Source organism: Chiloscyllium plagiosum, unplaced genomic scaffold (genome assembly GCF_037043375.1).
Source record: "Chiloscyllium plagiosum isolate Xiang-an unplaced genomic scaffold, Cpla_swu_hap1 HiC_scaffold_1, whole genome shotgun sequence".
Classification (NCBI taxonomy): domain Eukaryota; kingdom Metazoa; phylum Chordata; class Chondrichthyes; order Orectolobiformes; family Hemiscylliidae; genus Chiloscyllium; species Chiloscyllium plagiosum.
Genome location: NW_028270139.1, coordinates 169,137,078 through 169,425,435, shown reverse-complemented (window position 1 = coordinate 169,425,435; position 288,358 = coordinate 169,137,078). Strand labels below are relative to the sequence as shown.

At 47.1% G+C, this 288,358-nt stretch overlaps 1 protein-coding gene across 1 annotated transcript; it reads right to left on the bottom strand.

Annotated features, from left to right (window-relative positions):
- Positions 1–50,751: 50,751 nt before the first annotated feature.
- Positions 50,752–286,905, bottom strand: LOC148152293 (disintegrin and metalloproteinase domain-containing protein 12-like). Its single transcript, XM_087985877.1, has 19 exons — positions 286,686–286,905; positions 267,925–268,034; positions 266,776–266,852; positions 260,488–260,566; positions 259,790–259,866; positions 251,724–251,898; positions 233,449–233,514; positions 222,856–222,927; positions 206,318–206,484; positions 195,224–195,308; positions 166,986–167,128; positions 158,120–158,297; positions 149,723–149,815; positions 134,681–134,876; positions 100,953–101,061; positions 94,741–94,933; positions 82,887–82,964; positions 51,026–51,140; positions 50,752–50,894 (listed from the first exon to the last, which is right to left on the bottom strand). Exons 1-19 carry the CDS (start codon positions 286,903–286,905, stop codon positions 50,752–50,754), a joined length of 2,376 nt encoding a protein of 791 aa, XP_087842003.1.
- Positions 286,906–288,358: the final 1,453 nt, after the last annotated feature.

Genomic DNA, 288,358 nt, shown 5'->3' with positions numbered 1-288,358 from the left:
CGACCCGATAAACCACCCGATAAACCACCCGATAAACCATCCGATAAACTACCCGATGAACCACCCGATGAACCATCCGATAAACCACCCGATAAACCACCCGATGAACCACCTGATAAACCACCGGATAAACCACCCGATAAACCACCCGATGAACCACCTGATAAACCACCCGATAAACCACCCGATAAAGCACCCGATAAACCACCCGATAAACCACCCGATAAATCACCCGATAAACCACACGATAAACCACCCGATAAACCACCCGATGAACCACCCGATAAACCACCAGATAAACCACCAGATAAACCACCCGATAAACCACCGATAAACCACCCGATAAATCACCCGATAAATCACCAGATAAACCACCAGATAAACCACCCGATAAACCACCCGATAAACCACCCGATAAATCACCCGATAAATCACCCGATAAATCACCTGATAAACCACCCGATGAACCACCAGAAAAACCACCAGATAAACCACCCGATAAATCACCCGATAAACCACCCGATAAACCACCCGATAAACCACCCGATAAATCACCCGATAAATCACCCGATAAACCACCCGATAAACCACCCGATAAATCACCCGATAAATCACCCGATAAACCATCCGATAAACCACCCGATAAGCCACCCGATAAATCACCCGATAAACCACCCGATAAACCACCCGATAAACCACCCGATAAACCACCCGATGAACCACCAGATAAACCACCCGATTAACCACCCGATTAACCACCCGATGAACCACCCGATAAACCACGCGATAAACCACCTGATAAACCACCCGATGAACCACCCGATAAATCACCCGATGAACCACCCAATAAACCACCCGATGAACCACCCGATAAACCACGCGATAAACCACCCGATAAACCACACGAAAAACTACCCAATGAACCACCCGATAAACCACCCGATGAACCACCCGATAAATCACCCGATGAACCACCCAATAAACCACCCGATAAACCACCCGATAAACCACGCGATAAACCACCTGATAAACCACCCGATAAACCACCCGATAAACCACCCGATGAACCACCCGATAAACCACCCGATAAACCACCCGATAAACCACCCGATGAACCACCCGATAAACCACCCGATGAACCACCCGATAAACCACCCGATGAACCACCCGATAAACCACCCGATAAACCACCCGATAAACCACCCGATGAACCACCTGATAAACCACCGGATAAACCACCCGATAAACCACCCGATAAACCACCCGATGAACCACCTGATAAACCACCCGATAAACCACCCGATGAACCACCCGATAAACCACCCGATGAACCACCCGATAAACCACCCGATGAACCACCCGATAAACCACCCGATAAACCACCCGATAAATCACCCGATGAACCACCCGATAAACCACCCGATAAACCACCCGATAAATCACCCGATAAACCACCCGATAAATCACCCGATGAACCACCCAATAAACCACACGATAAACCACCCGATAAACCACCCGATAAATCACCCGATGAACCACCCGATGAACCACCCGATAAACCACCCGATAAACCACCCGATGAACCACCCGATAAACCACACGATAAACCACCCGATGAACCACCCGATGAACCACCCGATAAACCACCCGATGAACCACCCGATAAACCACACGATAAACCACCCGATGAACCACCCGATAAACCACCCGATGAACCACCCGATGAACCACCCGATAAACCACCCGATGAACCACCCGATAAACCACCCGATAAACCACACGATGAACCACCCGATGAACCACCCGATGAACCACCCGATGAACCACCCGATGAACCACCCGATAAACCACCCGATGAACCACCTGATAAACCACCCGATGAACCACCCGATGAACCACCAGATAAACCACCCGATAAACCACCCGATAAATCACCCGATAAACCACCCGATAAACCACCCGATAAACCACCCGATAAACCACCCGATGAACCACCCGATAAACCACACAATAAACCACCCGATGAACCACCCGATAAACCACCCGATAAACCACGCAATAAACCACCCGATAAACCACACAATAAACCACCCGATAAACCACCTGATAAACCACCGGATAAACCACCCGATAAACCACCCGATAAACCACCCGATGAACCACCTGATAAACCACCCGATAAACCACCCGATAAACCACCCGATAAACCACCCGATGAACCACCCGATAAACCACCCGATGAACCACCCGATAAACCACCCGATAAACCACGCGATAAATCACCCGATGAACCACCCGATGAACCACCCGATAAACCACCCGATAAACCACCCGATAAATCACCCGATGAACCACCCAATAAACCACACGATAAACCACCCGATAAACCACCCGATAAATCACCCGATGAACCACCCGATGAACCACCCGATAAACCACCCGATGAACCACCCGATAAACCACACGATAAACCACCCGATGAACCACCCGATGAACCACCCGATGAACCACCCGATAAACCACCCGATGAACCACCCGATAAACCACACGATAAACCACCCGATGAACCACCCGATAAACCACCCGATGAACCACCCGATGAACCACCCGATAAACCACCCGATGAACCACCCGATAAACCACCCGATAAACCACACGATGAACCACCCGATGAACCACCCGATGAACCACCCGATGAACCACCCGATGAACCACCCGATAAACCACCCGATGAACCACCTGATAAACCACCCGATGAACCACCCGATGAACCACCCGATAAACCACCCGATAAACCACCCGATAAATCACCCGATAAACCACCCGATAAACCACCCGATAAACCACCCGATAAACCACCCGATGAACCACCCGATAAACCACACAATAAACCACCCGATGAACCACCCGATAAACCACCCGATAAACCACGCAATAAACCACCCGATAAACCACACAATAAACCACCCGATAAACCACCCGATAAACCACCCGATAAACCATCCGATGAACCACCCGATGAACCACCCGATAAACCACCCAATAAACCACCCGATGAACCACCCGATGAACCACCCGATGAACCACCCGATGAACCACCCGATAAACCACCCGATAAACCACCCGATGAACCACCCGATAAACCACACAATAAACCACCCGATAAACCACCCGATGAACCACCCGATGAACCACCCGATAAACCACGCGATAAACCACCCGATAAACCACGCAATAAACCACCCGATAAACCACCTGATAAACCACCCGATGAACCACCCTGTAAACCACCCGATGAACCATCAGATAAACCACCAGATAAACCACCCGATAAACCACCCGATGAACCACCCGATAAACCACACGATAAACCACCCGATAAACCACCCGATAAACCACCCGATAAACTACCTGATCAACCACACGATGAACCACCCGATGAACCACCCGAAAAACTACCCGATGAACCACCCGATGAACCACCCGAAAAACTACCCGATGAACCACCTGATAAACACCACGATAAACCACCCGATAAACCACGCGATAAACCACCCGATAAACCATCCGATAAACCACCCGATAAACCACCTGATAAACCACCCGATGAACCACCCGATAAACCACCCGATAAACCACCCGATAAACCACCCGATGAACCACCAGATAAACCACCAGATAAACCACCCGATAAACCACCTGATAAACCACCCGATGAACCACCCGATAAACCACCCGATAAACCACCTGATAAACCACCCGATGAACCATCCGATAAACCACCCGATAAACCACCCGATAAATCACGCGATAAACCACCCGATAAACCATCCGATAAACCACCCGATAAACCACCTGATAAACCACCCGATGAACCACCCGATAAACCACCCGATGAACCACCCGATAAACCACCCGATAAACCATCCGATAAACCACCCGATAAACCACCTGATAAACCACCCGATGAACCACCCGATAAACCACCCGATAAACCACCCGATAAACCACCCGATAAACCATCCGATGAACGACGCCATAAACCAAACGATAACCCACCCGATAAACTACCCGATAAACCACCCGATATACCATGCGATAAACGACCCGATAAACCACCCGATAAACCACCCGATAAACCATCCGATAAACTACCCGATGAACCACCCGATGAACCACCCGATAAACCACCCGATAAACCACCCGATGAACCACCTGATAAACCACCGGATAAACCACCCGATAAACCACCCTATAAACCACCCGATGAACCACCTGATAAACCACCCGATAAACCACCCGATAAACCACCCGATAAACCACCCGATGAACCACCCGATAAACCACCCGATAAACCACCCGCAAAACCACCCGATAAACCAACCGATAAACCACCCGATAAATCACCCGATAAATCACCCGATAAACCACCCGATAAACCACCCGATAAACCACCCGATGAACCACCCGATAAACCACCAGATAAACCACCAGATAAACCACCCGATAAACGACCCGATAAACCACCCGATAAACCACCCGATAAACCACCCGATAAACCACCCGATAAATCACCCGATAAACTACCCGATAAATCACCCGATAAACCACCAGATAAACCACCCGATGAAACACCAGATAAACCACCCGATAAACGACCCGATAAACCACCCGATAAACCACCCGATAAACCACCCGATGAACCACCCGATGATCCACCCGATGATCCACCCGATGAACCACCAGATAAACGACCCGATAAACCACCCGATGAACCACCAGATAAACTACCCGATGAATCACCAGATAAACCACGCGATAAACCACGAGATAAACCACCCGATAAACCACCCGATAAACCACCCGATAAACCACCCGATGAACCACCCGATAAATCAACCGATGAACCACCCGCAAAACCACCCGATAAACCACCCAATAAATTACCCGATGAACCACCAGATAAACCACCAGATAAACCACCCGATAAACCACCCGATAAACCACGCGATAAACCACCCGATAAACCACCCGATAAACCACCCGATTAACCACCCGATTAACCACCCGATGAACCACCCGATAAACCACGCGATAAACCACCTGATAAACCACCCGATGAACCACCCGATAAATCACCCGATGAACCACCCAATAAACCACCCGATGAACCACCCGATAAACCACGCGATAAACCACCCGATAAACCACACGAAAAACTACCCAATGAACCACCCGATAAACCACCCGATGAACCACCCGATAAATCACCCGATGAACCACCCAATAAACCACCCGATAAACCACCCGATAAACCACGCGATAAACCACCCGATAAACCACCCGATAAACCACCCGATAAACCACCCGATGAACCACCCGATAAACCACCCGATAAACCACCCGATAAACCACCCGATGAACCACCCGATAAACCACCCGATGAACCACCCGATAAACCACCCGATGAACCACCCGATGAACCACCCGATAAACCACCCGATAAACCACCCGATGAACCACCTGATAAACCACCGGATAAACCACCCGATAAACCACCCGATAAACCACCCGATGAACCACCTGATAAACCAGCCGATAAACCACCCGATAAACCACCCGATAAACCACCCGATGAACCACCCGATAAACCACCCGATGAACCACCCGATAAACCACCCGATGAACCACCCGATAAACCACCCGATAAACCACCCGATAAATCACCCGATGAACCACCCGATAAACCACCCGATAAACCACCCGATAAATCACCCGATAAACCACCCGATAAATCACCCGATGAACCATCCAATAAACCACACGATAAACCACCCGATAAACCACCCGATAAATCACCCGATGAACCACCCGATGAACAACCCGATAAACCACCCGATAAACCACCCGATGAACCACCCGATAAACCACACGATAAACCACCCGATGAACCACCCGATGAACCACCCGATGAACCACCCGATGAACCACCCGATAAACCACCCGATGAACCACCCGATAAACCACACGATAAACCACCCGATGAACCACCCGATAGACCACCCGATGAACCACCCGATGAACCACCCGATAAACCACCCGATGAACCACCCGATAAACCACCCGATAAACCACACGATAAACCACCCGATGAACCACCCGATGAACCACCCGATGAACCACCCGATAAACCACCCGATGAACCACCCGATAAACCACCCGATGAACCACCCGATGAACCACCCGATAAACCACCCGATAAACCACCCGATAAATCACCCGATAAACCACCCGATAAACCACCCGATAAACCACCCGATAAACCACCCGATGAACCACCCGATAAACCACACAATAAACCACCCGATGAACCACCCGATAAACCACCCGATAAACCACGCAATAAACCACCCGATAAAACACACAATAAACCACCCGATAAACCACCCGATAAACCACCCGATAAACCATCCGATGAACCACCCGATGAACCACCCGATAAACCACCCGATAAACCACCCGATGAACCACCCGATGAACCACCCGATGAACCACCCGATGAACCACCCGATAAACCACCCGATAAACCACCCGATGAACCACCCGATAAACCACACAATAAACCACCCGATAAACCACCCGATGAACCACCCGATGAACCACCCGATAAACCACGCGATAAACCACCCGATAAACCACGCAATAAACCACCCGATAAACCACCTGATAAACCACCCGATAAACCACCCTGTAAACCACCCGATGAACCATCAGATAAACCACCAGATAAACCACCCGATAAACCACCCGATGAACCACCCGATAAACCACACGATAAACCACCCGATAAACCACCCGATAAACCACCCGATAAACTACCTGATCAACCACACGATGAACCACCCGATGAACCACCCGAAAAACTACCCGATGAACCACCCGATGAACCACCCGATGAACCACCCGAAAAACTACCCGATGAACCACCTGATAAACACCACGATAAACCACCCGATAAACCACGCGATAAACCACCCGATAAACCATCCGATAAACCACCCGATAAACCACCTGATAAACCACCCGATGAACCACCCGATAAACCACCCGATAAACCACCCGATAAACCACCCGATGAACCACCAGATAAACCACCAGATAAACCACCCGATAAACCACCTGATAAACCACCCGATGAACCACCTGATAAACCACCCGATGAACCATCCGATAAACCACCCGATAAACCACCCGATAAATCACGCGATAAACCACCCGATAAACCACCCGATAAACCATCCGATAAACCACCCGATAAACCACCTGATAAACCACCCGATGAACCACCCGATAAACCACCCGATGAACCACCCGATAAACCACCCGATAAACCATCCGATAAACCACCCGATAAACCACCTGATAAACCACCCGATGAACCACCCGATAAACCACCCGATAAACCACCCGATAAACCACCCGATGAACCATCCGATGAACGACGCCATAAACCACACGATAACCCACCCGATAAACTACCCGATAAACCACCCGATATAGCATGCGATAAACGACCCGATAAACCACCCGATAAACCACCCGATAAACCATCCGATAAACTACCCGATGAACCACCCGATGAACCACCCGATAAACCACCCGATAAACCACCCGATGAACCTCCTGATAAACCACCGGATAAACCACCCGATAAACCACCCGATAAACCACCCGATGAACCACCTGATAAACCAACCGATAAACCACCCGATAAACCACCCGATAAACCACCCGATGAACCACCCGATAAACCACCCGATAAACCACCCGCAAAACCACCCGATAAACCAACCAATAAACCACCCGATAAATCACCCGATAAATCACCCGATAAACTACCCGATAAACCACCCGATAAACCACCCGATAAACCACCCGATAAACCACCCGATGAACCACCCGATAAACCACCCGATAAACCACCAGATAAACCACCCGATAAACGACCCGATAAACCACCCGATAAACCACCCGATAAACCACCCGATAAACCACCCGATAAACTACCCGATAAATCACCCGATAAACCACCAGATAAACCACCCGATGAAACACCAGATAAACCACCCGATAAACGACCCGATAAACCACCCGGTAAACCACCCGATAAACCACCCGATGAACCACCCGATGATCCACCCGATGAGCCACCCGATGAACCACCAGATAAACGACCCGATAAACCACCCGATGAACCACCAGATAAACTACCCGATGAATCACCAGATAAACCACCCGATAAACCACGAGATAAACCACCCGATAAACCACCCGATAAACCACCCGATAAACCACCCGATGAACCACCCGATAAATCAACCGATGAACCACCCGCAAAACCACCCGATAAACCACCCAATAAATTACCCGATGAACCACCAGATAAACCACCAGATAAACCACCCGATAAACCACCCGATAAACCACCAAATAAACCACCCGATGAACCACCCGATGAACCACCAGATAAACCACCAGATAAAGCACGCGATAAACCACCCGATAAACCACCCGATAAACCACCCAATAAACCACCCGATGAACCACCCGATGAACCACCAGATAAACCACCCGATAAACCACGCAATAAACCACCCGATAAACCGCCCGATAAATCACCCGATAACCCACCCGATAAACCACCCAATAAACCACCCGATAAACCACCCGATAAACCACCCCATAAACCACCAGATAAACCACCCGATAAACCACCCGATAGACCACCAGATAAACCACCCGATGAACCACCCGATGAACCACCAGATAAACCACCCGATAAACCACGCGATAAACCACCCGATAAACCACCCGATAAACCACCCGATAAACCACCCGATGAACCACCCGATAAATCAACCGATGAACCACCCGCAAAACCACCCGATAAACCACCCAATAAATTACCCGATGAACCACCAGATAAACCACCAGATAAACCACCCGATAAACCACCCGATAAACCACCAAATAAACCACCCGATGAACCACCCGATGAACCACCAGATAAACCACCAGATAAAGCACGCGATAAACCACCCGATAAACCACCCGATAAACCACCCAATAAACCACCCGATGAACCACCCGATGAACCACCAGATAAACCACCCGATAAACCACGCAATAAACCACCCGATAAACCGCCCGATAAATCACCCGATAACCCACCCGATAAACCACCCAATAAACCACCCGATAAACCACCCGATAAACCACCCCATAAACCACCAGATAAACCACCCGATAAACCACCCGATAGACCACCAGATAAACCACCCGATGAACCACCCGATGAACCACCAGATAAACCACCCGATAAACCACGCGATAAACCACCCGATAAACCACCCGATAAATCACCCGATAACCCACGCGATAAACCACCCAATAAACCACCCGATAAACCACCCGATAAACCAAGCGATAAACCACCAGATAAACCACCCGACAAACCACCAGATAAACCACCTGATAAACCACCCGATAAACCACCCGATAAACCACCCGATGAACCACCCGACAAACCACCCAATAAACCACCCGACAAACCACCCGATAAACCACCCGATGAACCACCCAATGATCCACCCGATGATCCACCCGATGAACCACCAGATAAACGACCCGATGAACCACCCGATGAATCACCCGATAAACCACCCGATAAACCACCCGATAAACCACCCGATGAACCACCCGATGATCCACCCGATGAACCACCCGATGAACCACCCGATAAACCACCCGATAAACCACCCGATGAACCACCCGATGATCCACCCGATGAACCACCGGATAAACGACCCGATAAACTACCCGATAAATCACCTGATAAACCACCCGATAAACCACCCGATGAACCACCAGATAAACTACCCGATGAATCACCAGATAAACCACCCGATAAACCACGAGATAAACCACCCGATAAACCACCCGATGAACCACCCGATGAACCACCCGATAAACCACCCGATAAATCACCCGATAAACTACCCGATAAATCACCCGATAAACCACCAGATAAACCACCCGATGAAACACCAGATAAACCATCCGAAAAACGACCCGATAAACCACCCGATAAACCACCCAATGAACCACCCGAAAAACTACCCGATGAACCACCTGATGAACCACCAGATAAATCACCCGATAAACCACCCGATAAACCACCCGATGAACCACCCGATGATCCACCCGATGAACCACCAGATAAACGACCCGATAAACCACCCGATGAACCACCAGATAAACTACCCGATGAATCACCAGATAAACCACCCGATAAACCACGAGATAAACCACCCGATAAACCACCCGCAAAACCACCCGATAAACCACCCAATAAATTACCCGATGAACCACCAGATAAACCTCCAGATAAACCACCCGATAAACCACCCGATAAACCACCTGATGAACCACCAGATAAACCACCAGATAAAGCACGCGATAAACCACCCGATAAACCACCCGATAAACCACGCGATAAACCACCCGATAAACCACCCGATAAACCACCCGATAAACCACCCGATAAACCACCCGATAAACCACGCGATAACCAACCGATAAACCACCCGATAAACCACCCGATGAACCACCCGATGAACCACCCGATAAACCACCCGATGAACCACCCGATAAACCACCCGATAAACCACCCGATAAACCACGCGATAAACCACCCGATAAACTACCCGATAAACCACCCGATGAACCACCCGATAAACCACTCGATAAACCACGCGATAAACCACCCGATAAACTACCCGATAAACCACCCGATGAACCACCCGATAAACCACCCGATAAACCACCCGATGAACCACCCGACAAACCACCCGATAAACCACCCGATAAACCACCCGATAAACTACCCGATAAACCACCCGATAAACCACCCGATAAATCACCCGATAAACTACCCGATAAATCACCCGATAAACCACCAGATAAACCACCCGATAAACCACCCGATAAACTACCCGATAAACCACCCGATAAACCACCCGATAAATCACCCGATAAACTACCCGATAAACCACCCGACAAACCACCAGATAAACCACCTGATAAACCACCCGACAAACCACCCGATGATCCACCAGATAAACGACCCGATAAACCACCCGATGAATCACCCGATAAACCACCCGATAAACCACCCGATGAACCACCCGATAAACCACCCGATAAACCACCCGATAAACCACCCGATAAACCACCCGATGAACCACCCGATAAACCACCCGATAAATCACCCGATAAACTACCCGATAAATCACCCGATAAACCACCAGATAAACCACCCGATGAACCACCCGATAAACGACCCGATAAACCACCCGATAAACCACCCAATGAACCACCCGAAAAACTACCCGATGAACCACCTGATGAACCACCAGATAAATCACCCGATAAACCACCCGATAAACCACCCGATGAACCACCCGATGATCCACCCGATGATCCACCCGATGAACCACCAGATAAACGACCCGATAAACCACCCGATGAACCACCAGATAAACTACCCGATGAATCACCAGATAAACCACCCGATAAACCACGAGATAAACCACCCGATAAACCACCCGCAAAACCACCCGATAAACCACCCAATAAATTACCCGATGAACCACCAGATAAACCACCAGATAAACCACCCGATAAACCACCCGATAAACCACCAGATAAACCACCCGATGAACCACCCGATGAACCACCAGATAAACCACCAGATAAAGCACGCGATAAACCACCCGATAAACCACCCGATAAACCACGCGATAAACCACCCGATAAACCACCCGATAAACCACCCGATAAACCACCCGATAAACCACCCGATAAACCACGCGATAAACCACCCGATAAACCACCCGATGAACCACCCGATAAACCACCCGAGAAACCACCCGATGAACCACCCGATAAACCACCCGATAAACCACCCGATTAACCACGCGATAAACCACCGATAAACTACCCGATAAACCACCCGATGAACCACCCGATAAACCACCAAATAAACCACCCGATAAACCACGCGATAAACCACGCGATAAACTACCCGATAAACCACCCGATGAACCACCCGATGAACCACCAGATAAACCACCAGATAAAGCACGCGATAAACCACCCGATAAACCACCCGATAAACCACGCGATAAACCACCCGATAAACCACCCGATAAACCACCCGATAAACCACCCGATAAACCACGCGATAAACCACCCAATAAACTACCCGATAAACCACCCGATGAACCACCCGATAAACCACCCGATAAACCACCCGATAAACCACCCGATAAACCACCCGATAAACCACCCGATAAACCACCCGATGAACCACCCGATAAACCACCCGATAAACCACCCGCAAAACCACCCGATAAACCAACCGATAAACCACCCGATAAATCACCCAATAAATCACCCGATAAACTACCCGATAAACCACCCGATAAACCACCCGATAAACCACCCGATAAACCACCCGATGAACCACCCGATAAACCACCCGATAAACCACCCGATAAACCACCCGATAAACCACCCGATAAACCACCCGATGAACCACCCGATAAACCACCCGATAAACCACCCGCAAAACCACCCGATAAACCAACCGATAAACCACCCGATAAATCACCCGATAAATCACCCGATAAACTACCCGATAAACCACCCGATAAACCACCCGATAAACCACCCGATAAACCACCCGATGAACCACCCGATAAACCACCAGATAAACCACCAGATAAACCACCCGATGAACCACCCGATAAACCACCCGATAAACTACCCGATAAACCACCCGATGAACCACCCGACAAACCACCCGATAAACCACCCGATAAACCACCCGATGAACCACCCGATAAACCACCCGATAAACCACCCGATAAACCACGCGATAAACCACCCGATAAACTACCTGATAAACCACCCGATGAACCACCCGATGAACCACCCGATAAACCACCCGATGAACCACCCGATAAACCACCCGATAAACCATCCGATAAACCACCCGATAAACCACCTGATAAACCACCTGATGAACCACCCGATAAACCACCCGATAAACCACCCGATAAACCACCCGATGAACCATCCGATGAACGACGCCATAAACCACACGATAACCCACCCGATAAACTACCTGATAAACCACCCGATATACCATGCGATAAACGACCCGATAAACCACCCGATAAACCACCCGATAAACCATCCGATAAACTACCCGATGAACCACCCGATGAACCACCCGATAAACCACCTGATAAACCACCCGATGAACCACCCGATAAACCACCCGATGAACCACCCGATAAACCACCCGATAAACCATCCGATAAACCACCCGATAAACCACCTGATAAACCACCCGATGAACCACCCGATAAACCACCCGATAAACCACCCGATAAACCACCCGATAAACCATCCGATGAACGACGCCATAAACCAAACGATAACCCACCCGATAAACTACCCGATAAACCACCCGATATACCATGCGATAAACGACCCGATAAACCACCCGATAAACCACCCGATAAACCATCCGATAAACTACCCGATGAACCACCCGATGAACCACCCGATAAACCACCCGATAAACCACCCGATGAACCACCTGATAAACCACCGGATAAACCACCCGATAAACCACCCTATAAACCACCCGATGAACCACCTGATAAACCACCCGATAAACCACCCGATAAACCACCCGATAAACCACCCGATGAACCACCCGATAAACCACCCGATAAACCACCCGCAAAACCACCCGATAAACCAACCGATAAACCACCCGATAAATCACCCGATAAATCACCCGATAAACCACCCGATAAACCACCCGATAAACCACCCGATGAACCACCCGATAAACCACCAGATAAACCACCAGATAAACCACCCGATAAACGACCCGATAAACCACCCGATAAACCACCCGATAAACCACCCGATAAACCACCCGATAAATCACCCGATAAACTACCCGATAAATCACCCGATAAACCACCAGATAAACCACCCGATGAAACACCAGATAAACCACCCGATAAACGACCCGATAAACCACCCGATAAACCACCCGATAAACCACCCGATGAACCACCCGATGATCCACCCGATGATCCACCCGATGAACCACCAGATAAACGACCCGATAAACCACCCGATGAACCACCAGATAAACTACCCGATGAATCACCAGATAAACCACGCGATAAACCACGAGATAAACCACCCGATAAACCACCCGATAAACCACCCGATAAACCACCCGATGAACCACCCGATAAATCAACCGATGAACCACCCGCAAAACCACCCGATAAACCACCCAATAAATTACCCGATGAACCACCAGATAAACCACCAGATAAACCACCCGATAAACCACCCGATAAACCACGCGATAAACCACCCGATAAACCACCCGATAAACCACCCGATTAACCACCCGATTAACCACCCGATGAACCACCCGATAAACCACGCGATAAACCACCTGATAAACCACCCGATGAACCACCCGATAAATCACCCGATGAACCACCCAATAAACCACCCGATGAACCACCCGATAAACCACGCGATAAACCACCCGATAAACCACACGAAAAACTACCCAATGAACCACCCGATAAACCACCCGATGAACCACCCGATAAATCACCCGATGAACCACCCAATAAACCACCCGATAAACCACCCGATAAACCACGCGATAAACCACCCGATAAACCACCCGATAAACCACCCGATAAACCACCCGATGAACCACCCGATAAACCACCCGATAAACCACCCGATAAACCACCCGATGAACCACCCGATAAACCACCCGATGAACCACCCGATAAACCACCCGATGAACCACCCGATGAACCACCCGATAAACCACCCGATAAACCACCCGATGAACCACCTGATAAACCACCGGATAAACCACCCGATAAACCACCCGATAAACCACCCGATGAACCACCTGATAAACCAGCCGATAAACCACCCGATAAACCACCCGATAAACCACCCGATGAACCACCCGATAAACCACCCGATGAACCACCCGATAAACCACCCGATGAACCACCCGATAAACCACCCGATAAACCACCCGATAAATCACCCGATGAACCACCCGATAAACCACCCGATAAACCACCCGATAAATCACCCGATAAACCACCCGATAAATCACCCGATGAACCATCCAATAAACCACACGATAAACCACCCGATAAACCACCCGATAAATCACCCGATGAACCACCCGATGAACAACCCGATAAACCACCCGATAAACCACCCGATGAACCACCCGATAAACCACACGATAAACCACCCGATGAACCACCCGATGAACCACCCGATGAACCACCCGATGAACCACCCGATAAACCACCCGATGAACCACCCGATAAACCACACGATAAACCACCCGATGAACCACCCGATAGACCACCCGATGAACCACCCGATGAACCACCCGATAAACCACCCGATGAACCACCCGATAAACCACCCGATAAACCACACGATAAACCACCCGATGAACCACCCGATGAACCACCCGATGAACCACCCGATAAACCACCCGATGAACCACCCGATAAACCACCCGATGAACCACCCGATGAACCACCCGATAAACCACCCGATAAACCACCCGATAAATCACCCGATAAACCACCCGATAAACCACCCGATAAACCACCCGATAAACCACCCGATGAACCACCCGATAAACCACACAATAAACCACCCGATGAACCACCCGATAAACCACCCGATAAACCACGCAATAAACCACCCGATAAAACACACAATAAACCACCCGATAAACCACCCGATAAACCACCCGATAAACCATCCGATGAACCACCCGATGAACCACCCGATAAACCACCCGATAAACCACCCGATGAACCACCCGATGAACCACCCGATGAACCACCCGATGAACCACCCGATAAACCACCCGATAAACCACCCGATGAACCACCCGATAAACCACACAATAAACCACCCGATAAACCACCCGATGAACCACCCGATGAACCACCCGATAAACCACGCGATAAACCACCCGATAAACCACGCAATAAACCACCCGATAAACCACCTGATAAACCACCCGATAAACCACCCTGTAAACCACCCGATGAACCATCAGATAAACCACCAGATAAACCACCCGATAAACCACCCGATGAACCACCCGATAAACCACACGATAAACCACCCGATAAACCACCCGATAAACCACCCGATAAACTACCTGATCAACCACACGATGAACCACCCGATGAACCACCCGAAAAACTACCCGATGAACCACCCGATGAACCACCCGATGAACCACCCGAAAAACTACCCGATGAACCACCTGATAAACACCACGATAAACCACCCGATAAACCACGCGATAAACCACCCGATAAACCATCCGATAAACCACCCGATAAACCACCTGATAAACCACCCGATGAACCACCCGATAAACCACCCGATAAACCACCCGATAAACCACCCGATGAACCACCAGATAAACCACCAGATAAACCACCCGATAAACCACCTGATAAACCACCCGATGAACCACCTGATAAACCACCCGATGAACCATCCGATAAACCACCCGATAAACCACCCGATAAATCACGCGATAAACCACCCGATAAACCACCCGATAAACCATCCGATAAACCACCCGATAAACCACCTGATAAACCACCCGATGAACCACCCGATAAACCACCCGATGAACCACCCGATAAACCACCCGATAAACCATCCGATAAACCACCCGATAAACCACCTGATAAACCACCCGATGAACCACCCGATAAACCACCCGATAAACCACCCGATAAACCACCCGATGAACCATCCGATGAACGACGCCATAAACCACACGATAACCCACCCGATAAACTACCCGATAAACCACCCGATATAGCATGCGATAAACGACCCGATAAACCACCCGATAAACCACCCGATAAACCATCCGATAAACTACCCGATGAACCACCCGATGAACCACCCGATAAACCACCCGATAAACCACCCGATGAACCTCCTGATAAACCACCGGATAAACCACCCGATAAACCACCCGATAAACCACCCGATGAACCACCTGATAAACCAACCGATAAACCACCCGATAAACCACCCGATAAACCACCCGATGAACCACCCGATAAACCACCCGATAAACCACCCGCAAAACCACCCGATAAACCAACCAATAAACCACCCGATAAATCACCCGATAAATCACCCGATAAACTACCCGATAAACCACCCGATAAACCACCCGATAAACCACCCGATAAACCACCCGATGAACCACCCGATAAACCACCCGATAAACCACCAGATAAACCACCCGATAAACGACCCGATAAACCACCCGATAAACCACCCGATAAACCACCCGATAAACCACCCGATAAACTACCCGATAAATCACCCGATAAACCACCAGATAAACCACCCGATGAAACACCAGATAAACCACCCGATAAACGACCCGATAAACCACCCGGTAAACCACCCGATAAACCACCCGATGAACCACCCGATGATCCACCCGATGAGCCACCCGATGAACCACCAGATAAACGACCCGATAAACCACCCGATGAACCACCAGATAAACTACCCGATGAATCACCAGATAAACCACCCGATAAACCACGAGATAAACCACCCGATAAACCACCCGATAAACCACCCGATAAACCACCCGATGAACCACCCGATAAATCAACCGATGAACCACCCGCAAAACCACCCGATAAACCACCCAATAAATTACCCGATGAACCACCAGATAAACCACCAGATAAACCACCCGATAAACCACCCGATAAACCACCAAATAAACCACCCGATGAACCACCCGATGAACCACCAGATAAACCACCAGATAAAGCACGCGATAAACCACCCGATAAACCACCCGATAAACCACCCAATAAACCACCCGATGAACCACCCGATGAACCACCAGATAAACCACCCGATAAACCACGCAATAAACCACCCGATAAACCGCCCGATAAATCACCCGATAACCCACCCGATAAACCACCCAATAAACCACCCGATAAACCACCCGATAAACCACCCCATAAACCACCAGATAAACCACCCGATAAACCACCCGATAGACCACCAGATAAACCACCCGATGAACCACCCGATGAACCACCAGATAAACCACCCGATAAACCACGCGATAAACCACCCGATAAACCACCCGATAAACCACCCGATAAACCACCCGATGAACCACCCGATAAATCAACCGATGAACCACCCGCAAAACCACCCGATAAACCACCCAATAAATTACCCGATGAACCACCAGATAAACCACCAGATAAACCACCCGATAAACCACCCGATAAACCACCAAATAAACCACCCGATGAACCACCCGATGAACCACCAGATAAACCACCAGATAAAGCACGCGATAAACCACCCGATAAACCACCCGATAAACCACCCAATAAACCACCCGATGAACCACCCGATGAACCACCAGATAAACCACCCGATAAACCACGCAATAAACCACCCGATAAACCGCCCGATAAATCACCCGATAACCCACCCGATAAACCACCCAATAAACCACCCGATAAACCACCCGATAAACCACCCCATAAACCACCAGATAAACCACCCGATAAACCACCCGATAGACCACCAGATAAACCACCCGATGAACCACCCGATGAACCACCAGATAAACCACCCGATAAACCACGCGATAAACCACCCGATAAACCACCCGATAAATCACCCGATAACCCACGCGATAAACCACCCAATAAACCACCCGATAAACCACCCGATAAACCAAGCGATAAACCACCAGATAAACCACCCGACAAACCACCAGATAAACCACCTGATAAACCACCCGATAAACCACCCGATAAACCACCCGATGAACCACCCGACAAACCACCCAATAAACCACCCGACAAACCACCCGATAAACCACCCGATGAACCACCCAATGATCCACCCGATGATCCACCCGATGAACCACCAGATAAACGACCCGATGAACCACCCGATGAATCACCCGATAAACCACCCGATAAACCACCCGATAAACCACCCGATGAACCACCCGATGATCCACCCGATGAACCACCCGATGAACCACCCGATAAACCACCCGATAAACCACCCGATGAACCACCCGATGATCCACCCGATGAACCACCGGATAAACGACCCGATAAACTACCCGATAAATCACCTGATAAACCACCCGATAAACCACCCGATGAACCACCAGATAAACTACCCGATGAATCACCAGATAAACCACCCGATAAACCACGAGATAAACCACCCGATAAACCACCCGATGAACCACCCGATGAACCACCCGATAAACCACCCGATAAATCACCCGATAAACTACCCGATAAATCACCCGATAAACCACCAGATAAACCACCCGATGAAACACCAGATAAACCATCCGAAAAACGACCCGATAAACCACCCGATAAACCACCCAATGAACCACCCGAAAAACTACCCGATGAACCACCTGATGAACCACCAGATAAATCACCCGATAAACCACCCGATAAACCACCCGATGAACCACCCGATGATCCACCCGATGAACCACCAGATAAACGACCCGATAAACCACCCGATGAACCACCAGATAAACTACCCGATGAATCACCAGATAAACCACCCGATAAACCACGAGATAAACCACCCGATAAACCACCCGCAAAACCACCCGATAAACCACCCAATAAATTACCCGATGAACCACCAGATAAACCTCCAGATAAACCACCCGATAAACCACCCGATAAACCACCTGATGAACCACCAGATAAACCACCAGATAAAGCACGCGATAAACCACCCGATAAACCACCCGATAAACCACGCGATAAACCACCCGATAAACCACCCGATAAACCACCCGATAAACCACCCGATAAACCACCCGATAAACCACGCGATAACCAACCGATAAACCACCCGATAAACCACCCGATGAACCACCCGATGAACCACCCGATAAACCACCCGATGAACCACCCGATAAACCACCCGATAAACCACCCGATAAACCACGCGATAAACCACCCGATAAACTACCCGATAAACCACCCGATGAACCACCCGATAAACCACTCGATAAACCACGCGATAAACCACCCGATAAACTACCCGATAAACCACCCGATGAACCACCCGATAAACCACCCGATAAACCACCCGATGAACCACCCGACAAACCACCCGATAAACCACCCGATAAACCACCCGATAAACTACCCGATAAACCACCCGATAAACCACCCGATAAATCACCCGATAAACTACCCGATAAATCACCCGATAAACCACCAGATAAACCACCCGATAAACCACCCGATAAACTACCCGATAAACCACCCGATAAACCACCCGATAAATCACCCGATAAACTACCCGATAAACCACCCGACAAACCACCAGATAAACCACCTGATAAACCACCCGACAAACCACCCGATGATCCACCAGATAAACGACCCGATAAACCACCCGATGAATCACCCGATAAACCACCCGATAAACCACCCGATGAACCACCCGATAAACCACCCGATAAACCACCCGATAAACCACCCGATAAACCACCCGATGAACCACCCGATAAACCACCCGATAAATCACCCGATAAACTACCCGATAAATCACCCGATAAACCACCAGATAAACCACCCGATGAACCACCCGATAAACGACCCGATAAACCACCCGATAAACCACCCAATGAACCACCCGAAAAACTACCCGATGAACCACCTGATGAACCACCAGATAAATCACCCGATAAACCACCCGATAAACCACCCGATGAACCACCCGATGATCCACCCGATGATCCACCCGATGAACCACCAGATAAACGACCCGATAAACCACCCGATGAACCACCAGATAAACTACCCGATGAATCACCAGATAAACCACCCGATAAACCACGAGATAAACCACCCGATAAACCACCCGCAAAACCACCCGATAAACCACCCAATAAATTACCCGATGAACCACCAGATAAACCACCAGATAAACCACCCGATAAACCACCCGATAAACCACCAGATAAACCACCCGATGAACCACCCGATGAACCACCAGATAAACCACCAGATAAAGCACGCGATAAACCACCCGATAAACCACCCGATAAACCACGCGATAAACCACCCGATAAACCACCCGATAAACCACCCGATAAACCACCCGATAAACCACCCGATAAACCACGCGATAAACCACCCGATAAACCACCCGATGAACCACCCGATAAACCACCCGAGAAACCACCCGATGAACCACCCGATAAACCACCCGATAAACCACCCGATTAACCACGCGATAAACCACCGATAAACTACCCGATAAACCACCCGATGAACCACCCGATAAACCACCAAATAAACCACCCGATAAACCACGCGATAAACCACGCGATAAACTACCCGATAAACCACCCGATGAACCACCCGATGAACCACCAGATAAACCACCAGATAAAGCACGCGATAAACCACCCGATAAACCACCCGATAAACCACGCGATAAACCACCCGATAAACCACCCGATAAACCACCCGATAAACCACCCGATAAACCACGCGATAAACCACCCAATAAACTACCCGATAAACCACCCGATGAACCACCCGATAAACCACCCGATAAACCACCCGATAAACCACCCGATAAACCACCCGATAAACCACCCGATAAACCACCCGATGAACCACCCGATAAACCACCCGATAAACCACCCGCAAAACCACCCGATAAACCAACCGATAAACCACCCGATAAATCACCCAATAAATCACCCGATAAACTACCCGATAAACCACCCGATAAACCACCCGATAAACCACCCGATAAACCACCCGATGAACCACCCGATAAACCACCCGATAAACCACCCGATAAACCACCCGATAAACCACCCGATAAACCACCCGATGAACCACCCGATAAACCACCCGATAAACCACCCGCAAAACCACCCGATAAACCAACCGATAAACCACCCGATAAATCACCCGATAAATCACCCGATAAACTACCCGATAAACCACCCGATAAACCACCCGATAAACCACCCGATAAACCACCCGATGAACCACCCGATAAACCACCAGATAAACCACCAGATAAACCACCCGATGAACCACCCGATAAACCACCCGATAAACTACCCGATAAACCACCCGATGAACCACCCGACAAACCACCCGATAAACCACCCGATAAACCACCCGATGAACCACCCGATAAACCACCCGATAAACCACCCGATAAACCACGCGATAAACCACCCGATAAACTACCTGATAAACCACCCGATGAACCACCCGATGAACCACCCGATAAACCACCCGATGAACCACCCGATAAACCACCCGATAAACCATCCGATAAACCACCCGATAAACCACCTGATAAACCACCTGATGAACCACCCGATAAACCACCCGATAAACCACCCGATAAACCACCCGATGAACCATCCGATGAACGACGCCATAAACCACACGATAACCCACCCGATAAACTACCTGATAAACCACCCGATATACCATGCGATAAACGACCCGATAAACCACCCGATAAACCACCCGATAAACCATCCGATAAACTACCCGATGAACCACCCGATGAACCACCCGATAAACCACCCGATAAACCACCCGATAAACTACCCGATAAACCACCCGATGAACCACCTGATAAACCACCGGATAAACCACCCGATAAACCACCCGATAAACCACCCGATGAACCACCTGATAAACCACCCGATAAACCACCCGATAAACCACCCGATAAACCACCCGATAAACCACCCGATGAACCACCCGATAAACCACCCGATAAACCACCCGCAAAACCACCCGATAAACCAACCGATAAACCACCCGATAAATCACCCGATAAATCACCCGATAAACTACCCGATAAACCACCCGATAAACCACCCGATAAACCACCCGATAAACCACACGATGAACCACCCGATAAACCACCAGATAAACCACCAGATAAACCACCCGATAAACGACCCGATAAACCACCCGATAAACCACCCGATAAACCACCCGATAAACCACCCGATAAATCACCCGATAAACTACCCGATAAATCACCCGATAAACGACCAGATAAACCACCCGATGAAACACCAGATAAACCACCCGATAAACGACCCGATAAACCACCCGATAAACCACCCGATAAACCACCCGATAAACCATCCGATAAACTACCCGATGAACCACCCGATGAACCACCCGATAAACCACCCGATAAACCACCCGATGAACCACCTGATAAACCACCGGATAAACCACCCGATAAACCACCCTATAAACCACCCGATGAACCACCTGATAAACCACCCGATAAACCACCCGATAAACCACCCGATAAACCACCCGATGAACCACCCGATAAACCACCCGATAAACCACCCGCAAAACCACCCGATAAACCAACCGATAAACCACCCGATAAATCACCCGATAAATCACCCGATAAACCACCCGATAAACCACCCGATAAACCACCCGATGAACCACCCGATAAACCACCAGATAAACCACCAGATAAACCACCCGATAAACGACCCGATAAACCACCCGATAAACCACCCGATAAACCACCCGGTAAACCACCCGATAAATCACCCGATAAACTACCCGATAAATCACCCGATAAACCACCAGATAAACCACCCGATGAAACACCAGATAAACCACCCGATAAACGACCCGATAAACCACCCGATAAACCACCCGATAAACCACCCGATGAACCACCCGATGATCCACCCGATGATCCACCCGATGAACCACCAGATAAACGACCCGATAAACCACTCGATGAACCACCAGATAAACTACCCGATGAATCACCAGATAAACCACCCGATAAACCACGAGATAAACCACCCGATAAACCACCCGATAAACCACCCGATAAACCACCCGATGAACCACCCGATAAATCAACCGATGAACCACCAGATAAACCACCAGATAAACCACCCGATAAACCACCCGATAAACCACGCGATAAACCACCCGATAAACCACCCGATAAACCACCCGATTAACCACCCGATTAACCACCCGATGAACCACCCGATAAACCACGCGATAAACCACCTGATAAACCACCCGATGAACCACCCGATAAATCACCCGATGAACCACCCAATAAACCACCCGATGAACCACCCGATAAACCACGCGATAAACCACCCGATAAACCACACGAAAAACTACCCAATGAACCACCCGATAAACCACCCGATGAACCACCCGATAAATCACCCGATGAACCACCCAATAAACCACCCGATAAACCACCCGATAAACCACGCGATAAACCACCCGATAAACCACCCGATAAACCACCCGATGAACCACCCGATGAACCACCCGATAAACCACCCGATAAACCACCCGATGAACCACCTGATAAACCACCGGATAAACCACCCGATAAATCACCCGATAAACCACCCGATGAACCACCTGATAAACCAGCCGATAAACCACCCGATAAACCACCCGATAAACCACCCGATGAACCACCCGATAAACCACCCGATGAACCACCCGATAAACCACCCGATGAACCACCCGATAAACCACCCGATAAACCACCCGATAAATCACCCGATGAACCACCCGATAAACCACCCGATAAACCACCCGATAAATCACCCGATAAACCACCCGATAAATCACCCGATGAACCACCCAATAAACCACACGATAAACCACCCGATAAACCACCCGATAAATCACCCGATGAACCACCCGATGAACAACCCGATAAACCACCCGATAAACCACCCGATGAACCACCCGATAAACCACACGATAAACCACCCGATGAACCACCCGATGAACCACCCGATGAACCACCCGATGAACCACCCGATAAACCACCCGATGAACAACCCGATAAACCACACGATAAACCACCCGATGAACCACCCGATAAACCACCCGATGAACCACCCGATGAACCACCCGATAAACCACCCGATGAACCACCCGATAAACCACCCGATAAACCACACGATAAACCACCCGATGAACCACCCGATGAACCACCCGATGAACCACCCGATAAACCACCCGATAAACCACCCGATAAACCACCCGATGAACCACCCGATGAACCACCCGATAAACCACCCGATAAACCACCCGATAAATCACCCGATAAACCACCCGATAAACCACCCGATAAACCACCCGATAAACCACCCGATGAACCACCCGATAAACCACACAATAAACCACCCGATGAACCACCCGATAAACCACCCGATAAACCACGCAATAAACCACCCGATAAAACACACAATAAACCACCCGATAAACCACCCGATAAACCACCCGATAAACCATCCGATGAACCACCCGATGAACCAGCCGATAAACCACCCGATAAACCACCCGATGAACCACCCGATGAACCACCCGATGAACCACCCGATGAACCACCCGATAAACCACCCGATAAACCACCCGATAAACCACCCGATGAACCACCCGATAAACCACGCGATAAACCACCCGATAAACCACGCAATAAACCACCCGATAAACCACCTGATAAACCACCCGATAAACCACCCTGTAAACCACCCGATGAACCATCAGATAAACCACCAGATAAACCACCCGATAAACCACCCGATGAACCACCCGATAAACCACACGATAAACCACCCGATAAACCACCCGATAAACCACCCGATAAACTACCTGATCAACCACACGATGAACCACCCGATGAACCACCCGAAAAACTACCCGATGAACCACCCGATGAACCACCCGATGAACCACCCGAAAAACTACCCGATGAACCACCTGATAAACACCACGATAAACCACCCGATAAACCACGCGATAAACCACCCGATAAACCATCCGATAAACCACCCGATAAACCACCTGATAAACCACCCGATGAACCACCCGATAAACCACCCGATAAACCACCCGATAAACCACCCGATGAACCACCAGATAAACCACCAGATAAACCACCCGATAAACCACCTGATAAACCACCCGATGAACCACCCGATAAACCACCCGATAAACCACCTGATAAACCACCCGATGAACCATCCGATAAACCACCCGATAAACCACCCGATAAATCACGCGATAAACCACCCGATAAACCACCCGATAAACCATCCGATAAACCACCCGATAAACCACCTGATAAACCACCCGATGAACCACCCGATAAACCACCCGATGAACCACCCGATAAACCACCCGATAAACCATCCGATAAACCACCCGATAAACCACCTGATAAACCACCCGATGAACCACCCGATAAACCACCCGATAAACCACCCGATAAACCACCCGATGAACCATCCGATGAACGACGCCATAAACCACACGATAACCCACCCGATAAACTACCCGATAAACCACCCGATATAGCATGCGATAAACGACCCGATAAACCACCCGATAAACCACCCGATAAACCATCCGATAAACTACCCGATGAACCACCCGATGAACCACCCGATAAACCACCCGATAAACCACCCGATGAACCACCTGATAAACCACCGGATAAACCACCCGATAAACCACCCGATAAACCACCCGATGAACCACCTGATAAACCACCCGATAAACCACCCGATAAACCACCCGATAAACCACCCGATAAACCACCCGATAAACCACCCGATGAACCACCCGATAAACCACCCGATAAACCACCCGCAAAACCACCCGATAAACCAACCAATAAACCACCCGATAAATCACCCGATAAATCACCCGATAAACTACCCGATAAACCACCCGATAAACCACCCGATAAACCACCCGATAAACCACCCGATGAACCACCCGATAAACCACCCGATAAACCACCAGATAAACCACCCGATAAACGACCCGATAAACCACCCGATAAACCACCCGATAAACCACCCGATAAACCACCCGATAAATCACCCGATAAACTACCCGATAAATCACCCGATAAACCACCAGATAAACCACCCGATGAAACACCAGATAAACCACCCGATAAACGACCCGATAAACCACCCGGTAAACCACCCGATAAACCACCCGATGAACCACCCGATAATCCACCCGATGATCCACCCGATGAACCACCAGATAAACGACCCGATAAACCACCCGATGAACCACCAGATAAACTACCCGATGAATCACCAGATAAACCACCCGATAAACCACGAGATAAACCACCCGATAAACCACCCGATAAACCACCCGATAAACCACCCGATGAACCACCCGATAAATCAACCGATGAACCACCCGCAAAACCACCCGATAAACCACCCAATAAATTACCCGATGAACCACCAGATAAACCACCAGATAAACCACCCGATAAACCACCCGATAAACCACCAAATAAACCACCCGATGAACCACCCGATGAACCACCAGATAAACCACCAGATAAAGCACGCGATAAACCACCCGATAAACCACCCGATAAACCACCCAATAAACCACCCGATGAACCACCCGATGAACCACCAGATAAACCACCCGATAAACCACGCAATAAACCACCCGATAAACCGCCCGATAAATCACCCGATAACCCACCCGATAAACCACCCAATAAACCACCCGATAAACCACCCGATAAACCACCCCATAAACCACCAGATAAACCACCCGATGAACCACCCGATGAACCACCCGATGAACCACCAGATAAACCACCCGATAAACCACGCGATAAACCACCCGATAAACCACCCGATAAATCACCCGATAACCCACGCGATAAACCACCCAATAAACCACCCGATAAACCACCCGATAAACCAAGCGATAAACCACCAGATAAACCACCCGACAAACCACCAGATAAACCACCTGATAAACCACCCGATAAACCACCCGATAAACCACCCGATGAACCACCCGACAAACCACCCAATAAACCACCCGACAAACCACCCGATAAACCACCCGATGAACCACCCAATGATCCACCCGATGATCCACCCGATGAACCACCAGATAAACGACCCGATGAACCACCCGATAAACCACCCGATAAACCACCCGATGAACCACCCGATGATCCACCCGATGAACCACCCGATGAACCACCCGATAAACCACCCGATAAACCACCCGATGAACCACCCGATGATCCACCCGATGAACCACCGGATAAACGACCCGATAAACTACCCGATAAATCACCTGATAAACCACCCGATAAACCACCCGATGAACCACCAGATAAACTACCCGATGAATCACCAGATAAACCACCCGATAAACCACGAGATAAACCACCCGATAAACCACCCGATGAACCACCCGATGAACCACCCGATAAACCACCCGATAAATCACCCGATAAACTACCCGATAAATCACCCGATAAACCACCAGATAAACCACCCGATGAAACACCAGATAAACTATCCGATAAACGACCCGATAAACCACCCGATAAACCACCCAATGAACCACCCGAAAAACTACCCGATGAACCACCTGATGAACCACCAGATAAATCACCTGATAAACCACCCGAAAAACTACCCGATGAACCACCAGATAAACCTCCAGATAAACCACCCGATAAACCACCCGATAAACCACCTGATGAACCACCAGATAAACCACCAGATAAAGCACGCGATAAACCACCCGATAAACCACCCGATAAACCACGCGATAAACCACCCGATAAACCACCCGATAAACCACCCGATAAACCACCCGATAAACCACGCGATAACCAACCGATAAACCACCCGATAAACCACCCGATGAACCACCCGATAAACCACCCGATAAACCACCCGATGAACCACCCGATAAACCACCCGATGAACCACCCGATAAACCACCCGATAAACCACCCGATAAACCACGCGATAAACCACCCGATAAACTACCCGATAAACCACCCGATGAACCACCCGATAAACCACCCGATAAACCACGCGATAAACCACCCGATAAACTACCCGATAAACCACACGATGAACCACCCGATAAACCACCCGATAAACCACCCGATGAACCACCCGACAAACCACCCGATAAACCACCCGATAAACCACCCGATAAACTACCCGATAAACCACCCGATAAACCACCCGATAAATCACCCGATAAACTACCCGATAAATCACCCGATAAACCACCAGATAAACCACCCGATAAACGACCCGATAAACTACCCGATAAACCACCCGATAAACCACCCGATAAATCACCCGATAAACTACCCGATAAACCACCCGACAAACCACCAGATAAACCACCTGATAAACCACCCGACAAACCACCCGATGATCCACCAGATAAACGACGCGATAAACCACCCGATGAATCACCCGATAAACCACCTGATAGACCACCCGATGAACCACCCGATAAACCACCCGATAAACCACCCGATAAACCACCCGATAAACCACCCGATGAACCACCCGATAAACCACCCGATAAATCACCCGATAAACTACCCGATAAATCACCCGATAAACCACCAGATAAACCACCCGATGAACCACCCGATAAACGACCCGATAAACCACCCGATAAACCACCCAATGAACCACCCGAAAAACTACCCGATGAACCACCTGATGAACCACCAGATAAATCACCCGATAAACCACCCGATAAACCACCCGATGAACCACCCGATGATCCACCCGATGATCCACCCGATGAACCACCAGATAAACGACCCGATAAACCACCCGATGAACCACCAGATAAACTACCCGATGAATCACCAGATAAACCACCCGATAAACCACGAGATAAACCACCCGATAAACCACCCGCACAACCACCCGATAAACCACCCAATAAATTACCCGATGAACCACCAGATAAACCACCAGATAAACCACCCGATAAACCACCCGATAAACCACCAGATAAACCACCCGATGAACCACCCGATGAACCACCAGATAAACCACCAGATAAAGCACGCGATAAACCACCCGATAAACCACCCGATAAACCACGCGATAAACCACCCGATAAACCACCCGATAAACCACCCGATAAACCACCCGATAAACCACGCGATAAACCACCCGATAAACCACCCGATGAACCACCCGATAAACCACCCGAGAAACCACCCGATGAACCACCCGATAAACCACCCGATAAACCACCCGATTAACCACGCGATAAACCACCCGATAAACTACCCGATAAACCACCCGATGAACCACCCGATAAACCACCAAATAAACCACCCGATAAACCACGCGATAAACCACGCGATAAACTACCCGATAAACCACCCGATGAACCACCCGATGAACCACCAGATAAACCACCAGATAAAGCACGCGATAAACCACCCGATAAACCACCCGATAAACCACACGATAAACCACCCGATAAACCACCCGATAAACCACCCGATAAACCACCCGATAAACCACGCGATAAACCACCCAATAAACTACCCGATAAACCACCCGATGAACCACCCGATAAACCACCCGATAAACCACCCGATAAACCACCCGATAAACCACCCGATAAACCACCCGATGAACCACCCGATAAACCACCCGATAAACCACCCGCAAAACCACCCGATAAACCAACCGATAAACCACCCGATAAATCACCCGATAAATCACCCGATAAACTACCCGATAAACCATACGATAAACCACCCGATAAACCACCCGATAAACCACCCGATAAACCACCCGATGAACCACCCGATAAACCACCCGATAAACCACCCGCAAAACCACCCGATAAACCAACCGATAAACCACCCGATAAATCACCCGATAAATCACCCGATAAACTACCCGATAAACCACCCGATAAACCACCCGATAAACCACCCGATAAACCACCCGATGAACCACCCGATAAACCACCAGATAAACCACCAGATAAACCACCCGATGAACCACCCGATAAACCACCCGATAAACTACCCGATAAACCACCCGATGAACCACCCGACAAACCACCCGATAAACCACCCGATAAACCACCCGATGAACCACCCGATAAACCACCCGATAAACCACCCGATAAACCACGCGATAAACCACGCGATAAACTACCTGATAAACCACCCGATGAACCACCCGATGAACCACCCGATAAACCACCCGATGAACCACCCGATAAACCACCCGATAAACCATCCGATAAACCACCCGATAAACCACCTGATAAACCACCCGATGAACCACCCGATAAACCACCCGATAAACCACCCGATAAACCACCCGATGAACCATCCGATGAACGACGCCATAAACCACACGATAACCCACCCGATAAACTACCCGATAAACCACCCGATATACCATGCGATAAACGACCCGATAAACCACCCGATAAACCACCCGATAAACCATCCGATAAACTACCCGATGAACCACCCGATGAACCACCCGATAAACCACCCGATAAACCACCCGATGAACCACCTGATAAACCACCGGATAAACCACCCGATAAACCACCCGATGAACCACCTGATAAACCACCCGATAAACCACCCGATAAACCACCCGATAAACCACCCGATAAACCACCCGATGAACCACCCGATAAACCACCCGATAAACCACCCGCAAAACCACCCGATAAACCAACCGATAAACCACCCGATAAATCACCCGATAAATCACCCGATAAACTACCCGATAAACCACCCGATAAACCACCCGATAAACCACCCGATAAACCACCCGATGAACCACCCGATAAACCACCAGATAAACCACCAGATAAACCACCCGATAAACGACCCGATAAACCACCCGATAAACCACCCGATAAACCACCCGATAAACCACCCGATAAATCACCCGATAAACCACCAAATAAACCACCCGATGAAACACCAGATAAACCACCCGATAAACGACCCGATAAACCACCCGATAAACCACCCGATAAACCACCCGATGAACCACCCGATGATCCACCCGATGATGCACCCGATGAACCACCAGATAAACGACCCGATAAACCACCCGATGAACCACCAGATAAACTACCCGATGAATCACCAGATAAACCACCCAATAAATCACCCGATAAACCACGAGATAAACCACCCGATAAACCACCCGATAAACCACCCGATAAACCACCCGATGAACCACCCGATAAATCAACCGATGAACCATCCGCAAAACCACCCGATAAACCACCCAATAAATTACCCGATGAACCACCAGATAAACCACCAGATAAACCACCCGATAAACCACCAGATAAACCACCAGATAAACCACCCGATGAACCACCCGATGAACCACCAGATAAACCACCAGATAAAGCACGCGATAAACCACCCGATAAACCACCCGATAAACCACCCGATAAACCACCCGATGAACCACCCGATGAACCACCAGATAAACCACCCGATAAACCACGCGATAAACCACCCGATAAACCACCCGATAAATCACCCGATAACCCACGCGATAAACCACCCAATAAACCACCCGATAAACCACCCGATAAACCACCCAATAAACCACCAGATAAACCATCCGATAAACCACCCGATAAACCACCAGATAAACCACCCGATGAACCACCCGATGAACCACCAGATAAACCACCCGATAAACCACGCGATAAACCAACCGATAAACCACCCGATAAATCACCCGATAACCCACGCGATAAACCACCCAATAAACCACCCGATAAACCACCCGATAAACCACGCGATAAACCACCCGATAAACCACCCGACAAACCACCAGATAAACCACCTGATAAACCACCCGATAAACCACCCGATAAACCACCCGATGAACCACCCGACAAACCACCCGATAAACCACCCGACAAACCACCCGATAAACCACCCGATGAACCACCCAATGATCCACCCGATGATCCACCCGATGAACCACCAGATAAACGACCCGATAAACCACCCGATGAATCACCCGATAAACCACCCGATAAACCACCCGATAAACCACCCGATGAACCACCCGATGATCCACCCGATGAACCACCCGATGAACCACCCGATAAACCACCCGATAAACCACCCGATGAACCACCCGATGATCCACCCGATGAACCACCAGATAAACGACCCGATAAACTACCCGATAAATCACCCGATAAACCACCCGATAAACCACCCGATGAACCACCAGATAAACTACCCGATGAATCACCAGATAAACCACCCGATAAACCACGAGATAAACCACCCGATAAACCACCCGATGAACCACCCGATGAACCACCCGATAAACCACCCGATAAATCACCCGATAATCTACCCGATAAATCACCCGATAAACCACCAGAAAAACCACCCGATGAAACACCAGATAAACCACCCGATAAACGACCCGATAAACCACCCGATTAACCACCCAATGAACCACCCGAAAAACTACCCGATGAACCACCTGATGAACCACAAGATAAATCACCGATAAACCACCCGATAAACCACCCGATGAACCACCCGATGATCCACCCGATGATCCACCCGATGAACCACCAGATAAACGACCCGATAAACCACCCGATGAACCACCAGATAAACTACCCGATGAATCACCAGATAAACCACCCGATAAACCACGAGATAAACCACCCGATGAACCACCCGCAAAACCACCCGATAAACCACCCAATAAATTACCCGATGAACCACCAGATAAACCACCAGATAAACCACCCGATAAACCACCCGATAAACCACCTGATGAACCACCAGATAAACCACCAGATAAAGCACGCGATAAACCACCCGATAAACCACCCGATAAACCACGCGATAAACCACCCGATAAACCACCCGATAAACCACCCGATAAACCACCCGATAAACCACGCGATAACCACCCGATAAACCACCCGATAAACCACCCGATGAACCACCCGATAAACCACCCGATAAACCACCCGATGAACCACCCGATAAACCACCCGATGAACCACCCGATAAACCACCCGATAAACCACCCGATAAACCACGCGATAAACCACCCGATAAACTACCCGATAAACCACCCGATGAACCACCCGATAAACCACCCGATAAACCACGCGATAAACCACCCGATAAACTACCCGATAAACCACCCGATGAACCACCCGATAAACCACCCGATAAACCACCCGATGAACCACCCGACAAACCACCCGATAAACCACCCGATAAACCACCCGATAAACGACCCGATAAACCACCCGATAAACCACCCGATAAATCACCCGATAAACTACCCGATAAATCACCCGATAAACCACCAGATAAACCACCCGATAAACCACCCGATAAACCACCCGATAAACCACCCGATAAATCACCCGATAAACTACCCGATAAACCACCCGACAAACCACCAGATAAACCACCTGATAAACCACCCGACAAACCACCCGATGATCCACCAGATAAACGACCCGATAAACCACCCGATGAATCACCCGATAAACCACCCGATAAACCACCCGATGAACCACCCGATAAACCACCCGATAAACCACCCGATAAACCACCCGATGAACCACCCGATGAACCACCAGATAAACTACCCGATGAATCACCAGATAAACCACCCGATAAACCACGAGATAAACCACCCGATAAACCACCCGATAAACCACCCGATAAACCACCCGATGAACCACCCGATAAACCACCCGATAAATCACCCGATAAACTACCCGATAAATCACCCGATAAACCACCAGATAAACCACCCGATGAACCACCCGATAAACGACCCGATAAACCACCCGATAAACCACCCAATGAACCACCCGAAAAACTACCCGATGAACCACCTGATGAACCACCAGATAAATCACCCGATAAACCACCCGATAAACCACCCGATGAACCACCCGATGATCCACCCGATGATCCACCCGATGAACCACCAGATAAACGACCCGATAAACCACCCGATGAACCACCAGATAAACTACCCGATGAATCACCAGATAAACCACCCGAAAAACCACGAGATAAACCACCCGATAAACCACCCGCAAAACCACCCGATAAACCACCCAATAAATTACCCGATGAACCACCAGATAAACCACCAGATAAACCACCAGATAAACCACCCGATAAACCACCAGATAAACCAGCCGATGAACCACCCGATAAACCACACAATAAACCACCAGATAAAGCACGCGATAAAACACCCGATAAACCACCCGATAAACCACGCGATAAACCACCCGATAAACCACCCGATAAACCACCCGATAAACCACCCGATAAACCACGCGATAAACCACCCGATAAACCACCCGATGAACCACCCGATAAACCACACGATAAACCACCCGATGAAACACCCGATTAACCACCCGATAATCCACCCGATAAACCACGCGATAAACCACCCGATAAACTACCCGATAAACCACCCGATGAACCACCCGATAAACCACCAGATAAACCACCCGATAAACCACGCGATAAACCACGCGATAAACTACCCGATAAACCACCCGATGAACCACCCGATGAACCACCAGATAAACCACCTGATAAACCACCCGATAAACCACCCGATAAACCACGCGATAAACCACCCGATAAACCACCCGATAAACCACGCGATAAACCACCCGATAAACCACCCGATAAACCACCCGATAAACCACCCGATAAACCACGCGATAAACCACCCAATAAACTACCCGATAAACCACCCGATGAACCACCCGATAAACCACCCAATAAACTACCCGATAAACCACCCGATGAACCACCCGACAAACCACCCGATAAACCACCCGATAAACCACCCGATGAACCACCCGATAAACCACCCGATAAACCACCCGATAAACCACGCGATAAACCACCCGATAAACTACCTGATAAACCACCCGATGAACCACCCGATGAACCACCCGACAAACCACCCGATAAACCACCCGATGAACCACCCAATGATCCACCCGATAAACCACCCGATGAATCACCCGATAAACCACCCGATAAACCACGTGCTGAACCACCAGATAAACAACGCGATAAACCACCCGATAAATCACCCGATAAACCACCCGATAAACCACCCGATGAACCACCCGATAAATCACCCGATAAACCACCCGATGAACCACCCGATGAACCACCCGATAAACCACCCGATGAACCACCCGATAAACCACCCGATAAACCACTCGATGAACCACCCGATGAACCACGCGATAAATTACCCGATGAACCACCAGATAAACCACCAGATAAACCACCCGATAAACCACCCGATAAACCACCAGATAAACCACCAGATAAACCACCCGATGAACCACCCGATAAACCACCCGATAAACCACCCGATAAATCACCAGATAAACCACCAGATAAACCACCCGATGAACCACCCGATGAACCACCTGATAAATCACGCGATAAACCACCCGATGAACCACCCGATGAACCACCTGATAAATCACGCGATAAACCACCCGATAAACCACCCGATGAACCACCAGATAAACCACCAGATAAACCACCCGATAAACCACCCGATAAACCACCCGATAAACCACCCGATGAACCACCCGATAAACCACCCGATGAACCACCCGATAAACCACCCGATAAACCACCCGATAAACCACGCGATAAACCACCCGATAAACTACCCGATAAACCACCCGATGAACCACCCGATAAACCACCCGATAAACCACGCGATAAACCACCCGATAAACTACCCGATAAACCACCCGATGAACCACCCGATAAACCACCCGATAAACCACCCGATGAACCACCCGATAAACCACTCGATGAACCACCCGATGAACCACGCGATAAATTACCCGATGAACCACCAGATAAACCACCAGATAAACCACCCGATAAACCACCCGATAAACCACCAGATAAACCACCAGATAAACCACCCGATGAACCACCCGATAAACCACCCGATAAACCACCCGATAAATCACCAGATAAACCACCAGATAAACCACCCGATGAACCACCCGATGAACCACCTGATAAATCACGCGATAAACCACCCGATGAACCACCCGATGAACCACCTGATAAATCACGCGATAAACCACCCGATAAACCACCCGATGAACCACCAGATAAACCACCAGATAAACCACCCGATAAACCACCCGATAAACCACCCGATAAACCACCCGATGAACCACCCGATAAACCACCCGATAAACCACCAGATAAACCACCCGATAAACCACCCGATAAACCACCCGATGAACCACCTGATAAACCACCCGATAAACCACCCGATGAACCACCCGATAAACCACCCGATAAACCACCCGATAAACCACCCTATAAACCACGCGATAAACCACCCGATAAATCACCCGATAAACCACCTGATAAACCACCCGATAAACCACCCGATAAACCACCCGATAAATCACGCGATAAACCACCCGATAAACCACCCGATAAACCACCCGATAAACCACCCGATAAATCACGCGATAAACCACCCGATGAACCACTCGATAAACCACCCGATAAACCACCCGATAAATCACGCGATAAACCACCCGATGAACCACCCGATAAACCACCCGATGAACCACCCGATAAACCACCCGATAAATCACGCGATAAACCACCCGATGAACCACCCGATAAACCACCCGATGAACCACCCGATAAACCACCCGATAAATCACGCGATAAACCACCCGATAAACCACCCGATGAACCACCCGATAAACCACCCGATGAACCACCCGATAAACCACCCGATAAACCAACCGATAAACCACCCGATAAACCACCCGATAAATCACCCGATAAACCACCTGATAAACCACCAGATAAACCACCCGATAAACCACCCGATAAACCACCCGATAAACCACGCGATAAACCACCCGATAAATCACCCGATAAACTACCCGATAAATCACCCGATAAACCACGTGATAAACCACCTGATAAACCACCAGATAAACCACCCGATAAACCACCCGATAAACCACGCGATAAACCACCCGATAAATCACCCGATAAACTACCCGATAAATCACCCGATAAACCACCCGATAAACCACCCGATGAACCACCCGATAAACCACCCGATAAACCACCCGATAAACCACCTGATAAACCACCTGATAAAAAATCCGATAAACCACCTGATAAACCACCTGATAAACCATCCGATAAATCACCCAATAAATCACCCGATGAACCACCCGATAAACCACCCGATAAACCACCTGATAAACCACCCGATGAACCATCCGATAAACCACCCGATAAACCACCCGATAAATCACGCGATAAACCACCCGATAAACCACCCGATAAACCATCCGATAAACCACCCGATAAACCACCTGATAAACCACCCGATGAACCACCCGATAAACCACCCGATGAACCACCCGATAAACCACCCGATAAACCATCCGATAAACCACCCGATTAACCACCCGATAAACCATCCGATAAACCACCCGATAAACCACCCGATAAACCACCCGATAAACCACCCGATGAACCACCCGATAAACCACCCGATAAACCACCCGATAAACCACCCGATGAACCATCCGATGAACGACGCCATAAACCACACGATAACCCACCCGATAAACCACCCGATGAACCACCCGATGAACCACTCGACAAACCACCCGATAAACCACCCGATGAACCACCCAATGATCCACCCGATAAACCACCCGATGAATCACCCGATAAACCACCCGATAAACCACGTGCTGAACCACCAGATAAACAAGGCGATAAACCACCCGATAAATCACCCGATAAACCACCCGATAAACCACCCGATGAACCACCCGATAAATCACCCGATAAACCACCCGATGAACCACCCGATGAACCACCCGATAAACCACCCGATGAACCACCCGATAAACCACCCGATAAACCACCCGATGAACCACCCGATGAACCACGCGATAAATTACCCGATGAACCACCAGATAAACCACCAGATAAACCACCCGATAAACCACCCGATAAACCACCAGATAAACCACCAGATAAACCACCCGATGAACCACCCGATAAACCACCCGATAAACCACCCGATAAATCACCAGATAAACCACCAGATAAACCACCCGATGAACCACCAGATAAACCACCAGATAAACCACCCGATAAATCACCCGATAAACCACCAGATAAACCACCAGATAAACCACCCGATGAACCACCCGATAAACCACCCGATAAACCACCCGATAAATCACCAGATAAACCACCAGATAAACCACCCGATGAACCACCCGATGAACCACCTGATAAATCACGCGATAAATCACCCGATGAACCACCCGATGAACCACCTGATAAATCACGCGATAAACCACCCGATAAACCACCCGATGAACCACCAGATAAACCACCAGATAAACCACCCGATAAACCACCCGATAAACCACCAGATAAACAACCCGATGAACCACCCGATAAACCACCCGATAAACCACCAGATAAACCACCCGATAAACCACCCGATAAACCACCCGATGAACCACCTGATAAACCACCCGATAAACCACCCGATGAACCACCCGATAAACCACCCGATAAACCACCCGATAAACCACCCGATAAACCACGCGATAAACCACCCGATAAATCACCCGACAAACCACCTGATAAACCACCCGATAAACCACCCGATAAACCACCCGATAAATCACGCGATAAACCACCCGAAAAACCACCCGATAAACCACCCGATAAACCACCCGATAAACCACCCGATAAATCACGCGATAAACCACCCGATGAACCACCCGATAAACCACCCGATAAACCACCCGATAAATCACGCGATAAACCACCCGATGAACCACCCGATAAACCACCCGATGAACCACCCGATAAACCACCCGATAAATCACGCGATAAACCACCCGATAAACCACCCGATGAACCAACCGATAAACCACCCGATGAACCACCCGATAAACCACCCGATGAACCACCCGATAAATCCCCCGATAAACCACCCGATAAACCAACCGATAAACCACCCGATAAACCACCCGATAAATCACCCGATAAACCACCTGATAAACCACGCGATAAACCACCCGATAAACTACCCGATAAACCACCCGATGAACCACCCGATAAACCACCCGATAAACCACCCGATAAACCACCAGATAAACCACCCGATAAACCACCCGATAAACCACCAGATAAACCACCCGATAAACCACCCGATAAACCACCCGATAAATCACCCGATAAACTACCCGATAAATCACCCGATAAACCACCCGATGAACCACCCGATAAACCACCCGATAAACCACCAGATAAACCACCCGATAAACCACCCGATAAACCACCCGATGAACCACCTGATAAACCACCCGATAAACCACCCGATGAACCACCCGATAAACCACCCGATAAACCACCCGATAAACCACGCGATAAACCACCCGATAAATCACCCGACAAACCACCTGATAAACCACCCGATAAACCACCCGATAAACCACCCGATAAATCACGCGATAAACCACCCGATAAACCACCCGATAAACCACCCGATAAACCACCCGATAAACCACCCGATAAATCACGCGATAAACCACCCGATGAACCACCCGATAAACCACCCGATAAACCACCCGATAAATCACGCGATAAACCACCCGATGAACCACCCGATAAACCACCCGATGAACCACCCGATAAACCACCCGATAAATCACGCGATAAACCACCCGATAAACCACCCGATAAACCACCCGATGAACCACCCGATAAACCACCCGATGAACCACCCGATAAATCCCCCGATAAACCACCCGATAAACCAACCGATAAACCACCCGATAAACCACCCGATAAATCACCCGATAAACCACCTGATAAACCACCAGATAAACCACCCGATAAACCACCCGATAAACCACCCGATAAACCACGCGATAAACCACCCGATAAATCACCCGATAAACTACCCGATAAATCACCCGATAAACCACGTGATAAACCACCTGATAAACCACCAGATAAACCACCCGATAAACCACCCGATAAACCACGCGATAAACCACCCGATAAATCACCCGATAAACTACCCGATAAACCACCCGATAAACCACCCGATGAACCACCCGATAAACCACCCGATAAACCACCCGATAAACCACCTGATAAACCACCTGATAAAAAATCCGATAAACCACCTGATAAACCACCTGATAAACCATCCGATAAATCACCCAATAAATCACCCGATGAACCACCCGATAAACCACCCGATAAACCACCTGATAAACCACCCGATGAACCATCCGATAAACCACCCGATAAACCACCCGATAAATCACGCGATAAACCACCCGATAAACCACCCGATAAACCATCCGATAAACCACCCGATAAACCACCTGATAAACCACCCGATGAACCACCCGATAAACCACCCGATGAACCACCCGATAAACCACCCGATAAACCATCCGATAAACCACCTGATTAACCACCCGATAAACCATCCGATAAACCACCCGATAAACCACCCGATAAACCACCCGATAAACCACCCGATGAACCACCCGATAAACCACCCGATAAACCACCCGATAAACCACCCGATGAACCATCCGATGAACGACGCCATAAACCACACGATAACCCACCCGATAAACTACCCGATAAACCACCCGATATACCATGCGATAAACGACCCGATAAACCACCCGATAAACCACCCGATAAACCATCCGATAAACTACCCGATGAATCACCCGATGAACCACCCGATAAACCACCCGATAAACCACCCGATGAACCACCTGATAAACCACCCGATAAACCACCCGATAAACCACCCGATAAACCACCCGATAAACCACCCGATAAATCACCCGATAAACCACACGATAAACCACCCGATAAACCACCCGATGAACCACCCGATAAACCACCAGATAAACCACCAGATAAAACACCGATAAACCACCCGATAAATCACCCGATAAATCACCAGATAAACCACCAGATAAACCACCCGATAAACCACCCGATAAACCACCCGATAAATCACCCGATAAATCACCCGATAAATCACCTGATAAACCACCCGATGAACCACCAGAAAAACCACCAGATAAACCACCCGATAAATCACCCGATAAACCACCCGATAAACCACCCGATAAATCACCCGATAAATCACCCGATAAACCACCCGATAAACCACCCGATAAATCACCCGATAAATCACCCGATAAACCACCCGATAAACCACCCGATAAGCCACCCGATAAATCACCCGATAAACCACCCGATAAACCACCCGATAAACCACCCGATAAACCACCCGATGAACCACCAGATAAACCACCCGATTAACCACCCGATTAACCACCCGATGAACCACCCGAAAAACCACGCGATAAACCACCTGATAAACCACCCGATGAACCACCCGATAAATCACCCGATGAACCACCCAATAAACCACCCGATGAACCACCCGATAAACCACGCGATAAACCACCCGATAAACCACACGAAAAACTACCCAATGAACCACCCGATAAACCACCCGATGAACCACCCGATAAATCACCCGATGAACCACCCAATAAACCACCCGATAAACCACCCGATAAACCACGCGATAAACCACCCGATAGACCACCCGATAAACCACCCGATAAACCACCCGATGAACCACCCGATAAACCACCCGATAAACCACCCGATAAACCACCCGATAAACCACCCGATAAACCACGCGATAAACCACCCGATAAACCACCCGATGAACCACCCGATAAACCACCCGATAAACCACCCGATAAACCACCCGATAAACCACCCGATAAACCACCCGATAAATCACCCGATAAACTACCCGATAAATCACCCGATAAACCACCAGATAAACCACCCGATGAAACACCAGATAAACCACCCGATAAACGACCCAATAAACCACCCGATAAACCACCCGATAAACCACCCGATGAACCACCCGATGATCCACCCGATGATCCACCCGATGAACCACCAGATAAACGACCCGATAAACCACCCGATGAACCACCAGATAAACTACCCGATGAATCACCAGATAAACCACCCGATAAACCACGAGATAAACCACCCGATAAACCACCCGATAAACCACCCGATAAACCACCCGATGAACCACCCGATAAATCAACTGATGAACCACCCTCAAAACCACCCGATAAACCACCCAATAAATTACCCGATGAACCACCAGATAAACCACCAGATAAACCACCCGATAAACCACCCGATAAACCACCAGATAAACCACCCGATGAACCACCCGATGAACCACCAGATAAACCACCAGATAAAGCACGCGATAAACCACCCGATAAACCACCCGATAAACCACCCGATAAACCACCCGATGAACCACCCGATGAACCACCAGATAAACCACCCGATAAACCAAGCGATAAACCACCCGATAAACCACCCGATAAATCACCCGATAACCCACGCGATAAACCACCCAATAAACCACCAGATAAACCACCCGATAAACCACCCGATAAACCACCAGATAAACCACCCGATAAATCACCCGATAAACCACCCGATAAACCACCCAATAAACCACCAGATAAACCACCCGATAAACCACCCGATAAACCACCAGATAAACCACCCGATGAACCACCCGATGAACCACCAGATAAACCACCCGATAAACCACGCGATAAACCACCCGATAAACCACCCGATAAATCACCCGATAACCCACGCGATAAACCACCCAATAAACCACCCGATAAACCACCCGATAAACCACGCGATAAACCACCCGATAAACCACCCGACAAACCACCAGATAAACCACCTGATAAACCACCCGATAAACCACCCGATAAACCACCCGATGAACCACCCGACAAACCACCCGATAAACCACCCGACAAACCACCCGATAAACCACCCGATGAACCACCCAATGATCCACCCGATGATCCACCCGATGAACCACCAGATAAACGACCCGATAAACCACCCGATGAATCACCCGATAAACCACCCGATAAACCACCCGATAAACCACCCGATGAACCACCCGATGATCCACCCGATGAACCACCCGATGAACCACCCGATAAACCACCCGATAAACCACCCGATGAACCACCCGATGATCCACCCGATGAACCACCAGATAAACGACCCGATAAACTACCCGATAAATCACCCGATAAACCACCCGATAAACCACCCGATGAACCACCAGATAAACTACCCGATGAATCACCAGATAAACCACCCGATAAACCACGAGATAAACCACCCGATAAACCACCCGATGAACCACCCGATGAACCACCCGATAAACCACCCGATAAATCACCCGATAAACTACCCGATAAATCACCCGATAAACCACCAGATAAACCACCCGATGAAACACCAGATAAACCACCCGATAAACGACCCGATAAACCACCCGATAAACCACCCAATGAACCACCCGAAAAACTACCCGATGAACCACCTAATGAACCACCAGATAAATCACCCGATAAACCACCCGATAAACCACCCGATGAACCACCCGATAAACTACCCGATGATCCACCCGATGAACCACCAGATAAACGACCCGATAAACCACCCGATGAACCACCAGATAAACTACCCGATGAATCACCAGATAAACCACCCGATAAACCACGAGATAAACCACCCGATAAACCACCCGCAAAACCACCCGATAAACCACCCAATAAATTACCCGATGAACCACCAGATAAACCAACAGATAAACCACCCGATAAACCACCCGATAAACCACCTGATGAACCACCAGATAAACCACCAGATAAAGCACGCGATAAACCACCCGATAAACCACCCGATAAACCACGCGATAAACCACCCGATAAACCACCCGATAAACCACCCGATAAACCACCCGATAAACCACGCGATAACCACCCGATAAACCACCCGATAAACCACCCGATGAACCACCCGATAAACCACCCGATAAACCACCCGATGAACCACCCGATAAACCACCCGATGAACCACCCGATAAACAACCCGATAAACCACCCGATAAACCACGCGATAAACCACCCGATAAACTACCCGATAAACCACCCGATAAACCACGCGATAAACCACCCGATAAACTACCCGATAAACCACCCGATGAACCACCCGATAAACCACCCGATAAACCACCCGATGAACCACCCGACAAACCACCCGATAAACCACCCGATAAACCACCCGATAAACTACCCGATAAACCACCCGATAAACCACCCGATAAATCACCCGATAAACTACCCGATAAATCACCCGATAAACCACCAGATAAACCACCCGATAAACCACCCGATAAACTACCCGATAAACCACCCGATAAACCACCCGATAAATCACCCGATAAACTACCCGATAAACCACCCGACAAACCACCAGATAAACCACCTGATAAACCACCCGACAAACCACCCGATGATCCACCAGATAAACGACCCGATAAACCACCCGATGAATCACCCGATAAACCACCCGATAAACCACCCGATGAACCACCCGATAAACCACCCGATAAACCACCCGATAAACCACCCGATGAACCACCCGATGATCCACCCGATGAACCACCAGATAAACTACCCGATGAACCACCAGATAAACCACCCGATAAACCACGAGATAAACCACCCGATAAACCACCCGCAAAACCACCCGATGAACCACCCGATAAACCACCCGATAAATCACCCGATAAACTACCCGATAAATCACCCGATAAACCACCAGATAAACCACCCGATGAACCACCCGATAAACGACCCGATAAACGACCCGATAAACCACCCGATAAACCACCCAATGAACCACCCGAAAAACTACCCGATGAACCACCTGATGAACCACCAGATAAATCACCCGATAAACCACCCGATAAACCACCCGATGAACCACCCGATGATCCACCCGATGATCCACCCGATGAACCACCAGATAAACGACCCGATAAACCACCCGATGAACCACCAGATAAACTACCCGATGAATCACCAGATAAACCACCCGATAAACCACGAGATAAACCACCCGATAAACCACCCGCAAAACCACCCGATAAACCACCCAATAAATTACCCGATGAACCACCAGATAAACCAACAGATAAACCACCCGATAAACCACCCGATAAACCACCTGATGAACCACCAGATAAACCACCAGATAAAGCACGCGATAAACCACCCGATAAACCACCCGATAAACCACGCGATAAACCACCCGATAAACCACCCGATAAACCACCCGATAAACCACCCGATAAACCACGCGATAACCACCCGATAAACCACCCGATAAACCACCCGATGAACCACCCGATAAACCACCCGATAAACCACCCGATGAACCACCCGATAAACCACCCGATGAACCACCCGATAAACAACCCGATAAACCACCCGATAAACCACGCGATAAACCACCCGATAAACTACCCGATAAACCACCCGATGAACCACCCGATAAACCACCCGATAAACCACGCGATAAACCACCCGATAAACTACCCGATAAACCACCCGATGAACCACCCGATAAACCACCCGATAAACCACCCGATGAACCACCCGACAAACCACCCGATAAACCACCCGATAAACCACCCGATAAACTACCCGATAAACCACCCGATAAACCACCCGATAAATCACCCGATAAACTACCCGATAAATCACCCGATAAACCACCAGATAAACCACCCGATAAACCACCCGATAAACTACCCGATAAACCACCCGATAAACCACCCGATAAATCACCCGATAAACTACCCGATAAACCACCCGACAAACCACCAGATAAACCACCTGATAAACCACCCGACAAACCACCCGATGATCCACCAGATAAACGACCCGATAAACCACCCGATGAATCACCCGATAAACCACCCGATAAACCACCCGATGAACCACCCGATAAACCACCCGATAAACCACCCGATAAACCACCCGATGAACCACCCGATGATCCACCCGATGAACCACCAGATAAACTACCCGATGAATCACCAGATAAACCACCCGATAAACCACGAGATAAACCACCCGATAAACCACCCGCAAAACCACCCGATGAACCACCCGATAAACCACCCGATAAATCACCCGATAAACTACCCGATAAATCACCCGATAAACCACCAGATAAACCACCCGATGAACCACCCGATAAACGACCCGATAAACGACCCGATAAACCACCCGATAAACCACCCAATGAACCACCCGAAAAACTACCCGATGAACCACCTGATGAACCACCAGATAAATCACCCGATAAACCACCCGATAAACCACCCGATGAACCACCCGATGATCCACCCGATGATCCACCCGATGAACCACCAGATAAACGACCCGATAAACCACCCGATGAACCACCAGATAAACTACCCGATGAATCACCAGATAAACCACCCGATAAACCACGAGATAAACCACCCGATAAACCACCCGCAAAACCACCCGATAAACCACCCAATAAATTACCCGATGAACCACCAGATAAACCACCAGATAAACCACCCGATAAACCACCCGATAAACCACCAGATAAACCACCCGATGAACCACCCGATGAACCACCAGATAAACCACCAGATAAAGCACGCGATAAACCACCCGATAAACCACCCGATAAACCACCCGATAAACCACCCGATAAACCACGCGATAAACCACCCGATAAACCACCCGATGAACCACCCGATAAACCACCCGATAAACCACCTGATGAACCACCTGATAAACCACCCGATAAACCACCCGATAAACCACCCGATAAACTACCCGATAAACCACCAGATGAACCACCCGATAAACCACCCGATAAACCACGCGATAAACCACGCGATAAACTACCCGATAAACCACCCAATGAACCACCCGATGAACCACCAGATAAACCACCAGATAAAGCACGCGATAAACCACCCGATGAACCACCCGATAAACCACCCGATAAACCACGCGATAAACCACCCGATAAACCACCCGATAAACCACCCGATAAACCATCCGATAAACCACGCGATAAACCACCCAATAAACTACCCAATAAACCACCCGATGAACCACCCGATAAACCACCCAATAAACTACCCGATAAACCACCCGATGAACCACCCGACAAACCACCCGATAAACCACCCGATAAACCACCCGATGAACCACCCGATAAACCACCCGATAAACCACCCGATAAACCACGCGATAAACCACCCGATAAACTACCTGATAAACCACCCGATGAACCACCCGATGAACCACCCGACAAACCACCCCGATAAACCACCCGATGAACCACCCAATGATCCACCCGATAAACCACCCGATGAATCACCCGATAAACCACGTGCTGAACCACCAGATAAACAACGCGATAAACCATCCGATAAACCACGCGATAAACCACCCGATGAACCACCCGACAAACCACCCGATAAACCACCCGATGAACCACCCGATGAACCACCCGATAAACCACCCGATGAACCACCCGATAAACCACCCGATAAACCACCCGATGAACCACCCGATGAACCACGCGATAAATTACCCGATAAACCACCAGATAAACCACCAGATAAACCACCCGATAAACCACCCGATAAACCACCAGATAAACCACCAGATAAACCACCCGATGAACCACCCGATAAACCACCCGATAAACCACCCGATAAATCACCAGATAAACCACCAGATAAACCACCCGATGAACCACCAGATAAACCACCAGATAAACCACCCGATAAACCACCAGATAAACCACCAGATAAACCACCCGATGAACCACCTGATAAATCACGCGATAAACCACCCGATGAACCACCCGATGAACCACCTGATAAATCACGCGATAAACCACCCGATAAACCACCCGATGAACCACCAGATAAACCACCAGATAAACCACCCGATGAACCACCCGATGAACCACCTGATAAATCACGCGATAAACCACCCGATGAACCACCCGATGAACCACCTGATAAATCACGCGATAAACCACCCGATAAACCACCCGATGAACCACCAGATAAACCACCAGATAAACCACCCGATAAACCACCCGATAAACCACCCGATAAACCACCCGATGAACCACCCGATAAACCACCCGATAAACCACCCGATAAACCACCAGATAAACCACCCGATAAACCACCCGATAAACCACCCGATGAACCACCTGATAAACCACCCGATAAACCACCCGATGAACCACCCGATAAACCACCCGATAAACCACCCGATAAACCACCCGATAAACCACGCGATAAACCACCCGATAAATCACCCGATAAACCACCTGATAAACCACCCGATAAACCACCCGATAAACCACCCGATAAATCACGCGATAAACCACCCGATAAACCACCCGATAAACCACCCGATAAACCACCCGATAAATCACGCGATAAACCACCCGATGAACCACCCGATAAACCACCCGATAAACCACCCGATAAATCACGCGATAAACCACCCGATGAACCACCCGATAAACCACCCGATGAACCACCCGATAAACCACCCGATAAATCACGCGATAAACCACCCGATGAACCACCCGATAAACCACCCGATGAACCACCCGATAAATCCCCCGATAAACCACCCGATAAACCAACCGATAAACCACCCGATAAACCACCCGATAAATCTCCCGATAAACCACCTGATAAACCACCAGATAAACCACCCGATAAACCACCCGATAAACCACCCGATAATCCACGCGATAAACCACCCGATAAATCACCCGATAAACTACCCGATAAATCACCCGATAAACCACGTGATAAACCACCTGATAAACCACCAGATAAACCACCCGATAAACCATCCGATAAACCACGCGATAAACCACCCGATAAATCACCCGATAAACTTCCCGATAAATCACCCGATAAACCACCCGATAAACCACCCGATAAACCACCTGATAAACCACCTGATAAACCATCCGATAAACCACCTGATAAACCACCTGATAAACCATCCGATAAATCACCCGATAAATCACCCGATAAACCACCCGATAAACCACGCGATAAACCACCCGATAAACCACCCGATAAACCACCCGATAAACCACCCGATAAATCACCCGATAAACCACCCGATAAATCACGCGATAAACCACCCGATAAACCACCTGATAAACCACCCGATGAAGGAGCAGCGCTCCAAAAGCCAGTACTTCCAAATGAAAATGTTGGACTATAACCTGGTGTTGTGTGACTTTTAACTTTGTCCATTCCAGTCCAACACCAGTACCATCACGTCATGACACCCAAAGGATTTGAGAGTTAAGGTTTATGTGAGGTGGAGGAACATGAATGAATGGCCCAAAACCTGGTGAAGCACCAGGATCCATGAGTTAAAGCAAGCATTTCAGGATAAATGCAGGAAATATGATCTGGGCGGACGTTTTGTGGAAGGTAGCTGTTTTACTTGTTCTATTTACACACAGCTCAAGGAAGCAAGTCTGGCTTGAAAAAACAAAGTTGTCTCGCTGTTGTTCTGTAATCCAACAATAATGTGAAAAATTATTAGAACGGCTCTGCAACTTGAGGTGGAAGATAGATGGCTTTGAACAGCATCAGGACACAACAAGGAGAAAGTAACAACATGTAAATAACTGAAATAATTACCTGTGACTGCATCATTCATTGGCCCACTATCAATGCTGCCACCTGGCCCATTGACATTGCAAAATGGAGGAGCCCAGTCAACATCACAATGGCAGTTCCCCTTACTGTTACAAACCTGAAACAAAACCCATAACATTCACAGTTTCTTCACACATTTACAGAAAAGGAAATACTGAAAGTTTTTAAAAAATACACCAGAAGTAAAATATGTCAAGAGGAAAGTGAACCATAAGCTGGAGTTATAACTGTGGTTGTCATATGGCAATTAGCAGGGCTCCAGTACATCACTGAGGGAGGAATCCTGAGTTGAAATATCTTTAGCTGCTTTATCACTGACTGCTGCCTGATATAAATACAGGGGTGGGCCTTTTCACTGTCTGTTCCAGCATTCATCTCCATCACAATCCCTTTGGTCATGAAGCAGTTCAATCTACAAGGGGATGCAATGACACTGTTTCTAGATTTGTGTTCCAGTGGTCCCAGGAATATTCTGGGGAACTGGATTCCAAATCTGTGATTTTAACTGAGGAGGTACAAGTTGCATGGTTAAAGTACAATAAAATATGGAATTAGCAATGTAATTAAACCATCGCCAATTGTTGCACAAACCCATCTGGTTCATTCATTCACTTTAGGGAAGGAAATCTGTCATCCTTGGAAAAACTCAACAGGTCTGGAGAGAAATCAGAGTCAATTTTTAGGTCCAGTGACTCTTCTTCAGAATAGTTCTCCACAGATGCTGCCAGACCTGCTGAGTGCTTTTCCAGCGATGTCTGTCCCTGTTTTCATTACTAATCAGTAATACACAGTTCTATTGCTTTTTTAAAAATCTGTTATCCTTATGTGGTCTGGCCTATATATGACTCCAGGCCCACAGCAATATGGCTGACTCTTAACTGCCCTCAAATGGCTGACCAACCTGTTGAAAAGCTGCAAGGAATGACCACCTGACATTGGCTGAGGCAGCAGGAACAACAATCCTGTCAACCCTGCAAAGCCCTCCTTAATGAGGGGCAACTTTTTATCACAGAGAGTGGTGTGGGTCTGGAATGAGCTGCCAGAAGATGTGGCAGAGGCAGGTACAGTTACGACATTTAAAATACAATGATAAGGAAGGGTTTAGGGGGATGTGGGCCAAACTCTGGCAAATGGGAGTAGTTCAGTTCAGGAAACATGGCTGGCATGGACGAGTTGGACCGAAGGGTCAGTTTCCAAGCTGCGTAACTTTATGACATGTGGGGGCTAGTGACAAAACTGGGACAGCTGTCTCACAGATACTCATGCAAGAACTTGGTATGGTCAACTTACAGACAATGTCCTAGACACCACCATCCCTGGATAGTATCGTGATTATAGCAAGGTCAGCCAGCTAGACCTCACAGAATATGAGTTCCTGATTGGGGCTGTTAATCTGGCACAATCAAGGAGTCCTGGCTGACTGATATGAATAGGACTGTCAGAGATTCTGACACACTGGGTGCTGTCTATGACAAGGCTATGCCAGAGTCAAGATCTTCCACGTATAAATAAAGACCGACTGGATGATGGGATACCAGCCTCTGTGGAGTTATTTCAATGGCAACAAGGAAAAAAGCACGCTCCTGGAGAAACTTGCTCACTAGTCGCCTTTGAGTTGAGGTAAGCATTTCTAACATCATGCAATTGCTTGGGAAGCTTGACTCCTTTGATTCTGCCATTGAAGATTGGGCCCAGTATGTGGAAAGAATGAGTTATTGGTTTTTCTAGGCAAATGACATTCAGGCAAATGAAAAGCAACGAGTAATTCTCCTGGCAGTTTGTAGACCCACAGCGCTTTCTGTTATTAAGAGCTTAACCTTTCCTGAGGCACCCGACACAAAAACCTTTCAAGAGTTGATGGATTTAGCTCATGACGCCCAGCCTCCTCTAATTCTGAAATGCTATTGGCTTTATTTGGCAATTCAAGAACCAGGGGAATCCATGATGGGATTTTTGATTAGGTTAAGATGATTGTTGAAGCATGCGACTTTGGTTTATCCCTTAATGAAATGCTTAGAGACTGGTTTGTAAGTGGGATTAATGATGTAACCATGCAAAAGTGCCTCATAGCTGTAGTGCAGTTGGATGTCAAACAGGCATTACAACTGGCTTTATCATTGGAAAATGCAGCACATGGAAGATACGTGATGCAGAGTATTCCAATGGAAGTGGACACCTTCGCCAGTCTGACTCAGCTTGGGGAACACCACTTGAGTATAGAATCACCACGCTCAGAGCATATCCTAATCAAGGGATCCAGGTCAATTCACAGCAAAACCCCAAAAAAACCAAGCCTCGGCTGAAAGGTTATCATATTCTTCAGGTTCAGGCCAGCAAGCTGATAGAGTTGCTGTCCTATGCGGATTTGAAACAGCAAAAGAGTCCTACTAGAACTAAATTGAGTTAAGAGAACTCATGGGCCAGTAACCAGGAGTGTGTCTACCCGGGAAGGTCCACCAGCACTTGTGTTACTTATCAACATCGAAATTAGTAGCAATTAAAATAAACGACAGGTTAAATGGTCACCCGGTTCAAATTCTGAGGGGCATGGATGGGATAAATAGATAAAGTCTTTTCCCTGGGGTCGGGGAGTCCAGAACTACAGGGCATAGGTTTAGGGTGAGAGGAGAAAGATATGAAAGCGACCGAAGGGGCAACTTTTTCACACAGAGGGTGGTACGTATATGGAATGAGCTGCCAGAGGAAGTGGTGGAGGCTGGTACAATTGCAACATTTAAGAGGCATTTGGATGGGTATATGAATAGTAAGGGTTTGGAGGGATATGGGCCGGGTGCTGGCAGGTGGGACTGGATTGGGTTGGGATAACTGGTCGAGTTGGACTGAAGGATCTGTTTCCGTGCTGTACATCTCTATGACTCTATAATGGAGGTCTATACCGGATATCCATATCAGAGATCATTGAACCAGATTTTAACAAAATTCGCTCTGGACTCCAACCCTTAGGTTTGTGCAAGACCTTGGCTAGACTGAGATCCTGTACCAGGGATCCCGTACAGATTAAGGCCTTGGCTAGACTGAGAGCCTATACCAGGGATCCCGTACAGATTAAGGCCTTGGCTAGACTGAGAGCCTGTACCAGGGATCCCGTACAGATTAAGGCCTTGGCTAGACTGAGAGCCTATACCAGGGATCCCTTACAGATTAAGGCCTTGGCTAGACTGAGAGCCTATACCAGGGATCCCTTACAGATTAAGGCCTTGGCTAGACTGAGAGCCTATACCAGGGATCCCTTACAGATTAAGGCCTTGGCTAGACTGAGAGCCTATACCAGGGATCCCGTACAGATTAAGGCCTTGGCTAGACTGAGAGCCTATACCAGGGATCCCGTACAGATTAAGGCCTTGGCTAGACTGAGAGCCTGTACCAGGGATCCCGTACATATAAAGGCCTTGGCTAGACTGAGAGCCTGTACCAGGGAACCCGCACAGATTAAGGCCTTGGCTAGACTGAGAGCCTATACCAGGGATCCCGTACAGATTAAGACCTTGGCTAGACTGAGAGCCTATACCAGGGATCCCGTACAGATTAAGACCTTGGCTAGACTGAGAGCCTGTACCAGGGATCCCGTACAGATTAAGGCCTTGGCTAGATTGAGAGCCTATACCAGGGATCCCATACAGATTAAGGCCTTGGCTAGATTGAGAGCCTGTACCAGGGATCCCTTACAGATTAAGGCCTTGGCTAGACTGAGAGCCTGTACCAGGGATCCCGTACAGATTAAGACTTTAGCTAGACTGAGAGCCTGTACCAGGGATCCCTTACAGATTAAGGCCTTGACTAGATTGAGAGCCTATACCAGGGATCCCATACAGATTAAGGCCTTGGCTAGACTGAGAGCCTGTACCAGGGATCCCGTACAGATTAAGACCTTAGCTAGACTGAGAGCCTATACCAGGGATCCCTTACAGATTAAGGCCTTGGCTAGACTGAGAGCCTGTACCAGGGATCCCGTACAGATTAAGGCCTTGGCTAGACTGAGAGCCTGTACCAGGGAACCCGTACAGATTAAGGCCTTGGCTAGATTGAGAGCCTATACCAGGGATCCCTTACAGATTAAGGCCTTGGCTAGACTGAGAGCCTGTACCAGGGATCCCTTACAGATTAAGGCCTTGGCTAGATTGAGAGCCTATACCAGGGATCCCTTACAGATTACGTCCTTGGCTAGACAGAGAGCCTGTACCAGGGATCCCTTACAGATTAAGGCCTTGGCTAGACTGAGAGCCTATACCAGGGATCCCGTACAGATTAAGGCCTTGGCTAGACTGAGAGCCTGTACCAGGGATCCCTTACAGATTAAGGCCTTGGCTAGATTGAGAGCCTATACCAGGGATCCCATACAGATTAAGGCCTTGGCTAGACTGAGAGCCTGTACCAGGGATCCCGTACAGATTAAGACTTTAGCTAGACTGAGAGCCTGTACCAGGGATCCCTTACAGATTAAGGCCTTGACTAGATTGAGAGCCTATACCAGGGATCCCATACAGATTAAGGCCTTGGCTAGACTGAGAGCCTGTACCAGGGATCCCGTACAGATTAAGACCTTAGCTAGACTGAGAGCCTATACCAGGGATCCCTTACAGATTAAGGCCTTGGCTAGACTGAGAGCCTGTACCAGGGATCCCGTACAGATTAAGGCCTTGGCTAGACTGAGAGCCTGTACCAGGGAACCCGTACAGATTAAGGCCTTGACTAGATTGAGAGCCTATACCAGGGATCCCTTACAGATTAAGGCCTTGGCTAGACTGAGAGCCTGTACCAGGGATCCCGTACAGATTAAGACCTTAGCTAGACTGAGAGCCTGTACCAGGGATCCCTTACAGATTAAGGCCTTGACTAGATTGAGAGCCTATACCAGGGATCCCATACAGATTAAGGCCTTGGCTAGACTGAGAGCCTGTACCAGGGATCCCGTACAGATTAAGACCTTAGCTAGACTGAGAGCCTATACCAGGGATCCCTTACAGATTAAGGCCTTGGCTAGACTGAGAGCCTGTACCAGGGATCCCGTACAGATTAAGGCCTTGGCTAGACTGAGAGCCTATACCAGGGAACCCGTACAGATTAAGGCCTTGGCTAGACTGAGAGCCTATACCAGGGATCCCTTACAGATTAAGGCCTTGGCTAGACTGAGAGCCTGTACCAGGGATCCCGTACAGATTAAGGCCTTGGCTAGACTGAGAGCCTGTACCAGGGAACCCGTACAGATTAAGGCCTTGGCTAGATTGAGAGCCTATACCAGGGATCCCTTACAGATTAAGGCCTTGGCTAGACTGAGAGCCTGTACCAGGGATCCCGTACAGATTAAGGCCTTGGCTAGACTGAGAGCCTATACCAGGGATCCCATACAGATTAAGGCCTTGGCTAGACTGAGAGCCTATACCAGGGATCCCGTACAGATTAAGGCCTTGGCTAGACTGAGAGCCTATACCAGGGATCCCGTACAGATTAAGACCTTGGCTAGACTGAGAGCCTATACCAGGGATCCCGTACAGATTAAGACCTTGGCTAGACTGAGAGCCTATACCAGGGATCCCGTACAGATTAAGGCCTTGGCTAGACTGAGAGCCTATACCAGGGATCCCGTACAGATTAAGGCCTTGGCTAGACTGAGAGCCTGTACCAGGGATCCCTTACAGATTAAGGCCTTGGCTAGATTGAGAGCCTATACCAGGGATCCCATACAGATTAAGGCCTTGGCTAGATTGAGAGCCTGTACCAGGGATCCCTTACAGATTAAGGCCTTGGCTAGACTGAGAGCCTATACCAGGGATCCCGTACAGATTAAGGCCTTGGCTAGACTGAGAGCCTGTACCAGGGATCCCTTACAGATTAAGGCCTTGGCTAGATTGAGAGCCTATACCAGGGATCCCTTACAGATTACGTCCTTGGCTAGACTGAGAGCCTGTACCAGGGATCCCTTACAGATTAAGGCCTTGGCTAGACTGAGAGCCTATACCAGGGATCCCGTACAGATTAAGGCCTTGGCTAGACTGAGAGCCTGTACCAGGGATCCCTTACAGATTAAGGCCTTGGCTAGATTGAGAGCCTATACCAGGGATCCCATACAGATTAAGGCCTTGGCTAGACTGAGAGCCTGTACCAGGGATCCCGTACAGATTAAGACCTTAGCTAGACTGAGAGCCTGTACCAGGGATCCCTTACAGATTAAGGCCTTGACTAGATTGAGAGCCTATACCAGGGATCCCATACAGATTAAGGCCTTGGCTAGACTGAGAGCCTGTACCAGGGATCCCGTACAGATTAAGGCCTTGGCTAGACTGAGAGCCTATACCAGGGATCCCTTACAGATTAAGGCCTTGGCTAGATTGAGAGCCTGTACCAGGGATCCCGTACAGATTAAGGCCTTGGCTAGACTGAGAGCCTGTACCAGGGAACCCGTACAGATTAAGGCCTTGGCTAGATTGAGAGCCTATACCAGGGATTCCTTACAGATTAAGGCCTTGGCTAGACTGAGAGCCTGTACCAGGGATCCCGTACAGATTAAGACCTTAGCTAGACTGAGAGCCTATACCAGGGATCCCTTACAGATTAAGGCCTTGGCTAGACTGAGAGCCTGTACCAGGGAACCCGTACAGATTAAGGCCTTGGCTAGACTGAGAGCCTATACCAGGGATCCCTTACAGATTAAGGCCTTGGCTAGACTGAGAGCCTGTACCAGGGATCCCGTACAGATTAAGGCCTTGGCTAGACTGAGAGCCTGTACCAGGGAACCCGTACAGATTAAGGCCTTGGCTAGATTGAGAGCCTATACCAGGGATCCCTTACAGATTAAGGCCTTGGCTAGACTGAGAGCCTGTACCAGGGATCCCGTACAGATTAAGGCCTTGGCTAGACTGAGAGCCTATACCAGGGATCCCTTACAGATTAAGGACACAACTTTAGTTCTGGTCTCTTATGAGAAGCAACTGGTTCAGTTCCCAGTGATTGTAGTAAAAGACTCGGCCCAAGCTGGAGGGGGTGAAATTGGTTGAGAGAGATTCATCTAGAGTGCTTCACCACTTTTCAATTGAGTAATGGCTGCCTGAGTGAAGTTCCAATTAAAGACCGTTAAGTCTTCCAGGAAGGTCTCAGGGACCATTAGAGGAGCTAAGGCCACCTTGCATGTTGACCATTTTTCTACAAGGCCTGCCCATGGGAAAGTGTTGAGGCAGAAATCAGAAGATTGGAAAGTGGAGGAATTATCGAGTCTGTCCAATTTGCGGAAATGGCGGCACTGGTCATACTGATTTTGAAAGCCGACCGGTCAGTTCATCTTTGTGGGGATTTTTAACAAATGGTAAACCACTTTTTGCAATTGGATACATTCCCAATCCCTTGGATAGAGGACTTTTATGCAAAGCTGGATGGGAGTGGGGGGGTGGGAAGTCCTTCTTGAAGCTGGGCATGAGCTACCCTTACTTGCAATTGAGTTTCGACAAAGATTCCCAGAAACATGCTGCAATTAATAGCCATATGGATTGTTACTAATATACAAAACTGCCATTTGGGATATCATCAACCTGTTCAATTTTTCAGGGGATGATGAAGAAAATGTTGCAAGATCGAGCTCCGGACATCATTTATTTAGATAATGTACTATTAACAGGCAAGACGAATAAGGAATACTTCGAGAACTTGGATGTGGTGTTTGGATGTTTTTTTCATCTGGGTTTATGCCTAAGAAAAGGAAAATATGTGTTCCAGGTCCCCTCAGTGACTTCATTGGGCTACAGAGTCGACAAGACCTGGTTAAACCCAGGGGAAGATAAAGTAAGGGTGAACAAAGTTGGCTGTGCTCCCACATGTGTACCAAAGCTCTGGTTATTTCTTGGCTGGTAAATTATGACAGAAAGTTTATTCATAACCTGCCTTCCATCCCGAAAGATTGGAGTCTAGAGCAAATTTTGTTAAAACTGGCTCAGCGATCACTGATATAGATATGCTGGTATCGACCTCCATCAGAGACATCATTTTGATTGGTTCTGATTTGATGTTGCTTAGTAATTTAATTGCTCCAACAAAATGTAGGTGGACCTTCCAGGGTATACACTCTCCTGAAAACTGACCTGAGTTTTCTTACTCTCTTTAGTTCTAGTAGGAGTCTTTTGCTGTCTCTAGTCCACATACTGGCAGCAACTAACACTGGCGTGCTGGCCTGAGGCTTGGTATTGTTTTAGGGTTTTGCTGTGGGCCGACCTAGAGTCCTTCTGTTCAGGGTATGTCCTGAGTGAGGCTATACAATTGCTTTCACTCTAATTGTGTTGCCCAAGCTCAGGTGGCCTAGTGAGGGTGTCCACTTCCATTGGAAAGCCCTGCAATCATATGCTCCATCTGCTGCATTTTGCAACGATACAGCCAGTTGTAGTGCCTGTCTGATCTCCAGTTGCACTTCAGCTATGAGGTGCTTTTGCACGGTTCCACCTGCAAATCAGTCTCTAAGTATCTCATTAAGGGTTAAACCAAAGTCGCATTCCCCTGCCAGTTGTTTAAACCTAGTCAAAAATCCCGACATGGATTCTTCTGGTTCAAATTGCCCAATAAAACCAACAGCATCTCAAAATTAGAGGAGGCTGTGAGTCATAATATTCTTTAATAAATCCATCAACTCATGAAAGGTTTTCGTATCTGGTGCCTCAGGGAAAGTTAGGTTCTAATAGCAGAAAAAGCTGTGGGTCCACAGGATGTCAGGAGAATTAATCATTGCTTTTCATGTGCCCCAACATCACTTGCCCAGAAATCATAACACATTCTTTCCTCACACTGAGCCCAGTCTTTCATGGTAGGATCGAACGAGTCAAGTTTCCCAAGAACAGCCCAATACCAGACATGCTTACCCCAACTCAAGGTGACTGTCGCAAGTGTATTTCTTCAAGAATGTGTTTTTTTGCCTGTCACCACTGAGATAATGGCACAGAGACCGGGATTCTGTCACCAAGTCACCCTTTCTTTACATGTGGAGAGCCCTTGACATTGATCCAGCTCCTTCAGAGTTCGCTCTCAGCGTAAACAGAACCCTTGACCTTCTTGTGTCTACCTGCTAAGCAGGGGTCCCTGATTCGAGTAGATTAAAGCCCCAAAGAGGGAACTCTTATTCTATGAGGTCCATACCTGGCAGACCTCATCAAAATCACTACACCTGTCATGGGATTTGAATTCAATAAAAGAAAATCAGAAATTAAGAGTCTAATGATATCCACGAATCCATTGTAAATTGCCAGGAAAAACCATCTGGTTCACTAATGTCGTTTTGGGAAGGAAACTGCTGTCCTTACCTGGTCGGACCTACATTTGACCGGATTGAGATAGGGTAGATAGAGGAAGGATGGTCCAGATGACTGGAATGAGATATGGGAGATGGAGGAAGGATGGTTCAGATGATCAGGATGAGATATGGGTAGATGGAGGAAGGATGGTCCAGATGACTGGGATGAGGTAGGGTAGATGGAGGAAGGTTAGTCTAGATGACCGGGATGAGATAGGGGAGATGGAGGAAGGATGATCCAGATGATCAGGATGAGATAGGGGAGATGGAGGAAGGGTGGTCCAGTTGACCGGGATGCGATAGGGTAGATGGAGGAAGGATGGTCCAGATGACTGGGATGAGATAGGGTAGATGGAGGAAGGATGATCCAGATGACTGGGATGAGATAAGGGATATGGAGGAAGGATGGTCCAGATGACCGGGATGAGACAGGGTAGATGGAGGAAGGATGGTCCAGATGACTGGGATGAGATAAGGGATATGGAGGAAGGATGGTCCAGATGACCGGGATGAGATATGGGAGATGGAGGAAGAATGGTCCAGGTGACCGGGATGTGATAGGGTAGATGGAGGAAGGATGGTCCAGATGTCCGGGATGAGATAGGGTAGATGGAGGAAGGATAGTATAGATGACTGGGATGAGAAAGGGGAAATGGAGAAAGGATGATCTAGATGATCAGGAGGAGATAGGGAAGATGGAGGAAGGACGATCTAGATGACTGGGATGAGATAGGAGAGATGGAGGAAGGATGGTCCAGATGACTGGAATGAGATAGGGGAGATGGCAGACGGATATTCTAGATGACTGGGATGAGGTAGGGGAGATGGAGGAAGGATGGTCCAGATGACCGGGATGAGGTAGGGGAAATGGAGGACGGATGGTCCAGATGACTGGGATGAGATAGGGGAGATGGAGGAAGGATGGTACAGATGACCGGGATGAGATAGGCGAGGTGGAGGAAGAATGGTACAGATGACTGGGATGAGATAGGATAGATGGAGGAAGGATGGTCTAGATGACCGGGATGAGATAGGGAAATGGAGGAAGGATGGTCTCGTTGACTGGGATGAGATTGGGGACATGGAGGAAGGATGTTCTATATGACCGGGATGAGAAAGGGTAGATGGAGGAAGGATGGTCTAGGTGACTGGGATGAGATATGGGAGATGAAGGAAGGATGGTCCAGATGATCAGGATGAGACAGGGTAGATGGAGGAAGGATGGTCCAGATAACTGAGATGAGATAGGGGAGATGGAGGAAGGATGGTCTAGATGATTAGGATGAGATATGGGAGATGGAGGAAGGATGGTCCAGATGACTGGGATGAGGTAGGGTAGATGGAGGAAGGGTGGTCCAGAAGATTAGGATGAGATAGGGTAGATGGAGGAAGGGTGGTCCAGATGACCGGGATGGGATAGGGGAGATGGAGGAAGGATGATCCAGATGATCAGGATGAGATAGGGTAGATGGAGGAAGGGTGGTCCAGAAGATCAGGATGAGATAGGGGAGATGGAGGAAGGGTGGTCCAGTTGACCGGGATGCGATAGGGTAGATGGAGGAAGGATGATCCAGATGACTGGGATGATACAGTTTAGATGGAGGAATGATGGTCCAGATGACTGGGATGAGATCGGGTAGATGGAGGAAGGATGGTCCAGGTAACCGGGATGAGACAGGGGAGATGGAGGAAGGATGGTCCAGATGACTGGGATGAGATAAGGGATCTGGAGGAAGGATGGTCCAGATGACCGGGATGAGACAGGGTAGATGGAGGAAGGATGGTCCAGATGATCAGTATGAGATAGGGTAGATTGAGGAAGGATGGTCCAGATGACCGGGATGAGATATGGGAGATGGAGGAAGGATGGTCCAGGTGACCGGGATGAGATAGGGTAGATGGAGGAAGGATAGTCTAGATAACTGGGATGAGATAGGGGAAATGGAGGAAGGATGATCTAGATGACCAGGAGGAGATAAGGGAGATGGAGGAAGGATGGTCCAGATGACTAAAATGAGGTAGAGGAGATGGAGGAAGGATGGGCCAGATGACCGGGATGAGATGGGGAGATGGCAGACGGATGGTCTAGATGACTGAGATGAGGTAGGGGAGATGGAGGAAGGATGGTCTAGATGACTGAGATGAGATAGGGGAGATGGAGGAAGGATGGTCCAGATGATTAGGATGAGATATGGGAGATGGAGGAAGGATGGTCCAGATGACTGGGATGAGGTAGGGTAGATGGAGGAAGGGTGGTCCAGAAGATCAGGATGAGATAGGGGAGATGGAGGAAGGATAGTCTAGATGACTGGGATGAGATAGGGGAAATGGAGGAAGGATGATCTAGATGATCAGGAGGAGATAAGGGAGATGGAGGAAGGATGGTCCAGATGACTGGGATGAGATTGGGGACATGGAGGAAGGATGTTCTATATGACTGGGATGAGATAGGGAGAAGGAGGAAGGATGGCCCAGATGACCGGGATGAGATAGGGTAGGTGAAGGAAGGATGGTCCAGATGACTCGGATGAGATAGGGAGATGGAGGAAGGATGGTCCAGATGACCGGGATGAGATAGGGGAAGTGGAGGATGGATGGTCCAGATGACTAGGGATGCGATGCGGGAGATGGAGGAAGGATGGTCTAGATGACCGGGATGCGGTAGGGGAGGTGGAGGAAGGATGGTCTAGATGACCGGGATGAGATAGAATAGATGGAGGAAGGATGTTCTAGATGATCAGGATGAGATAGGGGAGATGGAGGAAGGATGGTCCAGATGACCGGGATGCGGGAGGGGAGATGGAGGAAGGATGGTCCAGATGATCAGGATGAGATGGGATAGATGGAGGAAGGGTGGTCCAGATGACTGGGATGAGATAGGGACATGGAGGAAGGATGTTCTATATGACTGGGATGAGATAGGGTAGATGGGGGAAGGATGGTCCAGATGACCGGGATGAGATAGTCTAGATGGAGTAAGGATGGTCCAGATGACCGGGATGAGATAGGGAGATGGAGGAAGGATGGTCCAGATGACCGGGATGAGATAGTGTAGATGGAGGAAGGATGGTCCAGGTGACCGGGATGAGACAGGGTAGATGGAGGAAGGATGGTCAAGATGATCAGGAGGAGATACCGGAGATGGAGGAAGAATGATCTAGATGATCAGGATGAGATAGGGGAGATGGAGGAAGGATGGTCCAGATGACCGGGATGAGATAGGGGAGATGGCAGACAGATGGTCTAGATCACTGGGATGAAGTAGGGGAGATGGCGGAAGGATGATCTAGATGATCAGGATGAAATAGGGGAGATGGTGGAAGGATGGTCCAGATGATCAGGAGGAGATAGGGGAAATGGAGGAATGATGGTCCAGATGACCGGGATGAGGTAGGGGAGATGGAGGAAGGATGGTCGAGATGACTGGGATGAGATAGGGGAGATGGAGGAAGGATGGTCCAGATGATTAGGAGGAGATAGGGGAAATGGAGGAATGATGGTCCAGATGACTGGGATGAAGTAGGGGAGATGGAGGAAGGATGGTCCAGATGACCGGGATGAGTTAGGGGAGATGTAGGACGGATGGTCCAGATGATCCGGATGAGATAGGGTAAATGGAGGAAGGATGGTCCAGATGACTGGGATGAGATAGGGAGATGGAGGAAGGATGGTCCAGATGATTAGGATGAGATATGGGAGATGGAGGAAGGATGGTCCAGATGATCCGGATGAGATAGGGTAAATGGAGGAAGGATGGTCCAGGTGACCGGGATGAGACAGGGTAGATGGAGGAAGGATGGTCCAGATGACTGGAATGAGATAGGGGAGTTGGTGGAAGGATGGGCCAGATGACCGGGATGAGATAAGGGAGGTGGAGGAAGGATGGTCCAGATGACTGGGATGAGATTGGGGACATGTAGGAAGGATGTTCTGGATGATCAGGATGAGATAGGGGAGATGGAGGAAGGTTGATCCTGATGACCGGGATGCGGGAGGGGAGATGGAGGAAGGATGGTCCAGATGATTAGGATGAGATAGGATAGATGGAGGAAGGGTGGTCCAGATGACCGGGATGAGATAGGGAGATGGAGGAAGGATGGTCTAGATGACTGGGATGAGATAGGGAGATGGAGGAAGGGTGGTCCAGATGACCGGGATGAGATAGGGAGATGGAGGAAGGATGGTCCAGATGACTGGGAAGAGATAGGGTAGATGGAGGAAGGATGGTCCAGATGACTGGGATGAGATAGAGGAAATGGAGGAAGGATGGTACAGAATCCCGGGATGAGATAACGGAGATGGAGGAAGGGTGGTCCAGATGACCGGGATGAGGGAGGGGAGATGGAGGAAGGATGGTCCAGATGAGCGGGATGAGATATGGTAGATGGAGGAAGGGTGGTCCAGATGACCGGGATGAGTTAGGGTAGATGGAGGAAGGATGGTCTTGATGACCGGGATGAGATAGGGAGATGGAGGAAGGATGGTCCAGATGACTGGGATGAGATTGGGGAGATGGAGGAAGGATGGTCTAGATGACTGGGATGAGATAGGGTAGAGGGAGGAAGGATGGTCCAGATGACTGGGATGAGATTGGGTAGAGGGAGGAAGGATGGTCCAGATGACCGGGATGAGACAGGGTAGATGGAGGAAGGATGGTCCAGATGACCGCGATGAGATACGGGAGATGGAGGAAGGATGTTCCAGATGAGTAGGATGAGATATGGGAGATGGAGGAAGGATAGTCCGGATGATCAGGATGAGATAGGGTAGATGGAGGAAGGATGGTCCAGATGACCGGGATGAGATATGGTAGATGGAGGAAGGATGGTCCAGATGACCGGGATGAGATAGGGGAGATGGAGGAAATATGGTTTGGATGACCGGGGTGAGATAGGGGAGGTGGAGGAAGGATGGTCCAGATGACTGGGATGAGGTAGGGTAGATGGAGGAAGGGTGGTCCAGAAGATCAGGATGAGATAGGGGAGATGGAGGAAGGATGGTCCAGATGACTGGGATGAGATAGGGGAAATGGAGGAAGGATGATCTAGATGATCAGGAGGAGATAAGGGAGATAGAGGAAGGATGGTCTAGATGATCAGGAGGAGATAAGGGAGATGGAGGAAGGATGGTCCAGATGACTGGGATGAGATTGGGGACATGGAGGAAGGATGTTCTATATGACTGGGATGAGATAGGGAGAAGGAGGAAGGATGGCCCAGATGACCGGGATGAGGTAGGGTAGATGGAGGAAGGATGGTCCAGATGACCGGGATGAGATAGGGTTGGTGAAGGAAGGATGGTCCAGATGACTCGGATGAGATAGGGAGATGGAGGAAGGATGGTCCAGATGACCGGGATGAGATAGGGGAAGTGGAGGATGGATGGTCCAGATGACTAGGGATGCGATGTGCGGGAGATGGAGGAAGGATGGTCTAGATGACCGGGATGCGGTAGGGGAGGTGGAGGAAGGATGGTCTAGATGACCGGGATGAGATAGAATAGATGGAGGAAGGATGTTCTAGATGATCAGGATGAGATAGGGGAGATGGAGGAAGGATGGTCCAGATGACCGGGATGCGGGAGGGGAGATGGAGGAAGGATGGTCCAGATGATCAGGATGAGATGGGATAGATGGAGGAAGGGTGGTCCAGATGACTGGGATGAGATAGGGAGATGGAGTAAGGGTGGTCCAGATGACTGGGATGAGATTGGGGACATGGAGGAAGGATGTTCTATATGACTGGGATGAGATAGGGTAGATGGGGGAAGGATGGTCCAGATGACCGGGATGAGATAGTCTAGATGGAGTAAGGGTGGTCCAGATGACCGGGATGAGATAGGGAGATGGAGGAAGGATGGTCCAGATGACCGGGATGAGATAGTGTAGATGGAGGAAGGATGGTCCAGGTGACCGGGATGAGACAGGGTAGATGGAGGAAGGATGGTCAAGATGATCAGGAGGAGATACCGGAGATGGAGGAAGAATGATCTAGATGATCAGGATGAGATAGGGGAGATGGAGGAAGGATGGTCCAGATGACCGGGATGAGATAGGGGAGATGGCAGACGGATGGTCTAGATGACTGGGATGAAGTAGGGGAGATGGAGGAAGGATGATCTAGATGATCAGGATGAAATAGGGGAGATGGTGGAAGGATGGTCCAGATGATCAGGAGGAGATAGGGGAAATGGAGGAATGATGGTCCAGATGACCGGGATGAGGTAGGGGAGATGGAGGAAGGATGGTCGAGATGACTGGGATGAGATAGGGGAGATGGAGGAAGGATGGTCCAGATGATTAGGAGGAGATAGGGGAAATGGAGGAATGATGGTCCAGATGACTGGGATGAAGTAGGGGAGATGGAGGAAGGATGGTCCAGATGACCGGGATGAGTTAGGGGAGATGTAGGACGGATGGTCCAGATGATCCGGATGAGATAGGGTAAATGGAGGAAGGATGGTCCAGATGACTGGGATGAGATAGGGAGATGGAGGAAGGATGGTCCAGATGATTAGGATGAGATATGGGAGATGGAGGAAGGATGGTCCAGATGATCCGGATGAGATAGGGTAAATGGAGGAAGGATGGTCCAGGTGACCGGGATGAGACAGGGTAGATGGAGGAAGGATGGTCCAGATGATCAGGATGAGATAGGGGAGATGGAGGAAGGATGGTCCAGATGACTGGAATGAGATAGGGGAGTTGGTGGAAGGATGGGCCAGATGACCGGGATGAGATAAGGGAGGTGGAGGAAGGATGGTCTAGATGACCGGGATGAGATAGGATAGATGGACGAAGGATGTTCTAGATGATCAGGAGGAGATAGGGGAGATGGAGGAAGGATGGTCCAGATGACTGGGATGCGGGAGGGGAGATGGAGGAAGGATGGTCCAGATGATCAGGATGAGATAGGATAGATGGAGGAAGGGTGGTCCAGATTATCGGGTTGAGATAGGGAGATGGATTAAGGATGGTCTTCATGACCGGGATGAGATAGGGAGATGGAGGGAGGATGGTCCAGATGACTGGGATGAGATTGGGGACATGTAGGAAGGATGTTCTGGATGATCAGGATGAGATAGGGGAGATGGAGGAAGGTTGATCCTGATGACCGGGATGCGGGAGGGGAGATGGAGGAAGGATGGTCCAGATGATTAGGATGAGATAGGATAGATGGAGGAAGGGTGGTCCAGATGACCGGGATGAGATAGGGAGATGGAGGAAGGATGGTCTAGATGACTGGGATGAGATAGGGAGATGGAGGAAGGATGGTCCAGATGACTGGGATGAGATTGGGGACATGGAGGAAGGATGTTCTATATGACTGGGAAGAGATAGGGTAGATGGAGGAAGGATGGTCCAGATGACTGGGATGAGATAGGGGAGATGGAGGAAGGACGGTCCCACTGACTGGGATGAGGTAGGGGAGATGGAGGAAGGATGGTCCAGATGACTGGGATGAGATAGAGGAAATGGAGGAAGGATGGTACAGAATCCCGGGATGAGATAACGGAGATGGAGGAAGGGTGGTCCAGATGACCGGGATGAGGGAGGGGAGATGGAGGAAGGATGGTCCAGATGAGCGGGATGAGATATGGTAGATGGAGGAAGGGTGGTCCAGATGACCGGGATGAGTTAGGGTAGATGGAGGAAGGACGGTCTTGCTGACCGGGATGAGATAGGGAGATGGAGGAAGGATGGTCCAGATGACTGGGATGAGATTGGGGAGATGGAGGAAGGATGGTCTAGATGACTGGGATGAGATAGGGTAGAGGGAGGAAGGATGGTCCAGATGACTGGGATGAGATTGGGTAGAGGGAGGAAGGATGGTCCAGATGACCGGGATGAGACAGGGTAGATGGAGGAAGGATGGTCCAGATGAGTAGGATGAGATATGGGAGATGGAGGAAGGATAGTCCGGATGATCAGGATGAGATAGGGTAGATGGAGGAAGGATGGTCCAGATGACTGGGATGAGATTAGGGACATGGAGGAAGGATGTTCTATATGAATGGGATGTGATAGGGAGATGGAGGAAGGATGTTCCAGATGAGTAGGATGAGATATGGGAGATGGAGGAAGGATAGTCCGGATGATCAGGATGAGATAGGGAGATGGAGGAAGGATGGTCCAGATGACTGGGATGAGATTAGGGACATGGAGGAAGGATGTTCTATATGAATGGGATGTGATAGGGAGATGGAGGAAGGATGGCCCAGATGACCGTGATGAGATAGGGTAGATGGAGGAAGGATGGTCCAGATGACCGGGATGAGATAGGGGAGGTGGAGGAAGGATGGTCCAGATGATTGGGATGAGATAGGGAGATGGAGGAAGGATGGTCCAGATGACTGGGATGAGATAGGGTAGATGGAGGAAGGATGGTCCAGGTGACCGGGATGAGATAGGGTAGATGGAGGAAGGATAGTCTAGATGACTGGGATGAGATAGGGGAAATGGAGGAAGGATGATCTAGATGATCAGGAAGAGATAGGGAAGATGGAGGAAGGATGATCTAGATGACTGGGATGAGATAGGGGAGATGGAGGAAGGATGGTCCAGATGACTGGAATGAGATAGGGAAGATGAGGAAGGATGGGACAGATGACCGGGATGAGATAGGGGAGATGGCAGACGGATGGTCCAGATGACTGGGATGAAGTAGGGGAGATGGAGGAAGGATGGTTGAGATGACTGGGATGAGATAGGGTAGATGGAGGAAGGATGGTCTAGATGACCGGGATGAGATAGGGTAGATGGAGGAAGGATGGTCTAGGTGACTGGGATGAGGTATGGGAGATGGAGGAAGGATGATCCAGATGATCAGGATGAGACAGGGTAGATGGAGGAAGGATGGTCCAGATGACTGGGATGAGATAGGGGAGATGGAGGGAAGATGGTCCAGATGACTGGGATGAGATAGGGGAGATTTAGGAAGGATGGTCCAGATGATCAGGATGAGACAGGGTAGATGGAGGAAGGATGGTCCAGATGACCGGGATGAGATAGGGAGATGGAGGAAGGATGGTCCAGATGATTAAGATGAGATATGGGAGATGGAGGAAGGATGGTCCAGATGATCAGGATGAGATAGGGTAGGTGGAGGAAGGATGGTCCAGGTGACCGGGATGAGATAGGGTAGGTGGAGGAAGGATGGTCCAGATGACCGGGATGTGTTAGGGGTGGTGGAGGAAGGATGGTCTTGATGACCGGGATGAGATAGGGAGATGGAGGAAGGATGGTCCAGATGATCAGGATGAGATAGGGGAGATGGAGGAAGGATGGCCCAGATGACCGGGATGAGATAGGGGAGATGGAGGAAGGGTGGTCCAGAAGACCGGGGTGTGTTAGGGGTGGTGGAGGAAGGATGGTCTTGATGACCGGGATGAGATAGGGAGATGGAGGAAGGATGGCCCAGATGACCGGGATGAGATAGGGGAGATGGAGGAAATATGGTACAGATGACCGGGATGAGACAGGGTAGATGGAGGAAGGGTGGTCCAGAAGACCGGGATGTGTTAGGGGTGGTGGAGGAAGGATGGTCTTGATGACCGGGATGAGATAGGGAGATGGAGGAAGGATGGTCCAGATGACCGGGATGAGATAGGGTAGATGGAGGAAATATGGTACAGATGACCGGGGTGAGATAGGGGAGGTGGAGGAAGGATAGTCTAGATGACTGGGATGAGATAGGGGAAATGGAGGAAGGATGATCTAGATGATCAGGATGAGATAGGGGAGATTGAGGAAGGATGGTCCAGATGACCGGGATGAGATAGGGTAGATGGAGGAAGGATGGTCCAGATGACCGGGATGAGATAGGGGAGATGGAGGAAATATGGTACAGATGACCGGGGTGAGATAGGGGAGATGGAGGAAGGATAGTCTAGATGACTGGGATGAGATAGGGGAAATGGAGGAAGGATGATCTAGATGATCAGGATGAGATAGGGGAGGTGGAGGAAGGATGGTCCAGATGACCGGGATGAGGGAGGGGAGATGGAGGAAGGATGGTCCAGATGATCACGATGAGATAGGGGAGATGGAGGAAGGATGGTCCAGATGATCACAATGAGATAGGGGAGTTGGTGGAAGGATGGGCCAGATGACCGGGATGAGATAGGGGAGGTGGAGGAAGGATGGTCCAGATGATCACAATGAGATAGGGTAGATGGAGGAAGGGTGGTCCAGATGACTGGAATGAGATAGGGGAGTTGGTGGAAGGATGGGCCAGATGACCGGGATGAGATAGGGGAGGTGGAGGAAGGATGGTCTAGATGACCAGGATGAGATAGGATAGATGGACGAAGGATGTTCTAGATGATCAGGAGGAGATAGGGGAGATGGAAGAAGGATGGTCCAGATGACTGGGATGTGGGAGGGGAGATGGAGGAAGGATGGTCCAGATGATCAGGATGAGATAGGATAGATGGAGGAAGGGTGGTCCAGATGACCGGGTTGAGATAGGGAGATGGAGGAAGGATGGTCCAGATGACTGAGATGAGATTGGGGACATGTAGGAAGGATGTTCTGGATGATCAGGATGAGTTAGGGGAGATGGAGGAAGGATGGTCCAGATGACCGGGATGCGGGAGGGGAGATGGAGAAAGGATGGTCCAGATGATTAGGATGAGACAGGGTAGATGGAGGAAGGATGGTCCAGATGACTGGGATGAGATAGGGAGATGGAGGAAGGATGGTCCAGATGATTAGGATGAGATATGGGAGATGGAGGAAGGATGGTCCAGATGATCCGGATGAGATAGGGTAAATGGAGGAAGGATGGTCCAGGTGACCGGGATGAGACAGGGTAGATGGAGGAAGGATGGTCCAGATGATCAGGAGGAGATACCGGAGATGGAGGAAGAATGATCTAGATGATCAGGATGAGATAGGGGAGATGGAGGAAGGATGGTCCAGATGACTGGAATGAGATAGGGGAGATGGTGGAAGGATGGGCCAGATGACCGGGATGAGATAGAGGAGACGGCGGACGCATGGTCTAGATGACCGGGATGAGATAGGGAGATGGAGTAAGGGTGGTCCAGATGACTGGGATGAGATAGGGGAAATGGAGGAAGGATTATCTAGATGATCAGGATGAGATAAGGGAGGTGGAGGAAGGATGGTCCAGATGACCGGGATGAGGGAGGGGAGATGGAGGAAGGATGGTCCAGATGATCACGATGAGATAGGGGAGATGGAGGAAGGGTGGTCCAGATGACTGGAATGAGATAGGGGAGTTGGTGGAAGGATGGGCCAGATGACCGGAATGAGATAGGGAGATGGAGGGAGGATGGTCCAGATAACTGGGATGAGATTGGGGACATGTCGGAAGGATGTTCTGGATGATCAGGATGAGTTAGGGGAGATGGAGGAAGGATGGTCCAGATGACCGGGATGCGGGAGGGGAGATGGAGGAAGGATGGTCCAGATGATTAGGATGAGACAGGGTAGATGGAGGAAGGATGGTCCAGATGACTGGGATGAGATAGGGAGATGGAGGAAGCATGGTCCAGATGATTAGGATGAAATATGGGAGATGGAGGAAGGATGGTCCAGATGATCCGGATGAGATAGGGTAAATGGAGGAAGGATGGTCCAGGTGACCGGGATGAGACAGGGTAGATGGAGGATGGATGGTCCAGATGATCAGGAGGAGATACCGGAGATGGAGGAAGAATGATCTAGATGATCAGGATGAGATAGGGGAGATGGAGGAAGGATGGTCCAGATGACTGGAATGAGATAGGGGAGTTGGTGGAAGGATGGGCCAGATGACCGGGATGAGATAGGGGAGGTGGAGGATGGATGGTCTAGATGACCGGGATGAGATAGGATAGATGGACGAAGGATGTTCTAGATGATCAGGAGGAGATAGGGGATATGGAGGAAGGATGGTCCAGATGACTGGGATGTGGGAGGGGAGATGGAGGAAGGATGGTCCAGATGATCAGGATGAGATAGGATAGATGGAGGAAGGGTGGTCCAGATGACCGGGTTGAGATAGGGAGATGGATTAAGGATGGTCTTGATGACTGGGATGAGATAGGGAGATGGAGGAAGGATGGTCAAGATGACCGGGCTGAGATAGGGAGATGGAGGAAGGATGGTCTAGATGACTGGGATGAGATTGGGGACATAGAGGAAGGATGTTCTATATGACCGGGATGAGATAGGGAGATGGAGGAGGGATGGTCTAGATGACCGGGATGAGATAGGGAGATGGAGGAAGGGTGGTCCAGATGACTGGGATGAGATTGGGGAAATGGAGGAAGGATGGTCCAGATGACCGGGATGAGATAGGGAGATGGAGGAAAGATGGTCCAGATGACCGGGATGAGATAGGGTAGATGGAGGAAGGATAGTCTAGATGACTGGGATGAGATACGGGAAATGGAGGAAGGATGATCTAAATGATCAGGAGGAGATAGGGAAGATGGAGGAAGGATGGTCCAGATGACCGGGATGAGATAGTCTAGATGGAGTAAGGATGGTCCAGATGACCGGGATGAGATAGGGAGATGGAGGAAGGATGGTCCAGATGACCGGGATGAGATAGTGTAGATGGAGGAAGGATGGTCCAGGTGACCGGGATGAGACAGGGTAGATGGAGGAAGGATGGTCAAGATGATCAGGAGGAGATACCGGAGATGGAGGAAGAATGATCTAGATGACTGGGATGAAGTAGGGGAGATGGAGGAAGGATGGTCCACATGACCGGGATGAGATAGGGGAGATGGAGGAAGGATGATCTAGATGATCAGGATGAAATAGGGGAGATGGTGGAAGGATGGTCCAGATGATCAGGAGGAGATAGGGGAAATGGAGGAATGATGGTCCAGATGACCGGGATGAGGTAGGGGAGATGGAGGAAGGATGGTCGAGATGACTGGGATGAGATAGGGGAGATGGAGGAAGGATGGTCCAGATGATTAGGAGGAGATAGGGGAAATGGAGGAATGATGGTCCAGATGACTGGGATGAAGTAGGGGAGATGGAGGAAGGATGGTCCAGATGATCAGGAGGAGATACCGGAGATGGAGGAAGGATCATCTAGATGATCAGGATGAGAAAAGGGAGATGGAGGAAGGATGGTCCAGATGATCAGGATGAGACAGGGCAAATGGAGGAAGGATGGTCCAGATGACCGGGATGAGTTAGGGGAGATGGAGAAAAGATGGTCCAGATGACTGGGATGAGATAGGGGAGATGTAGGACGGATGGTCCAGATGATCAGGATGAGACAGGGTAGATGGAGGAAGGATGGTCCAGATGACTGGGATGAGATAGGGAGATGGAGGAAGGATGGTCCAGATGATTAGGATGAGATATGGGAGATGCAGGAAGGATGGTCCAGATGATCCGGATGAGATAGGGTAAATGGAGGAAGGATGGTCCAGGTGACCGGGATGAGACAGGGTAGATGGAGGAAGGATGGTCCAGATGATCGGGATGAGATAGGGGAGATGGAGGAAGGATGGTCCAGATGACTGGAATGAGATAGGGGAGTTGGTGGAAGGATGGTCTAGATGACCGGGATGAGATAGGATAGATGGACGAAGGATGTTCTAGATGATCAGGAGGAGATAGGGGAGATGGAGGAAGGATGGTCCAGATGACTGGAATGAGATAGGGGAGATGGTGGAAGGATGGGCCAGATGACTGGGATGAGGTACGGGAAATGGAGGAAGGATAGTCCAGATGACCGGGATGAGGTAGGGGAGGTGGAGGACGGATGGTCCAGATGACCGGGATGAGGTAGGGGAGATGGAGGAAGGATGGTCTCGATGACCGGGATCAGATAGGGGAGATGGAGGAAGGATGGTCTCGAAGACCGGGATCAGATAGGGGAGGTGGAGGAAGGATGGTCCAGATGACCGGGATGCGATGCGGGAGATGGAGGAAGGATGGTCTAGATGACCGGGATGCGGTAGGGGAGGTGGAGGAAGGATGGTCTAGATGACCGGGATGAGATAGGATAGATGGAGGAAGGATGTTCTAGACGATCAGGATGAGATAGGGGAGATGGAGGAAGGATGGTCCAGATGACCGGGATGCGGGAGTGGAGATGGAGGAAGGATAGTCCAGATGATCAGGATGAGATAGGTTAGATGGAGGAAGGGTGGTCCAGATGACTGGGATGAGATAGGGAGAAGGAGTAAGGATGGTCTTGATGACCGGGATGAGATAGGGAGATGGAGGAAGGATGGTCCAGATGACCGGGATGAGATAGGGTAGGTGGAGGAAGGATGGTCCAGATGACTGGGATGAGATAGGGAGATGGAGGAAGGATGGTCCAGATGACCGGGATGAGATAGGGGAGATGGAGGAAGGATGATCTAGATGATCAGGAGGAGATAGGGAAGATGAAGGAAGGATGATCTAGATGACTGGGATGAGATAGGGGAGATGGAGGAAGGATGGTCCAGATGACTGGGATGAGGTAGGGGAGATGGAGGAAGGATGGTCTCGATGACCGGGATGAGGTAGGGGAGGTGGAGGAAGGATGGTCCAGATGACCGGGATGAGGTAGGGGAGATGGAGGAAGGATGGTCTCGATGACCGGGATGAGATAGGGGAGATGGAGGAAGGATGGACCAGATGACCGGGATGAGGTAGGGGAGGTGGAGGAAGGATGGTCCAGATGACCAAGATGAGGTAGGGGAGATGGAGGAATGATGATCTAGATGATCAGGATGAAATAGGGGAGATGGAGTAAGGATGGTCCAGATGACTGGGATGAGATAGGGGAGATGGAGGAAGGATGGTCCAGATGACTGGAATGAGATAGGGGAGATAGAGGAAGGATGGTACAGATGACCGGGATGAGATAGGGAAGGTGGAGGAAGGATGTTACAGATGACTGGGATGAGATAGGGTAGATGGAGGAAGGATGGTCTAGGTGACTGGGATGAGATATGGGAGATGGAGGAAGGATGGTCCAGATGATCAGGATGAGACAGGGTAGATGGAGGAAGGATGGTCCAGATGACTGGGATGAGATAGGGTAGATGGAGGAAGGATGGTCTAGGTGACTGGGATGAGATATGGGAGATGGAGGAAGGATGGTCCAGATGATCAGGATGAGACAGGGTAGATGGAGGAAGGATGGTCCAGATGACTGGGATGAGATAGGGTAGATGGAGGAAGGATGGTCTAGATGACCAGGATGAGATAGGGAGATGGAGGAAGGATGGTCTAGTTGACTGGGATGAGATAGGGTAGATGGAGGAAGGATGGTCCAGATGACTGGGATGAGATAGGGTAGATGGAGGAAGGATGGTCTAGATGACCAGGATGAGATAGGGAGATGGAGGAAGGATGGTCTAGTTGACTGGGATGAGATTGCGGACATGGAGGAAGGATGTTCTATATGACCGGAATGAGATAGGGTAGATGGAGGAAGGATGGTCTAGGTGACTGGGATGAAATATGGGAGATAGAGGAAGGATGGTCCAGATGATCAGGTTGAGATAGGGTAGATGGAGAAAGGATGGTCCAGGTGACCGGGATGAGACAGGGTAGATGGAGGAAGGATGGTCCAGATGATCAGGAGGAGATACCGGAGATGGAGGAAGGATGACCTAGATGATCAGGATGAGATAGGGGAGATGGAGGAAGGATGGTCCAGATGACTGGAATGAGATAGGGGTGATGGTGGAAGGATGGACCAGATAACCGGGATGAGATAGGGAAGATGGTGGATGGATGGTCTAGATGACTGGGATGAGGTACGGGAAATGGAGGAAGGATAGTCCAGATGACCGGGATGAGTTAGGGGAGGTGGAGGACGGATGGTCCAGATGACCGGGATGAGGTAGGGGAAATGGAGGAAGGATGGTCTCGATGACCGGGATCAGATAGGGGAGATGGAGGAAGGATGGTCTAGATGACTGGGATGAGGTAGGGGAGATGGTGGAAGAATGGGCCAGATGACCGGGATTCGATGCGGGAGATGGAGGAAGGATGGTCGAGATGACCGGCATGCGGTAGGGGAGGTGGAGGAAGGATGGTCTAGATGTCCGGGATGAGATAGGATAGATGGAGGAAGGAGGTTCTAGATGATCAGGATGAGATAGGGGAGATGGAGGAAGGATTGTCCAGATGACCGGGATGAGATAGGGAGATGGAGGAAGGATGGACCAGGTGACTGGGATGAGGTAGGGGAGATGTAGGAAGGATGGTCTAGATGACTTTGATGAGATGGGGGAGATGGAGGAAGGATGGTCCAGATGAATGGGATGAGGTAGGGGAGATTGAGGAAGGATGGTCTAGATGACTGGGATGAGATAGGGTAGAGGGAGGAAGGATTGTCCAGATGACTGGAATGAGGTAGGGGAGATGGAGGAAGGATGGTCCAGATGACCGAGATAAAATAGGGGTGATGGAGGACGGATGGTCTTGATGACTGGGATGAGGTAGGGGAGATGGAGGTAGGATGATCCAGATGACTGGTATGCGGTAGGGGAGGTGGAGGAAGGATTGTCCAGATGACTGGGATGAGATAGGGGAGATGGAGGAAGGATGGTCTCGATGACTGGGATGAGATAGGGTAGATGGAGGAAGGATAGTCCAGATGACTGGAATGAGGTAGGGGAAATGGAGGAAGGATGGTCCAGATGACTGGGATGAGGTAGGGGAGATGGAGGAAGGATGGTCTAGATGACTGGGATGAAGTAGGGGAGATGGAGGACGGATGGTCCAGATGACTGGGATGAGGTAGGGTCGATGGAGGAAGGATGGTCCAGAGGACCGGGATGAAATAGGGTGATGGAGGATGGATGGTCTAGATGACTGGGATGAGGTAGGGGAGATGGAGGAAAGATGATCCAGATGTCTGGGATGAGATAGTGGAGATGGAGGAAGGATGGTCCAGAAGATCGGGATGAAATAGGGGTGATGGAGGATGGATGGTCTAGATGACTGGGATGTGGTAGGGGAGATGGAGGAAGGATGAGCTAGATGACCGTATTGCGATAGGGGAGGTGGAGGAAGGATGGTTTAGATGACCGGGATGAGATAGGGGAGATGGTGGAAGGATATTCTAGATTATCAGGATGAGATAGGGGAGATGGAGGAAGGGTGGCCCAGATGACCGGGACGCGGGAGGGGAGATGAAGGAAGGATGGTCCAGATGATCAGGATGAGATAGGGTAGATGGAGGAAGGATGGTCCAGATGACTGGGATGCGGGAGGGGAGATGGTGGAAGGATGGTCCAGATGATCAGGATGAGATAGGGTAGATGGAGGAAGGATGGTCTAGATGAACGGGATGAGATTGGGGACATGGAGGAAGGATGTTCTATATGAGTGGGATGACATAGGGTAGATGGAGGAAGGATGGTCTAGATGACTGGGATGAGATAGGGGAGATGGAGGAAGGATGTTCCAGATGACTGGGATGAGGTAGGGGAGATGGAGGAAGGATGGTCTAGATGACTGGGATGAGATTGGGGACAGGGAGGAAGGATGTTCTATATGACTGGGATGAGATAGGGTAGATGGAGAAAGGTTGGTCTAGATGACTGGGATGAAATAGGTGAGATGGAAGAAGGATAGTCTAGATGACTGGGATGAGGTAGGGGAGATGGAGGAAGGATGGTCTAGACGACTGGGATGAGATAGGGTAGATGGAGGAAGGATAGTCCAGATGACTAGAATGAGGTAGGGGAGATGGAGGAAGGATGGTCTAGATGATCAGGATGAAATAGGGGAGATGGAGGAAGGATGGTCCAGATGATCAGGATGAGATAGGGGAGATGGAGGAAGGATGGTCCAGATGACTGGGATGAGGTAGGGGAGATGGCAGAAGTATGGTCCAGATGACTTGGATGAGGTAGGGGAGATGGAGGAAGGATGGTCCAGATGACTGGGATGAGGTAGGGTAGATGGAGGAAGGATGGTCTAGATGATCAGGATGAGATAGGGGAGATGGAGGAAGGATGGTCTAGATGACCGGGATGAGATAGGGGAGATGGAGGAAGGATGGTCTAGATGACCGGGATGAGATAGGGGAGATGGAGGACGGATGGTCTAGATGACTGGGATGAGGTAGGGGAGATGGAGGAAGGATGATCCAGATGTCTGGGATGAGATAGGGGAGATGGAGGAAGGATGGTCCAGATGACCGGGATGAGATAGGGGAGATGGAGGAAGGATGGTCCAGATGATCAGGATGAGATAGGGGAGATGGAGGAAGGATGGTCCAGATGACTGGGATGAGGTAGGGGAGATGGCGGAAGTATGGTCCAGATGACTTGGATGAGGTAGGGGAGATGGAGGAAGGATGGTCCAGATGACTGGGATGAGGTAGGGTAGATGGAGGAAGGATGGTCTAGATGATCAGGATGAGATAGGGGAGATGGAGGAAGGATGGTCTAGATGACCGGGATGAGATAGGGGAGATGGAGGAAGGATGGTCTAGATGACCGGGATGAGATAGGGGAGATGGAGGACGGATGGTCTAGATGACTGGGATGAGGTAGGGGAGATGGAGGAAGGATGATCCAGATGACTGGGATGAGATAGGGTCGATGGAGGAAGGATGGTCCAGAGGACCGGGATGAAATAGGGGTGATGGAGGATGGATGGTCTAGATGACTGGGATGAGGTAGGGGAGATGGAGGAAGGATGATCCAGATGTCTGGGATGAGATAGGGGAGATGGAGGAAGGATGGTCCAGATGACCGTGATGAGATAGGGGAGATGGAGGAAGGATGGTCTAGATGACTGGGATGAGGTAGGGGAGATGGAGGAAGTATAGTCTAGATGACTGGGATGAGATAGGTTAGATGGAGGAAGGATGGTCCACATGACTGGAATGAGGTAGGGGAGATGGAGGACGGATGGTCCAGATGACTGGGATGAGGTAGGGTCGATGGAGGAAGGATGGTCCAGAGGACCGGGATGAAATAGGGGTGATGGAGGATGGATGGTCTAGATGACTGGGATGAGGTAGGGGAGATGGAGGAAGGATGATCCAGATGACCGGGATGAGATAGGGGAGATGGAGGAAGGATGGTCTCGATGACCGGGATGAGGTAGCGGAGATGGAGGAAGGATGATCTAGATGACCGGTATGCGATAGGGGAGATGGAGGAAGGATGGTTTAGATGACCGGGACGAGATAGGGGAGATGGTGGTAGGATGTTCTAGATTATCAGGATGAGATAGGGGAGATGGAGGAAGGGTGGCCCAGATAACCGGGACGCGGGAGGAGAGATGAAGGAAGGATGGTCCAAATGATCAGGATGAGATAGGGTAGATGGAGGAAGGATGGTCCAGATGACTGGGTTGCGGGAGGGGAGATGGTGGAAGGATGGTCCAGATGATCAGGATGAGATAGGGTAGATGGAGGAAGGATGGTCTAGATGACCGGGATGAGATAGGGGACATGGAGGAAGGATGTTCTATATGAGTGGGAGACATAGGGTAGATGGAGAAAGGTTCGTCTAGATGGCTGGGATGAGATGGGGAGATGGAGGAAGGAGGGTCTAGATGACTGGGATGAGGTAGGGGAGATGGAGGAAGGATGGTCCAGATGACCGGGATGAGGTAGGGGAGATGGAGGACGGATGGTCTAGATGACTGGGATGAAGTAGGGGAGATGGAGGAAGGATGGTCCAGATGACTGGGATGAGGTAGGGGAGATGGAGGAAGGATGGTCCAGATGACCGGGATGAGGTAGGGGAGATGGAGGAAGGATGGTCCAGATGACTGGGATGAGATAGGGTAGATGGAGGAAGGATTGTCCAGATGACTGGAATGAGGTAGGGGAAATGGAGGAAGGATGGTCCAGATGACTGGGATGAGGTAGGGGAGATGGAGGAAGGATGGTCCAGATGATCAGGATTAGATAGGGGAGATGGAGGAAGGATGGTCCAGATGACTGGGATGAGGTAGGGTCGATGGAGGAAGGATGGTCCACATGACTGGAATGAGGTAGGGGAGATGGAGGACGGATGGTCTAGATGACTGGGATGAGATAGGGGAGATGGAGGAAGGATGGCCCAGATGTCCAGGATGAGATAGGGGAGATGGAGGATGGATGGTCCAGATGACTGGGATGAGATAGGGGAGATGGAGGAAGGATGGCCCAGATATCCAGGATGAGATAGGGGAGATGGAGGAAGGATGTTCTAGATGACTGGGATGAGACAGGGGAGATGGAGGAAGGATGGCCCAGATGTTCAGGATGAGATAGGGGAGATGGAGGACGGATGGTCTAGATGACTGGAATGAGACAGGGGAGATGGAGGAAGGATGGCCCAGATGTCCAGGATGAGATAGGGGAGATGGAGGAAGGATGTTCTAGATGACTGGGAGTCCAGAATCACAGGTCACAATCTAAGGATACAGGTTAGACCATTTTTCACTGACATGAGGAGAGTGGTGAACCTATGGAATTATCAGCTAGAGAAAGCAGATAAAGAGGCTTAAGGTGAGATAGAAAGATTTAAAAGGGTTTTGAGAAGATTTGTAGCTTAGGTTGAGGCTCTGGATGTAGGTTTGCTCACTGAGCTGGAAGGTTCATTTCCAGACGTTACGTCACCATACTAAATAACATCTTCTGTGGCCCTTTGGGTGATACACTGCTGATAATTCCTGTTTTCTATTTATATGTCTGAGTTTCTTTGGATCGGTGATGTCATTTCCTGTGGTGCTGTCATTTCCTGTTCTTTTTTCTCAGGGGTGTGGGACATGGGGTCTAACTCAATGTGTTTGTTGACAGATCCGTTTGGTATGCCATGCTTCTAGGAATTCTCGTGCATGTCTCTGTTTGGCTTGTCCTAGGGTGGATGTGCTGTCCCAGTCGAAGTGGTGTCTTCCTTATCTGTATGTAAGGATACTAGTGAGAGAGGGTCATGTCGTTTCATGGCTAGTTGGTGTTCATGTATCCTAGTGGCTAGTTTTCTGCCTGTTTGTCCAATGTAGTGTTTGTTAGTTATTGCATGGTATTTTGTAAATGACACTAGTTTTGCTTGTTGTCTGTATAGGGTCTTTCAAGTGCATTCGCTGCTGTTTTAATGTGTTGGTGGGTTTGTGGGCCTTCATGATGCCAAGGGGTCTGAGTAGTCTGCCAGTCGTTTCCGAGATAACTTTGATGTAGTGGAAAGTGGCTAGGGTTTCTGGATATGTTTTGTCTGCTTGTTTGGGTTTGTTGCTGAGAAATCGGTGGACTGTGTTCATTGGGTACCCGTTCTTTTTTAATACACAGTGGTCTGAATACCAAGTACCAAATACTAGATTTATATAGGGATCTGGTGGGCATGGACGAGTTGGACTGAAGGATCTGTTTCCATGCTGAATAAACCGATGACTCTAAGACTCTAAGTCAATGAGCAGCTTGCTTGGTTTTGCTGACATTGATACAGAGATTGATACACCCTGCTGCTCAGCAGCCAATCTCTCTCCTGCATTCCACCTTGACATTGTGTGTGTGGATGTGCTGCCAATCAAATGGCCTGATTGGACCTGGATGGTGTCGAGCTTCTTCAATATTGATAGAGCTGTGGGGAGAGTGATAGCTCTTGACATTAAGGCCTTCTTTCACCAAGTATGACATCAAGAAGTCCTAGCAAAACTGGAATCAAAGGAAATCGGGGCAAACTCTCCACTGATTGGAATCATGAGTTTAAAAATGTGGTGCCTGAAACGTCGATTCTCCTGCTCCTTGGATGCTGCCTGGCCTGCTGTGTTTTTCCAGCACCACATTTTTCAACTCTGGTCTCCAGCATCTGCAGTCCTCACTTTCTCCTGATTGGAGTCATACCAGGCACATTGGAACATGTAGTTGTTAGAGGTCAATCACCTCAGCTCCAGGTCATCTCAACAGGAGTTTCTCAGGCCAGTATCCTCAGCCCAAACATCTTTAGTTGCTTCCTCCTATCCCTTCCCTCCATCTTAAAGTCAAAGGAGGGATGTTCGCCAATAATTACACAATGTTCAGCATCTTTCACAATTCCTCAGATAATTAAATATTCCTGTTCAAATGCAACAAGACCTGGACAATAGGCTTGGGCTGACAAATGGCAAATAACATTTGTGCCACAAATGCCAGACAATGACCATCCCTGATAAGAGACACTGTGCTGAGTATTACACAAGTGGTGCTTTTGGGGAGAAGGTGTATTTTGGGGTACTCTTTGGGGGGGGGGGGGGGGGGGTGCATTGTGATTAATGGAATCATACTTTGTGTTTCACAATCTTTGCATTTTGTTATAATAAGGTGGTTTGGTTCATTCTATATAGTCTTCATCTCATTTATTCATAAACTTTTGTTTTATTGTTAAACCAAAATCAACAGCTTATGTTTCAAGCCTGTATTCGGTCTCAGTTCTGACTTCTCTGGTAATAACATCAACTCAAATCATCACAGCTCGGTTGAAAGCTTGACATAATTCTAAAGGTGCAGTGCCAGCACGGCACGGGAGGCAAGCCAATCATCTCACCTGGTTTAACATGATAATATAATGACCCAATTCTCACCATCCCTCCGACTCCACTTAGAAATGTATCCAAGAGGCTGACAGAAAGGGAAGTGATTAATTTCATACCCCTCTATTATTACAGGTTCTGTCACATGCCTGTACTCCAAACAACGATACATCCTGGCATTTATGATCAAAACACACCTGTGAAAATAAAACAATGTTCTCATCATTGTATTGCTGTCATTCAATTTCAAAAATGACCCTGTCAGAATCCACGACATTTAACTGCAAGATCTTTGCACTTTCCCATATTATACTTAATGGACTAATTGTTCCGCCCATTTAATTAATCAGTTGTTATGGCCTCTTCACAACTCACATTTTCATATCATCTTTATGTCATTAGAAAATTTAACAACTACATATTTTAATCAATTATTAGTGGACATAGGTTGAAGGTAAAAAGGGGTGAGTTTAAAGGAGATGTGAGAGGCAAATGTTTTCCACTGAGGATGGTTAGTGCCTGGAATGTGCTGCCAGAGGAGCTGGTGGAAGCAGAAACAGTAGCAATGTTTAAAAGGAATCTTAACAGATACCATGAATAGGCAGGGAATAGAGGGATATGGAGCGTGTCAAGGTTTTAGTTTAGAAAGGCTTCATGTGTCAGGGCAAGCTTGGCAGGGCATAGGGTCTGTTCCTGTTACTTTGGCCCTTCATCCAAATTTGATATAGATTGCAAATAGTTTCTACAACAGTTGATCTTTCTGATCGTTTGCTGCTTTCTGTCTCTCCAACTTTGTACATAGTGTGATCTCCCCGATTTCCAATCTGTGAGATTTATTCCAGAATCCAGCAAATTTTGGAAGATCCTTAAATGTAAGCTTCCAGGATCTGAGAGTTTATCGGCCATTATCTAAGATTGTATTGCCAGTACTGTTTCCCAGTGATTTTGATTATTTTATCCTCTTTTAGCTCTTTCTTTTTCAGTACATTTGGGATGTTTTTCTTGCCTTCATTGACCATGCCAAATTGCCTTGAGAAGGTGGTGGTGAGCTGCTGCCTTATGTTGACACAGTCCTTGAAATGTAGGGACACCCACAATGCTCTCAGGAAGGGAGTTCCAGATTCTCACTCAGCGACACTGAGGGAACGGTATTATAATTCTAAGTGAGGAGAGTGAGTGAGTTGAAGGGAAACTTCCAGGCTGTGGGGTTCCAACAGAGAGAGAGAGAGAGAGAAAATATGTTTGTGTGTGTGCGCACGTGTGTGTGTGTTAGTGGTGGAGGGAGGGGATGCTTGTGGATGTGGTGCCAATTGAGTGAGCTGCTTTGTCCTGGATGGTGTCAAGCTTCTTGAGTGTTGTTGCAGCTGCACCATCCAGGCAAGTGGGGAGTATTCCATCACACTCCTGACTTGTGTCTTGTAGATGGTGGACAGGTTGTGGGAGTCAGGAGGTGAATTATTTGCTGCAATATTTCTAATCTCTGACTGCTCTTGTAGACATTGCATTTAATGTGGCAAGTGCAGTTCAGTTTCTGGTCAATTGTCACCCTCAGGATATTGAAATTGGAAGTTTCACTGAATGTCAAAGCACGAAGGTTAGATGATTGCTTATTGAAGATGGTTAATGCATGACATTTGTCTGGTATGAATATTACTTTTCACATTTCAGCCTAAGCGTGAATGCAGTCCTGGTCTTGCTCCATTTGGACATGATTGGTATCTGATGAGTTGTGAATAATACTAAATGTTGTGCAATTATTGGTGAACTTTCCCATCTCTGCAAAACAAATGTTTCCTTCTGCAAATCAATTACACTACATCTAATAGTTCCCTTTTATCAACCCTGCTTGTTATGTCTTGAAGGATCTCTAGCAAACTCATCAAACATGATTTTCCTTTCACAGAATCATGTTACCTCTGTTTGGTTGTAATAAGCTTTTCTATATGTCCTGCTATTTCTTCCTTAATGATGAACTCCAACGTTCTACAATAATCTGCAAACAATCAGGAAAGAGGTCACATGGACTGAGAGACAGCCCAAGTTCGTATGCAGTTCAGGGAATTTGGAGACAGGGTAGGAATTTGGTGCAAGGGAAAGAGATGCTTTTTGCTTGCTCTTTTTGGCTGACTGTAATTTTACATTTAAAGGATTAGGGCCCGGCACAAAAAAATGTGGCATCACAGATAAACCATAAGTTCATCAGTTAGTGATAACCACTAATTTGACTATCTGTTATAGGTTACTTTCAGATTCAAAGTAAGTAGGGGAAATATTGACAAGTTACAAACTAAAGACTGGAAGGACATTTTAAAAAACCTTTGACTAACAAAGCCACCACATCATCCCATTTTCTATTTTGTCTACCCTCCACAAAGACTGATCACTCCTGGGTGTTCAAATCCAGCTTTGGTCATCATGCAGTCATACCTCCGCAACTGCAATTAGCTCCTATCTGTTTATAACTATGTTTGCTGTTAAGTTGGCTAACTTCTGTGAATAATCTGTGCAGTTGTATCCTTCGGGTTGACTTTTCATCATTTTCCTTTCTTGTTTGTACTCTAGCCCCTATTCCAACTAGCCCTGTTTCGTCTGCCTTCTATTTCTCTTTCTACTTTGCTATCTTTTCCTTCCATCTTTGATTCCACACACACTTGTTTACTCATTCATATTCATATCTCATTCAGAAGCTCCTCCCCTGTACTAGCAAATGACTCCTCTAATGGAGTGTAACTACTCCAACTCTTGCAATCTTCTTTTCCGTTATTATTTAGATGACCCTTATATTTCATCTTCTTCCTCTTAGTGTTTTTTTTAGTTATCCTATTTACCCTATCTATGCCCCTTATGGTGTTAAAAACCTCTATAATGTAACCCCTCAGCCTCTGACGCACCAGGGAAAACAGCCTCAGCCTATTCAGCCTCTCATAGAGTCATAGCGTATGGAAACAGACCCTTCGGTCCAAGCAATCCATGCCAAACATAATCTCAAACTAAACTAGTCCTACCTGCCTGCTCCTGGCCTATATACCTGCAAACTTTTCCTATTCATCTACTTATATCAGTGTCTTTTATACATTGTGACTGTGCCCACATCCCCCACTTCCTCAGGAAATTCACTGCACATGTGAAACACCCTCTGTGTGGAAAACATTTGCCCCTCCTATCTTTTTAAATCTCTTTCCTCTCACCTTAAAAATTTGCCCCACGACTTGAAATCCCAGGGAAAAGACACCCACCGTTTACCCTATCTACACCCACCATGGCTTTTTAACCTCTACAAGATCTTGTCTCAACTCCCTATGCTCTAGCGAAAAAAAGTCCCAGCCTATTCAGTCTTTCTTTATAACTCAAACCTTCCATACCTGCCAACATCCTGGTAAATCTCTTCTGAACCCTCTTCAGCTTAATAATATACTTCCTATAACATGGTGACCAGAACTGCACACAGTTCTCCAAAAGAGGCCTCACCAATGTCCTGTACAACCTCAACATAACCTCCCAACTCCTACACTCAAAGGAATGAGCAGTGAAGGCAAGCGTGCTAAATGTCTTTTTGACCGTTCTGTCTGTACGTGACACAAACTTCAAAGAATTATCGATATGAACCCCTTGGACCCACTCCTTGCTTTCCGATCTCTTGTGAACACACTGGACCAAGTTAATATTCAGCTTTTTCCTTCCTTTTTTGCCACACTCTCATATTTCCACATGGCTATCTGTGCCTGTCTGTTACCAAACTTAATTTCCATACCTCATGCATTCACATATAGTATACTGTATTCTTGTGTGATTTCATCCTTCGGTATGGTGTATTAGATTCCAGATGAAAAAACAGCTCACTATAGAGGCTGTTGGAACGTACGCACGAGAACAATCATGCAATTATCTGAGTCAGTACGACAGATACCAGATGGCGAACAATTGCATTTAGATACAAATAAACCAAAATATTGATTAATCCTGTCACATGATCATAAGAATTAGGAGCAGGAGTAAGGCCAAAAGACTCCTTGAGGCCGTCCACTACCCAATGTCAAGTCTGATAAATTTATTGCTGCAAAGTTGCTTCTCCACTGATCTCCAATAATCTTTGATCTAGTTTTTCCACAAGCAATTGTTGATGATTACAGCTACATTTTTATTAATTAGTTATTGACCTGCCTATGTTATTGTACGTCACAACACTACAACCATCTCTGTGGCTTGTCACAGGGATGACATCTGCCTATGGGTGTCTCGGTGGCTCAGTGGTTAGCACTGCTGCCTCACAGCGCCAGGGACTCAGATTCAATTCCAACCTTGGGTGACAGTCTGTGTGGAGTTTGCACATTCTCCCCGTGCCTGTGTGAGTTTCCTCCCATAGTCCAAAGATGTGCAGGTTCGGTGGATTAGCCATAGGAAATGCAGGGTCATAGGAACAGGGTATAGGTGGCTCTGGCTGGGATGCTCTTTCAGAGAGTTGGTGTGGACTCATTGGGTCAAATGGTTTGTTTCTATACTTGTAGGGCTTTTATGATCTATGGTGCAAGTTCCTAAAAATAGAAACGAGATTAGGCCATTTGGCCCCTTAAGATTGCTATGCCATTTAATATAGAGGTGGCGATGGCCCAATGGTATTATTGCTGGATTGATAATCTACTGACCCAATTAATGTATTAGGAACGAGGGTTCAAATCCTGTTATGGCAGGTGGTGGAATTTAAATTTGGTAAAAATCTGGAATGGTGACCGTGAATTAATTGTCAGAAAAACCCATCTGGTTCAGTAATGTCCTTTAGGGAAGGAAATCTGCCATCCTTACCTGGTCTGGCCTACATGTGACTCCAGACCCATAGCCATGTGGTTGACTCCCAATTGCCCTCTGGGCAATTCGGGATAGGCAACAAATACTGTCCTAGCCAGTCACGCCGCATACAATGACAGAATTTTAAAAAAATGATCAAACATTCCTCACATCCACTTTCTGACAATTTCCTCTCCTTACAACTCAAACCCTCCAACCCTGGCAACATCTTTGTAAATCTTTTCAGAATCCCATCAAGTTTCACAATATCCTTCTTATACCAAGGAAGCTAGAATTAACACAGTATTCCAAAAGTAGCCTAACCAATGTCCTGTACAGCCACAACACGACCTCCCAATGCCTGTACTCAATACTCTGACCAATAAAGGCAAGCATACCAAACGCCTTCTTCACTGTCCTACCTACCAGCAACTCCACTTTTGCTAAACTATGAACCTGCACTTCATCAACACTCCCCAGAACCTTACCATTAAGTGTATAAGTCCTGCTTTGATTTGCTGTTCCAAAATGCAGCACCTCACATTTATCGAAACTAAACTCCATCAGCCACTCCTTGGCATACTGACCCATCTGATCAAGATCCTGTTGAGATAATCTTCTTCGCTTCCACTACACCTCCAATTTTGGCATCATCTGCAAACTTACTAACCATACCTCCTTTGTTCACATCCAAATCATTTATATAAATGCCATGCTAAAATCCATGTAAACGACATACGCTGCTGTACTCTCAATGATCACCATTGTCACCTCCTTGACAAATTTAATCGAGTTAGTAAGACATAACCTGCCTTGCACAAAGTTATGCTGACTGTCCCAAATTAGGCCATGCATTTCCAAATGTGTATAAACCTTATCCCTAAGAATTCTCTCCAATGGTTTCCCAACTGCCGATGTGAGACTCACTGGTCTATATATTCCTGGATTATCCCTATTTTCCTTCTTGAACAGAGGAATATTACCTACTCGCCAGCCCTCCAGGACCTCTCCCGTAGCCAGCGAGGATTCAAAGGACTTGGTCAATGTGCCAGCAATCTCCTCTCTTGCCTCTTTCAATAACCTGGAGTAGATACCATCAGGGTCTGGCGACTTATCCACCCTAATGTTTTTTTTAAAAGACCCAACACTACTTCTTTCTGGATCTCAAAATGCCCCAGCATATTAGCATGCTCCACACAAATCTCACTGTTCTCCAAATCCTTCTCCTGAGTGAAGACCGACACAAAGCACTCATTTAGGAAATCACTTACATCCTCTACCTCCAAGCACAAGTTTTATCCTGGGGTGGTCATACCTTCTCCCTAGTTGCCCTTTTGTTTTAAATGTATGTACAGAATGCCTTGTGATTCTCTTCAACCATGCTTGCCAAGGTCATTTTATGGCCCCTTCTCGCTCTCCTAATTCCCTGCTTGAGTTCTTTCCTGCTTTCTTTATATTCCTCACAGACCCTGTCTGATTTTAACCTCCTAAACCTTACGTACGCTTCTTTTTCCCTTTTGATTAAATTCCCAACCCCGCTCATTATCCAAGGTCCCATACCTTGCCATTCGTGTCCTTCCTCCTTACTGGAACATGCTGGTCCTGAGCTCTCATCATTAGGTCTTTAAACAATTCCCACATGTCAAATGTGGACTTGCCCGATAACAGCTCCTCCCAATTAACATTCCCTAGTTCCTGCTTAATACTGACATCAGTTGCCCTCCCCCAATTTTGTACCTTCCCGCATAGTCCTGACATATCCTTATTCATAGCTACCTTGAAACATAAGAAGTTATGATCACTGTTTCCAAAATGGCTTCCTACTGAAAAGTCAGTCATCTGGCCAGGCTCATTAGGCAGTACAAGGTCCAGTGTGGCCCCCTCTCTAACTGGACTATCCACGTACTGTTTTAAGAAACCCTCTTGGATGTACTTAGCAAATACTGCTCCACTTGAAACTCTTGCTCCAAGGGAGTCCCAGTCAATATTGAGGAAGTTAATGTCACCCACTATGACAACCCTGTTGTTATTGCAGCTTTCCATAAGCTGCTGACATACTTGTTCCACAATGTCTCAGTGGCTATTAAGGGCCTATAGTATAATCATTGAGTCATAGAGATGTACAGCATAGAAGCAGATGCTTCGGTCCAACCCGTCCATGCCGACCAGATATCCCAACACAATCTAGTCCCACCTGCCAGCACCCAGCCCTCCAAACCCTTCCTATTCATATACCCATCCAAATGCCTCTTAAATGTTGCAATTGTACCAGCCTCCACCACTTCTTTAGCAGCTCACTAATTTTCCCAGACGCACTCCGATGTCCAGTGACACACAAATTCAAACAGCGAAGGCAGTAACTGTGTAGGTACACTGTGGTGTCAGTTTCTTTCTCTCTCTGTCTCCTGCACTGACCTCATGCTGTGCTTCCTTTGTCTCTTCTCCCTTTTAAAACTGCTGTTGTTTTGACTTCTTTTTTCCAAAGTTCCAAAACAATGCGACAGCATATAAAACAGTAATTGCTGCTCCTGGAATTCGAGGAAATCACCGCCAGCACCTAAAATACCTCAAAAAAGGAGCAGCTCTTACAGCCAGAAATTTTTCCCGTCCTCCATCTTGGATTACCCAGAATCCAACCGTATGAGAGTGATTGCACACCTATCTTATTTTTGAGCTCTACCCATATTGCCTCAGTGGATGAACCCTCCAGTACTTCCTCTCTGAGCACAGCTGTAACATTCCCCCGATTAGTAATGCAACACTTCCACCTCTTCTACCTTCCGCTCTATCTCATCTAAAACAAGGAAACCCTGGAACATTGAGCAGCCAGTTCTGTCCCTCTCCAAACCAAGTCTCTGAAATAACCACAAAATCTTGGTCCCATGTACTGGTCCAGCCTAGCTTACCTATCATACTCCCTGCATTGAAACAAAAACACACCTCAGCCCATTTGTACCATTGTGTTCATTTACCTGTCTCTGCCTCTCCTTCCTTTCTGACTTACTAGTCCTAACATTTACCTTTACCTCAATTCCTCCACTTGGTGACCTGCTGCTCTGGTTCCCAGCCCCCACCACTCTAGTTAAAACCCTCCTGAGTTGCAGCAGCAAACCTCCCTAAACAAGGATATTGGTTCTGCTCCAGGTGAGGTACAACCTGTCCCTCATGGGTCACCCCTGCCCCAGAAGAGATCCCAATGATCTATGAACCTAAAACCCTGACCCCTGCACCAGCTCTTTCTTTCTGTTCCTTGCCTCACTAGCACATGGCATTTGAGATTACTCAAGGCAATTGAAGATATGTGGTGGTGGAGGGTTGTTTTTCAGACTGGAGGCCTGTGACCAGTGGAGTGCCACAAGGATCGGTGCTGGGTCCTTTACTTTTCGTCAGATATAGAAATGATTTGGATGTGAGCATGACAGGTATAGTTAGTAAATTTGCAGAGGACATCAAAATTGGAGATGTAGTGGACAGTGAAGAAGGTTCCTTCAGATTACAATGGGATCTTGATCAGATGGGCCAATGGGCTGAGGAGTGGCAGACGGAGTTTAATTTGGATAAATGCGAGGTGCTGCATTTTGGGAAAGCAAATCTTAGCAGGACTTATACACCTAATGGTAAGGTCCTAGGGAGTGTTGCTGAACAAAGAGACCTTGGAGTGCAGGTTCATAGCTCCTTGAAAGTGGAGTCACAGGTAGATAGGATAGTGAAGAAGGTGTTTGGTATGCTTTCCTTTATTGGTCAGAGTATTGAGTACAGGAGTTGGGAGGTCATGTTGCAGCTGTACAGGACATGGGTTAGGCCACTGTTGGAATATTGTGTGCAATTCTGGTCTCCCTCCTATTGGAAGAATGTTGCGAAACTTGAAAGGATTCAGAAAAGATTTACAAGGCTGTTGCCAGGGTTGGAGGATTGGAGCGTCAGAGGCTAAGGCGTGACCTTATAGAGGTTTATAAAATCATGAGGGGCATGGATAGGGTAAATAGAGAAAGTCTTTTCCCTGGGGTGGAGGACATAGAGGGCATAGGTTTAGGGTGAGAGGGGAAAGATATAAAAGAGACCTAAGGGGCAACTTTTTTATGCAGGGGGTGTTATGGAATGAGCTGCCAGAGGAAGTGGTGGAGGCTGGTACAATTGCAACATTTAAAAGGCATCTGGATGGGTATATGAATAGGAAGGGTTTGGAGGGATATGGGCTGGGTGCTGGCAGGTGGGACTAGATTGGGTTGGGATAGCTGATCGGCATGGACGGGTTGGACCGATGGGTCTGTTTCCATGCTGTACATCTCTATGACTCTATGACTCTAAATGGCAGATGGCGTTTAATCTGGGGAAGTGTAAGGTGCTGGACTTTGGAAGGTCAAATGTTAAGGCAAACTATACAGTTAACAGCAGGACCCTAAAGAGCATTAATGTACAGAGAGATCTTGGGGTTCAAGTCCATAGCTCCCTGAAATTGGCCACAAAAGTGGATAGGTTGGTAAAGATGACATTTGGCAAGCTTGCCTTTATTGGTCAGGGCACAAGTACAAGAGTCAGGTTGTCATGTTGTAGCTTTGTAAGACTTTGGTGATATAAATATTGCATTCACTTTATCTGTGGAATTCTCTGCTCAGTGAAGCTGTTAAAGCTACCTCGTTGAACGTTTTTAAGGTAAAGATAGATATCCTCTTGAACAGTAAATGAACTAAGGGTTACAGTGAGTGGGTGGGTGTGTAGAGCCGAGCCCATGAAAAGATCATCCATGATCTTATCGAATGGTGGAGCAGGCTCGAAAGGCCAGATGTTCTATTCCTCCTAATTCTTATGTTCATTTCTGGTTGCCACATTACAGGAAGGATTTAAAGAGTCTGGAGAGGGTACAGAAGACGTTTACCAGGATGATGCCTGGATCTGTGGGTATGAGCTATAAGGAGAGGCTAGAAAAACTCAAAGTTGTTTTCTCTGGAGCAGTGGAGACTGAGGGAAGACTTTGATAGAAGTCTATCAAATGATGAGATGCGTAGATAGGGTTGAAGGTCAGAATCTTTATCCCAGAGTTGGAATGTCTAATACTAAGGGGGAATGCATCTAAGGTGAGGGGGGGCAAAGTTCAAAAGAGATATGAGGGGCAAGTTTTATACAGAGAGTGCCGGGTGGTGGAGGGAGATACGGTAGGGGCATTTAAGCGACTTCTAGATAAGCACATCGATATGGAAGGAATGAGAGGCCTCTCCAAGGCCCCAAAGGACAACACTTGCGCCCACACCTCCCCCCTCACTTCTCTCCAAGGCCCCAAAGGAAACTTCCATATCCGCCACAGATTCACCTGCACCTCCACCCACATCATCTACTGCATCCGCTGCAGCCGGTGTGGCCTCCTCTATATTGGGGAGACAGGCCGCCTACTTGCGGAGCGATTCAGAGAGCACCTCTGGGCCACCCGGACGAACCAACCCAACCACCCTGTAGCACAGCATTTCAACTCCCCCTCCCACTCCACCGAGGATATGCAGGTCATTGGACTCATCCACCGCCAAACCACAACAACGCGACGGTCGGAGGAGGAGCGTCTTATCTTCCGACTGGGAACCCTCCAACCACAGCGGATGAACTTGGACTTCACCAGTTTCTTCATCCCTCCTCCCCCCACCTTGTCTCAGCCGAATCCCTCCAGCCCGGCACCGCCTTCCTGACCTGCAGTCTTCTTCTTGACCTCTCCGCCTCCATCCTACTCCGACCTATCACCCTCACCTTGACCTCTTTCCACCTATCACATTTCCAACGCCCCTCCTCCAAGTCCCTCCTCCCTACCTTTTATCTTCTCCTGCTGAACACTCTCTGCTCATTCCTGAAGAAGGGCCTGTGCCCAAAACGTCGAATCTCCTGTTCCCTGGATGCTGCCTGACCTGCTGTGCTGTTCCAGCAATAAAGTTTCAACACATGAGAGGATATGGACCAAGGGCAGGCAGAAAGGATGAGTTTCATTTGGCTTCATGTTTGGCACAGCATTGTGAGCCAAAAAGCTCATTCCTATACTGCTCTACGTTCTACATTCTTTCATATCTGCCAATTGGAGTCTGTGCTACAAGCATCATTTCTATAATTTTCCATGGACCATTACCCCAAATTACTGAGTTTAAAGCACTATCCACAGCCCTAGCTATGCAATTCACCAGCATTCTGGTCCCAGCAGGATTCAGGTGGACCCCATTTCATCGGTACAGCTCAGCTCCAGGACATCTCTGCAGGAGTTCCTCGGGGGAGTGTCCTAGGCCCAACCATCTTGAGCTGCTTCATCCATGACCTTGCCTCCATCATAAGATCAGAAGTGGGGTTGTTCACTGATGATTGCACAATGTTCAGCACCATTCACGACTCCTCAGATACTGAAGCAGTCCATGTTCAAATGCAGCACATTCTGGACAGTATCCAAGCTTGGCCTGACAAGTGGCAAGTAACAAATGCCAGGCTGTTAGACCATCACTGTAAGAAATATTTTAACCTCACCCCCCTTAACATTCAATTGTATTGCCACCTCTGAATCCCCTACGATGAACATCCATCAACAGTGTTGCCATAAAAGTTGACCAGAAACTCAACTGAACTCACCATATACATACTGTGGTTACAAGAGCAGGTCAGAGGCTAGGAATACTGGGGCAAATAACCCTTCACTACTATGCTCTGTCTTCAATTACTAAGCTAGTTCTGTATCCATCTTACCAGCTTATCCCATGTGACTTCACCTTTTGTACCAGCCCGTGAAAGAGATAGTGAAGGAGGAAAGTGGCAAGAGTAGAGAGGAAAGGGAAAAGTAAACAGGAGGGAAAGACAGAATGAAGTGAATGAAAGGATAATTGAAGGAAAATAATGAGGGTAGGATGACTGGGAAAGGAAAGGAAAGGCAGAATACAGAGAACAGTGAAGCAGGAGAGTGTACTGCAGAGAAGGAGGAAAGGTGGCAAAGAGAGAGGGAAGAGTAAAAGAGAGTGGGGAGTAGGAAATAAACAGCAATGAAAGGGAGGACGCTGGGTCAAAAGATGACTGTGGTTGAGTTGCGAACAATATTGAGGAGGATATATATCTTTAATTCTGGAATGGGATAAAGAATACCAGCCAAGAATGCTTGGGGAGGGGGTGAGGGAGAATGCAAACGTAAATATTCCTCTGCTGTTGATATTCCTTTTATACTGATTGTGACTTGATTACCTTGTTGGCTCGACACCTGGTTCCTTGGTAAACCATGTCTGGACTGCTGGAATCAGGTAACTTAGAAAATGTAGCTCGGCATACATATACTGTATTATTAAATCTGATGGTGGTGGATATAATATGGAAGATTCCTCCTCGGAGTGGAGCCGCATTTCCACCTGTACACTGGATTTTCCCACAGATTGCATGCCTGCAAAAGAGACACAATAACTTAGGACTTTGCCATTCTTCATTTCCTGAGGCTATTAATGGGACAAGCTCTGAACATGTGGGACTTATTCCCTACAAACATACTCTTAAATAACTTTATGGCTCTTTCAGCATATCAATATCTGGCTTTATTTGTGATTTTAAACTTCACAAGGTAAGGGAAGCTGAGACTGGAATGGAACCCAGGTCTCTGAGGCTGTGAGGTAGCAGTGCTAGACACTGAGCCACCGTTCCACCCTAAATATTCAGGGGCACAGGATAAAATCCCACTAGAATTTAACTTCACTTAATAAAATCTGGAGTTGAAATCTATTCTACATAACAGTGACCGTTAAACCTTATTTTCCTTTCTCAATGTTATTCATTTTGTGGGGTGTGGGTGTCACTGGCTGGGCCCACCATTTATTGCCCATCCCTAGTTGCCCCTTGAAAAGGTGGGGGTGAGCTGCCTTCTTGAACCGCTGCTGTCCATGTGCTGTGGGTTGACCCACAATGCCCCCAGGGGACGGAACTCTCGGGTTCTGACCCAGTGACAGTGAAGAAACAGCGATATATTTCCAAGTCAGGATGGTGAGTGGCTTGGAGGGGAACTTGAAGGCGTGGTGTTCCCACATTTCTGCTGCCCTTGTCTTTCTAGATGGAAGGTGCTGTTTAAGGATCTTTTGTGAATTTCTGCAGTGCATCTTGTGGATAATTCACACTGCTGCTGCTACTGCTGCTGCTGAGCATTGGTGCTGAAAGGCTAACCCAGTGGGCTGCTTTGTCCTGGATGGTATCAAGCTGCCTGAGTGTTGTTTGAACTGCACCCATCCAGGCAAGGGGGGAGTATTCCATCACACCCATGACTTGTGTCTTATAGACAGTGGACAGGCTTTGGGGAGTCAGGTGGTGAGTTACTCATTGCAGTATTCCTAGCCTCTGAACTGCTCTTGTAGCCACTGTGTTTATGTGGTGAATTCAACTGAGTTTGTGATCAATAATAACATCAAGGATGTTGACAGTGGGGGATTCAGTGATGGCAACATTCTTAAATATCAAGGGGCGATGGTTAGATTGTCTTTCGCTGGTGATGGTCACAGCCTGGCATTTGTGGGGTGCAAATGTTACTTGCCACTTGTCAGCCCAAGCCTGGATATTCCTGAAGAAGGGCTTATGCCCGAAACGTCGATTCTCCTGTTCCTTGGATGCTGCCTGACCTGCTGCGCTTTTCCAGCAACACATTTTCAGCTCTGGATATTGTCTAGACCTTGTTGCATTTGGACATGGACTACTTCAGTAGCAGAGGAGTTGTGAATAGTGCTGTACATTGTGCAATTATTGGTGAACATACCCACTTCTGACCTTAAGATGGAGGGAAGGTCATTGATGAAGCAGCTGAAGATGGTTGGGCCTTGGACACTACTCTGGGGAATTCCTGCAGAGATGTCCTGGAGATGAGAGACTGACCTCCAACAACCATGACTATCTTCCTGTGTGTCAGGTATGTCTCCAACCAGCGGAGCGTTTGCCCCTGATACCCAGTGATGCCAGTTTTGCCATGGCCCCTTGATGTAAAGGGCTGTCCCTCTCCCCTCCCCTCTGGAATTCAGTTCTTTTGGCTATGTTTGACCCAAGGCTGTAATGAGGTCAGGAGCTGAGTGGCCCTGGTGGAACCCAAACTGGGTGTCACTGAGCAGGTTATTGCTGAGCAGGTGCTGCTTGATAGCTCTGTTGATGAGACCTTCCATCACTTTACTGATGGTGGAGAGCAGACTGATGAGGCAGTAATTGGCAGGGTTGGATTTGTCCTGTTTCTTGATGTCATGTGGAGTGAATTGAATTGGCTGAAGACTGGTATCTGTGACGCTGGGGATCATTGGAGGAGGCTGAGATGGATCATCCACTCTGCAATTCTGGCTGAAGATTGTTGTGAATGCTCCAGCATTATCAGTGCTTATCTTTTGCACTGATGTGCTGGGAACCTCCATCATTGAGGATGGGGATATTTGTGGAGCCTCCCCTCCCAATGAGTTGTTTAATTGTCCACCATTATTCACGGCTAGATGTGGCAGGGTTGCAGAGCTTAGATCAGATCCATTGGTTGTTGGATTGCTTAGCTCTGTTTATCACTTGCTGCTCATGCTGTTCAGTGTGTAAGTAGTCCTGTTTGCTGGCTTCCCCAGGTTGACACCTCATTTCCAGGTCTGGTCCACTGAACCAGGGTTGATCCCCTGGCTTGATGCTAATGGTTGAGTGGGGGAAATGCCATGCCATGAGGTTACAGATTGTGCTGGAGTACAATTCTGCTGCTGTTCATGGCCCACAGCACTTATGGATGTCAGTCTTGAGTTGGTAGATCGGGACATCCCTGAAGCACTGTGGGTCATCAACACCACCAACATTTATCATAAAATAAAACTTTGGTTCACTGACACCCTTTCGAGAAATTTGCCATTTTTTACATTCATTCACAACATGCAGATCAGGCCAGCATTTATTGGCCATCCTTAACTGAGTTAAGAGTCAACCTTATTGCCGTCATTCTGGAATCAACTGTAAGCCATGTTAAGTAAAGACAACAGTTCCCCCCCCTTCAGTAGTGAACCAGTTGAGTTTTTTTATGATGATTGACAGTGCTTTCATGTCCCATACTTAAAATTAAATTCAAATTCCATTATCTGTCATTGCACGTTTCAAACCTGGGTCCCCAGAACATTCCTGAAAATTCCTGAAGAAGGGCTCATGCCCGAAACGTCGATTCTCCTGTTCCCTGGATGCTGCCTGACCTGCTGCGCTTTTCCAGCAACACATTTTCAGCTCCCCAGAACATTACTTGGATCTCAGAATTAATAGTCTGACCTAGGCCTGACCTTCACACAACTGCAGACACACAGCAATGTGGCTGACACAACTGTTCTCCAAAATGGCTCAGTAAACCACTTGGTTCAAGGGCAATTAGGGATGGAGCAATACATGCTGGCCTTGTCAATGACACCCACATAGATGGAAGAAAGGAAATGGAACTGAGGTAACTGGTGGTTTGGATTTCTCCTGCTTTATCTGTGGCAAAGATACAGGTGACAACTTTTCCACATGGTCATGTACATACCGATGTACATTATATATTTGACTAGGGCTGCGGCCAGTTCTGGAGAACTACCCTTCAATACTACAATCAGGATATTGTCAGACCCAGTGCCATTGCTGTATCCAATGCTTCCTGTCATTTGTTGATTTAGAAGGCAAAGATAGATCACTCCACATGCTTCTGGCTGACATCTTTGCAAACAAGGGAGAAACGGTCACTGAACCCAAAACATTAACTCTGATTTCTCTCCACAGATGTTGCCAGACCTGCTGAAACTTTCCAGCAACTTCTGTTTTTGTTTCTGATTCCCAGCAGCATCTGCAGTGCATTTGTTTTCTCTTCCCAAGCACAGATGTCCTGGATTCTCCCACAATTCAGAATGGGAATGTTACAGTCATAGAGATCTACAGCACAGAAAATGTTTTTGAAGACTTCTCCTTCAAATTGCTCTGAATACCAAAACATACTGGTTCCTCAACTTTGAAAACATATTTTGGCTTTCTGTTCGTCCTATCTCCATGGAGATTTTCACATGTTCATGTTATTCTCCGTTTGGCACCCTGTTGACTATTCATGAAGCAATATCTTAGTGTTCCAACTGCTTACCTTCCTATCTAACCTCACAGTGTCAGCAAAATTCGATTTAAAAATGCCTATTGTTTCATCTATGTAATTAGTTGCTCCCTGTGGTGCATGACTAGTTATACCTGCAAATCCAAAGTGACAGAATTACAGATTCAGTTACTGCAGGGAAACAGACCATTCGACCTGTCAGACCCATACTGCCTCTTGAATGAGTAATTCTACTAATGCCATTCACCACCTCCTCCCAGTAACCCAGTATAGGTGCCCTGGTTTACAAACTCTTGACCTGATTAGCAAGGTTAGATTAGATTACTTACAGTGTGGAAACAGGCCCTTCAGCCTAACAAGTCCACACCGCCCCGCCGAAGCACAACCCACCCATACCCCTACATTTACCCCTTACCTAACACTACGGGCAATTTAGCATGGCCAATCCACCTAACCTGCACTTTTTTGAACTGTGGGAGGAAACCCGGAGGAAACCCACGCAGACACGGGGAGAATGTGCAAACTCCACACAGTCAGTTGCCTGAGGCGGGAATTGAACCCGGGTCTCTGGTGCTGTGAGACAACTGTGCCACCGTGCCGCCCAGATCCCATCTGAATATTAATCTTTTAGATCCAACATCTGAATTTTTGCACACATTTACAAATGGCTGTTTTCTATTGTACTGGATTGTGTTCTGAGTTGCATACAGATCAACTTTGGAAAGTAGTCAGGAACTGAACCTGTTCATAACCCAGGGATCGTTTATACATCCAAATCCCTTTGGGAAGTTTCAACTGAGTGCCTCCGAGGTGTTTACTCACTTGCTTTTTGGAAAAGCTTTTCCCCATGTCACCATTTCTTCTTTTGAAAATTAGACCTCCACCTCTCCTGCTAGAACAGTTTTTCACTTGTGTACTCTGTACAGACCTGTCATAATCAGATCACCTTAACCAAATCTCCTTCCAAACTTCCCTGTACCAAGGTGAACAGTGTCAACCACTTTAATCTAACTATGCAAATTAAGTTATTCATCCTTGGAATCATTGCTATTAATCTTTTATCATACACTCTCTAAAGTCTTTTAAAACCACTTTTGCCTGGGGAAATGTGTTCAAATCCCATCACAGTATACAGTGGAACTGAAATTCAACAAAATCCTAGATTAAAAAGCTGATGACCCATAATCATGCTTGTTGTTAAAATATACCTGGTTTATTAAGTATAGAAATTTAAGTATAGAAAGGGGATTGACAAAGTAGCTGTCATAGAATCCCAAAGGTGTGGAAGCAGGCCATTCGGCCCATCGAGTCTGTACTGACCCTCTGCCCAGCATCCCACCCAGACCCACATCCCTACCCTATCCCCATAACCCTGCATTAACCATAGCTAATCCAGCTAGCCTGCACATCTCTGGACACTATGGGCAATTTAGCATGGCCAATCCACCCTAACCTGCACATCCCTGGACACTATGGGCAATTTAGCATGGCCAATCCACCCTAACCTGCACATCTCTGGACACTATGGGCAATTTAGCATGGCCAATCCACCCTAACCTGCACATCCCTGGACACTATGGGCAATTTAGCATGGCCAATCCACCCTAACCTGCACATCCCTGGACACTATGGGCAATTTAGCATTGCCAATCCACCCTAACCTGCAGATCCCTGGACACTATGGGCAATTTAGCATGGCCAATCCACCCTAACCTGCACATCCCTGGACACTATGGGCAATTTAGCATGGCCAATCCACCCTAACCTGCACATCCCTGGACACTATGGGCAATTTAGCATGGCCAATCCACCCTAACCTGCACATCCCTGGACACTATGGGCAAGTTAGCATGGCCAATCCACCCTAACCTGCACATCCCTGGAGACTATGGGCAATTTAGCATGGCCAATCCACCCTAACCTGCACATCCCTGGACACTATGGGCAATTTAGCATGGCCAATCCACCCTAACCTGCACATCCCTGGAGACTATGGGCAATTTAGCATGGCCAATTCACCCTAACCTGAACATCTTCGGATGGTGGGAGGAAACTAAAGTATCCAAGGAAACCGACACAAACACTAGGAGAATGTGCAAACTCCTCACAGATAGCCGCCCAAAGCTGGAATCGAACCCAGGTCTCTGGCACTGTGAGGCAACAGTGCTAACAACTGAGCCACTATCATTCAGAGAAGAAAATATGCCAACCTCACCTGGTCTGGTCAGTACTCCAGACCAACAGCCATGTGGTTGACTCTAAGTAGCAGTTAGGGATGGGCAGTAAATGCTTACTTAGCCAGCACCACCCACATCCCAAGACAAATTCTTAAAAATCTGCAGTTTACTGACAAACTTACTCAATGGTGCATTTTACGTAATTATTTTGTTCATCCGTGCCACAGTTCCCAAACTCGTTTCCAACTGTATTTGTAGCTTGATAACAGGCTTCTGGAGCAGATTGCGCACCTATTTGAGAGACAGTGGGAGAATTTTTTAAAATTCCACAGAATACAGAGGCTAAACTAATCCATGCCACACTCACCTCCTCCACAACTCAGCTGGTTTCTGACTGATAAAGAAAAGAGGGAATGGAGAATGTCAGTTACAGAGAAATGGAGGATTGACAGGTGGGGGTTGGGGGGGTGGGGTTTGCCACCCCATGATGAGAGTGACAAGCACAATGGCTCCAATTGTGAGAAGTTGATGGCCTAGTGGTATTATCGCTGGACTACTCATAGAGTATAAAATCCTTACAGTACAGAAAGATGTCAATTTAACACATCAAGCCTGCATCAACCCTCCAAACAACATCCCTCCAAAATCCACCCTCACCCTATCCCTGCAGGTTAGATGGCTAATCCACCTAACCTGCATATGCCTGGACACTATGGGCAATTTAGCATGGCCAATCCACCTAACATCTGTGGACCGTTGGAGGAAACTGGAGCACCCAGAGGAAACCTGCACAGACACAGGGAGAATATACAGACTCCACAGCTGGAATCAAACCAGGTCCCTGGCATTGTGAGGGAGCAGTGCTCACCAGTGAGCCACCCATGGCATCGGAGTCAGGAACAGGACCAGATTGGGATTGCATAGGGGCCAGGATCAGATTGGGAAGGAGTTGGGAACAGGACCAGATTGGGATTGCATAGGGGCCAGGATCAGATCGGGATTGCATTGGGAACAGGACCAGATTGGGATTGCATTGGGAACAGGATCAGATCGGAATTGCATTGGGAACAGGATCAGAGTGGATGCAGTTGGAACAGTGTCAAACTGGGATGGAGTTGGAATTGAACCTGGATTGCTTTTGCTGTGAGGAAGCAATACTAACCGCTGTGCCACCCTTATCTAGAGATCTGTTAATCAGGCAATGTTCTGGGAAACCAGTTTGAATCTTGCCATGGCAGATGTTGGAGTTTGAATTCAGTTTTAATGGTCTAACGATGACCATGAATCCATTGTCGATTGTTGGAAAAACCCAACTGGTTCACTAACGTCCTTTTGGAAAGGAAATCTGCCATCCTCACCTGGTCTGGCCTACATGTGGCTCTAGACCCACATCAATGTGGTTGACTCTTAACTGCCCTCTGGGTAATCAGGGACGAGCAATAAATGCTGCCCAGCCAGTGATGCCCTCATCACGTGAATGAATTAAGAATAAACTTCCCACAAGGTCTCCAATGGAGAATTGGTCTCCCTGACCTGTCCGAGCAACCCCAAATCCCACTTGGAGATTCAACAGTCACCATTTTGCTGCTTATGTTTCAAGATGGGGCCAACACAGTAAATAATGTTCGGGTTTGTTGGAGCCTGTCCATTCCAGGTTGGCAGCACTGTTTTCTCTTTGTACTTTTCATCTTATTTTCTCTTTTTTTCCTTTCTTCTTCAGTGTCAGTGGGCTGGTGACTACAATGTTGGCAGCATGGACAAGGGCTCCTAGCGATGGTGGTGGTGCCCAGAGTGTGGATCCCTGAAGGTGGTAGACCTGGTGCTTGGACTCCTGGCACCAGTAGACCCGGAGACTGGACTCTGGTGATAGCAGTGCCCAGACTGGGGACTCCTAGTGGTGTATGCCCGGAGCCTGCACTTGGCAGTGGCTGTGCCCAGAGTGGAATCTCCTGGCAGCAGTAGTTGCACTTGGCAGTCGCAGTCGTGCATGGATCAGGGACTCCTGGTAGTGGTAGGCCCAGAGCCTGGACTCTTCTCCTGGCAGAGGTAGGCCGGAGCCTGGACTCCTGGTGGACATAGAGTCATAGAGATGTACAGCATGGAAACAGACCCTTCAGTCCAACCTGTCCATGCTGACCAGATATCCCAACACAATCTAGTCCCACCTGCCAGCACCCGGCCCATATCCCTCCAAACCCTTCCTATTCATATACTCATCCAAATGCCTCTTAAATGTTGCAATTGTACCAGCCTCCACCCTTCCTCTGCAGCTCATTCCATACACAAACTATCCTCTGTGTGAAAAAGTTACCCCATAGGTCTCTTTTATATCTTTCCCCTCTCACCCTAAACCTATGGCATCTAGTACTGGACTCCCTGACCCCAGGGAAAAGACTTTGCCTATTTATCCTATCCATGTCCCTCATAATTTTGTAAACCTCTATAAGGTCACCCCTCAGCCTCTGACGCTCCAGGGAAAACAGCCCCAGCCTGTTCAGCCTCTCCCTATAGCTCAAATCCTCCAACCCTGGCAACATCTTTGTAAATCTTTTCTGAACCCTTTCAAGTTTCACAACATCTTTCCGATAGGAAGGAGACCAGAATTGCATGCAATATTCCAACAGTGGCCTAACCAATGTCCTGTACAGCCACAACATGACCTTCCAACACCTGTACTCAATGCTCTGACCAATAAAGGAAAGCATACCAAATGCCTTCTTCACTGTTCTATCTACCTGCGACTCCACTTTCAAGGAGCTATGAACCTGCACGCCAAGGTCTCTTTGTTCAACAACGCTCCCTAGGACCTTACCATTAAGTGCTAAGATTTGCTTTCCCATCCTTGTAGTGGTAGGCCCGGAGCCTGAACTCTTGATTGTGTTGCACAGAGCAGGGACTCCTGGCAGTGCCTGAAGTGGAGCCTGGAGTCTTGGTGGAGTCAGCAAGGCGGCAGTAGTAATGGAGTTGAGGTGTCCTCAGGCATTGGAGTTGTTGTTGGTGTTCCTACAGAGAGACCCGAAGAAGACCCGAACACCTTGCAGAAAGCCATGCTTGAGACCCCAATTTGAATAGAAGATGAACTCTTATTTAAATAATTTCTTTTTATCCTTGTTGCACCTGAAGATGGCATTGGATTGTGTAGACAAAAACACTTTTTATTTTATCTTCAAGGTTTTTGTGATAATAAACAAATCATTCATTCATAGGAGGTGTCTCTCCATATTAAAAAGGATAGGTGCACCGGCCACAATTATTTGATTGCAACTCGCCAAAACTGGGGACCAACTTGCCCTGAAAGTCAAGGCACAGTTGGAGATCTGTCACCATGTGCAGCTAAACACGCTGTCACCGGGGCAACTGCACATGGTGACTGAACTCCAGCTTGAAATATTGAAATGAAAAGAAATTGACTAAAGTACAAAGACAACTTCCCTACATTCTACATGTACAAATTGTGAAATATCCTAAGAAATAGAAACATAAATGGACCACACAGCCCTTTGAGCTTGTCCAATGGTTCAACAAGATCATGTTTGATTTTTGATCTTCATGTCACTTTTCTGCCAGATCTCAATATCCCTTAAAGCTATGAACATAAGATTTATGAAATGTTTTACTGAAGTATTATCAAACAAAATTTAGCATAAGCTGTCTTGTGGATGGGGAGAGATGTAAAATGATTTCTCTTCTTCTGTTTGTTAGTTTTTCTACTGAAAAAGGCTGCTCTGTATTTTCTAGGAGGAAGTGAGGATTGAAGATGCGGGAGATCAGAGTCGAGAGTGAGGTGCTGGGAAAGCACAGCAGGTCAGGCAGCATCCGAGGAGCAGGAGGATCAATGTTCCAGGCATAAGTCCCAATGAAGGGCTTAAGCCTGAAACGTCGATTCTCCGGCTCCTCGGATGCTGCCTGACCTGCTGTGCTTTCCCAGCACCACACTCTGGACTCCGGTTTGTGTTTCCCCTAAACCACCAGTTCATGAAGTCCAAAATCACCCAAAACAAACTTTGTTTAGGGTTACAGGAATGGACTGGTGTATTCAAGCATTCATAGACAGGGAATGATTGTCATAATACATATTCATACATGTGCACAAGCATACTAGGAGCCAGTGGGCATGGGTGAGGTCTTAAATGAATACTTCTCATCCGTATTCACAGGCATTGTAGCCGGAAATACCAGTTAGGATTGTGAGGTCTTGGTCACTTTTAGAATAATAAGGAGGAGGTGTTAGATGTTTTAGTGGGCATAAAAGTGCATAAACTCTCACGGCCTGATAAAATATCTCCCGGCTGCTATGGGAGCAAAGGTACATGTTACTGGGGCCCTGACAGTGATATTTAGTAATTCATTGACTACAGATGAAGTGGCAGAACTGGAGGATAGCTAATGTGGTTGCTTTGTTCAAGAAGGGCAGCAGGGATAGACCAGGTAATGACAGACTAGCTAGTCTTGACATCAATGGTAAGGAAATTACTGGAAAACATTCTGAGGGACAGTAATAATCAACACTTGAAAAGACAGGGACTGATCAGAGATAATCAATATGGATTTGTTAGAGAAAGAGATTCTGTCTGACTACTTTAATTGAGAAAAAGTGATGGAAAGGGTAGTGGATGACATGGACTTCAGCAAGGGCTTTGACAAGGTCCATTTGGATGGCTGGTCCAAAAGGCAAGACCAGCAACCTGAAACAAGGATGCTACAGACCAGTGGCCCTGCGCAGAACGTGGTGGGAGCGGTCAGACCACATGGTAGCCCCCTGTACCGGTCTGCTGTGGAGAGACTTTGGAAGGACGGTGATGTTTGCCTTTTTAACTTTGCTTTTTGTTGTTCTGCCCTATGGTTAGACTGTGTATAGCTGGAATGTAACTTCTTTTTAATTCATTTCTCTATTCTGTAACCAAGGATTGTACCCAGGAACCTAAGATGGTGCTGTAAGTGGCCACTTATAAACTTTTCACTGTACTCACGTGAGTACGTATGACAATAAAGCTCATTCAATTCACTCAATTCAAATCAGCCCATGTGATCAAAGGCAAGCTAACAAACTGGATCCAAACTTGACTTACAAACAGAAAGGAAAGGGCGATGAAGGTGGAATGCTTTTGCAGTTGGAAGCCTGTGGCTAGTGGCGTACCACAGGAATCAGTGCTGGGACCGCTACTGTTTTCATTAATGACTTGGTTGTGAATGTAAAAGGTACCATTAGTAAGGTTCCAGATGACATGAAAATTGGTGCTGTTGTTAATTGTGAGGAAGATGTAATCGAGGAGGATATTGGTCAGATGGTAAATTAGGCAGAACAATAACAGATGAAATTTAATCCCGATAAGTACAAGGTGATGCATTTTGGGAGGTCTAATATGGGAAGGATATCCACAGTATATGGTTTCTCCCTAGGGAATACAGCCTATGTATGGCATGGATATGTATGGCAAGGAAACAGACCCTTTGGTTCAAATTGTCCATACCAACCAGACTTCCTAAATTAATCTTGCCAGCATTTGGCCCATATCCCTTTCAGCCCTTGTAATTGTACCAGCCTCCACCATTAAGATTGGTAAGTCTCCAGGGCCAGACCAGATTTATCCCAGGCTGCTCCGGTAAGTGAAAAAGGAGGTTGCTAAGCCGCTGGCGAGGATATTTGTCTCCTCACTCTTCACGGGAGTCATACCAGAGGATTGGAAGGAGGCGAATGTTGTTCCTCTTTTCAAGAAGGGGAATAGGGAAATCCCTGGCAATTACAGACCAGTCAGTCTTACATCTGTGGTCAGCAAAGTTTTGGAAAGAATTCTGAGGGATAGGACTTACGACTATTTGGCAAAGCATAGCGTGATTAAAGGCAGTCAGCATGGCTATGTGAGGGGCAGGTCATGCCTCACAAATCTTATTGAGTTCTTTGAGAAGGTGTCAAGACAGATCGACGACAGTCGAGCAGTGGATGTGCTGTATATGGACTTTAACAAGGCATTTGATAGCGTTCCCCATGGGTAGGCTCATTCATAAAGTCAGGAAGTTTGGGATACGGGGAGATTTGGCTATCTGAATTCAGAATTGGTTGGCTGACAGAAGGCAGAGAGTGGTTGTAGATGGGAAGTATTCTGCCTGGAGGACAGTGTTGCATGGGGTGCCGCAGGGCTCTGTTCTTGGGCCTCTGCTCTTTGTAGTTTTATAAATGACTTGGATGAGGAGGTTGAGGGGTGGGTTAGTAAATTTGCAGATGACACAAAGGTTGGAGGTGTCGTCGATAGTATAGAGGGTGACTGCAGGCTGCAGCATGACATAGACAGGATGCAGAGCTGGGCTGAGAAATGGCAGATGGAGTTCAACCTGGATAAATGCAAAGTGATGCATTTTGGAAGATCGAACTCAAATGCTGATTATAGGATTAAAGACAGGACTCTTGGCAGTGTGGAGGAACAGAGGGATCTGGGTGTGCAAGTACATTGATCCCTCAAAGTTGCCACCCAAGTGGATAGGGTTGTTAAGAAAGCGTATGATGTTTTGGCTTTCGTTAACAGGGGGATCGAGTTTAAGAGCCGCGAGGTTTTGCTGCAGCTCTACAAGTCCTTGGTGAAACCACACTTGGAATATTGTGTCCAGTTCTGGTCACCCTACTATAGGAAAGATACAGAGGCTTTGGAGAGGCTGCAAAGAAGGTTTACCAGGATGCTGCCTGGAGTGGAGGGCTTGCCTTAGGAAGAAAGGTTGAATAAGCTCAGACCTTTGTCTCTGGAGAGAAGGAGGAAGAGAGGAGGCCTGATCAAGGTGTACAAGATAATGAGTTGAATAGATAGAGTCAATAGCCAGAGACTTTTCCCCAGGGCAGGATTGACTGGTACGAGAAGTCATAGTTTGAAGATATTAGGAGGAAGGTATAAAGCAGACGTCAGAGGTAGGTTCTTTACACAGAGAGTTGTAAATACATGGAATGCGTTGCCAGCTGTGGTGGTGGAAGCAAAGTCATTGGGGACATTTAAGCGACTGCTAGTCATGCACATGGATAGCAGTGAGTTGAGGGGTGTGTAGGTTAAGTCACTATATTTGACATTAGGATAATATCTCGGCACAATATCGTGGTGTACTTTTCTGCTCTGTGCTGTACTTTTCTATGTTCTATTTCCTTTGGCAGTTCATTCCATACATGCACCACCCTCTATATGAAAACATTGCCCCTCAGGTCCCTTTTAAATCTTTCCACTCTCACCTTAAACCTATACTCTCTAGTTTTGGACTCCTCTACGCTGAGGAAAAGACCTCGTCTCTTTACCCTATCCATGCCTCTCATAGAATCACAGAGTCATAGAGATGTACAGCATGGAAACAGACCCTTCGGTCCAACCTGTCCATGCCGACCAGCTATCCCAACCCAATCTAGTCCCAACTGCCAGCACACAGTCCATTCCCCTCCAAACCCTTCCTATTCATATACTCATCCAGATGCCTCTTAAATGTTGCAATTGTACCAGCCTCCACCACATCCTCTGGCAGCTCATTCCATACACATACCACCCTCTGTGTGAAAAAGTTGCCCCTTAGGTCTCTTTTACATCTTTCCCCTCTCACCCTAAAGCTATGCCCTCTAGTTCTGGACTCCCCGACCTCAGGAAAAGACTTTGTCTATTTACCCTATCCATGCCCCTCAGAATTTTATAAACCTCTATAAGGTCACCCCTCGGCCTCCGACGCTCCAGGGAAAACAGCCCCAGCCTGTTCAGCCTCTCCCTATAGCTCAAACCCTCCAACCCTGGCAACATCCTTGTAAATCTTTCTGAACTCTTTCAAGTTTCACTGAGGAACAAAGACACCTTGGTGAAAGTTCAGAGATCCCTGAAGATGTCAGCACAGGTAGACAAGGTGGGGAAGAAGGCACAAGGGATGCTTGCCTTCATTAATGGAGTGTAGAACTTAGGAGAAAGGAAGTTTTAATACAACTTTATAAAACATTGGTTAGGTCATAGATGCATACAGTGTATGGTTCTTGTTGCCCTGCTACAGAAAGGATATTATCAAACTGGAGATGGTTCTTAAAACATTTACCATGATGTTGCGGGGAACATCATGAGATAGATTTTAGATTTTATTGTCACGGGTACCCAAGTACAGAAGTACAGGAGTACAGTGGAATGTGTATAACGACGCCACACATGGCACCATCTTAAATACCAAGGTAGCTAGATACAAAAAAAAGCTTAGGTACAAAGTAGTACGATAAACTAGCTTCCATTAGTTTCTACTAATGTTTTTCATTGTTTAAACGAGAAAAATAAAGGAATACGTTATAAGTTCAACAGTCCTCGCTGAGTCCTCTGCATATCTTACTCAGCTGTCTGTTCTCGATGCCGCTATCGCAGATGCTGTCGCTGTTGTTGGAATTGCCATCTGTCCAATCTTCCCCAGTGTCTCGAGAACATGCCCGGGCAGGATACACTCACACACCGAGCTCAGACTTCGCCATTAACCACAGACAGACTGGCCGACATACCACCAAGAGACCAGGCTGAAAGCCGCCAAGAGACCAGGCCGGGATCCACCATGACCTGCCGGGAGACCAGGCCGGGATCCACTATGAGTCGCTGGGAGACCAGGCTGGGATCCACCGTGAGCTGCTGGGAGACCAGGCTGGGATCCACTGTGAGCCGCTGGGAGACCAGGCTGGGACACACCATGAGCCACTGGGGGAACAGGCCAGGATCCACCATAAGCTGCTGGGAGACCAGGCCGGGATCCACCATGAGCCGCTGGGAGACCAGGCCGGGACACACCATGAGCCGCTGAGGGACTAGGCCGGGATCCACCATGAGCCGCTGGGAGACCAGGCTGGGACACACCATGAGCCGCTGGGAGACCAGGCCGGGATCCACTATGAGCTGCCGATGGACCAGGCTGGGATCCACCATGAGCTGCCAAGGGACCAGGCTGGGATCCACCATGAGCTGCCGGGAGACCAGGCCGGGATCCACCGTGAGCCGCTGGGATACCAGGCTGGGATCCACCATGAGCTTCTGGGAGACCAGGCCGGGATCCACCATGAGCTGCAGGGAGACCAGGCCGGGATCCACCGTGAGCTGCAGGGTGACCAGGCCGGGATCCACCGTGAGCTGCTGGGAGACCAGGCTGGGACACACCATGAGCCGCTGGGAGACCAGGCTGGGACACACCATGAGCCGCTGGGAGACCAGGCTGGGACACACCATGAGCCGCTGGGAGAACAGGCCGGGATCCACCATGAGCCGCTGGGAGATCAGGCCGGGATCCACCATGAGCCGCTGGGAGAACAGGCCGGGATCCACCTTGAGCCGCTGGGAGATCAGGTTGAGACCCTCTTGAAACCAAAGGGGAACAAAAGAGAAAACAGAAGGAGTGGGAGCTCTGGTTGGAGTGTATTATCTGCCGCCATCTTGATCAGAAAGATATAAGAATCGACAGGAAAGACTGGGACGTTTTCATTACAATGTAGGAGGTGTGGGGGAGGGGGCATGGGTAGGGTAAATGAAAAGGATCTTTTCCCAAGTGCGAGGAAGTTCAAAACCAGTGGGCCATACCTTTAAGCTGTGGGGAGAGAGATTTAAGAAGGACGTGAGGGGCAATTTTTTTTACACAGTGGGTGGTTCATGTGTGGAATGGTCGCCAGAGAAAGTGGTGGATGCAGGTTACAGTAACAATGTTTAAAGGCCTGTTGGATCAGTTTCTGAATAGGAAAGGTTTGCAGGAATGTGAACCCAGTGCAGGCAGGTGGGACTGGTTTAGGAACAAGCTCGGCACAGACATGGTAGGTTATGAGAATCTCTTCCTCATGGCAGATGTGTCTAATGCCAGAGGGCATAAGTTTAAAATGAGAAGCAAGTTGTTCAGTGGCGATCCGAGCCCAACGATTTTCACCAGAAGCTGGTAGATATATGGAATTTGTTGCCTAAGAAGGTGGTGGAGGCAGGGCCAGCACGGTGGCTCAGTGGTTAGTATTGTTGCCTCACAGCACCAAGGACCCGGGTTCGATTCCTGCCTTTAGTGACTGTCTGTGTAGAGTTTGCACATTCTCCCCGTGTCTGCGTGGGTTTCCTCCCACAGTCCAAAGATGTGCAGGTTAGGTGAACTGGCCATGCTAAATTGCCCGTAGTGTTAGGTGCATTAGTCAGAGGGAAATGTAGGATAGGGGAATGGGTCTAGGTGGGTTACTCTTCAGAGGGTCTGTGTGGACTTGTTGAGCCAAATGGCCTGTTTCTATACTGTAAGGAATCTAATCTAATATTTAAGAAGCATCTCAATGAGTATTTAAAATGCCAGGGCATAGGAAGCTAAGGACCAGGTGCAGGTAAATGGGACGGGTGTAATTTTGCATTTGTTGGTCAGCACAGGTAGACCAAAGGGCACTACAGAGAGCAGCCTGTGTAATCAGGATCGAGAGTCCCACATGGTCTGTGGCCTACTTGGTGCCAAGGTAAGGGACATCTCCAACTGGACTGAAAGGATATTACAGTGGGAAGGGGGAGAATCCAATTGTTGGGGACCAACAATATCAGCAAGAGTAGGCAAGATGTCCTCTTTGAGGAATATCAGGAATTAGGAACAAAATTAAAGATCAGTAACTCATAGAGATGAGAACATTTGGGAAGTAAATGTCTAGCTAAAGGAGAGGTGTGGGAAAGAGGGCTTCATTTTGTGGGGCATTAGCATTAGTGTTGGGACAGGAAGAATACCATTGGGACACACTCCACCTGAACCAATCTGGGACCAATGTCCTTGTCCTAAGTAGAGTGGTCACTGTAAATGTGGATAGTGGCCATGATGTGGAGGTGCCAGTGTTAGACTGGGGTGAACAAGGTCAAACGTCACACAACACCAGGCTATAGTCCATCAGGTGTATTTAAGTTAAAAATTACACCACACCAGGTTGTAGTCCAGCAGGTTTATTTGGGTGTACAAGCTTTCGGAGTGCTGTCCCTTCGTCAGGTAGCTGTCTGAAAGCTTGTACTTTCAAATAAACCTGCTGGACTATAATCTGGAGTCATGTGACCTTTGACCTAGTAAATGTGGGAGAAACTGAGGACTGCACTGAAAAATGTGTTGCTGGAAAAGCGCAGCAGGTCAGGCAGCATCCAAGGAGCAGGAGAATAGACGTTTCAGGCAAGAGCCCTTCTTCAGGAATCTCCTGCTCCTTGGATGCTGCCTGACCTGCTGCGCTTTTCCAGCAACACATTTTCAGCTAGTAAATGTGGGGGATGGTTCAGAGGAAGTCAATACAGTTTCAAAATCAGGTAACATGACAGAGAGTAAAGAAACAGGAATCCTACTTCAGGTATGCCAGATATTGGCAAAACTGTAAGAAATGTATTGATTAAACTGGAAGAGAGTAATTATAAACAGCTGAATAAAGCATTGGTGCCAAGGAGCAGGTTCCAGTGTATGGCCAAATGCATAAAGCACAAGGAATAAATTAAATGAACTTAAATTGGGAATTATGCTATAATGAGCATTACTGAAGCATAGCTTCAGGATGGTAAGGATTGGAAATGCGTCAGGTTATAAGATTTCAAGGACAGGGAACTGCAAATGATGTGGAGTAGCCTTACTGATTAGAAACAAAATTATTTCAGGGAGGATACAATGAGGAGAGGGCATTTAGTAGAACTGACGAACAGGTTGTAAAACTGTAATACAGCTGCTAGTAGATCTGAAGGACCGGATCATATAATTGCAGAAATTAGGCAAATGTGTGTCATTAGGGAGAGATTTTAGCTTTAACAGAGATTAGGCACAGAAGCACCAGTCAGAAATGTATGAATTTCTGGAGTATGTCCAGGACAGCTTCCTGCAGCAACATATCCTGGATGCAACAAGGGGACAGGCAATATTGGATTTAGGAATGAATAATGAGCTGGATTTTATTAATCCAAAACAAGCATATACCATCTCTTTGTTAACTGAAATTCTGGAAACAGATCCAGAGTTAAGTAAATTAGCACAGACAACTCACACTGAAGCTGAGGGTTTCCAGCGTGTTCTTATCTAAAGAGCAGAATTCTGAACAGGAATTAGAGACTTCCTTGGAGATCTGCCGAAGTAGAGTGGGCGGTTGTTCGTCAAATAGCCCAAATATTGTAAGGAGTTATTGCGAGTAGCACATAAACATTCAACAGCATGAACACAGAAAACACAAACATCTATCAACAAGTATTTTACATGGCCAAGCCTTCAGAAAGAGCTAGTGTAGTTCTGTAAAATATGGGGTAGGAAATCCCAATTCGTAATCAACCCGAACTTTAAATTACCAAATAATTATCCAAATGCCCTCCTGAGTGGCTCAATTGAAGCTGATCCACCTCATTTCCAGGCAGTACATTTCGTGAATACTTACAGTATGCAATCTACTGGGTTTAGCTCATTTGAATTGATTTAAGGTCATGAGACCAGAGGTCCATTGACATTGAGGAGGGAGGAGTTCTTGAACTAAAAAGGAAGAACTCTCAACGTTGAATTGCATGTCCATGTTTCTAGAAAGATTCACGGGAGCATTAAGGTAGCTTAAGAGCACTTGAAAGGGAAAATGAAAGGCAAGACAGAAAATCCATCAGTAATAGAATGTTTCCAGTGGGAGATGAAATACCCGTAGTGTTGTCTTTACAAAGTGAACCTCAAAGTGAATTTCAGTGGCCCAAACTAAATAATTAGGAAGGCCAGTAAAGTGAATTATCTGATAAATACTCCTTATCGTTGGAAGAAGCATCAGTAATGTCACATGCAGACATTGGAAAGGTATCATTGCGGAGAAAAGGATAAAGAGGAACAACAGCCTCATTTGGGAGTACTGGAAGGTGATGGAGACAATAAGAGTGAAGTGGGGGGACAGGGAGACAGTTTTCAAAGCAATTTCTGGATCAGTGGAGCTGGAAAAGCACAGCAGTTCAGGCAGCATCCGAGGAGCAGTAAAATCGACGTTTCAGGCAAAAGCCCTTCATCAGAAATAAAGGCAGAGAGCCTGAAGGGTGGAGAGATAAGCTAGAGGAGGACGGGTTTGGGGACAGGGGGAGGTGTTGGACAGGTTTGGGGGTGGGGGGTGGTGTTGGACTGGTTTGGGGGTGGGGGGTGGTGTTGGACTGGTTTGGGGGGGCGGGGGGTGGTGTTGGACGGGGTTGGGGGTGGGGGGTGGTGTTGGACAGGTTTGCGGGTGTGGGGTGTTGTTAGACAGGTTTGGTGTCTGGGCGTGGTGTTGGACAGGTTTGGGGGTGGACTTACCAGAAAACTCCGAGCCCCAGAGGAAAGGCATTTAACCAATTAACCAAATAATCAATTATCTCAGTCTCCTTCAAGGTGAGGAACCCCAGTTTGTCCATTCTCTCTTCATTGCTAAAACCGTCCAGTGATGCAACATCCTGGTAAATCTCCTCTGCACCCTTTCCAGTGCAATCACATCCCTCCTATCACACAGGCTCCAGAACTGCACACAATACTCTTTGCTGTGTCCTATTCAGTATTTTATACAGTTTAAGCATGACTTCCTGCTCTTAACCTCTATGTCTCAGTTAATAAAGGCAAGTAGACCATGTGCCTTCTTCACCTCTTTAAATACCTACCTTGTTACCTGAAGGGACTGGTGGATATGCACACTGAGATCCCTCTGATCCTTAGTGTTTCTCAGGATCCTACCATTCAGCATGTATTCCCTTGCCTTGTTTGTGCAGCCCAGGTGAATCACCTCATATTTATGTGGATTAAATTCCATTTGCCACTGATCAGTCCATCTGACCAACCCATCTATATCCTCCTGTATTCTAAGGAAATCATCCTCACGATTTATTACCTCACCATTTTTTGTATCATCCATGAACTTAGTGATCAACCCTCCGATATTCATAGATAAAAACAATGACTGCAGATGCTGGAAACCAGATTCTGGATCAGTGGAGCTGGAAAAACACAGCAGTTCAGGCAGCATCTGAGGAGCAGGAAAATCGATGTTTCGGGCAAAAGCCCTTTATCAGGAATAAAGGCAGAGAGCCTGACGCGTGGAGAGATAAGCTAGAGGAGGGTGGGGATGGGGAGAAAGTAGCAAAGAGTGCAATAGGTGAGTGGGGGGAGGGGATGAAGGTGATAGGTCGGGGAGGAGAGGGTGGAGTAGATAGGTGGAAAAGAAGATAGGCAGGTAGGACAAGTCATGGGGACAGTGCTGAGCTGGAAGTTTGGAACTGGGGTGAGGTGGGGGAAGGGGAAATGAGGAAACTAGTGAAGTCCACATTGATGCCCTGGGGTTGAAGTGTTCCGAGGCAGAAGATGAGGCGTTCTTCCTCCAGGCGTCTGGTGGTGAGGGAGCGGCGGTGAAGGAGGCCCAGGACCTCCATATCCTCGGCAGAGTGGGAGGGGGAGTTGAAATGTTGGGCCACGGGGCGGTGTGGTTGATTGGTGTGGGTGTCCCGAAAATATGTTTTCCAGCAACATATTTTTCATTCCATATAGAAGCAGAATTAAGTCATTCGACCCATCAAGTCTGCAATGCTCTGAAAGCTCGTACTTTCAAGTAAACCTCTTGGCCTATGACTTGGTGTTGTGTGAGTTTGAACTCTGCTATTTTTACACCTCTCTGAAATGTGCTGACATATCTGCTCTTCTTTCTTTTTTGGGCTGTTAGGGCCCTAGCAACAATATGGTTTTGCCTTCTTGCTTTTTAGTTCTACCTATTCAGCTTCATTTGAAGAGCGTTCTAAGATGTCTTTTCTCCTTACTGCTGTTATCTGATCAAGATTACCACACATCTTCGTTTTACCTCCTTCCCTAGCTCACTTGAAAATCCTGTCTCCTGGAATATTGAGCCGTCAATCCTGCCCCTTCCCTCAACCATGACCCAGTGATAGCTCTGGTACTACATCCCCATTTAAACCCAAAGAACTTTAAGAGATACTGTGTTTCCTGCAATCAAGTAAAAGTATCTTAATAAGGGAGACTAAGCAGAAAGGTTCTGATAAGCGCAAGTATCATCTCAGCAATCCCTTGGCAAAAGTGAGGACTGCAGATGCCGGAAATCAGAGTCTAGATTAGAATGGTGCTGGAAAAGCACAGCAGGTCAGGCAGCATCCGAGGAGCAGGAATGATGAAGGGCTTTTGCCCGAAATGTTGATTTTCCTGCTCCTCGGATGCTGCCTGACTTGCTGTGCTTTTGCAGTACCACTCTAATCTAGACTCAGCAATCCCTGTCAGCAGAGATCACTGAACCGCCTCCTGGGTATTTCCCACCACTAACCATAACAGTATGCTGAGAGTATAGAGTTGTATGCGGTCATTTCATAATTGGTTCCCTGTAGCTTGAGTTCACTTATTTGTAATAAATAGTTACTCTTGTAAAGTACTGAAACTAGGTCTGTGTTTTCTGTCAACCACGCAAATTAGGGAATTCTGTATACAGTTTCAAAACTTTTAACAATTAACTCTCGTGATAATTCGGGGAACAGCAGGGCTTGATTTCCATTGAGGCGGAACAACATTGTTCCTTAATGACAGGGGCACCAGCACTGTACACAGTAGTTCAGCAATGTTGACACCAAAACTCTGGATAACTGAAGCATAAACTCCCTATTTTTCATTCAGTTCTCCCGAAAATAAGAGGTAGCAACAAGAACAGAAATTGTTGGAGACATTTTCCATGTTTAGCAGCAGAATGCTAGCAAGGGGAGGGCATCCTATTGGAGGGGATGGAAATGGTAGTTTATAATCCTTTGGATGCAGAGGCTGGTGGAATGATAAACAAGGACAAGGGGGGCCTATCATTATTGTGGGAGGGAAGAGAAGGGGTGAGGGCAGATGTGTGAGAGATGGGTCAAACATGGCCAAGGGTCCTGGTAGCAGAGAATCCAGGTTGAGGAAAAAGATATACATTTCTAAGGCCATCCCCCAACCCATCCCCCAACCCATTCCCCAAGGAGATGGAATTGTCAGAATTGATGGAGATGGAGAAACTGCAAGAATAGGATGGAGCCCTTGCAGGGTGTGAGAATGCATAGTTGAGCTAACTGTGGGAGTCAGTGGGTTTGTAGTGTGTATTGGTGGCCAGTCCATCCCCAGAAATGGAAACAAAGATGTTGAGTAAGGCAAGGGACGAGTTGGAGATGGACCAGGTGAAGCTGAGTGCAGAGTGGAAATTGGAAGTGAAATTCATAAATGTTTCCAGTTTGGAATGAGGGAAGAAAGTAGCCCTGATGATGTGGTTAATGTACCGGATAGAGTTGTGGGGAGGGACTCAAGTTGGATTGGAACAAGGAATCTTCTACGTACCCCAGGCTTAACTGGGGCACATGCGGATCACAGTGGCCACACTTTTGACCTGAAGAAAATGGGAGGAGTTAACAGAGAGGTTGTTTATAGCGAGCTTGGCCAAGCAGAGGAGGGAGGTGAGTGGGTGTGATTCAGGTTCTTTTCAGGAAGGAGTTGAAAACCCTGAGACCATCTTGGTGGGGGATGGACATGTAAAGGGGTTGCATGTCCTTGGTAATGGGGAGGTGGCTGAACCCTGTAAACTGGAAATTCTGAAATTGATGTGAAGCATCAGAAGAATCGAAGATGTAACTGGTCATGGACTGGATAAGGGGAGAAAAAGTCCAGTTGAGGTAGGAAGAGTGAGTCCTATGGGGCAAGAACAGGCAGAAACAATGGGTCTGCCCAGACAGTCCTGTTTGTGGATCTTGTTCTATGTTCTATGTTCTATGAGTCCACACCGACCTGCCGAAGCGCAACCCACCCATACCCCTACATTTACACCTTACCTAACACTACGGGCAATTTAGCATGGCCAATTCACCTGGCCTGCACATCTTTGGACTGTGGGAGGAAACCGGAGCACCCGGAGGAAACCCACGCAGACACGGGGAGAATTTTGCTGGGTTCTAATTTGGACGTTGTTAAGCTGTTTAACTGTTCCAAACCAGATGTAGGTAAATTCTCCAGGGTATGCACTCGCCTATATACCAGCGTATGAGTTAGAATAGAATAGAATAGAATAGAAGAATACAGCGCAGTACAGGCCCTTTGGCCCTCGATGTTGCGCCGATCCAAGCCCACCTAACCTATACTAACCCACTATCCTCCATATACCTATCCAATGCCCGCTTAAATGCCCATAAAGAGGGAGAGTCCACCACTGCTGCTGGCAGGGCATTCCATGAACTTACGACTCGCTGAGTGAAGAACCTACCCCTAACTTCAGTCCTATATCTACCCCCCCTTAATTTAAAGCTATGCCCCCTTGTAATACCCGACTCCATACGCGGGAAAAGGTTCACACTGTCAATCCTATCTAACCCCCTAATCATCTTGTACACCTCAATCAAGTCACCCCTAAACCTTCTTTTCTCTAATGAAAACAGCCCCAAGTGTCTCAGTCTATCCTCATACGATCTTCCTTCCATACCAGGCAACATCCTGGTAAACCTCCTCTGCACCCGTTCCAGTGCCTCCACATCCTTCCTATAGTATGGCGACCAAAACTGCACACAATATTCCAGATGCGGCCGCACCAGAGTTTTATACAACTGCATCATGACCTCAGGACTCCGGAACTCAATTCCTCTACCAATAAAAGCCAGTACGCCATATGCCTTCCTCACCGCACTATTTACCTGGGTGGCAACTTTCAGAGATCTGTGTACATGGACACCAAGATCCCTCTGCTCATCCACACTACCAAGTATCCGACCATTAGCCCAGTACCCCATCTTTTTGTTATTCTTCCCAAAGTGAATCACCTCACATTTAGCTACATTGAATTCCATTTGCCACCTTTCTGCCCAGCTCTGCAGCTTCTCTATATCCTGCTGTAACCTGCCACATCCTTCCTCACTGTCAACAACTCCTCCGACTTTCGTATCATCCGCAAACTTGCTCACCCAACCTTCTAACCCCTCTTCCAGGTCATTTATAAAAATGACAAACAGCAATGGTCCCAAAACAGATCCTTGCGGAACACCGCTAGTGACGGCACTCCATGAAGAAACTTTGCCATCAACTACTACCCTCTGTCTTCTTCCATCCAGCCAATTCCTAATCCAAACCTCCAACTCACCCTCAATGCCATATCTCCGTATTTTCTGCAGTAGTCTACCATGGGGAACCTTATCAAACGCCTTACTAAAATCCATATATACCACATCTACCGCTTTCCCCTCATCAACCTCCTTCGTCACCTTTTCAAAGAATTCAATAAGGTTTGTGAGGCACGACCTGCCCTTCACAAAACCATGCTGACTATCCTTGATCACATTATTCCTATCCAGATGTGCATAAATCCTATCCCTTACAATTCTCTCTAAGACTTTGCCCACAACAGAAGTGAGACTCACCGGCCTATAGTTACTAGGGTTATCCCTACTCCCCTTTTTGAACAAGGGAACCACATTTGCTATCCTCCAGTCTTCTGGCACTACTCCTGTAGACAAAGAGGACATAAAAATCAAGGCCAATGGCTCTGCAATCTCCTCCCTTGCTTCCCAGAGAATCCTAGGATAAATGCCATCAGGCCCAGGGGACTTATCTATTTTCACCTTTTCCAGGATTTCCAACACCTCTTCTCTACATACCTCAAAGCCATCCATTCTACTTATTTGTGACTCAGTATTCACATCGACGACAATGCCCTGTTCCTGAGTAAATACTGAAGAAAAGTATTCATTCAGTGTCTCCCCAATCTCTTCCGCCTCCACACGCAACTTCCCACTACTATCCTTGACTGGACCTATTCCTACCCTAGTCATTCTTTTATTCCTAACATACCTATAGAAAGCCTTAGGGTTTTCCCTAATCCTACCGACTAAGGACCTTTCATGTCCCCTCCTTGCTGCTCTTAGCTCTCTCTTCAGGTCCTTCCTGGCTACCCTATAACTCTCAATCGCCCCAATTGAACCTTCACGTCTCATCTTGAGATAGGCCGCCCTCTTCCATTTTACAAGGGATTCCAATTCCTTATTAAACCACGGCTCCCTCGCACGACCCTTTCCTCCCTGCCTGACAGGTACATAATTATCAAGGACACTCAATAGTTGCTCCTTGAACAAGCTCCACATATCATTTACACTCTTGCCTTGGAGTCTACTTTTCCAAGCCACACATCCTAAGTCATGCCTCACCGCATCATAATTTCCCTGACCCCAGCTATAACTCTTGCCTTGTAGTACACACTTATCCCTCTCCATCACGAGAGTAAAAATCACCGAATTATGGTCACTATCCCCAAAGTGCTCACCTACCTCTAATTCTAACACCTGGCCTGGTTCGTTACCCAGAACCAAATCCAGTATGGCCTCACCTCTTGTTGGCCTGTCTACATATTGTGTCAGGAAACTCTCCTGCACACATTGAACAAACACTGACCCATCTAACGAACTTGAGCTATAGCTTTCCCAATCAATATCAGGAAAGTTAAAGTCCCCCATAACCACCACCCTATTACTGTCACTCATCTCCTGAATCACCTTCCCTATCCTTTCTTCTACGTTTCTAGGACTATTGGGAGGCCTGTAAAAGACTCCTAACAGGGTGACCTCACCTTTCCTATTCCGAACCTCAGCCCAAACTACCTCAGATGGCAAGTCCTCATCCATCGTCCTTTCCACCACTGTAATACTATCTTTGACAAGCAATGCCACACCTCCCCCTCTTTTACCCCCACCTCTGACCCTACTAAAACATTTAAATCCTGGAACCTGCAACAGCCAATCCTGTCCCTGTTCTAGCCATGTCTCCGTAATAGCCACAACATCGAAGTCCCAGGTACCAACCCACGCTGCAAGTTCACCTACCTTATTTCGTATACTTCTTGCATTGAAGTATACACACTTCAAGCCACTTTCCTGTTTACAGACACCCTCCTTGGAAATTGATGCCATGTTCCTAACCTCCCTACACTCCAGGCCCTGCACCCTGAAGCTACAATCTGGGTTCCCATGCCCCTGCAGAGTTAGTTTAAACCCTCCCCAAGAGCAATAGCAAACCTCCCCCCAAGGATACTGGTGCCCCTCAGGTTCAGATGTAGACCATCCTGTTTATAGCGGTCCCACCGTCCCCAGAAAGAACCCCAGTTATCCAAAAACCGGAATCCCTCCCTCCTGCACCATCCCTGTAGCCACGCATTTAAGTGTTCTCTTTCCCTATTCCTCGAATCTCTATCACGTGGCACGGGTAACAAACCAGAGACAACAACTCTGTTCGTTCTAACTCTGAGCTTCCAACCTAGCTCCCTGAAAGCCTGTCTAACATCCTCGGCACTCCTCCTACCTATGTCGTTGGTGCCAATATGGACCACGACTTCGGGCTGCTCCCCCTCCCCCTCCAGGACCCGGAAAACACGATCAGCTGGTATGTGGAAGTTATTTCACTTCCACATACCAGCAGCAACTACAATGGCTTGCTGGCCAAGATCCTCAAGAAAATTTTAACCCTTTGGCTGAGACTTGGCTTTGCTTTTGGATTTTTCTGTTGGCTAATTGAGAGTCCCTCTGATCAGGATATATTCTGAGTGAGGCTATGTAATTGCCTTCACTCAAGTGGTGTTCCCTAAGTTCAGTCAGACTGGTGAGGGTGTCCACTTCCATCAGAATAGGCTGCAATCCATACGCTCCACTTGCTGCATTTTCCAAAGATAAGGTCAGCTGTTGTGCCTGTTTGAAGTCTCATTGGGCTTCATCCGGTGAATGCTTTTGTGTGGTTACATCTTTAATCCCACATACCAACCAGTCTCTCAACATTCTAAATGTGAGGTGATTCACTTTGGGAAGAATAACAGGATGGCAGAATACTGGGTCAATGTAAAGATTCTTGGTAGTGTGGATGTGCAGAGGGATCTTGGAGTCCATGTGCAGAGATCCCTGAAAGTTGCCACCAGGTGGATAGTGCTGTTAAGAAGGCATATGGTGTGTTAGGTTTCATTGGTAGAGGGATTGAGTCCCGGAACCGCAGTATCATGCTGCAACTATACAAAACGCTGGTGCGGCCACACTTGGAATATTGTGTACAGTTCTGGTCGCCCCATTACAGAAAGGATATGGAAGCATTGGAAAAAGTGAAGAGGAGATTTACCAGGATGTTGCCTGGTCTGGAGGGAAGATCATATGAGGAAAGGCTGAGAGACTTGGGTCTGTTCTCATTGGAAACAAGAAGGCTAAGGGGGGATTTGATAGAGACATACAAGATAATCAGAGGATTAGATAGAGTAGACAGAGAAAGACTTTTTCCTAGGATGATGACGTCAGCTTATGTGAGAGTGCATAACTACAAATTGAGGGGTGATAGATTTAAGACTGATGTCAGAGGCAGGTTCTTTATGCAGAGAGTGGTAAGGACGTGGAATGCCCCACCTGCCGATGTAGTCAACTCAGCCACATTAGGGAGATCTAAACAATCCTTAGATAAGCACATGGATTATTTTGGGACAGTGTAGGGGGACGAGCTGAGAATAGTTCACAGGTCGCGCAACATCGAGGGCCGAAGGGCCTGTTCTGTGCTGTATTGTTCTGTGTTCTACGTTCTATCTCATTAAAGGCTAAATCAAACCTATACGTCTCTGCCTGTCGTCTTCATCTAGTCAAAAATTCTGAGACATAATTCCCAATTCTTGAATTCCCAAGTAAAACCAATGTAGACAAGCTGGAGTCTGGAAGAACACAGCAAGCCAGGCAGCATCAGGCAATGGGGAAGTCAACGCTTCAGGTATAACCAGTCTTCAGGACTGGGGGAGAGGGTAAGGGGAGCTGCAGAGAAAGGGAGGGGTAGGGGTAGGGGTAGGGGTGGAGGAGAGTTTTGGTTGGGAAGAGGGGTGGGGTGGTGAGGTAGGGATAGGTGAACACAGGCAGAGGGTATGACCTGGTTGGTCGATGGGAGGAATGAATCCAGTTGGTGGCTGGAAGGAAGGGTCGGTCAGGGATGGGGAGGGGCTGGAAAGGGAGTCAGGAGATGGAAGGGGAGGTTATCTGAAATTGGACAACTCAGTGTTGGGTCCTGCAGGCTGTAGGCTGCCCAGGTGGAAGGTGAGGTGTTGTTCCTCCAATTTGTGGCCTGATTCACTGTGGCAATGGAGGAGGTGGAGGATGGTCATACCAATAGCATCTCAGAAGTACAGAAGGCTTGGGGCCGTGATATTCCCGAACTAAATCCGTCAGCTCTTGAAAGGTTTTAGTATCTGGTGCTTTAGGGAAAGTTAGGCTTCTAATAACTGAAAAGGCTGTGGGTCCATAAGCTTCCAGGAGAATTACTTGTTGCTTTTCATCTGTCCAACTGTTGTTTGCCTGGAAAAATGTCTCTTTCCACATACTGGGCACAGTCTTCAACAGCAGGATCAAACAAGTAAAGCTTCCCAAATAACAGCATGATGCCAAAAATGCTTACCCCAACATAAATACAACTGTTGCAAGTGAATTTCTCAAGAAGCGTGCTTTTCTCTTGTCGCCGCTGAAATAACTCCACAGAGGCCGGTATCCCATCACCAAGTCACCCCTTATTCACATGGGAAGGTCCTTGATACTGATCCAGCTCCCTCACAGCCAGCTGTCAGAACCTCTGAAGCAATGAAGGGATTAGAGGGGACATAAGGATAAACCTTTCTACCCAGATGGTGGCCACTGTGTGGAACTCAATGTCTAGTTTGGTGGTTGAGGTGGAAATCCTCAATTCTGTGGTGATTGTAACAAAGTAAGCCAGCTAGACATCATCAAATATGAGCTTCCTGATTGGGGATATTAATCTGGCCCAATCAGGGAGCCCTGGCTGACAGATAAAAAGGGTGAGTGTCAGAGATACTGCCAATCTGGTACCTGACTGAATGAGGAAGCACTACCGTCAAGGACTGCTCGTGTGTAAGTAGAGGGTGACACGGTGACAGATACTGGCCTTTGTGGAGTTACTTCAGTAGTGACAGCAGGAAAGCATGATACTGAAGAAACTTACTTGTAACAGTAGTTATGGTAAGCATTTCTTATACCATGCTTTTGTTTAAGAAGTTTTGACTCATTCTACCATGCCATCAAGGACTGGGCCCAGTAGCTGGAAAGAATGTGTTATTTACTTCTGGGCAAATGACATTGTGGCAGAAACAAAACAACAAGTAACTCTGCTGACAGCTTGTGCAGCTGCAAATCTTTCTGTCATTAGGAGCCTACCCTTCCCTGATGGACATAGTTAAGGTATATTACAATCCCAAACTATCAGCTGGGACACTACCAGTTTTACTCACAAATTAGAGAATCGGGGGAATCCGTATTGGGATGTTTGACTTGGGTAAGGTGATTGACAGAAGCCTGTGAGTTTTTAATTGGAAAATGTGGCAAATGGAGTCTCTGATTTGCAGGGTATTCCAAGGGAAGTGGACGCCCTTGCTAGTCTGACTGAACTTGGGGAACTTGGACATAGTGAAGATTGCAGATCCTGGAGAATCAATGTCGATAAAGTGTGGAGCTGGAAAAGCACAGCAGGGCAAGCAGCATCAGAGGAGCTGGGGAGGGGTCGATATTTCAGGTGGGGACTCTTTATCAGGACTGACAAAACACCAAAACAAAGCCAAGCCCCGGTTATACTGGTAAAACATCCTTCAGAATCTCGGCCAGCATGTCATTGCCGGGATGCAGACATCACAAGCAAAAGAGTCCAACTAAACCGGGGTAGGAACCTGTGGCCTTTTGGGGTGCTAGTTCAGGCCTTCTGCCTATTTTTCCACAAATACTAAATCTGCCTTTATAAATCTGTGTGCCAAAAACTAAGAACATTAAAGGAAGAGAACAAAGCATTTAATGAAGAATTGGGAACTGCAGTATTATGTCGTGGCTGTGAAAGATAAGATTACTCTGGAATGCCATAATTGCAACAGTGAAGAAATACAAGGCACATCAGCAATATACTATTCGTCAAGACCACAAATATACTAAACTGGAAGGGGAACACTGAAAGTCTGCACTTAAGAAAATGAAAGATCAAAAGCAGCAGCAAGAATTTAAAACAATGTCAGGACGAGGGACTGACATCACTGAGGTGATGTAACATATGAAGTAACATATAAACTTGGAAGCAGAGGTAAGCAATTAAGCCATGTGGAAATCATAAGAGAATGCATTGTTAAAGCTGTAAGATCTTTAAAGTTAATAAGCACAAACAACTATTTCTTTCAAGAAGGATCATAACTGGTCAGCACCATGAATTAGCCCTTAAATGTAACAGAACAGCTTCATACAATATGCCAAAGCCAAGACATTTATTATATGATAGCCCTGGATGAATACACTGACATTACTGACTCAATGCAAGTGTTAGTTTTTAATTTGTATTATAACTGTGGATTTTGATTGCCATGAGCTTTGGGTGCCCTTACGGTGAGGATACATGAAATCGACATCTTCACTATCGTCAAAGAAAAATGCCGTGAAGCGAAAGTGAATTTATATAACTTAGTAAGTGTATGCACAGACAGTGCACCTTCTGTGAGAGTAAACGTGAAGGATTTGTGTGCGTTACTACAAGAAGAATTACCAGATCCGGATACTTTGATTTCCTTTCATTGTGTTTTGCATAACAGCATCTCTGTGCCAAATCTACTGTTTTAAGTGACACATGAAAGAAAGTTCTAAGTATTGTGAACAAAATTTGAGCAAATGTATCACGGTATCGCCAATTTTGCAACATTCAGTGTGGGTCTGCCACATCATTCTAACGTGTGCTGGTTGTCACAAGGACAAATAGTTGTAAAACTTATCTTTGCAAAAACAAGTCACAAGACTTTTTGAGGAACTGAATGAACCGCATGAGTTGTCAAAGGAGGATTTCTGCAGAAAAGCTGCATTTTTGAGTGATATAATGTCAATGCAAAATGTTCTGAATTTTTTTTTGCAAGGTAGAACTGACATGTGGCTAAAAATCCAAGCGTTCAGAAAAAGCTGACCTTTTTCAAAATTCCCCTTACCCGATCGGAACTTTCAGCTGAACATTCTCTTGAACTGGCAAAGGTAATTAATGAACAGGATACAAACAAATCATTAAGGAAATGCAGTGTGAAAGCATACACAGCTGTTCTAGACTCCCTACTCTAGAATACAATGAGTGCTTTGCAGATTTTGAGAAACATGATCTCATACTGAAACTAGCTTTTCAACCACACCTAGTTGATGCATCCAAATCACCTGATGGCTTATAGATGGAATCAAGATTTGGAGATGCCGGTGTTGGACTGGGGTGTACAAAGTTAAAAATCACACAACACCAGGTTATAGTCCACCAGGTTTAATTGGAAGCACACTAGCGTCCGAAAGCTAGTGCTTCCAATTAAACCTGTTGGACTATAACCTGGTGTTGTGTGATTTTTAAAGATGGAATCAATTGAGCTCTCAGAAGACAGTTTTTTTAAGTCTCTATTTGACACTAAGAAAGATCTCATTGAAAGATGGAAAACTGCCAGTGAATACCCACATCTACGTCAACATGTTCGTTGAATGCTGTCTTGTTTTGGCACAACCTATTGTTGTGAATCAACATTTTCACATGTGACACAAATTAAAACACCTCTGAGATGTCAGATGAGGGATATTCACCTGGAGGACCAATTAAAGCTACAGTCAACAATATAATCCCTAAACTGAAGAAACAGGCCCTTCAGCCCAACAAATCTACACCAACCCTCCAAACAGTAACCCATTCAGATGCATTCCCCCCTACACTATTACCCTACATTTACCCCTGACTAATGCACATAATGCTACACATTTCTGAACACTACGGGCAATTTAGCATGGCCAATTCACCTAACCTGCACATCTTTGGATTGTGGGAGGAAACCAGAGCACCCGGAGGAAACCCAAGCAGACACGGGGAGAACATACAGACTCCACACAGTGTCGAGGCTAGAATTGAATCTGGGTCCCCTGGCGCTGTGAGGCAGCAGTGCTAACCACTGAGCCACTGTGCTGTCTTTGCCACAGTGTTGGCACCAAATATCTGATTCCTATCTTGCAATAAGCAATCACAAAAAGTTATTAAATGGTCTGTTCTCTAGGTTTTTCACTTATTAGTAGCTCTATTTTCAACTTGGCTAAACAAACGTGTCTTTGCTGAATTCATCTTTTGTTCAAAGTCCTCATATAATAGCAGGCTTTAATTAAACTTAGTAAGTATGTCAACAAAAATATGATATTTTGTTGTATATGTTAAATTCTCAGCATGCAGCCTAATAGAATCTTGATTTTTTTTTGTCACTATTCACGCAGGAAAAAGTTAATGTTGTCGAGGAGAATACTGAGATCCAGGCTATTAGATTAGATGAGATTGAGGTTCACAGGGAGGAGGTGTTAGCAATTCTGGAAAGGGTGAAAATAGATAAGTCCCCTGGGCTGGATGGGATTTATCCTAGGATTCTCTGGGAAGCTAGGAAGGAGATTGCAGAGTCTTTGGCTTTGATGCTTATGTCATTATTGTCAACAGGAATAGTTGACACAAGACTAGAGATAGTAAACGTTGTCCCCTTGTTCAAGAAGGGGAGTAGAGACAACCCTGGCAATTATAGACCAGTGAGCTTTACTTCGGCTGTGGGTAAAGTGTTGTAAAAGGTTGTAAGAGATAGGATTTATAATCATCTGGAAAGGAATAAGTTGATTAGGGATAGTCAACACGGTTTTGTGAAGGGTAGGTCGTGCCTCACAAACCTTATTGAGTTCTTTTGAGAAGGTGACAAAACAGGTGGATGAGGGTAAAGGAGTTGATGTGATGTATATGGATTTCAGTAAGGCATTCGATAAGGCTCCCCATGGTAAGCTATTGCACAAAATACAGAGGCATGGGATTGAGGGTGATTTAGAATCAGAAATTGGCTAGCTGTAAGAAGACAGAGAGTGGTGGTTGACAGGAAATATTCATCCTGGAGTTCCGTTGCTAGTGGTGTACCACAAGGATCTGTTTTGGAGCCTCTGCTGTTTGTCATTTTTATAAATGTCCTGGATGAGGATGTAGAAGGATGGGTTAGTAAATTTGCAGATGACACTAAGGTTGGTGGAGTTGTGGATAGTGACAAAGGATGTTGCAGGTTACAGAGGGACATAGATAAGCTGCAGAGCTGGGCTGAGAGGTGGCAAATGGAGTTTAATGTGGAAAAGTGTGAGGTGATTCACTTTGTAAGGAGTAACAGGAATGCAGAGTACTGGGCTAATGGTAAGATTCTTGATAGTGTAGATGAGCAGAGAGATCTCGGTGTCCAGGTACATAGATCCCTGAAAGTTGCCACCCAAGTTGATAGGGATGTTAAGAAGCCATACGGTGAGTTAGCTTTTATTGGTAGAGGGATTGAGTTTCGGAGCCATGAGGTCATGCTGCAGCTGTACAAATTTCTGGTGTGGCCACACTTGGAGTATTGCATACAATTTTGGTCGCTGTATTGTAGGAAGGATGTGGGAGCTTTGGAAATGGTGCAGAGAAAATTTACTAGGATGTTGCCTGATATGGAGGAAAGGTCTTACGAGGAATGGCTGAGGGACTTGAGGCTATTCTCGTTAGAGAGAAGAAGGTTGAGAGGTGATTTAATAGAGACATACAAGATGATCAGAGGGTTAGATAGGGTGGACAGTGAGAGCCTTTTTCCTCGTATGGTGATGGCTAGCACAAGGGGACATAGCTTTAAATTGAGGGCTGATAGATATAGGACAAATATCAGAGAGAGTTTCTTTACTCAGAAAGTAGTAGGGGCGTGGAATGCCCTGCCTGCAACAGTAGTAGACTCGCCAATTTTAAGGGCATTTAAATGGTCATTGGATAAACATTTGGATGATGATAGAATTGTGTCGGTTAGATGGGCTTCAGATTGGTTTCACAAGTCAGCGCAACATCGAGGGCTGAAGGGTCTGTACTGGGCTGTAATGTTCTATAATTAAATAAAATGTGGCCTTCCGATGTAAAAAAGTTCCCCACCCCTGTAATAGAGCTAATTGAGGAAGATAATTCATAGGCTGGTATCCAGGCTATTTCATATCCTGGAAAGTCCACCCGTATCTGATTTGGAAAAGTTAATTTGCTTAGCAACATCAAAATCATAACCAATCAAAATAAATGTCTGGTCACCGGGTTCTAATGGAGGTTGATATCCGTGTGGCTGTATTAGTAATCTAATATAATCCACTGTAGCCCCAGTCCTTAACTTAAAGTGAGACCTCAGCTAGGCTGAAAACCTACACGTTAAGAGGATAACTTTGGACCGGTCTCTTGTAAAAAGCAGTTCCCAATGATTGTAATCAAGGCTCGGGCCAAAGCTTGATGGGGCGAATTTGTTATAAGAATCACCAATCATTTTCAATTAGAAAATGGCTGCTTGAGGGAAGTCCTAATTAAATACTTGGATGTCTTACAGAAAGATCCAGGGACTATCAGAAGAGTGATATGAAGGTGGAGAGGTACTGTATCTTTAAGAGAGTTGAAAAGCTAGCAAGAACAGCACACAGTGTTCTGAACAAGGTAACAGTGTACCACTTGGTCGATACCAATAGTACAGCTGTACTGTTATAGAACAAAAACAAATTCAAATTCAGCCGATCAGTTTAAATTATGCCCCAAGATACCAGAATCCAATCAAATTTGAATTTAGTATTTTGATAAAATTAAAACTAATGAAATGATCTGATGTTTTGGGGTATAAAAACCAGGCAGTTTGAACACTTAGGGAGAAAACTGCCATGGAGACTGCTCGCTCAAGTGCTCTCTGAAAGGTACCTGTCTGTAGAAGGAGTTTCCACAGCAGAGCATCGAAACCGACCTGGGCAGAATCTACAAAGGCAAATCTACAAAGGAGAGTCGACAAAGCTGACTGGTTTGAAACATGATTATATATTTCTGTAAACCTTAATCGGGATTTTTTTATACCAGACTAGTATGGTAGAGTAGGAGGTAAAAGATAGGTTTAAGAGAAAGGAGTTGTAAATAGTTGTTGGTATTAATATTCTCCGCTGGACTTAAAGAATGAAGTTGTTAATTTTTATTTTAAATAGTGATCTCTGGGAAAGTTTGCTGCCTCCTGAATTACAGCACAGGGTGAATCTTTTCTGTGTAGCTGATTTAAATTAGCAGAGGGGTTTTCGTAACAAGAGCCAAGGTCACCTTGCACATTGATCAGGTAGCAGTTCCGTGATTCTACAAGACCCACCCAGTGCCATTTGCCTTATGGGCAAAAGTAGAGGCAAAAATCAGGAGGCTGGAAAGTGAAGGAATCATCAAATCCGCCTGGTTTGTGGACCTGCCGCACCGATTATAAAGCCCAATGGCTCAGTTCACTTTATGGGGATTTTAAATGAGCGGTAAGCCATTTTTTGCAGTTGGATAAATACCCAGTCCCTCAGAGGATTTATACACAAATCTAGCAGGAGAGGGAAGATTTCAGCTGTGCTTCAAGAAACTGAGCATGAGCCATATTTACTTGCAATTGCACTTAGACCAGGATTCCCAGAGGTATGCCACAATTATTACCCATAGGCTTCGTACCGGTAAATGACACTGCCACTTGAAGTATTGCCAGCCTGTTTCTCAGTGGACGATGGAGAACATTTTGCAAGGTCTACCTCAAGTAGCCATTTATCTTGTGATGTTCTAATAACAGGGAATTCTAATAAGGAATACTTAGACCTTGGACATAGTCCTAAGGCATTTTCCCAAGGCAAGTGTACGCCTTAGAAGGGAAAATGCATATTCCAGGCCTCCAAAGTCACCTACTTGGGCTACAGAGTGAACAAGACCAGGTTACACCCATTGGAAGATAAAGTGAGAATGCTCAAAGGTGCCCCAGTTCCCATTTGTGTCCAGGAGGTTAGGTCATCTCTTGGACTGGTAAATTATAATGGAAGGTTCAAACATAACCTGACAACTACCCTGGCACCTTTGCATCAACTCCTAAGGGGCAGAACGGGGGCACAGTGGTTAACACAGGGACCTGAGTTCAATTCCACCCTCGTGTGACTGTCTGTCTGGAGGTTACACATTCTTCCCGCGTCGACATGGGTTTCCTCTAAGTACTCCAGTTTCCTCCCACAGTCCAAAGATGTCCATAGGTGGATTGGTCATGTGAAATTGCTAGGTGGGTTAGCCATGGGAAACTCAGGATTACAGGTCTGGGTGGGATGCTCTTCAGATGGTTGGTTTGGACTCAATGGGCTGAATGGCCTGCTTCCACACTGTAGGGATCCTGTGATCCTAATAAAGGGTCAGCCTTGGAAATGGTTGCATAGACAAGCCCTAGCTTTCAGTGAAGTAAAGAAACAGCTATCATCCTCTAATGTGTTGGCACACTATGATCCCAAGAAAGATCTAATATTAACATGCGATGCTTCCCCAGATGGCATCAGGATGGTATTAGCTCAAAGGTGGCCCAATGGAGAGAAACACCCAATAGCTCATGCATCCAGGATTTTGTCTAATCCAGACCATAAATACACCCAGAGAAAGAAGGCTTGGCAGTCATATTTGGGTCAGGAACTTCCACTCATAACTTTATGATGAAAATTTGTGATAATCATAGACCATAAATCCCCACTGGAACTGCTCAAAAAGAATGACATTCGCACCACATTCAGCGGCGCTCTCTAATACTAAGTGCTTATAAATACAAGTTAGAATACCATCCAAGTGGTAAATGCAGATGACTCCACTGGTGGTAGGGCCACTGTAAGAGTCCATAATGGTTTTAATTTTTCTCAACACACTCCCAGTCACAATTGACAATATCAGACTGTGGACATAGAAAGATCCGATCCTGGCAAAACAGAAACAGCTGGTGCTGAAGGGGGAAACCAAAGAGCCGTCACAACCATAAATGGAATCCTTTTGGACCTGGAGAGACTGGCTCACAGTAGAGGATGGTGTATAGTTATAGGGAGTGAGAGTGATAGTCCAGAGCAAAGGTCACTGCCAGGTACTGGCTGAATTCCACCATGGTCATCCAGGTGTCTCCAAACTGAAAATGTTGGTGAGAATTTATATCTAGTTGCCAGGCTTGGATGCAGGCATAGCTGCATTGGTGAGGCAGTGCCCAGAGTGCCAATAAAAATTAGCGCCAACATTTCCCACACATCCATGGGAATTGCTGGGTAACCCTTAGACACAGTTGCACATCAACTATGCAGGTCCTTTCATGGGCTCAATGTTCATTGTCATAGTGGACGCCCACTCAAAGTGGTCGGATGGGCATAGAATTCATTTGTCAAACACAGGGATGACAATGGAAAAGCTGCACACATATTTTTAAACACACAGACTCCTGGAGCTGTTGGTCACAGATAATAGGCCATTGTTTCCCAGCTGGGAGTTTGGGTATTTCCTAAAGTCGAAAGGAGATTCAACAGAAAAGGACAGCTTCATACCATCCATCATCCAATCGTATGGCAGAAAGAGTCACCCGGACTTTGAAGGCAGGCTTGAAGAAACAGCCTCCAGGGACAGGCAAAAAAACAGGGATAAAGTCTGGTGTAAGAATTGTGGAAGTGGCCCTACAAGGAAAGAGGCATGGTCGATGCAAGGTTCATTGACGTATAAAGTTCAAGTAGGTACAACAGTCCTGAACAAGCATGTGGACCATATGAAAGTTGTGAATTGACAAATGGTGCAGCAGTAAAACATTGCCTGGCCTTTGGGACAGTTGGAAAGTCTGCCAGACTCTGTGGTTCTCCCTCTCCATCAAGTGTTGCCACCTCCTCAGAATCAGAGATGAACATGAAGGATGTAGCTGCCTTGACACTTTTGCCACCAGAAGATGAAAGTTAAATTCTACCAAAGCATTCCAGGCACAAGAGACAAGCTCCCATGCAATTCATGCCGTCTGTATCACATGTTGAGTTGGAGGGAACCTGATCCAGTGTTGAAATGCCCCTGGAGTCTCTCCAAGTAAAAGGACCATCCTATATCTTGGGACTCAGTGGTGGTGGGGCGGGGGGGGGGAAGTGATGTGGTCATTGCAGCAAGTTCAGCCAGCTGGACAGCATAGAATATGAGTTCCCTGATTGGGGCTGTTAATCCAGTCCAATCAGGGAGCCTTGGCTGACAGATAAAAAGGCAAAAGTGAGGACTGCAGATGCTGGAGATTAGCCTTTTCTAATGAAGGGCTTACGGCCGAAAGATCGATTTTCCTGCTTCTTGAATGCCGCCTGACCTGCTGTGCTTTTCCAGTGCCACACTCTTGACAGATAAAAAGGGCGAGTGTCAGAGATACTGAGCCTCTGGTACCTGTCTCTGAATGAGGCAGTGTTCCAGTCAAAGACTGTTCACATATACATAAGGAGTGACTTGGTTACAGGATACCAGCCTCTGAGAAAATATTTCAGATTCATTTCAGAAGAACATGCTGTGTTCCGAGGTTCTGTTGTGAAATGATCTTTATGACTTTGCTGTTTCTAGTGTGATGCTTCCATCATCTTTTTTCTGGATGCTTCCACTGGCTGGTAAGGGACACAGGTAGCTGTTTCCTTTACACAAAGTCTCTATGGTATCAGTTAAAAGTCACAGATTACAGTGGCTATTGCATGAACTGGTTGGCTTCAAATTTAAAGTGAGTTTTGAGTATGGAGCACAGAGACTGCATCCAGCTGGGGGAAGTGTTGAACACTTGTCTCCCTATAACTTGTTTACAGCTCGAGGCCAGTTATTTACCTGAGAACGGCCAAAAGGTGTCTGCCATTGATATTTGGTCACCAGTCCACAGACCAACCCTATCTCAACTCTTTAAGTTTATCTCAACTGATTCCTTCCAGTTTCTTTTCCTTGGTCTGCGTGAGTTCTGTGTGAGTCTGTGGCATGAACCTTTTACCATTCTGGGGCCTAAACTTTCTGAGTTTAACATCTTGCAGATTTCTATCCAAACTGTCCTGACTTAAAAGCTCCACAGATTATAACATTTCTGCTGGAGGTTCATGCTTCCCCTCAATTGAACGGAACTGAAAAAGAGGCAACGTTTTCTTTCCTTTTAGACTAAACTCTATTTTTTTTTCTGAACCAAAGCAAAAACAAAAATAATGGCAGTCTTCTATTTACTCTGCCTGCCGTAAACTCAAATTTATGAACGTTTTCTCCACTACAACTGTAGGCCAAGAACTTGATTCCAGCCATAACTGATGCACCTAGGTCACTCACCCAAAAAGACTTTCTGATCTTTTAGAAAATGTCTGCAGAGCTAACCAACATCCAGTTGGCTTTAATTTGATTCCAAGTGCAAAAGAAATACATACGTGTGCTTTTCATTACACTTTTTGATGGAACTATCTTCACTCTTTCTGAACTTGTCAAAGTCTGATGTCTCATAAGATGGCTCATCAGCTTTTTGATAAATTTCATCCATGGAAGATCACTAGTCATATAAGCTATCATCAATGATCAAATCGTCAGTCATCACTCAAAAGTAATCTGCTGAGTATTTGCAACATCTTCTGTTTTTATTTCAGATTTCCACCAGGTGCAGTATTTGGTAATCATGTACACTTGACATTGTTCCTACTCAGTGTGACGGTAGTTGAATGTACAATGTAGAATGTAGAAGAATACAGCGCAGTACAGGCCCTTCGGCCCTCGATGTTGCGCCGATCCAAGCCCACCTAACCTACACTAGCCCACTATCCTCCATATGCCTATCCAATGCCCACTTAAATGCCCATAATGAGGGAGAGTCCACCACTGCTACTGGCAGGGCATTCCATGAACTCACGACTCGCTGAGTAAAGAATCTACCCCTAACATCTGTCCTATACCTACCCCCCGCTTAATTTAAAGCTATGCCCCCTTGTAATAGCTGACTCCATACGTGGAAAAAGATTCTCACTGTCGACCCTATCTAAACCCCTAATCATCTTATACACCTCTATCAAGTCACCCCTAAACCTTCTTTTCTCCAATGAAAACAACCCCAAGTTGTGCTGTAACAGTATAAAAGGAAGTCATAGCCAGGACTCACCTTCACCCCAGATCTCCTGGCACTGTCTATCCGTGGAGTGACAAATCCCACTGTTGCAGTAAAACCTTCCATTGTTGCATGTGTTGCCATCTTTCAGAAACACATTTTCAGGGCATTCTGAGGCATTTCCTCGACAGAACTCTGGCAAGTCACAATCTCCGTTTCTTGGCCTACACAATGTGCCCGCTGAAACAAACTGCAGAACAAAGGGAGCAATGAAATGCACTGACATTTAAGACATTTCAAGATTGTGAGGTTCCCACCGTAATTACCCTCCCAGACAGTGCAATTCCAGATTCCCACCATCATGGTGGTGAAAATAATATTTCCTGTCATAACTTTGATTTCTGATTTCAGCAGCTTCTGTAGTTGAGTGCAGTGGAGTTATCTTGCTGAGGTAGACTCAGCAAACAGCAATTTTCAGGAGATAGAGGAAAGCTTCATGGCATCTGGTACTGCAAGGCTTGCCACTTAAAGTTGTTCAGTTATTCTGCGGCAAACCACTTGCCTTTTCAGCATGTTTCACTACACTCCCCACACTTCTGTCTCTCTGTCACTCACACCTCTCTCAGAGATCTCTCTTCCTTCTGGTTCCAGATCTATAAGACCTCCGAGCAGAGGTTTGTCACCCAGCCCATTGAGACTGCTCTGCCATTCACTGAGATTGTGACTGATCTGCTAACCCTCAACTCCAATCTTCTTCCGTTTTTCATAAGCCTTGATTCACCTTCTGATTAAAAATCTGTCTATCGATATGACTTGGAAACTAATTGCCATTCCTTCAGTGTGACTGGGTCAAAATCCAGGAAATCCCTTCCTAATAGCAATGTGGGCCTACCTCAGCTGCAGGTATAGGCAGGCAATGATTCCTGATGAAGAGCTTTGGCTTGAAATGTCGATGTTCCTGCTCCTCGGATGCTGCCTGACCTGTTGTGCTTTTCCAGCACCACTCTAATCATAGGCAGGCAATGGCCTAGTGGTTTTATTAATCCAGAAACCCGAGTAATGTTCTGGACCTGGGTTTGAACCCTACCACGGCAGATGGCCAAATTTGAATTCAACAATAATCTGGAAATAAGAGTCTAATGATGACCATGAAACCACTGCTAATTGTCAGGAAAACTCCCATCTGGTTCACTAATGCCCTTTAGGGAAGGAAACTGCCATCCTTACCCAGTCTAGTCTACATGTGACTCCTGATCCACAGCAATGTGGTTGACCCTTAACTGCCCTCTGGGCAATTAGGAATGGGCAATAAATGCTAACCTGGCCAGTGATGCCCTCATCCCATGAATGAATAAGAAACAATCCTAGGTGCATGGAAGCCAATTCACCATCACCCTCACAAGGGAAACTAGGGATGGGAAATAAATGCAGGCTTAGCCAGTGATGCCCATATCTCACAAATGAATAACAGAAATCTCAGTCTTGAATATACTCACTAATTGTCTACAGCCCTCTGCAGTAAAGATTTACTACCCTCAGAGAAGAAAGTCCTCCTCATATCTGTCCTAAATCTGTGACCCCTTTTTTGGAGATTTTGCCCTCTGTACCAAGACCCTCCCACAAAAGGAAAATTCCTCTCCATGTCTACCTTGTCAAGTCCTCTCTCAGAATCTTGCATTCTTCAATAAGATTACTTCTCATTCTTCTCAAATCCAATGAGAATGAGATCAAACTACCCAACCTCTCTTCATAAGACAGTCCCTCCATACCCGGGATCAGTACAGTGAATGTCCTTGGACTACCTCTATTTTTCCAGTATATCTTTCCTTACATAAGGAGAAAAGAACTGTTCACAATATTCTCGCTATGGTCTGACTACTGCCTGGCATAGTTTGAGCAAAACCTCTGTATATCTATCCTTCATTTCCTGACAATAAAGTTCAATGCTCCATTTCCTTTTACCTGACGAGTTTAAGTGCTATCTTTTTGCGATTTATGCACAAGGACACCCAAATCCCTCTGTGCTGTATCTTTCTGCAGTCTTTCTCCATTTAAATAATATTCAGATCCTCTATTTTTCCTGCTAAAGTGCGCAAGCCCCTATTTTCCTACAATATATTCATTGGCCAAGTTTTTTTTCTCCCTACTCTTACCTAACCTGTCAATATCTTTCCACAGTCTTTTTGTGTCATCACGCCACTTGCCTTCCTATCTATTTTCATGGCATTTGCAAACTTGGCGGTAACGCCTTCACTTCAATCACACAAGTCATTCATATAGATTGTAAATAATTGTGGTGTCAGCACTGGTCCCTGTGGAGTTCTTAGTTACAGGTTGTCATCCTGAAAATACCCCCTTAATACTAACTCACTACCTTCTAATAATTAGCTTCTCCTCTATCCACATTAATACACTCGCCCAGCACCATGTGCTCTTATCTTGCATATTAGTCAGACATGTACCTCACCCAAATGTGCAAAAACACAAATATATTGCATATAGTACATCCCCTTTATTTATCCTCCTTGTAACCTCCTCCAAGAATACTACGTTTTTTGTTTGTTTTAATAAATGTATCATAGTTTTCACTTAGTAATCCTCGGCAATCATTCTACACTTCGGTAACATTAACTTGGAACACAAAAATACCTTAAGAGTGGGTTATAGAATCTCTAGAATCCTACAATGAGGAAAGAGGAGATTTGCCCCATCGGGGCCACACTGATCCTATAAAGCACATCCCACCCAGACCCACTATCACCCTTCCATGCTACCCCATAACACCACATGGCTAACCTACCTACACATCTCTGGACACTAAGGGCAGTTTAGCCTGGTCAATCCATCTAACCTGCACACCTTTGGACTGTGGGATGAAACCGGAGCTCCTAGAAGGAACCCCAGGTTAAAGAAATAGTATAAATTCACACTTCATTGACCATGCTTTGGATATGCCTGGGTGGTTGTGGGACACTCCACTCGTTAAATCTTGCCAACCTGAAAATTATTAATTTCTGCCGTTATTGTTTCTTGTTAGCCAGCTAATTCTCCATCCATATTAAAATATTACTCCCTACACCTTGAGTTGTTATTTTGCATAGCTACTCTTAATGTGGCACTTTGTCAAATGCCTTCAGAAAATCAAAGTAAATTATGCCTACAGGTCCCTCATTATCAATGTTGCTTGTTACTTTTGCAAAGAATTCTAACAAATTAATTAAATGTAATTTCCTTCCGCAATCCCACGTTTACTCTGCCTAGTTGCATTGAGATGATTGAAGTCGATAAAATTGAGATGCGTAGGTAGGGTTGATGGTCAGAATCTTTTTCCCAGAGTTGAAATGTCTCTTTCTATGGGGCCTACATTTAAGGTGAGAGTGAGAACGTTTAAACGAGATGTAAGGGGCAAGTTTTTACTCAGAGTTGTAGGAACCTGGAAGGCGGTGCCAGGGCTGGTGGTGGAGAGATACGAAAGGGGTGGTTAAGAGGCTTTTAGAATATACAAGGAATGGTACAATATAACCCAACAGCAGGCAGAAGAGATGAGTTTAATTTGGCATTATGCTCCACACAATATCGTGGGCTGAAGGACCTGTTCCTGCTGTGTTACTCTATATTCTTTGTTCTGTGAGATTTCTAAATGACTTCACATAATATGTTAAATGAGAGAACATCTGTATGATGGAGATTAATTGAACTGACTGGTATTTTCTGTACGAGAATGCGAGGGTGCTAAGGATTACTGCTTAAGCACCATCAAATATGATGTCATCTGAACTGGTTGGGGTAAGCAATTAGAGAGTCAGTCCAACTCATTCATGCCAACTAAATATCCTAAATAAATCCAGTCCCATTTGCCAGCATTAGATCTATATCCCCCTAAACCCTTCCTATTCATATACCCGCCCAGATGCCTTTTAAATACTGTAATTGTACCAGCCTCCCCCACTTTCTCTAGCAGCACATTCCATACATATACCATCCTCTGTGTGGGATCCCTTTTAAATCATCCCCCTCTCACTTTAAACCTATGCCCTCTAATCTGGACTCCCCCATCCCATGGAAAAGACCTTGTCTATTTACCCGATCCATGCCCCAAATGATTTTATAAACCTCTATAAGGTCACCCCTCAGCCTCCTATGCTCCAGGGAAAACAGCCCCAGCCTGTTCAGCTTCTCCCTGTAGCTCAAATCTTCCAACTCTGGCAACATCCTTATAGATCTTTTCTGAACCCTTTCAAGTATCACTGAGGAACAAAGACACCTTGGTGTAAGTCCAGAGATCCCTGAAGGCATCAGCATAGGGAGACAGGGTGGGGAAGAAGGCATAAGGGATGCTTGCCTTCATGAATGGGTCAAAACGTGTGGCGCTGGAAAAGCACAGCAAGTCAGGCAGCATCTGAGAAGCAGGAGAATCAATGTTTCAAGCATAAGCCCTTCATCAGGAATGAGGTTTATGACCCAAGGGGGCTGAGAGATAAATGGGAGAGGGTGGGGCCAGGGGGGAAGGTAGCTGGGAATGCAATAAGTAGATGAAGGTGGGAGTGAAGGTGTTTGGTCAGAGATGAGGGTGGAGTGGATAGGTGGGAAGGAAGATGGACAGGTAGGACAGTTCAAGAGGGTGGTGCCAAGTTGGAAGGTTGGATCTGGGAAAAGGCGGGAGGGGGGGAATGAGGAAACTAGTGAAATCCACTTTGATCCTGTGTGGTTGGAGGGTCCTAAGGGAGAAGATGAGGCATTTTTCCTCCAGGCATCAGGTGGTTGGGATTTGGCGGTGGAGGAGGCCCAGGACTTGCATGTCCTTGGTGGAGTGGGAGGGGGAGTTAAAGTGTTGAGCTACAGGGCGGGGGTTGTTTGATGCATGTGTCCCGGAGATATTCTCTGAAACGTTCCACAAGCTGGAATCCTGTCTCCCCAATGTCGTAGACTACAGGGTAGTGGGGTTGTTAGTGCGGTTTAATGGTGTGTAGAATATTTGCTGAAAATGTGTTGCTGGAAAAGCGCAGCAGGACAGGCAGCATCCAGGGAACAGGAGAATCGACGTTTCGGGCATAAGCCCTTCTTCAGGCTTATGCCCGAAACGTCGATTCTCCTGTTCCCTGGATGCTGCCTGACCTGCTGCGCTTTTCCAGCAACACATTTTCAGCTCTGATCTCCAGTGTCTGCAGACCTCACTTTCTCCTGTAGAATATTTGAGTAAGGAACCCCTGTCAAGTTTCACAACATTCTTCCTGGCGCAGGGAAACGAGAATTGCAGGCAGTATTCCAAAAGTGGCCGAACCATTGTCATGCACAGCAGCAACATGGCCTCCCAGCTCCTATACTCCGTTCACTGACCACAAAGGCAAGCATCTGAGGAGTAATACCTACATTGTCTCTCTCATAGTCTTGTAATAATGTCTATCACACCCAGGTAACTTCTACTTGGGTAGAGGTAGAAGCTTCTGCTGTCGTGAAATATACTGTATCTTGTTGATGACATGAGCCTCTACTGGTTAGAATTCCAATAGCTTTTTCTCCACCACATAAGACAAACCAGACCGTGTCAATCCCTACCAAGAAAGAGGGTGGGGACAGCAAATCTGCCAAAGTATTGCTGCAAGGAGATTAGGCAGATTGTGGGGGAGGGGTCATTGCTGTGTTTGATTGGCCATTAAACTGGGAGGGTTTAAACAATTTTGGCAGGGGGGTGGGAATCGGAGCCACATGTCTGATAGGGGGTCAGTTGCAGATGGGACAGTGACAGGATATATTGAATCCATCAGGAAGGTTTCTCACGCTAAGAAACAAAGGGATCGGGTTAAACTGTGTCTGCTTTAATGCAAGGAGTGTCTGGAATAAGAGTGACGAACTTAGAGCATGGGTCAGTAGTTGGGGCTACGATATTGTGGTCATTACAGAGACATGAGTTTCACAGGGACAGCAATGGTTGCTAGATGTTCCAGGGTTTAGAACATTTAAAAAAACACAGGGAGGGTGGAAAAAGAGGAGGAGGTGTAGCATGGCTAATCAGAGAGTGCATCACAGCTACAGAAACAAAGGTTGTTGAGGAAGGTTTGTCTACTGAGTCAATATGGGTGGGAGTTAGGAACAGCAAGGGAACAGCCACCGCACTGGGGGTTTTCTACACACCCCCTAATAGCAGTAGGGAGATTGAAGACCACATGGGTGGGCAGATTCTGGAAAAATGCAAAAGTAGCAGGGTTGTTGTTATGGGTGATTTCAACTTTCCCAATATCGACTGGAACCTCCTTAATGCAGATGGTTTGGATGGAGCCGTTTTTGTCAGGTGTGTTCAGGAGAGTTTCCTTACTCAGTATGTAGACAGATTGATGAGGGGAGAGGCAATTTTGGATTTGGTGCCCGGCAACGAGCCAGGACAGGAGTCACGGTGGGAGAGCACTTTGGTGAAAGTGATCATAACTGCCTCACATTTAGCATAGCCTTGGAGAGTGAAAGGAGCAGGTACCGAGGGAAGATATTTAATTGGGGCAAAGGAAATTATGACGCTATCAGACAGGAGTTGGGAAGTACAGCCTGGGAGCAATTGTTCCACAGAAAGGGCACAGCAGACACGTGGAGACTGTTTAAGGAGCAGTTGTTGCGAGTGATGCACGAATTTGTCCCTCTGAGACAGGTAAGAAGGGATAAGATTAAGGAGCCTTGGATGACGAGAACAGAGGAGCTTCTCATGAAAAGGAAGAAGGCAGCTTAGGTAAGGTGGGGGAAGCAAGGATCTAGCACAGCTTTAGAGGGTTACAGGCTGACTAGAAAGGAACTCAGAAATGGACTGAGGAGAGCCAGGAGAGGGCACGAAAAAGGCTTGGCAGGAAGGATTAGGGAGAACCCAAAGGCATTTTACTTATACGTGAGGAATAAGAGAATGATCAGGGAGAAGGTAGGGCCGATCAGGGATAGCGTAGGGAACTTGTGAGTGGAGTCTGAGCAAATGGGGAAGCCCGAAATGAGTTTTTTGCTTCAGTTTTCACCAAGGAAAGGGGACTTGTTGTGAAAAAGAACTTAGAGGAGCTGGGATAGAGTCTTGACCAGATCAAGATTGATGAAGTTGATGTGCTAGAAATTTTGGAAAACGTTACGATTGATAAGTCCCCAGGGCCAGACCAGATTTATCTGCTCTGGGAAGCGAGAAAGGAGGTTGCTAAGCCGCTGGCGAGGATATTTGCCTCCTCACTCTCCACGGGAGTCGTACCAGAGGATTGGAAGGAGGCAAATGTTGTTCCTCTTTTCAAGAAGGGGAATAGGGAAATCCCTGGCAATTACAGACCAGTCAGTCTCACGTCTGTGGTCAGCAAAGTTGTGGAAAGAATTCTGAGGGATAGGATTTGTGACTATTTGGCAAAGCATAGTGTGATTAAAGGCAGTCAGCATGGCTTTGTGAGGGGCAGGTCATGCCTCACAAATCTTATTTTGTTCTTTGAGAAGGTGTCAAGACGGGTTGACGAAGGTCGAGCAGTGGATGTGGTGTATATGGATTTCAGCAAGGCATTTGATAGGGTTCCCATGGTAGGCTCATTCATAAACTCAGGAAGTATGGGATACAGGGAGATTTGGCTATCTGGATTCAGAATTGACTGGCTGACAGAAGGCAGAGAGTGGTTGTAGATGGAAAGTATTCTGCCTGGATGTCAGTGTTGAGTGGGGTCCCGCAGGGCTCTGTTCTTGGGCCTCTGCTCTTTGTAGTTTTTATAAATGACTTGGAGGAGGAGGTTGAGGGGTGGGTTAGTAAATTTGCAGATGACACAAAGGTTGGAGGTGTCGTCGATAGTATTGAGGGCTACTGCAGGCTGCAGCGCGACATAGACAGGATGCAGAGCTGGGCTGAGAAATGGCAGATGGAGATCAACCTGGATAAATGCGAAGTGATGCATTTTGGAAGGTCGAACTCAAATGCTGAATATAGGATTAAAGATAGGATTCTTGGCAGAGTGGAGGAACAGAGGAATCTGGGTGTGCAAGTACATAGATCCCTCAAAGTTGCCACCCAAGTGGATAGGGTTGTTAAGAAAGCGTATGATGTTTTGGCTTTCCTTAACAGGAGGATCGAGTTTAAGAGCCGTGAGGTTTTGCTGCAGCTCTACAAGTCCCTGGTGAGACCACACTTGGGATATTGTGTCCAGTTCTGGTCGCCCTACTATAGGAAAGATACAGAGGCTTTGGAGAGGGTGCAAAGAAGGTTTACCAGGATGCTGCCTGGACTGGAGGGCTTGCCTTAGGAAGAAAGGTTGAATAAGCTTGGACTTTTCTCTCTGGAGAGAAGGAGGAAGAGAGGAGGCCTGATCGAGGTGTACAAGGTAATGAGAGGAATAGATAGAGTCAATTGCTAGAGACTTTTCCCCAGGGCAGGGAAGGTATAAAGGAGACATCAGAGGTAGCTTCTTTATGCAGAGAGTTGTGAGTGCATGGAATGCGTTGCCAGCTGTGGTGGTAGAAGTGAAGTCATTGGGGACATTTAAGCGACTGCTGGACATGCACATGGATAGCAGTGAGTTGAGGGGTGTGTAGGTTGTTACTATATTTTACATTAGGATTAAGTCTCGGCACAACATCGTGGGCCTAAGGGCCTGTTCTTTGCTCTACGTTTCCATGTTCTATGTTACACTTTTGCAAAGAGCCACTTTGTGGGTGAAGTGATGCTGGTTAGATCAAATACAGAGCCCAGGTGAACACTGGGCTTTGCTGAGGTGGCCAAGCAGTAACAAGGGAAGGCCAAGATTTTTATCCTCCCCAAGTCCATTGGTTAGTTTTCACTTGAACATCAAAGGCTGAGAACTAGCCATAAGACTATAAGACATAGGAGCAAACATTAGGCCATTCAGCCCGTCGACTCTGCTTCACCATTCAATAGAACATAGAACATAGAACAATACAGCACAGAACAGGCCCTTCGGCCCTCGATGTTGCGCCGATCTGTGAACTAATCTAAGCCCCTACAGTATCCTATCAATATCCATGTGCTTATCCAAGGAGTGTTTAAATCTCCCTAGTGTGGCTGAGTTAACTACATTGACAGGCAGAGCATTCCTCGCCCTTACCACTCTCTGAATAAAGAAACTGCCTCTGACATTTGTCTTAAATCTATCACCCCTCAATTTGTAATTATGCCCCTTCATACAAGCTGATGTCATCATCCTAGGAAAAGGACTTTCACTGTCTACCCTATCTAATCCTCTGATTATGTTTCTATTAAGTCCCCTCTTAGTCTTCTTCTTTCCAATGAGAACAGACCCAAGTCTCTCAGCCTTTCCTCATAAGAGTTTCACTCCAGACCAGGCAACATCTTGGTAAATCTCCTCTGCACCATTCCCAATGCTTCCACATCCTTCCCAAAATATGATGGCCAGAACTGTGCACAATATTCCAAGTGCAGCCGTATAATTGCAGCATGATATTGCAGCTCCGGAACTCAATCCCTCTACCAATGAAACCTAACACACCGTATGCCTTCTTAACAGCACTATCCACCTGGGTGGCAACTTTCAGGGATCTATGTACATGAACTCCAAGATCCCTCTGCACATCCACAATACTTCCACACACAACTTCCCACTTCTTTCTTTGACTGGCCCTATTCCTCCCCTTATCACCCTTTTATTCCTCACATACCTATAGAAAGCTTTAGAGTTTTCCTTTATTCTATTTGCTAAAGACTGCTCATGTCCTCTCTTTGCTCTTCTTAACTCTCTCCTTAAATCCTTCCTAGCTGATCTGTAACTCTCCATCACCTCATCTGAACCATCTTGTCTCATCATTACATAAGCCTCCTTCTTCTGCTTAACAAGAGATGCAATTTCTGTAGTAAACCACGGTTCCCTTACTTTATCACTTTCTCCCTGCCTGTCAGGGACACACCTTTCAAGGTGTTCCTTAAACCAGCTCCGCATTTCGATTGTCTGCATCCCCTGCATTTTGCTAGCCCATTCTATGCCTCCAAACACTTGCCTAATCGCATTACCCTTGCCCCATCGATAACTCTTGACCTGTGGCATGTACCTATCCCTTTCCATCGCTAAACTAAACGTAACGAATTATAGTCACTCTCTCCAAAGTGCTTACCTACCACTATATCAAAGACCTGGCCTGGTTCATTACCAAGCACCAGATCCTGTGTGGCCTCCCCTCTTGTCGGCCCTTCGACATACTGTGTCAGGAAACCCTCCTGCATACATTGGACAAAAACTGATCCATCCGATGTACTAGAGTTACAGCATTTCCAGTCAATGTTGGGGAAGTTAAAATCCCCCATAGTGACCACCCTGCTCCTTTCACTCCTACCCAGAATCATTTTGCCAATCCTCTCCTCCACCTCCCTGGAACTCTGCGGAGGCCGATAAAAACTCCAAGCAGCGTGACCTCTCCTCTCCTGTTTCTAACCTCAACCCATACCACCTCAGTAGACGAGTTCTCGTCAAAAGTCCTTTCAGCCACTGTTATACTGTCCTTGACTAAAAAGGTCACACCTCCCCCTCTTTACTGCCTTCCCTATTCTTAATGAAAGATCTAAACCCTGGAACCTGCAACATCCCTTCCTTACCCTGCTCTATCCATGTCTCCGAAATGGCCACAGCATCCAGAAGTCCCAGGTACCTATCCATACTGCAAGCTCACCTACCGTATTTCGGATCCATCTGGCATTGAAGTAGACACACTTCAAACCAGCTTGCTGTCTGTCAGCACACTCCTGTGACCGTAAAGTCCTGTTCATGCCCTCACTTCTCTCATCCTCCTGTGCAATAGAATGGCTGATACATTCCTCAACCCCATTCTCTCGCTTTCTCCCTTGATCCCCCTGACAATCAAGAACCTATCTATCTCTGTCTTAAATATACTCAATGACTTGGTCTCCCCAGCCTTCCATGGCAGTGAATTCCATAGATTCATCACTCTCTGGCTGAAGAGGTTTCTCCTTATTTCCATTCTAAAGGGTCCTCCCTTTACTCTAAGGCTGTGCCCTCGGGTCCCAGTCTCTCCTACCAATGGAAACATCTTCCCAACATTTGCTCCTCAAAGATCAGCAAGGCGGCCTTTGGGTGGAGCCGCAGAAAATGGGAGAGATACTAAATGAGTATTTTGCATCAGTGTTTACTGTGGAAAAGGATATGGAAGATATAGACTGTAGGGAAATAGATGGTGACATCTTGCAAAATGTCCAAAATACAGAGAACAAAGTGCTGGATGTCTTGAAATGGGTAAAGGTGGATAAATCCCCAGGACCTGATCAGGTGTACCCTAGAACTCTGTGGGAAGCTAGAGAAGTGATTGCTGGGCCTCTTGCTGAGATATTTGTATCATCGATAGTCATAGAACATAGAATATAGAACATTACAGCGCAGTAAAGGCCCTTCGGCCCTCGATGTTGCGCCGACCTGTCATACCAATCTGAAGCCCATCTAACCTACACTATTCCATGTACATCCATATGCTTGTCCAATGACGACTTAAATGTGCTTAAAGTTGGCGAATCTACTACCGTTTGCAGGCAAAGCATTCCATACCCTTACTACTCTCTGAGTAAAGAAACTACCTCTGACATCTGTCCTATATCTATCACCCCTCAATTTAAAGCTATGCCCCCTCGTGCTCGCCGTCACCATACTTGGAAAAAGGCTCTCCCTGTCCACCCTATCTAACCCTCTGATTATCTTATATGTCTCTAATAAGTCACCTCTCAACCTTCTTCTCTCTAATGAAAGTAGCCACAAGTCCATCAGCCTTTCCTCGTAAGACCTTCCCTCCATACCAGGCAACATCCTAGTAAATCTCCTCTGCACCCTTTCCAAAGCTTCCACATCCTTCTTATAATGCAGTGACCAGAACTGTACACAATACTCTAAGTGCGGCCGCACCAGAGTTTTGTACAGCTTGTACAGTCACAGATGAGGTGCTGGAAGACTGGAGGTTGGCTAACATGGTGCCACTGTTTAAGAAGGGTGGTAAGGACAAGCCAGGGAACTGTAGACAAGTGAGTTGGGAGGTCATCTTGCGGCTGTTAGGTCACTGTTGGAATATTGCATGCAATTCTGGTCTCTCTGCTACCGGAAAGATGTTGTGAAACTTGAAAGGGTTCAGAAAAGATTTACAAGGATGTTGCCAGGGTTGGAGGATTTGAGCTCTAGGGAGAGGCTGAACAGGCTGGGGCTGTTTTCCCTGGAGCGTCAGAGACTGAGGGGTGACCTTATAGAGGTTTACAAAATTATGAGGGGCATGGATAGGGTAAATAGACAAAGTCTTTTCCCTGGAGTGGGGGAGTCCAGAACTAGAGGGTATAGGTTTAGGGTGAGAGGGGAAAGGGACCTACGGGGGCAACTTTTTCACACAGAGGGTGGTGCGTGTATGGAATGAGCTGCCAGAGGAAGTGGTGGAGGCTGGTACAATTGCAACATTTAAAAGGCATCTGGATGGGTACATGAATAGGAAGGGTTTGGAGGGATATGGGCTGGGTGCTGGCAGGTGGGACTAGATTGGGTTGGGATATCTGGTCAGCATGGATGGTTAGGACTGAAGGGTCTGTTTCCGTGCTGTACATCTCTATGACTCTGTGACTCTATCTACTCTGTCCAGACCAGTCAGTATTCTGTAAGTTTCAATTAGATTCCCCTCATCCTTTAATGCATAAACCCAGAGCCCTCAAACGTTCCTCAGATGTTAAGGTTTTCATTGCTGCTCTGAACACGCTCCATGGCCAGTCCATCCTTCCTGAGATATGAGGCCAAAAACTGCACACAATTCTCCAAAATGTGGTCTGACCAGAGTCTGATAGAGCCTCAGAAGTACATCCCTGCTTTTATATTCAAGTCCTCTCAAAATAAATGCTATAATTCCATTTGCCTTTCTGTCTATTGACTCAACCTGCAAGTTTACCTTGAGAGAATTCTGGATTAGAACTCCTAAGTCTCTTTGCACTTTAGAATTCTGAATTTTCTTCCATTTAGAAAATAGTCCATGCCTCTATTCTTCCTACCAAGGTGCATGACCTCACACTTTCCCACGTTGTACTCCATCTGCCATCTCTATGCCTCCTCTCCTAACCTGTCCAAATCCTGCTGTAGCCTCCCCGCCTCCTCAATGCTACCTGTCCCTCTGTCTATCTTTGTGTCATCTGCAAACCTAGCTAGAATGCCCTCAGTTCCTTCATCTAGATCGTTAATGTATAAAGTGAAACGTTGTGATCCCAACACTGACCCTTGTAGAACACCACTTGTCACCAGGTGCCATCCTGAGAAGGCCCCTTTTATCCCCACTCTCTGTTTTCTGACAGACAGCCAGGCTTCTATTTATGCTAGCACCTTGCCTCTAACACCATGGGCCCTGATCTTACTCAGTAGCCTCCTGTGTTGCACCTTATCAAAGGCCTTCTTAAAGTCCAGGTAGATAACATCCATTGGCTCTCCTTCCTCTAACCTCCTCTTTACTTCCTCAAAGACGTCTAGCAGATTTGTCAGGCATGACCTCACCTTGATTAAACCATGCTGACTCTGTCCTATTTTGCGTTACACTCTGAAGCATTCAGAAATCTCATCCTTCACGATGGATTCCAGATTCTTACCGATGACCGAGGTTAGGATAATTGGTCTGTAATTTTCTGTCTACTTGCCTTGCTCCCTTTTTAAAACCTTTGCGATTTTCCAGTCCTCCGGGATCCTCCCTGATTCTCGTGATTCCTAAATGATTACTAGTAACGTCTTTACTATCTCTTCAGTTACCTCCCTGAGAACTCTGGGGTGTAGATAATCTGGTCATCATGATGGCCCTATGCCTGAAACGTCGACTCTCCTGCTCTTCAGATGCTGCCTGATCTGCTGTGATTTTTGTGTGCTACACTTTTGATCGCTGACTCTCCAGCACCTGCAGTCTTCACTTTCTCCCAGAAACTGATCTGGACTATCCATATCAATAGTGTGGCTACAAGAGCAGGTCAGAAGTTAGGAATCCTGTAGTGGGTAACTCACCTCCTGATTCCTCAAAGTCTATCCATCATCTACAAGGCACAAGTCAGGAGTGTGATGTAATACTCACCTGGATGAGCCCAAACAACACACAAGACACTTGACACCATTCAGGACAAAGCAGCTTATCTGGTTGACACCACATCCACAAACATTCACTCCCTCCACCATCAACATTCAGTAGCAGCAGCGCATACTAATGAGGAGATCTACTGCAGAAATTCACCAAGGCTCATTCGGCTGCACCCTCCAAACCCACGACCATCTCAAAAGACAATTACAGTACTTGCATGGAAACACCACCACTGGCAAGTTCCCCTCCAAGCCACTCACCAACTGGACTTGGAAATATATCACCATTCCTTCACTGTTGCTGCGTCAAATCACTCCATAACAGCAATATGAAAGTACCTGAATCATAAAGTCTGCAGTGACAATTGGCAGTACTCACCAATTTTATTCCCAATTGAATTCAAATTTCTCACCTGCCAAGGTGAGTTTCAAACCCATGAACTCAGCGTATTCACCTGGGCCCCGAGGTTACAATTCACTGATGTTACACTCAGTATCATCTCCCCTTTCCAACTCATCCTCACATCCCCACCCCATCCCCGCCCCAAATGGCAACTCCTCCTCCCCACTAATTGCCAACAACTTCTCCTCTATCAATAGCATGGATTTTTGAAGATTGGATTTAACTGTGAGAGAAACTCTTCTCCCATCTGTTGGAGCTGCTTTGCAACCAAAGGCTGAAGGGACTGGCAACATTTATGTTCTGATAGCTCCCAGTTGCTCGACACCCTGCTTGAGCACAGTCCTTTTGTATATTGTTATAGCCCAACAGGTTTATTTGAAAACACTAGCTTTCAGAGCGCTGCTCCTTCATTAAGTGCTTACGAGAAGTGGAAGACACAGAATTTATAGGGAAAAGATCATGCAAACACGAGTTGTATGACCCTTTGATATTTTCCTTGTAAATTCTGTATCTTGTCTTCCATTCTCACTTACCACTGATGAAGGAGCAGTGTTTTCAAACAATGACAGCGTGATTTTTGACTTTATCCAACTCAGTCCAACACTGGCACCTGCACATCATTTGCATATTGCAAAGGATAATCCAATGAGATCTTACTTCACAATCTTTACAGCAGGAGCCAGAGGATGAACATTTCGCCCCACGTTTTAATTTGCAAGTCGATGGTTCACAGCAGGGGTCTGGACAATCCTGAGGGCAAAACAAACAGATATTACGATCTCCTGAAATGACATCTCAACATACGTACTGGTTTCAATGATTCTCGACCAAGGGGACTATGTAGAGGTGGCCTTGCTCTGTATCTAGCCATGTGGTGTATTGTCCTAGGAGGGTTGGGTGGGGACAGCAGAGGAGAAACATTTTTCTGAATTTAACTACGTGCTGCACGTGTTCTGCAATTTCATAATGGGAACAGTGTCGACCCAATATTGTCCCAGGAGTGTTTGAAGGGGACAGGGTCTGGTCAACTACTGCTCCCTCAGGTTCCCTTAACCCTGCTCCCAATGCTACATAATCCCAGATTCCCTTTACCCTGCTCACATTGCACCCCAAGGTTCCCTTCACCCGGTACCCACTGGACCCCCAGGTTCCCTTTATCCTGTTCCCACTGGACCCCCAGGTTCCCTTTACCCTGTTCCCACTGGACCCCTAGATTCCCTTTACCCTGTTCCCACGGGACCCCCAGGTTCCCTTTACCCTGTTCCCACTGGACCCCCAGGTTCCCTTTACCCTGTTCCCACTGGACCCCCAGATTCCCTTTACCCTGTTCCCACGGGACCCCCAGGTTCCCTTTACCTTGTTCCCACTGGACCCCCAGGTTCCCTTTACCCTGTTCCCACTGGACCCCTAGATTCCCTTTACCCTGTTCCCACGGGACCCCCAGGTTCCCTTTACCCTGTTCCCACTGGACCCCCAGGTTCCCTTTACCCTGTTCCCACTGGACCCCCAGGTTCCCTTTACCTTGTTCCCACTGGACCCCCAGGTTCCCTTTACCCTGTTCCCACTGGACCCCCAGGTTCCCTTTACCCTGTTCCCACTGGACCCCCAGGTTCCCTTTACCTTGTTCCCACTGGACCCCCAGGTTCCCTTTACCCTGTTCCCACTGGACCCCCAGGTTCCCTTTATCCTGTTCCCACTGGACCCCCAGGTTCCCTTTACCCTGTTCCCACTGGACCCCTAGATTCCCTTTACCCTGTTCCCACGGGACCCCCAGGTTCCCTTTACCCTGTTCCCACTGGACCCCCAGGTTCCCTTTACCCTGTTCCCACTGGACCCCCAGATTCCCTTTACCCTGTTCCCACGGGACCCCCAGGTTCCCTTTACCTTGTTCCCACTGGACCCCCAGGTTCCCTTTACCTTGTTCCCACTGGACCCCCAGGTTCCCTTTACCCTGTTTCCACTGGACCCCCAGGTTCCCTTTACCCTGTTCCCATGGGACCCCCACGTTCCCTTTACCCTGTTCCCACTGGACCCCCAGGTTCCCTTTACCCTGTTCCCATGGACCCCCAGGTTCCCTTTACCTTGTTCCCACTGGACCCCCAGGTTCCCTTTACCCTGTTCCCACTGGACCCCCACGTTCCCTTTACCCTGTTCCCACTGGACCCCCAGGTTCCCTTTACCCTGTTCCCACTGGACCCCCAGGTTCCCTTTACCCTGTTCCCACTGGACCCCCAGGTTCCCTTTACCTTGTTCCCACTGGACCCCCAGGTTCCCTTTACCCTGTTCCCATGGGACCCCCAGGTTCCCTTTACCTTGTGCCCACTGGACCCCCAGGTTCCCTTTACCTTGTTCCCACTGGACCCCCAGGTTCCCTTTACCCTGTTCCCACTGGACCCCCAGATTCCCTTTACCCTGTTCCCACGGGACCCCCAGGTTCCCTTTACCTTGTTCCCACTGGACCCCCAGGTTCCCTTTACCCTGTTCCCACTGGACCCCCAGGTTCCCTTTACCCTGTTCCCACGGGACCCCCAGGTTCCCTTTACCCTGTTCCCACTGGACCCCTAGATTCCCTTTACCCTGTTCCCACGGGACCCCCAGGTTCCCTTTACCCTGTTCCCACTGGACCCCTAGATTCCCTTTACCCTGTTCCCACGGGACCCCCAGGTTCCCTTTACCCTGTTCCCACTGGACCCCTAGATTCCCTTTACCCTGTTCCCACGGGACCCCCAGGTTCCCTTTACCCTGTTCCCACTGGACCCCCAGGTTCCCTTTACCCTGTTCCCACTGGACCCCCAGGTTCCCTTTACCTTGTTCCCACTGGACCCCCAGGTTCCCTTTACCCTGTTTCCACTGGACCCCCAGGTTCCCTTTACCCTGTTCCCATGGGACCCCCACGTTCCCTTTACCCTGTTCCCACTGGACCCCCAGGTTCCCTTTACCCTGTTCCCATGGACCCCCAGGTTCCCTTTACCTTGTTCCCACTGGACCCCCAGGTTCCCTTTACCCTGTTCCCACTGGACCCCCACGTTCCCTTTACCCTGTTCCCACTGGACCCCCAGGTTCCCTTTACCCTGTTCCCACTGGACCCCCAGGTTCCCTTTACCCTGTTCCCACTGGACCCCCAGGTTCCCTTTACCTTGTTCCCACTGGACCCCCAGGTTCCCTTTACCCTGTTCCCATGGGACCCCCAGGTTCCCTTTACCTTGTGCCCACTGGACCCCCAGGTTCCCTTTACCTTGTTCCCACTGGACCCCCAGGTTCCCTTTACCCTGTTCCCACTGGACCCCCAGGTTCCCTTTACCTTGTTCCCACTGGACCCCCAGGTTCCCTTTACCCTGTTCCCACTGGACCCCCAGGTTCCCTTTACCCTGTTCCCACTGGACCCCCAGGTTCCCTTTACCCTGTTCCCACTGGACCCCCAGGTTCCCTTTACCCTGTTCCCACTGGACCCCCAGGTTCCCTTTACTTTGTTCCCATGGGACCCCCAGGTTCCCTTTACCCTGTTCCCACTGGACCCCCAGGTTCCCTTTACCCTGATCCCACTGGACCCCCAGGTTCCCTTTACCCTGTTCCCACGGGACCCCCAGGTTCCCTTTACCCTGTTCCCACTGGACCCCCAGGTTCCCTTTACCCTGTTCCCATGGGATCCCCAGGGTTCCCTTTACCTTGTTCCCACTGGACCCCCAGGTTCCCTTTACCCTGTTCCCACTGGACCCCCAGTTTCCCTTTACCTTGTTCCCACTGGACCCCCAGGTTCCCTTTACCCTGTTCCCACTGGACCCCCAGGTTCCCTTTACCTTGTTCCCACTGGACCCCCAGGTTCCCTTTACCCTGTTCCCACTGGACCCCCACGTTCCCTTTACCCTGTTCCCACTGGACCCCCAGGTTCCCTTTACCCTGTTCCCACTGGACCCCCAGGTTCCCTTTACCTTGTTCCCACTGGACCCCCAGGTTCCCTTTACCCTGTTCCCATGGGACCCCCAGGTTCCCTTTACCTTGTGCCCACTGGACCCCCAGGTTCCCTTTACCCTGTTCCCACTGGACCCCCAGGTTCCCTTTACCTTGTTCCCACTGGACCCCCAGGTTCCCTTTACCCTGTTCCCACTGGACCCCCAGGTTCCCTTTACCCTGTTCCCACTGGACCCCCAGGTTCCCTTTACCCTGTTCCCACTGGACCCCCAGGTTCCCTTTACCCTGTTCCCACTGGACCCCCAGGTTCCCTTTACTTTGTTCCCATGGGACCCCCAGGTTCCCTTTACCCTGTTCCCACTGGACCCCCAGGTTCCCTTTACCCTGATCCCACTGGACCCCCAGGTTCCCTTTACCCTGTTCCCACGGGACCCCCAGGTTCCCTTTACCCTGTTCCCATGGGACCCCCAGGTTCCCTTTACCCTGTTCCCATGGGATCCCCAGGGTTCCCTTTACCTTGTTCCCACTGGACCCCCAGGTTCCCTTTACCCTGTTCCCATGGGACCCCCACGTTCCCTTTACCCTGTTCCCACTGGACCCCCAGGTTCCCTTTACCCTGTTCCCACTGGACCCCCAGGTTCCCTTTACCCTGTTCCCATGGACCCCCAGGTTCCCTTTACCCTGTTCCCACCGGACCCCCAGGTTCCCTTTACCCTGTTTCCGCGGGACCCCCAGGTTCCCTTTACCCTGTTCCCATGGGACCCCCAGGTTCCCTTTACCCTGTTCCCACTGGACCCCCAGGTTCCCTTTACCCTGTTCCCACTGGACCCCCACGTTCCCTTTACCCTGATCCCACTGGGCCCCCACGTTCCCTTTACCCTGTTCCCACTGGACCGCCAGGTTCCCTTTACCCTGTTCCCACTGGACCCCCACGTTCCCTTTACCCTGTTCCCACTGCACCCTCATGTTCCCTTTACCCTGTTCCCACTGGACACCCAGATTCCTTTTACTGTTTTCCTATTGCCGCTGCCACTCCAAGTGTGTATTTTTATTTTAAAAACAACTCCTGCAACCTTGTTTGCTATTAGTGGCTCGACTCCTCTCATATTTCATCTTTTTCCCCTTACTGCTTTTCAGTTCTCCTCTGCTGACTTTTTAATGGCCACCCAATCCTCTGACTTCCTCCTAATTTTGAACACATTGCCTGCTTTCTCTTTGTGTTAATGTATTGCTGGTCAGCCATGGTAGCCTCCTTAACACGTTTCTTCTTCTTTCTGAGACCTGGATGTATATGTGCATACGTCATTAAAGGTGTTGGAACTAGTAGAGAGAGCTCTTGATACTGAACGTAGTATTCCAGACTTCATAAATAAGGACATAGAGTATGAGAGCAACTTCAGTGTCAAGGTGCATTTTTACTGTTAAATGCATTTCATGCTCACATCTTGCCTTTTGAACTTTTCCCTGCCAGAAGAACGTTTACTGTTTATATTTAAGGGATCCAGTTTAAGAGAGCCGAGTCTGTTGTAGCACAATCATATCTCCAGCAGTAAACCTTCACAGCTGCCTTGCATGTATCTTTAATCTGCTGCAGACATGGGTAAGGGTGGTACTGTTGGACTGCAGTGGTTCAAGAAAACAGCTTACCACCACCTTCTCAAGGGCACAAGGGACAACAGGATGGCCACAGTGAGGGTAGGGCCAATCAGGGATAGTGGAGGGAACTTGTGCCTGGAGTCAGGCAAGGTAATGGAGGTCCTCAATGAATACTTTGCTTCAGTGTTGTTTGTGAGGACTGTGTAAAACAGGCTGATATGTTCAAACAGATTGATGTGAAGGAGGAGAATATGCTGGAAATTTTGAAACACATGAGGATAGATAAGACCCCTGGGCCAGACGGGATGTTTGCCCCAGGTTACTACAGGAAGTGAAGGAAGAGATTGCTGTGCTTTGGCGTTGATTGTTGCATCCTCACTGTCCACTGGAGTAGCACCAGATGATTGGAAGGTGGTAAGTGGTATTCCCTTGTTCAAAAAATCCTGGGATAACTCTGGGAATTATAAACCAATCAGTCTTATGTCAGTGATGGGCATGGGATACAGGGAAATCTGGCTGTCTGGATACAGAATTGACTCGTCCATAGAAAACAGAGAGTAGTAGTAAATGGAAAGTATTCAGCCTGGAGCTGGGTGACCACTGGTGCTCCGCAGGGATCTGTTCTGGGATCTCTGTTCTTTGTGCTTGACACCTGCCCTGCCTTATTTCCCAAGAGTTTTGCACCTTCTCTAGTACCTACATCCACATACTGAATCAGAAAATTGTCTTGTAAGCACTTAACAAATTCCTCTCCATTTAAACCTTTAACACTATGGCAGTCCTAGTCAATGTTTGGAAAGTTAAAATCCCCTACCATAACCACCCTATTATTCTTACAGATAGCTGAGATTTCCTTACAAGTTTGTTTCTCAATTTCCCTCTGACTATTAAGGGGTCTATAATACAATCCCAATAAGGTGATCATCCCTTTCTTACTTCTCAGTTCCATCCAAATAACTTCCCTGGATGTATTTCCGGGAATAACCTCCCTCAGCACAGCTGTAATGCTATCCCTTATCAAAAACACCACTCCCCCATCTCTCTTGCCTCCCTTTCTATCCTTCCTGTAGCATTTGTATCCTGGAACATGAAGCTGCCAGTCCTGCCCATCCCTGAACCATGTTTCTGTAATTGCTATGATATCCCAGTCCCATGTACCTAACCATGCCCGGAGTTCATCTGCCTTCCCTGTTAGACCCCTTGCATTGAAATGAATGCAGTTTAATTTATTAGTCCTACCTTGTCCCTGCCTGCCCTGACTGTTTGATTCACTTCTGTTCTCAGCTGTACCCGTCTCAGATCGATCTCTTTCCTCACTATCTCCCTGGGTCCCACCTCCCCACCTTACTAGTTTAAATCCTCCCAAGCAGCTCTAGCCAATCTCCCTGCCAGTATATTAGTTCCCTTCCAATTTAGGTGCAATCCGTCCCTCTTGTATAGATCACTTCTACCCCAAAAAAGATTCCAATGATCTAAAAATGTGAATCCTTCTCTCCTATACCAGCTCCTCAGCCGTGCATTCACTTGCTCTATCCTCCTATTCCTGCCCTCACTAGCTCGTAGCACCAGGAGTAATCCAGATATTATTACTCTTGAGGACCTCCTTTTTAAATTCCTGCCTAACTCTCTGTAATCTCCCTTCAGAATCTCAACCTTTTCCCTTCCTATGTCTAGGTTCAGATGTGGACAATGACCTCTTGCTGGCCCCTCTCCCCTGTGAGAACATTCTGCACCCTCTCTGAGGTATCCTTGACCCTGGCACCAGGGAAACAACACACCATTTTGCTTTTTCTCTGCTGGCCACAGAAACATCTGTCTGTACCTTGGACTACAGAATTCCCTAACACAATTGATCTCTTGGAAGCCGACGTACCCCTCGTTGCATTAAAGCCAGTGTCAATACCAGAAAATTGGCTGCTCGTGCTGCGTTCCCCTGAGAATCCATCACCTCCTACATTTTCCAAAACAGCACACTGTTTGAAATGGGTATATCCACAAAAGACTCCTGCACTAGGTGCCTACCTCTCTCACCCTTCCTGGAGTTAACCCATCTATGTGACTGTATCTGAGACTTTCCCCCCTTCCTATAACTGCCGTCCATCACATACTGTTGCTGTTGCAAATTCCTCATCGCTTTTATCTGTCTTTCCTCCCGATCCTCTCGATCTGATAAGATTTGCATCCAACAGCATTTATGGCAGATACAATCCGCAGTAACTCTTTAAACTCCCACATCTGACAAGAAGTACATATCACTGTATTAAAGGCCATTTTTGCTCCTTCACAATCTACAGACCCAGAAAATAACACCGTCTTATTTCGCTACAAACACTGCCCCAGGTTAAATTAATAGTTATGGCTTTTAAGTTTAAGTTAAATTTTAAGTTTAATCAAGAGACATATCTCCAAACACATATAATCAAGAAAGATCCCACTCTACTCACTACTGCAGCCTTTCTGTTGGACAGACTTAAAACAACGATTAAGTTATTTGATTCTGTGCTGTGAACTTCGCCCAAACAGGTTCCTCCAAGATTAGTTGTGAATTTCACTGTTTGTTAATTTTTCCATAAATCAAGAAACTGGAGTGACCTCCTCAGGATATAGATCTCGATAAATAAAGTGAAGACATCACATGGCTGATCAGGAACCTTTCCCACTCTTAGCATGCTATTGGTGTGTTTGGCTACATTATGAACTCAGTGTCCGTGGCCTGGAGTGGAACTTGAACCCAGAGCTTCTGGCTCAGAGGTAGGGGCATTACCCAACATGCCTGCAGATCTACTTAAGCTTACAACAGCTGGTACTCCCAGATAAATCTCCGACACAAGTACTGAGAAGAGCTGGATATGTATACATTCCGAGATCAGCCAAGATTGAGGTTCTTCAGACTGGTATACTGTCGGAACTGAAAGTAAATATTGCTGGAGATCACAGCAGGTCCTGCAGCATCAATGGGGAGAAAGCAAGCTAACGTTTCAAGTCTGAATAACTTTTCATCAGTCAAGTGGACTCTCATATAATTATTGAAACATACAGTACAGAAGAGGCCCTTCAAGTCATTGCTGCCAAGACTACATTAAATCAATACTAGCCCCATTCTCCAGCACTAGGTCCACAGCTATAAATGCTATGACATTTCAAGTGCTTGTCTTAAGTAGTTTTTAAAGGTTGTGAGGTTACCTATTATACTCTTTTGATAAACAAATTTGAAGAAATTAAGCCAAGTTAAAACACAGCAACTCTGAAGGGTGGATTGCAATAAAACTAAAACATTCAAATTAAATGTTAGAATTTAAATTAAAATGTCATTTTGGATGGAGATACTGTCCTTTAGCTGACATAGTGTGAAAAATCACAGGGTTTCAAAAAAGCCACTGTGCCCCCCCCCCCCCCCCCCCCCGCCGGCTCTGTCCCTAATCAAACCGTGTCCAACCCATGTGTACTCTTAATAACTATCTGTAGGAGAAGAAATATGTTCATGAGTTCTCATACCATTCAGGCTTGCTGTCTGTAGTTTCCCACATCATTTACCTGATTCCTGCTTACCTTGGGAATGCCACAGTCACACTCTTCATTTTTCTCCACATACATGTTGCCACACTCTGGCCCTGGAACCAGCTTATCAACGTCTGGCAAATTGTAGAGACATATCCCAAAACCACGAAGCAGGCTTGTCTCCAGGTCATCTTTGCTGCAGCTGCTGAACATTATTGGGAAGTTTAAACTGAGGATAAGAACACATGATAGTGTCAAAGAAGAGCAAGTTCAAAATATAACAAAGAGCAGGAACCAATGCCCATATCCACTAAGTTCATCACATCTCCCAAACCTGCACCTCTACCGCCTGCAAAGAGAAGACATTGCCACCTACAACCATTCGAAGTTATATACGGTACAACTATTCCTTCATCAGCACTGGGTAAAGCTGCTGGATCTCTCAATCCAACAGCTCTGGGGGACTATCTTCACAGCAAGAAAAACAGTGATACAATAAGATTGCTTCACTTTTCAAGAACAGTTAGGGAAAAGCAATTAATTCTGGCATGATGAAATAAATTGGATCCTGTTCCACCTGAGTAGCAATCTTGGGAACTAACATAATTTAGCTAAAGGTCACTGAAAAGACACTAGACTCAATATCAGGCACTGATTGTGAGTGCCCAAGCAATTGTGGTGCGCTTGGAGTTGGGAGGACAATGCCATAAAGTCTCAAGTCAAACATTACCAAGGAAACTTCCTGTCAATTAGCACTCCCCAAAGTAGGGGAGTCCAAAACTAGAGAGCACAGGTTTAAGGTGAGAGGGGATACATTTAAAAGGGACCTAAGGGGCAACGTTTTCATGCAGAGGCTTGGCAGAGGAAGTGGTGGAGGCTGGTACAATTACATTTAAAAGGCATCTGGATGAGTATACAATTAGGAAGGTTTTAGAGGAATATCGGTCAAATGCTGGCAAATGGGACTAGATCAGTTTAGGATGTCTGCTCGGCACAGACAAGTTGGGCTGAAGGGTCTATTTCCATGCAGGTAGATAGGATAATGAAGAAGGCATTTGGTATGCTTACCTTTATTGGTCAGAGTATTGAGTACAGGAGTTGGGAGGACATGTTGCGGCTGTACAGGACATTGGTTAAGCCACTGTTGGAATATTGTGTGCAATTCTAGCCTCCTTCCTATTGGAAGGATGTTGTGAAACTTGAAAGGGTTCAGAAAAGATTTAGAAAGATGTTGTCAGGGTTGGAGAGTGTGAGCTATAGGGAGAGGCTGAACAGGCTGGGGCTGTTTTCCCTGGGGCGTCAGAGGCTGAGGTTTATAAAATTATGAGGGGCATGGATAGGATAAACAGACAAAGTCTTTTAGCTGGGATGGGGGAGTCCAGAACTAGAGGGCATAGATTTGGGGTAAGAGGGGGCAATTTAAAAGGGACCTAAGGCGTATCTTCTTCACGCAGAGGGTGGTACATGTATGGAATGAGCTGCCAGGGGAAGTGCTGGAGGCTGGTACAGTTACAGCATTTGAGAGGCATCTGGATGGGTATATGAATATGAAGGGTTTGGAGGGATATGGGCCGGGTGGTGGCAGGTGGGGCTAGATTGGGATAGGGTTGGGATATCTTGTTGGCATGGACGGGCTGGACTGAAGGGTCTGTTTCTGTGCTGTACATCTCCATGGCTCTACGACACTGCCTCCGTGCACAAATGACCAGGACGGTCTTCAATGGGCTCTACTCTTTCCCCAGTTATACTTTTACCCTTAATGTACTTGGAAAATAACATGATATTTATCTATTTTATCTGCCATTATTCTTTCATGTCTCCATTTTGCTCTATTTTTTTTTTAATTTCCCCTTGCACATTATGCACTCCACGAGGTCATCTGCAGTTCTGAGCCCTCAGTATCTGCCAAAAGCCTCCCCTTTCCTCTTTATCCAATTTTGTAAATCAGTTGTTAGCCGAGGATCATCGTCTTTGTTTGTCCCATGCTTTATCTTTATTAGAATATGCTGGAAAGGGAGCCGGGGGATGGAGAGGGTCATTATTTGAAATTGGAGAACTCGATGTTGAGTCCTCCGGGCTGCAGGCAGAAGATAAAGTGTTGTTCCTCTAATCTGTGGTCTGATTCATTGCGACAATGCAGGAGGCCGAGGATGGACATGTCAGAGAGGGAGTGGGAAAGGGAATAGAAATGGGCAGTGATTGGGAGGTCAGGCTGGCCCTCATGGACCCTGTTGAAATTCTCAGCAAAACGTTCCGTTAGTTTATGTTTGGTCTCCCCATTGTAGAGAAGACCTCATCGGGAGCACTGGATGTAGTAAACTAGGTTGGAGAAGAGGCAGGTGAACCTCTGTCTCACCTGGAAGGACTCTGTGGGGCCCTAGATGGAACTGAGGGGGGTGGTGCGCCAGCAGGTTTTGCAGCTTTTACAACTGCATGGGAAGCCACCGAGGGGGTTCAGGGGATTGGTGGGGAGGGTGGTACCAACCAACGATTGGTGAAGGGAATGGTCCTCCCAGAAGGCAGAGAGGGGTGGGGACAGGAAAATGTTCTCGGTGGTGGGGTCGAGTTGGAGTTGGCAGAAGTGTTTGAGGATGATACGTTCAATGTGGAGTCTAGTGAGTTAGCAAGTAAGGACAACGGGAGCCCTATCTTCACTATATTTGTTGCGGGGGGGGAGGGGATGTTCAGAGCAGGGAATGGACGAGGTGTGGTCGTGGGTAATATGGATGACAGAGGGAGGGAAAGCATGTTGTTTAAAATAGGTGGACATCTGGAATGCTAGGGAGCGGAATGTCTCCTTGTCAGAGCAGATGCGATGGAGTCAGAGGAATTGGGAAAGTGGGCAAGAGTTGTTGCAGGATACAGGGTGGGAGGAGGTGTGGTCCAGGGGTTATGAGAGTCTGTGGATAAAAACTGTTGCCGGAGATGAAAATGGAGAGAAAGTGAGGACTGCAGATGCTGGAGACCAGAGTTGAAAAGTGTGGTGCTGGAAAAGCACAGCAGGTCAGGCAGCATCCGAGGAGCAGGAGAATCGACATTTCGGGCATAAGCCCTTCTTCAGGAATGAGGCTGGTGTGCCAAGCGGGCTGAGATAAAAGTTGGGGGGGGGGTGGGGGAAATTTGGGGGAGGGGCGCTGGGAATACAATAGGTGGAAGGAGGTGAGGGTGAGGGTGATAGGCTGCAGAGGGGGTGGGGGCAGAGAGGTCAGAAAGAAGATTGCAGGTCAAGAGGGCGGGGTACTGAATCCGGAGGTTGGGACTGAGATAAGTTGGGGGGAGGGGAAATGAGGAAGCTGGAGAAATCTACATTCATCCCGTGTGGTTGGAGGGTTCCTAGGCGGAAGATGAGGCGCTCTTCCTCCAGGCGTCATGTGGTCAGGGTCTGGCGATGGAGGAGGCCAAGGACCTGCATGTCCTTGGTGGAGTGGGAGGGGGAGTTAAAGTGTTCATCCACTGGGCGGTTGGGTTGGTTGGTGCGGGTGTCCCAGAGGTGTTCCCTGAAACGTTCCGCAAGTAGGCGGCCTGTCTCTCCAATGTATACGAGGCCACATCGGGTGCAGCCGATGCAGTAAATTTTGTGTGTGAAGGTGCAGGTGAATTTGTGGTGGATATGGAAGGATCCCTTGGGGCCTTGGAGGGAAGTGAGGGGGAAGGTGTGGGCTCAAGTTTTGCATTTCTTGTGGTTGCAGGGGAAGGTGCTGGGAGTGGAGGTTGGGTTGGTGGGGGGTGTGGACCTGACGAGGGAGTCGCGGAGGGAGTGGTCTTTCCGGAACACTGATAGGGGTGGGGAGGGAAATATATCCCTGGTGGTGGGGTCTGTTTGGAGGTGGCGGAAATGACGACGAATGATGCAATGTATTTGGAGGTTGGTGGGGTGGTAGGTGAGGACCAGTGGGGTTCTGTCCTGGTGGCGATTGGAGGGGTGGGGATCAAGGGCGGAGGAACGGGAATTGGAGTAGATGCGGTGGAGGGCATCGTCAACCATGTCTGAGGGGAAATTGCGGTCTTTGAAGAAGGAGGCCATTTGGGCTGCGACCACGACCAACTCCAATCCAACTCCGCCCCCATGACCAACTCCACCCCAACTCCGCCCCCACGACCAACTCCACCCCAACTCCGCCCCCACGACCAACTCCACCCCCACGACCAACTCCACCCCCACGACCAACTCCACCCCCACGACCAACTCCATCCCAACTCCACCCCACGACCAACTCCACCCCAATTCCACCCACACAATCAACTCCACCCCCAATTCCTCCGCCACGACCAACTCCATCCCAACTCTGCCCCCACTACCAACTCCGCCCCCATGACCAACTCCGCCCTCACGACCAACTCCGCCCCAACTCTGCCCCCACTACCAACTCCGCCCCCATGACCAACTCCGTCCCCACGACTAACTCCGCCCCCACTCCCAGCTCCAGCCCCACACCAGGTCCTAGCTCCCAGCCCTGCCGTATTTTCACCATCCCTCCAGACCTCCCCCTCTCTGAGGATGAACGATCAGTCCTCAGCAGAGTCCTCACCTTCATCTCCCTACGCTCCCGGATCAATGAGTTTGACACGCGGCGAGACATCAAACAATTCTTTCGCCGCCTTCGCCTCCGCGCCTACTTCTTCAACCAGGACTCCCGCTCACCCTCTGATGACCCCTTCTCCCACCTCCAACACACCCCATCCACCTGGACAACCCGTGCTGGCCTCTTACCTGCCCTCGATCTCTTCATAGCCAACTGCCGCCGCGACATTAACCGCCTCAACTTCTCCACCCCTCTGACCCACTCCAACCTCTCACCCTCGGAACGTGCAGCCCTCCACTCTCTCCGCTCCAACCCCAACCTCACTATCAAACCGGCAGACAAGGGAAGTGCAGTGGTAATTTGGCGCACTGACCTTTACACCGCTGAGGCTAAACGCCAGCTTGGGGACACCTCCTCCTACTGCCCCCTTGACCATGACCCCACCTCCCACCACCAAACCATCATCTCCCAGACCATCCATAACCTCATCACCTCAGGGGACCTCCCATCCACCGCCTCCAACCTCATAGTCCCACAACCGCTCACTGCCCGTTTCTGCCTCCTGCCCAAAATCCACAAACCTGACTGCCCCGGCCGACCCATTGTCTCAGCCTGCTCCTGCCCCACCGAACTCATACCTCGACACTGTCCTGTCCCCCTTAGTCCAAGAACTCCCCACCTACGTTCGGGACACCACTCACGCCCTCCACCCCCTCCATGATTTTCGCTTCCCCGGTCCCCAACGCCTTATCTTCACCATGGACATCCAGTCCCTGTACACCTCCATCCCCCATCACGAAGGACTCAAAGCCCTCTGCTTCTTCCTTTCCCGCTGACCCAACTAGTACCCTTCCACTGACACCCTCCTTTGACTGACTGAGCTGGTCCTTACTCTTAACAACTTCTCCTTCCAATCCTGCCACTTCCTCCAAACCAAAGGAGTAGCCATGGGCACCCACATGGGCCCCAGCTATGCCTGCCTCTTCGTTGGATATGTGGAACAGTCCATCTTCCGCAGCTCCACTGGCACCACCCCCACCTTTTCCTCCGCTATATCGATGATTGTATTGGTGCTATCATGTGCTCCCACTTTACTAACACCATCCACCCTGACCTCAAATTTACCTGGACAGTCTCAGACTCCTCCCTCCCCTTTCTAGACCTCTCCATTTCTATCTCAGGCAACCGACTCAACACAGACATTTACTACAAACCGACCGACTCCCACAGCTACCTAGATTACACTTCCTCCCACCGTGCCCCCTGTTAAAAACGCCATCCCATATTCCCAATTCCTTCGTCTCCACCACATCTGCTCCCAGGAGGACCAATTCCACTACCGAACAGCCCAAATGACCTCCTTCTTCAAAGATCGCAATTTCCCCTCTGACGTGGTTGACGATGCTCTCCACCGCATCTCCTCCACTTCCCACTCCACCGCCCATGAACCCCGCCCCTACAATCGCCACCAGGACAGAATCCCACCGGTCCTCACCTTCCACCCCACCAACCTCCGGATATATCGTATCATCCTCTGTCATTTCCGCCACCTCCAAACAGACCCCAACACCAAGGATATATTTCCCTCCCCACCCCTATCAGCGTTCCGGAAAGACCACTCCCTCCGCGACTCCCTTGTCAGGTCCACATCCCCCACCAACCCAACCTCCACACCCGGCACCTTCCCTGCAACTGCAAGAAGTGTTAAACTTGCGCCCACCCCCCCCCCACTTCCCTCCAAGGCCCCAAGGGATCCTTCCATATCCGTTGCAAATTCACCTGCACCTCCACACACATCATTTACTGCATCCGCTGCACCCGATGTGGCCTCCTATACATTGGGGAGACAGGCTGCCTACTTGCGGAACGTTTCAGGGAACACCTCTGGGACACCCAGAACAACCAACCCAACCACCCCGTGGATGAACACTTTAACTCCCCCTCCCTCTCTGCCAAGGACATGCAGGTCCTTGGCCTCCTCCATCGCCAGACCATGGCAACACGACGCCTGGAGGAAGAGCGCCTCATCTTCCGCCTAGGAACCCTCCAACCACACGGGATGAATGTAGATTTCTCCAGCTTCCTCATTTCCCCTCCCCCCAACTTATCTCAGTCCCAACCTCCGGATTCAGTACCCCGCCCTCTTGACCTGCAATCTTCTTTCTGACCTCTCTGCCCCCATCCCCTCTGCAGCCTATCACCCTCACCCTCACCTCCTTCCACCTATTGTATTCCCAGCGCCCCTCCCCCAAATTTCCCCCCCCCCCCCAACTTTTATCTCAGCCCGCTTGGCACACCAGCCTCATTCCTGAAGAAGGGCTTATGCCCGAAACGTCGATTCTCCTGCTCCTCAGATGCTGCCTGGCCTGCTGCGCTTTTCCATGAAAATGGAGAGGTCAAGAAAGGGGAGGGAGGTGTCCAAGATAAACCAAATGAATGAGGGTGGGCTGGAAGTTGTGGGCGAAGTCGATGAATTACTCCAGTTCAGCCTGAGTGCAGGATGGAGCACCAATAATGTCATCAATGTAATGGTGGAAGAGTTGGGGAACAATACCTGTGTATGTGCTGAAGAGGGACTGCTTGACGTAGCCAATGAGATTGTCACTGATCTTCTGCTTCAACACCGTTTTCCTGCATTATCTCTGTATCCCTTGATGTTTTCAATATGTAGAAATTGATCCATGTTAACCATGAACACACTCAATGGATAAGCCCCTACAGCTTTCAGGTGTAGAGTATCCAATAGATTTAGCAGCATCTGAGTGAAGAAAGTCCTCCTCATCTCTGTCCTACATGACCTGCCCCTTATTCTAAGACCACGTTCTCTTGTCCTAGAACCCCATCTTGCTGCAGGTAGGGGAAACATTTCCCTTCTACTCTGTCAATTCCTGTAAGCACTGTTTATACTTGAACAAGATTACCTCTCATGCTTCTAAATTTCAAGGAATGTAGGCCCAGTCTGTTTAACCTTCCTTCCCAGGACAATTCCTCCATCCCATCCATTAGTTTGGTGAACTTTTCTTGGACAAAGTTAAAAATCACACCGACACCAGGTTATAGTCCAACAGGTTTTAGTCAAACCTGGTATTGTGTGCTTTTTAACGTCTTCTGTTAAATCCAACACCAGCACCTCCACATCAGAACTTTTCTTGCACTCTCTCTCTGGCAAGGATATCCTTCTGTAGGTACAGAGACTAGAACATCATGTAATATAATCGGTTCTATAGAACTGCTGTAAGACATCTTCACTCTGACGCTCAAATCCTTTTGTAATAAAAATCAATACACCATTTGCCTTAACTACTTGCTGCACCACCATGTTAGCACCAGTTCAGGGCGACTCAGTAATTCTGTGTGGAAAGGTGGAGTTGAGGTAGCAGAACAGCCATGACCTGACTGAATGGCAGCGGCAGCTCGAGGGCTTCTGTTTTCTATAACCTAACGGAGGATCATTCACCTTGTGCTTTTGGTTTCATTCATTCACAGGCACTTCAACCTTATTTTGTAGTGGTGTGAGTTAGAACAGGAATATTTCTCTTCACCCACAAATGTTGCCTGACCCACAGGCCCTTGTTAAACTTGCTCCCTTCATAGAACATAGAACAGTACAGCACAGTACAGGGCGTTCGGCCCACGATGTTATGCCAAGCATTTATCTTAATCTAAGATCTAAGATCTGACACACCCCTCAATTTACTGCCATCCATGTGCTTGTCCAGCAGTCGCTTTAATGTCCCTAATGTCTCTGACTATAATCCCACTGTTGGCAGTGCATTCCACACACCCACCACTCTCCGTGTAAAGAACCTACCTCTGACATCTCCCCTGGACCTTCCTCTGATCACCTTAAAATTATGACCCCTCGTTACAGCCATTTCTGCCCTGGGGAAAAGTCTCTGGCTGTCTACTCTATCTATGCCTCTCATTACCTTGTACACCTCTATCAAGTCACCTCTCTTCATCCTCCTCTCCAGTGTGAAAAACCCTAGCTCACTCCACCTCTCCTCATAAGACAAGCCCTCCAAAGCAGGCAGCATCCTGTAAATCTCCTCTGCACCCTCTCGAAAGCGTCTACCTCCTTCCTATAATGAGGCGACCAGAACTGGACATTTGATTGTAGTTTCTTTAGTTTCTGCCTGGCTTTTAATTCAAAGCTGCACCATGGCTGATGGTGGAGTTGTTTGTGGAGTCTTCTCATAGTCACCTATCCAGCAGTACTGCAATTGTGACATAGAGATGGAATAAATTACACCCAAAAACATGGCTCCTCTGGTAATACAGTTTATCTCACCAGGTCTGTGTAAATGACAGGGTGGCTTCACTCTCACTGTTAGATATGACATTGGTAATGAGATCCCCAAACACCAGCCAAACTGTCTGAATCTTTTCCTTACCCCAATTCCGTTTCCATGATGCAGCCTGCAGTCTCATCTGCACAGATACAGCCACGCTCCTCAGTATCATGTGTCAGTCCCAGATTGTGGCCCAGTTCATGGGCCACCGTTGCAGCAGCAGCCAAGAAGCTTGGCTGGCTGTCCTAGGAAGGAACAGAAGACATTCCTGTTATCATCTCAGTCACTTGCACTCATAACACGTCTCACTTAAACTCAGCGCTCTCTGGTTATTTCTTCCGGCACTAGCTCACTCTCAAATCTCCAGCTCAGACTCAGTCACTTGCTCATAATTCATCACAAGCTCACACTCAGTCACTATTTCACATTCAGTCTCTCACACTCAGTCACTATCTCACACTCAGTCTCTCACACTCAGTCACTATCTCACACTCAGTCTCTCACACTCAGTCACTCACAGTCTCTCACTCACACAGTCTCTCACTCACACTCAGTCTCTATCTCACACTCAGTCACTGTCTCACATTCAGTCTCTCACACTCAGTCACTATCTCACACTCAGTCTCTCACACTCAGTCACTATCTCACACTCAGTCTCTCACACTCAGTCACTCACAGTCTCTCACTCACACAGTCTCTCACTCACACTCAGTCTCTATCTCACACTCAGTCACTGTCTCACATTCAGTCTCTCACACTCAGTCACTATCTCACACTCAGTCTCTCACTCACACTCAGTTACTATCTCACAGTCTCTCACACACTCAGTCACTATCTCACATTCAGTCTCTCACAGTCACTCAGTCTCTCACTCACACAGTCTCTCACTCACACTCAGTCTCTATTTCACACTCAGTCACTATCTCACATCTCTCACGCTCAGTCTCTCACACTCAGTCACTCACACTCAGTCAATATCTCACACTCAGTCTCTCACTCACACTCAGTCACTATCTCGCACTCAGTCTCTCACACTCAGTCACTATCTCGCACTCAGTCTCTCACACTCAGTCACTATCTCACATTCAGTCTCACTCACATTCAGTCTCTCACTCACATTCAGTCTCTCACAGTCTCTCACTCACAGAGTCTCTCACTCAGACTCAGTCTCTATTTCACACTCAGTCACTATCTCACACTCAGTCTCTCACTCACACTCAGTCACTATCTCACACTCAGTCACTATCTCACACTCAGTCTCTCACTCACAGTCACTATCTCACACTCAGTCTCTCACACTCTCTCACTCACACAGTCTCTCACTCACACTCAGTCTCTATTTCACACTCAGTCACTATCTCACACTCAGTCTCTCACTCACACTCAGTCACTATCTCACAGTCTCTCACGCTCAGTCACTATCTCACACTCAGTCTCTCACACTCAGTCACTCACACTCAGTCACTATCTCGCACTCAGTCTCTCACACTCAGTCACTATCTCACATTCAGTCTCTCACTCAAACTCAGTCACTGTCTCACAGTCAGTCTCTCACTCACACTCAGTCACTATCTCACACTCAGTCTCTCACACTCTCTCACTCACACAGTCTCTCACTCAGACTCAGTCTCTATTTCACACTCAGTCACTATCTCACACTCAGTCTCTCACTCACACTCAGTCACTATCTCACACTCAGTCTCTCACGCTCAGTCACTATCTCACACTCAGTCTCTCACTCACACTCAGTCACTATCTCGCACTCAGTCTCTCACACTCAGTCACTATCTCACATTCAGTCTCTCACACTCAGTTACTATCTCACACTCAGTCTCTCACTCACACTCAGTCACTAACTCAGTCTCTCACGCTCAGTCACTATCTCACACTCATTCTCTCACACTCAGTCACTCACACTCAGTCAATATCTCACACTCAGTCTCTCACTCACACTCAGTCACTATCTCACACTCAGTCTCTCACACTCAGTCACTATCTCACATTCAGTCTCACTCACATTCAGTCTCTCACTCACATTCAGTCTCTCACAGTCTCTCACTCAGACTCAGTCTCTATTTCACACTCAGTCACTATCTCACACTCAGTCTCTCACTCACACTCAGTCACTATCTCACACTCAGTCACTATCTCACACTCAGTCTCTCACTCACAGTCACTATCTCACACTCAGTCTCTCACACTCTCTCACTCACACAGTCTCTCACTCAGACTCAGTCTCTATTTCACACTCAGTCACTATCTCACACTCAGTCTCTCACTCACACTCAGTCACTATCTCACAGTCTCTCACGCTCAGTCACTATCTCACACTCAGTCTCTCACACTCAGTCACTCACACTCAGTCACTATCTCACACTCAGTCTCTCACACTCAGTCACTATCTCACATTCAGTCTCTCACTCAAACTCAGTCACTGTCTCACAGTCAGTCTCTCACTCACACTCAGTCACTATCTCACACTCAGTCTCTCACACTCTCTCACTCACACAGTCTCTCACTCAGACTCAGTCTCCATTTCACACTCAGTCACTATCTCACACTCAGTCTCTCACTCACACTCAGTCACTATCTCACACTCAGTCTCTCACACTCAGTTACTATCTCACACTCAGTCTCTCACTCACACTCAGTCACTAACTCAGTCTCTCACGCTCAGTCACTATCTCACACTCAGTCTCTCACACTCAGTCACTCACACTCAGTCAATATCTCACACTCAGTCTCTCACTCACACTCAGTCAATATCTCGCACTCAGTCTCTCACACTGTCACTATCTCACATTCATTCTCTCACTCACAGCCACTATCTCACACTCAGTCTCTCACACTCAGTCACTATTTCACATTCAGTCTCACTCACACTCAGTCTCTCACTCACACTCAGTCACTATCTCGCACTCAGTCTCTCACACTCAGTTACTATCTCACACTCAGTCTCTCACTCACACTCAGTCACTAACTCAGTCTCTCACGCTCAGTCACTATCTCACACTCAGTCTCTCACACTCAGTCACTCACACTCAGTCAATATCTCACACTCAGTCACTATCTCACACTCAGTCTCTCACACTCAGTCACTGTCTCACAGTCAGTCTCTCACTCACACTCAGTCACTATCTCACACTCAGTCTCTCACACTCAGTTACTATCTCACACTCAGTCTCTCACTCACACTCAGTCACTAACTCAGTCTCTCACACTCAGTCACTCACACTCAGTCAATATCTCACACTCAGTCTCTCACTCACACTCAGTCACTATCTCGCACTCAGTCTCTCACACTCAGTCACTATCTCACATTCAGTCTCACTCACATTCAGTCTCTCACTCACATTCAGTCTCTCACAGTCTCTCACTCACAGAGTCTCTCACTCAGACTCAGTCTCTATTTCACACTCAGTCACTATCTCACACTCAGTCTCTCACTCACATTCAGTCACTATCTCACACTCAGTCACTATCTCACACTCAGTCTCTCACACTCAGTCACTCACACTCAGTCAATATCTCACACTCAGTCTCTCACTCACACTCAGTCACTATCTCGCACTCAGTCTCTCACACTCAGTCACTATCTCACATTCAGTCTCTCACTCACACTCAGTCACTATCTCACACTCAGTCTCTCACACTCAGTCACTATCTCACATTCAGTCTCACTCACATTCAGTCTCTCACTCACATTCAGTCTCTCACAGTCTCTCACTCAGACTCAGTCTCTATTTCACACTCAGTCACTATCTCACACTCAGTCTCTCACTCACACTCAGTCACTATCTCACACTCAGTCTCTATTTCACACTCAGTCACTATCTCACACTCAGTCTCTCACTCACACTCAGTCACTATCTCACAGTCTCTCACGCTCAGTCACTATCTCACACTCAGTCTCTCACACTCAGTCACTCACACTCAGTCACTATCTCGCACTCAGTCTCTCACACTCAGTCACTATCTCACATTCAGTCTCTCACTCAAACTCAGTCACTGTCTCACAGTCAGTCTCTCACTCACACTCAGTCACTATCTCACACTCAGTCTCTCACACTCTCTCACTCACACAGTCTCTCACTCAGACTCAGTCTCCATTTCACACTCAGTCACTATCTCACACTCAGTCTCTCACTCACACTCAGTCACTATCTCACACTCAGTCTCTCACACTCAGTTACTATCTCACACTCAGTCTCTCACTCACACTCAGTCACTAACTCAGTCTCTCACGCTCAGTCACTCACACTCAGTCAATATCTCACACTCAGTCTCTCATTCACACTCAGTCACTATCTCGCACTCAGTCTCTCACACTCTGTCACTGTCTCACATTCATTCTCTCACTCACAGTCACTATCTCACACTCAGTCTCTCACACTCAGTCACTGTCTCACAGTCAGTCTCTCACTCACACCCAGTCACTATCTCACACTCAGTCTCTCACACTCAGTCACTATTTCACATTCAGTCTCACTCACACTCAGTCTCTCACTCACACTCAGTCACTATCTCGCACTCAGTCTCTCACACTCAGTTACTATCTCACACTCAGTCTCTCACTCACACTCAGTCACTAACTCAGTCTCTCACGCTCAGTCACTATCTCACACTCAGTCTCTCACACTCAGTCACTCACACTCAGTCAATATCTCACACTCAGTCACTATCTCACACTCAGTCTCTCACACTCAGTCACTATCTCACATTCAGTCTCTCACTCACACTCAGTAACTATCTCACACTCAATCTCTCACACTCAGTCACTATCTTGCACTCAGTCTCTCACTCACACTCAGTCACTATCTCACACTCAGTCTCTCACACTCAGTTACTATCTCACACTCAGTCTCTCACTCACACTCAGTCACTAACTCAGTCTCTCACGCTCAGTCACTATCTCACACTCAGTCTCTCACACTCAGTCACTCACACTCAGTCAATATCTCACACTCAGTCACTATCTCACACTCAGTCTCTCACACTCAGTCACTGTCTCACAGTCAGTCTCTCACTCACACTCAGTCACTATCTCACACAGTCTCTCACACTCAGTCACTATTTCACATTCAGTCTCACTCACATTCAGTCTCTCATTCACATTCAGTCTCTCACAGTCTCTCACTCACACAGTCTCTCACTCAGACTCAGTCTCTATTTCACACTTACTCACTATCTCACACTCAGTCTCTCACTCACACTCAGTCACTATCTCACACTCAGTCTCTCACACTTAGTCACTATCTCACACTCAGTCTCTCACTCACACTCAGTCACTATCTCACAGTCTCTCACGCTCTGTCACTATCTCACAGTCTCTCAAACTCAGTCACTCACACTCAGTCAATATCTCACACTGTCTCTCACTCACACTCAGTCACTATCTCGCACTCAGCCTCTCACACTCAGACACTATCTCACATTCAGTCTCTCACTCACACTCAGTCACTATCTCACACTCAGTCTCTCAAACTCAGTCACAGTCTCACAGTCAGTCTCTCACTCACACTCAGTCACTATCTCACACAGTCTCTCACACTCAGTCACTATCTCACATTCAGTCTCACTCACATTCAGTCTCTCACTCACATTCAGTCTCTCACACTCAGTCACTATCTCACACTCAGTCACTATCTCACAGTCTCTCACACTCAGTCACTATCTCACACTCAGTCTCTCACACTCAGTCACTATTTCACATTCAGTCTCACTCACACTCAGTCTCTCACTCACACTCAGTCACTATCTCGCACTCAGTCTCTCACACTCAGTTACTATCTCACACTCAGTCTCTCACTCACACTCAGTCACTAACTCAGTCTCTCACGCTCAGTCACTATCTCACACTCAGTCTCTCACACTCAGTCACTCACACTCAGTCAATATCTCACACTCAGTCACTATCTCACACTCAGTCTCTCACACTCAGTCACTATCTCACATTCAGTCTCTCACTCACACTCAGTCACTATCTCACACTCAATCTCTCACACTCAGTCACTATCTCGCACTCAGTCTCTCACTCACACTCAGTCACTATCTCACACTCAGTCTCTCACTCACACTCAGTCACTATCTCACACTCAGTCTCTCACACTCAGTTACTATCTCACACTCAGTCTCTCACTCACACTCAGTCACTAACTCAGTCTCTCAAGCTCAGTCACTATCTCACACTCAGTCTCTCACACTCAGTCACTCACACTCAGTCAATATCTCACACTCAGTCACTATCTCACACTCAGTCTCTCACACTCAGTCACTGTCTCACAGTCAGTCTCTCACTCACACTCAGTCACTATCTCACACTCAGTCTCTCACACTCAGTTACTATCTCACACTCAGTCTCTCACTCACACTCAGTCACTAACTCAGTCTCTCACACTCAGTCACTCACACTCAGTCAATATCTCACACTCAGTCTCTCACTCACACTCAGTCACTATCTCGCACTCAGTCTCTCACACTCAGTCACTATCTCACATTCAGTCTCACTCACATTCAGTCTCTCACTCACATTCAGTCTCTCACAGTCTCTCACTCACAGAGTCTCTCACTCAGACTCAGTCTCTATTTCACACTCAGTCACTATCTCACACTCAGTCTCTCACTCACATTCAGTCACTATCTCACACTCAGTCACTATCTCACACTCAGTCTCTCACACTCAGTCACTCACACTCAGTCAATATCTCACACTCAGTCTCTCACTCACACTCAGTCACTATCTCGCACTCAGTCTCTCACACTCAGTCACTATCTCACATTCAGTCTCTCACTCACACTCAGTCACTATCTCACACTCAGTCTCTCACACTCAGTCACTATCTCACATTCAGTCTCACTCACATTCAGTCTCTCACTCACATTCAGTCTCTCACAGTCTCTCACTCAGACTCAGTCTCTATTTCACACTCAGTCACTATCTCACACTCAGTCTCTCACTCACACTCAGTCACTATCTCACACTCAGTCTCTATTTCACACTCAGTCACTATCTCACACTCAGTCTCTCACTCACACTCAGTCACTATCTCACAGTCTCTCACGCTCAGTCACTATCTCACACTCAGTCTCTCACACTCAGTCACTCACACTCAGTCACTATCTCGCACTCAGTCTCTCACACTCAGTCACTATCTCACATTCAGTCTCTCACTCAAACTCAGTCACTGTCTCACAGTCAGTCTCTCACTCACACTCAGTCACTATCTCACACTCAGTCTCTCACACTCTCTCACTCACACAGTCTCTCACTCAGACTCAGTCTCCATTTCACACTCAGTCACTATCTCACACTCAGTCTCTCACTCACACTCAGTCACTATCTCACACTCAGTCTCTCACACTCAGTTACTATCTCACACTCAGTCTCTCACTCACACTCAGTCACTAACTCAGTCTCTCACGCTCAGTCACTATCTCACACTCAGTCTCTCACACTCAGTCACTCACACTCAGTCAATATCTCACACTCAGTCTCTCATTCACACTCAGTCACTATCTCGCACTCAGTCTCTCACACTCTGTCACTGTCTCACATTCATTCTCTCACTCACAGTCACTATCTCACACTCAGTCTCTCACACTCAGTCACTGTCTCACAGTCAGTCTCTCACTCACACCCAGTCACTATCTCACACTCAGTCTCTCACACTCAGTCACTATTTCACATTCAGTCTCACTCACACTCAGTCTCTCACTCACACTCAGTCACTATCTCGCACTCAGTCTCTCACACTCAGTTACTATCTCACACTCAGTCTCTCACTCACACTCAGTCACTAACTCAGTCTCTCACGCTCAGTCACTATCTCACACTCAGTCTCTCACACTCAGTCACTCACACTCAGTCAATATCTCACACTCAGTCACTATCTCACACTCAGTCTCTCACACTCAGTCACTATCTCACATTCAGTCTCTCACTCACACTCAGTAACTATCTCACACTCAATCTCTCACACTCAGTCACTATCTTGCACTCAGTCTCTCACTCACACTCAGTCACTATCTCACACTCAGTCTCTCACTCACACTCAGTCACTATCTCACACTCAGTCTCTCACACTCAGTTACTATCTCACACTCAGTCTCTCACTCACACTCAGTCACTAACTCAGTCTCTCACGCTCAGTCACTATCTCACACTCAGTCTCTCACACTCAGTCACTCACACTCAGTCAATATCTCACACTCAGTCACTATCTCACACTCAGTCTCTCACACTCAGTCACTGTCTCACAGTCAGTCTCTCACTCACACTCAGTCACTATCTCACACAGTCTCTCACACTCAGTCACTATTTCACATTCAGTCTCACTCACATTCAGTCTCTCATTCACATTCAGTCTCTCACAGTCTCTCACTCACACAGTCTCTCACTCAGACTCAGTCTCTATTTCACACTTACTCACTATCTCACACTCAGTCTCTCACTCACACTCAGTCACTATCTCACACTCAGTCTCTCACACTTAGTCACTATCTCACACTCAGTCTCTCACTCACACTCAGTCACTATCTCACAGTCTCTCACGCTCTGTCACTATCTCACAGTCTCTCAAACTCAGTCACTCACACTCAGTCAATATCTCACACTGTCTCTCACTCACACTCAGTCACTATCTCGCACTCAGCCTCTCACACTCAGACACTATCTCACATTCAGTCTCTCACTCACACTCAGTCACTATCTCACACTCAGTCTCTCAAACTCAGTCACAGTCTCACAGTCAGTCTCTCACTCACACTCAGTCACTATCTCACACAGTCTCTCACACTCAGTCACTATCTCACATTCAGTCTCACTCACATTCAGTCTCTCACTCACATTCAGTCTCTCACACTCAGTCACTATCTCACACTCAGTCACTATCTCACAGTCTCTCACACTCAGTCACTATCTCACATTCAGTCTCACTCACATTCAGTCTCACTCACATTCAGTCTCTCACAGTCAGTCACTATCTCAAATTCAGTCTCACTCACATTCAGTCTCTCACTCACATTCAGTCTCTCACACTCAGTCACTATCTCATGCAGTCGCTATCTCACATTCAATCACTCAGTCTCTCACTCACTCAGTCTGTCACACACTCAGTCACTATCTCACGCAGTCACTGTCTCACACTCAGTCACTCACTGTTTCTCAGTCACTCAGTCTCTCACTCAGACTCACTCACACACTCAGTCTGTCACTCAGTCTCTCACTTACACTAACTCTGTCACTCACACTCAGTTAATATCTCACACTCAGTCATTATCTCACACTCAGTCACTCAGTCTCTCACACACTCAGTCTCTCACTCACACTCAGTCATTATCTCACATTCAGTCTCTCACTCACACTCAGTCACTATCTCACAATCATTCTCTAGGGATAGGATTTACCCACAATGTGAAAAGAATGGCCTAATTAAGGACAGTCAGCGTGCCTTTATGCAGGACTTTTTGAGAAAGTGATGAAATGATCGATGAGGGTAGACCAATAGATGTTATCTACATAGAGCTTAGTAAGGCTTTCAACAAGGTTCCTCGCTGTAAGTTCATCCAGAAGATTAAGATACATGGGATCCACAGTGACATGATTCAGAATTCTATGTGTGGATTCAGAATTGACTTTCAGAATTGGGGTGGCACGGTGGTTCAATGGTTAGCATTGTTGTCTCACAGCACCAGGGACCCGGGTCTGATTCCCACCTCAGGCGACTGTGTGGATTTTCCACATTCTCCCGTGTCTGCGTGGGTTTCCTCCGGGTGCTCCGGTTTCCTCCCACAGTCCAAAGGTGTGCAGGTCAGGTGAATTGGCTATGCCAAATTGCCCATAGTGTTAGCATTAGTCAGAGGTAAATATAGGGTAGGGGAATGGATCTGGGTGGGTTATTCTTCAGAAGGCTGTTTTCATACTGTTGGGAATCTAATCTAATCTTGCCTATAGAAGGTAGAGGGTAGTGGTGGAAGGGTGTTATTCAGGCTGGAGGTCAGTGACTAGTGGTGTTCCGCAGGGATCCTCTGCTGTTTGTGATAAATATAAATGACTTAGATGAAAATGTATTTGCATGGGTTAGTACGTTTGCAGATGACACAAAGTTTGGCAGAGTTGTGGATAGTGCAGAAGATTAGTATGTAAGCTAGCTCACTGAGATTGAAGGTTTGTTTTCAGACATTTCGCCACCATGCTCAGAAACATAATCAGTGAGAGTCTGGTGAAGAGCTGGTGGTATGTCCTGCTTCTCTATTTATAGTTCTTGGTTTCTTAAGGTGGGTGATGTCATTTCTGGTTCTTTGTTTCAAGAGAAGGTAGATAGGATCTAAATTGATGCGCTTATTGACGGAGTTCTGGTTAGAATGCCATGCCTCGAAGAATTCTTATGTGTGTCTTTATTTTGCCTGTCCTATGATGTATGTGCTGTCCCAGTTAATGTGGTGTCCTTCTGTGTCTGTATGTATAGAAACTAGTGATAGTGGGTCGTGTCTTGTGGTGGCCAGTTGGTGTTCATGTATCCTGGTGGCAAGTTTCCTGCTAGTGCATCCGATGTAGTGGTTTTTACAGTTCTTGCGTGACGTCTTGCAAATGACGTTAGTTTTGCTGGTGGTATCTAATGGATTCTTCAGGTTCATCAGCTGCTGTTTAAGTGTGTTGGTAAGTTTGTGGGCTACCATGATGCCAAGGGGTCTGAGTAGTCTGGAAGTCATTTCTGATATGTCTTTGATGTAAGGTAATGTGGCGGTAGATTTCAGTTGCGTTGTGTCTGCTTGTTTGGGTTTGTTTCTGAGGAATCGGCAGATTGTGATTATTGAGTAACCGTTTTTCTTGAAAACGTTGTACAGATATTGTTCTTCTGCTTTTTGTTGTTCTTGGGTGCTGCAGTGTGAAGGTTGTCAAAAGTTACAGCAGGATATTGATCAGTTGCAGATATGAGCAGAGAAGTGGCAGATGGAGTTTAATCCAGGTAGGTGTGAGGCATTGCACTTTGGGAGATCAAATGTGAAGGAAAACTATACAGTTAATGGCAGGACTCTGATGTGCAGAGAGATCTTGGGGTTCAAGTCCACAGCTCCCTGTAAGTGGCTATACAAATAGATAAGGTGGTAAAGAAGGTATATAGCATGCTTACCTTTTGTTCGTTTATTCAGTCATGGCATGAGGGTGTTGCTGGCTAGTCAGCATTTATCATCCATCCCTAATTGCCCAGAGGGCATTTAAGAGGCAACCACATTGCTGTTGGTTGAGTCACATGAAGGACAGACCAGTTAAAGATGTCCTTCCCTGAAGGACATTAGTGAACCAGTTGGGTTTTCCAATAATTGGCAATGGATTCATGGTCAGCATCAGACTTTTAATTCAATTTCTTTTTATTGAACTTAAATTCCACTGTCTGCCATGACAGGAATTGAACCCAGGTCCCCAGAACAATAGCTGGATCTCTGGATTAAAAATCCAGTGATAATACCACTAGGACATCACCTCCCCCATTGGATGCTGGGCGGGGAATTGAGTACAAAAATCAGGATGATTCGGAGATGCCGGTGTTGGACTGGGGTGTACAAAGTTAAAAATCACACAACACCAGGTTATAGTCCAACAGGTTTAATTGGAAGATGTTATGTTGCCGCTTCATAAGACTTTGGTTAGACCACACTTAGAGTATTATGTTAAATTCTGGTTGCCACGTTACAGGAAGGATGTGGAGGATTTGGAGAGCGTGCAGAAGAGGCTTACCAGGACACAGCCTGGATCAGAAGAAATGAGCTATCAGGAGAAGCTAGAAAAACTGGGGGTGTTTTCTCTGGAGCAGCAGAGACTGAGGGGGAGACTTGATAGAAGTCTATAAAATGAGCAGTGGCACAGATAGGTTTGATGCTTTTTCCCAGAGTTAAAACATCTAATACCAGGGGGCATGCACTGAGGTGAGAAGGGGAAAGCTCAAACGGTTTTTACACAGAGAGTGGTAGGAATATTGGCTTTTATTGGTAGAGGAATTGAGTTCCGGAGTCCTGAGGTCATGATGCAGTTGTATAAGACTCTGGTACGGCCGCATCTGGAATATTGTGTGCAGTTTTGGTCGCCATACTATAGGAAGGATGTGGAGGCATTGGAACGGGTGCAGAGGAGGTTTACCAGGATGTTGCCTGGTATGGAAGGAAAATCGTATGAGGAAAGACTGAGGCACTTGGGGCTGTCTTCTCTGGAGAAAAGAAGGTTTAGGGGTGACTTGATTGAGGTGTACAAGATGATTAGGGGGTTAGATAGGGTCGACAGTATGAACCTTTTCCCGCGTATTGAGTCGGGTATTACAAGGGGGCATAGCTTTAAATTAAGGGGGGGTAGATATAGGACTGATGTTAGGGGTAGGTTCTTCACTCAGCGAGTCGTTAGTTCATGGAATGCCCTGCCAGTGACAGTGGTGGACTCTCCCTCTTTATGGGCATTTAAGAGGGCATTGGATAGGTATATGGAGGATAGTGGGTTAGTGTAGTTTAGGTGGGCTTGGATCGGCGCAACATCGAGGGCCCAAGGGCCTGTACTGCGCTGTATTCTTCTATGTTCTATGTTCTATGTTCTAATATGGAATGTGATGCCAGGGTAGTGGTGGAAGCAGATGTGATAGGAGCATATAAGGAATCTTTAGATAAGACAATGAATATACAAGGAATGGAGGGATATGGACCGAGGGCAGAGTAAAGAGATTAGTTTGGCATTATGTTCAGCACAACATCGTGGGCCAAAGGGCCTGTTGCTGTGTTGTATTGCTCTACGTTCTGTACACTGATAGGTTACACAAGTGGGCAAAAATTTAGGGAAAGTTATAATGTGGAAAAATGCGAAGGTGCAAGGAAGAACAAAACAACAGAATATTATTTAAAATGAGTGAAACTGCAGAAAGTTGCAACACAAAGGGACTTGGGTACCCGTGACTGAAGCACAGAAAGCTAGCACATAGGTACAGCAGCTAATCAGGAAGTTTAATGGAATGCTGACCTTTATTTCAGGGCGATGGTAGTAAAGAGGAGGGAAGTCTTACTGCAATAGTACGAAATGCTGGTAAGACCACATCTGGAATACTGTGAGCAGTTTTGGTTCCCTCATTTAAGGAGAGATATTATTTCATTGAAGAAAGTTCAGAGCAGGTTCACTAGGATGTTCCCTGGCATAGAGGAATTACAAGCAAAGGCTAAACTGATTGGGAGTCCACCCATCAGGGTTTAAAAACATGAGAAAATAGATGATTGTTCAGAGGCTTGACAGGGTAAATGCTTAGAAGATTATTCCCCTGACGGGAGAGAGTCTAGGGCCAGAGGGCATCATCTCAGAATAAGGGGCCAATTTAACTCTGCCTTGAGGAGGAATTTCTTCTCCCAGAGGGTTGAGAATCTTTGGAACTCTTTGCCACAGAGAGAGCTGTAGGGAGGGCAGAATCCTTGTGTATATTTAAGACTGAGACAGATAAGATTCTTGATCAGTGGGGGAATCGAGGTCACAGGGAAAAGGCAGGAAAGTGGTCCTAAGTTATGTCAGACCAGCCCTGACCCTACTGAATGACAGAACAAGTGTGAGAGGCCAAATGGCCTCCTCCCTCCTATTTCTTATAGTCTTATGGTGATGTGTCAAGAAGCAGATGACACGCCTGGAGCTGATGCATTGTTAACTACAAGATGAGCAAGAGAAAAACTGAAACAACCAATGACAAAGAAACAAAATGAGTTAGAGATTAGTCTGAAGTTACTGATCTCCGTATCAATAATATCCGAAGCATGGCCTGGTGAGCCAGGGCAATGAATTATACCCCAGAAAGACTGTCCCCCATCAACGTGACGTGCTGTGCCTCATTCAACTAGCGGGGCTGTGTTCAGAAAGAGAGAGATGCAGGGAAGGGGGGTCTCTAAGTATTCAAATATGTAATCCAGACTCTGCTAACAGTTACAAAGAAACCAGGTTAAGGCCATCATTAAGGCTCACAGTGCAACGTATTTGATTGTGCTCAAAGCTGTGAATGTTAATACACAGAACCTTGGCAAAAGGGATTCATACCTACATTGCACCTTTCCCATGAGCACAAATGAGGTGATGGAGACTTCTGCTGAAATCCCCTGATCAATCATAACCTGATTCGAGTGTTCAGTTAACTGTTCTTGCTGCATCTCCAGGCGAATGTGATCCAACCAATTAACACACTTTCCTGATGTTGCATTAAGTGGTGCATCTTTTTCTCAGAGCTTCCACATTGTGATGAGTGCAGGACCAAAAGCTCCACTTGCTGTTCCCTTTTTGCAATGTTAAGGTGCACATCATCCTTTGGTCTGAGCCAAGCACAGGGTCGTCCTGTGTTGCACTGGCAGTCGGATTGAGTAGTGGCCCTGTGAGTGTCAGCTTTTGTTAAAGAGATGGTATCCTGTTGGAGCATTCATCCTTCTCCTAAACTAGATCCAGGTTGTCTTGTGTATCCACCAGCACTGCAGCAGTCTCTATCACAATAGACAAAGTATTCAAACAAACTAATGGGACAATGGGCAGACACACCGCCAGGACTCACTGGCCAGCATCTACGGGGTTTAAAGAAAGTGGCTGCAGAGATAATCTTAGTCCAAATCCTCCAGACCCCATGGGACTCTGGGAAGGTAACAGTTGATTCAAAAACATTCAAGAAGGGTGGGAAAGCAGGTAACTATAGGGCAAATAGCACAATGTTAATCATTAAGAGAATGCTGGAGTCCACTTAGATACTTTAACACAATTAAATAGAGTAATATGATTTTGTGAAAGGGAAATCTTATTTGACAAATTCTCTTAAGGTTAGGAACAGTGAATCTGCACAGTCAGCAGTGAATCTGCACAGTCAACAGTGAATCTGCACAGTCAGCAGTGAATCTGCACAGTCAACAGTGAATCTGCACAGTTAGCAGTGAATCTGTACAGTTAGCAGTGAATCTGTACAGTCAGCAGTGAATCTGTACAGTCAACAGTGAATCTGCACAGTCAGCGGGGAATCTGCACAGTCAACAGTGAATCTGCACAGTCAGCAGTGAATCTGCACAGTCAACAGTGAATCTGCACAGTTAGCAGTGAATCTGCACAGTCAGCGGGGAATCTGCACAGTCAAAAGTGAATCTGCACAGTCAACAGTGAATCGCATAGTCAGCAGTGAATCTGCACACTCAACAGTGAATCTGCACAGTCAGCAGTGACTCTGCACAGTCAACAGTGAATATGCACAGTCAACAGTGAATCTGCACACTCAACAGTGAATCTGCACACTCAACAGTGAATCTGTACAGTCAGCAGTGAATCTGCGCAGTCAGAAGTGAATTTGCACAGTCAGCAGTGAGTCTGCACAGTCACCAGTGAATCTGCACAGTCAGCAGTGAATCTGTACAGTCAGCAGTGAATGTGCACAGTCAGCAGTGAATGTGCACAGTCAACAGTGAATCTGCACCATCAGCAGGGAATCTGTACTGCCAACAATGAATATCACAGTCAGCAATGAAACTGTGTAGTCAACAGTGAATCTGCACAGTCAGCGGGGAATCTGCACAGTCAACAGTGAATCTGCACAGTCAGCAGTGAATCGCATAGTCAGCAGTGAATCTGCACACTCAACAGTGAATCTGCACAGTCAGCAGTGACTCTGCACAGTCAACAGTGAATATGCACAGTCAACAGTGAATCTGGATAGTCAGCAGTGAATCTGCACACTCAACAGTGAATCTGCACAGTCAGCAGTGAATCTGCGCAGTCAGAAGTGAATTTGCACAGTCAGCAGTGAGTCTGCACAGTCACCAGTGAATCTGCACAGTCAGCAGTGAATCTGCACAGTCAGCAGTGAATCTATACAGTCAGCAGTGAATGTGCACAGTCAGCAGTGAATGTGCACAGTCAACAGTGAATCTGCACCATCAGCAGGGAATCTGTACTGCCAACAATGAATATCACAGTCAGCAATGAAACTGTGTAGTCAACAGTGAATCTGCACAGTCAGCGGTGAATCTTTACAGCCAAAAGAAAATCTGCACAGTCAGCAATGAAACTGTGTAGTCAACAGTGAATCTGCATAGTCATCATTGACTCTGCACAGTCAACAGTGAAACTGCACAGTCAACAGTGAATCAGCACAGTCAGCAGTGAATCTGCACACTCAACAGTGAATCTGTACAGTCAGCAGTGAATCTGCACAGTCAACAGTGAATCTGCACAGTCAACAGTGAATCTGCACAGTCAGCAGTGAATCTGCACAGTCAACATTGAATCTGCACAGTCAGTAGTGAATATGTACAGTCAGCAGTGAATCTGCACAGTCAACAGTGAATCTGCACAGTCAACAGTGAAAGTGCGCAGTCAGCGGTGAATCTGCACAGTCAGCAGTGAATCTGCACAGTCAACATTGAATCTGCACAGTCAGCAGTGAATCGCATAGTCAGCAGTGAATCTGCACAGTCAGCAGTGAATCACATAGTCAGCAGTGAATCTGCACACTCAACAGTGAATCTGCACAGTCAGCAGTGACTCTGCACAGTCAACAGTGAATATGCACAGTCAACAGTGAATCTGGATAGTCAGCAGTGAATCTGCACACTCAACAGTGAATCTGTACAGTCAGCAGTGAATCTGCGCAGTCAGAAGTGAATTTGCACAGTCAGCAGTGAGTCTGCACAGTCACCAGTGAATCTGCACAGTCAGCAGTGAATCTGCACAGTCAGCAGTGAATCTGCACAGTCAGCAGTGAATGTGCACAGTCAGCAGTGAATGTGCACAGTCAACAGTGAATCTGCACCATCAGCAGGGAATCTGTACTGCCAACAATGAATATCACAGTCAGCAATGAAACTGTGTAGTCAACAGTGAATCTGCACAGTCAGCGGGGAATCTTTACAGCCGAAAGAAAATCTGCACAGTCAGCAAAGAAACTGTGTAGTCAACAGTGAATCTGCATAGTCATCATTGACTCTGCACAGTCAACAGTGAAACTGCACAGTCAACAGTGAATCTGCACAGTCAGCAGTGAATCTGCACACTCAACAGTGAATCTGCACAGTCAGCAGTGAATCTGCACAGTCAACAGTGAATCTGCACAGTCAACAGTGAAAGTGCGCAGTCAGCGGTGAATCTGCACAGTCAGCAGTGAATCTGCACAGTCAACATTGAATCTGCACAGTCAGCAGTGAATCTGTACAGTCAGCAGTGAATCTGCACAGTCAACAGTGAATCTGCACAGTCAACAGTGAAAGTGTGCAGTCAGCGGTGAATCTGCACAGTCAGCAGTGAATCTGCACAGTCAACATTGAATCTGCACAGCCAACAGTGAATCTGTACAGTCAGCAGTGAATCTGTACAGTCAACAGTGAATCTGTACAGTCAACAGTGAATCTGCACAGTCAAAAGTGAATCTGCACAGTCAGCAGTGAATCTACACAGTCAGCAGTGGTCTGTACAGTCAACAGTGAATCTGGACAGTCAATAGTGAATCTGCATGGTCAACAGTGGATCTGTACAGTCAACAGTGAATCTGTACAGTCAGCGGTGAATCTGCACAGTCAATAGTGAATCTGCACAGTCAGCAGTGAATCTGCACGGTCCACAGTGAATCTGCACAGTCAGCAGTGAATCTGTACAGTCAACAGTGAATCTGCACAGTCAGCAGTGAATCTGTACAGTCAACAGTGAATCTGTGCAGTCAACGGTGAATCTGCACAGTCAGCAGTGAATCTGTACAGTCAGCGGTGAATCTGCACAGTCAGCAGTGAATCTGTACAGTCAACAGTGAATCTGCACAGTCAGAAGTGAATCTGTACAGTCTGCAGTGAATGTGCACAATCAGCAGTGAATCTGTACAGTCAACAGTGAATCTGTACAGTCAATAGTGAATCTGCACAGTCAGCAGTGAATCTGTACAGTCACCAGTGAATCTGTACAGTCTGCAGTGAATCTGTACAGTCACCAGTGAATCTGTACAGTCAGCGGTGAATCTGCACAGTCAACAGTGAATCTGCACAGTCAGCAGTGAATCTGTACAGTCAACAGTGAATCTGCACAGTCAGCAGTGAATCTGTACAGTCACCAGTGAATCTGTACAGTCAGCGGTGAATCTGCACAGTCAACAGTGAATCTGCACAGTCAGAAGTGAATCTGTACAGTCTGCAGTGAATGTGCACAGTCTGCAGTGAATGTGCACAATCAACAGTGAATCTGCAGAGTCAGCAGGGAATCTGTTCTGCCAACAATGAATATCACAGTCAGCAATGAAACTGTGTAGTCAACAGCGAATCTGCACAGTCAGCGGTGAATCTTCACAGCCAACAGAAAATCTGCACAGGCAGCAATGAAACTGTGTAGTCAACAGTGAATCTGCATAGTCAGCGGTGAATCTGCACAGTCAACAGTGAATCTACACAGTTAGCAGTGCATCTGCACAGTCAACAGTGAATCTGCACAGTCAGCAGTGAATCTATACAGTCAGCAGTGAATCTGTATAGTTAACAGTGAATCTGCACAATCAGCAGTGAATCTACACAGTTAGCAGTGAATCTGCACAGTCAACATGGAATCTGTACAGTCAGCGGTGAATCTGTACAGTCAACAGTGAATCTGTACAGTCAGCGGTGAATCTGTAAAGTCAACAGTGAATGTGCACAGTCAGCAGTGAATCTACACAGTCAGCAGTGAAACTGTACAGTCAATAGTGAATCTTCACGGTCAACAGTGAATCTGAACAGTCAGCAGTGAATCTGCACAGTCAACAATGAATCTGTACAGTCAACAGTGAATCTGCACAGTCAGCAGGGAATCCGCACAGTCAGCAGTGAATCTGTACAGTCAACAGTGAATCTGCACAGTCAGCAGTGAATCTGTGTAGTCAACAGTGAATCTGCACAGTCAGCGGTGAATCTGCACAGTCAGCGGTGAATCTGCACAGTCAACAGTGAATCTGCACAGTCAGCAGTGAATCCGCACAGTCAGCAGTGAATCTGTACAGTCAACAGTGAATCTGCACAGTCAGCAAAAAAACTGTGTAGTCAACAATGAATCTGCACAGTCAGCGGTGAATCTGCACAGTCAACATTGAATCTGTACAGTCAACAGTGAATCTGCACAGTCAGCGGTGAATCTGTACAGCCGACAGTGAATCTACACAGTTAGCAGAGAATCTGCACAGTCAGCAGTGAATCTGTACAGTCAAAAGTGAATCTGCACAGTCAGCAGTGAATCTGCACAGTCAACATGGAATCTGTACAGCCAACAGTGAATCTGCAGAGTCAACGGTGAATCTGCACAGCCAACAGTGAATCTCGACAGTTAGCAGTGGATCTGCAGAGTCAGCGGTGAATCTGCACAGCCAACAGTGAATCTCGACAGTTAGCAGTGAATCTGCACAGTCAGCAGTGAATCTGTACAGTCAGCAGTGAATCTGTACAGTCAAAAGTGGATCTGCAGAGTCAGCGGTGAATCTGCACAGCCAACAGTGAATCTCGACAGTTAGCAGTGAATCTGCACAGTCAGCAGTGAATCTGTACAGTCAGCAGTGAATCTGTACAGTCAAAAGTGGATCTGCACAGTTAGCAGTGAATCAGCACAGTCAACATGGAATCTGTACAGCCAACAGTGAATCTGTACAGTCAGCGCTGAATCTGCACAGTCAACAGTGAATCTGCACAGTCAGCAGTGAATCTGTATAGTTAACAGTGAATCTGCACAGTCAGCAGTGAATCTGCATAGTTAGCAGTGAATCTGCACAGTCAACATGGAATCTGTACAGCCAACAGTGAATCTGTACAGTCAGCGCTGAATCTGCACAGTCAACAGTGAATCTGCACAGTCAGCAGTGAATCTGTAAAGTCAACAGTGAATCTGCACAGTCAGCAGTGAATCTGCACAGTCAACGGTGAATCTGCACAGTCAGCAGTGAATCTGTAAAGTCAACAGTGAATCTGCACAGTCAGCAGTGAATCTACACAGTCAGCAGTGAAACTGTACAGTCAACGGTGAATCTGTGCAGTCAACAGTGAATCTGCACGGTCAACAGTGAATCTGCACAGTCAGCAGTGAATCTGCACAGTCAGCAGTGAATCTGTACAGTGAACAGTGAATCTGCATGGACGGCAGTGAATCTGCACAGTCAACAGTGAATCTGCACAATAAGCAGTGAATCCGCACAGTCAGCAGTGAATCTGTACAGTCAACAGTGAATCTGCACAGTGAGCAGGGAATCTGTATAGTCAACAGTGAATCTGCACAGTCAGCAGTGAATCTGCACAGTCAGCGGTGAATCTGCACAGTCAACAGTGAATCTGCACAGTCGGCAGTGAATCTGCACAGTCAGCAGTGAATCTGCACAGTCAACAGTGAATCTGCACAGTCAGCAGTGAATCTGCACAGTCAGCAGTGAGTCTGCACAATCAGCTTTGAATCTGCAGTCAGCACTGAATCTGTACAATCAGCAGTGAATCTGCACTGTCAGCAGTGACACTGTACTATCAGCAGTGAATCTGTACAGTCAGCAGTGAATCTGAACAGTCAGCAGTGAATCTGCACAGTCAACAGTGAATCTGCACAGTCAGCAGTGAGTCTGCACAATCAGCTTTGAATCTGCAGTCAGCACTGAATCTGCACAATCAGCAGTGAAACTGTACAATCAGCAGTGAATCTGCACTGTCAGCAGTGACACTGTACTATCAGCAGTGAATCTGTACAGTCAGCAGTGAATCTGCACAGTCAGCAGTGAGACTGGACATTAAGCAGTGAATCTGCATAGTCAGCAGTGAATCTGCACAATCAGCAGTGAATCTGCACAGTCCATAGTGAATCTGCACAGTCAGCAGTGAATCTGCACAGTCAGTAGTGAATCTGCACAGTCAGCAGTGAATCTGCACAGTCAGTGGTGAATCTGTACTGTCCACAGTGAATCTGCACAGTCAGCAGTGAATCTGCGCAGTCAGCAGTGAATCTGCCCAGTCGGAAGTAAATCTACACAGTCCACAGTGAATCTACACTGTCACCAGTGAATCTGCACAGTCAGTGGTGAATCTGTACTGTCCACAGTGAATCTGCACAGCCAACAGTGAATCTGCACAGTCGGCAGTGAATCTGCACAGTCACCAGTGAATCTGCACAGTCAGTGGTGAATCTGTACTGTCCACAGTGAATCCGCACAGTCAACAGTGAATCTGCACAGTCAGCAGTGAGTCTGCACAATCAGCTTTGAATCTGCAGTCAGCACTGAATCTGCACAATCAGCAGTGAAACTGTAGATTCAGCAGTTCAACTGCACAGTCAACAGTGAATCTGCACAGTCAGCAGTGAATCTGTACAGTCAGCAGTGAATCTGTATAGTTAACAGTGAATCTGCACAGTCAGCAGTGAATCTGTACAGTCAGCAGTGAATCTGTATAGTTAACAGTGAATCTGCACAGTCAGCAGTGAATCTGCACAGTTAGCAGTGAATCTGCACAGTCAACATGGAATCTGTACAGCCAACAGTGAATCTGTACAGTCAGCGCTGAATCTGCACAGTCAACAGTGAATCTGCACAGTCAGCAGTGAATCTGTAAAGTCAACAGTGAATGTGCACAGTCAGCAGTGAATCTACACAGTCAGCAGTGAAACTGTACAGTCAATAGTGAATCTGTACAGTTAATAGTGAATATGCACAGTCAACAGTGAATCTGCACAGTCAGCAGTGAATCTGCACAGTCAGCAGTGAATCTGTACAGTGAACAGTGAATCTGCATGGTCGGCAGTGAATCTGCACAGTCAACAGTGAATCTGCACAATAAGCTGTGAATCCGCACAGTCAGCAGTGAATCTGTACACTCAACAGTGAATCTGCACAGTCAGCAGGGAATCTGCACAGTCAGCAGTGAATCTGCACAGTCAGCGGTGAATCTGCACAGTCAACAGTGAATCTGCACAGTCGGCAGTGAATCTGCACAGTCAGCGGTGAATCTGCACAGTCAACAGTGAATCTGCACAGTCGGCAGTGAATCTGCACAGTCGGCAGTGAATCTGTACAGTCAGCAGTGAATCTGCACAGTCAGCAGTGAGACTGGACATTAAGCAGTGAATCTGCATAGTCAGCAGTGAATCTGCACAATCAGCAGTGAATCTGCACAGTCCATAGTGAATCTGCACAGTCAGCAGTGAATCTGCACAGTCAGTAGTGAATCTGCACAGTCAGCAGTGAATCTGCACAGTCAGTGGTGAATCTGTACTGTCCACAGTGAATCTGCACAGTCAGCAGTGAATCTGCGCAGTCAGCAGTGAATCTGCCCAGTCGGAAGTAAATCTACACAGTCCACAGTGAATCTACACTGTCACCAGTGAATCTGCACAGTCAGTGGTGAATCTGTACTGTCCACAGTGAATCTGCACAGCCAACAGTGAATCTGCACAGTCGGCAGTGAATCTGCACAGTCACCAGTGAATCTGCACAGTCAGTGGTGAATCTGTACTGTCCACAGTGAATCCGCACAGTCAACAGTGAATCTGCACAGTCAGCAGTGAGTCTGCACAATCAGCTTTGAATCTGCAGTCAGCACTGAATCTGCACAATCAGCAGTGAAACTGTAGATTCAGCAGTTCATCTGCACAGTCAACAGTGAATCTGCACAGTCAGCAGTGAATCTGTACAGTCAGCAGTGAATCTGTATAGTTAACAGTGAATCTGCACAGTCAGCAGTGAATCTGTACAGTCAGCAGTGAATCTGTATAGTTAACAGTGAATCTGCACAGTCAGCAGTGAATCTGCACAGTTAGCAGTGAATCTGCACAGTCAACATGGAATCTGTACAGCCAACAGTGAATCTGTACAGTCAGCGCTGAATCTGCACAGTCAACAGTGAATCTGCACAGTCAGCAGTGAATCTGTAAAGTCAACAGTGAATGTGCACAGTCAGCAGTGAATCTACACAGTCAGCAGTGAAACTGTACAGTCAATAGTGAATCTGTACAGTTAATAGTGAATATGCACAGTCAACAGTGAATCTGCACAGTCAGCAGTGAATCTGCACAGTCAGCAGTGAATCTGTACAGTGAACAGTGAATCTGCATGGTCGGCAGTGAATCTGCACAGTCAACAGTGAATCTGCACAATAAGCTGTGAATCCGCACAGTCAGCAGTGAATCTGTACACTCAACAGTGAATCTGCACAGTCAGCAGGGAATCTGCACAGTCAGCAGTGAATCTGCACAGTCAGCGGTGAATCTGCACAGTCAACAGTGAATCTGCACAGTCGGCAGTGAATCTGCACAGTCAGCAGTGAATCTGCACAGTCAACAGCTAATCTGCACAGTCAGCAGTGAGTCTGCACAATCAGCTTTGAATCTGCAGTCAGCACTGAATCTGCACAATCAGCAGTGAAACTGTACATTCAGCAGTGAATCTGCACTGTCAGCAGTGACACTGTACTATCAGCAGTGAATCTGTACAGTCAGCAGTGAATCTGTACAGTCAGCAGTGAGACTGGACATTAAGCAGTGAATCTGCACAGTCAGCACTGAATCTGCGCAGTCAGCAGTGAATCTGCACAGTCAGCAGTGAGACTGTACAATAAGCAGTGAATCTGCACAGTCAGCAGTGAATCTGCACAATCAGCAGTGAATCTGCACAGTCCACAGTGAATCTACACAGTCATCACTGAATCTGCACAGTCAGCGGTGAATCTACAGTTAGCCGAGAATCTACACAGTCTGTAGTGAATCTGCCCAGTCGGCAGTAAATCTACACAGTCCACAGTGAATCTACACTGTCACCAGTGAATCTACACAGTCCACAGTGAATCTGCACTGTCACCAGTGAATCTACACAGTCCACAGTGAATCTACTCTGTCACCAGTGAATCTACACAGTCCACAGTGAATCTGCACTGTCACCAGTGAATCTACACAGTCCACAGTGAATCTACTCTGTCACCAGTGAATCTACACAGTCCATAGTGAATCTACACAGTCCACAGTGAATCTGCGCCATCAGCAGTGAATCTACACAGTCCATAGTGAATCTACACAGTCCACAGTGAATCTACTCTGTCACCAGTGAATCTACACAGTCCATAGTGAATCTACACAGTCCACAGTGAATCTACACAGTCCACAGTGAATCTGCGCCATCAGCAGTGAATCTACACAGTCCATAGTGAATCTACACAGTCCACAGTGAATCTACACAGTCCATAGTGAATCTACACAGTCCACAGTGAATCTACACAGTCCACAGTGAATCTACTCTGTCACCAGTGAATCTACACAGTCCACAGTGAATCTGCACAGTCCACAGTGAATCTGCACAGTCCACAGTGAATCTACACAGTCCACAGTGAATCTGCACAGTCCACAGTGAATCTACACAGTCCACAGTGAATCTACACAGCTCACTGTTCTGCTGTTTGATCTCAAGTGAACATCAGAAAAATGAACAAACAGCAAAATTCACAGCTGAACATGGAGAAGCCTGTGTGGAAGAAAGCTCACAGCAGCTAAGTGGCTGTTTAAAGCGTATCCTTACTTTTATTTTTGTAAATCTGCAATAATGAGTGGAGTAAGTTCTTTTTTCAATTTCTTTCCTGCAAAACCTGTGACAAATTTGTGGCAATAGTACTGAGATGTCCGCACTAGAACTTGCCACCCCTAGAGCCGAAGCAATAGAACATAGAAGAATACAGCGCAGTACAGGCCCTTTGGCCCTCGATGTTGCGCCGATCCAAGACCACCTAACCTATACTAACCCACTATCCTCCATATACCTATCCAATGCCCGCTTAAATGCCCATAAAGAGGGAGAGTCCACCACTGCTACTGGCAGGGCATTCCATGAACTTACGACTCGCTGAGTGAAGAACCTACCCCTAACTTCAGTCCTATATCTACCCCCCCTTAATTTAAAGCTATGCCCCCTTGTAATACCCGACTCCATACGCGGGAAAAGGTTCACACTGTCAACCCTATCTAACCCCCTAATCATCTTGTACACCTCAATCAAGTCACCCCTAAACCTTCTTTTCTCTAATGAAAACAGCCCCAAGTGTCTCAGTCTTTCCTCATACGATCTTCCTTCCATACCAGGCAACATCCTGGTAAACCTCCTCTGCACCCGTTCCAGTGCCTCCACATCCTTCCTATAGTATGGCGACCAAAAATGCACACAATATTCCAGATGCGGCCGCACCAGAGTCTTATACAACTGCAATAGATAGAAAGTTGCCTAGAAATTTACTGTTCACAAACTGTGACAAGTCTAACTTGGCCATTGGTCTACACTCAATCATCAGCAAAGTGAATGCATGTATCATTGACAGGTTTATCAAGCAACACGTATTCAGTCGTGACCAATTACTGATGCTCAGCTCATGCTCCACCAGAACAATTCCAATCCTGATCTCACTAAAGCCTCAGTTCAAACAGGATCTTAAGAGCTGAATTCCAAAGGTGAGGTTAGAGTAACTGGCCTTGACATAATGGCCTCATGTGACATCAGAGAGCCTTAGCAAAACTCTGAGCTGCTTGTCATACTGAGTACAACAGAAGTTGGTTGTGGTTATTGAAGGTCAGCCATCTCAGCTCCACAACATCTCTGCAGAAGTTCTTCAGGATAGTGTTCCAGGCGCAACCATCTTCTGCTGCTTCATCAACGACGTCCTCTCCAAAGTCAGGTCAGAAGTGGGAATATTCACCAATGACTCACCATTCGTGACTCCTCAGGTACAGAAGAAGTCCAAGTTCAAATGCAACAAACTCTGGACACTATCCAGGCTTAGGTTGACAAGTGGCAAATAATATTTGTGCCATACAAGTGCCAGGCAATCACCATCTCCAACAAGATATATTTGGAAAGGCAAGGAATGATTAGTCAACATGGCTTTGTGCGTGGGAAATCATGCCTCATGAACTTGATTGAATTTTTGAAGAAGTAACAAAGAGGATTGATGCGGGAAGAGCAGTAGATTAAATCTATATGGACTTCAGTAAGGCATTCGACAAGGTTCCCTATGGGAGACTGGTTAGCAAGGTTGGAACTCTTGGAAAACAGGGAGAACTACCCATTTGGATACAGAACTGGCTCAAAGGTAGAAGAGAGGGGTGGTGGTAGAGGGCTGTTTTTCAGACTGGAGGCCTGTAACCAGTGGAGTGCCACAAGGATCGGTGCTGGGTCCTTTTACTTCTTGTCATTTATATAAATGATTTGGATGCAAGCATAAGAGGTACAGTTAGTAAGTTTGCGGATGACACCAAAGTTGGAGGTGTAGTGGACAGCGAAGAAGGTTACCTCAGATTACAACAGGATCTTGACCAGATGGGCCAATGGGCTGAGGAGTGGCAGATGGAGTGTAATTTAGATAAATGTGAGGTGCTGCATTTTGGAAAAGTAAATCTTAGCAAGACTTATACACTTAACGGTAAGGTCCTGGGGAGTGTTGCTGAACAAAGAAACTTTGGAATGTAGGTTCATAATTCCTTGAAAGTGGAGTCGCAGGTAGATAGGATAGTGAAAAAGATGTTTGGTATGCTTTTCTTTCCTGATCAGACTATTGCGTACAGGAGTTGGGAGGTCATGTTGCAGCTGTTCAGGACATTGGTTAGGCCACTTTTGGAATATTGCACACAATTCTGTCTCCTTCCTGTCAGAAACATGTTATAAAACTTAAAAGGGTTCAGAAAAGATTTACAAGGATGTTGACAGGGTTGGAGGATTTGAGCTATAGGGAGAGGTTGAATAGGCTAGGACTGTTTTCCCTGGAGCGTCGGAGGTTGAGGGGTGACCTTATAGAGGTTTATAAAATCATGAGGGGCACAGATAGGATAAATAGGCAAAGTTTTTTCCCTGGGGTGGGGAAGTCCAGAATTAGAGGGCATAGGTTTAGGGTGAGAGGGGAAAGATGTAAAAGTGATCTAAGTGGCAACTTTTTCACGTAGAGGGTGGTACATGTATGGAATAAGCTGCCAGAGGAAGTGATGGAGGCTGGTATGATTGCAACATTTAAGAGGCATCTGGGTGGGTATATGAATAGGAAGAGTTTAGAGGGATATGGGTCAGGTGCTGGCAGGTGGGACTAGATTGGGTTGGGATATCTGGTTGGCATGGGCGAGTTGACCAAAGGGTCTGATTCCGTGCTGTACATCTCTATGACTCTATAAGAGAGAATCTAACTAACCATTGCTCCTTGATATTCAATGGCATTACCATCACTGAATCCCCTAGTATCAACATCCTAAGGATTACCAGAAAATGAAGTAAACTATGGCTTCTGGATCAATTTCGAGGCTGGGAATCTTGCAACAAGTAATTCATCTCCTGATCCCCCCGCACCCCCCCCCCCAACACCTGTCCACCAACGCACAGGTCAGGGGTGTGAGAGAATACTCCCCACTTGTCTGGTTGAGTGCAGCTCCCACACTTAAGAAGCTTCTTATCATCCACAACAAAGCAATCCACTTGAATGGCACAAACATTCACATCCTCTACTACAGATGCTCAGTAACAACAGTGTATACTATCTACAAGATGCATTGCCATAACTTGCCAAGGCTCCTCAAACAGCACCTTCCAAACCCCTGACCTTTACCCTTTAGAAGGACGAGGACAGCAGATACGTGGGAATACCAACCAAGTTCCCTTCCAAGTCACTCACCATCCTGATTTGTTGATATACTGCTGTTCCTTCATTATTGTTGGGTCAAAATCCTGGAAATCCCTCCCTAACAGCATTGTTTTTGCATCTACAGCATATGGGATGCAGCGATTCAAGAAGACAGCTTACTTTAGCTTCTCAAAAGCAACATTTGGGGTGGCACAGTGGCTCAGTGGTTAGCACTGCTGCCTCATGGCACCAGGGTCCCAGGTTCGATTCCACTCTCGGGCGACTGTGTGGAGTTTGCACATTCTCTGCGTGGGTTTCGTCTGGGTGCTCTGGTTTCCTCCCACACTCCAAAAATGTGCAGGTTAGGTGAATTGACCATACTGAATTGCTCAGAGTGCTAGGTGCATTAGAGGTAAATGGATCTGGGTGGGTTACTCTTCCGAGGATTGGTGTAGACTTGTTGGGCTGAAGGGCCTGTTTTCACACTGTCGGGAATCTAATCTAATCTAAAAAAAATCTAACTAGAGATTGCAATAAATACTGGCTTTGGTAGCCTGATTTGCAATGGCTCTGTGCCACTTCCATTGACAAAATATGTTGAACCTTGAAGTTCAGGCTGTGATGGCAACATTGAAACGTTGTGGACACCTTAATGAAGGTGATGCTGTCCCACCAAGTTACCTGGTCACTGTCAGCAATGAAGTCACTAGGGGTTATTCAGTGAACAGGAAACCCAAAAAACAAAAGGAAAAGTGAGTGCTCACCAAGTTTACTCCTCCAGATTTGTCAAGTGAACATATTCCACCAAGCATTGCCAAACCATTAATTCCATCAATGAAAATTCCACCCCTGTAAAAGAGAAATCAGAGCACATGATCACTAGCCAGCGGTCACTCCAACCAATGCAACCACAGACATGTTGTTGTACATGGAGATGGGTGAGCAATAAGTGTGATGTTGGTTCTCACACTAACTCAGTATGGCAATGATGTCTTTCAGGACTCAGACAATTCTGACACTCATGGTCAAACCAGGCCATACTGAGTGAAACACATTGAAGCCACAGTTCATTAAGAGTCTTGTTAGCCTCAAAGTATTTCCAGTTGGTATTCAACATAGAGGAGCATTCAATATTGTTGAATCATTTAATAATTTGAGCACATAGGTAACTGTTCACCCTGTTGTGTGTTTGTGATGGTCTGTAGACAATAGACAATAGGTGCAGGAGTAGGCCATTCTGCCCCTCGAGCCTGCACCACCATTCAATATGATCATGGCTGATTATCCTGCCTTATCTCCATAACCCTTGATTCCACTATCCTTTAAAGCTCTATCCAACTCTTTCCTAAATGAATCCAGAGACTGGGCCTCCACTGCCCTCTGGGGCAGAGCATTCCACACAGCCACCACTCTCTGGGTGAAGAAGTTTCTCCTCATCTCTGTCCTAAATGGTCTACCCTGTATTTTTAAGCTCTGTCCTCTGGTTCGGGACTCACCCATCAGCGGAAACATATTTCCTGCCTCCAGAGTGTCCAATCCTTTAATAATCTTATATGTCACAATCAGATCCCCTCTCAGTCTTCTAAACTCAAGGGTATACAAGCCCAGTCGCTTCAGTCTTTCAGTGTAAGGTAGTCCCGCCATTCCAGGAATTGACCTCGCGAACCTCCGCTGCACTCCCTCAATAGCCAGAATGTCTTTCCTCAAATTTGGTGACCAGAACTGCACACAGTACTCCAGGTGTGGTCTCACCAGGGCCCTGTACAGCTGCAGAAGAACCTCTTTGCTTCTATATTCAATCCCTCTTGTTATGAAGGCCAGCATGCTATTAGCCTTCTTCACTACCTGCTGTACCTGCAGGCTTACCTTCATTGACTGGTGTACAAGAACACCCAGATCTCTTTGTACTGCCCCCTTACCTAAATTGACTCCATTTAGGTAGTAATCTGCCTTCCTGTTCTTGCCACCAAAGTGGATAACCATACATTTATCCACATTAAACTGCATCTGCCATGCATCTGTCCACTCACCTAACCTGTCCAGGTCACCCTGTAATCTCCTAACATCCTCCTCACATTTCACCCTGCCACCCAGCTTTGTATCATCAGCAAATTTGCTAATGTTATTACTAATACCAGCTTCTATATCATTAACATATACTGTAAAAAGCTGCAGTCCCAGCACTGATCCCTGTAGTACCCCACTGGTCACCGCCTGCCATTCCGAAAGGGAGCCGTTTATCACTACTCTTTGTTTCCTGTCAGCCAACTAATTTTCAATCCAAGTTAGTACTTTGCCCCCAATACCATGCGCCCTAATTTTGCTCACTAACTTCAGATGTGGGACTTTATCAAAGGCTTTCTGAAAGTCCAGGTACACTACATCTACTGGATCTCCCACATCCATCTTCAAAGTTACATCCTCAAAACATTCCAGAAGATTAGAGCTGAAAATGTGTTGCTGGAAAAGCGCAGCAGGTCAGGCAGCATCCAGGGAACAGGAGAATCGACGTTTCGGGCATAAGCGCTTATGCCCGAAACATCGATTCTCCTGTTCCCTGGATGCTGCCTGACCTGCTGCGCTTTTCCAGCAACACATTTTCAGCTCTGATCTCCAGCATCTGCAGACCTCACTTTCTCCATTCCAGAAGATTAGTCAAGCATGATTTCCCTTTCATAAATCCATGCTGACTCTGACCTATCCTGTTACAATTATCCAGATGTGTTGTAATTTCATCCTTTATAATTGACTCCAGCATCTTTCCCACCACTGAGGTCAGACTAACTGGTCTATAATTTACAGCTTTCTCTCTCGCTCCTTTCTTAAAAAGTGGTACAACATTAGCCACCCTCTAATCCGCAGGAACTGATCCTGAATCTATCGAACTCTGGAAAATAATCACCAACGCATCCACGATTTCTTGAGCCACCTCCTTCAGTGCCCTGGGATGTAGACCATCAGGCCCCGGGGACTTATCAACCTTCAGACCTAACAGTCTCTCCAACACCAATTCCTGGCAAATATAAATTCGCTTAAGTTCAGGTCCTTCAGCCACTGTTACCTCAGGGAGATTGCTTGTGTCTTCCCCAGTGAACACAGATATGAAGTACCAATTCAACTCTTCTGCCATTTCTTTGTTCCCCGTAATATATTCCCCTGTTTCTGTCTTCAAGGGCCCAATTTTAGTCTTAACCATTTTTTTGCCTTTCACATACCTAAAAAAGCTTTTCCTATCCTCCTTTATATTATTGGCCAGTTTACCTTCATACCTCATTTTATCTCTGCATATTTCCTTCTTAGTAATCCTCTGTTGTCCTTTAAAAGCTTCCCAGTCCTCCGTTTTCCCACTTATTTTTGTTATGTTATACTTTTTCTCTTTTGACTTTATATGTTTCTTAACTTCCCTCGTCAGCCACGGCCGCCCCTGCCTCCTCATAGGATCTTTCTTCCTTTTTGGAATGAACTGATCCTGCATCTTCTGCATTATACCCAGAAATATCTGCCATTGTTCCTCCACTGTCATCCCTGTTAAGGTATTGCACCATTGAACTTTGGCCAGCTCCTCCCTCATAGCTCCATAGTTCCCTTTATTCAACTAAAATATTGTCACTTCCGATTGTACCCTCTCCCTCTCAAATTGCAGATTGAAGCTGATTGTATTATGGTCACTACTTCCCAATGGCTCCTTCACCTCGAGGTCCCTGACCAATTCTGGTTCGTTGCACAATACCAGATCCAGAATTGCCTTCTCCCTGGTCGGCTCCAGCACCAGCTGTTCTAAGAATCCATCTCGGAGGCACTCCACAAAGTCTCTTTAGTGAGGTCCAAAACCATCCTGATTCTCCCAGTCTACTGTAGGAGCAGTACACCTGGTCTCACCCCCTGCCTTTTCGCTATAGACATGCAAATGTTTTCTTTCCAAATAATTATCCAAAATGAGATCTGCCCCCATCACACCTTCAGGCAGTGCATTCCAGAATCCTGAATTCCTGAAGAAGGGCTTATGCCTGAAACGTCGATACTCCTGCTCTTTGGATGCTGCCTGACCTGCTGCGCTTTTCCAGCAACACATTTTCAGCATTCCAGAATCTAGCCAGCCATTGCGTGGAAAGGCTTTTCCTCAGTCAGCTTCCATTCCATTCAGGCATGCACCTTCAACGGGGTCCTCTAGTTTTTATCCCTACCACAAATGGGAACACTTTCTGATCTGAATTTCTCATGGTTTTCAATAATTGTGAAATCTCCTCTCCAGCTTCTATTCTATGAACAGGACTGGCTCAGCTTCACCAAACTATCTAAATTCCTCCATTCCTAAAACCATCCATGAAAATCCTTTCTGAACCCTCTTTAATGGATCTTCAAGTGTGGGAACTCGATTGGGTGGGATTTAACAGTGTGAATCCTGAAGTCCACAATGAACTTGAGTGGCCCCCGCCAATAATCTGGAGTCCCCAGTGAAATGAAATGCCTCATTGGCAGCAGGACCTGTGATGCTAGGACTTTGCCGGTGACATTTTCTTGTTGCCCTGAAAAGGCCAGCATGACTATCCTACTTCTGAAAGTTGCAAGACAGTCAGAGGCCAGGATAGCCCACTGTGTCTCCTACCAGGTGCAGCAGGCTGATAGGAGTTCGCTGATGGATCCTCTGGAGTCAGAAACAGAGTACGGTGGTTTTCCCAAGGACAGGGGAGGGAAGATCATGTGATGACAGTGGAGAGCAGTACAGCAATTGGGGATGGCTTTCAGTAGGTCCCCTCAATAAGGAGTATCGGAGCATGAGAGCTCAAACGCCGACCTCACACGTACTTCCTCCCCCAACTCCCCGCCCACACCCCCTCCCCCAGAAAACTGCAGGTAACCCCAACAGGATCTGCTGTTGTGTCTCCCTCTCAAATGGTAAGTCTTCCATTGAATTCCAACTGTGGCTCAATAAGTGGGCATTTACAGACCTCCAATGGCCTCCATGCAGAAAGGCCACTCACCCTGTACTTACGTGAAGAGAGGGCAGCAGAATCTGTACAATGCACTGTCATGCGCAATCATAGAGCTCCCCTTCCCAGCCTCCAAACCTGTTGGACTATAACCTGTTGTCACGTGACTTTTGACATTGTCCAGCCCAGTCCAACACCAGCACTCACCCAAAACTCTGGTAATGGGGCATTAAGTTCCAACTTCGAGCTTGATGGACTATTGTTACCTTTAATGTTCTTCTGCTCCTGCGGGTCCTTAGAATTGTGTCCGTTCATTTATATTAGCTTTCCTCATTCTTGTCCATACTTCCATGTGTTAAATTTCATCTTCTACTTGTTTACTATTCCACCAGGTTTCCTGTATCCTTTTGAACTATATTCTCTTCATAGTTCACAATATTTCCAAGCTTTGTGTGACCTGCAAATTTTGAATTGATCCCTCCCATCCAATCTTGAAATGGTTATAAGCCAAAAGGATCCATTCAGCCCACTGTCTTTATGCTAGCTCTCCGCAGGAGCAATTTACCTGATACTATTGCCCACAAACAAGCAAATTCTATGTCTTCAAACAAACATCCAGTTTCCTTGTAAAATGCTGGAATCTACACTGTCAGGCAATGCAATCCAGATCCTAAACATTCACTGTACTTCTCCTCAGGTTGCTTTGTCCCTATGGTTTTAAACTGGTGTCCATTGTTGGCCTTCTGCCAACAGGAACAGTTTCTCCCTGCAGTTGTCTTCATGATTTGAAAATCGCCTCTTAATCTTCTCCAAGAAAATCAGCCACAGAACTGAAGTTCCTCATATCTGGAACTATCATGGATAGAGCAGGCACAGGAATGGTTGTTGCAGGTTCCAGGATTTAGATGTTTCAGTAAGAACAGAGAAGATGGTAAAAGAGGGGGAGGTGTGGCATTGTTGGTCAAGGACAGTATTACAGTTGCAGAAAGGATGTTTGGGGACTCATCAACTGAGGTAGTATGGGCTGAGGTTAGAAACAGGAAAGGAGAGGTCACCCTGTTGGAAGTTTTCTATAGGTCTCCGAATAGTTCCAGAGATGTAGAGGAAAGGATAGCAAAGAGGATTCTCGATAGGAGTGAGAGAGACAGGGTAGTTGTCATGGGGACTTCAACTTTCCAAATATTGACTGGGAACACTATAGTACGAGTACTATAGATGGATCACTTTTTGTCCAGTGTGTGCAGGAGGCCAACAAGGGGCGAAGCCATATTAGATTTGGTACTGGGTAATGAGCCCAGCCAGGTGTTAGACTTGGACGTAGGTGAGCACTTTGGTGATAGCGACCACATTTCTGTATGTTTACTTTAGTGATAGAAAAGCATAGGTGTATACCACTGGGCAAGAGTTACAGCTGGGGAAAGGCAATTATGATGCGATTAGGCAAGATTTAGGAAGCATAGGATGGGGAAGGAAACCGCAGGGGATGGGCACATTAGAAATGTGGAGCTTATTCAAGGAAAAGCTCCTGAGTGTCCTAGATAAGTATGTACCTGTCAGGCAGGGAGGAAGCTGTAGAGCGCGGGAGCCGTGGTTTATGAAGGAAGTGGAATCTCTGGTCAAGAGGAAGAAGAAGGTTTATGTTAGGATGAGATGTGAAGGATCAGTTAGGGCGCTTGAGGGTTACAAGGTAGGCAGGAAAGACCTAAAGAGAGAGCTCAGAAGAGCCAGGAGGAGACATGAGAAGTTGTTGGTGGATAGGATCAGGGTAAACTCTAAGGCTTTCTATAGGTATTTAAGGAATAAAAGAATGACGAGAGTAAGATTAGGGCCAATCAAGGATAGTAGTGGGAAGTTGTGTGTGGAGTCAGAAGCACTAAATGAATATTTTTCTACAGTATTCACTCTAGAAAACAACAATGTTGTTGAGGAGAATACTGAGATACAGGCTACTATACTAGGTGGGATTGAGGGTCACAAGGAAGGGGTATTAGAAATCCTTGAGGAGAAAGTGAGGTCTGCAGATGCTGGAGATCAGAGCTGGAAATGTGTTGCTGGAAAAGCGCAGCAGGTCAGGCAGCATCCAGGGAACAGGAGAATCGACGTTTCGGGCATAAGCCCTTCCTCACGAACTTTATTGAGTTCTTTGAGAAAGTGACCAAACAGGTAGATGAGAGTAAACCGGTTGATGTGGTGTATATGGATTTCAGCAAGGTATTCGATAAGGTTCCCCAAAGTAAGCTATTGTACAAAATGCGGAGGAATGGGATTGTGGGAGATATAGCAGTTTGGATCAGTAATTGGCTTGCTGAAAGAAGACAGAGGGTGGTGGTTGATGGGAAATGTTCATCCTGGAGTCCAGTTACCAGTGGTATACCGCAAGGGTCGGTGTTGGGTCCACTGCTGTTCGTCATTTATATAAATGACCTGGATGAGGGCGTAGAAGGGTGGGTTAGTAAATTTGCAGACGACACTAAGGTCGGTGGAGTTGTGGATAGTGCCGAAGGATGTTGTAGGATACAGAGAGACATAGATAAGCTGCAGAGTTGGGCTGATAGGTGCAAATGGAGTTTAATGCGGACAAGTGTGAGGTGATTAGTTTGGTCGGAGTAACCGGAATGCAAAGTACTGGGCTAATGGTAAGATTCTTGGTAGTGTAGATGAGCAGAGAGACCTTGGTGTCCAGGTACACAGATCCTTGAAAGTTGCCATCCAGGTTGACAGGGCTGTTAAGAAGGCATACAGTGTTTTAGCTTTTATTAATAGAGGGATTGAGTTCCGGAACCAGGAGGTTATGCTACAGCTGTACAAAGCTCTGGTACAGCCACACTTGGAGTATTGTGTACAGTTCTGGTCACCGCATTATAAGAAGGATGTGGAAGCTTTGGAAAGGGTGCAGAGGAGATTTACTAGGATGTTGCCTGATATGGAGGGAAGGTCTCATGAGGAAAGGCTGAGGGACTTGAGGCTGTTTTCGTTGGAGAGAAGAAGGTTGAGAGGTGACTTATTAGAGACATATAAGATAATCAGAGGGTTAGATAGGGGGGACAGGGAGATCCTTTTTCCAAGAATGGTGACAACGCGTATACGAGGGGACTAGCATTAAATTGAGGGGTGATAGATATAGGACAGATGTCAGAGGTAGTTTCTTTACTCAGAGAGTAGTAAGGGTATGGAATGCTTTGCCTGCAACGGTAGTAGATTCACCAACTTTAAATACATTTAAGTCGTCATTGGACAGGCATATGGACGTACATGGAATAGTGTAGGTTAGATGGGCTTCAGATTGGTATGACTGGTCAGTGCAACGAAGGGCCTGTACTGCGCTGTAATGTTCTATGTTCAATCTCCTTAATAATTTAGGCGGCACGGTGGCACAGTGGTTAGCACTGCTGCCTCACAGCACCAGAGACCCGGGTTCAATTCCTGCCTCAGGCGACTCTCTGTGTGGAGTTTGCACATTCTCCCCGTGTCTGCGTGGGTTTCCTCCGGGTGCTCCGGTTTCCTCCCACAATCCAAAAAATGTGCAGGTCAGGTGAATTGGCCATGCTAAATTGCCCGTAGTGTTAGGTTAAAGGGGTATGGGTGGGTTGCGCTTCGGCGGGTTGGTGTGGACTTGTTGGGCCGAAGGGCCTGTTTCCACACTGTAAGTAATCTAATCTAATCTAATTTCTACAACCCCGTGAATGCTGTCACATCCATCCTGAAGTGCGGTGTCTGGAAACAGTTGAAGCTGAATCTGTGTTTTTTAGAGTTAAATATAACTTCCTTACTTTTGTGCTCTATGCCCATGTTTATAAAGCCAGAAATCCTGTATGATGTATTAACTGTTTTGCTCCTATTCATTATTCACAATACTTCCAATTTTTGAGACTTACAAATTATGCTCTCAACTTTCAAGTTTCAGTCATGCATATAGAACATAGAACATAGAACATAGAACAATACAGCACAGAACAAGCCCTTCGGCCCACGATGTTGTGCCGAACTTCTAACCTAGATTAAGTACCCATCCATGTACCTATCCAAATGCCGCTTAAAGGTCGCCAATGATTCCGACTCTACCACTCCCATGGGCAGCGCATTCCATGCCCCCACCACTCTCTGGGTAAAGAACCCACCCCTGACATCTCCCCTATACCTTCCACCCTTCACCTTAAATTTATGTCCCCTTGTAACACTCTGTTGTACCCGGGGAAAAAGTTTCTGACTGTCTACTCTATCTATTCCTCTGATCATCTTATAAACCTCTATCAAGTCACCCCTCATCCTTCGCCGTTCCAACGAGAAAAGGCCGAGAACTCTCAACCTATCCTCGTATGACTTCCTCTCCATTCCAGGCAACATCCTGGTAAATCTTCTCTGCACCCTCTCCAAAGCTTCCACATCTTTCCTAAAGTGAGGCGACCAGAACTGCACACAGTACTCCAACTGTGGCCTAACCAAAGTCCTGTACAGCTGCAACATCACTTCACGACTCTTGAATTCAATCCCTCTGCTAATGAACGATAATACTCCATAGGCCTTCTTACAAACTCTATCCACCTGAGTGGCAACCTTCAAAGATCTATGTACATAGACCCCAAGATCCCTCTGTTCCTCCACCTGACTAATACTAGTCCTAAAACCAACCCTGGACAGCCCCATTATATATGTCTTCCAGGCCAAAAGTCAGTCATTCAACACAACTCTGCTTCCTACAACTTCACCAATTTGGTATCCATGCTGCTACTGTCCCTTCTTATTCCATGGACTCTAAGTGACAAGTCTTTTCTGGAGTGTTTTATCAAATATGTTTTGTAAATGCACATACACCACATCAACAGCATAACCCTGATCTACTTTCTCTATTAACTCATCAAACGAGTCAGTTATACACAATTTGATATTAGCAAATCCGGGTCAACTTTCCTTAATCAATCCATATTTGAAAATGTGTTGCTGGAAAAGCGCAGCAGGTCAGGCAGCATCAAAGGAGCAGGAGAATCGACGTTTCAGGTATAAGCCCTTCTTCAGGAATGAGGAGGGTGTGCCAAGCAGGCTAAGATAAAAGGTAGGGAGGAGGGACTTGGGGGAGGGGCGTTGGGAATGCGATAGGTGGAAGGAGGTTAAGGTGAGGGTGAAAGGCCGGAGAGGGGTTAGGGGCGGAGAGGTCGGGAAGAAGATTGCAGGTCAAGGAGGCAGTGCTGAGTCCAAGGGTTGGGACTGAGATAAGATGGGGGGAGGGGAAATGAGGAAGGTGGAGAAATCTGCATTCATCCCGTGTGGTTGGAGGGTTCCTAAGCGGAAGATGAGGCACTCTTCCTCCAGGCGTCGTGTGGTCAGGGTCTGGCAATGGAGGAGGTCCTCCAAACCTTTTATCTTAGCCTGCTTGGCACACCCTCCTCATTCCTGAAGAAGGGCTTATACCCGAAACGTCGATTCTCCTGCTCCTTTGATGCTGCCTGACCTGCTGCGCTTTTCCAGCAACACATTTTTCAGCTCTGATCTCCAGCATCTGCAGTCCTCACTTTCTCCTAGTTGATTTCAATCCATATTTGTCAACATGACTTAATTTATCCAAATTATCTATACACCTAGTAAGGTGATGAAACGTCTGGAAATGAACCTTCCAGCTCAGTGAGCAAACCTACATCCACATTTTTAAAATTTCCTCACCACTGATGTTAAACTAACTGGTTTACCCTTTCTTGAACAAGAGTGTAACATTCACAATTTTCCAGTTTTCTGGCATTACAACCTGACTCGAAGGCAGACTGGCATAATACAGCTATTACATCTGCAACTTCCAATTGTATGCATCTCACTCAGAACTGAGATGAGAAATCTCTTCTTTGAGAGGGTTGTAAATCCTTGGATTTCTCTGGCCTAGAGGTCTGTCCATATTTCAACATTAAATGCACTTAGAGCTGGGATAAACCTTTGGTCTCTCAGGGAATCAAGCGATATGAGGAGCTGGATAGGGGACAGGCTTTAATGCTGAAGATCAGATGATATCATATTGAATTGTAGATCACACACGATGGGGTACTCTATATGGGGTACTCCTGCTCCTATTTCTTCCATTCTTACGTTCACTCAAAACAAGCATCCTTTGTGCTAAGTATGTCTTCAGTTTTATGAGGGTTCCTTGATACCATATTTGATCAAATGCTGCTTGATGTTGTTCACCTTCAGCTTGTCTCTCATATTTAGCTCTTTTGTCCATATATGAATCAAGGCAGTAATGAGGCCTGGAGCTGAGAGGCCTTAGCAAAACCCAAACATCACTTGGATGCTGCTTGGGCATTGCCTGAATGATCATTGAGACTAGACTGATTGGGCAGTAATTAGCAAACTCTCGTTATTCCCCTGGAGAGATGAGTTTAAAAACCTGTTCAACAGCTTGGGGAATTATTAATCTGTATTTTTATCAATAATAATATTCATGAAATTCAGATTGCCGTGAAAACCTTTCCAATTCACTCACGTCCTTCAGGGGAGCTCTAAATCCACAATGATTGACACCCCATCTTTCACTTTAAAAATTCATTCCTTCCACCACCCAGTGTACAGTGGCAGTGGGCTGGACTGTCTTCAAGGTGCACTAGAACAACTGTCAAGACTTCTTTGAAATCACCTCCACAACCCAAAACCGCTACCACCAAGAGGACAAGGACAGTATGCAGATAGGAAAACCACCAAGTGTAAGTCGCCCTCAAGTCACAAGCAGATCCTGACTTGGAAATATGCGTATATTGGTGCCTTTGTGTTCACCAGGTCAAAATCCTGGATCTCCCCCTCCTAACAGCCCTGTAGATGTACTGAGACCTCACAGACTGCAGCAGTCCAAGAAGACAGTTCATGACTACCTCAGGAGGAAACAGGGATGGTCAATTAATGTTGGACTTGTCATTGATGCTAACAGATGATGATTTATCAGATACTCACAGGATAAGTTGGGCATTGTCATTTGGTATTCTTGGTAGAAGGTTTCTCTGCCTCCAAAGGAGAAATCTGGATAGCGTCTCTGAAGAATCTGTGCTAACTTCAATTTGGTCTGCCGTCCACACTTCAAGTCCAATCAGGGCAATTCGCAAGTTAAATGGTTTGTAGTACTGGAGAGAAATGTTAGGAATTCAGATCTGAGAATCACAAGGATTGTTACAGAGATGAAACACCATTGTGTCTGCACCAGCTCATCAACTGAGCATCTCACCTGATGAGTAAAGAGCATGGTCGGTGTGAGACTGCAGCAGAATGAGATGCAGACTATTTACATTACAGATTAAACTATTGGAATGTCGTTCTCAGTGCAAACAGGGGTTTAATAAGGGTCTACTGCAAGAAGTAAGTTTTCGAGAGTGGGATGTAAGCAGGAGAAGATAAACGGTGTCAATCAAGAGACTGACTACAGTGTGACCAGGGGCGAAATGATACCACAAACCACAGCATGTGCAAGTACAGACGGAGATGCTGATTGGTGAGTAGGACTGGTAAATATTTCTACTCTTTAAAGTAAAAGTCGTGTTTTCAACTTGTGTTTAGATTTCTCTTTTAAAAATACACAAACATCAGATTGAAACTGGTGACTTTCTACTTTTTGGTTTATAAAAACAAGATACCATTAAGTTACGTGTATAGAGCAGGGAATCTCAAGTAATAAATTGAATAGTCAAATCAAACACAATAGTAATTGCAGAGTGGATGATGTGTTGCTGTTGCAATATGTGGAAGCTGTTTGACAACAGGTCTTAGATTACAAGAAGACATGGACAGATTGGGCAGATGGGCAGATCAGTGGAGGATGAAATTCGACCCTGGTAAATGTGAGGTGTTATATTTAGGAAGAAGTAACAAGAAAAGGGGGCAATCAATGTTGAGACGAGAGGACACAAGGAAGCTCACAGGAACAGAGGAACATTGGAGTGCTTCTCCGAAAATCCCTAAAGGTGACAAAGCAGGTTAGTAGGTTAGGTAAGAAGGCAAACAGGACACTTGCCTTTACCAGTCAATGCATAGTTTATAAATCAGGGATGGGTAGTTCTGGTCACCACACTGCAGAAAGGATGTGATTGCACTACAGGTGCTACCAAGATTCACCAGAATGTCAGGGGATAGAGCAGTTTAGCAATGAAGAAAGCCTGGATATGTTCAAGTGGTTTTCTTTGGAGCAGAGAAAGTTGAGAAGGGAATCTGATAGAGGTGAATAAGATTATGTGGAGCATATTTAGACTGGATAAAAAGCAGCTATTCCTCTTAGTTGAAGGATCAGTAATAAGGGGGCACACTTTTAAGGTGGAAGGCAGGAGGCTTAGAGGGGATTTGAGAAAAGATGTTTTCACCGAGATGTTGGTGAGGGCCTGGAATGCACTCACTGGAAGGGATGTTTGAGACCCCTAACCTCACAATCTTTAAAAAGTACTTAGATGAGCACTTGAAAGCTACATGATGTTATGCTGGAAAGTGGGACTACTGTAGATTTAGTTGAGCTTTGGTGGTACAAGCAATGGGCCATAGGCCTTTTCTGTGCTATATGATAACATGGCTTATTGCTGATGCGGAATGGAACAAACACAATAGCAAAAAATGATCTTGGATCAAATACATAGAATCCATATCTATGAAGGGAAGATATAACAAGGAGAAGAAGACAATGGGAGGAATAGGCTATAGCTAGCAGTAGCTACAGAATGGGACAGAGAATAAATCAGGAAATAATGACGGCATGTAACAAAGGCAATACATTAATCATGGGTGACTTAAATCTTGCAGATAGTGATAGTCAGATTAGCAGAGGAAGCCATAAGGAAGAAATCAGAAAGTGTATTTGGGAACTATATGTTGGAGATTTAACCAGGGATCAGGCTATTTTGAATCTAGTGATTTGTAATGAGGTAAGTTTAATAAATTAAGTAATTTTAAAAGATCCCCGAAGGGAACAGTGATCATAACATGGTAGAATTGAGCATTCCATTTGAGAGGGAGGAACTTGAGTCAGAAACAACTGTGCTAAACTTAAATAAGAGTGATTACAATAGAATGAGGGGAGAGTGAACTGGAGTGGAATAGGAAAAGTAGTCTAGCAGCAATGGCAGTTGAGAATTGATGGATGACGTTAAAGAAAATAGTTCATCGCTCACAGCAAAGGCATAGCCCAGTGAGGAAGAGGTTTCCAGGAAAGGATAAAACAATTATGGTAACCATAGGAGTTAAGGATTGCATCAACTTTAAAGAAAACAATACAACGTGGCAGACATTAGTGGTGGGCCAGAGAACTGGGACAGTTTAAAAAAAAACAATAAAGGACAACAAAAGAAAAACAGGGAGAAAATTAACTTTGAGGGTACATTTGCAAGTGTCACCAAGACGGATATACAAGCTTTTTTTAAATACATAAAAAGAAAGGTAGAGGTCATGGTGAAGATAGGCCCTTTAGAAAATGAAGCTGGAGAAATAGCAATGGGGAATGAGGAAATGGCACAGGGGGTCAACAAATACTCTGCATCAGTCTTGACAGTGGAAACCATTCATACCATCCAAACATCAGTAAATATTCAAGAGGCAAAGACTACTTTTATGCTAAACAGCACAAGAAGCAAGTGATAAATGGAGCTAAGAGACCCTACAACCAATGCAGCAGTTCCATTCTGTGCTGTCTTGCCACACCCAGCCAGGAATGGCAGCAGAGGCAGAGGATGGAGCATTCTCGCTCCTGAGTCCAGCTGCTACTCAGCACCAGGCCTGTCACATCCTCCTTTCTGCATTCCTCTTTCATCTTCATCTTTTTCTTATTTTCGGCAGTAACGTCAAAAGAAGGTGGCATCAGCAGATTGGGACGGCCTGAAGGGGCAAACAGGCGAGAGCAGGCAGAATGAGGCAGTGGGCAGTGAGAGCAGGGAAAGGGCAGACTGAGGCAGTGGGCAGTGAGCAGGGAAAGGGCAGACTGAGGCAGTGGACAGTGAGAGCAGGGAAACGGCAGACTGAGGTAGTGGACACTGAGAGCAGGGAAAGGGCAGACTGAGGCAGTGGGCAGTGAGAGCAGGGAAAGGGCAGACTGAGGCAGTGGGCAGAGAGAGCAGGGAAAGGGCAGGCTGAGGCAGTGGGCAGTGAGAGCAGGGAAAGGGCAGACTGAGGTAGTGGACAGTGAGAGCAGGGAAAGGGCAGACTGAGGCAGTGGGCAGTGAGAGCAGGGAAAGGGCAGACTGAGGCAGTGGGCAGTGAGCAGGGAAAGGGCAAACTGAGGCAGTGGGCAGTGAGAGCAGGAAAAGGGCAGACTGAGGTAGTGGACAGTGAGAGCAGGGAAAGGGCAGACTGAGGCAGTGGGCAGAGAGAGCAGGGAAAGGGCAGACTGAGGCAGTGGGCAGTGAGAGCAAGGAAAGGGCAGACTGAGGCAGTGGACAGTGAGAGCAGGGAAAGGGCAGACTGAGGCAGTGGGCAGAGAGAGCAGGGAAAGGGCAGACTGAGGTAGTGGGCAGAGAGAGCAGGGAAAGGGCAGACTGAGGCAGTGGACAGTGAGAGCAGGGAAAGGGCAGACTGAGGCAGTGGGCAGTGAGAGCAGGGAAAGGGCAGACTGAGGCAGTGGGCAGAGAGAAGGGAAAGGGCAGACTGAGGTAGTGGGCAGTGAGCAGGGAAAGGGCAGACTGAGGCAGTGGGCAGTGAGAGCAGGGAAAGGGCAGACTGAGGCAGTGGGCAGTGAGCAGGGAAAGGGCAGACTGAGGCAGTGGGCAGTGAGAGCAGGGAAAGGGCAGACTGAGGCAGTGGGCAGTGAGAGCAGGGAAAGGGCAGACTGAGGCAGTGGACAGTGAGCAGGGAAAGGGCAGACTGAGGCAGTGGGCAGTGAGAGCAGGGAAAGGGCAGACTGAGGTAGTGGACAGTGAGAGCAGGGAAAGGGCAGACTGAGGCAGTGGGCAGTGAGAGCAGGGAAAGGGCAGACTGAGGCAGTGGACAGTGAGCAGGGAAAGGGCAGACTGAGGCAGTGGGCAGTGAGAGCAGGGAAAGGGCAGACTGAGGCAGTGGGCAGAGAGAGCAGGGAAAGGGCAGACTGAGGCAGTGGGCAGTGGGCAGTGAGCAGGGAAAGGGCAGACTGAGGCAGTGTGCAGTGAGCAGGGAAAGGGCAGGCTGAGGCAGTGGGCAGTGAGAGCAGGGAAAGGGCAGACTGAGGCAGTGGGCAGTGGGCAGTGAGCAGGGAAAGGGCAGACTGAGGCAGTGGGCAGTGAGCAGGGAAAGGGCAGACTGAGGCACTGGGCAGTGTGAGAAGGGAAAGGGCAGACTGAGGCAGTGGACAGTGAGCAGGGAAAGGGCAGACTGAGGCAGTGGGCAGTGAGAGCAGGGAAAGGGCAGACTGAGGTAGTGGACAGTGAGAGCAGGGAAAGGGCAGACTGAGGTAGTGGGCAGTGAGCAGGGAAAGGGCAGACTGAGGCAGTGGGCAGTGAGAGCAGGGAAAGGACAGACTGAGGCAGTGGGCAGTGAGCAGGGAAAGGGCAGACTGAGGCAGTGGACAGTGAGAGCAGGGAAAGGGCAGACTGAGGTAGTGGGCAGTGAGCAGGGAAAGGGCAGACTGAGGTAGTGGGCAGTGAGAGCAGGGAAAGGGCAGACTGAGGCAGTGGACAGTGAGAGCAGGGAAAGGGCAGACTGAGGTAGTGGACAGTGAGAGCAGGGAAAGGGCAGACTGAGGCAGTGGACAGTGAGCAGGGAAAGGGCAGACTGAGGTAGTGGGCAGTGAGAGCAGGGAAAGGGCAGACTGAGGCAGTGGGCAGTGAGCAGGAAAAGGGCAGACTGAGGTAGTGGGCAGTGAGAGCAGGGAAAGGGCAGACTGAGGCAGTGGACAGTGAGCAGGGAAAGGGCAGACTGAGGCAGTGGACAGTGAGCAGGGAAAGGGCAGACTGAGGTAGTGGGCAGTGAGCAGGGAAAGGGCAGGCTGAGGTAGTGGGCAGTGAGAGCAGGGAAAGGGCAGACTGAGACAGTGGGCAGAGAGAGCAGGGAAAGGGCAGACTGAGGCAGTGGGCAGAGAGAGCAAGGAAAGGGCAGACTGAGGCAGTGGGCAGAGAGAGCAGGGAAAGGGCAGACTGAGGTAGTGGACAGTGAGAGCAGGGAAAGGGCAGACTGAGGCAGTGGGCAGAGAGAGCAGGAAAAGGGCAGACTGAGGCAGTGGGCAGTGAGAGCAGGGAAAGGGCAGACTGAGGCAGTGGGCAGAGAGAGCAGGAAAAGGGCAGACTGAGGCAGTGGGCAGTGAGAGCAGGGAAAGGGCAGACTGAGGCACTGGGCAGAGAGAGCAGGGAAAGGGCAGACTGAGGCAGTGGACAGTGAGCAGGGAAAGGGCAGACTGAGGCAGTGGGCAGAGAGAGCAGGGAAAGGGCAGACTGAGGCAGTGGGCAGTGAGAGCAGGGAAAGTGCAGACTGAGGCAGTGGGCAGAGAGAGCAGGGAAAGGGCAGACTGAGGCAGTGGGCAGTGAGAGCAGGGAAAGGGCAGACTGAGGCAGTGGGCAGTGAGCAGAGAAAGGGCAGACTGAGGCAGTGGACAGTGAGAGCAGGGAAAGGGCAGACTGAGGTAGTGGGCAGTGAGAGCAGGGAAAGGGCAGACTGAGGTAGTGGGCAGTGAGCAGGGAAAGGGCAGACTGAGGCAGTGGGCAGTGAGCATGGAAAGGGCAGACTGAGGTAGTGGGCAGTGAGAGCAGGGAAAGGGCAGACTGAGGCAGTGGGCAGTGAGAGCAGGGAAAGGGCAGACTGAGGCAGTGGACAGTGAGCAGGGAAAGGGCAGACTGAGGCAGTGGGCAGTGAGAGCAGGGAAAGGGCAGACTGAGGCAGTGGGCAGTGAGAGCAGGGAAAGAGCAGACTGAGGCAGTGGGCAGTGAGAGCAGAGAAAGGGCAGACTGAGGCAGTGGGCAGAGAGAGCAGGGAAAGGGCAGACTGAGGTAGTGGGCAGTGAGCAGGGAAAGGGCAAACTGAGGCAGTGGGCAGTGAGAGCAGGGAAAGGGCAGACTGAGGTAGTGGACAGTGAGAGCAGGGAAAGGGCAGACTGAGGCAGTGGGCAGTGAGAGCAGGGAAAGGGCAGACTGAGGCAGTGGACAGAGAGAGCAGGGAAAGGGCAGACTGAGGCAGTGGACAGTGAGAGCAGGGAAAGGGCAGACTGAGGCAGTGGGCAGAGAGAGCAGGGAAAGGGCAGACTGAGGCAGTGGACAGTGAGAGCAGGGAAAGGGCAGACTGAGGCAGTGGGCAGAGAGAGCAGGGAAAGGGCAGACTGAGGCAGTGGGCAGTGAGAGCAGGGAAAGGGCAGACTGAGGCAGTGGGCAGTGAGAGCAGGGAAAGGGCAGACTGAGGCAGTGGACAGTGAGCAGGGAAAGGGCAGACTGAGGCAGTGGGCAGTGAGAGCAGGGAAAGGGCAGACTGAGGCAGTGGGCAGTGAGAGCAGGGAAAGGGCAGACTGAGGCAGTGGACAGTGAGCAGGGAAAGGGCAGACTGAGGCAGTGGGCAGAGAGAGCAGGGAAAGGGCAGACTGAGGCAGTGGGCAGTGAGAGCAGGGAAAGGGCAGACTGAGGCAGTGGGCAGTGGGCAGTGAGCAGGGAAAGGGCAGACTGAGGCAGTGTGCAGAGAGAGCAGGGAAAGGGCAGGCTGAGGCAGTGGGCAGTGAGAGCAGGGAAAGGGAAGACTGAGGCAGTGGATAGTGAGCAGGAAAAGGGCAGACTGAGGCAGTGGGCTGTGAGAGCAGGGAAAGGGCAGACTGAGGTAGTGGACAGTGAGAGCAGGGAAAGGGCAGACTGAGGTAGTGGGCAGTGAGCAGGGAAAGGGCAGACTGAGGCAGTGGGCAGAGAGAGCAGGGAAAGGGCAGACTGAGGCAGTGGGGAGAGAGCAGGGAAAGGACAGACTGAGGCAGTGGGCAGTGAGCAGGGAAAGGGCAGACTGAGGCAGTTGGCAGTGAGAGCAGGGAAAGGACAGACTGAGGCAGTGGGCAGTGAGCAGGGAAAGGGCAGACTGAGGCAGTGGGCAGAGAGAGCAGGGAAAGGGCAGACTGAGATAGTGGACAGTGAGAGCAGGGAAAGGGCAGACTGAGGCAGTGGGCAGTGAGAGCAGGGAAAGGGCAGACTGAGGTAGTGGGCAGTGAGCAGGGAAAGGGCAGACTGAGGTAGTGGGCAGTGAGAGCAGGGAAAGGGCAGACTGAGGCAGTGGACAGTGAGAGCAGGGAAAGGGCAGACTGAGGTAGTGGACAGTGAGCAGGGAAAGGGCAGACTGAGGCAGTGGGCAGTGAGCAGGGAAAGGGCAGACTGAGGTAGTGGGCAGTGAGAGCAGGGAAAGGGCAGACTGAGGCAGTGGACAGTGAGCAGGGAAAGGGCAGACTGAGGCAGTGGACAGTGAGCAGGGAAAGGGCAGACTGAGGCAGTGGGCAGAGAGAGCAGGGAAAGGGCAGACTGAGGCAGTGGGCAGAGAGAGCAGGGAAAGGGCAGACTGAGGCAGTGGGCAGAGAGAGCAGGGAAAGGGCAGACTGAGATAGTGGACAGTGAGAGCAGGGAAAGGGCAGACTGAGGCAGTGGGCAGAGAGAGCAGGGAAAGGGCAGACTGAGGCAGTGGGCAGTGAGAGCAGGGAAAGGGCAAACTGAGGCACTGGGCAGAGAGAGCAGGGAAAGGGCAGACTGAGGCAGTGGACAGTGAGCAGGGAAAGGGCAGACTGAGGCAGTGGGCAGAGAGAGCAGGGAAAGGGCAGACTGAGACAGTGGGCAGTGAGAGCAGGGAAAGGGCAGACTGAGGCAGTGGGCAGTGAGAGCAGGGAAAGGGCAGACTGAGGCAGTGGACAGTGAGCAGGGAAAGGGCAGACTGAGGCAGTGGGCAGTGAGAGCAGGGAAAGGGCAGACTGAGGCAGTGGGCAGAGAGAGCAGGGAAAGGGCAGACTGAGGCAGTGGACAGTGAGCAGGGAAAGGGCAGACTGAGGCAGTGGGCAGTGAGCAGGGAAAGGGCAGACTGAGGTAGTGGACTGTGAGCAGGGAAAGGGCAGACTGAGGCAGTGGGCAGTGAGAGCAGGGAAAGGGCAGACTGAGGCAGTGGGCAGAGAGAGCAGGGAAAGGGCAGACTGAGGCAGTGGGCAGTGAGCAGGGAAAGGGCAGACTGAGGTAGTGGGCAGAGAGAGCAGGGAAAGGGCAGACTGAGGCAGTGGACAGTGAGCAGGGAAAGGGCAGACTGAGGCAGTGGACAGTGAGCAGGGAAAGGGCAGACTGAGGCAGTGGGCAGTGAGAGCAGGGAAAGGGCAGACTGAGGCAGTGGGCAGAGAGAGCAGGGAAAGGGCAGACTGAGGCAGTGGGCAGTGAGCAGGGAAAGGGCAGACTGAGGTAGTGGGCAGAGAGAGCAGGGAAAGGGCAGACTGAGGCAGTGGACAGTGAGCAGGGAAAGGGCAGACTGAGGCAGTGTGCAGTGAGAGCAGGGAAAGGGCAGACTGAGGCAGTGTGCAGTGAGCAGGGAAAGGGCAGACTGAGGCAGTGGACAGTGAGCAGGAAAAGGGCAGACTGAGGCAGTGGGCAGTGAGAGCAGGGAAAGGGCAGACTGAGGTAGTGGACTGTGAGAGCAGGGAAAGGGCAGACTGAGGTAGTGGGCAGTGAGCAGGGAAAGGGCAGACTGAGGCAGTGGGCAGAGAGAGCAGGGAAAGGGCAGACTGAGGCAGTGGGCAGTGAGAGCAGGGAAAGGGCAGACTGAGGCAGTGGGGAGAGAGCAGGGAAAGGACAGACTGAGGCAGTGGGCAGTGAGCAGGGAAAGGGCAGACTGAGGTAGTGGACAGTGAGAGCAGGGAAAGGGCAGACTGAGGTAGTGGGCAGTGAGAGCAGAGAAAGGGCAGACTGAGGTAGTGGGCAGTGAGCAGGGAAAGGGCAGACTGAGGCAGTGGGCAGTGAGCAGGGAAAGGGCAGACTGAGGTAGTGGGCAGTGAGAGCAGGGAAAGGGCAGACTGAGGCAGTGGGCAGGGAGAGCAGGGAAAGGGCAGACTGAGGCAGTGGACAGTGAGCAGGGAAAGGGCAGACTGAGGCAGTGGACAGTGAGCAGGGAAATGGCAGACTGAGGTAGTGGGCAGTGAGCAGGGAAAGGGCAGACTGAGGCAGTGGACAGTGAGCAGGGAAAGGGCAGACTGAGGCAGTGGACAGTGAGCAGGGAAAGGGCAGACTGAGGTAGTGGGCAGTGAGACCAGGGAAAGGGCAGACTGAGGCAGTGGGCAGAGAGAGCAGGGAAAGGGCAGACTGAGGCAGTGGGCAGTGAGCAGGGAAAGGGCAGACTGAGGCAGTGGGCAGAGAGAGCAGGGAAAGGGCAGACTGAGGCAGTGGGCAGTGAGAGCAGGGAAAGGGCAGACTGAGGCAGTGGGGAGAGAGCAGGGAAAGGACAGACTGAGGCAGTGGGCAGTGAGCAGGGAAAGGGCAGACTGAGGCAGTGGACAGTGAGAGCAGGGAAAGGGCAGACTGAGGTAGTGGGCAGTGAGAGCAGAGAAAGGGCAGACTGAGGTAGTGGGCAGTGAGCAGGGAAAGGGCAGACTGAGGCAGTGGGCAGTGAGCAGGGAAAGGGCAGACTGAGGTAGTGGGCAGTGAGAGCAGGGAAAGGGCAGACTGAGGCAGTGGGCAGGGAGAGCAGGGAAAGGGCAGACTGAGGCAGTGGACAGTGAGCAGGGAAAGGGCAGACTGAGGCAGTGGACAGTGAGCAGGGAAATGGCAGACTGAGGTAGTGGGCAGTGAGCAGGGAAAGGGCAGACTGAGGCAGTGGACAGTGAGCAGGGAAAGGGCAGACTGAGGCAGTGGACAGTGAGCAGGGAAAGGGCAGACTGAGGTAGTGGGCAGTGAGACCAGGGAAAGGGCAGACTGAGGCAGTGGGCAGAGAGAGCAGGGAAAGGGCAGACTGAGGCAGTGGGCAGAGAGAGCAGGGAAAGGGCAGACTGAGGCAGTGGGCAGTGAGCAGAGAAAGGGCAGACTGAGGCAGTGGACAGTGAGAGCAGGGAAAGGGCAGACTGAGGCAGTGGGCAGTGAGCAGGGAAAGGACAGACTGAGGTAGTGGACAGTGAGAGCAGGGAAAGGGCAGACTGAGGCAGTGGGCAGAGAGAGCAGGGAAAGGGCAGACTGAGGCAGTGGGCAGTGAGAGCAGGGAAAGGGCAGACTGAGGCAGTGGGCAGTGAGAGCAGGGAAAGGGCAGACTGAGGCAGTGGACAGTGAGCAGGGAAAGGGCAGACTGAGGTAGTGGGCAGAGTGAGCAGGGAAAGGGCAGACTGAGGCAGTGGACAGTGAGCAGGGAAAGGGCAGACTGAGGCAGTGGGCAGAGAGAGCAGGGAAAGGGCAGACTGAGGCAGTGGGCAGAGAGAGCAGGGAAAGGGCAGACTGAGGCAGTGGACAGTGAGCAGGGAAAGGGCAGACTGAGGTAGTGGGCAGAGTGAGCAGGGAAAGGGCAGACTGAGGTAGTGGGCAGTGAGCAGGGAAAGGGCAGACTGAGGCAGTGGGCAGTGAGAGCAGGGAAAGGGCAGACTGAGGTAGTGGACAGTGAGAGCAGGGAAAGGGCAGACTGAGGCAGTGGACAGTGAGAGCAGGGAAAGGGCAGACTGAGGCAGTGGACAGTGAGCAGGGAAAGGGCAGACTGAGGCAGTGGGCAGAGAGAGCAGGGAAAGGGCAGACTGAGGCAGTGGACAGTGAGCAGGGAAAGGGCAGACTGAGGCAGTGGGCAGAGAGAGCAGGGAAAGGGCAGACTGAGGCAGTGGACAGTGAGCAGGGAAAGGGCAGACTGAGGTAGTGGGCAGAGAGAGCAGGGAAAGGGCAGACTGAGGCAGTGGGCAGAGAGGGCAGGGAAAGGGCAGACTGAGGTAGTGGGCAGTGAGAGCAGGGAAAGGGCAGACTGAGGCAGTGGGCAGTGAGCAGGGAAAGGGCAGACTGAAATAGTGGGCAGTGAGAGCAGGGAAAGGGCAGACTGAGGCAGTGGGCAGTGAGAGCAGGGAAAGTGCAGACTGAGGCAGTGGGCAGTGAGAGCAGGAGCAGGAACAGGCTACAAGGTGATGAGAGTTGGCAGCAGTGTGTGTGTGTGTCTGTGTTTATGTGTGTGTTTATGTCTGTATGTATGTTTATGTCTGTGTGGGTGCATCTGTGTGTCTATGTGTGTGGTTATGTCTGAGTCTGCGTGTCTATGTGTGTGGTTATGTCTGTGTATGTGTGTCTATGTGTGTGTCCGTCTGTGTGTGTGCCTGTTTGTGTGTCTGTGTGAGTGTGTCTCTGTGTGTCTGTGTGAGTGTGTCTGTGTGTGTGTGTGTGTGTGTGTGTGTTTGTGTGTCTATGTGTGTGTGGGTGTGTGCATTTCTGTCTGTGTGTGTTTGTGAGTCTGTGTCTGTGTGTGTGGGTGGATGTGTGTATACGTATGTTCATGTGTGTGTTTATGTCTGTGTGGGTGTGCCTGTGTGTCTGTGTGGGTGTGCCTGTGTGTGTCTGTGTGTGTGTGGGGGTGGGGGTGTGTCTGTTTGTCTGTCTGCATGTGTGTGTTTGTGAGTCTGTGTGTGTGTCTATGTGTGCGCGGGTATGTGTGTGTGTTTATGTCTGTGTGGGTGTGTCTGTGTGAGTCTGTCTGTGTGTGTTTGTGTGTCTGTGTGTGTGCGTCTATGTGTGTGTGGGTGTGTCTGTGCGTGTGTGTATCTATGCGTGTGTGGGTGTGTGTGTCTGGGTCTGCGTGTGTTTGTCTGTGGATGTGTGTGTCTATGAATGTGTGTGTGTCTGTGTACATGTTTGTGTGTATGTGTGTGTCTATGGATGTGTGTGTCTGTGAGTGTGTTTGTGTGTCTCTGGGTGTGTGTGTCTGTGCATGTCCGTGTGTGTGTATGGGTGTGTGTGTGTCTGTGTGTGCATGTGTGTGTGTCTGTGCGTATCTGTGTGTCTGTGTATGTGTGTGTGTGTCTGTGGATGTGTGTGTCTGTGTGTGTGTTTGTGTGGGTGCGTGTGTGTCTGTGGATGTGTGTATCTGTGTATGCGTGTGTGTCTATGGATGTGTGTCTGTGTGTGTGTCTGTGGATGTGTGTGTCTGTGTGTGTGTTTGTGTGTGTCTGTGGGTGTGTGTGTGTCTGTAGATGTGTGTATCTGTGTATGTGTGTGTGTCTGTGGATGTGTGTGTCTGTGTGTGTGTGCCTTTGGGTATGATTGTGTGTGTGTGTTTGTGTGTGTCTGTTGGTGTGTGTGTGTGTATGTCTGTGTGTGCATGTGTATGTGTGTATTTTTCCCCTCAGTAATAAAGATTCTGTACCTCAGTATCTTTGTACCTACGAAGGCACTGTAAGTGGCACCTTTTAAACTTTTCACTGTACCCACATGATTACATGTGAGAATAAACCTAACATAGTTCATTTAAACAACTCAGTGGAGGAGGAGGAGGCCCCATAAGTATCCCCATCCTCAATTATGGACGAGCCCAACACATCAGTGAAATAGGTAAGGCTAAGGTATTTGCAGCAATCTTCAACCAGAAGTGCTGAGCTAATGACCCATCTCAGCCTCCTCCAGTGGTGTCCGTCTTTCGCCAATTTGATTCACTCCGTGTGACCTTTACACCGCTGAGGCTAAACGCCAGCTCGCGGACACCTCCTCCTACTGCCCCCTTGACCATGACCCCACCTCCCACCACCAAACCATCATCTCCCAGACCATCCAGAACCTCATCACCTCAGGGGATCACCCATCCACCGCCTCCAACCTCATAGTCCCACAACCTCCCACAACCGTTTCTACCTCCTGCCCAAAATCCACAAACCTGACTGTCCCTGCTGGCCCATTGTCTCAGCCTGCTCCTGCCCCACCGAACTCATCTCTGCATACCTCGACACGGTCCTGTCCCCCTTAGTCCAAGAACTCCCCACCTACGTTCGGGACACCACCCACGCTCTCCACCTCCTCCATGATTTTCGCTTCCCCGGTCCCCAACGCCTTATCTTCACCATGGACATCCAATCGCTGTACACCTCCATCCCCCATCACGAAGGACTTAAAACCCTCCGCTTCTTCCTTTCCCGCCGTACCAACCAGTACCCTTCTACTGACACCATCCTTCGACTGACTGAACTGGTCCTCACCCTGAACAACTTCTCTTTCCAATTCTCCCACTTCCTCCAAACCAAAGGAGTAGCCATGGGCACCCGCATGGGCCCCAGCTATGCCTGCCTCTTCGTAGGATATGTGGAACAGTCCATCTTCCGCAGCTACACTGGCACCACCCCCCACCTTTTCCTCCGCTACATCGATGACTGTATCGGCGCTGCCTCGTGCTCCCACGAGGAGGTTGAACAGTTCATCCACTTTACCAACACCTTCCACCCCGACCTCAAATTCACCTGGACCGTCTCAGACTCCTCCCTCCCCTTCCTAGACCTTTCCATTTCTATCTCAGGTGACCGAATCGACACGGACATCTACTATAAATCGACCGACTCCCACAGCTGCCTAGACTACACCTCCTCCCACCCTGCCCCCTGTAAAAACGTCATCCCATATTCCCAATTCCTTCGTCTCCGTCGCATCTGCTCCCAGGAGGACCAGTTCCAAAACTGTACAACCCAGATGGCCTCCTTCTTCAAGGACCGCAATTTCCCACCAGATGTAGTCGACGATTCCCTCCACCGCATCTCCTCCACTTCCCGCTCCTCCGCCCTTGAGCCCCGCCCCTCCAAACGCCACCAGGACAGAACCCCACTGGTCCTCACCTACCACCCCACCAACCTCCATGTACAACGTATCATCCACCGTCATTTCCGCCACCTCCAAACGGACCCCACCACCAGTGATATATTTCCCTCCCCTCCCCTATCAGTGTTCCGAAAAGACCACTCCCTCCGTGACTCCCTCATCAGGTCCACACCCCCCACCAACCCAACCTCCACTCCCGGCACCTTCCCCTGCAACCGCAAGAAATGCAAAACTTGCGCCCACACCTCCCCCCTCACTTCCCACCAAGGCCCCAAGGGACACTTCCATATCCGTCACAAATTCACCTGCACCTCCACACACATCATCTATTGCATCCGCTGCACCCGATGTGGCCTCCTCTATATTGGTGAGACAGGCCGCCTACTTGCGGAACGTTTCAGAGAACACCTCTGGGACACCCGGACCAACCAACCCAACCACCCCGTAGCCCAACACTTTAACTCCCCCTCCCACTCCACCAAGGACATGCAGGTCCTTGGACTCCTCCATTGCCAGACCATGGCAACACGACAGTTGGAGGAAGAGCGCCTCATCTTCTGCCTGGGAACCCTCCAACCACAAGGGATGAACTCAGACTTCTCCAGTTTCCTCATTTCCCCTCCCCCCACCTTGTCTCAGTCAAACTCCTCAAACTCAGCACCGCCTTCCTAACCTGCAAATATCTTCCTGACCTCTCCGCCCCCACCCCACTCCGGCCTATCACCCTCACCTTGACCTCCCTCCACCTATTGCATTTCCAAAGCCCCTCCCCCAAGTCCCTCCTCCCTACCTTTTATCTTAGCCTGCTGGACACACTTTCCTCATTCCTGAAGAAGGGCTTATGCCCGAAACGTCGATTCTCCTGTTCCTTGGATGCTGCCTGACCTGCTGCGCTTTTCCAGCAACACATTTTCAGCTCTGATCTCCAGCATCTGCAGCTCTCACTTTATCTCACTCCATTTGATATCAAGAAATAGTGGAAGACACTGGATACTGCAAAAACTATGGTCTCTGACAACATTCCAGCAACAGTACTACAGGTTGTGCCCCAGAACTTGCCACTCTGCTAGCCAAGGTCTTCCAGTAAAGTTACAACACTGGCATCTACCTGACAATGTGGAAAATTGCCCTGTTACATAAAAGCAGGACCAATCCAACCCAGGCAAATACTGTCCCCATCAGTCTACTCTCGATCATCAGTAAAGTGATGGAAGGTGTCATCTACAGAGTTATCAAGCAGCACCTGCTCAGTAATAACCTGCTCAGTGACGCCCAGTTTGGGTTCCCCCAGGGCCATTCAGCTCCTGACCTTATTACAGCCTTGGTTCAAACATCGACAAAAGGGCTGGATTCCAATGGCAGGTGAGAGTGACAGCCCTTGACATTCAACTGAGTGATCAAGAAACCCTTACAAACCTGGAATTAATGGGTACCAGGGGACTAATTCTCTGTTGGTCAGAGTCATACTTGACACATAGGTCATAGTTGTTGGAGGTCGGTCATCTTAGCTCCGGTACATTTCTGTGGGAGTTCCTCAGGGCAGTGTCCAAGGACCAACCATATTCAGATGCTTCATCAATGCCCTTCTCTCCATCCTAAGGTCAGAAAGAGAGATGTTCACCGATGATTGCGCAATGGTCAGCATCATTTGCGACTCCTCTGATACTGAAGCAGTCCATGTTCAAATGCAACAAGATCTGGACAGTATCCAGGCTTGGGCTGACAAATGGCAAGTAACATTCGTGCCACACAAATGCAAGCTATAGCCATCACCAATAAAAGACAATCTAACCACCACCCCTAGACAATAATGGAGTTACAGTCACGCTGAATCCCCCACTGTCAACATCCTGGGAGTTATCATTGATCAGAAACTCAACTGAATTTGCCACATGAACACAGTGGCTACAGAGCAAGTCAGAGGCTTGGAATCCTGTGGCGAGTAACTCACCTCTTGACTCCCCAAAACCTGTTCACCATCTACAAGGCACAAGTCAGGAGTGTGATGGAACACTCCCCATTTGCCTGGATGGGTGCCGCTCTAACAACACTCAAGAAGCTTGACACCATCCAGGACAAAGCAGCCCAGCACCACATCCACAAATATCCCCTCCCCCCACCACCAACGCTCAGTAACAGCAGTGTGTACCATCTACAAGATGCACTGCAGTAATTCACCAAAGATCCTCAGACAGCACCTTCCAAATCCACGACCCCTTCCATCCAGAAGTACAAGGGCACCACCTCCTACAAGTTCCCCTCCATCCTGACTTGGAAATATATCATCATTCCTTCACTTTTGCTGGGTCAAACTCCTGGAATTCTCTTCCTAATGGCTTTGTGAGTCAACAGCAATTCAAGAAGGCAGCTCACCACCTATTTCTCAAGGGCAACGATGGAGGGGTCTTAAAAATGGCGGCCAGCGACATCCACAAATGAATATGAGTACAACCGGTGTAAAGTTTCCTCCTGAGTCCCATTGAGTAAAAGGTGCTTTGAGGCTTTTGAAAGGTGTAAGTGGCAGAAAAATAATATATATATATATATCAGTGAGAGGAGAAAGCAAAGCTGGCAATATCTGACTTGTTGTGCATCGAAAGAATGACTTAGATTCAGAGGTCAGGTAAATCAGTCTCACATAATGGGACTGAAGCACAAATGTTTTTGAAACTTAAGATGAAACTCTGAGCAATTTTCTGTGCAGCTGGATCAGTGAGTGACTACAATACACATTTAACGTCGGCTTCATTCTAAACGGATCATAGCAGGGACAGTCTTTATCAGAGGGATAGGGGAGAAAGGCTAAGCAGTGTGAACAGCCATTATACTCACCATGTCTACTGCATTTGCAACAAGTATCAGTCGTCGCTTAACAGCATCAATATCATCGCCCAAATTCTGATACTAAAAGGAAACCAAATGATTGGTGATAATTCAGTGAGCAAAATAACAATCTGCACTCCTCTTGATACCAACCACTTTCCCATAATCCCAACTTCAATTGTAATGTCTCTGACTACAATTTCAATGTTCCCAATCACAATGAGGGGTGATAGATATAGGGCAGATGTCAGAGGTAGGTTCTTTATTCAGAGAGTATTAGGGGTGTGCAACAGTAGGAGACTCACCAACTTTAAGGGGATTCAAATGGTCACTGGATAAACATGTGGATGATAATGGAATACTGTAGATTAGATGGGCTTCAGATAGGTTTCACAGGTCAGCGTAACATTGAGGGCCGAAGGGCCTGTACTGCGCTGTAATGTTCTATGTTCTAACCAATCCTAACTACCACCTCAAAGTCCTTGACCACTACAACCCCAATGTTCGAAATATATTCCCAATGATTCAATCATAATCCGAATTTCCAACCCAATCCCCATATCCCTGAACACAATCATAATTTTCCTGACCACAGCCCAATGTCTGACCACAAACTTAATGTCCTTGACCATGATCTGAATATTCCTGACTACAATCCAACTGATCCTAACCACAAAATCAAAGTCCTTGACTACAATCCCAATGATTCTGACCATACTCCCAAACTTCCAACCACATGATCATTGCCAAGTTCCCAAAGTTCCTGACCACACTCCCAATGACCTGAGTACAATCATAGAATCACAGAAATAGAAATGATAGAAACTCTACAGTGTGGAAAGAGGCCATTTGGTCCATCAAATCTGCACCAGCCATCCAAAGAGCTTCCCACCCAGACCCAGACCCATACCCTATCCCCATAACCCAACATTTACCATAGCTAATTCATGTAGCCTGCACATCCCTGGACACTATGGGACAGTTAAGCATGGCCAATCGATATAACCTGCACATTTGGACTGAGTGGAAACCAGAGCATCTGGCAGAAACCCATGCAGACATGGGGAGAGTGTCCAATTTCCATACAGACAATCACCCAAGACTGCAATTGAGCCTGGATCCCTGGCACTGTGAGGCAGAAATGCTAACTACTGAGCCACCGTGCGGCCCCAATCCCAATTGCTTGAACATAATTCCAATGTTCCAACTTGGAGTTGCCAAGCAATGAGAATCATGTCCGCAGTTCCACATTCAAAAGCCACACTGGCATTGAGGAAGGATTTCCTTCAAGACTCAGAGAAGGTGCCTAGCAAGGATTCGAGCAATGATATTACCAGCGATGGAGAGTAGAGAGATTCCTCAGTAGCACCCAAAGCCCACTATCTCCTTTCCTAAAGACAGCAATGCCAGCATCTGTGAGATCGACAGGATTTCTTCTTTGTCCCAGTCTTTAGGAACTGTAAATGGAGATGATGGGTAAGCTCTGGTCCTACAAATTTGAAAATCCTGCTAGAAAAGAGTTCTAAGGGGCATAGGCAAGGTCTATAGGGAGAAATCTTGACCTTTAGGAGAGGGGTTAATAACAAGGAGGCAAAGTTTTAAGGTAAGGAGCAAGAGATCTAAAGGAGATTTTGAATTTTTTTTCACCCAGAGGATCTGGAACTTACAGCCTAAAAGGAATCCTTAACACAAGAGAACAATTTCGATGAACATAAGGCTACAGGCCTAGCATTGGACAGTAGGATTAAGTGAAGCTTAATTCTGTCCCTTAGAATTTTTTCTAATAGTTTTTCTACCACTGATTTTAAATTCAGTGGCTTATAATTCCCTGCTTTATAAAAGGAGATTGCAAGATTTGTTTTAGATATCTAGGTGGGAAGACCTCCTGGCATTATGACTGAGCTATTGATTCAGAGATCCAAGTAACATTCTGAGGACCTGGGTTCAAATCCTGCCACGGCAGATTGTGAAATTTGAATCTAATAAAAAAGAAATTGGAATGTTAATAATCTAATGTGGGCCATGAATCCATTTTCAATTGTCAGAAAAGCCCATCTCATTCTCTAATGTCCTTTCGGGAAGAAAAATTCCATCCTTACCTGGTTCTTACATGTGACTCCAGACCCGCAGTAATGTGGATGACTCTTAACTGCCCTTTGGCACAGGTACTTTGCATCAGTTTTCGCAGTGGAAGATCCAAGCAGCATACCAGAACTTCAAGAGAGTCAGGGAGCAGAAGATAGGAAACTATAGGCTGGTTAGTCTAACCTCGGTCGTTAACAGGATTTTAGAGCCCATTTTTAAAATGAGATTCTGGAGTACTGGGAAGTGCATGGTACAATAAGTCAGAGTGAGCACAGCTTCATCAAGAGGAAGTCAGGCCTGACAAATCTTTTATAATTTTTTGAGGAAATAATGAGCAAGTTAAATAAAGAAGACCTGATCTATTTGGATTTCTAGAAGGCCTTTGACAAAGCTCTGCCTTCATCCATCTTCTTTGTCACCTCTTCAAAAAACTCAATCAAATTTATAAGCCATACACAAAGCCATGTTGATTGTCCCTAATCAGTCCTTGTCTTTCCAAATACATGTAGATTCTGTCTCTCAGAATCCCTTCCAACAACATACCGCCGGTTCCCGAGCTTCCATGTCTTTGTCCACTATAAATATTGATGCAAAATCTTTGTTTAGTATCTCACCCAACTCCTGTGGTTCCACACATAGACAGCCTCTACTATCTTTAACAGGCCCTATTCTCTCCCTAGTTACTCTTTTACTCTTAACATATTTGTTTAATCACTTAGGATTCTCCTTAACCTTTTTTGCCAAAGCTATCCCATGTACCCTTTTTGTCTTCCTGCTTTCCCTCCTAAGTATACTCCTACTCTCCCGTACTCGTCAAGGAATTGAATTCTGACATATGCTTCCTTCAGCTACTTGACCACAGCCTCAATATCTCTAGTCATAGAGATGTACAGAATTGAAACATACCCTTCGGTCCAACCCATCCATGCTGACCAGATATCCCAACCCAATCTAGTCCCACCTGCCAGCACCCGGCCCATATACCTCCAAACCCTTCCTATTTATATACTCATCCAAATGCCTCTTAAATGTTACAATTGGACCAGCCTCCACCACATCCTCTGGCAGCTCATTCCATACACATATGACCCTCTGTGTGAAAAAGTTGCCCCTTAGGTCTCTTTTACATCTTTCCCCTATCACCCTAAACCTATGCCCTCTAGTTCTGGACTCCCTGACCCCAGGAAAAAGACCTTGTCCATTCACCATATCCATGCCCCTCATGATTTTATAAACCTCTATAAGGTCACTCCTCAGCCTCCGACGCTTCAGGGAAATCAGCCCCAGCCTGTTCAAATCCTTCAACCCTGTCATCCAGTGTTCCCTGCACCTACCAGCTTTGCCCTTCATACTTATCACCGAACTCTCATTATTTCACTTTTAAGCAAGCCTCCCACTTGCTTACCATCCCTTTACCTGTGATAGGCCTCTCTGAATCAATTTTTGAAAGTTCTTGTCGAACACTTGACTATCCCAGTAATATTGGGGAAGTTTATTAATATCCTATTACTTCTCTATATATTCTCCGAAATTTCTGTCTTTCCATCTCTCCTTGACCGTTTGGGGGCCTATAGAACATTCCCAGAAAAGTGACTGCTCCATTTTTATTTTTAGGTTCCACCCATTTGGCCTAATTTCAAGTTCCTTCTAAGATACCATCCCACCTTACTGCAGTAATTCACTCCTTGCTCAATATTGCAAAATGCCTCCTCGTTTATAGCCCTCCCTGTCTCATCTGAAGATTCTATACCCGACAACATTGACCTGCCAGTTCTGTCCTTTCTCAACCATGTCTCTGTGATAGAAATGATGTCATATCCTCATCTGTGAATCACCACCTTCAACTCACCATCCTTACTTACAAGACTCCTTAGATTAAAATTAATACAACTTTGCCAAGCTCCCTTGTATTTGGCTCGACTATATAGGATCTGCCTGCCAGTCTGACTTGACTTATCTTCTAAATATTTTTTGCGCATTACCCACCACTGTATCTCCACTCTGTATCCTACTGCCCCAACCAAAATAGTTTTCACCCCACCAACCACACAAGAAAGCTGCTCCCCAAGTATGATTTCCCTCTGCATTGTGGTTCAGGTGCAACCTTTGACTTTATGGAGGGAAGGTCATTCATGAAGCTGGCTGGACCTAGGACAATCCCCTGAGGAGCTCCTGCAAAGATGTCCTGCTATTAAAACGTCATCAAAGTAAGTAGCAACCTGAGGTAGATCTTGCAAAACGTTCTCCATCATCCACTAAAAAATTGAAAAAGCTGATGTTACCCCAAAAGGCAGTCTCGTGTTTTAGTACAAACCCTTATGGATATTAATTGTAGCATATTCTGGGAATCCTCATTAACCGCATTTGCAAGTAAGCACAGTTTATGTCCAGCTTTGTGAAGGACATCCCCTATTACAGCTTTAAGTATAAATCCTCTATCCGAGGGATTGGATATTTATCCAGTTGCAAAAATTGGTTTACCATTTGTTTAAAATCAAACAAAGCAAACTGATCCTCCAGGCTTCAAAAATCAGTATGAACAGTGCTGCCCAACCCACAAATTGGACTGGGTTGATGATTCCTTCCCTTTCCAGCCTCCTGATTACTGCCTCTACCTTTGCCCATAAGGCAAATGGCACTGGGGGGGGGCCTTGCAGAGTCATGGAACTGCTCACCACACAAAGTGGCCTTTGTTACTCTGATAGTCGCTAGATCTTTCTGGAAGACTTCTGGGTATTTAATTAGGACTTCACTCAGGCAGCCATTTCCCCACTGAACAATGTTGAGCCATTCTAAGTGACTCTTTTGCAACCATATTTGCCCTATCAAGTTTTGGCCCAAGCCTTTTATTACAACCACTAGTAGCTGCTTTTCACAAGAGGCTGGAACCGAAGATGTACCCTTCATCTATTAAGATTTCTCAGCATGCCCTGAGTGAGGCTATACAGTTGATTGCATTCAATTGGTGTTCCCCAAGCTCAGTTGGACTGGCGAGGGTGTCCACTTCCATCCGAAGCCTTGCCACTCATATGATCCACTTGCCACATTGTCCAATCACATAGCCAGTTGATTGATTTCCAGCTGGGTTTCAGTTGGTAGGCACTTTTGCATAGTTACACCATTAATGCCACATAGCAAACAATATCTAAGTATTTCATTAAGAGTTAAACAAAGTCAGATGCTTCTGCTAATTGTCTTAACCTAGTCAAAAATCCCGATACGGATTCCCCTGGTTCTTGAGTAAAAACGATAGTGTCTCAGAATTAGAGGAGGTTATAATATTCCTTCAATAAATCCATCAATTCTTGAAAGATTTTATTATCTGCTACCTCAGCATTCCTTCCACATACTAGGCCTAGTCCTCGACGCCATGGTCAAACAAATGAAGCTTCCCAAACAAAGGTGTACACAAGGAATGCTCACCCCTAACCTCAAAGGTAACTGCTGCGAGCGAATTTCTTCAGTATCGTGTTTTACTCCCATCGCCACTGAAATAACTCCACAGAGGCCAGAATCCCTTCACCAAGTCACCCTTTATTTACAAATGAAGAGGTCTTGCCTCCAGTCTGCCTCATTCAGGGTCAGCCCTCAGAACATCAGAATCTCTTTTTGATCTGTCAGCCAGGGCTCCTTGACCACACCAAATTAACAGCCACAATCAAGGGACTCATTCTCATGACTCTGCCTCAAATCTCACCATAGTCACCTCACTCATACCCATACAATATTCTACCCAATCTGTTTAATTAATCAACTAGAGTTTTGATCTCATTACAACCACTACATTCAGTTTTTCTGCAGTTCCTAAACAACCTGCAAGTGGATCGTTAAGGTCCTGTGGTGATCATGAAGAGCTGACCAATGGCAATGGATGAGATGTGTGTGCAGCTGGTAACCACAGATCATGACCTGAGATGCTGTTGGTGCTGATCAACATGGATGTTGCCCAAAACCTGTGGTGAGCTGAAGCCACTCGGTACACACTCTGACTTCCATGTCAACATTTCTCAACATTCAGTGTATTTGGTAAGAAGCTGAACATTAATGAGATGAGGTTTGATGTAAATAAGGCACTTCACAAGCACAATTCCTCTTAATTGGTGACTCTCTGCTGCCTAGTGAGAAACTCATCTCACCACTCAGTAAACACAGAAAAGATAGAGCAAGTTGCTCCTGATGACGGGATAGCCCTCGCTACACTTCTCATGACTCAAATCTCACCTCACTCATACCCATACAATATTCCACCCATTCTCTTTAATTAATCAACTAGAGTTTTTGACTGAAATAATGTTAACAATGAACAGAGAGAACCAGTAGATGTGGTGTACATGGACTTCCAATAGGCATTTGATGTGATGCTACGTTAATGGTTATTGCACAAGATAAGTGCACTTGGTGTAGGGGGTAACATGTTAGATTAGATTAGATTAGATTAGAATAGATCTGAAAATGTGTGGCTGGAAAAGCGCAGCAGGTCAGGCAGCATCCAAGGAGCAGGAGAATCGACGTTTCGGGCATGAGCCCTTCTTCAGGAATTGAGAAAGTGTTAGATTAGACACCCTACAGTCTGGAAACAGGCCCTTCGGCCCAACCAGTCCACACCAACCCTCCAAAGAGTAACCCAGTGAGACCACTTCCCTCTGACTAATGCACCTAACTCTATGGGCAATTTACCATGGCCAAATCACCTGACCTGCACATCTTTGGACTGTGGGAGCACCCAGAGAAAACCCATGCAGATACAGGGAGAATGTGCAAATTCCACAGTCGCCCAAGGTTGGAATCAAACCTGAGATGCTGGTGCTGTGAGGCAGCAGTGCTAACCACTGAGCCACCATGCCGCCCCATATTAGCACAGATAAAGGTTTAGTGAGTTAACAGGGAGCAGAGTTAAAGATAATTGGATCTTTATGGCAAGATGCAACAAGTGGGTTGCAATAAAGAGGCTTTATGATTTATAATAAATGTAAATAATTTGGATGAGGGTACTGAAAGTACAGGAGCTAAATTTGCCAGTGATACCAAGAGAGGTGACAAGTAAGTTGTCAAGAAAAGAGAGAAAATCTCCAAAGGAATATAGACAGGTTCAGTAATGGGTAAAAAATTAGCAAGTGGAATATAAGCTTTGACAAAGGGTCAGTTCGACTCGAAATGTCAGCTCTTTTCTCTCCTTACAGATGCTGCCAGACCTGCTGAGATTTTGCAGCATTTTCTCTTTTGGTTTCATATTCCAGCATCCGCAGTAATTTGCTTTTATTGGCAAGACCACACCTGGAACACTTTACACAGTTTGGTCTTGTATTTAAAAAAAGACACAGATGTTTCAGAAGCAGTTGAGAGAAGGTTCATTCAACTTATTCTTGGTATAAAAGGTTCAACTTATGAGGAGGGCTTGAACAGGTTAAGCCTGTATCCATTAGAGTTGAGAAGATGAGGTGATCCTACTGAGAGGAGGGGACAGGGTGGATACTGGAAGATGTTTCTTCTTGTGGAGAAACTGACATAACAGGTCTGGTTTTAAGACAAAAGAAAGAATTATTCTTCTCTCAAAGAAACATCAGAGAATGGAATTCTATTTCCGAGAAGGAAACAAAGGCTGTGCCTTAATTCAAGGCAGAGTTAGATAGAATTTTCATAGAAAAAAGATTGAAGAGGACAGACAGGAAAGTGGAGCTGAGACCATGATCAGCCTTGAACCTACAGTACAGTGGAGTAGGTTTAACGATCCAAATTACCCGCTCCTGCTGCTACAAAGACCAGTAGAGCACAGGAACAGGACTTCCGGCCTGCCAAGCCTGCACCAACACGTGCCTTTCCGAATTGAAAACCTTTTGCTCTACGCAGTCCATATCCCTCTATTCCCTGCCTATTCAGGTATCTGTCAAGATGCTTAAATGTACTATTGTACCTGCCTCCACCACCTCCTCCGGCTGTGCATTCCAGGCACTTACCACCCACTGTGTAAAATCTTCTCACATCTCTTTTGAACTTTCCCCCTTTTATCTTCAACCTGATGAAGACAACCACCTGATGAAGGAGCAGCTCTCCAAAAGCTAGTGCTTCTAAACCTGTTAGACTATAACCTGGTGTTGTGTGATTTTTAACCTTAAACCTAGGTCTCCCAGTAATTGACATTTCTACCTGGGAAAAAGACTCTGATTATCCATTCTACTAATGCCTCTCATAATTTTGTAAACTTCTACCAGGTAGACCCTCAGCCTCCAACCTTCAAGTGAAAACAAAACAAGTTTGTCCAATCTCTCCTCTTAGCTAATACCCTCCAAACCAGGCAACATCTTGGTAAAACCATTTCTATACCATCTCCAAAGCCTCCATTTCCTTCTAGTAATGTGGCAACCAGAAAGGTATACAATATTACAAATGTGGCCTAATTAAAATTCTATACAACTGCAACATGACTTGCCAAGTTTCACAATCTATGCCCTGACCAATGAAGGCAAGTGTGTCACATGCCTCCTTGACCACCTTATCCACTTGTGTTGCCATTTTCCGGGAATTGTGAGCCTGAATACCTGGATCCCTCTGTATGTTAATGTTTCTAAAAATTCTGTCATTTAATGTACTTCTACGTACCCCCTTCCAAAATGCATTATTTTACATTTGTCTGGATGAAACTCCATCTGCCATTTTTCTCCCCATGTCTCCAGCCAATCTATATCCCACAGTATCCTCTGCCATTCTCCTTACTACCTACAGCTCCTCCAATCTGCAAACGTACTAGTCAGAACATCTACATTCTCTTCCAAATCATGTATATAAATTACAAACCGCAGGGCTATATTACAAACAGCAGGGATCCCAGGACTGATCCCTGCGGAACACGACTAGTCACAATTCCTAAGTCATAAAAACACCCTTCCACTGCTACTCTCTCCCTTCTATGACCAAGCCAGTTCTGTGTCCATCTTACCAGCTCACCGTGGATCCCATGCAACTTCATTTTCTGTACTAACCCACCACAAGAGACTTCGTCAAAGGCCTTGCTAAAGTCCATGTAGACAACATACACCGCCCTGCCCTCATCAATCATCATTGTCACTTCCTCAAAAAACTTGATCAATTTTGTGAGACACTACCTTCCCTGCTCAAAGCCATGCTGCCTATTGTTAATAAGTCCATATTTTTTGAAATGTGAGTATATCCTGTCCCCAAGCACCTTCTCCAATAATTTTCCTACCACTAATGCAGGGCTCACCAGTCTATAATTTCCCAACTTACCACACTGTTGCCCTTCTTAAACAAAGGAACAATGTTAGTGATTTTCCAGTCCTCTGAGGCCCCTCCTTAAGGCCTCAGCAATTTTCTCCCTCAGTGTTCCGGAATGGATCCCATCAGGTCCTGGTGACTTGTCTGCCTTAATGCTTTTCAAAACACCTAACATATCCTCCTTTCTGCTATCATCGTGCCCTAGAATATCAACATACCCCTCCCAAGACTCGCTATCCACCATGTCCTTCTCCTTTGTGAATATCAATGCAATGTACTGGTACACCCACTTCCTCTCGCTCAACAGAGAAATTCCTTCCTTTGTCTTTGAGTGGATCTACCCTTTCCCCAGCTACCCCCTTTCTCCTTGTATACATATAAACTGCATTACGACTTTCCATTAATCCTGATTGCCAAAGACATTTCATGGCCCCTTTTAGCCCTCCTTGTATGAGGTCTATCCTGTTATCTTCGTATTCTTAAAGGGGTCTGACTGTCTTCAGTTTCCTAAACCTTATATAAGCCTCCTTTCTCTTTTTGACTAACACCGGTATCTCCACATCATCTCAGAGTACAACGGGACCTTGATCAGATAGGCTAAAGGGCCGTGGAATAGCAGATGGATTTAATTTAGATAAATGTGAGGTGTTGCATTTTGCTAAGGCAAATCAAGGCAGGACTTATACAGTTGGACTATAATGTCGTGTCATGTGACTTCATACTCTGAGGTAACCTCCTTCATTGTTCAATGCATCACCAATTTTGGTGTCATCCACAAACGTACTAACCATGCCTCCTGTGTTCACATCCAAATCATTTATATAAATGGCAAAAAGCAATGGGCCGAGCACCGATCATTGCGTTACAAGCCTCCAGTCTGAAAAACAACCCTCCACCACTACCCTCTGTCTCCAAACTTCAAGCCAATCTTGTATCCAAATGGCTAGCCTTCTTTGAATCCCATATGATATATCCTTGCTAATCAGTCTACCATGCAGAATCTTGTCTAACTGAAGTCCATATAGGAAATGTCCACCACTCTGCCTTCATCAATCTTCTTTGTCACTTCTTCAAAAAACTCAATCAAGTGAGTGACTGTGAGAAATGATGGAATTTGTAACTGTCCTTGGTCCTCCCTTCCATGCTCTTCCACCTTTTAAAAACCAAAGGCTGATATTAATCTGTAACTCCTGTTTCTCCTCTTTCCTTCCAAGCCTAGTTCCTGGTTCTGTACTGTCAGTCCTAACAAGGCCTCAGCCACTGAAGAAGACATGTTCAGAAACTCACCAATTCATTGTCCGCCACAAACACTATCTCAAGATATCTTGTCTCTTTGAAGACATTCCTTTTTACCTAGAAAAGGATAAAATCTCAGTCAGTTTGAGGTGAAATTGTAAAAGGTCCCTCGGTCAGAAATGTGACCTATCTTTATAAAATGGACACAACTTCATACAAGGTGGTTCCCAGAAGTGACATGATGGCTCTTGTTGACTCAATACAGCCATAACAGAAGACAGACTGACACGTTAGCTCAATTAAAATAAAATGCTGGAGATCACAAACAAAAACATAAATTGCTAGAGAAACTCAACTCTAGCAGCATCCATGGGAAGAAAGCAGAGTTAACGTTGCGAGTCCAGTGACTCTTCATCAGAATTCTGCTTTCTGCCCACAGATGCTGCCAGACCTGCCGAGTTTCTCCAACATTTTTTTTCAGTATGTTATCTCAGTGTCAATCACAAAGAGAGGCAATAACAACTCAAGTCTTTCAAAGGTGTGGAATTGAAGGTTTCTAAGAAAATAGAAGACAGGAAGGCTGCCAGAGGTAATTCCAGCAATAGTTAGTTTGTGGAATTAAGGCTGGGAAACACTAAGGAAGAAGTCTGAGATGCATCTTTAGAGAGAGAGAGAGAGAGAGAGAGAGAGAGCTCTCAGCCAAATCTAGCTAAGGAAGAATGAATGATAGAATCACAGAGCTGATGTTACGGCGCAAAAGGAGGCCATGTAGCCCACTGTGCCTGCACAGATTCTATTACCCATTGCTAGTCTCCTCCCATTACTATCCAAACAATCATCTAATATCCTCTTGAATGCCTCAATTAAACCTGCCACTACCATATTTCCAGCCAGTGCATTCCATACGCTAACTATTCCCCTACTATTAAAGCAGAGGACATTTTATTAATTGCTCTAACTCCACCTGTCTTACCACCTTCAATAATCTGTGCTCACATACACCAAAGTCTCTCTGACCTGCACCCTCTACAGAATTGTATCCTCGATGTTCTATTGTTTTTCAGTGTTGTTCTGACCAAAGTGTCTCACATAAGGCTTTCAGAAATCAATTGCTGTTCTGTTAAAGGTGTCGCAGAATTAGAAAGAAAGAAGAAGCCCTCTCTCCCTCTCTCTAACTCCCCCAAGCCTGCTCTACCTACCAATCCCACTGTATACAAACATCCACCTATTCTGCTATAGACACCACTGGAGCAGCTGAATTCTGACTTCAAAGGCTTACTTTTTTTTGGTTAAGTCTAAGTTGCTTTTTGGAAGGTTTCTTGCCACAAGGTCTCGTGATTCTACCTTACCAAACTCACCTTATTAATTTCACTACACCCCATGGGGTCTCTCATATCCAATTTTCACCCCCTCTTACCTTGTATCATTACCAGAATAATGTGACAGTGCCAGATATGCAAGAATTGACTGACAGCCCTTGTTCCCACACCATCTTTAAACGCTCTCTGGACACCCAACAAACACAGTTAGTCTGCAGATGCCCTGCACGATTTCTGACATTTCTCCCAGACACAGCAGTTGGGGGAGAAACCTCATTCCACTTTGCAGGCAGTGTCCTGGATGTCCTGCTAAATGTGGTACCAATACTGGACATCCTCTTCCCCGTAGAAATGATACAATACAGAAGGGGGCCATTTGGCCCATCCTGCCTATGCTGACCCACTCACCCTAATGCCCTTCCTAATCCCATCTTCCTGCACATGGCCCTGCAGCTTACAACACTTATGGTCCAAATTCAAGTACGTTTTTTAAAATAGTTTAGGATATCTACCTCCACTAACTCAGGCAGTGGATTCCAGACACCCACCAACCTCTGCGTACAAAAGTTCTTCCTCATATCCCTTCTAATCCTTCTGCTACTTATATTGAATCTATGACCTCTGGTTTTTGAATTTTCTGCCAAGGGAAACACACTCCTCCTGTATACTCTATTTCTACCCCTCCCAATTTGGTATACCTCAGTCATGTTGCCCCTTAGCCTTCGTTGTTCCAATGAAAACAACTCCAACATTTCCAATCTCTCCTCATAGCTACAACTCTCCAGCCTTGGCAACATTCTAGTAAATCTTCTCTCGAGAGAAATTACATCCTTCCTATAAGGTGGTGACCAGAACTGCACACAATATTCCATTGGTGGCTCCATCAGTCTAGCATATCTTTTCATTATTGCATCCTGACTTTTATATTCTATACCTCTGCCATTGAAGGAGACCATTCCATATGCCTTCTTCATAACCTTACCTACCTGGACTAAACCTTACCTCCCTGGACTAAACCTTACCTACCTGGACTAAAACTTACCTACCTGGACTACAAACTTTAGGGACCTGTGCACTCTAAAATCTCTCACTTCACCCACCTCATCATTATATTCCCGTTTATTGTGTATTTCCCATTTACTGTTTGACCCCCCCCCCCCCCCCACTTACCAGAGCTGAATTCAGTTCATCACTTTCCTGCCCACTCCACCAACCCATCTGTGCCAGAAAAACCAAAAAAACTGTAAATCAGAAACAAAAACAGAAGTTACTGGAAAAGCTCAGCAGGTCTGGCAGCATCTGTACCATTGTGGAGTTTACAGCTATCTTCAACCCAATCCACTGCACGGCTAATCTTTGTGAAATCTGCAAAATTTCCCAATTGTGCTGCCCATGTTCAAGTCCAAATCGATACTGTACAAAACAAACAGCAGAGGTCCCAGCACCAAGCCAAATGGAACACCACTTGAAACTGCTTTCCATTCACAAACCATCGACCATTACCCTTTGTTTCCTGTCACTGAGCCAACTTTGGATCCAATTCATCACATTCCCCTGTATCCCATGGGATTTTATGTTTTTTGACCAGTCCGTCATGTGGGACCTTGCAAAACCGTGTGGACAACATCCGCTGCGTTGATTCTCTCTGTCACTTCCTCAAAGAATTCAATCAAATTTGTAAGGCATGACCTTCCCTTAGCAAAGCCAAGCTGACTATCCCTGGCCAGTCCATATTTTTTGAATAACAGTTTATCCAATCTCTCAGGATTGATTCTCACAATTTTCCCACGACAAAAGTCAGACTAACTGGCCTATAATTGCTTGGCATTTCCTTTGTCCCCTTTTTAAACAATGCGTTCCTCCAGTGCTCTGGCACCTCACCTGTGACCAGTGAAGATTGGAAAATAATCCTCAGAGCTGTTTGCTGTCTGACCTCCTTCAATATCCTGGGGAACAATCCATCTAACCCTGGTGACTTATCCATGTTCAAGGATTCCAATCCCTCTAACATTTCCTCTCTTGTGATTATTTTGTTCAATATTTCACACTGCTTCTCTTGGATTACTATATCCCTTTCCTTTGTGAATACAGAGACAAAAATGCACATAAAATTCTTCCCGTATTCACACAAATTCCCTTCATCATCTCTGATAGGTCTCACATTTTCCTTAACGATCCTTTTGTTCTTTCTACGCTGGTAAAATATCTTTGGGTTTTCTTTCCTCTATTTTGTTAATATTTTTTATTAACTCTCTTGTTGAGTTTCTTATTTGTTTTGTCACTTCATCCCCGTATAATTTATACCATTAGATATTCGCAGTATTGAGTTTTTTTGTGACTATCATAAGCTTTCCTTTTATGTTTAATCTTCCCTGCGTTTTTAGAGACAACCATGGGAGTCTAGATTTAGCAGAACCATTCTTATTTTTGGAGTGGACGTGTTTGCTGTGTGCTCTAAAGATCACGTCACCCACTTGCCTAGCTTTCCTCCAGTTGGGTTTAGCTGAAAAAGAAATTCCTGGACACAGTACATGAATTTTTCATCCACAATGCACCCTATGATTTTTTCAAACTCAGTCGCCATTGGGATAGTTAAAGGCTCCTACCTTTCTTGCCGTCTTATTCCTACTGTCGGAAATTTGTCTACATATATGTTACTCTATCTCCCTCACACTATTTGGGGGTCTATGGTATACTCCCAGTAGTGTGACTGTCCCTTTTTTATTCATAAGATCAACCCATAAGGCCTCGCTTGTTAACCCATTTAGTATATTGTACCTTCTCATAACTACAATTGATTCTTCAACCCATACTGGTACCTCCACTCCTCTCTGTCACCCAGTCTATCCTGTGAGAAAACTCTATATCCAGGGAAATTCAGCTGCCAAGTTTTCCCTCCCTTTAACCAGATTTCCATTGTGCTACCATGTGTCTGTTCATGCCTTTAGTTCATCTACCTTGTTCATAATCCTCTTCCATTGATGTATATGTAGCTGTCAATGTTCTTTTTAATCCACATTTCTTTTGATTTTCTGAGTCATTGACTACATCGCTGTCTAATGTTCTCTCTCCTGCATGCTCTCTATGCTACCTACACACTCACTCAGGTCACCCCTCCCACTTGCATCAACAGATGTAGCTGTGCCAATCACATTTACCTCCTGTAATAATTATCTCTCTCTGTCTCATTCCATGAAGAAAACAGTCACAACAGGCTGGAATCAGGGTAGTTGGTGTGCTGCCTGTCAGTCAGCTGCTTACCAATACGGGAGGAGGATCCTGATTCTGCGTACCTTGAACAGAGCCTGCCCTGGTATCGGAGACTGCCCATGATTTACTGTGTCAGGATCCCCTGAATGAAAGCTATCCCCCTTGCCTTGATGAGATCCTGACAACCATGACATGTTTCCTTGGTTTTGTGTCTGCACTAAATGGCAGGACAGCAATACTGCAAGTTTGGTACCTCTTGCAGAGAGGGCAAAGTTCAAAAAGGCAAGGCAATACAAGGCTGAGATCCACGTGAGCATCCTTGTAAGCTCGGAGTGAGTGACGCTATAAGAGCAAGTGAACAGCTCAGAGATACAGCCTGGTCCAGTCCATGAGTTGAGTATCTGTCCCTGTCTGCGCAGCGTCCTTACTGCAGAATTATAATGATAGTTGCCAGTGCAGCTCAATGTCCAGCACTAAAGTGCAGAAGCCTCCTGTCAGTGAAGCGCAGATGTGCCATGAGGGTTATTAAAGACTGGCACATCAAGTCAGAGAGTCATAGAAATGTACAGCACAGAAACAGACCCTTCAGTCCAACCCCTCCATGCCGACCAGATATCCCAACCCAATCTAGTCCCACCTGCCAGCATCTGGCCCATATCCTTCCAAACCCTTCCTATTCATATACCCATCCAGATACCTTTGAAATGTTGCAATTGTACCAGCCTCCACCACTTTCTCTGGCAGCTCATTCCATACACGTACCACCTTCTGTGTGAAAAAGTTCCCCTTAGGTCTCTTTTATATCTTTCCCCTCTCATCCTAAACGTATACCCTCTAGTTCTGGACTCCCCGACTCCAGGGAAAAGACGTTGTCTATTTATCCTAACCATGCCCCTCATGATTTTATAAACCTCTATAAGGTCACCCCTCAGCCTCCGACGCTCCAGGGAAAACAGCCCCATCCTGTTCAGCCTCTCCCTGTAGCTCAAATCCTCCAACCCTGGCAACATCCTTGTAAATCTTTTCTGAATCCTTTCAAGTTTCACAACATCTTTCCGATAGGAAGGAGACCAGAATTGCACGCAATATTCCAACAGTGGCCTAACCAATGTCCTGTACAGCCGCAACATGACCTCCCAACTCCTGTACTTAATACTCTGACATATTGGATGCCAATGCCCATGGATATGGGATGCAAGTTGCTGATTCCCATAGATCGTGCCCTGAGATGTTGGTGCCATGTTTTCAACATGGAATTTGTTTAAAGCAAGTGGACAAACTGACTGTGCCAAGTACCCGCGCTGGTTCTCTTGTCATGTTTTCTCAAGATTGAGCTTGCTTGGTAAGATGGAAGTTTTAATATTAATGAGGTAAGTTATGGCATTTAAGAATCAATAATGAGCGTCAAATGGCATCTTGCCAGTGCACAGTGAGAATCTCACTGCATCACTTGTGAAAAGTGTGTAAAAAGGAGTGGGTTGCTCCCAACATTGAGAAGGGCCTTGAACATTTGTTGCCCGATTCTCCCAAACACTTCACCATAGCCCATGGGCTCGCTCAGCCTCTGCGACAATTCCATCCTCTGTTTTCAACCCCTTCACCTCAGAAAGACAAATCCTCACTCGCAATAACAAGCTTCTCTTACTTACAGCTTCACCAGAACCTCCAATTCACATCTCCTCCAACTTTGTACTTGGAGGTTCAATGAATAATTTCCATCACTTTTACATACATAATACAGATCAGCTCTTTCAAAATTAAAGCATTACTGGAACAATGGAGAGGGTAAAATGGAACTAGGACATAGCATATAGAACACAGAACCTACAGCGCAGTCCTCAATGTTGTGCTGACCTGTGGAACCAACCTGAAGCCCATCTAACCGACATTATTCCATTTTCATCCATATGCTTGTCCAATGACCATTTAAATGCCCTTAAAATTGGCGAGTCTACTACTGTTGCAGGCAGTGCATTCCACACCCCTACTACTCTCTGAGTAAAGAATCTACCTCTGACATCTGTCCTATATCTATCACCCCTCAATTTAAAGCTATGTCCCCTCATACTACCCATCACCATCTGAGGAAAAAGGCTCTCACTGTCCACCCTATCTAATCCTCTGATTATCTTATATGTCTCAATTAAGACACCTCTCAACCTTCTTTTCGCTAACAAAAACAACCTCAAGTCTCTCAGCCTTTCATAAGACGTTTCCTCCATACCAGGGAACATCCTACTAAATCTCCTCTGAACCCTTTCCAAAGCTTCTACATCCTTCCAATAATGCAGTGACCAGAACTGTATGCAATGCAGACACACCAGAGTTTTGTCAGGATCTCAATATGTGGGCGGCACGGTGGCACAGTGGTTAGCACTGCTGCCTTACAGCGGCAGAGACCCAGGTTCAATTCCCGCCTCGGGCGACTGACTGTGTGGCGTTTGCACGTTCCCCCCATGTCTGCGTGGGTTTGCTTCGGTTTCCTCCCACAGTCCAAAGATGTGCAGGTCAGGTGAATTGGCCATGCTAAATTGCCCGTAGTGTTAGGTAAGGGGTAAATGTAGGGGTATGGGTGGGTTATGCTTCGGCGGGTCGGTGTGGACTTGTTGGGCTGAAGGGTCTGTTTCCACACTATAATGTAATCTAAAAAATCTAAAATATAACCTTGCGGCTCCAAAACTCAATCCCTCTACCAATAAAAGTTAACACACCATATGCCTTCTTAACAACCCTATCAACAATGGTGGCAACTTTCAGGGATCTATGTACATGGACACCAAGATCTCTCTGCTCACCTACACTATCAAGAACCTTACCACTAGCCCAGTAATCTGTATTCCTGTTGCTCCTTCCAAAGTGATTCACCTAACACTTTTCCACATTAAACTCCATTTGCCACCTCTCAGCACAGCTCTGCAGCTTATCTGTGTCCCTCTGTAACCTGCAACATCCTTCAGCACTATCCACAACTCCACCAATCTTATTGCCATCTGCAAATTTACTAACCCATCCTTTTACGCTCTCATCCAGGTCATTTATAAAAATGACAAAAAACAGTGGCCCAAAAACAGATCCTTGCAGTACACCACTAGTAACTGAACTCCAGGATGAACATTTCCCATCAATCACCACCCTCTGTCTTCTTACAGCTAGCCAATTTCTGATCCAAACCACTAAATCACCTTCAGTCCCATTCCTCCGTGTTTTGTGCAATAGTTTACCATGGGGAGCCTTATCAAATGCCTTGCTGAAATCCATATCTACCACATCAACCACTTTACCCTCATCCACCTGTTTGGTCACCTTCTCAAAGAACACAATTAGGTTTGTGAAGGATGACCTACCCTTGACAAAATCATGTTGACTATCTCTTTTCAATTTTTTCCTTTCTAGATGGTTATAAATCCGATCTCTTATAACCCTTTCCAACACTTTACCCACAACTGAAGTAAGGCGAATCATAGTCTATAATTACCACGGTTGTCCCTACTGCCCTTCTTGAACAAGGGGACAACATTTGCCATCCTCCAGTCTTCTGGCACTATTCTTGTAGACAATGATGACATAAAGATCAAAGCCAAATGCTCTACAATCTCCTCCCTGGCTTCCCAAAGAATCCGGCCAGGGGACTTATCTATTTTCACACTGTCCAGAATTGCTAATAGCTCCTCCTTGTGAATGTCAATCCCATCTAATCTAGTAGCCTGTATCTCAGTATTCTCTTCGACAACATTGCCTTTTTCAAGTATGAATACTGACTAAAAATATTCATTTTGTGCTTCTTTTATCTCCTCAGATTTCACGTACAACTTCCCACAACTGTCCTTGAATGGCCCTAATCTTCTCTAGTCATTCATTTGTGGGCAACACGGTGGCACTGCTGCCTCACAGCACCAGAAACCCAGGTTCAATTCCCACCACAGGTAACTGTCTGTGTGGAGTTTGCACATTCTCCCTGTGTCTGCGTGGGTTTCCTCCCACAGTCCAAAAATTGTGCAAGTTAGGTGAATTGGCCATGCTAAATTGCCATAGTGTTAGGTGAAGGGGTAAATGTAGGGGAATGGGTCTGGGTGGGTGGCGCTTCAGAGAGTTGGTGTGGACTTGTTGGGCCAAAGGGCCTGTTTCCACACTGTTAATAATCTAATCTAATTTATTCCTGATATACCTATAGAAAGTTTTATGGTTTTCCTTGATCCTATCTGCCAAGACTTCTTATGTCTCCTCCTGGCTCTTCTTAGTTCTCTCTTCAGGTCTTTCCTGACTAACTTATAACTTTCAAGCACCGTAACTGAGCCTTCATGTCTCATCCTAACATAAGCCTCCTTCTTCCTCTTGACGAGAGATTCAAATTCTTCAGTAAACCATGGCTCCCTCACTAGACCACTTCCTCCTTGCCTGACAGGTACATACAGTACATGCAGTAGCTGTTCCTTGAATAAACTCCACATTTCAACTGTGCCCATCCCTGCAGTTTCCTTCCCCATCCTGTGCATCCTAAATCTTGCTTAATTGCATCATAATTGCCTTCCCCCCAGCTATAACTTTTGCCCTGCATTATATACCTATCCTTTTCCATCACTAAGATAAACATAACCGAATTGTGGTCACTAACACCAAAGTGCTCACCTACCTCTAAATCCAATACCTGGCTGGGTTCATTCCCCAGTATCAAATCGAATGTGGCCTCGCCTCTTGTTGGCCTGTCTACATACTGTGTCAGGAAATCCTCCTGCACACATTGGACAAAAACTGACCCATCTAAAGTACTTGAACTATTGTATTTCCAGTCAATATTTGGAACTAAATGAGTTGTAAAAAGCTTTTATGACTTTTGTTGTTTCTGCTTGTTTCTCAGCAAGGATTTTCTGTTCAAACTCTTGGAACTCTCATTGTAACAGCATTGTAGGTGTCCCCACACCTAAACAATTGCAATAATTCAAGAAGGAGACCCCCCAGCACCTTCTCCAGGGCAATTAATGATGGCCAATAAACGTTGGTCCAACTAATGACACCCAATGCATGGAAGAGAGGGTGTACTGTGAATCCCAGAGTGGTGAGAACAACATTGGACAGTAGCATGAACATTCAACAAAGAATGAACAAAAAAAAAGCCTTATTTTCTTCACAATGAATAAAATGATTGATCACCCTGTAACCATCAACTGTGAACTTATCAATATATTTAGCTCTCTAATGAAGCTAGTCTCCATAATAATGATGTTATATACAAATAAAATGAAATATTTACAAATGAATTGTAAATTATAATTGGGAAGAATACCCTTGTCTTTCTCAGTGTTCTCAAGTTTAAAGTCAATGACAATTGGGCAACAAAGTTGTGGCCAAAATGCTCAGGTTCCTTTATAAGTCACATGGTGCATTGTAAATGGACAACTGTTTCATCAAATTCCCCCGTCACTAAATCAAAAGATTACACATGTTCTTTGCCAGCACTTAAAATTGTAATTATAATCACGTGGGAAATGGGAAAAAAGAGAAAGTAGCAGAGACACACACTCTGGGAATGGCACACTAATGATATCAAGTCACCACATGTCTGCTTGATCAGCTGCAAAGGATCACATCATATCTGAAGAGAACAGAAGATCTCCCCAGAATAGACAAACCAGGGCAGGACTTACACAGTTAATAGGAAGGCCCTGAGGGGTGTTGTCAAACAGAGAGACCTTAGGTTACAGGTACATAGTTCCTTGAAAGTGGTGGTTGAAACACTTGTCTTCATTCGTCACAGCACTGAGTATAAGAGTTGAGGCATTATGTTACAGCTGTACAAGACAGTGGAAAACCACATTTGGAGTACTGCGTACCAGAAGGATGTTATTAAACTGGAGTGAGTACAAGAATGGTTTACAAGGATGTTACCGAGACTGGAATATCTACAGTGTGGAAACAGGTCCTTCAGCCCAACAAGTCCACACTGACCCTCCGAAGAGCAACCCACCCAGACCCATTCCCCTACATTTACCCGTGACTAATGCACCTAACCTACACATCGCTGAACACTATGGGCAATTTAGCATGGCCAATTCACCTAACCTGCACACCTTTTGGAGGATTTGAGTTAGAAGGAAAAGCTAGACAGGCTGGGACATTTTTTCACTGGAGCACAGGTGATTGAGCAGTGACCTTATACAATTTATAAAATCATGAGAGGCATAGATAAGGCAAATAGCTAATGTGGGGGAGTTCAAAACTAGAGGCATATTTTTAGGTGAGAGGTGAAGGGTTTAAAAGGGACCTGAGGGGGAACGTGGTCACACAGTGGATGGTGCTGTATGTATGGAATGGGCTGCCAGAAGAAGTAGTAGCGATGGGTACAATTACAACATTTAAAAGACATTTGGACAGGCACATGGATAGGAAAGGTTTAGATGGATATGGGCTCTGGCAAACGGGACCAGGTCAGTTGGCATGGATGAGTTAGGCTGAATGGTCTGTTTCTGTGCTGTATGAATCTATGACTCCATAACTCTAATACAGGGCCATATTCAAACCAATAAATCATACCGATTATGTGCATGCTTGTGGGATCTTCCTGGAAGCAAATTAGCAGCACGTTTCCAATGAGAAAGATTAACAGTTGTGCAGTGTACTTTTACTACTTAAGTCATTGGGAAATTCCTGCCATTTCATCAGTTTACAGTACTCAACATCCTATGAACAGGAGGATGGACATAACATGGGATCCATGTTACTGGTATAATCACAGAACCATGTCTGCTTTACATACAAGTGAGAAAGCCATAAAAGATACAGAGAGAAATATATCTGTGTGGGTTTCCTCCAGGTGCTCCAGTTTCTTCCCACAGACCAAAGATGTGCAGATCAGGTGAATTGGACATGGTACATTGCCCGCATTAGTCAGAGGGAAAATGGGTCTGGGTGGATTACTCTTCAGAGGGTCGGTGTGGACTAGTTGGGCCGAATGGCCTGTTTCCACACTGTAGGGAATCTAATCTAATATCTTCAATTTCTCCGACTAGTGACAGCTCACCTATTGCTTAATAGAGTTGTCATGCTAACGGTGGTTAATCAGTACAAATATCAGTCAACCAGGACAGTGTTTTGGGTAGTGCTGACTTGTGTCAATAAAATGAGCACATCAGAAATGTTACACCCACGGTGCAGGGATCTCAGGACCTCCAACCAGACAAATCAGAGAAAATCAAAAAGATAGCATTAATCTTGTCAATGCAAGTAGAAGAAATACAAAGGAGAGTTATAAAAATGAAGTAAGAAAAGAAATTGCAGTTTATTAAAATCAGAATTTCCACAATTGTATGGGGAAACTGAATGTAGTCAGGAGAAATGTGGCTGTTGTTTTCTTTCATTCACTCCTGGGAATGTGGGTGTGGCCAGCTATTATTCCTGATGAAGGGCTCTTGCCTGAAACATTGATTCTCCTGCTCCTCAGATGCTGGGTGACCTGCTGTGCTTTTCCAGCACCACTTTCTCGACTCTGGCTGCTATTATTGTCCATCCCTAGTTGTTGTTGAGAAGGTGATGATGAGCTTGGTGCTCTCAAACTGCTGTGGCTTACTTGTTGGAACACCCATGATTTTGACCCAGCAGAAGTGAAGAAACAGTGATATATTTCCACTCTATATGGTGAATGACTTCATACAATCATAAAATCCCTTCAGTGCGGAAGCAAGCCATTCAGCCCATCTAGTCACACTGACCCTCCAAACAGCATCCCACCTGGACTTACCCCTAACTCTATCCCCATAACCGTATATTTACTATGACTAATCCACCTACCCTGCACACTATGGGTAATTTAGCATGGCCAATCCACCCAACCTGCATTGAGCACCCAGACAACACAGGGAGAATGTGTACAAACTCCAAACAGACAGTCACGTGGGCTGGAATCGAACTCGTGTTCCTGACACTGTGAGGCAACAGTGCTAATCACTGAGCCATCATGCCACACCTCTCTGACTTGGAAGGGAACTTGCAGGACATGGCATTTCCATATATCTACTGCCCTTGTCCTTCTAGTCTGGAAATGGCCATCGATTTAGAAGGTGCAGTCTAAGGTACATTGGTGTATTGCTGTAGTGTATCTTGTAGTTGGCACACATTGTCACAACTGAGCATCAGTGGTGAAGAAATTGAATGCATGTGGATGTGGTGCCATTCAGCAGGCTGGTTTCTCTTGGATGGTGTTGAGCTGCTTACGTGTCATTACAGCTGCAACCATCACACTCCTGACTCACAACTCACAGATTGTGGACTGGCTTTAGGAAGTCAGAAGTTGAGTTACTGCAAGAATCCTTGTCTCTGAACTGCTCTTGTAGCCACAGTATTTCTGGAGAAGAATTACTGGACTTGAAATATTAACTTACGTTTTGCTCCACTAATGCTGCCAGGGCTGCTGAAATACTTTTTGTTGCGTGTATTTATAGGTGGCTAGTCCAGGTCCAGTCAGTGTCTAGTCAATGGTAATTCCCAAGATGTTGATAGAGAGGGTTCCAGTGAAAGTGATACTATTAAGTAGTGAGTTATGTTGAGAGTTTCCCTTCTTAAGTGCAACTAGGGATGGAGAATAAATGCTGGCCCAGTCAGTGATACTCATCCCCATAAATTAATAAAAGAAAGGGCAGACACACTTCTCCTCATTACACACAGCTTCCTCATACAATTGCCTCATGTTGGAGATGGTTACTGCCTGGCACTTGTATGATGCAAATGTTACTTGCCGCTTTTCAGCTGAAGCTTAGATACTGTCCAGGTCTTGCTCCATTTGGGAATGGACTGCTTCAGTACCTGAGGAGTCACGAATGGCGCTGAACATGGTGTAATCATGAATATCCCTACTTCGGATGGTCATTGACGAAGCATCTGAAAGCTGGTTAGCCCTAGGACACTACCCTGAGGAACTCCTGCAGGGATGTCCCTGACTGAGATGATTGACTATAACCATTTTCCTATGTGCCAGGTATGACTCCAAACAGCAGAGAGTTTCCTCCCATAGTTCCCATTGATTATAGTTATGCTCAGGCTCCTTGATTCCTTGGAAACCATTCACAGTAATAGTCTCAAAGAAAAAGAGAAAACAGTGAACATGCTGAATGTTTAGTAGACAGCAAAGAAGGTTATTTCAAAGTACTACAGGACCTTTATCAGATGGGCAAATGGCCCAAAGAGTGGCAGATGGACTTTAATTTAGATAAATGTGAGGTGCTGCATTTTGGGAGGGCAAATCAGGGCAGTTCCAACCGGAACTCTATCAACAAACACATTGACTTGGATCCCATTTACCACCCCCTGAGAAAAAGAACAGGAAATGATATCACCACAGGAAATGATGTCATCACAGGAAATGACATCACTGCCCCCAAGGAAACCTAAACACACAAATAGAAAGCAGGCCATGCCACCAGTGCTTCACCCAGAGGTTCACTGATAATGTTATCTAGTATTGTGACGAAATGTCTGAAAGTGAACCTTCCAGCGAGCAAACCTACATCTAGAACCTCAACCTGAGCTAAAAATCTTCTCAAAACTCACTAATACTGCATTAAATTTTGTTCTTCCTGTTATAGGGATGATGCTGTGAAACATGAAAGGATTTGCAAGGATGTTGCCAGGGAAGGAGGGTTTGAGCTACAGAGAGAGGCTGAATAGGCTGGGGTTATTTTCCCTGGAGTGTCAGAGGCTGAGGGGTGACCTTATAGAGGTTTACAAAATCATGAGGGACATGGACAGGCTAAATAGGCAAGGTCTTTTCCCCAGGGTAGTGGAGTCCAAAACTAGAAGGCATAGGTTTAGGGTGACAGGGGAAAGAAGGGACCTAAGGGGCGACCTATTCATGCAGAGGGTGGTGTGTGCATGGAATGAGCTGCCAGTGTAAATGGTGGAGGCTGGTCCAATTACAACATTTAAAGGCATATGGATGGATATGTGAGTAAGAGGTGTCTGGTGGGATATGACGAAACCCTGGCAAATGGGACTAGATTAGTTTAGGATATCTGTTCGGCATAAACAAGTTGGAACGAAGGATCTGTTTCTCCATGACTCTCTGACTACTTCACGCCAGTATTAACAGGAAAGGAACAGTTCAGCACACCAGACATCCCAAGGAAGAGGGACTCACTAAATTAACAGAAGCACTAAACAGAAATGAAGGAAATAATGTCACTAAAGAATGATAAACGCTCAGGAAATGAGGGCTTTCAAGGCAGATTTTTACAGGATGCAGGTCTGGATGCTGCGAACACCTTAACCCTGTTCACTACAGAAGAATCTAGATGCTTCATAGATGATCCACAAAATGTTCACATGTAGGTATAGAACATAGAACATAGAACATAGAACAGTACAGCATAGAACAGGCCCTTCAGCCCACGATGTTGTGCCGACCACTGATCCTCATGTATGCATCCTCAAATTTCATATGCATGTCCAATAGTCTCTTAAATGTCCCCAATGACCTTGCTTCCACAACTGCTGTTGGCAATGCATTCCATGCTCTCACAACTCTCTGTGTAAAGAACCCGCCTCTGACATCCCCTCTATACTTTCCTCCAAACAGCTTAAAACTATGACCCCTCGTGTTAGTCATTTCTGCCCTGGAAAATAGACTCCGGCTATTGACTCTATCTATGCCTCTCATTATCTTGTATACTTCAACTAGATCCCCTCACCTCCTCCTCTTCTCCAATGAAAAAGTTCCGAGCTCAGTCAACCTCTCTTCGTAAGATAAGCCCTCCAGTCCAGGCAGCATCCTGGTAAACCTCCTCTGAACCCTCTCCAAAGCATCCACATCTTTCCTATAATAGAGCGACCAGAACTGGACACAGTATTCCAAGTGCGGTCTAACCGAAGTTTTATAGAGCTGCAACAAGATCTCACAACTCTTAAACTCAATCCCCCTGTTAATGAAAGCCCAAACACCATATGCTTTCTTAACAACCCTGTCCACTTGGGTGGCCATTTTAAGGGAACTACGTACCTGCACACCAAGATCCCTCTGTTCCTCCACACTGCCAAGAATCCTATCCTTAATCCTGTACTCAGCTTTCAAATTCAACCTTCCAAAATGCATCACCTCGCATTTATCCAGGTTGAACTCCATCTGCCACCTCTCAGCCCATCTCTGCATCCTGTCAATGTCCCGCTGCAGCCTACAACAGTCCTCTATACTGTCAATGACACCTCCAACCTTTGTGTCGTCTGCAAACTTGCTGACCCATCCTTCAATCCCCTCATCCAAGTCATTAATAAAAATTAAAAACAGTCGAGGCCCAAGGACAGAGCCCTGTGGAACACCACTCACCACAGACTTCCAGGCAGAATATTTTCCTTCTACTACCACTCGCTGTCTTCTGTTGGCCAGCCAATTCTGTATCCAGACAGCTACGTTCCCCTGTATCCCATTCCTCCTGACTTTCTGAATGAGCCTACCATGGGGAACCTTATCAAATGCCTTGCTGAAGTCCATATACACCAAATCCACAGCTCGACCCTCATCAACTTTTCTAGTCACATCCTCAAAGAATTCGATAAGGTTTGTGAGGCATGACCTGCCCCTCACAAAGCCGTGTTGACGGCATTTAATCAAGCCGTGCTCTTCCAGATGGTCATAAATCCTATCCCTCAGAATCCTTCCTAACACCTTGCAGATGACAGACGTGAGACTTACTGGGCTGTAATTGCCGGGGATTTCCCTATTTCCTTTCTTGAAGAGAGGAATTACATTTGCCTCTCTCCAGTCCTCAGGTACGACTCCAGTGGAGAGCGAGGATGCAAAGATCTTCGCAAGTGGCGAAGCAGTTGCATTTCTTGTTTCCCAAAGCAGCTGAGGACAAATCTGGTCCAGGCCTGGCGACTTGTCAATCTTAATGTTTGACAAAATTTTCAGCACATCACCTTCCTCTATCTCTATCCATTCCAGCATGCACACCTGCTCTTCAAAGGTTTCATTCACTACAAAGTTCGTTTCTTTCGTAAAGACAGAAGCAAAATACTAATTTAGGGCTTCCCCTACCTCCTCAGACTCCACATACAAATTCCCTATGCTACCCCTGATCGGCCCTACTCTTTCTTTGACCATTCTCTTATTCCTCACATAAGTGTAAAATGCCTTTGTGTTCTCCCTAATCTGTTCTGCCAAGCCTTTCTCGAGCCCCCTCCTGGCTCTCCTCAGACCATTTTTGAACTCCTTCCTTGCCTGCCTGTAATCCTCTAGAGCTGAGCTTGACCCTAGCTTTCTCCACCTTATGTAAGTTACCTTTTTCCTTTTGACGAGAAGCTCCACCGCTCTCGTTATCCAAAGTTTCTTTATCTTACCAATTCTTGCCTGTCTCAGAGGGACATATTTATTCATCACTTGCAACAACTGTTCCTTAAACAGTCTCCACATGTCTATAGTGCCTTTACCATGGAACAATTGCTCCCAATCCATGCTTCCTAACTCATGTCGAATCGCATCATAGTTTCCTCTTCCCCAATTAAATATCCTCCCATTTTGCCTAATCCTCTCCTTCTCCATAGCTATGTAGAATGTGAGGCAGTTGTGGTCACGATCACCAAAATGCCCTCCCACCACAAGATCTGATACCTGCCCCAGCTCGTTTCCAAGCACCAAGTCTAGAATGGCCTCTCCCCTCATCGGCCTGTCAATGTACTGAGTTAGGAAGCCCTCCTGTACACACCTTACAAAACCAGATCCTTCCAAACCATCTGCTCGAAGGAGGTTCCAATCAATATTGGGAAAGTTAAAGTCACCCATTACAACAACCCTACTACGTCCACACTTTTCCAAAATCTGCCGACCCATGCTTTCTTCCATCACCCTGCTGCTATTGGGGGGCCTGTAGTAAACCCCTAACGAGGTGACTGCTCCCTTGCTGTTCCTAATTTCCACCCATACTGACTCAGTCAGATCTTCCTCGACAATGGAAGCTTCTGTAGCTGTGATACCCTCTCTGATTAGTAGTGCTATACCCCCTCCTCTTATTCCCCCCTCCCTATTCTTATTAAATGCTCTAAACCCTGGAACATCCAGCAACCATTCCTGCCCCTGAGAAACCCATGTCTCTGTTATGGCCACAACATCATAGCAGCAGATACTGATCCATGCTCTAAGTTCATCACTTTTATTCTTGATACTCCTTGCGTTAAAGCAAACACACTTTGCTTTAGGCATGCTGGCCTTTATTATGAGGGGAGAGGGGTTTAAAAACATGAAATTTATTACAAATTTGTCGGCTTTGTCAAACACATACATGCAGTACTGCATACAATTCTGGTGTCCTCAATTGCAGGTTGACCAGGGGATAATCACAAGGTTAACTGCTGGACTGAAGGTATGCAGCTTTAGTTCCTCACTAATGTTTAAGATGAAGCCAGGTGATCCTACTGCAATATATATGACTCCAGGTCAATTGAGGGGACAGATCCAGGAAGGATATCTTTTCTCATGTGGAATTGTAAACTGGAGTGGGGATGTGATGACACTAAGTACTGGATAATTTCAGAGTTAAGAATGAGAGTCCAGAGTTATAGAAGAGAATGTTTCGAGAGCTAGAAAATCAGCTTCACACACACTGGGAGGTGCAGGATTCACTTCCAAAGTTAGTGACTGAAGAAAGGCTCTTCCAGTTTAGGTTGGAGAGGAAAATCAATAAAGAAGGTTAGGATAGGTAAATGTGATTCGGAGGTTTTGTTTGAGTGTAGGTTAAATCCTGCCATGGGCTGACTGGCCTGTTTGTATACTACAATCAGTTATCATTTTTAGTCACTTTGCTACTATGCTCTACTACTCACCCTCTGTGAGTACTGAAGGTGATCATTCAGGGTAAACTCAAGAGGGATGTTTTTGACTCCACATCTGCTTGGTACTGATGTGAGATCTTCAGGTCTGTACAACAAGTGTCGGTCAAGTTTATCCCCTTCAAGGCGTTCAATTACATAAGTTCGATGATTGAAAGCAATCAGAGCACTGGATGAGAGACAGAGAGAGAGAAAACATATTTATCCCAGTGAAGAATCACCAACTGTTGAGTACATCATGTCTAGCTGAGGAATAATTTCCCAACAAAGTAGCCCAGCAAATGACACTCTGCATGCTGTTAATGTCATCTCATTATGCTGACATTATGGCTAACCAGTGTGCTGTTGTGTAAACATGTTCCAGGACAGATGTGAATTTACAGCAACACGGATTCATCCCACTCAGCCTGCTTCATGGCTGACCATCCACATCCCCACAGTATCCCCTTGCTCTTTTATGCCTTGGTAATCAGAAATCTATCAATTCTTATTTTAAACAAACTTAATGACTGAGTTTTCACAGCCTCTGGGACAGAGCATTCCAAAAATTCACAACCCTTTGAGTAAAAATATTGGCTCATCTCAGTCCTTTGTAGCATCCCCCATTATTCTGAAATATGTGCTCTCTGGTTCTAGCCTCTCCAGATAGGAAGACATCTTAACTGCATCTTATCTGAATGTCTCTTTTGTGAAGGGACATGGCAGTCATCAAAAAGGCCAGCATTTATTACTCCCTCTTAAGTGTAACTAGTTTATTTTCCTTCCAGACCCTTCAATTCATTTAACTTCTCCAGCTAACATGGTGGATGAGATTTTGGAGAAGATTTGTGGCTCAGGTTGTGGATCAGGTTGTATGTTTGCTCACCGAGCTGGTAGCTTTGTTCTCAGTCGTTTTGTCACCATGCTAGGTAACATCATCATTGAGCCTCCAGTGAGGCACTGGTGCTATATATCTGTCTTGGTTTTTGTGGTGGGCGATATTACACACAGTTCTGTTTCTGAGAGGTTGGTAAATGCGATCTAAGTCGATATGTTTGTTCATGAAGTTCTGGTTTGAATGACAGGCCTCTAGGAATTCCCGCGCATATTTTTGTTTAGCCTGTCCCAGGATGGATGCATTGTCCCAGTTGAACTGGTGTCCCTCATTGTCTGTGTGTAAGGATACCATTGATAGTTGGTCATGTACTTTGGTGACGAGATGGTGCTCATGTATCCTGGTGGCTAGTTTCCTACCTGCTTGTCCAATGTAATGTTTGTTGCAATCCTTGCACGGTATTTTGTATGTGATGTTCGTTCTGCTGGTTGTTGGCATGGGGGTCATTTAAATTCATCAGCAGCACTTTCGGTGTGATGGTAGGTTTGTGGGCTACCATGATGCCTTGGAGTCGGAGTAGTCTGGTTGTCATCTCCGAGATGTGTTCGACTGGGATGATACATCCATCCAGGGATAGGCTAAACAGAGACATGCACAGGAATTCCTAGAGGCCTGGCATTCAAACCGGAAGAGGTAAAAACAATGACTGCAGATGCTGGAAACCAGATTCTGGATTAGTGGTGCTGGAAGAGCACAGCAGTTCAGGCAGCACCCAAGGAGCAGCGAAATCGACGTTTCAGGCAAAACACCCTTCATCAGAAATAAAGGCAGAGAGCCTGAAGCGTGGAGAGATAAGCTAGAGGAGGGTGGGGGTGGGGAGAGAGTAGCATAGAGTACAATGGGTGAGTGGGGGAGGGGATGAAGGTGATAGGTCAGGGAGGAGAGGGTGGAGTGGATAGGTGGAAAAGGAGATAGGCAGGTAGGACAAGTCCGGACAAGTCATGGAGACAATGCTGAGCTGGAAGTTTGGAACTAGGGTGAGGTGGGGGAAGGGGAAATGAGGAAACTGTTGAAGTCCACATTGATGCCCTGGGGTTGAAGTGTTCCGAGGCGGAAGATGAGGCGTTCTTCCTCCAGGCGTCTGGTGGTGAGGGAGCGGCGGTGAAGGAGGCCCAGGACCTCCATGTCCTCGGCAGAGTGGGAGGGGGAGTTGAAATGTGTGGCCACGGGGCGGTGTGGTTGATTGGTGCGGGTGTCCCGGAGATGTTCCCTAAAGCGCTCTGCTAGGAGGCGCCCAGTCTCCCCAATGTTGAGGAGACCGCATCGGGAGCAACGGATACAATAAATTATATTAGTGGATGTGCAGGTAAAACTTTGATGGATGTGGAAGGCTCCTTTAGGGCCTTGGCTAGAGGTGAGGGAGGAGGTGTGGGCGCAGGTTTTACAGTTCCTGCGGTGGCAGGGGAAAGTGCCAGGATAGGAGGGTGGGTTGTAAGGGGGCGTGGACCTGACCAGGTAGTCACGGAGGGAACGGTCTTTGCAGAAGGCGGAAAGGGGTGGGGAGGGAAATATATCCCTGGTGGTGGGGTCCGTTTGGAGGTGGCGGAAATGTCGGCGGATGATTTGGTTTATGCGAAGGTTGGTAGGGTGGAAGGTGAGCACCGGGGGCGTTCTGTCCTTGTTACGGTTGGAGGGGTGGGGTCTGAGGGCGGAGGTGCGGGATGTAGACGAGATGCGTTGGAGGGCATCTGTAACCACGTGGAAAGGGAAATTGCGGTCTCTAAAGAAGGAGGCCATCTGGTGTGTTCTGGGGTGGAACTGGTCCTCCTGGGAGCAGATCCGACGGACGCGGAGGAATTGGGAATATGGGATGGCATTTTTGCAAGAGGTAGGGTGGGAAGAGGTGTAATCCAGGTAGCTGTGGGAGTCGGTGGGTTTGTAAAAAATGTCAGTGTCAAGTCGGTTGTCATTAATGGAGATGGAGAGGTCCAGGAAGGGGAGGGAGGTGTCAGAGATGGTCCAGGTAAATTTAAGGTCAGGGTGGAATGTGTTGGTGAAGTTGATGAATTGCTCAACTTCCTCGAGGGAGCACGAGGTGGCGCCAATGCAGTCATCAATGTAGCGGAGGAAGAGGTGGGGAGTGGTGCCGGTGTAATTACGGAAGATCAACTGCTCTACGTAGCCAACAAAGAGACAGGCATAGCTGGGGCCCATACGTGTGCCCATGGCTACCCCTTTGGTCTGGAGGAAGTGGGAGGATTCAAAGGAGAAATTGTTAAGGGTGAGGACCAGTTCGGCCAAACGAATGAGACTGTTGGTGGAAGGGTACTGTTGGGGACGTCTGGAGAGGAAAAAACGGAGGACTTGGAGGCCCTGGTCATGGTGGATGGAGGTGTAGAGGGATTGGATATCCATGGTGAAGATGAGGCGTTGGGGGCCGGGGAAACGGACGTCTTGGAGGAGGTGGAGGGCGTGGGTAGTGTCTCGAACGTATGTGGGGAGTTCCTGGACTAGGGGGGATAGGACAGTGTCGAGATAGGTAGAGATGAGTTCAGTGGGGCAGGAGCATGCTGAGACAATGCGTCGGCCAGGGTGGTCAGGCTTGTGGATCTTGGGAAGGAGGGAGAACCGGGCAGTGTGGGGTTCCCGGACTATGAGGTTGGAAGCTGTGGATGGGAGATCACCTGAGGTGATGAGGTTCTGTATGGTCTGGGAAATGATGGTTTGCTGATGGGGGGTGGGGTCATGGTCGAGGGGGCAGTAGGAAGAGGTGTCCTCGAGTTGGCGTTTGGCTTCAGCGGTATGGAGGTCAGTGTGCCAGACTACCACTGCGCCCCCTTTATCCGCTGGCTTGATGGTGAGGTTGGGATTGGAGCAGAGGGATTGGAGGGCTGCGCGTTGTGAGGGTGAGAGGTTGGAGTCGGCGAGGGAGGTAGACAGGTTGAGGCAATTAATGTCCCGGCGGCAGTTGGATATGAAGAGGTCGAGGGCAGGTAATAGGCCAGTGTGGGGTGTCCAGGTGGATGCAGTGTGTTGGAGGTGGGCAAAGGGGTCCTTGGAAGGTGAGCGGGAGTCCTGATTGTGAAAGTAAGCTCAGAGGCGGAGGCGACGGAAGAATTGTTCGACGTCACGGCGTGTATTAAATTCATTGATGTGTGGACGGAGGGGGATGAAGGTGAGTCCTTTGCTGAGGACTGATCGTTCATCCTTAGTGAGGGGAAGGTCTGGAGGAATGGTGAAAACTCGGCAGGGCTGGGAGCTCGGATCTGGTGTGGGTGTAGAGCTGGGAGTGGGGGCGGAACCTGTAACTGGAGTGGGTGTGATGCTGGGGGGACTGGGGGTGGAGTCATGAGCAGGGGTCGTGTTCCCCTCGAGGTTCTGGGGGGTGGAGATAGTGACAGTGGGATCTATGGGAGGCATGTCAGCAGAATGCAGGTGAGTGCTGCTGGTGGGGGTGGAAGTGGTGGTGACAACGGCAGTAGGGGTGGCAGAGGTCCCTGAGCATGTGGCATCAGCGATGATGTGAGGGGCGGAAGTGATGTCACGTGTAATGCATGAGGAATTGTGAGGGAAGGAAGTGGTTGTGGGAGTGGCCATGATGGGGGCGGAAGTGACATCATCAATCAGCATGGGGGTGGCAGCTGCATCCGCCGACATTTCCGCCACCTCCAAACAGACCCCACCACCAGGGATATATTTCCCTCCCCACCCCTTTCCGCCTTCCGCAAAGACCGTTCCCTCCGTGACTACCTGGTCAGGTCCATGCCCCCCTACAACCCACCCTCCCAGCCTGGCACTTTCCCCTGCCACCGCAGGAACTGTAAAACCTGCGCCCACACCTCCTCCCTCACCTCTATCCAAGGCTCTAAAGGAGCCTTCCACATCCATCAAAGTTTTACTTGCACATCCACTAATATCATTTATTGTATCCGTTGCTCCCGATGCAGTCTCCTCAACATTGGGGAGACTGGGCGCCTCCTAGCAGAGCGCTTTAGGGAACATCTCCGGGACACCCGCACCAATCAACCACACCGCCTGAAGAAGGGCTTATGCCCGAAACGTCGATTCTCCTGTTCCCTGGATGCTGCCTGACCTGTTGCGCTGTTCCAGCAACACATTTTCAGCACATCGATTTAGATCCCATTTACCAATGTCTCAGAAACAGAACCGGAAATGATATCTGTTGGAGAAGGAAAAACCATTTTGCTGCAGACCACTTGCTTACAGACACTATGGTTGTCTTTAGCCAAAGAAAGCCTTCCCATAATGCCACTGCTACCTCAACGTGGCCACACTCAGGAACAGAAGTAAAGGAGCCATTACCTAAGCCCTCGCTGAATGAAGGAACATATTATCTAGATAGCCTGCTAATGAGTTTCACTGTCGCACAATGACGTCGCAGCTCCTGAAGTCCTGAGGGCACTCCCTGTCTCCCCAGGAACCCAGTGACCACAATGCCCACGCAGACTAAATGGCACTAGGACACTTGAGATGAATTGTCACTGCTCTGTAAAACTATTGCAGCCAGGATGCTGAATATCACCACCCATTTCTGTAGATTAACTAGATTGACCGGTACTGCCGGACTAGCAGTATTGTTCCTATCAACTGTGATTGAAACTGTATTGTCTTGTAATTAACATCGATCTCTTATAACTCTATAAGAACTGGAGCTCAGGGAAGTGGGCTGAGATTCATCTGTACAGATTGCCCATTCTGCACACAAGCGGTCAATTCCTCTTCCCATGATATTGTGAAATAAACCAGTATGTGTCAATTTCACAAGATCCGCGTATAGGCTTTATTTCTAATTGGACAATTCTCCGACATAACAAACCAAGACAGATAAATAGCAAGCGGGACAGAACACCAACTCTTCACCGGATGTTACCTAGCATGGTGACGAAATGTCTGAGAACAAATCTACTGGCTCAGCGAGCTAATTTACAACCTAACATGGTGGAATTTAAACTCATCCCTCTAGATAATTCATCTTGGTGTAATGATTACTAAATCCACAATATAATCACTATGCTCCCCTACTATGCACTCCAGCATAGCTCACCCCGACCTTCTCAAGGGTAACAAGAGGCGGGCAATAAATGCTGGTCCAGTCAGCGATGCTGCTGTCCGATGAGTGTTACTCAATGAATAACCTTAACCAAGTCAACAAACAGGATTCATAATCAGCTCCAACAAGAGATAAACTAACCATCACCTCTTGACACTCAATGGTGTTACCATCACTGAATCCCCAACTATCAACACCCTGGGGTTACCACTGTCCAGCAACTCAACTGGACTTGTCATTTAAATACAGTGGCTGCAAGAGCAGGTTACAGGCTAGGAATATTGTGGCAAGTAACTCACTTCCTGTCTCCCATCACCATCTACAAGGCACAAGTCAGGAATTCGATGGAATACTGCCCACATGCCTGGATGGGTGCAGCTCCAAAAACACTCAAGAAGATTGACATCAGCCAGAACAAAGCAGCCTCTAGATTGGTACCACATTCACTAACATCCATCCCCTCCACCACCGACACTCAGTCACGGCAATATGTTCAATCTATCAGATGCACTTTCAAAAGCTTTCAAACCCACAACCTCAACCATCTAGAAAGACAAGAGCAGCAGATACATGGGAACATTACCAGCTGCAAACTCCCCTCTAAGCCACTCAGCATTCTCTCACAACCATCTGGGATAGAGCAGTGGAAATCAAGCTCCACTACACGCTCTCTAACAGTGGTGTAAATTTGATCCTGATGAAGGGCTTATGCCTGAAACGTCGATTCTCCTGTTCCTTGGATGCTGCCTGACCTGCTGTGCTTTACCAGCAACACATTTTCAGCTCTGATCTCCAGCATCTGCAGACCTCACTTTCTCCTGTAAATTTGATCACACCACTGAACAGGACAATTTACCTAACTGGCTAATTCAGGTTAAAAGGATATGCACAGTAGTTATGCATTAACAAGAGATTAACTATTTATTATGATGAAATGTTTTATTCAATGACAAAAAGGCATTAAATTATTAACTCATTACTCCATAACTTAAACTCTACCCCTTTTTATAATTCCCATATATTTACAACCAGACACACAAACATTGAAGACAAGACACAGACATGATTTCAGAAAAGGACAATTCTGCCATCTGGCTCGATCATAGATGTCACTGAGTCACTCTCTTTCAGTTTTTTAAAAATTTCTTTAGATTCTTTGATGGGCACATGAGGTCGTGGGTACAGGTCATTCTGCTATAGTGCGTGTTTCATGAACGCAAATCCACAGTAACATGATTGACGAACTGGGGACACTGTTTCTAAAGTGAAAATGTTTAAATCGTGCGTTGGTTCTAACACGATTACATCGCCAACACTTCAAGCGTGATTTCTAAAGCTCGATTTTTCTATAATGCGGGGTTGCACGAGGGCACAACCATCGCGTTATAGAAGAACTACCTGTACACAGACTCTGTGTTTCGAAGATTCACCTTTTCACTGAAGATGGTTCTTCCTGTCTGACTTTCGACAGTGGAACTTGCAGAGAGTAGTTTACAGGGAAATGGACAGTGAGAACAGATACCAGCAGATTTCTTTCCTTACTTCTCCATACAGGAGATGGAGAGAGAAATTGAGGTGCTTTCTCTTCACAGGCTGGAGGTTTCTCCTTCAGTTGTTCACATATAGGGCTCCAGTCACTTTCCCAGGAATCAGTCGAGTTGTTATTACTATGCTGAGCCCTTCTGAGCCCACAACAACTGATAAGATAAAAAAAACAATCAAAAGACTATCTCGAGGCAAAGCTGCCCTGAACAAACAGGCACATAGCCAATGTGTCTGGTCTCCTCCCTCACTGTCTGAATGAAACAACATTATAGATACAACACATAATGAGCTCAAGTGACCCATTTTTAAAACAGAAACACCTTCTTCCTCAGTTTCAAACTGTAGATTTTTCCATTTTTTTAAACGCACAATCCAAAACAAGAAGTGGTGTCTCCAGTTGTGACTTGGAACAATCCTGACTTTCATTGTCTCTAATTCAAAATCCCTGAACACGCTCTCTAACAGCATTGTGGACTGAAGTTAGCTCACCACCACCTTCTTAAGAGCAACTGGGGACAATAAATATTGCTCCAGCCAGAGACTCTTACCTCCCATGCACAATTTTAAAAAAAAAATCCAAGTTCCATTAAAATGAAAAACAACCTGATAACTATTAACTTCTTTTTGTACCTGAGTCCTGAGCAGATGCTGGCAGAGACCTGCGATCCAGGGAATCCTCTGACAGAACCTTCATAGTAACAGTGATGCTGCAAGAAGATGTTCAAGCATCAGCAGAAAACCTCATGATACACATCTGAAGCAAGCTCATTGTCAGGAATTCTTCCATATAATCATCAGAATTATACGCAGGGAGTAAAAGACAACAACAGAGGCTGAGAGAGAGAGAGGAATGTGGAGTGAAGATTCACTGGCACTGGGTGCAGAATCCCACAAAAAGTAGGAACATGAAGTGGGGCGTCCTACAAGCTTTTGTATCTGGTTTCAACAAGTCACTGTTATTAACCACACAGCTGCTAGGAAAGCAATCCAAGTATGTAAGTGTGTCAATTGCATAAAGGTAGGTGGCATTAATTGCAAGCAAAGCAGATTAATGTGTAAAATTACAAAACAAAACTTAATAAGCAGGCAAAATTGGAGTTCCAGTGATGGAAATAGCCAGCCATCACACAGTGCCTCCAATATTATCAGAGGAATAGACAGTGGGAGTGGCCTGTCAGCCTTGGAGCTCCAAAGACCCCCTCCCCCCCCCCCCCCCCCCACAGTGGAAGCTGGCAAGAATACAACAGAGAAAGCAAAGCAGATCCACATAAAACACATACAAAAATCAACGGGCTTTAATCTAGTCTCAGTTTGAAGAGACTGCTCACCTGTTCAGTGTCCCTCTCTGTCACTAGAGTCCCATTGGCATCATAGTGTGTTACCTGAAACCCTCTGGGCAAGAGGAATCTGTGGAAACAAGAAAAAAGGTTCAAGTTTCAAGATAGGGATCAGGGAGGAAGGAGTGGGAGAAGGGAAGACAGGAGGTGGGGGGAGGGGGGGGGAGGAAGAGTCCGAGAAAACATCCCTAGTTTAGGTCAGGTATTGTCTGAGGTGGGTGGGTGGCTGTCTGATATCAAGGGGTGTCTGAGGATGAAGTGGGACTTTGTCTAATAGAAGCGCTATTTTGAGAGGGGGAGGTGCACAGTGACAAGCCAGAGTCAGGGATTAGAGGTTTTGAAAGGATCTACCGGGAAGGGAGGGTGAGAGAGAGTGAAGCTCTGGTTCTTGAGTGAGGGGAACAGGGAATTTGTAACACTAACAGCTGAAGGACTGAAGGAGGGAGCATGGAGGAGCTAGTGAGTGGGTGAGTGAGGAATTTACAGAGGGACTAACAGTAGTAGATTCGCCAACTTTAAGGGCATTTAAATGGTCATAGGATAAACCTATGGATGAAAATGGAATAGTGTAGGATATGGGCTTCAGATTGGTTCCATAGGTCGGCGCAACATCAAGGGCTGAAGGGCCTGTACTGTGCTGTAATGTTCTATGACTACTGAGCATGTCTACTGGGGGAGGAGAGTTGAGTGAATAGGAGAGGAGAAGCACAGATTGTCTGAGAGTAGAGCTGGGATTCAAGGAAGGACACCACACAACATCGATAGGGTGGTTGGTGCAGACTGAATGTGAAGCAGTTTATTCATAGAATGCTTCGAGCCCAGTACAAGTCCAAAGAAGTCACATTGGACTCAAAATGTTAATTCTGTTTCTTTCTCCATGGGTATTGCCAGACCTACTGAGATTCTCTAGGAAATCTTCTGTTTTCACCAATATTGGAAGAAATTAGGTTGTGAGGACGGTACAGTGTCTGCAGAGTGACATAGTCAGGCTAAACTTTGGCAGATGCCATGTAATGTGGGAAAGTGTGAGGTGGTCCACTTTGGTCAGAAGAATGTAAAGGCAACGTATGGTTTAAGTGTTGGGAGATTGCAGCATGCTGCAGTACACAGTGATCTGGGTGGCCTTGCAAGTGAATCCCAAGAAGTTAGCATGTCATTCCAATAATTAATGAGGAAAGCAAATGAGATTTTATTTTTATTGCAAGGAGGATGACATATAAGTATATAAGTAGGGAATTTTTTCTATAACACAACATGGCTTTTGTGAGACCATATATGGAGCACTGCGTATAATTCTGGTCTCCAAACTTAAGAAGGGATTTACTTGCAAGGAAGCAGTTCAGGAAAGCTTCACTTGGCTGATTCTTGGGATGACTGGATTGTCATTTGAGGAAACAGTCACAGAGTCATATAGCAAGAAAACAGACCACGCTGACTAAGTTTCCAACCTAAACTAGTCCCACTTTCCTGCCATTGGCCCATATCCATCTAAACGTTTCTTATCCATGTACTTATCCAAATGTCTTTTCAATGTTGTAACTGTACCTGCATCTACCAGTTCCTCTGGCAGTTTATTCCACATACAAACCACATTCTGTGTGAAAATGTTGTCCCTCAAGCCCCTTTTAAATCTTTCTCCTCTTACCTTAACAAAATATGCTCTCTAGTTTTGAACACTCCTATCCTAGGGAAAAGACTTTTGCTGTTCACCTTACCTATGCCCCTCATGACTTTATAAACCTCTATTAGGTCACTCCAGTGAAGGAAGTCCCAGCCTATCCAGCCTCTTCTGAAAACTCAAATACTCCAGTCTCGGCAACATCCTGGAAATGTTTTTGAACCCCCTGCAATTTAATAATAACATTCCACTAGCAGAGAAATTAGAACTGTACACAGGACTTCAAAAGTGGCTTCACCAAAGTCCTGTACAACCTTGACATAATGTCTCAGCTCTTATACTCAAAGCACTGACCAATGAAGGCCAGCATGCTAAACACCTTCTTAACCATCCTGTCTACCTGTGATGCAACCTTTCAAGGAACAACGTACCTAAACCCCGACGTTTCCCTGTTCGATAAGATGACCTAGGGTCCTACCATTAACTGTATAAGTGATGCACTTGTTTGTTTTACCAAAGTGCAATATCTCACACTTATCCAAATTAAACTCCATCTGCCATTCCTCAACCCAACTGATCAAGATCCCTTTATAATCTTAGATAATATTCATTACAGTCCATTATATCATCAATGTTGGTGTTATCCACAAACTTACAAACCATTCCTCCTGAATTCTCATCCAAATCATTTGTATAAATGACAGTGGACCCAGCACTGATCCATGTCACTGGTCACATGCCTCCAATCCAAAAAAACAACGCTCCATCACCACCCTCTGTCTCCTACTGTCAAGTCAATTTTGTATCCAATTGGCAAGCTCTCCCTGTGACCTAACCTTACTAATCAGTTGACCATGCAAACCTTGTCAAAGGTTTTGCTAAAGTCCATGTAGATAACATCTACCACTCTGCCCTCATCAATCTTTTTGGTCACGTCCTCAAAAAGCTCAATCAAGCTTGTGAGACATGATTTCCCACACACAAAGTTATCCCTAATCTTTGCTTCTCCAGATGCATTTAAATCCTATCTCGCAGAATCTCCACCAACAACTTACTGATCACTCATGTCAGATTCACCAGTCTAGAGTTTTCAGGCTTCTCCTTACAGTCTCTCTTAAATAAAGGCACACCATTAGCCACCCTTCAGTCCTTTGGCACCTCACCTGTGGCTGTGGATGATAAAAATATCTCTGCTAAGGGCCCCACAATTTCATCCCTAATTTCCCACAACATTCTGGGATACAGTAAGTCAGCGTCATACAGTCATACAGCACAGAAACAGACCCTTTGATCCAACCAGTCCATAATCCCAAACTAAACTATTCCTATCTGTCTATTCCTGCCCCCTATCCCTCCAAACCTTTCCTATTTGTATACTTATGTAAATATCTTTTACACGTTAACTGTGTCGACCACTTTCTCAGCAAGTTCATTCCTCATGTGAACCACTCTCGATGTAAAAAAATTGCCCCCATATCTTTTTTAAACCTCTTTACTCTCACCATAAAAATATGTCCCCTAGTCTTGAATTCCTCCAGGTTCCAGAGATTTATCTGCCTTTACGTTTTTTTAAGACCTCCAACACCTCCTCTTCTGTAATGTGGACTGTTTTCATACTTTCATAGTCATAGAAGCAGGAGTAGGCCATTTGGCCTGTCGAGGTTAGAGTGATACTGGAAAAGCACAGCAGGTCAGGCAGCATCTGAGGGACAGGAAAATTGACGTTTTGGGCAGGAGCCCTTCATCATGGCTGTTGAGCCTGCTCTGCCAATCATTAAGATCATGGCTAATCTATCCATCATCTCAGCTCCTCCTCCCTGCATTACCCATATAACCCTTTAATTCCCCTACCGTGCAAAAACCCACCCAACTGTGTCATGTATATATTTAATGAAGCTGTCTCTACTGCTTCATTGGGCAGGGAACTTCATAGATTCCCAACTCTCTGGGAAAAGCAGTTCCTCCTCAGCTCTGTCCTGAATCTACCCCACCTAATCTGGAGGCCATGGCCCCTAGTCCTAATCTTACCCATCAGCAGAAACAACTTGCCTGCCTCTAACTTATCTAATTTCTTAATTTTATATGTTTCTATAAGATCCCCAATTACTCTTGTAAATTCTAGCGAGTACAGTCATCTCCTCATAGGGTAACCCCTTCATCTGCGGAATCAACCTGGTGAACCTCCTCTGCACTGCCTCCAAAGCCAGTATATCCTTCCTCAAATAAGGGGACCAGACTCTGAGTTCCCTAGCCTCCATTTCTTTCTCCACAGTAAAAACTGATGCAAAATATTTGTTTAATATCACTCCCATCTCCAGTGGTTCCACACATGGACGATCTTTAACAGGCCATATTCTTTCCCTAGTTGCTCATTTGCTCTTAATGTACTTGTAGAATCTCTTTGGATTATCATTAAATTTATCAGCCAGGGCTATCTAATTTTTTGCCCTCATGATTCCCTCCTCAGGATGCCCCTACACCTCTTACACTCTCCATGAGATTCACTCAGTCTTAGTTGTCTTTGCCTCCTTCTTATGCTTGATTTATCCATTGTTCCCTGCTCTTATCAAGCTTTCACTCGAACAGGAACACGCTACCTATGAACTTTCATATCTCACTTTTGAAAGCCTTCCACATGCCAGTTATCCCTTTATCTGCGAACTGTCTACTCCAAACAATTTTTGAAAGTTCCTGTCTTATACTGCCAAATTGGCCTTATTTCAATTAAGAACTTTAGTTTTTATACTAAAGCCTATCCTTTTCCATCACTATTGTAAAACTAATAAAATTATGATTACTGGCCCCAAAGTGCTCCCCCACTGTCACGTGCCCTGCCTTATTTCCCAAGAGAAGTTCAAATTTTGCTCCTTCTCTAGTAGGCCCATCGATATTGATAAAGAAAATTTCTTGAACACATTTAACAAATTCCTCTCCATCCAAGCCCTTAACTCTAAGGCATTCCCATTATATATTTGGAAGTTAAAATCCCTGACTATTACAATCCTATTATTCTTACATATATCTGTGGTCTGTCTACATATTTGATCCTTAGTTTCCCGCTGACTATTGGGGGCCCTATAGTACAGTCCCATCAAGGTAATCATTCCCTTCTTATTTCTGAGTTCCACCTTTACAGCTTCATTGGACAAACCTTCAGAAATATCCTAAGTACAGAGTAATGCTTTCCATAACCACTTCCCTTCCTCTCTTACCTGACTTTCTATCCTTCCTATCCTATCTAAACAAATTGGACCTATTTACGTTGGAGTTGAGGAGGATGAGGAGTGACCTAATTAAGACACATAAGATCAGAAGGGAACTTGACATCCTGGATGCTGAGAGGAACCTCTCCCTTCTGGAGGAATCTAAATCTGAGGGGACAATTTGAAAATAAGGGGTTTCCCATTCAATTTGAGATGAGGAACCATTTCATCTTCTTAAACTTTGGAATTCTCTGCCACAAAGGGCAGTCAAGGCTGGGACACTGAATATTACACAAATGTTTGATCAAAAACTAAGTGAAGGTGTATTGGAAAATGCAGGAAAGTTGAATTAGGCAACAATTAGAGACTACTGTATAATGGACTAGGCATGAGGGTAATTTGGTTTACTCTGATTTAACCAGAACACTGCACCAAATAGAAGCAAGCTGACACAAGGAGCCAGAGGACTGAGAGAGAGCCGTGCACAGAGGGACCAGAGGACTGGCAGGGGGTGATGGGGGCTGTCGCCCGAGGGACCGGAGGATTGGCAGGGGGTGATGGGGGCTGTCGCCCGAGGGACCGGAGGATTGGCAGGGGATGTTGGGGGCTGTTGCCAGAGGACTGGTTGGGCAGCAGGGACAGGGAAACCAGAACATTCTGATGATGAGTCACTGGACTGGAAACATCAACTCTGTTTTTTTTCTCCTAAGATGCTGTCAGACCTGCTAAGTAGCTGTGGAAATTGAAAGTGGAATGATCACAATAGCAAGGAAGTCTGTTGGGATAGGGCCCTGATGTGATCACACCTGAAGCACTGTGACGTGTTGATCACCTTGCTTAAAAAAGGATATTCTTGCAGCAAAAGTTAACTCAGCTGGTGCTGGGGATGTTGTATGAAGACAGACTGGATCGACTAGATCTGTATTGACAGAGGAAAGAGAATTAGATGAATGAAAGGAGATCTCATTGACATGTCTAACATTCTGACAGAGCTGGACAGAATGCTGGTGCGACGTTTCCCCTGGCTGCAGTTCATGACTATGAATCATGATCTCAGTGTACAGGGTAGGCACTTTTGAACAGCATTGAATCTGTGGAATTCACTATCAGTGGAGGCAAAGTCACTGAATATATTCAATAAAGAATTATATAGATTTCTAGAGACTAAAGATGCGAAAGGGAGAGAATGGGAGTACGGTATTGAGATCGAGGATCAGCCATGATCATGTTGAATGGCAGAGTGATCTAAATGGGCTGAATGGCCTTCTTCTGCTTTTACTCTTTATTTGAGCTGAGACTGAGTGGCCAAGTCCATGTGATCCCAGGAGGGTGACTTCCTTTTATGGTAGACCCATTGGACAAATTTTAATATTTAAGCCTCTTGCAGGTAATCCATATGCCTGGCTGCACTGGGTGACAGCTCAATGTTATTCCTGATACAAAGTGAGTTTTACTCACATATTTCTGCTGAGATCCAGTATTAAGTCCTCTCCCTCGAGCTCCACAGAGATGCTGAGATGATCTGGATAGTTTCCCTACACAGAGCACAAAGTATGCTTATTAGAGTGTGTTGTTCAAAGACGCTTCCCAAATCATTCAAATGCAGTTTCTGATTTTGGCTTGTGTTTTGTAGGCATCATCATATATTAACCATTCCTAATTGCCCCTAGTTAGCCCACTGTCTTCAACTAGATTGTCACACCAATAATAGAAGCAACAATAATAACAATTTCTATGAATGTTTCCTCCATCCTAAGGTCAGAAGTGGGCATGTTCACTGCTGATTGCACAATGTTCAGCACTATTTGCAACTACTGAGATATTGAAACAGTCCATGTCCAAATGCAATAAGACAAGGACAATATACAGGCCTGGGCTGACAAGTAGCAAGTAACATTTGAACCACACAAGTGCCAGGCAATGACCATCACCAACAAGAAAGAATCTAACCATCACACCTTGACAGCCAATGGATTACCAATTGCCTGGATATCGTTCTAACACTGAAAAGGTTTGACTCCATCCAGGACAAAGCAGCCCACTTGATTCATCTCTCTCTCTCTGTGTCTCTCTCTCTCCACCGCTGACATTTAACAGCATCTATGCATACCAGCTACGAGATGCACTGCAGACATTCACCAAGTCTCCTTACAGGGTACCTTCCAAACCTACAACTGCTACCATGTGCTTCACCATCCAGTAAGATCATAACTGACCTGAGTGCAATATCAACTCCTTATTCTTCCTTCCCAAGGAGTAGACTGCAGATAAGAAATGGGAGGGAGTCAAGGTGGATTGACCAGGATGGTGTGGTGAACTGTAACAAAGACCATGAAGGAAGCAAAGGGAAAGTTTACTGTTGTCATAGTCAAATGGGGACCATTGATAAGTGCCATTATGGTAAATGTGACAAGGACAGAAACTGATCAGAAGGAGTCAAACACAGATATCCAAGAAAGATGGGAAATGATTTGTGAGATAACAATAAATTCAAGGAGGAAAAGAATGTTACAGAAACAATATGCACTGTGGCCACAGAATAAAATGGAGCAGTAGTTAAGGTCGAGTCGATGCTATCAGCCCATAGAACCCAGTCAGATTAATTACCTGGGGGAGTACAGCTATACTCCGTTTCTGTTTCTCTGATATGACATGGGGAAACACAAACTGGTAATTCTTCAGTTGTTCAAGTAACTTTTTCTGATGAAGTGGAGAATCTGTTTGAAAAACAAGGGGAAAATGTCATGGCTTTGCTTGGCTCTGTTTATTCATTGTAAATAGAGGAATGGCAGGGTTTTGCTACTCTTGAAAGTACAAGTCGTGTACAATGTGAGAACTCCAGGATGCTTTCTATGTCTTGGAGAACTATTTATGCACAGCGTGTGGTCAGCAGAGCTGCAGGTTTCAGAGCTTGAGCAGGAGCTGTTGTCATTGAGATGCACCCTCAAAACTGATAGGTACACTGAGAGCATGCTGATAGATGTGGACACCCCACACTTTCAAAGCATGAAGGGAGGGAGGGAATGGGTGATCACCAGGTAGTCCAAAAGAGCCAGGCAAGGAACTCAGCAATTCACTGAATGCATCCTGCTGGGCAGAAGGTGGGGGACACTTAAATAAGTCAGTATACGTGGGAACCAGAAGAGGACATCAGAAGGAAAACTAGGTACACAAAACAGTGAGAAATAAACAAATTCACTTCTGAATAATGATGAGAGTGATGGCTCAACAAGGAAGGGCAGTCAAAGGCAAGTTCATTGGCTCCCCTGGTGGCTCAACTGTACAGAGGGCACAAGGAAGACTGAAAAAGCAATGGGTAATTTGATAGATTGGAATTAAAGCAAACTCTTCTGTAGCCCCGCACATAGACTCAGGATATAATGTGTCCATGATGCCAGGGTGGTGGAAATCAGTGATCAGGTGTATAGCTCCCTGGGATGGCAGGATGCACAGTCAGCAGTCACAGCCCCCAACAGTACCACTGGTTTACATAGCAGGAGGGATGTGATCCTGCAGCCAGAATTTAGGGAGCTAGATAAGAAATTAGCAAGCAGGTCCTCAGATACAATAATTTCCACCTTACTCTCAGTTCTCCATGTAAGCAAGTACAGAAATAGGGGGACAGGAGGATGAACGGATGGTTAGAAATTTGGTGCAGCAGGAAAAGCTTTACGTTACTGGGAATAGTTCTGCAAAAACAAAAACAGAAATTGCTGTTAACAACTCAGCAGGTCTGGCAGCATCCGTGGAGAGAAATCAGAATTAACATTTTTAGTCTAGTGACCCTTCTGGAGAACTGATTGAAGCTAGGATAGGGGTGGTGTTTATGCAGAGGTTGTAGTAGCAGGAAGGGAGGGAGTAGGAGTAAACAATAGATGAAGATAGAGCCCGAAGAAAGAGAGAAACAGTTGGACAGAAAAAGGACTGGGTAAAGGTCAGTCTGGGAGAATGAATAGTTGCTCACGGGTTTGTGTGTGTGGTAGCAGGCCATGTGATCACAAGACTTGACGTGTGAAGGTTGGGGCAAGGACATGGGAGAAAGATTCAAGCCTGAAAACTATTGAACTTGATATAAAGTCCAGAAGGCTGCAGGGTCCCCGAGTGGAAAAATGAGGTACTATTCGTCCAGCTTGTTCTGAGCTTCACTGGAGCACTGCAGCAAGCCTGAGACACAGATGTTGGCCAGGGGAACGCAGTGCTGTATTGAAGTAGCAGGCAATTAGAAGCTCAGGGCGATTTTTGCCGACAGAGCTCATGAGGAATCATAGGATCTCCACAGTCTAGAAACAGGCCATTTGGCCCAACAAGGCGAAAGTGAGGACTACAGATGCTTGGAGATCAGAGTCAAGACTAGAGGGGTGCTGGAAAAGCAGAGCAGGTCAGGGAGCATCCGAGGAGCAGGAAAATCGACGTTTCAGGCAGGAGCCCCTCATCAGGAATGAGGTCTCATTCCTGATGAAGGGCTTTTGCCCGAAATATCTATTTTTCTGCTCCTCAGATGCTGCCTGGCCTACTGTGATTTTCCATCATCATTCTAATCCTGATTTAGCCCAACAATTCCACCCCAATCCATTCCCCTCCCTTATTATCTGACATTTACCCCAACTAATGCACCTAACCTACACATCCCTGAACACTAGAGGCAATTTGTGGGCGGCACGGTGGCACAGTGATTAGCACTTCTGCCTCACAGCACCAGAGACCCGGGTTCAATTCCCGCATCAGGCAACTCTCTGTTTGGAGTTTGCACATTCTCCCCGTGTCTGCGTGGGTTTCCTCCGGGTGCTCCGGTTTCCTCCCACAATCCAAAAATGTGCAGGTTAGGTGAATTGGCCATGCTAAATTGCCCGTAGTGTTAGGTGAAGGGGTAAATGTAGGAGTATGGGTCTGGGTGGTATACGCTTCGGCGGGTCGGTGTGGACTTGTTGGGCCGAAGGGCCTGTTTCCACACTGTAAGTAATCTAATCTAATTTAGCATAGTCAATTCACCCTAATCATGGGCAGCATGGTGGCACAGTGGTTAGCACTGCTGCCTCACAGCACCAGAGACTCGGGTTCAATTCCCGCCTCAGGCATCTGTCTGTGTAAAGTTTGCACGTTCTCCCAGTGTCTGCGTGGATTTCCTTCGGGTGCTCCGGTTTCCTCCCACAGTCCAAAAATGTGCAGATTAGGTGAATTGGCCATGCTAAAATTGCCCGTAGTGTTAGGTGAAGGGGTAAATGTAGGGTGGGTTGCTCTTCGGAAGGTTGGTGTGGACTTGTTGGGTCAAAGGGCCTGTTTCCACACTGTAAGTAATCTAATCTAATCTGTAAGGAACCTAACCTAAAACCTGCACACCTTTGGACTGTGGGAGGAAACCCACGCAGACAAGGGGAGAATGTACAAACTCCACACTGACAGTCGCCCGAGGCAGGAATCAAACTTGAATCCCTGGTGCTGTGAGGCAGCAGTGCTAACCACTCACCACTGTGCTGAGTTAGGATCCATACAAACTGGATGAGTACACATAAATACAGCTAGGACTTTGAGGGAGAATGGAGAATGGAGAGAGGGGAGAAGTTATTTAGTGCAACTGGGGAGGGTTTAAATTACATTGGTACCAATGTGGGGAGCAAGAGAGAATATCAGAAAGGAAAACTGGGTGCAGAAAATGGTGGGAAATAAATGAATCTGGGAACATAGGATATTGAGCGGGTAGTAGGTGATTCTGCCCATTATGTCTATTTAATCATTCAACAGATCATAGCTCTTCAGCTATCTCATTATTATTTTTCTCACTGTCTCCAACGCATTGCAGTAGCATCCAGAAATTTAGTCATTTCTGCTTTGGAATGGTCAGTCATGGAGCAGCAACTCTCTGTCATAGAATCAGAACGAGCTAAAGTACACTAAAAGGCTTTCAAATCTGGTCCAGTCAAAAGCAACCACTTAACTATTTTAATACCATTTTCCTTGGCATTGAAGTGCACATCTAAATACTCCTTAAATATTATAAGAATTTCTGTCTCTCCCACCCTTACAGGCAGTGAGTTCCAGATTGCCACCACCCTCTGGGTGAAAAAGGTTTTCCTCACATCCCCTCTAAACATTCTGCCTTTTACCTTAAATGTATGTCCCTTGGTCATTGATCCCTCCACCAAAGGGAATTGGTTTTCCACTACCGAACAGCCCAGATGGCCTCCTTCTTCAAAGGTCACAATTTCCCCTCCAACATGGTCGACGATGCCCTCCACCGCATCTCCTCCACTTCCCGCTCCTCCGCCCTTGAACCCCGCCCCTCCAACCGCCACCAGGACAGAACCCCACTGGTCCTCACCTACCACCCCACCAACCTCCATATACATCGTATCATCTGTCGTCAGTTCCGCCACCTCCAAACGGACCCCACCACCAGGGATATATTTCCCTCCCCTCCCCTATCAGCGTTCCGGAAAGACCACTCCCTTCGCGACTCCCTCGTCAGGTCCACACCCCCCACCAACCCAACCTCCACTCCCAGCACCTTCCCCTGCAACCGCAAGAAATGCAAAACTTGCGCCCACACCTCCCCCTCACTTCCCTCCAAGGCCCAGAGGGATCCTTCCATATCCGTCACAAATTCACCTGCACCTCCACACACATCATTTACTACATCCACTGCACCCAATGTGGCCTCCTCTATATTGGGGAGACAGGCCGCCTACTTGTGGAATGTTTCAGAAAACACCTCTGGGACACCCGGACCAACCAACCCAACCACCCCGTGGCTGAACACTTTAACTCCCCCTCCCACTCCGCCAAGGACATGCAGGTCCTTGGCCTCCTCCATCACCAGACCATAGCAACACGACGGCTGGAGGAAGAGCGCCTCATCTTCCGCTTAGGAACCCTCCAACCACACGGGATGAACTCAGATTTCTCCAGCTTCCTTATTTCCCCTCCCCCCACCTTATCTCAGTCCCAACCCTCGGACTCAGCACCGCCTTCTTGACCTGCAATCTTCTTCCTGACCTCTCCGCCCCTACCCCCTCTCCGGCCTATCACTGCCACCTTAACCTCCTTCCGCCTATTGCATTCCCAACGCCCCTCCCCCAAGTCCCTCCTCCCTACCTTTTATCTTAGCCTGCTTGGCACATCTTCCTCATTCCTGAAGAAGGGCTTATGCCCGAAACGTCAATTCTCCTGCTCCTTGGATGCTGCCTGACCTGCTACGCTTTTCCAGCAACACATTTTTCGGCTCTAAAACTCTCCAGCCCAGGCAGCATCCTGGGAAATCTTCTCTGCACCCACTCCTGTGCTATAACATCTTTCCTATACTGTGGATTCCAGAACTGCACCTAATACTCTCTGTCCTAGCCAATATTTTATATGGTTCCAGCATAACCTCCCTGCTCGTAGACTCTCTGCCTCAGATAATAAAGGCAAGTATCCCAAATGCCTTCTCAACCACTTTGCCCATGTGTCCTGCTACCTTATGGGGTCAGTGGACATGCACACCAAAGTCCCTCTGATCCATTGTGTTTTCTAAGGCTACCCTTGCCTTGCCATATCCTCCTCTGAGGTTGGGAATTCTAAAGAATCATCTGAAGAAATTTCTCCTCATTTCAGTCTTAAATGGCTGACCACTTACTCTAAAATGATGCCTCCTGGTTCCAGCTATGGGAAACATCCTATCTATATTCACCCTGTCAAGAATTTTATAAGTTTCAATGAGAAAACCTCTCATTCTTCAAAACCCGAGAGAATACATGCCCAATCTCCTCAACCTCTCCTCAAAATGTCAGGTGGAATTTCCAACCTCACCCCCTCCTCCCTACCATCAGCACACATGCAGACACACACACACAGAGACACACATGCACACAGAGACACACACACATACATACACAGGCAGACATACACACACAATCCCATCCCCACACCCCTCCCCCCCCCCCCCCCCCCCCCCCACACCCACCCCCAATAACTGCTGACTGCCTTGGTCTGTCAAAAATCTACCTAACTTACCTTTGCATGACATAGCCACAGGAAAACATCCCTTTTTTTATTTTCCATTCCTCTTGAAACAAACACCAATGTAACACTTGCCTTCCTAACCACCTGTTGTACCTACATTTTAGTGTTTTGTGTTTCACAAACCAGGGACCAGATCCTCTGTACCTCAAAGGTTAGCAATGTAGCTCCATTCAAATACTAAACTTCTTTGCCATTCTGCCAGCCAAATATATCTATGGCAGGTCCACATTTCACACATTACTCTTCAGGGAATGGACCTACCGTAGAGTAGTGAATCTATCGGGGAGGTTTCTCATGTGATGAAACATAGAGATCGGTTAAAGTGTGTCTGCTTTAATGCAAGGAGTGTCCGGAATAAGAGTGACGAACTTAGAGAATGGATCAGTACTTGGGGCTACGATATTGTGGCCATAACGGAGATGTGGGTTTCACAGGGACAGCAATGGTTGCTAGATGCTCCAGGGTTTAGAACGTATGAAAAGAACAGGGAGGGTGGAAAAAGAGGAGGGGGTGTAGCATTGCTAATCAGAGAGTGCATCACAGCTACAGGAATTAAGGTTGTTGAGGAAGGTTTGTCTACTGAGTCAGTATGGGTGGAAGATAGGAACAGCAAGGGAGCAGTCACCGCATTGGGGGTTTTCTACACACCCCCTAATAGCAGTAGGGAGATTGAAGAACACATGGGTGGGCAGATTCTGGAAAAATGCAAAAGTAGCAGGGTTGTTGTTATGGGTGATTTCAACTTTCCCAATATCGACTGGAACCTCCTTAATGCAGATAGTTTGGATGGAGCCGTTTTTGTCAGGTGTGTTCAGGAGGGTTTCCTTACTCAGTATGGAGATAGGCCGATGAGGGGAGGGATCATTTTGGATTTGGTGCTCGGCAATGAGCCAGGACAGGCGTCAGATCCCACACTGGGACAGCACTTTGGTGAAAGTGATTACAACTGCCTCACATTTAGCATAGCCTTGGAGAGTGAAAGGAGCAGGTACCGAGGGAAGATATTTAATTGGGGAAAAGGAAATTATGACGCTATCAGACAGGAGTTGGGAAGTACAGCCTGAGAGCAATTGTTCCACAGAAAGGGCACAGCAGACACGTGGAGACTGTTTAAGGAGCAGTTGTTGCGAGTGATGCACGAATTTGCTCCTCTGAGACATGTAAGAAGGGGTAAGATTAAGGAGCCTTGGATGACGAGAACAGAGGAGCTTCTCATCGAAAGGAAGAAGGCAGCTTAGGTAAGGTGGAGGAAGCAAGGATCTAGCACAGCTTTAGAGGGTTACAGGCTGACTAGAAAGGAGCTCAGAAATGGACTGAGGAGAGCCAGGAGGGGACACGCAAAAGGCTTGGCAAGAGAATTAGGGAGAACCCAAAGGCATTTTACTCATATGTGAGGAATAAAAGGTAGGGCTGATCAGGGATAGCGTAGGGAACTTGCGAGTGGAGTCTGAGCAGATAGGGGAAGCCCTAAATGAGTTTTTTGCTTCGGTTTTCACCAAGGAAAGGGAACTTGTTATAAATGAAAACTTAGAGGAGCTGGGATACAGGCTTGACCAGATCAAGATTGATGAAGTTGATGTGCTAGAAATTTTGGAAAACATTAAGATTGATAAGTCCCCAGGGCCAGACCAGATTTATCCCAGGCTACCCCAAGAAGCGAGAAAGGAGGTTGCTAAGCCACTGGCAAAGATCTTTGCTTCTTCACTCTCGACGGGAGTCATACCGGAGGATTGGAAGGAGGTGAATGTTGTTCCACTTTTCAATAAGGGGAATAGGGAAATCCCTGGCAATTACAGACCAGTCAGTCTCACGTCTGTGGTCAGCAAAGTTGTGGAAAGAATTCTGAGGGATAGGATTTGTGACTATTTGGCAAAGCATAGTGTGATTAAAGGCAGTCAGCATGGCTTTGTGAGGGGCAGGTCATGCCTCACAAATCTTATTGAGTTCTTTGAGAAGGTGTCAAGACAGGTCGACGACAGTCGAGCAGTGGATGTGGTGTATATGGACTTTAGCAAGGCATTTGATAGGGTTCCCCATGATAGGGTCATTCATAAAATCAGGAAGTATGGGATACAGGGAGATTTGGCTATCTGGATTCAGAACTGGCTGGCTGACAGAAGGCAGAGAGTGGTTGTAGATGGAAGGTATTCTGCCTGGAGGTCAGTGGTGAGTGGGGTCCCGCAGGGCTCTGTTCCTGGGCCTCTGCTCTTTGTAGTTTTTATAAATGACTTGGATGAGAGGTTGAGGGGTGGGTTAGTAAATTTGCAGATGACACAAAGGTTGTAGATGTCATCGATAGTATAGAGGGCTACTGCAGGCTGCAATGCGACATAGACAGGATGCAGAGCTGGGCTGAGAAATGGCAGATGGAGTTCAACCTGGATAAATGCAAAGTGACGCATTTTGGAAGGTCGAACTCGAATGCTGAATATTGGATTAAATACAGGATTCTTGGCAGTGTGGAGGAACAGAGGGATCTGGGTGTGCAAGTACATAGATCCTTCAAAGTTGCCACCCAAGTGGATAGGGTTGTTAAGAAAGCATATGGTGTTTTGGCTTTCACTAACAGGGGGATCGAGTTTAAGAGCCACGAGGTTTTGCTGCAGCTCTACAAGTCCCTGTGAGACCACACTTGGAATATTGTGTCCAGTTCTGGTCACCCTACTATAGGAAAGATACAGAGGCTTTGCAGAAGGTGCAAAGAAGGACTGGAGGGCTTGCCGTATGAAGAAAGGTTGAATAAGCTCGGACTTTTCTCTCTGGAGAGAAGGAGGAAGAGAGGAGGCCTGATCGAGGTGTACAAAATAATGAGAGGAATAGGTAGAGTCAATAGCCAGAGACTTTTCCCCAGGGCAGGATTGACTGGTACGTGAAGTCATAGTTTGAAGATATTAGGATGAAGGTATAAAGGAGACATCAGAGGTAGGTTCTTTACGCAGAGAGTTGTGAATACATGGAATGCGTTGCCAGCTGTGGTGGTAGAAGCGAAGTCATTGGGGACATTTAAGCAACTGCTGGACATGCACATGGATAGCAGTGAGTTGAGGGGTGTGTAGGTTAAGTTACTATATTTTACATTAGGATTAAGTCTCTGCACAACATCGTGGGCCTAAGAGTCTTTTCTGTGCTGTACTTTTCTGTGTTCTATATATGCCACATCCACTGCTTGACTTTCATCAGCTTGTGTCATCACATCCTCAAAGAATTCAGTAAGGCTTGTGAGGCATGACCTGCCCCTCACAAAGCCATGCTGACTATCTTTAATCAAACAATGTTTTTTTCCAAATAGTCATAAAGCCTATCTCTCAGTATTCTTTCCAGTGCTTTGCTTACCACAGACATAAGACTGACTGGTCGTAATTCTCAGGGATTTCCCTATTCCCTTTCTTGAACAGAGACAATAGACAATGGACAATAGGTGCAGGTGTAGGCCATTCTGCCCTTCGAGCCAGCACCACCATTCATTATGATCATGGCTGATTATCATCAATCAGTATCCTGTTCCTGCCTTATCCCCATATCCCTTGATTCCACTATCCTTAAGAGCTCTATCCAACTCTTTCTTGAAAGTATCCAGAGACTTGGCCTCCACAGCCCTCTGGGGCAGAGCATTCCACACACCCACCACTCTCTGGGTGAAGAAGTTTCTCCTTAACTCTGTTCTAAATTGCCTACCCCGTATTTTTAAGCTGTGTCCTCTGGTTTGGGACTCACCCATCAGCGGAAACATGTTTCCTGCCTCCAGAGTGTCCAATCCTTTACTAATCTTATACGTTTCAATCAGATCCCCTCTCAGTCTTCTAAACTCAAGGGTATACAAACCCAGTCCCTCCAATCTTTCAATGTAAGATAGCCCCACCATTCCGGGAATTGACCTCGTGAACCTACGCTGCACTCCCTCAATAGCCAGAATGTCTTTCCTCAAATTTGGAGACCAAAACTGCATACAATATTCCAGGTGCGGTCTCACCAGGGCCCTGCACAGCTGCAGAATAACCTATTTGCTTCTATACTCAATCCCTCTTGTTATGAAGGCCAGCATGCTATTAGCTTTCTTCACTGCCTGCTGTACCTGCATGCTTGCCTTCATTGACTGGTGTACAAGAACACCCAGATCTCTCTGTACTGCCCCTTTACCTAACTTGACTCCATTTAGGTAGTAATCTGCCTTCCTGTTCTTGCCACCAAAGTGGATAACCATACATTTATCCACATTAAACTGCATCTGCTATGCATCTGTCCACTCACCTAGCCTGTCCAGGTCACCCTGTAATCTCCTAACATCCTCCTCATATTTCACCCTGCCACCCAGCTTTGTATCATCAGCAAATTTGCTAATATTACTTTTAATACCATTATCTATATCACTAATGTAAATTCTAAAAAGCTGCGGTCCCAGCACTGATTCCTGCGGTACCCCACTGGTCACCGCCTGCCATTCCGAAAGGGAGCCATTTATCACTACTCTTTGTCTCCTGTCAGCCAACCAATTTTCAATCCAAGTCAGTATTTTGCCCCCAATACCATGCGCCCTAATTTTGCTCAACATTCATCTCCCTCCAATCATCTGGTACTACTCCCGTGGAGAGTGGGGATGCAAAGATCATAGTCAGAGGCGCAGCAATCTCATTCATCGCTTCCCATAGCAACCTTTGATGTATCTGGTCTGGCCCTGGGGACTTATCTATCTTAATGCTTCCCAGAATTTCCAGCACATCCACTTTCTTAATATCAATCTGTTCAAGCCTATTAACCTGGTCCACGTTGTTCTCACCATCAACAAGGTCCATCTCTCTAGTGAATACTGAAGCAAAAAAATCTCATTTAGGGCCTCCCCTACCTCTTCAGATTCCAAGCACAAGTTCCCTTCACTATCCCTGATCAGCCCGACCCTCTCTCTCTGATCATTCTCTTATTCCTCATGTACGTGTTGAATATCTTTGGGTTTTCCCTAACCCTTCCTGCATAGGCTTTTTCATGCTCCCTCTTAGCTCTCCACAATCCATTTTTAAGTTTGTTCCTAGCTACCCTGTAATCCTCTAAAGCTCAGGTTCTTGCTTCCTCAACCTTAAGTGAGTTTCTTTCTTCGTTTTGATGAGAAGCACCTCCGCTCTTGTCATCCAAGGCTCCTTCATCTTACCATTCCTTACCTGTCTCAGTAGGACAAAGTGATCCAACATTCCAACAAGTGCTCCTTAAACAGCCTCCACGTTTCTATTGTACATTTTCCTGAGAACAATTGTTCCCAAATTTATACTCCACAGCCTCTGCCTAATAGTAGTATAATTTCCCCTCCCCCAGTTAAATACCTTTCCATACTGTCTGTTCCTATCCCTCTCCATGGCTATGGTAAAGGTGAGGTAGTTGTGGTCACTTTCACTGAAATGCTCCCCGACCGAGAGATCTGACACCAACTCCAATATGGCCTCCTCCTTAGTCAGCCTATCAAGATATTGAGTAGGAGAAAGTGAGGACTGCAGATGCTGGAGATCAGAGCTGAAAAATGTGTTGCTGGAAAAGTGCAGCAGATCAGGCAGCATCAAAGGAGCAGGAGAATCGACGTTTCGGGCATAAGCCCTTCTTTAGGAGTGAGGAGGGTGTGCCAAGCAGGCTAAGATAAAAGGTAGGGAGGAGGGACTTGGGGGAGGGCGTTGGAAATGCGATAGGTGGAAGGAGGTTAAGGTGAGGGTGATAGGCCGGAGAGGGGGTGGGGGCGGAGAGGTCAGGAAGAAGATTGCAGGTCAAGAAGGCGGTGCTGAGTCCGAGAGTTGGGACTGAGATAAGGTGGGGGGAGGGGAAATGAGGAAGCTGGAGAAATCCGCATTCATCCCTTGTTTTGTATTGAGTCAGGACTCCTTCCTTGGGACACCTGACAAATTCAGCTTCATCCAGACCATCTGCACTAAGGAGGGTCCAATCAATATTTGGGAAGTTGAAGTCATCCATAACAATAACTGTTACATCTGCATCTTTCCTAGATCTGCCGTCCAATCTCTCTGCCGCTGTTGGGGTGTCTATAGAAAACACCTAATAAAGCAGACATGTAGAGACTATTTAAGGAGCAGTTGTTGCGAGTGATGCACAAATTTGTTCCTCTGAGACATGTAAGAAGGGGTAAGATTAAGGAACCTTGGATAACGAGAACAGAGGAACTTCTCGTCAAAAAGAAGAAGGCAGCTTACGTAAGATGAAGGAAGCAAGGATCTAGCACAGCTTTAGAGGATTACAGGCTTGCTGGAAAGGAGCTCAGAAATGGGCTGAGGAGAGCCAGGAGGGGGCATGAAAAAGGCTTGGCAGGAAGGATTAGGGAGAACCCAAAGGCATTTTACTCACACGTGAGGAATAAGAGAATGATCAGGGTGAAGGTAGGGCCGATCAGGGATAGCGTAGGGAACTTGTGAGTGGAGTCTGAGCAGATGGGGAAGCTCGAAATGAGTTTTTTGCTTTGGTTTTCACCAAGGAAAGGGACTTTGCTGTAAATGAAAACTTAGACGCGCTGGGATACAGTCTTGACCAGATCAAGACTGATGAAGTTGATATGCTGGAAATTTTGGAAAACATTAAGATTGATAAGTCCCCAGGGCCAGACCAGATTTATCCCAGGCTGCTCCAGAAAGTGAGAAAGGAGGTTGCTAAGCCGCTGGTGAAGATCTTTGCTTCCTCACTCTCCACGGGAGTCATTCCGGAGGATTGGAAGGAGGCGAATGTTGTTCCTCTTTTCAAGAAGGGGAATAGGGAAATCCCTGGCAATTACAGACCAGTCAGTCTTACGTCTGTGGTCAGCAAAGTTGTGGAAAGAATTCTGAGGGATAGGATTTACGACTATGTGGCAAAGCATAGTGTGATTAAAGGCAGTCAGCATGGTTTTGTGAGGGCCAGGTCATGCCTCACAAATCTTATTGAGTTCTTTGAGGAGGTGTCAAGACAGATCGATGATGGTTGAGCAGCGGATGTGGTGTCTATGGATTTCAGCAAGGCATTTGATAGGGTTCCCCATGGTAGGCTCATTCATAAAACCAGGCAGTATGGGATACAGAGAGATTTGGCTATCTGGATTCAGAACTGGCTGGCTGACAGAAGGCAGAGAGTGGTTGTAGATGGAAAGTATTCTGTCTGGAGGTCAGTGTTGAGTGGGGTCCCACAGTGCTCTGTTCTTGGGCCTCTGTTCTTTGTAGTTTTTATAAATGACTTGGATGAGGAGGTTGAGCAGTGGGTTAGTAAATTTGCAGATGACACAAAGGTTGGCAGTGTCATCGATAGTATAGAGGGCTACTGCAGGTTGCAGCGTGACAGAGACAAGATGCAGAGCTGGGCTGAGAAATGGCAGATGGAGTTCAACCTGAACAAATGCGAAGTGATGCATTTTGGAAGGTCGAACTCGAATGCTGAATATTGGATTAAAGACAGGATTCTTGGCAGAGTGGAGGAACAGAGGGATCTGGGTGTGCAAGTACATAGATCCCTCAAAGTTGCCACCCAAGTGGATAGAGTTGTTAAGAAAGCATATGGTGTTTTGGCTTTCATTAACAGGGGGATCGAGTTTAAGAGCCGCGAGGTTTTGCTGTAGCTCTACAAGTCCTTGGTGAGACCACACTTGAATATTGTGTCCAATTCTGGTCATCTTACAATAGGAAAGATACAGAGGCGTTGGAGAGGGTGCAAAGAAGGTTTACCAGGATGCTGCCTAGAGTGGAGGGCTTGCCTTATGAAGAAAGGTTGAATAAGCTTGGACTTTTCTCTCTGGAGAGAAGGAGGAATGGAATAGATAGAGTCAATAGCCAGGGACTTTTCCCCAGGGCAGGATTGACTGGTACGAGAAGTCATAGTTTGAAGATATTAGGAGGAAGGTATAAAGGAGACATCAGAGGTAGGTTCTTTGCACAGAGAGTTGTGAGTGCATGGAATGCATTGCCAGAGTTATGAATGAATGGAATGCGTTGCCAGCTACAGTGGTGAAAGCAGAGTCATTCAGGACATTTAAGCAGCTGCTAGACGTGCACAAGGATAGCAGTGAGTTGAGAGGTGCGTAGGTTAAGTTACTATATTTTACATTAGGACTAAACCTCGGCACAACATTGTGGGCCTAAGGGCCTGTTCTGTGCTGTACTTTTCTATGTTCTATCTAAAGGGACTGCTGGATGTTCCAGGGTTAGGATCTTTTAAAAAGATACAGAGGCGTTGGAGAGGGTGCAAAGAAGGTTTACCAGGATGCTGCCTAGAGTGGAGGGCTTGCCTTATGAAGAAAGGTTGAATAAGCTTGGACTTTTCTCTCTGGAGAGAAGGAGGAATGGAATAGATAGAGTCAATAGCCAGGGACTTCCATCCATACTGATTCAGGAGACCAACCCTCCTCAACAACCTGCTTTTCTGCAGCTGCTTTTCTGCAGCTCTTTTACCCCCCCCTTGTTCTTTTTAAAAGATCCTAACCCTGGAACATCCAGCAACCATTCCTCTCCCTGTGAAATCCATGTCTCCATTATGGCCACAACATCGTAGTTCCAAATACTGATCCGTGTTCTAAGTTCATAACTCTTATTCCTGAGGAGAAAGTGAGGACTGCAGATGCTGGAGATCAGAGCTTAAAAATGTGTTGCTGGAAAAGCGCAGCAGGTCAGGCAGCATCATAGGAACAGGAGAATCGACACTTCAGGCATAAGCCCTTCTTCAGGAATCGCTCCCTGTTCCTCATCTCACTAGCACATGGTAATCCTGAGATTACTATTCTGCTTATTCTGCTCTTTAGCTTCCAAGCTAACTCCCTGAAATCACTTTTTAGATCCTCATCCCTTTTCCTGGTTATGTCATTGGTGCCAATGTACACTACGACGTCTGGCTGCTCAACCTCCCCCTTCAGAATCTTGTAGACTCGAGCAGAAACATGCCAGACCCTGGCACATGAGAGGCAACATACCTTCCAGGAGTCTGTGTGCAATCACAGAACCTCCTGTCCATTTCTCCAACTATTGAGTCTCCTTACATGAGCGCTTTCTATTCTTCCCCTTTCCCTTCTGAGCCACAGAGCCAGGCTCAGAGCTGGATACCTGGCCATTACAGCTTTCCCCTGGTAGATCCCTCCACAACAGTATCCAAAACGGTATCCTTATTATTGAGGGGAACGGCCACAGGGGATCCCTGCACTGCCTGCCTGTTCCCTTTCCGTCCCCTGACGGTAACCCATCTACCGTTTTCCTGTACCTGAAGTGAGACCACCTCCCTGTAACTCTTCTCAATTATCCCCTCAGCCTCCCGAATGATCCACAGTTCATCCGGCTCCAGCTCCAGTTGCCTAATCTGGTTTGCGAGGAATTGCAACTGGGTGCACTTCCCATGGATGAAGTCAGCAGGGACACTAGTGGTGACCCTTACCTCCCACATTCTGCAGGAGGAGCGTGCAACTGCCCTAACATCCATTCCCACTGTTCTGAATTCCCAAAGAGACTAATGAGAAAAAACTAGTAATCTAACCAAATCGGCGCACAGAACCTATTTTTTGGTTAGAGGAGGAGGATAGGTAGGAGACACTACCTAAGTAATGTTTCAGGTAAACAACCACTTAAATATATTACCTCACTGACTCAGCAATCCCACGTCCATTCCTGTTCAGCTTGTGCTCCGCCTATTCAAGAGATCAGTTTTTTAAAGGGTTAATTTACCTTCCCAGCAGCCCCCTGGTCCTTGCTCTCCTCGCTCCCACTGCTGCTGCAATAGTGGAGAACCCAGAACAGGGATCACAGTCTCAGAATATTGTACACCATTTAGGACTGAGATAAGAAAACATTTTGTGGAATTATTAACCACAGAAAGCTGTGGATTCTGTGTCACTGAGTAGATTCAAAAAAGGGATTGATAGATTTGTAAGTAATTGTAATTTTAATTATTAAAGGCACCAAGACGCATGGGGAGAAAGTGAAAATATGGTATTGAGGCAGAAGATCAGCTCTGGTACAACTGAATGGCAGAATAGGCTCAAAAAGCCAAATCACTCCTTTCTAACCCCTGCTAAGCAATTCTTTATCCTTGCTAATGTATTACCCCTCACACCATGTGCACTTTCTTGTGTGGTAAACATTGATGTGCCGTTTTATCAAACAGCTTTTGGAAATCCAGTACATCACATCTACCTTTATTACCTTGCATATTACTTCCTCAAAAAAACTCTAATAAATTATCCTTTTGCAAGCCAAATTGGCTCTGCATGACCACATTTGTGATTTCTCAGTATCCTGCTATAATCGCCATAATTTAGTGTACCTACTCCAAATGGACTGCAGCATTTCAAGAATGCACCTCATCATCTTTTCAAGGGTTTCTAGGGATGGGCACAAATGCTGGTCCATAAATGCTTCTTTCAATCATATATAATGATCTCATTGGGACAAATCCTTGCTGAGTGTTCTTAATAATTACTTAAAAGTCTGCCACTGAATCAATATCCTCCTACCTTTTAGAACATAGAACATTACAGCACAGTACAGGCCCTTTGGCCCTCGATGTTGCACTGACCTGTGAAAGCAATCTGAAGCCCATCTAATCTACACTGTTTCATTTTCATCCATATGTTTATCCAATGACCATTTAAATGCCCTTAACATTGGCGAGTCTACTACTCTTGTGGACAGGGTGCTCCACATCCCTATTAACTCTCTGAGTAAAGAAACTATCTCTGACATCTGTCCTATATCTACCACCCCTCAATTTAAAGCTATGTCCCCTCATGCTAACCATCACCATCCAAGGAATAAGGCTCTCACTGTCTACTCTATCTAACCCTCTGATTATCTTATATGTTTCAACTAAGTCACCTCTCAACCTTCTTCTAACAAAAACAGCCTCAAGTTCCTCAGCCTTTCCTCATTACCTTTGAACCTGGTTTCAGCTCACTCTGCATTATTTAGATTTAAAACATTATTTTGAGACATGTACTTCTCCCCTTCAGAAATGAGAGTAAAATTCTGTCATGTTATGATTACTGCTACCTAAAGGCTTCGTTACCATGAGGTTGTTGTTTTATTCCATCTCATTGTCTGTTGCCAGGTCTAGAAGTCAGCTACGTGGTTAGCTCAAGAAACACTGTATGAACATTGCCAATCTGAGTCATGCATAAGGATTGAAGTCATTCATGATTATTGAAGTACCTTTCATTAATGTCCCATTTATCTCTTTGCATATGCTCTATTTTACTACTATTCAAAGGCTTGAATCAAGGGCTGGAGCACTTGGTGCAATTCTGGTCATCACACCATGGGAAGGATATGATGCAGAGGATGGCACAGTGGTTAGCACTGCTGCCTCACAGCACCAGAGACCCGGGTTCCATTCCCACCTCAGGCGACTGACTGTGTGGAGTTTGCACATTCTCCCCGTGTCTGCGTGGGTTTCCTCCGGGTGCTCCGGTTTCCTCCCACAGTCCAAAGATGTGCAGGTTAGGTGAATTGGCCACGCTAAATTGCCCGTAGTGTTAGGTGCAGCGGTAAAAATGTAGGGGAATGGGTCTGGGTGGGTGCGCTTCGGCGGGTCGGTGTGGACTTGTTGGGTTGAAGGGCCTGTTTCCACACTGTAAGTAATCTAATCTAATGTATAGAGGAGATTCATCAGGATGTTGCTTTGGATGGAGCAATTTAGCTATGAAGAGGCTGTAGTAGCTCAGGTTGTGCAATAATGGTTGAGGGGGGAGTTAATAGAGGTGTATTGATAATGAGGAGCACAAACAAGGTGGATGGAAAGTAACTGTTCCTCTTAGTCACAGCAGGGAATCTCACAATCTGGGGAAAGAGTACCTGGATGAGCACCTGAAGTATCATAACATGAAGGCTATGGGCTTACATCTGAACGTAAGAACCAGGAGCAGGAGTAGGCCATTCAGCCCTTCGAGCCTTCTCTGCCATTCAATAAGATCATGGCTGATCTTTTCATGGCCTCAACTCCACTTAACTGCCCTCTCATCATAACCCTTAGTACCTTCATTGTTCAAAAATCGATCTACCTTTTCCTTAAAAACATTGTGAGGTAGCCTCAGCTGCTTCCCTGGGCAGGGAATTCCAAAGATTCACAACCCTTTGGGTGAAGAAATTCCTCCTCAGCTCAGTCCTAAAACAGCTCCCCCTATTTTGGGGCAATACCCCCTCTTCGTTCGAGTTTCACCTTCCAGTGGAAATGACCTCCCTGCTTCTATCTCATCTATTCCCATCATAATTTTATATGTTTCTATAAGATCTCCCCATCATTCTTCTAATTTTTAATGAGTATAGTCCCAGTACACTCAGTCTCTCCTCATAAGCTAGCCCCCTCAACTCCAGAATCAACCTGCACCCCCTCCAGTGCCAGTATATCCTTTCTCTAATAAGGAGACAAAAACTGTACTCCAGCACCCTGTGCAGCTGCAACATAACCTCCCTGTTTTTAATCTCCATGTTCCTTTTGCCTTCTTAATTACCTGCTGCACCTGCAAATCAACCTTCTGTGATTCATTTACAAGGACACCCAGGTCCCTCTGCACTGCAGTATGCTGCAATTTCTCACCATTCAAGTAACAGTCCATTTTGCCGTTATACCTACCGAAATGGATGACCTGACATTTACCAACATTGTACTCCATCTGCCAGACCCTTGCCCACTCACTGAACCCATCTGTGTCCCTCTACAGACTTTCAGTGTGTCCTCTGCACACTGTGCTCTCGCACTCATCTTAGTGTTATCTATGAACTTTGACACACTATCCTTGCTCCGGAAGTAGCTATCCAGCTTATCCAGTTCATGCTGACCCTCCAGAGAGCATCCCACCCAGACCAGCATCCTCCATCTCTCATTGCCTATCTACCTAACCTGCACATCTTTAGACTGTGGATGGAAACTGGAGCATCCAGAGAAACCCACACAGACACAGGAGGACATGCAAGCTCTACACAGTCAGTCACACAAGGCTGGAATTGAACCCAGGTCCCTATCAGTAGGAGGCAGGAGTGCTAACCACTGAGCCACCATGCCACCCTATAATGGCATTCTGTTTGCCAGCACAGTCTCAATGGGCTGAAGGGCCTCTTCTGTATTGTGTGATTCTATGAATGCTATGTGTTCAGGTACAGACCCTACATTAGTTTCTTTTCACCAGTTTTGAAATCTCTGGTTGTTTTTATTCACTTGTGGGATGTGTGTCACTGGCTGGGTCAGCAATTATTACCATCCCAGTTGCCCTCATGAAGCTGCCTTTGCACTCTTAAGTATGTCTATTCTGTCCACTCCTGCAGTGACTGCTATACACCTGTCAAACTATTCCTGTGCTGTACCCTCCGACTGTACTGATCTGTACTTCAGACATTGCCAGTGTCTTTTGTGGAACAATAAAACTACTGAAAACTATCTCAGTTGTTCCTCACCTGAAGCAATTCGTTCTCCAATTGAAGAAGCTCCTTTACCCTTGGTGTACCAGTTAGCTCCTGCTGAATGGACATCAAGTCTGTTTTCGCGAAAAATGAACATCGTCTCATTTCTGAGAGCTATCACGTCGTCAGCTGGAGTCTCTTCATTCTCTGCTGCTGGAAGATTTAAAACCTGGCACCAGATCAGCAATACCAAACACACATTGCAGGCGAACATTATGAATATCTACAGGCCTTCACTCTCCACCTCTATCTTCTCTCCCTCTATTCACATATTCTTTTTCTCCCTTCTCGTCAATCCCTCTCTTCCTCTTGAGTTGTTCTGTCCTTCATGCTCTGTTAATCTCTCTCTGTCTGAGTTGTTTGTTTTAAAAATCTCTGTCATTCTGCTATTCATGTCAGAAATAACTTTGTAACTGCCCATGCCTTTACTAGCAAATAGGAGGTGGTGCTGCAACATGGAAACCTTGAACAGCAGCTAGGTTTGAACAAGTTGGGAGAAGGAACAAGCATTTTGACAATCAAGGCATTCTGCTGCTATAGAGGCTAGTAACAGACCTACAGAATAGACAAACAATATGCCATCTTTTGGAGTGAAGATAGCTATTGAACTGTCCTTTGAGTATACGTGTGGCGGCTCAGTGGTTAGCACTACTGCCTCACGATACCAAGGTTCCAGGTTCAATTCCAGCCTTGGGCAACTGCCTGTGTGGAGTTTGCACATTCTCCACGTGTCTGTGTGCGCTTCCTCCTGCCAGGCCAGATGAATTGGCCATGCTAAATTGCCATCGCGTTAAGTGCATCAGTCAGAGGGGAAATAGAACTGGATGAGTTACTCTTCGGAGGATTGGTGTGGACTTGTTGAGCTGAAGGGCCTTTTTCCACACTGTAGGGAATCGAATCTAATCTAATCACAATGTGCTGAATATTGTGTTATATTAAGCAGAAATGTGAACTCTCCAAATTACCCCTGCCTGTTCCACCATCACTTGGAAAACACCTCACTCCCCCAAGACCTTTAGCCACTCTTCTGTCCACAGCGGCACGGTGGCTCAGTGGTTAGCACTGCTGCCTCATAGCGCCAGAGACCAGGGTTCAATTCCCACCTCAGGCAACTGTCTGTATGGAGTTTGCACATTCCCCCCGTGTCTGCATGGGTTTCCTCCGGGTGCTCTGGTTTCCTCCCACAATTCAAAAAAAAATGTGCAGGTTAGGTGAATTGGCCATGCTAAATTGCCCCCGTAGTGTTAGGTGAAGGGGTAAACGTAGGGGAATGGGTCTGGGTGGGTTGCTCTTTGGAGGGTCAGTGTGGACTTGTTGGGTGAAGGGCCTGTTTCCACACTGTAAGTAGTCTAAAACCCTGCTCTGATCTGCCTTTTCAACAATTCTTTATTCGATTTCTAAGCTTTTTTTCTGTCTGCTGGCTGACCTCTGATACCCCGTGAAATACAGCGGAACGTACTGTTAGATCTGAGAGCACATCAGGTACAGCTTGTCATTTCAGTTGGAGATGTGCTTCATGTTCATATGCAGAAACTGTCACAAAACCTCGGACAGTTAGTCCCTGACGCAGGAGAGGAAACACACAGCCAGTATAAGTCTCATTCCAAAACCAACAGTGAGTCACTCACCACTCTGCCTGAATGGTGCAGCAGATAGATACAATGGGT

What these genes read in the sequence shown, in the direction of transcription:
- LOC148152293 (XM_087985877.1), bottom strand. Translation starts at nt 286,905, where the DNA reads ATGTTCGCCTGCAATGTGTGTTTGGTATTGCTGATCTGGTGCCAGGTT. An exon ending in GTGACTGTGGCATTCCCAAG is followed by an intron (nt 149,816 to 158,119) that starts GTAAGCAGGAAT and finishes TTTTGCCCTCAG; the next exon opens with GATTGTCCAGACCCCTGCTG. An exon ending in AATGAATGATGCAGTCACAG is followed by an intron (nt 50,895 to 51,025) that starts GTAATTATTTCA and finishes GTTGGATTACAG; the next exon opens with AACAACAGCGAGACAACTTT.